General features: G+C 42.8%; 6 protein-coding genes and 1 long non-coding RNA gene across 16 annotated transcripts in view; 6 read left to right on the top strand and 1 right to left on the bottom strand.

The window, feature by feature from the left end:
- The window catches only part of LOC118389124 (phosphofurin acidic cluster sorting protein 2-like), a 97,186-nt gene extending 10,182 nt beyond the window's left edge, over window positions 1-87,004 (top strand). Inside the window, exons 2-25 of one of the 2 annotated variants that reach the window (XM_035778904.2) lie at window positions 37,146-37,233; window positions 40,938-41,027; window positions 41,359-41,484; window positions 43,935-44,097; window positions 45,209-45,300; window positions 45,733-45,816; window positions 48,868-48,927; window positions 56,684-56,835; window positions 57,256-57,349; window positions 59,905-59,994; window positions 62,538-62,689; window positions 63,605-63,737; window positions 63,965-64,069; window positions 64,546-64,652; window positions 64,974-65,128; window positions 65,479-65,589; window positions 68,643-68,745; window positions 69,388-69,420; window positions 72,000-72,042; window positions 75,218-75,260; window positions 75,642-75,780; window positions 76,487-76,710; window positions 77,014-77,127; window positions 81,209-87,004. In XM_035778904.2, the coding sequence (XP_035634797.1) occupies window positions 37,146-37,233; window positions 40,938-41,027; window positions 41,359-41,484; window positions 43,935-44,097; window positions 45,209-45,300; window positions 45,733-45,816; window positions 48,868-48,927; window positions 56,684-56,835; window positions 57,256-57,349; window positions 59,905-59,994; window positions 62,538-62,689; window positions 63,605-63,737; window positions 63,965-64,069; window positions 64,546-64,652; window positions 64,974-65,128; window positions 65,479-65,589; window positions 68,643-68,745; window positions 69,388-69,420; window positions 72,000-72,042; window positions 75,218-75,260; window positions 75,642-75,780; window positions 76,487-76,710; window positions 77,014-77,127; window positions 81,209-81,327 (2,620 nt within the window). In that variant the 3' untranslated portion in view covers window positions 81,328-87,004. The remainder of the gene's footprint in view (window positions 1-37,145; window positions 37,234-40,937; window positions 41,028-41,358; window positions 41,485-43,934; window positions 44,098-45,208; window positions 45,301-45,732; window positions 45,817-48,867; window positions 48,928-56,683; window positions 56,836-57,255; window positions 57,350-59,904; window positions 59,995-62,537; window positions 62,690-63,604; window positions 63,738-63,964; window positions 64,070-64,545; window positions 64,653-64,973; window positions 65,129-65,478; window positions 65,590-68,642; window positions 68,746-69,387; window positions 69,421-71,999; window positions 72,043-75,217; window positions 75,261-75,641; window positions 75,781-76,486; window positions 76,711-77,013; window positions 77,128-81,208) is intronic. The other variant, XM_035778905.2, reaches the window with a different exon arrangement.
- Window positions 87,005-99,838: 12,834 nt separating this feature from the next.
- LOC118389123 (kinesin light chain 1-like) lies at window positions 99,839-133,348 on the top strand. Of its 2 annotated transcripts, XM_035778901.2 has the most exons (16): window positions 99,839-100,144; window positions 110,534-110,809; window positions 111,633-111,863; window positions 112,935-113,013; window positions 113,378-113,606; window positions 113,848-113,935; window positions 114,529-114,630; window positions 116,524-116,697; window positions 117,205-117,304; window positions 119,467-119,516; window positions 120,057-120,112; window positions 120,240-120,348; window positions 120,714-120,830; window positions 126,569-126,693; window positions 131,675-131,738; window positions 132,069-133,348. In XM_035778901.2, exons 2-16 carry the CDS (start codon window positions 110,561-110,563, stop codon window positions 132,150-132,152), a joined length of 1,857 nt encoding a protein of 618 aa, XP_035634794.1. In that variant the 5' UTR covers window positions 99,839-100,144; window positions 110,534-110,560; the 3' UTR covers window positions 132,153-133,348. The 2 variants fall into 2 exon arrangements, with proteins under 2 accessions (XP_035634794.1, XP_035634796.1); XM_035778903.2 differs by lacking the exons at window positions 126,569-126,693; window positions 131,675-131,738; window positions 132,069-133,348 and adding an exon at window positions 122,999-125,636 and having other exon boundaries at window positions 99,841-100,144.
- Window positions 133,349-147,257: 13,909 nt separating this feature from the next.
- On the top strand, window positions 147,258-159,161 carry LOC118389122 (heme-binding protein 1-like). Its single transcript, XM_035778898.2, has 6 exons — window positions 147,258-147,373; window positions 152,472-152,657; window positions 153,131-153,222; window positions 153,678-153,819; window positions 154,133-154,316; window positions 155,495-159,161. The coding sequence occupies exons 2-6, from the start codon at window positions 152,498-152,500 to the stop codon at window positions 155,667-155,669; spliced, it is 753 nt and encodes a 250-aa protein (XP_035634791.1). The 5' UTR covers window positions 147,258-147,373; window positions 152,472-152,497; the 3' UTR covers window positions 155,670-159,161.
- Window positions 159,162-159,651: 490 nt separating this feature from the next.
- LOC118389121 (inactive tyrosine-protein kinase 7-like) lies at window positions 159,652-194,903 on the top strand. Its single transcript, XM_035778897.2, has 20 exons — window positions 159,652-160,144; window positions 180,192-180,488; window positions 181,386-181,488; window positions 181,949-182,133; window positions 182,367-182,514; window positions 184,216-184,346; window positions 184,637-184,903; window positions 185,385-185,521; window positions 186,267-186,402; window positions 188,251-188,370; window positions 188,769-188,918; window positions 189,340-189,484; window positions 189,881-190,008; window positions 190,363-190,560; window positions 190,975-191,136; window positions 191,278-191,531; window positions 191,902-191,982; window positions 192,286-192,437; window positions 192,691-192,869; window positions 193,324-194,903. Exons 1-20 carry the CDS (start codon window positions 160,018-160,020, stop codon window positions 193,482-193,484), a joined length of 3,261 nt encoding a protein of 1,086 aa, XP_035634790.1. The 5' UTR covers window positions 159,652-160,017; the 3' UTR covers window positions 193,485-194,903.
- A 5,908-nt stretch (window positions 194,904-200,811) lies between these two features.
- On the top strand, window positions 200,812-272,559 carry LOC118389120 (serine/threonine-protein kinase MARK1-like). 6 transcript variants are annotated; one of them, XM_035778890.2, is made up of 20 exons: window positions 200,812-201,429; window positions 222,935-223,138; window positions 225,889-225,942; window positions 237,330-237,353; window positions 247,383-247,431; window positions 250,102-250,167; window positions 250,640-250,710; window positions 253,130-253,186; window positions 253,417-253,653; window positions 255,842-255,961; window positions 256,336-256,435; window positions 256,692-256,804; window positions 257,277-257,430; window positions 261,972-262,144; window positions 262,445-262,536; window positions 262,902-263,063; window positions 267,259-267,516; window positions 268,946-268,972; window positions 269,556-269,600; window positions 270,291-272,559. In XM_035778890.2, the coding sequence occupies exons 1-20, from the start codon at window positions 201,379-201,381 to the stop codon at window positions 270,634-270,636; spliced, it is 2,403 nt and encodes an 800-aa protein (XP_035634783.1). In that variant the 5' UTR covers window positions 200,812-201,378; the 3' UTR covers window positions 270,637-272,559. The 6 variants fall into 6 exon arrangements, with proteins under 6 accessions (XP_035634783.1, XP_035634787.1, XP_035634784.1 ...); XM_035778891.2 differs by lacking the exon at window positions 237,330-237,353 and having other exon boundaries at window positions 200,814-201,429; XM_035778893.2 differs by lacking the exon at window positions 268,946-268,972 and having other exon boundaries at window positions 200,814-201,429.
- A 4,449-nt stretch (window positions 272,560-277,008) lies between these two features.
- Window positions 277,009-279,267, bottom strand: LOC118389119 (uncharacterized). 3 transcript variants are annotated; one of them, XR_004826675.1, is made up of 4 exons: window positions 278,299-279,267; window positions 278,138-278,192; window positions 277,988-278,034; window positions 277,009-277,910 (listed from the first exon to the last, which is right to left on the bottom strand). It is a non-coding gene; the product is annotated as an uncharacterized LOC118389119 (long non-coding RNA). The 3 variants fall into 3 exon arrangements; XR_004826676.1 differs by lacking the exon at window positions 278,138-278,192; XR_008144685.1 differs by having other exon boundaries at window positions 277,988-279,267.
- An 812-nt stretch (window positions 279,268-280,079) lies between these two features.
- On the top strand, window positions 280,080-283,311 carry LOC118389118 (E3 ubiquitin-protein ligase TRIM35-like). Its single transcript, XM_035778889.2, has one exon. It carries the CDS (start codon window positions 280,820-280,822, stop codon window positions 282,185-282,187), a length of 1,368 nt encoding a protein of 455 aa, XP_035634782.1. The 5' UTR covers window positions 280,080-280,819; the 3' UTR covers window positions 282,188-283,311.
- The last annotated feature ends 5,047 nt before the right edge of the window (window positions 283,312-288,358 follow it).

Genomic DNA, 288,358 nt, shown 5'->3' with positions numbered 1-288,358 from the left:
TTTGGCGAAGTTGGCTGTCTTTGTTAGGAAGAAATGGTCTTCACACAGTTCGCAACGAGCCAGGCGGCCCAAACTGCTGCATATACCCTGACTCTGTTGCAACAGAAGTGACACAATTTCCCTAGTTAAAAGAAATTCATGTTCGCAGAAAATATTAACTAAATATGCAGGTTTAAAAAATATATACTTGTGTATTGATTTTAAGAAAGGCATTTATGTTTATGGTTAGGTACACGTTCGAGCAACGACAGTCCTTTTTCGCGAATGCGCACCGCATCGATAATATGCAATGCAGGACACGCTAGATAAACTAGTAATATCATCAACCATGTGTAGTTAACTAGTGATTATGATTGAATGATTGATTGATTGTTTTTTTTACAAGATAAGTTTAATGCTAGCTAGCAACTTACCATGGCTTCTTACTGCATTTGCGTAACATGCAGGTTCCTCGTGGAGTGCAACGTAAGGCAGGTGGTTAGAGCGTTGGACTAGTTAACCGTAAGGTTGCAAGATTGAATCCTCGAGCTGACAAGGTAAAAATCTGTGTTCTGCCCCTGAACAAGGCAGTTAACCCACTGTTCCTAGGCCGTTCAAAATAAGAAAATAAGAGTGTGTTCTTAACTGACTTGCCTAGTTAAATAAAGGTGTAAAAAAATTTATTATAATAATTTAAACGGCCAAATCGGTGTCCAGAAATACCGATTTCCGATTGTTATGAAAACCAATTAATCGGCCATTCCGATTAATCGGTCGACCTCTAGTCTCCTTCCTGAGCGGTATGACGGCTGCGTGGTCCCATGGTGTTTATACTTGCGTGCTATTGTTTGTACAGATGAACATGGTACCTTCAGACATTTCAAAATTGCTCACAGGGCTGAACCAGTGATTGTCCAAGCTGTTTAAACAATTGTTGGAAAAATTACTTGTGTCATGCACAAAGTAGGTGTCCTAACCGACTTGACAAACCTATAGTTTGTTAACAAGAAATTAGTGGAGTGGTTGAAAAACTAGTTTTAACTTCAACTGTAAATGTGTTTATTGGGTACAACTCCCGTACGGGCTCAGGAGAGACGAAGGTTGAAAGCCGTGCGTCCTCCGATACACAAAAAGCTGTGCGTCCTCCGATACACAACCCAACCAAGCCGCACTGCTTCTTAACACTGCACGCATCCAACACGGAAGCCAGCCGCACCACTGTGTCAGAGGGAACACCGTGCACCTGGCAACCTTGGTTAGCGTGCACTGTGCCCAGCCCGCCACAGGAGTCGCTGGTGCGCAATGAGACAGGGATATCCCTACAGGCCAACCCCTCCCTAACCCGGACGACATTAGGCCAATTGTGCATCGCCCCATGGACCTCCCGCCCAGTTACAACAGAGCCTGGGCGCAAACCCAGAGTCTCTGGTGGCACAGCTGGCGCTGCAGTACAGCGCCCTTAACCACTGCGCCACCCAGGAAGCCCTTTGGCACCCATGTTTTGAAGCCCATTGTTAAGAACTCCCTTAAAATCTGGTCCTAATTCCAAAATCACTTTAGCCTTAAACAAGCAAGCGGCTTCTCTCCATTAACATCTAATCATCTCTTCCCAGCATCACAGATTGACACGGCATTCCAGTTCTGGCATAGGAACAGTCTGGTGTTTTTTTGTGACCTATTTGTTGATAACACATTCGTCTCATTCGATACTCTGAGAGTTGACCATAATATTCCCATTACCCCCTTTTTTAGATACCTACAAACACTCAAGCCTACTAAGTGTCCAGTTGAGATGTGCTTAGATCTTAACCCTTATCTGAAGGGCACAATCTCCAGATTATACGACATAATACAGAACATTAATCCGCCTTCCTTTGCAAATACAAAATCTGCATGGGAACAAGACATAGGTGGCGAGCTACCCGATGAAAAATGGCATAGTATTGAGCGTATCCACACAACATTTTGCATAAGGAATGGGATTATTCAGTTTAAGGTTTTGCACCATCTCCATTACTCAAATGACAGATTGGAAAAAATATACCCAAATGTTGACCCCAAGTGTTTGAGATGCCACCAGAGTCCAGCGACTGTGGGGCACATGTTTTGGTCATGCCAATCTTTGAGTGGCCTCTGGGACCCCAGAGGCATTCTCACATATGTGTAATACAACTGTTAGCCCCAACCCGGTCACTGCCATTTTGGGGGTACTTCCCCTAGACCAGAATGCTACCTCGCTGCTAGCTCACTGCCAGGTCGCCACCTTGTCCTCTTTCACTGGAAGTCTGCAAAGCCGTCCTCCTTTATGCAGTGGGTTAAGTAGGTGATGTCATCATGTCATGGGTCCCAACAAAAGTTTGACTTAAACTGGTCCGCATTAATACAATACGTGGAGAGCCTGTCTATTACTTTGTGTAACTTGCGTAGTTTAGTAAGCAGTCTTGTCTGTTCTAGTGGTCATTTGTGCTGGTAAGAATTTTTATTTCACTTTTTTTTCATTGTTTTTGTTTCTATTACTGTTTGTTTCTGTTTTTATTTCCTATTTAACTTACTTTTATAGATGCTTGGCGGGTGGGTGGTTAGGAGGGAGGGGATGTGATGGGAGAATGAGGGGTTGGGGTTGTACTGTTTTTGTTGTTGTATCTGAAAATCTCTAAATAAAGTTTTAAAGTATATGTAGTGTACGCATATGTGCAAGCATTGGTGAATGTCGGCATTGTATTAGTACATAGTAATTTTTGTGTCAAGTCAAAAAAACAAAATAGTTGTGTTAGTAACTGATATAGATAATAACATGATATATTATTTATTACTCAATCTATATAAAGAAGTGGGCATTTGAGTTTGGACCAATACTGGAATCAATTTAGCCTTTTCTCATAATGAAACTGTTAGTTGTGACCTTCGTAGTTAAGTTTCCCATAGGGACAGATCTAGGATCAATTCAATTAAATAATTCATAAAAATACAAATATTTAAAGGATCCACTTCCCCTCCCCCAGCATTAAACATTAGTGGGAAAATGCAAAACTATCCCAAGATCAGCATCTTGGGGCAATTTCACCATTTCACCAATTTCCTCCATCTTTGGGTGGACTAGTATCTGTTCATCCATAGAAGGACATTCTAGACATTTGAAACGTCCTGTATGTTTAAAAGGAAGAGCTCGGCTTGTCTTCTGTCACATATCTTAGTCCAATCCACCTTTTCATCTCAGGCAAAGGGAACAGAATGGGTAGCCCATTCTAGATCAGATGGGAGGTCAGGGACCTCCACATACACGTACGTGCACATGTGCATCACACACATACACACTAAGGCTTGGAGATATGTCCTAAAAATCATATCTCGATCTTTTCAACGTTATGGGCGATTCACGATATACTGTATCCACGAGTCACTGAGCTTTTCAGTAAGGCCATTCTACTGCCAATGTTTGTCTATGGAGATTGCATGGTCAAATCAAATCAAAGTTTATTTGTCACGTGCGACGAATACAACAGGTGTAAACCTTACAGTGAAATGCCTACTTACAGGCTCTAACCAATAGTGTGTGTGTGAGTGTGTGTGTGTGTGTGTGTGTGTAGGTAAGTAGAGAAATAAAACAACAGTAAAAAGACATTTGAAAATAAGAGTAGCAAGGCTATATACAGACACCGGTTAGTCAGGCTTATTGAGGTAGTATTTACATGCAGGTATGGTTAAAGTTACTATGCATATAAGATAAACAGAGAGTAGCAGCAGCGTAAAAGAGGGGTTGGGGGTGGCACACAATGTAACCATTTCACGACTGTCTTGGTGTGTTTGGACCATTCTAGTTTGTTGTTGATGTGGACACCAAGGAATTTGAAGCTCTCAACCTGCTCCACTACAGCCCCGTCGATGAGAATGGGGATGTGCTCGGGGCTCCTTTTCCTGTAGTCCACAATCATCTCCTTAGTCTTGGTTATGTTGAGGGATAGGTTGTTATTCTGGCACCACCCGGCCAGGTCTCTGACCTCCTCCCTATAGGCTGTCTCGTCGTTGTCGGTGATCAGGCCTACCACTGTTGTGTCGTCTGCAAACTGTGATGGTGTTGGAGTCGTGCCTGGACATACAGTCGTGGGTGAACAGGGAGTACAGAAGGGGACTGAGCACGCACCCCTGGGGAGCTCCAGTGTTGAGGATCAGCGTGGCAGATGTGTTGCTACCAACCCTCACCACCTGGGGGCGGCCCGTCAGGAAGTCCAGGATCCAGTTGCAGTGGGAGTTGTTTAGTCCCAGGTTTCTTAGCTTAGTGATGAGCTTTGAGGGTACTATGGTGTTGAATGCTGAGCTGTAGTCGATGTATAGCATTCTCACATAGGTTTTCCTTTTGTCCAGGTGGGAAAGGGCAGTGTAGAGTGCAATAGAGTTTGCATCATCAGTTTGGGTGGTATGCAAATTGGAGTGGGTCTAGGATAATGGTGTTGATGTGAGCCATTACCAGCCTTTGAAAACACTTCATGGCTACGGACGTGAGTGCTACAGGTAGTCATTTCGGCAGGTTGCCTTTGTGTTCTTGGACACAGGGACTATGGTGGTCTACTTGAAGCATGTTGGTATTGCAGACTCAATCAGGGACATGTTGAAAATGTCAGTGAAGACACCTGCCAGTTGATCAGCACATGCCCAGAGCACACGTCCTGGTAATCCATCTGGTCCCAGGTATGTTGACCTGTTTAAAGGTCTTACTCACGTCGGCTACGGAGAGAGTGATCACACAGTCATCCGGAACAGCTGATGCTCTCATGCATGCCTCAGTGTTGCTTGCCTCGAAGCGAGCATAGAAGTGGTTTAGTTTGTCTGGTAGGCTCGTGTCACTGGGCAGCTCGTGGCTGTGCTTCCCTTTGTAGTCTGTAATAGTTTGCAAGCCCTGCCACATCCGACGAGCGTCGGAGCCGGTATAGTATGATTCAATCTTAGCCCTGTATTGACACTTTGCCTGTTTGATGGTTCGTCGCAGGGCATAGCGGGATTTCTTGTAAGCACCTTGACAGCGGCAGCTCTACCCTTTAGCTCAGTGCGAATGTTGCCTGTAATCCATGGCTTCTGGTTGGGGTATGTACGTACAGTCACTGTGGGGACGACGTCCTCAATGCACTTATTGATAAAGCCGGTGACTGATGTGGTGTATTCCTCAATGTCATCGGAAGAATCCCGGAACATGTTCCAGTCTGTTATAGCAAACCAGTCCAGTAGTTTAGCATCTGCTTCATCTGACCATTATTTTTATAGACCGAGTCACTGGTGCTTCCTACTTTAATTTTTGCTTGTAAGCAGGAATCAGGAGGATAGAGTTGTGGTCGGATTTACCAAATGGAGGGCGAAGGAGAGCTTTGTATGAGTCTCTGTGTGTGGAGTACAGGTGATCTATAATTATTTTCCCTCTAGTTGCACATTTAACATGTTGATAGAGATTTGGTATAACTGATTTAAGTTTCCCTGCATTACAGTCTCCGGCCCCTAGGAGCGCTGCCTCTGGGTGAGTGGTTTCCTGTTTGCTTAGTTCCTTATACAGCTGACTGAGTGCGGTCTTAGTGCTAGCATCTGTTTGTGGTGGTAAATAAACAGCCACGAAAAGTATAGCCGAGGACTCTCTAGGCAAGTAGTGTGGCCTGCAATTTATGACAATATACTCTATACTCTCTCTCTTTGTCATTCAGGTGAGCAAAATCTAGAGACTTCCTTTCGTGCACCAGCTGTTGTTTACAAATATGTTTGGAGAATATCGTGTGAGTCCTGCTTGTTGTAGATGTTGTTAAAATCTTTGTCTAATCCGAGGTGAGGGATCGCTGTCCTGATATCCAGAAGCTCTTTTCTGCCGTAAAGATACTGTTGCAGAAACATTATGTACAAAATTATTTCCAACTATCGCGAAAAACCCCCACATAATAGCACAATTGACCGTAAAACGGCGGCCATCTCCTCCAGCGCCATCTGTGCTCGATTTTATACACCTGTCAACAATGGTTGTGGCTGAAATAGCAAACGGAAAGGTGCACATAGAAGGAGCGAGGGAGACAACCCAAAAGACGGAAACCTCAAGGAAATAAAAAGTATAAAACCCTTTATTCTCGCGATACAGGCATTTGAAGCTTTGCGCAAAAACATACATTTGAATGAATTGAATGAATTCAATATATCACCCAGCCCTAATACACACACACACACACACACACACACACACACACACACACACACACACACACACACACACACACACACACACACACACACACACACACACACATTGTCATTTAAAAAAAACAATGTCTCTGATATACCGCTCACACACACACCCCAACCACGGTTTCTCCTCAGAAGGGAGAGATAAATGATGGAGAACCCATCCAGGAATAGATGGACCCACAGTAATTAAATGTGTGTGCTGAAATCAAGTTAGCCAGCCACTATTATTCATGTGGTTTCATTGGTGTTTAATTGGTGCAGGACCCATTATTTCTTATGGAGTGGGCTAGCTGCGTTTAAGATGGATGGGGTTGACTTAACTGAATGTGCTGTACGATAGGAAGTGATCTATTTAATACTGGAAGTGACAAAAATGCTATATAGGCTAATGTATAGTACGATAACCAGCGATTCTCAAATGCGTCCTATATGGAAAATGGAATGGGTTTCTCAACTAATACTCACAAAAAGGGGTTGAACTTTGTGGCCATCGCCCTTTAGCTTTAATCTTTTTCCCTTCAATTTTAATGCTTAAAACATCAACCTACAGAATCCACTTAGTTCAGTAATGAAGCATGGCACTTTTGTAACCAAAGAAAAATCTACTCTATTACTTGATCTGGCGCTGAGCGCAAATCCCTGATTAAAGATCCTGATTCCTTATCCCCTGTCAGTGGATTTGATGTCTTTATTCAGCTGGTGCTGATCTCTCCCTCTACATTCACATTTTTGTCATTTAGCAGACACTCCTATTCAGAGCGACTTAAAGTTAGTACATTCATCTTCAGATAGCTAGGTGGGACAACCACATATCCTAGTCAAAGTAAGAACATTATTCCTCAATAAGGTAGCTAGCAGTAAAGTCAGTGCTAGAAGAAAAAAAAGTATTTCTCTGTCTCGCTCTGATTCCTCTTCAATATTTAAAACTACTATGGTAGGCAGACCTCATGCGGAATTAATTGCAATTTGAAAGGGAGTGCTTACGGACCCTGGCTGTGCTCGTTTTTTATACCGTGCTCTCTCTGAAGGCCAACTACTGGCTTTAAGGCAGATAACCAAACCCCACGGGTTTGAGTAAATTGTGAGTTTCTGATGTCATTGCCTCAGACCCCTTTAATGTGTGGAATGGAAGATGGTCAGAGCATTCACCCTCCTGACGCTAACCTAGTTAGCATACGATACACATACGTTGTTGAATGCCAATGCCTTTGTCATTGTGTTGTTATTTGTGGCCTGTTTTTGTGCTGAATATTTCCAAATCTGGTCCTTGGTCATCAAAAATGCCAACATATTATGCACATTATGCTTTTTTTTTGTTATGCTGTCTGAGCTATAGTGGACAATCGCTTGTGTATTTTTTTTCAAATCAGCTTTTGGGGCGTGTGTGTACGTGCATGTGTATCCAAGTGTAAGATGCCCAGCTTCATATTGTTAGGAATTACCAAAAAGGCCTCACCCCAAATCAGAAGCACATGCTCTCTTTTCCAAAAACTAGCACAGAACTTTGGCAATCACCTACAGGATCTTTGTTGTGCTTTAGAATATGTGTGTGTGTGTGTGTGTGTGTGTGTGTGTGTGTGTGTGTGTGTGTGTGTGTGTGTGTGTGTGTGTGTGTGTGTGTGTGTGTGTGTGTGTGTGTGTGTGTGTGTGTGTGTGTGTGTGTCAGGAAAATAGTCTGGTCTAGTGGGGATAAGCTGAGGTTTACAACCCCTGCTGTAGCATGTGTTTCTTTCTGCAGCTGTTTCGACGCCAGAGTGCTAGACAGCTCAGCTAACATTTGGGTGCAATGTGAAACCAGGGCGTGAGCTCCACTCAAAGCCACTACAGCAGAGCAATAGAGCACCAGCCGTTCAACGCTATAAAGTTGGACTTACTAGTAGTAAAACTGTTGTTCCTCAGTTCACAGATATTTTGTTGGTAGTCCTACTACACCAAAAATACGGAATTGAAAAATGGCTTACCTGTGAACGGTTATGACTCATTGCAAATTCAATCAACTAGCCACGTTGACACAAGAAAATCATACATTCAAATGTTTGTTGAAATAAGCAAGGAAACTACGTTGACTCAAACAATTTCTGCCTGGGTTGAGACAGTTTGGCTGCTTTCCGCCATTAAAGGAAAACACCACCCAAAAACGATCAATTAGTATTTGTTTCATTAGTCCATTGTTGATATAGTTCCAAAAAGTTTTCAAGATGTATAACTTTTAAAAACGCAGCATCATATGAGGCACTCTGCATCATATGATTCAAAATGCATCATACCAGCTGTATTTCTGTATTTGGAAATAAATTACATAGCCAGAAGTATATGGATACCTGGGCATTGATATGGAGTTGGTCCCCTCTTTGCTGCTACAACAGCCTCCACTCTTCTGGGAAGGCTTTCCACTAGATGTTAGAACATTACTGTGTGGACCTGCCACAAGCATTAGCATCAGCCACTAGCATTAGTGAGGTCAGGCACTGATATTGGGCGAACAGGCCTGGCTCGCAGTCGCCGTTCCAATTCATCCCAAAGGTGTTTGATGGGGTTGAGGTCAGGGCCAGTCAAGTTCTTCCACACCGATCTTGACAAACAATTTCTGCATGGACCTAATTTTGTGCACAGGAGCATTGTCATGCTGAAAAAAGAAAAGGGCCTTCCCCAAACTGTTGCTACAAAGTTGTAATTGTAAAGAATGTCATTGTATACTGTGGCATTAAGATTTCCCTTTACTGGAACTAAGGGCCCTAACCCGAACCATAAAAAACAGCCCCAGACCATTATTCCTCCTCTGCCAAACCTTACAGATGACACTATGCATTAGGACAGGTAGCGTTCTCTTGACATCCATTGGCGGCGAGCTTGACACCACTCCAGCCAATGCTTGGTATTGTGCATGGTGATCTTAGGCTTGTGTGCAGCTGCTTGGCCATGCAACCCCATTTCATGAAGCTCTCAACAAACAGTTGTGCTGACATTGCATCTACAGGCAGTTTTGAACTCGGTAGTCAGTGTTGCAACCGAGGACAGACTATTTTTACTCACTACACGCTTCAGCAATTACCTGTCCCGTTCTGTTAGCTTACAGTGGGGCAAAAAAGTATTTAGTCAGCCACCAATTGTGCAAGTTCTCCCACTTAAAAAGATGAGAGAGGCCTGTAATTTTCATCATAGGTACACTTCAACTATGACAGACAAAATGAGAAAAAAATCCAGAAAATCACATTGTAGGATTTTTAATGAATTTATTTGCAAATTATGGTGGAAAATAAGCATTTGGTCACCTACAAACAAGCAAGATTTCTGGCTCTCACAGACCTGTAACTTCTTCTTTAAGAGGCTCCTCTGTCCTCCACTCGTTACCTGTATTAATGGCACCTGTTTGAACTTGTTATCAGTATAAAAGACACCTGTCCACAACCTCAAACAGTCACACTCCAAACTCCACTATGGCTAAGAGCAAAGAGCTGTCAAAGGACACCAGAAACAAAATTGTAGACCTGCACCAGGCTGGTAAGACTGAATCTGCAATAGCTTGGTTTGAAGAAATCAACCGTGAGAGCAATTATTAGGAAATGGAAGACATACAAGACCACTGATAATCTCCCTCGATCTGGGGCTCCATGTAAGATCTCACCGCGTGGGGTCAAAATGATCACAAGAACGGAGAGCAGAAATCGCAGAACCACACAGGGGACCTAGTGAATGACCTGCAGAGAGCTGGGACCAAAGTAACAAAGCCTACCATCAGTAACACACTACGCCGCCAGGGACTCAAATCCTGCAGTGCCAGACGTGTCCCCCTGCTTAAGCCAGTACATGTCCAGGCCTGTCTGAAGTTTGCTAGAGAGCATTTGGATGATCCAGAAGAAGATTGGGAGAATGTCATATGGTCAGATGAAACCAAAATATAACTTTTTGGTAAAAACTCAACTCGTCGTGTTTGGAAGACAAAGAATGCTGAGTTACATCCAAAGAACACCATACCTACTGTGAAGCATGGGGGTGGAAGCATCATGCTTTGGGGCTTTTCTGCAAAGGGACCAGGACGACTGATCCGTGTAAGAGATTCACAAATATATAATCCCTAATGAAATATGTGTATGAATAGCAAAAAAAAGCCACAGCATGTCAAAGTCAACATACAATACACATTGGGCTCCTGAGTGACACAATGTACCTGGTTCGAATCCAGGCTGTATCACATCCGGCTGTGATTGGGAGTCCCATAGGGCAGCGCACAATTTATCCAGCGTCGGCCGGGGTAGGCCGTCATTGAAAATAAGAATTTGTTCTTAACTGACTTGCCTAGTTAAATGAAGGTTGCACACCACACTGACCAAAACGTTATTTTCTAGCCATTTACGTATGTCCCCATCATACATGTCATGCAGTGAAGTTTCAGCTCTGTCTGTCCGTGGCCTCTTCCTCGGTGGGCGCTGTCACTGTGTCTGTTTCTATCTTGTCCAGCTGTTTATTTATTTATTTCACCTTTATTTAACCAGGTAGGCAAGTTGAGAACAAGTTCTCATTTACAATTGCGACCTGGCCAAGATAAAGCAAAGCAGTTCGACAGATACAACGACACAGAGTTACACATGGAGTAAAACAAACATACAGTCAATAATACAGTATAAACAAGTCTATATACAATGTGAGCAAATGAGGTGAGAAGGGAGGTAAAGGCAAAAAAGGCCATGGTGGCAAAGTAAATACAATATAGCAAGTAAAACACTGGAATGGTAGTTTTGCAATGGAAGAATGTGCAAAGTAGAAATAAAAATAATGGGGTGCAAAGGAGCAAAATAAATAAATAAATTAAATACAGTTGGGAAAGAGGTAGTTGATTGGGCTAAATTATAGGTGGGCTATGTACAGGTGCAGTAATCTGTGAGCTGCTCTGACAGTTGGTGCTTAAAGCTAGTGAGGGAGAAGTGTTTCCAGTTTCAGAGATTATTGTAGTTCGTTCCAGTCATTGGCAGCAGAGAACTGGAAGGAGAGGCGGCCAAAGAAAGAATTGGTTTTGGGGGTGACTAGAGAGATATACCTGCTGGAGTGTGTGCTACAGGTGGGAGATGCTATGGTGACCAGCGAGCTGAGATAAGGGGGGACTTTACCTAGCAGGGTCTTGTAGATGACATGGAGCCAGTGGGTTTGGCGACGAGTATGAAGCGAGGGCCAGCCAACGAGAGCGTACAGGTCGCAATGGTGGGTAGTATATGGGGCTTTGGTGACAAAACGGATTGCACTGTGATAGACTGCATCCAATTTGTTGAGTAGGGTATTGGAGGCTATTTTGCAAATGACATCGCCAAAGTCGAGGATTGGTAGGATGGTCAGATTTACAAGGGTATGTTTGGCAGCATGAGTGAAGGATGCTTTGTTGCGAAATAGGAAGCCAATTCTAGATTTAACTTTGGATTGGAGATGTTTGATATGGGTCTGGAAGGAGAGTTTACAGTCTAACCAGACACCTAAGTATTTGTAGTTGTCCACGTATTCTAAGTCAGAGCCATCCAGAGTAGTGATGTTGGACAGGCGGGTAGGTGCAGGTAGCGATCGGTTGAAGAGCATGCATTTAGTTTTACTTGTATTTAAGAGCAATTGGAGGCCACGGAAGGAGAGTTGTATGGCATTGAAGCTTGCTTGGAGGGTTGCTAACACAGTGTCCAAAGAAGGGCCGGAAGTATACAGAATGGTGTCATCTGCGTAGAGGTGGATCAGAGACTCACCAGCAGCAAGAGCGACCTCATTGATGTATACAGAGAAGAGAGTCGGTCCAGGAATTGAACCCTGTGGCACCCCCATAGAGACTGCCAGAGGTCCGGACAGCAGACCCTCCAATTTGACACACTGAACTCTATCAGAGAAGTAGTTGGTGAACCAGGCGAGGCAATCATTTGAGAAACCAAGGCTTGGATGTAACATTTCATGTAAACCCCGGTTTTCATCTCCATCGAAGTAGCGGTCCTTGTACCTGGCATTGAGCATGGTGGAGACGCTGTAAAGAGGCTCAGAGAGAACTTACTTTTGTATGTTTTAACCCCATGGTCTGTGTTAGCGGTTTTGTTTAGCAGGTGTTTCAATGGCATGACAGAGGGTATCACGTCTGCTGCAGACACAGTTGAGCTTATTTCTCGAGTCAGTTGTTCCAATGGCGCTAGGAGTGTGTTCATGTTTCCAAGTTTCAAACATGTTCTCAAATGCCATTGAAATGGCAGCAGCGGTATGAGAACCAGCACATTCTTGAACATGCAATACAGCTTTCTTCGGTATGAAATCCTCATCGACCCACTGTGCTGTCAGACTCAGCATGCTCATGGGACTGACATCGCTGGTCCAAATGTCAGTTGTGACGCCCATAGCAAGTAGCATAATACATTCTATTATCTTGGCATTAATGGGTTTCGCCTTTGAGTTGTCTCGCTGAAATGTTCTTACTCTTTCAAATGACTGCTAAACTTGAACTTGTTTGGTTGTTGGAAGTGTGGACTTTTGTTCTGTGTAGTGCTGTATTTTTCGTGGCGTCAATACGCCATCTACTTACGTTATATACGTATGCACGTCAGCTTTGATATCGGTTTTGCACATCGACGTTAAAATAGATGATGTCGATGTTGGCCTTTTTAGCTAATTTTGGCCGATTCCAATATGCTCACCGATATATTGTGCATCCCTAGTAACCACCCTGATTAAACTAATCATTCAAAGACTTTGATTATTTGAATCAGCTGTATTGATTGATGGGAACAAAATCCTCCTCCCACATCAGCTGTGTGGACATGAATGGCCACCCCCTTCTTCATGATGCACCTATGAACACATACAGGGAATCACTTGAGATAGGCCTATGTCCGGTTTTGAACTCCACAGAGTAATAATCCATGTACAAGCCACCCCCATCTCCATTCAGGATGAAAAATCCTGTCATCCATGTTTTTATTGAATCACTGGGGAGGGCAGGGTGAGAGGTCCATCTGGGGTTGCAGGGGGGTAAGCCTGACTTATGGAATGCTCTGTCTCACTGCGCTGATGGCAGGAAGCAGGATAAGCATGGGGAAATAGTGCATTCCAGTATCCCGGGCTTACTTACTTTTGAGTTCCGACCAGCCAGCCATTAGTGGCATTAGTGACGCTGTGTTTGTGTGTGCGCGTGCGTGCCAACCAACACAACAACACAGATTTCCCCAGCTGTCCAAACAATGTCAGGCTAGAAGTGCTGAGTGATCAATACTATCATCTGTTAACTAAAAACTGGCCTCTGATCAGTTTTGATGCCTATATGAAGGGACAGAAACAGACACATTGATACGAATGCTTGGCTCTGGTTTTAGGCCGGGGCTGTCAGACTCATGTCATTGTCATTGTGCTACCTTGTCCCGGACCTGTTGTTTTGGGCTCTCTCTCTCTACTGCACCTGCTGTCTCTAACTCTGAATGATTGGCTATGAAAAGCCAACTTACATTTACTCCAGAGGTGCTGACCTGTTGCACCCTCGACAACCATTGTGATTTTTATTATCTGACCCTGCTGGTCATCTATGAACGTTTGAACATCCTGGCCATGTTCTGTTATAATCTCCACCCGGCACAGCCAGAAGAGGACTGGCCACCCCTCAGAGCCTGGTTCCTCTCTAGGTTTCTTCCTAGGTTCTGGCCTTTCTAGGGAGTTTTTCCGAGCCACCGTGCTTCTACATCTGCATTGCTTGCTGTTTGGGGTTTTAGGCTGGGTTTCTGTACAGCACTTTGTGACATCAGCTGATGAAGAAGGGCTTTATAAATAAATGTGATTGATTTGATTGATTCTGAAGCAGCAGTGTGGAATTGATGTGCTTAGTCTGTGGTCCGGTGGCTAAGGCCACAGATACAAACCCTCTCATTTGTTATCATTCCATCCGAGTCGTTAGAGCCAGGGCCATATTCTTTGAGGCAGAACGTTAAAAAAGAAGAAGATTTGCAACGGACAATAAAAATTAACGCTGCTTATAGGAGTCTGGGTAGTTCCATCCTGTTTCAGTATGTTTTCTTCCCTTTGGTGCCTAATGAAAACTGCACTGTTGAATTTTTTGCTGGGTTACCTATGTCTTCGGCTCGGAGTCCGGTCTTCATTGCGTGTTTAGAGCACAATGCACAAAGGCAGGTAGGAAACCACAGACTTGGGAGTGGGAAGAGCCACCATCTATCTATCTCGCCACGAAACCAGCCATCAAGCCTGGCAGTCAGTTACTTGAAGATGTTCATTCAAGCATTTCCTGTGCTCCAGCAGACTTGTAGGAATTTATATAAAACCTGAATTCAACTCCTGCTATCTTCCTCCCCCAGCCAAACACTATAACTTATGTTATCACTGCAGATGTTGTGCTTGAAATTTGTTTTAGTCCAACCCTATTCAAATACACCAAAGACTGCTACACTAAAGTTTGACCTAGCTTGTGTCACTTCCTGTTTGACTCACTTCCTGCCCTCGGGGTGGAACGGGCATGAGTTAGTAGTGAATGGGCCTGAAAGAGAGTGGCTGTGGCGTTAACTCTCTCTCAGCCACAAAACACACACACATACACACACACACAGTCTGTGATGACTCTGCTCTTGTTGTTTCATTCACATTTAGCTGGACTTGTCTCAGCAGTGCAGAACACAATGTTTCACTGCCGCAGGACATTTTATTTTACCTTTATTTAACTAGGCAAGTCAGTTAAGAACAAATTCTTATTTTCAATGACGGCCTAGAATAGTGGGTTAACTGCCGTGTTCAGGGGCAGAACGACATATTTTTTCCTTGTTAGCTCGGGGATTCGATCTTGCAACCTTTCAGTTACTAGTCCAATGCTTTAGCCTCTAGGCTACCTGCCACCCCATTCACCCATTGTTGTCTTAGCTCTCCCGATCAACACCTGTGATTGCTTTATGCCTCTCTCTAATGTCAGTGTGCCTTGTCTACTGCTGTTTCGGTTAGTTCTTATTGTTTTATTTCACTGTAGAGCCCCCAGTCCCGCTCAACATGCCTTAGATAGCTTGTTTGTCCCACTCCCCACACATGCAGAGATCTCACCTGGCTTAACTGGTGCCTCCAGAGATGCAACCTCTCTCATCGTCACTCAATGCCTAAGTTTACCTCCACTGTACTCACATCCTACCTTACCCTTGTCTGTACGTTATGCTCTGAATCTATTCTACCATGCCCAGAAATCTGCTCATCTTATTCTCTGTTCCCAACGCACTACACGACCAGTTCTTATAGCCTTTAGCCGTACCCTTATCCTACTCCTCCTCTGTTCCTCTAGTGATGTAGAGGTTAACCCAGGCCTTGTAGCCCCCAGTACTACACCTATTCCCCAGACGCTCTCATTTGTTGACTTATGTAACCATAAAAGCCTTGGTTTCATGCATGTTTACATCAGAAGCCGCCTCCCTAAATTTGTTTAATTCACTGCTTTAGCACACTCCGCCAACCCTGATGTCCTAGCCGTGTCTGAATCCTGGCTTAGGAAGGCCACCAGAAATGCTGAACTTTCCATCCCCAACTACAACATTTTCCGTCAAGATAGAACTGCCAAAGGGGGCGGAGTTGCAATCTACTGCAGAGAAGCCTGCAGAGTTCTGTCATACTATCCAGCACAAAAACATCATATGGCATACTGCATTAGCGTCGAATAGCCCCCCAATATTAAACTTTTCAGGGAAGTCAAAAACCAATATACAAAGTCAGTTAGGAAAGCAAAGGCTAGCTTTTTCAAAAAGAAATTTGCATCCTGTAGCACTAATTCCAAAACATTTTGGGACACTGTGAAGTCCATGGAGAATAAGAGCACATCCTCCCAGCTACCCACTGCACTCAGGCTAGGAAACATTGTCACCACCTATAAATGTACGATAATTGAGAATTTCATTAAGCATTTTTCTACAGCTGGCCATGCTTTTCACCTGGCTACCCCTACCTCCGGCGACAGCAACTTGCCCAATCCCCCCCACTTCTCCTTCACCCAAATGCAGATAGCTGATGTTCCGAAAGAGCTGCAAAATCTGGACCCCTTACAAATCAGCTGGGCAAGACAATCTGGAACCTCTCTTTCTAAAATTACCCGCTGCAATTGTTGCAACCCCTATTACTAGCCTGTTCGACCTCTCTTTCGTATAGTCTGAGAACCATAAAGATTGGAAAGCTGCCGCGGTCATCCCCCTCTTCAAAGGGGGAGACACTCTAGACCCAAACTGTTACAGACCTATATCCATCCTGCCCTTCCTTTCTAAAGTCTTCGAAAGCCAAGTTAACAAACAGATCACTGACCATTTCGAATCCCACCGTACCTTATACACTATGCAATCTGGTTTCCGAGCTGGTCATGGGTGCACCTCAGCCACGCTCAAGGTCCTAAACGATATTACCACCATCGATAAAAGACAGTACTGCGCAGCCGTCTTCATCAACCTGGCCAAGGCTTTCGACTCTGTCAATCACCGCATTCTTATCGGCAGACTCAATAGCCTTGATTTCTCAAATGACTGCCTCCCCTGGTTCACCAACTACTTCTCAGATAGAGTTCAGTGTGTCAAATTGGAGGGCCTGTTGTCCGGACCTCTGCTATCCTACCGATCCTAACTTTGACGATGTCATTTACAAAATAGCCTCCAACACTCTACTCAGCAAATTGGATGTAGTCTATCACAGTGCCATCCATTTTGTCACCAAAGCCCCATATACTACCCACCACTTTGACTTGTATGCTCTCGTTGGCTGGCCCTCGCTACATATTTGTCGCCAAATCCACTGGCTCCAGGTCATCTATAAGTCTTTGCTTGGTAAAGCCCCGCCTTATCTCAGCTCACTGGTCACCATAGCAACACTGACCCGCGCACCCGCTCCAGCAGGTATATTTCACTGGTCATCCCCAAAGTCAACTCCTACTTTGGCCGCCTTTCCTTCCAGTTCTCTGCTGCCAATGACTGGAACGAATTGCAAAAATCACTGAAGCTGGAGACTCATATCTCCCTCACTAACTTAAAACATCAGCTGTCAGAGCAGCTTACCGATCACTGCACCTTGTGACTGCCCCGAATTTTCTGAACCGTCTCAGTGCAGCTCCTTCCAATAGGGCGCTTTCCCTTTAATTCCCAATTAAATAGCCAGCATCAGCTGCGCAAAAGTGGGGTTGTGATGGAGACGTGACTGAGGATGTGTTCAACCCTCAGTTCCCGAAGCTTCTCTATTCCGTTTGTTTTGTTGCCGTTAAACGTGTGTTTTGTAGCCTAAGAGAGTTTACCCAGGATCGGATCCACTCTTTGCGTCCGTGGACTACACCTCTCCGTGGCCTTTCTCCGCTGGAGATCTATTGGCGGATTGGATTGTCTGACTGACCAACTGACTACAACCTTTTTGTATACGGTATTTCATTTGTTTTGATGTGAGGTATACTGTGATGATTTATGTAGTTAGTTGTAGTTGAGGACTTAGTAAGAGTTGATACGCTTTAAAGTTCTGTGGTAAAATAATTGTTATATTGATGGTATGTTTAATACTGGGTTTACGCTACACTGAATGAACGGACAAACATTGCGTGACAAAAGTCACTTGAGTTCACTGAACTCCTTTACCGGGCTGGACTCTTTTTAGGCCCGAGGTACAGGACATTTCTGGAGGAACCAGAACTCATTGTGATATTATTATATGTGTGTGTGTAATCATTGTTGTTGCTAATACAACCCACGCAAAAAAATATAGTTGTTTTTGAAGTTCTTTCCAATGTTTTAAGGGTTTATGAAAAGTTTATTTCCATCCTGACTTTTACATAAGTCCTTTGTATAGGTGTAGACTTGACAGACCAGATGGGACTCATTCCCACCCAAACTAAAAGGAGAAACCAATGTTTTCTCTGGTAGGCACAACCTACCTGGCACCCCTATAAATAATAACCTCAAGTCAAAACCGTTACAACCTGTACACAGCCCATCTGTAAATAGCACACCTAAGTACCTCATCCCCATATTGTTATTTTTTTGTTGCTCTTTTGCACACCAATATTTATACTTGCACATCATCATCTGCACATCTATCACTCCAGTGTTAATGCTAAATTGTAATTATTTCACCACTATGGCCTATTTATTGCCTTACCTCCCTAATCGTACTACATTTGCACACTATGTATATAGATTTTTCTATTGTGTTATTGACTGTGCATTTGTTTTTCCCATGTGTAAGTCTGTGTTGTTGTTTCTGTCGCACTGCTTTGCTTTATCTTGGCCAGGTCGCAGTTGTCAATGACAACTTGTTCTCAACTGGCCTACCTGGTTAAATAAAGGTGAAATAAAAAATAATAATATCCCTCCCAGCTATTGTTCTGTATGTCTCAATAAGGAAGATAGTGCTCCCATCTTTTCTTGGCGCTCGGCGCAGGCATTTCCTGTTGATTGCTCGGTTCCAACATAAATAGGCAGGCTGCTCAGTCCCACACGGTTAGTCAAAGCAAGTAGCCATCCCATTCACAACAGAACTTGGCTTTGATTAACATTTGGTTAGAAACATTTGTTTGCACTTTATCTTGCAATACACTATTACATGTATTTTCAAATTATATGATAGCAATTGTTATCCAGGCAGTGATATTACCCTTTAAGTACAATTTTACCATAATATGACCTTTAAGTGCCATTTCATAGTTACAGTTACAAAGTTTATAACTGGCTTGTGTACTTGCATTTAGTGCCAGAGATGTCCCGTTTTCACTATGTTGACTAATTTATAAGTAATAAGCAATTGCATCATATTACTGCAATATTAATGTGTAGTAAAGTGCAACCAAACCTGTCATTCAACTTAACCCAAACAATAAAGTATCATGACACTATGCAAGACCCAAGTGCAGAAACAGGAGTTTGCAATTTAAGATGTTTAATAAATCCAAAGGGAATAGGCAAGAGAATGGTCGTGGACAGGCAAAAGGTCATAACCAGATCAGAGTCCAGGAAGTACAGAGTGGCAGGCAGGCTCGGGGTTAGGGCAGGCAGAATGGTCAGGCAGGCTCGGGGTTAGGGACGGCAGAATGGTCAGGCAGGCTCGGGGTTAGGGCAGGCAGAATGGTCAGGCAGGCTTGGGGTTAGGGACGGCAGAATGGTCAGGCAGGCTCAGGGTCAGGCAGGCTCGGGGTTAGGGCAGGCAGAATGGTCAGGCAGGCTCGGGGTTAGGGCAGGCAGAATGGTCAGGCAGGCTCGGGGTTAGGGACGGCAGAATGGTCAGGCAGGCTCGGGGTTAGGGCAGGCAGAATGGTCTGGCAGGCTCGGGGTTAGGGACGGCAGAATGGTCAGTCAGGCTCAGGGTCAGGCAGGCTCGGGGTCAGGCAGGCTCGGGGTTAGGGACGGCAGAATGGTCAGGCAGGCTCAGGGTCAGGCAGGCTCAGGGTCAGGCAGGCTCGGGGTTAGGGCAGGCAGAATGTTCAGGCAGGTGGCTACAGAGTCCAGAACAGGCAAGGTTCAAAGCAGGGAGGACTAGAAAAAGGAGAAAAGGCAAAGCAGGAAAACGGGAAAAAACGCTGGTAGGCATGGACATACAAGACGAACTGGCACAGAGAGACAGGAAACACAGGGATAAATACACTGGGGAAAACACGCGACGCCTGGATGGGCTGGAGACAATAACGAGGACGGGTGAAACAGATCAGGGTGTGACATAAAGGTGATGAAGCTGCTCTTAATGTGTCCGAGCTAGCATGTTTGGACTTGCTTTGGAAGGAATTGAGTAGTACATTTGCTTGTAAAGCCTGAAGAGTCATGGCCACCCCCTGTAAATGTCACAAGCTGAGGATTGTTGATATTGTGCCATGTCTGTGTGGCACGACCACAGGATTACACAACCCACAAGGCTGTGGGCATAATATAGGGCACAGCAGAGAGAGAGAGAGAGAGAGAGAGAGAGAGAGAGAGAAAAGTAGTTTGTAATCAAAAATGGATATGGTGCACACTCCTATTTATTTTTTTTGCTGTGTCATCGGAGGTAATCAGACGATAGCCAATAGTCTTAGACGGCTTCCAACTTTGAAATATTCAAATGTAACCACATGAAATCACAGCAAGTGGGAGGGGATCGATCGTAAAGGTTTGGGAAACACTGAGGTAATTGTCACTCACGGGTGGGTTGATTTGATTTGGATTTAATTAAATAATTTTAAAAAACACTTGTAGAGCCACAACATAATATAAAGGCATGACAATAACACAACCTTTAGCCGCAGATTTCACCGACATCCAAAAGTAGAATCCAACCAATTCAACGTCCAATCCTCTTCCTGACGGGAGGCGGGGAGATTAGGAGACATGTGTTTTTGTGTCCCTGTTTTGGTGCTGAAATGGGACGAGTTAGACCAATCATAGTTAATCTTCTTAAAGTCTTGAACAACTCGTCAGGAAGCAACCTGCTTCTCTCTCTAATGTGTCAAGGTACTTACAGAGAGATTAGCAACTTCACAGACAATGTATTGGGTCATGATCAAAGGCAGAAAGAATAGAAAGAAATTATATAATATTTTGGGAGCTACGATGTCCTCTTGACATTTGTCCCCTATTTTTCAGTAGAGTTGTGTGATGATATGTGTGCTTCATTCTGTCAAATGATTGCCTATACAAGTGTGTGTGTGTGTGTGTGTGTGTGTGTGTGTGTGTGTGTGTGTGTGTGTGTGTGTGTGTGTGTGTGTGTGTGTGTGTGTGTGTGTGTGTGTGTGTGTGTGTGTGTGTGTGTGTGTGTATTCTGACCATACGTAAGCTTAATACAGTCAGTGGCAGTTAGTGTCACTTATGATGAGGGAGGACAATATTTTTTTTCATGAGCATGGCCTTATTTCTATTATAGCATGTTGGATTACTGTCATTCATATTCCATTCACCCAGTTCAATGTAATATCGTAGTTTAGTCTACTACATGATACACACATGTTCCCTATACCCATGATGAGGTTGCTACAACCTAGCCTATGAAGGAACGTTTACAACGTAAGTGCACACAGGTCGAGGGAAACATTTGAGATGACAGACTGTGACATATTCAATACCGCCTTGCACACTCTTGCCTGCATCTAGCTCATCTAGGATGTAATCATTAGTTTTATTGGACAAATTCAGGTATTTTATACCAGTTTCGTTTACTAACGTTTAAGAAGTTTTTTCAACGGAATCAGCGGAATTAATACACCCCTGATCATAGCAGCCATGTTGTATCCATTCTAGCTTCTATGCACCCTCCTCCTCTCACCTTTTTCCTTTGTTTATGGACTTCAATGACGTCTGTATGTGACCAGGCGAAAAAACCTTTCCAACTCACCACATTTTTAGATTTATTCTCTTATCCTTTGTTTGGGTGGACAACATGTCAGTTCAAGCTGCAAGAGCTCTGATAGGTTGGAGGATGTCCTCCGGAAGTTGTCATAATTACTGTGTAAGTCTATGGAAGGGGGTAAGAACCATGAGCCTCCTAGGTTTGTATTGAAGTCAATATACCAAGAGGAGGACGGAAGCTCCGGCTACACCATGGTGCTACCCTACAGTGCTGTTGAGGCTACTGTAGACCTTCATTGCAAAACAGTGTGTTTTAATCAATTATCTGGTGACATAGTTTTATCCAAAAAGGATACCTTTTTCTATGTTTTACCATTTTTATTTTTATGAAATTCGCTGAGGAGAATGGTCCTCCCCTTCCTCCTCTGAGGAGCCTCCACTGAATATGATATATTCTAACTCTGTTCTACTTCTCCTTGAGACTCCCTTGGGGTGCAGAGAAGATTCAGCAAACACAATCCGAGCTGCTTTTTCAGCCAATCACAACCCTCCTCCCCACATCCTTCCAGTATTATCAGCCAATCAGAAACCTCCTCCCCATGTCCTTCCATTATTGTCAGCCTATCACATCCTCTCCACTGCCTTCCAGTATCATCAGCCAATCACAAACCTCCTCACGTCCTTCCATTATTTATAGCACCCCCCTCTAGTAATATGACATATGGGCACAATGTATGAATGGGCCACATAAAGACTCCCTTTGTGTGTGTGTGTGTGTGTGTGTGCGCATGCACGTGCATTTGTGTTCTGTTTTATAAAGCTTGCATGGATATGTCTGTGTGTACGTGGGTGACAGTTCACTTCAATCAGCCCCTTGTGTTCTGACTGCTCTGAATGCCCTTTCTCTTTTCTATACATCTGTGCTGCGACTCGGGGGGAAATACAGTAGTAAGGAGCAATTCTGCCACTGTCCTTTCGATAGTCATGGGGTGTTTTTCATGAATATGTGTGTGTGTGGGTGCGGGTTGGTGTGTGTGTATGCATATTGGGGCGGCAGGGTAGCCTAGTTAGAGCGTTGGACTAGTAACCGGAAGGTTGCAAGTTCAAACCCCCGAGCTGACAATGTACAAATCTATCGTTCTGCCCCTGAACAGGCAGTTAACCCACTGTTCCTAGGCCTGACTTGCCTAGTGACTTGCTTAGTTAAATAAAGGTAAAATAACAAAATATGAGTGCGTGTATGTGTGGTAGTATGTGTTTGCATAAGGTCAGGGATATCACTCATTCACTGAGCCAAGTGCTGGGGGAAATACTACATTGAAAAGAACCACATAATGCATTGTAAAATTAAATACTATAGGACTCCATTAATGGCTTCATACAAGTCCGTATTTTCAAAAACACATTACTTTATCCGTGTGTATTGGGTTTTATGGTAGTGTTACTGTCTCTGTGCAGCCATACTGCATTTACATTATCTTTCATGAAGTTGTAATGCCATTAACATTTTCCAAATAGGAAGGCTAGATGTGTTGTTACTGTTAAGAAAAGGTGAGAGTACAATATAATAGCATAAGAAAGGGTAGATAAGACTAAAGTGCAGTATATTGCAGAACTAAGATGGTTCGATACAGAACCTTGCGGTACACTTCAGTCTGAAAGGGTTCAATACAGCAGCTTTTCTCAATTCATTATTTCTCTTAGTCACATATGCCACACACACACACACACACACACACACACACACACACACACACACACACACACACACACACACACACTGTAATTAAGTCACAGCTTTTAGTTTTCCCATTAACCCAAACGTTTCCCCGGGGACAGAGACACTATCAATACCCGGGATAAGCCTTTATGTCTGGCTTTCTTTCTGCCCTGAATGCCACAACTTATCCCCAGTTAACAACCTTATGCCTTTAATAACTGATCCGGGATCAGTTTGACCTACCTTAATGTCAACCATTATTAGTAGTTCTGCCAATAACAACTGATGTGGGATCACCTCTCCCTACCCTAATATTAACCTTTGTCAGTTGTTCTGACTCAAACTTCTACTACAGTGGACTAAATCAGGGTCACACAGTGTTTCTTGGTAGTCTTAAACAAATTTATTTTGAAACAAAAGTATATACCTCACACACGTGGTTATGGGCTTAACAAAAAGAAGACACCTGTAACATGTGTGATAAAGAGATTAAATGTATTCAGTTAAGTTTGCATCCCAATTTTACACTTTATATACATCACAGAAGACTGAAATAAAACAAAACAGTTTGACACAGAAACACCGGATTTGTATTGTTTATTAATTATGAAATAATGAAAAATATTAATAACATTCCACCCATGAGGCCACTAGGTCATTTTGACTGCAGGAAAGGGCTAAAACTGCTGATGCGGGGTCAGCATTGGCCTCAATCTCAGGCCTCCAAGTTTAAATATATATTTTTAAATACATTAAATAGAAATATAGGACAAAACACACATCATGACAAGAGAGACAACACTACATAAAGAGAGACCTAAGACAACAACATAGCATGGCAACAACACATGCCAACACAGCATGGTAGCAACACAACATGACAACAACATGGTAGCACCACAACATGGCAGCAGCACAACATGGTAGCATCACAAAACATGGTACAAACATTATTGGTGAGTCACTGTCTCTCACTGTTGTGCAACATGCACCAGGTGATCTAGTTACAGTATGGAATTCAGAAATAAATGTTTGCCAGCTAGACATCTTAGAACTATTAAGTTAACTGTCTAAAATATACTAAATACTCTGCAGTTTTGCATTTGGTTTGCTAATTTAGTAACTAGTTGTCTAACTAAGTGGTTAGCTTCTTCCAAAATCAATCTTCGCTTTCCGGAAACAGCAGAGAATCCCCTCCTGGATCAAGAGCCTTTCTGTCTAATATAAAATTTTGAGCATTCAGCCATCTGTGAGTAGCATTTTTTTGTTATTTGTAAAACTTTATTAGCTGGGATGTTAATCCTGAAAATTGTTTAGGTCATTGTTTAGGTCATGTAAACTGGTCATATCTGTGTACCCGTCGCAAGACCCACTGGTTGATGCTTATTTATAAAACCCTCTTAGGCCTCACTCCCCCCCTATCTGAGATATCTACTGCAGCCCTCATCCTCCACATATAACACCTGTTCTGCCAGTCACATTCTGTTAAAGGCCTCGAAAGCACACACGTTCCTGGGTCGCTCGACTTTTCAGTTTACTGCAGCTAACAACTGGATCGAGCTGCAACAAACACTAAAACTGGACAATTTTATCTCAATCTCTTCATTCAAAGACTCAATCATGGACACTCTTACTGACAGTTCTGGAGGCTTTGCGTGATGTATTTATGTCTCTGCCTTCTTTCCCTTTGTGCTGTTGTCTGTGCCCAATAATATTTGTACCATGTTTTGTGCTACTACCATGTTGTGTTGCTACCATGTTGTTGTCCTGTTGTGTTGCTGCCTTGCTATGTTGTTGTCTTAGGTCTCTCTTCGTGTAGTGTTGTCTCTCTTGTCGGTGTGTGTTTTGTCCTATAGTTATATTTTATTTTTAATCCCAGCCCCGGTCCCCGCAAGAGGCCTTTTGGTAGGCCGTCATTGTAAATAAGAATTTGTTCTTAACTGACTTGCCTAGTTAAATAGAGGGTTAAATAAAATACAAAAGAAATAGGTCAGAGACTGCGGAAAATGTTTGCAATGCGCTCGTTAGCATTTAGTTTGCATTCTCTATGGCCGTCTCTAAACCTTCAGATTACAAATGCCTAGTGGGATTTGAAAATAGCGTCCCTTGTGTTCAGTGCTGGTATTACCAAATGTGGCACAAGGTCGGTATGAAGGTATGACAATCTGGATTACGCCCAAGCCTATTGTAGTGCTCCACCAGCTGCCATGTTAATAGTCCCAAGGGTATTAATCATTATTTTGACAGATGCAACATGTGTTCCCTGTAGCTGATTGCTTAACATTTGCGCATAATCCGTCATTTTACCTCAACACGTTTCCCCTCATCTCCAGGGAATTGGGGTTTGAGAGCACATGTTCTTCCTGTCATGCTAATGAAACACAATTCGTCGGAGGTGCAGTTTACCGTTACACTCCCTCTGTTTGTCTTTGGGTGCTGTCAAGCAAAGTGGACCTAATGGTGTTATGAGAAAAATGGGTTTGGCATGAATACATTTTTTCTTTATTTTAGTAGGTAGTTCAGCTTTTTATTACTATGGAATACTGAAGTATAATTACACGCATTTCATAACATGCTGACCACACCGGACGCGTCGCAAAATACATTTAGAAATCCAAGTTATTCAATTATTGCACCCACACTGCTCGCGTGCGCCAACGAGCGTCTGCGACGCCAAGGGCTAAAATAGAACTCATTCCTATTTCTGACGCAGATCGCGCTGAAAGTCCTACCTCTCACATCTCCTCATTGGTTTATAGAAGCAGGTACCCAGGTGCATCTCCTCATTGGTTATACCCACGTGGGTGATTGAAAGACGAACTGTTGTGCCGGTAGTCGTGGTAATACAATGAAAGTTTAGATGGATCACCATATAAAATAAACGATGAAAAGGCCTGGTAGGAGGAGAGATGACTAGAAACGATTTGGTTGGTCATTTTATGTGTGGATTAATTGTCGGAGTAGAGGTCCTTGTGCATTTCAGGTAAAATAACAACTCAATGTTTATATCCCAGGACAAATTAGCTAGCAACAGCAAACTAGCTAAATAGGACAAATTAACGTTAGCTAGCAAGTGCAAGCTAACTAGCTAAATTGCCATACATGTTTAATGCTTTTCGACCTGTCCCCAAATTAATGCGTGTCGTGATCGCGTTTGGTGTGGGGGGGGGCAAAATTAATTTTTGCACGATAGCGCACGCGCGCAGCCGGTTTGGGTTCTGTGTTAGTGTCAAAGGCTTTTATTTACAATTACATGAAGTTGATGCAAAGAGTAAATATTTGCAGTGTTGACCCTAATCTTTCAAGACCTCTGCAATCCGCCCTGGCATGCTGTCAATTCACTTCTGGGCCATCCTGACTGATGGCAGCCCATTCTTGCATAATCAATGCTTAGAGTTTGTCAGAATTTGTGGGGTTTTGTTTGTCCACCCGCCTCTTGAGGATTGACCACAAGTTCTCAATAGGATTAAGGTCTGGGCGGTTTCCTGGCCATGGACCCAAAATATTGATATTTTGTTCCCCGAGCCACTTAGTTATCACTTTTGCCTTATGGCAAGGTGGTCCATCATGCTGGAAAAGGTGTTGTTCGTCACCAAACTGTTCCTAGATGGTTGGGAGAAGTTGCTCTCGGAGGATGTGTTGGTACCATTCTTTATTCATGGCTGTGTTCTTAGGCAAAATAGTGAGTTAGCCCACTCTCTTGGCTGAGAAGCAACCCCACACATGAGTGGTCTCAGGATGCTTTACTGTTGGCATGAGACAGAACTGATGGTAGCACTCACCTTATCTTCTCCGGACAAGCTTTTTTCCAGATGCCCCAAACAATCGGAAAGGGGATTCATCAGAGAAAATGACCTTACCCCAGTCCTCAGCAGTCCAATCCCTGTACCTTTTGCAGAGTATCAGTCTGCCCCTGATGTTTTTCCTGGAGAGAAGTGGCTTCTTTGCTGCCCTTCTTGACACCAGGCCATTCTCTAAAAGTCTTCGCCTCACTGTGCGTGCAGATGCACTCACACCTGCCTGCTGCCATTCCTGAGCAAGCTCTGTACTGGTCGTGCCCCGATCCCGCAGCTGAATCAACTTTAGGAGACGGTCCTGGCACTTGCTGGAATTTCTTGGGCGCCCTGAAGCCTTCTTCACAACATTTGAACCGCTCTCCTTGAAGTTCATGATGATCAGATAAATGGTTGATTTAGGTGCAATCTTATATATCAAATCAAATTTATTTATATAGCCCTTCTTACATCAGCTGATATATCAAAGTGATGTACAGAAACCCAGCCTAAAATCCCAAACAGCAAGAAATGCAGGTGTAGAAGCACGGTGGCTAGGAAAAACTCCCTAGAAAGGCCAGAACCTAGGAAGAAACCTAGAGAGGAACCAGGCTATGAGGGGTGGCCAGTCCTCTTCTGGCTGTGCCGGGCGGAGATTACAACAGAACATGGCCAAGATGTTCAAATTTTCATAAATTACTAAGCATGGTTAAAATGTAATGATCACAGTAGTTGTTGAGGGTGCAACAAGTCAGCACCTCAGGAGTAAATATCAGTTGGCAATATCCTTGCCTGTGTAGCCCTTTTTGTGCAAACAATGATGACAGCACGTATTTCCTTGTAGGTAACCATGGTTGACAGAGGAGGAACAATGATTCCATGCACCACCCTCATTTTTAAGCTTCCAGTCTGTTATTCAAACTCAATCAGCATGACAGAGTGATTTCCAGCCTTGTCCTCTTCAACACTGACATCTTTGTTAACGAGAGAATCACTGACATGATGTCAGCTGGTCCTTTTGTGTCAGGGCTGAAATGCAGTGGAATTTTTTGGGGGGATTCAGTTAAATTGCATGGTAAAGAGGGACTTTGCAATTCATCCGATCACTCTTCATAACATTATGGACTATATGCAAATTGACATTATACAAACTGAGGCAGCAGACTTTGTGAAAATTACTATTTGTGTCATTCTCAAAACATTTGGCCACGACTGTGTATGGATATATAAAATATATCTATATATATATATTAATTCGTAAAAATCCAATAACTTCACAGATCTTCATTGTAAAGGGTTTAAACACTGTTTCCCATGCTTGTTCAATGAACCATAAACAATTAATTAACATGCACCTATGGAACGGTCGTTAAGACACTAACAGCTTACAGATGGTAGACAATTAAGGTCACAGTTATGTAAACTTAGGACACAAAAGAGACCATTCTACTGACTCTGAAAAACACCTAAAGAAAGATGCCCAGGGTCCCTGCTCATCTGCGTGAATGTGCCTTAGGCATGCTGCAAGGAGGCATGAGGACTGCAGATGTGGCCACGGCAATAAATTGCAATGTTCGTACTGTGAGACGCCTAAGACCGTGCTACAGGGAAACAGGATGGACAGCTGAAGATCCTCGCAGTGGCAGACCACGTGTAACAACACCTGCACATGATCGGTACATCCGAACATTACACCTGCGGGACAGGTACAGGATGGCAATAACAACTGCCCGAGTTACACCAGGAACGCACAATCCCTCGATCAGTGCTGACAGTCTGCAATAGGCTGAGAGAGGCTAGACTGAGGGCTTGTAGGCCTGTTGTAAGGCAGGTCCTCACCAGACATCACCGGCATCAACGTTGCCTATGGACACAAACCCACCGTCGCTGGACCAGACAGGACTGGCAAAAAGTCCTCTTCACTGATGAATCGCGGTTTTGTCTCACCCGTGGTGATGGTCAGTTTCGCGTTTATCGTCAAAGAAATTAGCATTACACCGAGGCCTGTACTGGAGCGGGATCGATTTGGAGTTGAAGGGTCCATCATGGGTGGTGTGTCACAGCATCATCGGACTGAGCTTGTTGTCATTGCAGGCAATCTCAATGCTGTGCGTGACAGGGAAGACATCCTCCTCCCGTATGTGGTACCCTTCCTACAGGCTCATCCTGACATGACCCTCCAGCATGACAATGCCACCAGCCATACTACTCATTCTGTGCGTGATTTCCTGCAAGACAGGAATGTCAGTGTTCTGCCATGTCCAGCGAAGAGCCCGGATCTCAATCCCATTGAGCACGTCTGGGACCTAATGGATCGGAGGGTGAGGGCTAGGGCCATTCCCCCGATAAATGTTTGGGAACTTGCAGGTGACTTGGTGGAAGAGTGGGGTAACATCTCACAGCAAGAACTGGCAAATCTGGTGCAGTCCATGAGGAGGAGATGCACTGCAGTACTTAATGCAGATGGTAGCCACACCAGATACTGACTTTTACTTTTGATTTTGACCCCCTCCCCCCTTTGTTCAGGGACACATTATTCCATTTGTGTTTGTCACATGTCTGTTGAACTTGTTCAGTTTATATATCAGTTGTTGAATCTTGTTATGTTCATACAAATATTTACACATGTTAAGTTTGCTGAAAATAAACGCAGTTGACAGTGAGGGGCCGTTTCTTTTTTTTTTTGCTGAGTTTATATATAAATACAGTTGAAGTCAGAAGTTTACATACACTTAGGTTGGAGTCATTAAAACTCTTTTTTTTCAACCACTCTCAAGACATCAGTCAGGAAGTTAAAGCTTGGTTGCAAATGGGTCTTCCAAATGGAAAATGACCCCAAGCATACTTCCAAAGTTGTGGCAAAATGGCTTAAGGACAACAAAGTCAAGGTATTGGAGTGGCCATCACAAAGACCTGACCTCAATCCCATAGAACATTTGTGGGCAGAACTGAAAAAGCAGGCGCGAGCAAGGAGGCCTCCTGCGATGATCTACGGTCCGGAGGTCCCGGCAACGATCTCTGGACCGGAGACGCCACCAAAGTGGGGGGAGCCTAAAGCGGGGCGGGGTCTGCGTTCCGCACCGGAGCCCCCACCGAGAGTAGATGCCCACCCGGACCGGGGGGGGGGGTCCTTATTTATTCTCTGTTTGGTTAGGTCAGGGTGTGACTCAGGTGGGAGAGTCTACGTTTTCTATTTCTTTGTTGTTTTGTTGTGTGGTTCCCAATCAGAGGCAGCTGTCTATCGTTGTCTCTGATTGGGGATCATATACTGTATACGTTGTCATTTTCCATTTGGGTTTTGTGGGGAGTCGTTTTCCGTTTAGTATCTGTGCCTGACGGAACTGTTCACTTTCGTTTGTATTCGTTATTTTTGTTTGAGTGATTCTTGACAGTAAAGATCATGAACACTTTGCACGCTGCACTTTGGTCCACTCTTCCTTACGACGACGAGCATTACATTAAAATACTTTGCTTCTTCTTTAAAAATATTGTTTAGTGAATCATCATTGACTCCATAATTTGCAACAAATCAAATCATTTGCAAGTAAATCATTTTTGGTAGCATTTTTATGTCGAAGATAGAAAAAATCATTTGATGCATTTATTCCATCAAGTTCGCTTTCTTGTATAATATATTGCCCTTGATCTGTCTTGAATGTGTTCCTCCATTTCTTTTTTCTATGGTACTGTGATAGTTTTAGTGTACTGGCCTCTGTGTTGGAATGTCCAGACATTTCAATCTCCCTCCCCCAACCCTCTCTTTTCATCTCTGTTCATCGAGGCCCCCTCCCCCTGTCTCTCGCTCTCTCTGCCTCTGTCCTTCTGATGAATGGCCGGTACAGAATGCTTTCAATCAGGTGGTCTGGCTTTGTGCTGAGTTAGCGCAAAGTTTTCTCCATGACTGCATCCGAACATTCCAGCCCCTTTGTGTCCATGTGTGTTTGTGTGCATCTCTTTGAGTGCATTTGTGTATTTGTGTTTGTATGCTCTGCCTGTGAGCGCGTGCATGTCTCTTGTTGTGTGTGTGTGCTGTCAGTGCTGGATGTTGGCCTGTTTGTGTTTGCCTGTCAACTACACTCCAGACGAGTCCAAATTCTCAAAGACAGAGACTGTGACCCCAACTTCCCCTCGGTTGTGTGTGTGTGTGGTGGGGGGGATAGGGGTCAGAGGATGTGTGTTTTTTGGTGTAAGTCTTTTTTTTGCGTGTGTATGTGTTTCTGAGTAAGTGTCTGTGTGCATGGAAAATTGGAAAGTGAATGTTTTTCTACTCTGCTGACCAAGGTTGCCACCCCGTCACAGAGAGTGTGAGAGAGAGTGAAAAGGGGAAAGAAAACACATTCATTCAACCCCAGCTCTACTTTCTCCTCCAAATGCACTAGATTGGAAGAATAGGAGCTGTCTCTAGCTTCCTGTATGACTCATACTCTGGCAATGCAGTACTTCGATAGAGTCTACATCCCAAATGGCACCTTATTCCCTATTTAGTGCACTACTTTTGCCCAGGGCCCATAGTGCACTTTAGAGAATAGGCTGCCATTTCGGGCGCACTTACAGTCTGAGGGGAAAACGAAGAGCTCAGGGCCACTGTGAGATTTTAATGAAGCTCACAGCAGCACTCCTATTCAGAGCTGAACTGACAATATAATATCCGTTTTGTTTCCTACTTTTTTTGTCATGTTTTCATGTGGCTGCCTACGTACATTGGTTTCATGGTCTCCTGACAAAGACCTATTGCAGTTTTGAAATGTTGTAATAATTAAAAAGATATCTCGTCGGAGCATGCAGATGGTGTGCAGATGTTTTTTTAATTTTCTACCTTGTTTTCATACATTTGAGGTTCAATGGTTCACTGCCTCCCGTTGGTTTGTGTTGTGTTAATGTTGCTAGACTCACAAGCAGTGTCTTTTATATTTCCTTATGGAAATAAGCTGAACTGACAATACAATGATTATTTGATTAGTTCCATCAATCCAGTAGCTTTTTAACCAATAATCAACAATCTGGCACGAGCGCCTATGTCTATTGGATAAATAAAGTTTTGCCAGTACCCACTTTTAATAAAACCTTATGAAGATTTATTAGCAATATATACATTCAAAATCCTAAGCATTATAGGCATTTTTTATCATTTAGAAATTCAAGATATGGATTCATAACCATTTATTAATGAACAGTACTATATTGTATTAAGCCTATGTAAGCCTACGATCCAATAGCATATCTTCTCCTTGAGCTCTTAGATTAATGATAGATAACTAATTCGGTCTCTATACAGGGTTTGATACTGCGACCAAAACAGTCGCATTTGCGACCGTTTTACTTGGCATTGCTACACACATTTTTAAATGATCGCAAGGGTGCCAGAGCTTCAAATGGACCTGGCCACGTTAGTTTTCGTTTCACAGTTTGCTTTTTTATTTTTGATTACCATGATTTATTCAAACAGTAATGTGCAATTTACCAAACATATAACAACTTTCTGAAGAGGAAACAGCATGGGAATGCCCCTGTCTGTGTGTGTGCAGTGCGTGTAGGGCCTATGTCTACCACTTTGTGTAGTCTTTAGTGATGCTAATGATAGCCTAACCGTGGTCGAGGAGATGGAAATATAAGTAAAAGGTCACTACAAAGTAGCCTATTCCTACCTGGCAGAACCATTATTATTTGCATCAATCCAGTGGCCATTTGTTTTGAAAACAGTGCTTGAGGTGTCACTACAGGCACCTTGATTCGAATCCAGGCTGTATCACAACCGTCCATGATTGGGAGTCCCATAGGGCGGTGCACAATTGGTCCGGCTTCGTCCGGGTTTGGCTGGTGTAGGCCGGCATTGTAAATAAGAATTTGTTCTTAACCTCTCAACAGCCAGTGAAACTGCAGGGCGCCAAATTCAAAACAACAGAAATCCCATAATTAAAATTCCTCAAACATAGAAGTATTTTACACCATTTTAAAGATAAAATTCTCGTTAATCCAACCACAGTGTCCGATTTCAAAAACGCTTTTTGGCGAAAGCAGAACATATCGTTATGTTAGGTCAGAGCTAAGTCACAGAAAGCATTCAGCCATTTTCCAACCAAATAGTGGAATCACAAAAATCGGAGTGTTACGTTCAGTAGTTCCAAAACATCTGGTGATTTTTGCAGAGAGCCACATCAAGTTACAGAAATGCTCATAATAAATGTTGATGAAAATACAAGAATTATGCACAGAATTATAGATACACTTCTCCTTAATGCAACCGCTGTGTCAGATTATTTTTTTTTATTACCAAAAAAGCATAATCTGAGTACGGCGCTCAGACGACAAAATCAAGCCAAACAGATTTCTGCCATGTTAAGAGTCAACAGATGTCAGAATATCATGATAAATAGTCCCTTACCTTTGATGATCTTCATCAGAATGCACTCCCAGGTCCACAATAAATGCTTGTTCTGTTCGATAATGTCCATCATTTATTTCAAAATAGCTCCTTTTGTTGGCGCGTTCAGTACACAATCTAAACTCACCAAGCATGTTCACTAGTTTCAGACGAAAAGTCAAAAAGCAGTTCCGTTACAGTCCGTAGCAACATGTCAAACAATGTTTAGAATCAATCTTTTGGGTGTTTTTAACATAAATCTTCATTAATGTTCCAACCGGACAATTCCTTTGTCTGTAGAAATGACCTTTCACGTGAGCGTGCCAGACCGAGGCTGTGGCCTTGGCCTTGCCTAGTTAAATAAAAGTTCAATAAAAATGTAATAAAATGCTACACTTCCCCTAAAGTAAATTGAATTAAATTGCCAAAATGATTTACCCTAATTAGCCTACTCCTGTCTATACAAAAACAAATAAAATCATTCAAAATAGGCTACTTGACCAGTACGCATGATTTGGCCAGATGATAATTGGCTTCTAAAACAAAAGCTGTGGATTGTTTAAATCGCATTTACTAAAGTCGAAATAGCCCGTCATTTGAGCAGTGTGTACGGCAAATACCCTGGTTTTAATGTCTATGCAAATACCACATAGATTGTTGAGTTGTGACTGTCAGTGAAAAGTAGAGATGCCCAGCCAGGCGTATCGCAATATTTTATCATAGTTGGGAAAGCAAATGGCTATTCTGCCCTACCAAGCAAAAAGGCAGTAACTGCTCATAGCGCGGAACTGAGAAAAATGTTTTTTTATTTACCTTGGTTTCACTGTAACTTTATGCAGTTGCTGCTAACATGACCTTTTCTCCAAAACACAATACAATAGAGGCAGGATACTTGTTCACATGATTAAGCATGTATTTAATGTAGCAAAAATGACATGAGCTAATTTCCAACCAATGAAAAGACTCATCTGTCGTTGAAAGTTATCAACATTCTTAACTTAAATGTTTGAACTGTATAGCCTATCTTATTGGCACCAGCGGAGAGCATTGGTGTGTGTAGATTCACTCTTTATCATTGTTGTGCCAGTTTTTGGACAATCATTTCCTCCTCCAGGTTAAATGGATGTCATGTTGTAGGCATTCTTTTCTTCCCTTCTCGTAGGCCTATTATATGGATGTCGTTTTTATTTATATTTTTGTCAGTGTCAGCAGAGTAGGCTACACTGTCATTTTTGTCATATTAATAAATATTCTGCCAATGTCTCCAATCATATAAAGTATAGTAGAATTGCATGAAATGTATTTATAAAAGGCCAAGGAACGTATCTGATGTACATTTGAAGTCAGAAGTATAGGTACACTTAGGTTGGAGTCATTAAAACCCGTTTTTCAACCTTTCCACACATTTCTTGTTAACAAACTATAGTTTTGGGAAGTTGGTTAGGACATCAACTTTGTGCATGACACAAGTCATTTTTCCAAAAATTGTTTACAGACAGATTATTTCACTTGTAATTCACTGTATCACAATTCCAGTGGGTCAGAAGTTTACATGCACTAAGTTGACTGTGCCTTTAAACAGCTTGGAAAATTCCAGAAAATTATGTCATGGCTTTAGAAGGCTAATTGACATCATTGGAGTAAATTGGAGGTGTACCTGTGGATGTATTTCAAGGCCTACCTGTAAACTCAGTGCCTCTTTGCTTAACATCATGGGAAAATCAAAAGAAATCAGCCAAGAACTCAGAAAAAATTGCGTTGTCCTCCACAAGTCTGGTTTATCATTGGGAGCAATTTCCAAACGCATGAAGGTACCACGTTCATCAGTACAAACAATAGTATGCAAGTATAAACACCATGGGACCACACAGCCGTCATACTGCTCAGGATGGAGACGAGTTCTGTCTCCTAGAGACACCATTGGTGCGGAAAGTGCAAATCAATCCCAGAACAGCAGCAAAGGACCTTGCAAAGATGCCAGAGGAAACAGGTCATTAAGTATCTATATCCACAGTAAAATGAGTCCTAAATCGATGTAACCTGAAAGGCCGCTCAGCAAGGAAGAAGCCACTGCTCCAAAACCGCAATAAAAAAGACAGACTATGGTTTGCAACTGCACATGGGGACACGCCCAATTTTTCAGTTTTTGATTTGTTAAAAAAGTTTGAAATATCCAATAAATGTCGTTCCACTTCATGATTGTGTCCCACTTGTTGTTGATTCTTCACAAAAAAAATACAGTTTTATATCTTTATGTTTGAAGCCTGAAATGTGGCAAAAGGTCGCAAAGTTCAAGGGGGCCGAATACTTTCACAAGGCACTGTATATATATATATATATACACACTAGGTTGGGTGATGTGGCCAAAATATCATATCACAGTATTCTTCTCAGTATTTGACAGCATTGGATGTTTCTTAATAATAAAAGTTAAAAATATTCTTTATGGCTTGTGGATGACCCTAGGATGGCAACAAATTAATTCTAAGTGGTTTTAATGGGCTTTCTCCATTCTAATTGCTTTACTGTTCAATGGAACTTCAACCAAAAATAATAGGACAAAACTGACACTGAAGTAGTCCTATTTGTTGCGTTGGAATTGCATAGGAATCAAAATTATTTGTTACATTCCAGAATTCACTTCCAGCATTTTAATTCATTGCTTAATTTAATTTCCTGTACTAATTTGTTATCATTTAAATACTGTGTCACATTTCTTTTGTCTTAGTATGTCTCTATTTCGTCAACTTTTATTGACAGAATAACTATTTTCCTCTGACTGTGTTGTCGGCTTCAATTGCAGTTCTTACTTTCTCCACTATGGGGTAGTCGGACATTTTCAGGGGTCTCTATTTTGCAAGCTTTCCCTCTCGAAGTTGTTGACTTGTTGTGTTAGAAGTTTAGATAGACTTGTTGTGTTAGAAGCTAGAAGTTTTCAGTTGTTTGCAGTTTCTTACTGGCGATTGACTGGTCATTACTGAATGATTTAATGTCATAAATCAAACATTAAAATACTGTTATAGAAGGTAAAGTAAAAATCCAAACCAGTCCATGAATGATTACCGGTGTATAGTTTTTTACGGTTTACCGCCTAGCCCTAACACACACACACAAACACACACACAGTGAATACAGTATGCCTAGTCTGAATAGGATTATGCCCACAGACATTATGTCTATGATGCTTCTCATCTCACGTAGTGGGCTGAGTACCTTTTGTTCAACACTGGTGTTTTTCTATCCTTTTGAAACACATGATCCTTCCTCACGACAGCAACTCTTGAGAGGGATGAAGCGGTGCATCAAGATAATATGTGATTATCGTGAAAAATACAAAACGGTTTTTGTTATGATAGGCAGTCATGACTTCATTTCATTATTACTGCCAATTTGTTTTGTGTGTGTAATAATGAAATATGTATGTATTCATCATTTCTTTGACGTCTTTCTCAATTTCCAAGTTATCATAACACAAGGGTTGTCAAATATGAATCTATACCTTGTTATATTCTCGCTCAGCTGTACATTTATTATGCATGACTTCGTCTTTTTCTTCCTTCAGCTCTATTATTTATTTTACAGTATGTGTACTTTTTGCATTTGCTTTGAAAGTACTATGCGTGTTGCCATTCGTACCAGTAAAGAAGACTTCCTTTGAATTGATTTGTTCAAACATCGCTATATGTTCCATTGAAGACCCTAATGGAATATGCCTACAATAGCTTTGTTTACCTGCTATCAGTTCACCACGGTATCATATATGACGATGTTTGTGTATCATTGTGCGTGTTTGAAATGATCTAAATTAATGAAACGAAACTAAATCCCTTCCCTGTCTCCCCTGTTGACCACAGATTGTGCAGCCTGACCCTCAAGAAACTGATTGTCCTCAAAGAACTGGACCGAGAGCTTAGCTCTGTGGTGATAGCTGTCAAAATACAGGTGAGTCCAGTTTAAGAAGATTATGACGATTTAAGTAATGTGCTTCGGATTGTATTAGTATCAAATGGGGTGTCCATAAAAACACAGGAACTTGGATTGCTGTTGACCGTTGATGTCTTGTGTTATGGGATGGTTTGGTAACAACTGTTTGCATCAATTGGCTGATACTTTGTTCTGAAATTAACAGAAAAATCCAAGGACTATATCAAGGTCAATACTACTCGTCAATTTACTCAAATATGGCAATAACTAACAAAGCTAATGGCCAACAAAAGCTCATGATCAACATTGGAAGTGTTTTTCACTTCTCTGTGGTCCTCCTTACCAGCTATTTCTATAATCATTGCACATATTCTCTACATTCTTTATTTCATGCATCTTAGCTGCGACGTAGCGACATATTTTTCCTTTCACACCTGACGACCTTCCAGAATCTCTCCTTCAACTAAGCTCAATAGTCTCAGAGGACTGCCCAAGCGGTTACCAAGGTGACATCATGTTCGATAGGAACAGAGAGAGAAAGGAAAAAGATTACAGTTATGTCTGACCGTTACTTGGGGCACTCTGCATTCCAAAGTTATTCGCTTTGGTCGTGGTACGGCCCAGTGCTCGCGTATTGCTCAGGGTTCTATGCAGTCAGAGAGAAATAGCATTGTGTGGTTGAACTGTGTTCTTTCTGTTCTCTCTAATTGCTGGTGGTAAATTCACTGGTCATTGAGCAGTAGATTATCAGAAATCTTTACAATAATTCTATACACTGTACATGGCGTGCTTACCTTTCAGATGCACACAGAGATATATTGACCAAAGTGACAGTCAATATTTCCCACTGCTTCTCTCTTCTCAAGTAACTCGGTACTTCAGCATATCTCTGAGAACACCATTCAGGTCTATTAATTTCCTCGATTGGTCATTGTAATGGCTCGCTAGCACCTGTCTGCCTGCTACTTGTCAGAAAAGGGACTTAAAATGGCCACATCTGATCCTCTGATGACGGCATGTTGAGCGGCAACTACAAAAGAACCGAAAGTTGCAGCGTATGCAGGAGTTAAGACGGGTCTCGACTGCTCTTTATTCCCCATTGACAGGAGGAAAAAATAGTGTGAAAAATGTTTATTCTTGGTCACTCTCTGTATCTCTAGCTACAGAACACAGAAGACTGTGGCAATTTGGTTCCGTATGTTAAAACCCGCTAATGCATACTTGTTTTTGGACTTTTCAGTATTTTTGAAAGCATTCAGAAATGAGTTAATTATATTGTCATTGAGCTAGCCAATAGCTTTGCTTGCAGACTTGTCTGATGTCAACACCTACCTATCCACGTAGTTGTCTGTCAGGGCCCGATGGGGCTACTCTTGGAAGCCACATGTCTGTTCTTCCTGCTCTGGGATCAATTAGCATTAATGTCTTGTAGCTAGCGCCCTTTTTTAGTTTGCTGAGTCACCATGAGGAATGCAGGTCCGGATACAGATTTTTTCCCATGTGTTTTGTTTTCCTCACAAACCTTTCTCCTCCCTTTCATCTCTAAAGACGGAATGTTCCGTGAAGCTTCATCACTGATAACTGTCTGCTGGTCCATTTTAGTATAGCTGTGTGCGATAGCTCATTAGAAGTTTGATGCTGACTGCTGCTGGTCCCTGTTGTCTTGTTAGCGATTAGCCTGTTGCTTTTCCAGTCAGTTCATTTGGATGTGAAGCTAGCTTAGCCTCCCAAAGGAAAACAAAACAGTCAGCATGGAGAGTTAGTAAAGCGCTAACTGACCGTGATTGAAAGAAAATAAGCTTTTCCCCCATTTTTTTTCTGCATGTCACTGGCCGTGTCCGAATTCTGGCTTGACTACTACTTACTTAAACTGCATACATATTAATCGTACTATTTAGCACGTATTGTTTAGTAAAAAGTATGCTGTAGTATGCTACGGCCCAAACGTACAACTGGGAACTCGGAAGCAAACGAAGCTCAGACTGGGGGACATCGTGACGTCTGAGTTGGATGACTGTTCAAAAATATTTTTCTCAGAGTTCCCTGTTGTCTTGAATGCACCATCAGTTATGGCTTTGCATATGAACTGAAAAGGATCGTCTGTAGCCCCACCCAGTGACCGTTCACTACAGCAGAGTGTTGTTGTTAGCTAAGAAGCTAACATTTGGAAAAACGTGTTTGGAGTCAACTTGAGTTAACCGTAGGCGTAAGCATGCATCAATTGATGAATCACCTGTAGCTTGAGATGAATGGGGAGATGCAGTAGAGGAATGACGCAGAGAGCTACTCTTCCTCTGATCAAGCCATGAACTGTCCCTCTCCATCTTTGGAGGATGCATGCTCTCAAAGACTTGGCCTCTATTAGTTGATCTAGGCAACTATAGCTAGGCTACTAAAGATGATGTATTGCACATGCAATAACATAGCTCAGATGTGCGAGGGCATCTTTTATGCAGAAAAGTTGGAAGTATAACAGTAGATTTTTATAATTACAAACAAGAAACACTTTTAAATGAGAACAGAAATCCAATTTGGGTTCATAAAAAGAACTTCACCAAAAACAGTACAAAATGAATAAATTAATAGCTATAAATTAAATGCATACAAAACACATACATTTACTTCTTAAAACATCTTGGCGCACCCATCCTGTTAGCGGGATAATTTTCCCTCTGAATTGCAGAGCGCCAAATTAAATTACTAAAAATATTTAATTTTCATGAAATCACAAGTGCAATATAGCAATACCAAACAATACACACATAATCCAAAAAGTAAAAAGAAATAAATTAAGAAATATCAGAACGAGCAATGTCAGAGTCCGAAAATGCACATAGTATAAAACGTCATATTTTGTGTCATGCGCGAAAGTGTTGTTTCCCAGCTATTCATTGATTTCAGTAGCGCATCCCCAGATCTAAGCCAAGCAGTAAAGCTTTGTATTGAATTCCCATTAAAAAACAGAAGTCTAATAGCCAAATATCTAAAGATATCCTGCAATATTAATTGATTTCGGTAGCGCATCCCCATATCTAATTGATCAGCTGTTGTCAAAACTGAAATGAGTATGACATCCAGGCATTTAAAGTGTACGTGATTTTCGAAATGCCACATAGTATAAAATGTTATTTTTTAGGACGCAAGTTTGGGTATTCAGACACGGCCACTGACACACGATGAAAGCTGGTATTGGAAGTGGGGTGAGATGATAGAGCATGCTTGGAAAGACTCAGCGAAATGACGTTGACACGAGCAGCACCAGAGATATTGAGATGAGCGAGATGCTCTCTCACAGTCGCACACAGTATCTGTGCGCATGTGCGCATCACGCTGTTCAAAACGTGCTAGCGAGGGCACCAAAGAAGGTGAGCCTCGTGCTTCTGTGCTCTTAGTCCTCTTAGTTGTTGCGGAAATTGATCCATTACGCTGTTTACTTTCTGTATCTACATCATGTCGTTGAGTCTACCTTTAAATTGGCTGGATCAGTAGGTTACTGAGGTAACATGCAACTCCAAGACCCTGTCCAGAAACAACCCCTAAACTTTAGCCCCTACCTTCTAGGCATCGTTGGCAAACACTCACGTTTTAGAATTTAGTTTCTATACACGTTTCTCAGGGAAAGGAACATTGCAAAGCCGAAGTGTTACCACCAAATGTCTTTGTTTCAGTCACTGTTACATCCCTAACTCTCTCTGTACCTCTCTTTAAATCTTCCGCCACAGGGGTCCAAGCGCATCTTGAGGTCCAACGAGTATGTCCTTCCCCCAGACGGACTGATGGAGACTGACCTTGAGCTAACCTTCTCACTCCAGGTATGGCCAGGTTAACATGGCTTTCAAAAGTATCAAAGAGTGATCCGTTATGTGACTGAAATACATATTTTCATTAGCCAACGGTTGATGTACAGCACTTTTTGCTAAATTAATGGTAGTGCCTGTGTAAACATATCATACCCCTTTTTTAGTTTTAGTGTATTTCCTACACCTCAGGTTGGCGTTCAAAGCCCATCTGAGGTGGCGGATCTGAAGGCATCAAAGAAATGACTGACTGAAGAAAAACATTGTCATGGCTACAGACATGATGTAAGGTGTGATGTAACCTCCTGTAACACCTGTGTGTTACGCCCTTTTCTGTCCCCCCTAGTATCCCCACTTCCTCAAAAGGGACGCCAACCGATTGCAGATCATGCTGCAGAGGAGGAAGCGATATAAAAACCGTACCATCCTGGGGTATAAGACCTTAGCTGTGGGCGTCATAAATATGGCAGAGGTAAAGAAAACAGCTTAATATTTGTGACCATTCTTTTTTTTATCACAACAGCATATGAAGTCAAATGCACATTGCTTGTCATGGGGTTATACATCTGTAACTATGGAAATGGGGGGGGGGCTCAGCTCCCCTGAATGCAACAAAAGTCCAACTTTGGGGGTCTCTCTAAGTAATGCTAATTTAACCATTTTCCTATTCATTTAAAATGCAGTGGTAAATATGTTTTACAGTGGTAAATATGAAAATAAAATCTTCCAATGACATGAACACCCCCACCTCTTTTTTTTCATGGTTTAAACATTATTTCTTTGTGGCAGCGCTGTCCATCCAGTAGTGCTGAATTTCGGCTTTAGATGAGCTCCTTTCCTCATAGATTTTCCTTTGTACTTCCTCATTTTTTGCCATTTGTTTGCCCTGTGTCCTTGAGAAAAATAGCCTTTATTCCAATGCATTTCAGGTGTCCCAACTTTTCAGGCTACAAAAAAGCTACATTTGTCAGCAAGACAATTAATGTAGGCCTAATCAATGGCAATCACGGAATATCATTAGGCACACTTTTTGGTGTTTTGTAACAGATGTCTATTTCCATTCTTAAAATGGCGTGAGTATGCAGTCTGGATGCTGGAATTATTTTGGAGTGGACAAACATTCCTACTTTTTAAAGAGTTTTGTTTGACAATCAGATGAAAATATCATGACTGGTTGTGTTCATGTCACATTAAAAGGTCATCCATTTTTACAGTTTAAATGATGCCTTTATTATTAAGCGTGTGGACTCAAAACAGGCTTTAATTCCTACTCTGACACGGGCCCATACCTCAACACATACCCCAGCAAACACTTATACCTCAACACATTGCCTGCCTTTACTGGTCTCAGAGCATGTCATATTATTCTGTACGTAAATTCGAAACACTCCATTCAGTATGATATGTTTTGTGTGATATGCATTACTTTGTGGATGTCCTTCATCCATTTCACATGATATGTTACGCATTACAATTTGTTTGATATGTAAGAATTGCAATTTGTATAATCTGTTCGGAATTTTCAATATGTATGATATGTTACGAATTCCAATTTATTGTGGCTAACATTGGCTAGGTTTCTAATGCTAATGTATATCATAGCTAGGCTAGGGGTTGGAGTTAAGGTTAGGTTAGGAGGTTGGTTAAAGTATTAGAGTTAGGAGTTATGTTAAAGAGTTACGGTTAGGGGAAGGGTTAGCTAACATGTTAAGTAGCTGCATAGTAGCTAAAAAGTAGTAAATATTTGCAAAGTATCTACTTAGCTAAAATGATAAAGTTGTCCATGATGAAATTCTAACAAACAACCTTTGGGTTGCTAGACGTTTGCGTTATACGCCTACGTGCTACTCATCCACCTCGACCCACCACCCTCCTTTCATTTTTGCGTTAAGTAACCTTCTGTCTTATGTAACCATACCAAATGTAACATATCATACTGATGTATACTATGTTACGTCTAGTCTATGAGATCAGGCTGCTCGACCAGTTCCAATTCAGAATCCATTTTTAGCTAGGTCTGCTAAATTCAAAGTTGGCAAAGCAAGAAGGAACCTATTAACCGGCCATAACAAGGAACTGTAACCGAATGCATAAAGTGAACAGAAGCGATATTCAGAAACCCACTATTTGAAATTGACTGAACACCAGCCTATGTCATTATATGCACATCCATGAACTATTCCGCACAGCCACCAGCCAACATTAAACAATGCCCCCGGATGTAGGCATGCTTCCCCATTCCCCCAATTACATTACAGGACTACCATGGCTACATTTCCTCAGGTCTCCATCCGCAATACACTCGCAATTAGTTTCAAACTCCGCCTCCGCAAAAGGCTAAATAATACAGCATGCCGGAGAGAATGAGATGTAGAGATGTGACTGCATGAACAAAGTGCTGTCAGGCTTTCTCTTGGATTTGAATGACAGCAGTGATTGGAGAACATTTGGGGCTTTCATTCTCGATGCAACCTGCCGAAGTGATTGATGGTTAATGAAACTCCAGGGCTGCCTCTCAAATGGCACCGTATGCGATTTGGTACACAGCCTAGAGCTTAGAGCGAACTGTGTCAAGGTGAGAGGCACAAATCCGATTTGGTGAGACATGAGGAAGAAAACATGGGGAGGAAAATAAAGCTGCCCCGTTTCTAACAAAAACGGTGTGCTTCAGTTGAACGTGCGTGTGTATGTGCAAATTTATGAATGTGTGTGTGTGCCTGCGCTTGTGAGCTTGTGTTTATGGCTGTGTGTGTATCTGTGTGTGTCTATGTGTGTGTCTGTTTGTGTGTCTGTGTGTGTTTGTGTGTGTGTCTGTGTGTGTGCTTCTGCATTATGTATTTTACTCAGGTACTCATTGTTCTGAATGAACGCAACAACACTTGTATGTCGCTCACACACTTTTCTGTCCTGACTTGTGTTTAGGTGATGCAACACCCGACAGATGGAGCCCAGATCCTGGGTCTCCATAGCAACGTGAAGGAGGTGCCGGTGCGTGCGGCCGAGCTCAGTGTGTATTCCCTGTCCAGTCAGCCCATTGACCATGAGGACGGCAGCGGGCAGACAGGGACCAAGGCCAAAGCCTTAGGTGGGGACCTGGAAATCAGTGCTTATCATCACAAGTGTTTGGCCCGCACACTAAGGAAGGCTATTCATCCTGAAAACCGATGTTTTTTGCATAATGTTATTTAATTGCATAAAGTATCCTTATCTGAGTCAGAATGGCCCTTGGGGCAGGAGCCTTTCTCTTGTTTTTGTAGCATGAGTCAGCTTGATGTACAAGTACACCCGCTGGATTGGACACTAGTCTATCGCAGGGCTTTTAATTGCATAAAAAGTGCATATTTACATTGCACTTAGCCTGACAGTCATGTGAGTGAAACCATTTCCTTGGCAATTGCACATTTTAATAGACATGTGTTTCTATATTGACAGCTCGTTTTCACAAATGTTAACTTTTCTAAAGAAAATGCTTTTGAAAGAAACGTATTCTGTGTAGCCTCTCAGTGTCTCAACGTTTCACTCGTCCTTGTGTAACTCTAGAGATTTCCATACATTCACTACTTAAACGTCTATTTCCTGAAGTGCAATAAGCCCACCACAGACCCACTAATCGCCCCATGGGAAGGGTCCTTCCTACATATTGCCTGTGTCCACAGACCATCATTACTATCAGTGCCTATACCCCTAACCATGACAGCTTAAGTACATTAGGACCAATGTTACTGAGGGAAAATGCAGGATATTATTTTCAGTGGTTCTTAAGGCGGTTACAGCCTGGCACATGATGCTCCCTTAGGATCCTCGTGCTCCCAGAGCCAAAATGGACGCTGAGTAAACGATACAGATGTCAGCTGCACTAATGTAAAGGGATTCACTGTGAAACTGACGGCCCGCACCCCAAAATAAAATCATCTGTCAAGGATGCAATATTAGCCAGATGGCCGGCAAGCTATATGAAATCTTTTGAAAAATGTTACTAAACTCACTCATTCATTCATTCTATTTTCCCTTCCTTGAGGAAGTATGGAGTGACATTAGAGGCATTTAAACTTACTTGACCTCTTCCTTTTAGCTCAGAGCCTCTGAGTGGAGCAATGGAACATAGACATTTAAAATCAATGCTAAATTCCCCACAGTTTCCCAGTGAGTGAATGGAGAATTGACATGTAAACAGTTGTTCTTGTCTTTGACCCCAGATCGCTCCCCAGATATGGATAACTACTCAGAGGATGACGACGACAGCTACTCTTCGGAGCAGGAAGCTAGTGACGATGCTGTTCAACCAGTGGTGAGACACAGCACATCTTACACTTAGCTGTTGGGGAAGATCTCCAGCTCTAATTATCTGTAATGGACACCCAAAAATACACACTGTATACTGTCGTTGTGTAAGAGGATGGAATGTAAGGGACTTTCTATGTTTGTGCTTTTCTTTTAACTAAACTTCTGTCTACTATTCATGTGCTGTTCTACTAACCAATTTATGTGTTCATGCAAGTGGCTGACTGTACAAATCCTCACTTATCAGTAGCTGCAATGTAGCAGTACGCCCAGACCTTGTTTTGAGAACAAACACTTTATTGTTCTAGCCCAGCATTAACACACCTGATTCAACTAATCTTGATGAGCAGGTGTGTTAGTGCTGGGCTTGGAACAAAAAGGTACATTCCAATGGGTTGTAAAAACACTGATCTTTAAGACACGAAACTATCTTTTATAGGACCTGTACGATGAGGATGATGATGGACAAAGGAAGCCAAAGAAAAACCGGAGGAAAATGATTCGAACAACATCCATGACAAGGGTAAGGATGGGGCAGCCTAACTATATCAACAACTTTACAATGTGGTTGGATAAATTCATTAAAATACACATCAAGCATAGCTTGTAAGTTTATTTTAGTGCAGAGAGAATGAGAATAGCCCCAGCATAGAGCCCTGAGGTACAACACCTGTTCATGTGATGGCAGGGTCTGCAGGTACAAACTCTTGGAAGGGGATTGTTTTCAATTGTGTTTTTCATACCATGCTTTTTCATACTATGCATGTTGACTCACTTAGAACAGCACTGTCAAATCCTTTTGAGTGCCCTTCAGAAAGTATTCACACCCCTTGACTTTTTCCACATTTTGTTTTTACAGCCTAAAATTAAAATGTATTCAATTGAGATTTTGTGCCACTGATTTACACACAACAAGTGAAATTTTGTTTTTAGAAACGTTTACAAAAATGTAAAGCTGAAATGTCTTCAGTCAGTAAGTATTCAACCCTTTTGTTATGGCAAGCCTAAATATGTTCAGGAGTAAAGATGTGCTTAACATAAGTTGCATGGACTCACTCTGTGTGCAATAATAGTGGTTAATATCATTTTTGAATGATTACCCCCATGTCTGAGGTGGCAGGTAGCCTAGTGGTTAGAGCGTTGGGCTTGTAACCGAAAGATTGCTAGATTGAATCCCCGAGCTAAAAATCTGTCGTTCTGCCCCTGAACAAGGCAGTTAAGCCACTGTTCCTAGGCCGTCATTGTAAATAAGAATTTGTTCTTAACTGACTTGCCTAGTTAAATAAAGGTTAAATTAAAAGTATATATATTTAAAAAATATATATCTGTACCCCACACAATTATCTGTAAGGTCCCTCAGTCGAGTAGTGAATTTCAAGCACAGATTCAACAACAAAGACCAGGGAGATTTTCCCATGCCTCGCAAAGAAGGGCACCTATTGGTAGATTGATAAAAATATATATATATATCCCTTTGAGCATGGTGAAGTTATTAATTACGCTTTGGATGGTGTATCAATACACCCAGTCACTACAAAGATACATGCATCCTTCCTAACTCAGTTGCCAGAGAGTAAAGAAACCACTCAGGGATTTTACCATGAGGCCAATGGTGGCTTTAAAACAGTTAATGGCTATGATAGGAGAACACTGAAGATGGACGAACGACATTGTAGTTACTCTACAATATGAACCTAAATGACAGAGTGAAAAGAAGGAAGTCTGTACAGAATCACAATATTCCAAAACATGCATCCTGTTTGCAATAAATGTGGCAAATAAATTACATTTTTGTCTTGAATACAATGCATTATGTACAATGCATTATGTTTTGGGCATATCGAACACAATATATCACTGAGTACCACTGTTATGGGTATGTTATGGGTATGCTTGTCATCAGCAAGAGGGAATTATTTCGGGGAATAAAAAAAAATGGATTAGAGCTAAGCAAAGGCAGAATCCTAGAGGAACACCTGGTTCAGTCTGCTTTCCAACAAACACTGGGAGATAAATTCACCTTTCAGCAGGTCAATAACCTGAAACTCAAGGCCAAATTTACATTGTAGTTGCTTATCAATGCGACATTAAATGCTCCTGAGTGGCCTAGTTACAGTTTTGACTTAAATCGTCTTGAAAATCTATGGCAAGACTTGAAAATGTCTGTCAATTACTAAAAAGCATCTTGTCAGAGCTTGAAGGGTTTAAAAAAGAACAATGGGCAAATATTGTACAATCTTGGTGTGTAAAGCTCTTAGAGACTTACCCAAAAATACACACAGCTGTAATCACTACCAAAGGGGATTCTAATTATTTTATCAATATATATTAGTGTAATATTGTTCATTCGTCTTTAAAAAATGAATCTTTAATATTACCAAATATTTTGTGTAGATCGTCAAAAAGAAAAGAAGACCATTAAATCCATTTTAATCCCAATTTGTAACTCAACAAAATGTGGAAAGATTCAAGGGTTGTGAATACTTTCTGAAGGCACTGTAAGTACAAACTACATTTAAATGCAATACAGTTTTTCGGTCCCAATTCAATAACTTTATGCTCAGGTTTAGTGTGTGCTGTCTCGAAAGTTCCGAGCCAGTGCAAATGGGTGCAGTCATCAAGAGTTCACTGTAATCTCTTTAAGGTGTGTCTGTGTTAGGTCTGTGTGTCTCAGTCTTGTTCTTTTCAGGGATGGCACAGAAGATGTCTTCTGTCCCCCAAATCTAATCAGTAGTAAGAAGTAGTAACAGGAGAGTTGTCCTGGAATGAGTTCAACGTCCACTTTTAGACAAAAACACTGTGTAGAGGACGCAGACACCAACTAAGGATACAAATTAAGCAGGCACCAACACGCACAAACTGAGACCCACACATGGTAGCTGGTAACACACACAGACATACACACACAAACAGAAATCGCAAATAAACGCACACTTTAACAAATCATTGTCCCTAGGTCTTGGTATTTGCTTCAATCAATAATCCTTAATGTTGTTAATAATGTCTGGCTCTCTCCAATGACCTGATGTGCCTTTGGTGAATCAGCGAATCAGGCACACATAAGTTCACCGAGGTCGAAGCCACTAAGCCGTGTGAACATTAACTGACTTTTAATGGTGCATCCTAGTGCTCTTCAGATGCTGCCACTCTTCAGATAAGCATATTAATGGGAGTAGGGTGAAATTGCCCCTAGACATTGATTTTGGGTCAGTTTAGCTTTTCCCCAATGAATAAATATTGTTAGGATTGGAGAAGGGGAAGCTTTTCCTAGATCTTTACCTATGGGAAACTTCACTCCGGAGCGTAATAACATTTGGCGGTGAAGACTAGACTCAGAAGTCTATTGTGATTTATTGAGCTCTCAGTATTATAGAGCTGTCATCCCATGAGTTTGAAGACAGCTTCGTTGGTTACACTGATGTCTCTGAAAGATTAGCTTACGTCATGGCGTCAGCAAATGGGGATCACACTAAAAATGATCGTTCTGACAAGTTCTTGGTGTACTCTTTTTGACACCAAACTCTCTTCCTCTCCCTCCCTCTCCTCCACCCTCTGTCTCACTCTCATTTTACAGCAACCCAATTTCAAACAGAAGTTTGTGGCCCTGTTGAAGCGATTCAAAGTGACGGATGAGGTTAGTACTGCACGCTTGAACTGTTCTGTTATATATGAATAACACGCTGCAAGGGATTCATCTGCCACTGCTTCAAAGTTTTTGTAGAATGCTACAAGGTTCATAAAGTGTTCTTCATCTGTCCCTGTAGGAGAACCCTTTCTTGTTTTTGGGGAGAAGCATTTTTGGTTCTATGTAGAACCCGTTCACCCAATGAAGAACCCTCAAAGAACCATTTTGTGAAAAGGTTCTACCAACCAAAAACTATACCATTATACCATGCAATCTGTTAATGAAGTCCCATATATATGGAGCGTATTGTCTTTGACCCTTTCTGTTTACAGATCAATCTAATTGATTTAAGCGCTTTTGCTACTGTCGGCCCACTGTAGTCTCTTTAACCTAACCTCGCTCGCTGTCTGCCAGTCTCGCCCTGAGAGCGCCGCTCTCCTTTATCACCTAACTCCTTAATGATATTACCTCTCCTTCAAGCAGGAAGTGACCTAAGTAGGAAAGGCAACTGTGGTATCATTTGTATGTCGCAAATTGCACCTTATTCTCTGTATAGTGCACTACTTTAGACCAGGGCCCATCTCTCACTATGTAGGGAGTAGGGTGCCATTTGGGACACAACCCATGGTTCAACGTGTACAGGCCTGGCTGGGTTCATTAATGGTTGGTTATGTGCAGGATTGGATCAACATAACTATTTTACTGACAGGACATTCTATGGAACAGTTGGTTGACCCCGGTCACAGCTTTGTCATGCATCCTGTCATCGGAAACCTTTGGAAAAGTATTGTCCATTAGAGCCAGTGTTTCACTTTGTTCGAGTCTTCCCTAACCCAAAGTTGTGCTTCAGCACCTGCCAATATATTTAATCATAATTACATACTTGTAAATTACTCATTGAGTGTCACTTCACTTGGAACTGATGAGAGTAGCAGGGGTGTGGGAGCCCTTGATTGGCAGCACTAGTTTATTACTGCACCAATCCAGACGTTTGGTTCGTTTGTAAAAGCCAATCACAAACTATGAGCGTCATTTGAGTCAAAATAAATTGAGATATTCAGCTAGTGAGAATATGAAGGGAAATTAATTACTCTTTCTGCAACAAAAACTACATTTGAGATTTACAACAGAACGCTGATTTATTATCGCTTAGCAGTGAGTTTTTAATTGATGTTTCGATATTTTTAATTGGTCTCATCTCAGTCGGTAATGATTCATAAAAGACACAGAGACAACCAAGTCGGTAATGTATGGCCTGTGGGAATTCATTTAAATTTTGTTTTGTGCTCCAAGTCATTTCAGAACTAATTGACAAATAATATAAATACTCTCCTAGCTGAAAGAACATTATCTGTGTTATATGCATTCTGTAACACTTCAGGTGTCGTAGGTGTGTGGAGTCAAACGCAGGAGACAGTGAGTGCAAAGCTGTGCGTCTTTAATAGCGCCAACGCATCCCAGGGTGCTCACAATAGTAACGGCCCCAAACACAGGGAATGAGAATGTACAACAGAAAACGTAACGACCAGGCACTAACACGTACTTCTAACAACAGAGCCGAAGGTTACACTGCAATAATCCCGCACAACAACCAGGCGGGCCGGCTGCCTAATAAAGACAAACTAATTATCTGATTCAATCATGAACAGGTGCTACCACTAAACATACAAGGAGGGGGAGGAAAAACAATCAGTGGCAGCTAATAGGCCGGTGACGACGACCGCCGAGCGCCAACCGCCCGGGAAGGGGAAACACCCTCGGTCGGACTCGTGACAGTACCCCCCTCCTGACGCGCGGCTCCCGCAGCGCGCCGACACCGGCCTCGAGGTCGCCCCGGAGGACGAGGTGCAGGGCGATCCGGATGGAGGCGATGGAAATCCCTCAACATGGATGGATCCAAGATGTCCCTCACCGGTACCCAGCACCTCTCCTCCGGACCGTACCCCTCCCAGTCCACGAGGTACTGCAGGCCCCTCACCCGGCGTCTTGAGTCCAGAATGGCCCGGATCGTGTACGCCGGGGTCCCCTCGATGTCCAGAGGGGGGAGGGACCTCCGGTACCTCACTGTCCTGCAGGGGACCAGCTACCACCGGCCTGAGGAGAGACACATGAAACGAGGGGTTAATTCGATAATAGGAAGGGAGTTGTAATCGATAACACACCTCGTTTATTCTCCTCAGGACTTTAAAGGGCCCTACACACTGCGGACCCAGCTTCCGGCAGGGCAAGCGGAGAGGTAGGTTTCGGGTCGAGAGCCAGACCCTGTCCCCCGGTACAAACACGGGGCCTCACTGCGGTGGCGGTCAGCACTCCTCTTCTGCCGTCCACTCGCTTGTCGTAGAGACTCCTGGACGGCCCTCCAGGTCTCCTTGGAGCGCTGTACCCATTCCTCCACCGCAGGAGCCTCGGTCTGGCTCGGATGCCATGGTGCCAGGACCGGCTGGTATCCCAACACACACTGAAAAGGGGACACGTTAGTAGAGGAGTGGCGTAGTGAGTTCTGAGCCATTTCAGCCCAGGGAATGTATCGTGCCCACTCCCTGGCCGATCCTGGCAATACGACCGCAGAAACCTACCCACCTCCTGGTTCAATCTCTCCACCTGCCCATTACTCTCGGGGTGATAACCGGAGGTCAGGCTGACAGAGACCCCCAAACGTTCCATGAACGCTCTCCATACCCGAGACGTGAATTGGGGGCCCCGATCAGAAACGATGTCCTCCGGCACCCCGTAGTGCCGAAAGACATGGGTAAATAATGCCTCCGCAGTCTGCAGGGCTGTAGGGATACCGGGCAACGGGAGGAGACGGCAGGACTTAGAAAACCGATCCACAATCACTAGAACCGCGGTGTTCCCCTGAGACGGCGGAAGATCGGTCAGGAAATCTATGGACAGATGTGACCATGGCCGCTGTGGAACGGGGAGGGGTTGTAGCTTCCCTCTAGGAAGGTGCCTAGGAGCCTTACTCTGAGCGCACACTGAGCAAGAGGAGACATAACCCTTAACGTCCTTAACCAACGTAGGCCACCAATACCTCCCCTGAAGGCTCCCCACTGTCCTCGTCACCCCAGGGTGACCCGAGGAGGGTAGGACGTGAGCCCACCGAATCAGCTTGTCCCGAACATCAAGCGGCACGTACCTTCGCCCCGCTGGACACTGAGGAGGCGCGGGTTCAGCCCGTAACGCCCGCTCGATGTCCGAGTCCACCTCCCATACCACTGGGGCTACCAGCTTAGAGGCGGGAAGGATGGGAGTAGGTTCGGTGGACCCATCCTCGGTGTCGTAAAGGCGGGACAGTGCGTCAGCCCTCACGTTCTGGGAGCCCGGTCTATAAGACAAAGTAAACCGGAACCGGGTGAAGAACATGGCCCACCTTGCCTGACGTGGGTTAAGTCTCCTTGCAGCCCGAATATACTCCAGATTCTGGTGGTCGGTCCAGATGAGAAAAGGGTGCTTAGCCCCCTCAAGCCAGTGTCTCCACACCTTCAGAGCTCTAACCACCGCTAGCAACTCCCGGTCCCCCACATCATAGTTACGCTCCGCTGGGCTGAGCTTCCTTGAGAAGAAAGCGCAGGGGCGGAGTTTTGGTGGCGTACCCGAGCGCTGTGATAGCACGGCACCCACCCCAGCCTCGGACGCGTCCACCTCCACTATGAATGCTAGAGAGGGATCCGGATGCGCCAACACGGGCGCCTCAGTGAACAGCGCCTTCAACTTGTTGAATGCCCTGTCCGCCTGTGCTGACCACTGCAATCGCACCGGGCCCCCCCCCAGCAGTGAGGTAATGGGAGCCGCTATCTGGCCAAAACCCCGATAAACCTCCGGTAGTAGTTGGCAAAACCCAAAACCGCTGCACCTCCTTTACCGTGGTTGGAGTCGGCCAATTACGCACGGCCCTAATGCGTTCACCCTCCATCACCACCCCGAGGTGGAAATGCGATATCCCAGAAAAGAGACGGCTCGTTTAGAGAACACGCATTTCTCAGCCTTGACGTATAGGTCATGCTCCAGCAGTCTTCCAAGCACTTTGCGCACCAGAGACACATGCGCGGTGTGAGTGGCCGAGTAGATCAGAATGTCATCGATATAAACAACCACCCCTGACCGCACAGGTCCCTGAGAATCTCGTCTACAAAGGATTGGAAAACGGCTGGAGCATTCTTTAACCCATACGGCATGACGAGGTACTCATAGTGGCCGGATGTAGTACTAAATGCGGTTTTCCACTCGTCTCCCTTCCGAATACGCACCAGACTATACGCGCTCCTGAGATCCAGTTTTGTGAAGAACTGCGCTCCGTGGAACGATTCCACCGCCGTAGCGATGAGAGGTAGAGGGTAACTATACCCCACTGTGATGGCGTTTAGACCTCTATAATCGATACACGGACGCAAACCTCCCTCCTTTTTCCTCACAAAAAGAAACTCGAGGAGACGGGTGAAATGGAGGGCCGAATGTACCCCTGTCCCAGCGACTCCGTGACATATGTCTCCATTGCCAACGTCTCCTCCTGGGACAGCGGGTACACATGACTCTTGGGAAGCGCAGCGTCTACCTGGAGATCTATCGTACAATCCCTTCCCGGTCGATAAGGTGGTAATTTAGTCGCTTTCACTTTACTGAAAGCGATTGCCAAATCGGCATACTCGGGGGAATGCACACCGTGGAACCCTGGTCTGGACTCTCCACCGACGTGGCACCGATGGAAACTCCCAAACACCTTCCAGAACACTCCTCTGACCACCCCTGGAGAACCCTTGTCTCCACGAAATTTTAGGATTGTGCCGGGCCAGCCAGGAGTCCCCAGCACCACTGGAAACGCAGGCGAATCAATAATAAAAAAACTGATACGCTCCCTATGATTCCCCTGCGTCACCATGTCCAGTGGGACCGTGGTCTCCCGACCATCCCTGACCCTAATGGCCGGCTATCTAGGGAGTGCACGGGGAAAGGAGAATCTATCGGCACCAGCGGAACCCCTAACTTAAGGGCGAGTCCGCGATCCATAAAGTTCCCAGCTGCGCCTGAATCGACTAGCGCCCTATGCTGGGAAGAGGGAAAAAAGTGAAGGAAAGAGATTAAGACAAACATATGGCCAACAAGGGATTCTGGGTGAGTCTGATGCTGACTCACCTGGGGTGACCGAGAAGCGTTCCGCCTGCCATCTCTACTCCCAGACGGACCCCCCAGCACCGATCAGACGTGTGTCCTCTCCGACCACAGTTGGTGCAGGGAAGGCCCCTCCTCCGGCACCCTCGGCGCAGCCCCTCCCAACTCCATCGGAATGGGAGCGGAGGGGCCGGGTGGTGGAACGCACAGGACCCTCTCTGAACGCCCGCGGGCAGCCAGCAGATTGTCCAGTCGAATAGACATGTCAATCAGCTGATCCAGTGACAGAGTGGTGTCCCGACACGCTAACTCCCGGCGGACGTCCTCTCGGAGACCACACCTGTAGTGGTCCATAAGGGCCCTGTCGTTCCACCCAGATCCGGCTGCCAAGGTCCGGAACTCCAGCGCGTAATCCTGGGCGCTCCTCCTCTCCTGCCTGAGATGAAAAAGTCGTTCTCCCACCGCTCGGCCGTCTATAGGGTGATCAAATACGGCACGGAAGCGGCAGGAAAACTCTGGGTAGTGCTCCCGCGCTGAGTCTGGGCCATTCCAGACTGCGTTCGCCCACTCCAGAGCACGACCCGTGAGGCAGGAGATGAGGACACTCACCCTCTCCGCTCCTGAGGGAGGGGGTCTAACGGTGGCCAGGTATAGCTCCAGCTGAAGCAGAAACCCCTGGCAACCCGCCGCCGCTCCATCATAAGCCCTCGGTAGCGTCAGACGAAGGGTGCTGGAGTCGAGTGATGGGGAGACCGGAGTCGGGGGTGCCGAAGGTGGAGAGAGGAGACCACTCCTCTCCCATCGGTCCATTTTCTCCATCACTTGATCCATCGCGGATCCGATCCGATGGAGAATGGTGGTGTGGTGGAGAACCCGTTCCTCCATCGATGGGAGAGGGTTGGCTGCTGCTCCTGCTGACTCCATTCGATTTCAGGTGCGGGATTCTGTAACACTTCAGGTGTCGTAGGTGTGTGGAGTCAAACGCAGGAGACAGTGAGTGCAAAGCTGTGCGTCTTTAATAGCGCCAACGCATCCCAGGGTGCTCACAATAGTAACGGCCCCAAACACAGGGAATGAGAATGTACAACAGAAAACGTAACGACCAGGCACTAACACGTACTTCTAACAACAGAGCCGAAGGTTACACTGCAATAATCCCGCACAACAACCAGGCGGGCCGGCTGCCTAATAAAGACAAACTAATTATCTGATTCAATCATGAACAGGTGCTACCACTAAACATACAAGGAGGGGAGGAAAAACAATCAGTGGCAGCTAATAGGCCGGTGACGACGACCGCCGAGCGCCAACCGCCCGGGAAGGGGAAACACCCTCGGTCGGACTCGTGACACATTCTGTATGCATATTCCATTACAATAGCTTGTGTCAGTGTGTGCATGTACATATCATGTGACAGTGTGTGCACGGTATTCCAAATAACTGTTATAGCTGTTTGTCAACTTCAAAGGGAAATATGGAAAACTTCCAATTTCCTCCATTGAGACCTGTCATGTTTCCAAAGAAAACAACTTGCTATTGTAGAGAAAATGTATTCATCATGTTGTTACAATAGCAGTATGGCTAAAGATATATAAACTTTATTAGGTACGCCCATCTAGTACCGAGTTGAACCCCTGTTTGCCTCGAGAACATCCTGAATTCTTCGTGGCATGGATTCTACAAGGTGTAGAGTTTAAACATTGATCTGTTGGTATCAAAGGACCCAACCTACGCTAGGAAAACATTCCCCACTCCATTACACCACCGCCACCAGCCTGTACCGCTGACAGTAGGCAGGATGGGGCCATGGACTCATGCTGCTTACTCCAAATACTGACTCTGCCATCAGCATGATGCAACAGGAACTGGGATTCATCAGACCAGGCAATGTTTTTCCACTCCTCAATTGTCCAGTGTTGGTGATGGCGTGCCCACTGGAGCCACTTCTTCTTTTTTTTAACTGATAGGAATGGAACTCGGTGAGGTGGTCTGCTGCAATAGCCCATCCGTGACAAGGACCCATAAATTGTGCGTTCCAAGATGCCTTTCTGCACTCCACTGTTGTACTGCGGCGTTATTTGCCTGTTTGTGGCCCGCCTCTTAGCTTGCATGATTCTTGCCATTCTCCTTCGACCTCTCTCATCAACGAGCTGTTTTCGCCCACATGACTGCCGCTAACTGGATGTTATATTTGTTCGTCGCGTGATTCTCGGTAAAACCCTAGACACTTGTGCGTGAAAAACCAAGGAGGCCGGGCCGTTTCTGAGTTACTGGAACCGGCACGCCTGGCACCGAAGATCATACCTCGCTCAAAGTCGCTTAGGTCACTCGTTTGCCCATTCGGACATTCAATGGAACAGTAACTGGATGCCTGTCTGCCTAATTTATATAGCAAGCCATTGTCACTGTCTGTAGGAGCGAACCATTTTTGTGAACAGGGTGGTGTATTTAATAAACTGGTGGTGTATGTATACTATTTTCTGAGTTACCAATGCTACTCTGAACTTTCAACTCCATCAGCCAAAGGAGTTATTCCTTGCCAGTGTGCTATTACTTGCTCTTTGGAAGTGATTTGATTGGTTGATGGATGGATGGATAAAAGATTGACTGATGGATTGATTGACTGATTATTTCACTGTCCATTTGTTGTTGCTAGGTTCTGGACTCGGACCCAGTGGACCAGACCCAGGAGGTGGAGGAGGATCTGGACCTGCTCTATGATAGTCTGGAGGTTTACAACCAGAGTGACAGCGGCCCTGAGATGGAGGACAACGAGAGTGTCCTCAGCACGCCCAAACCCAAACTCAAGTAAGGTTCTGCAAAATGTTATCAGTACTGTACACCTCAACTAAAGTAGGGCCCCACATCATGTCGCCAGTACACCTACACTCAAATATGTACGCACGAAATGTTGTGAGTACAGATAAACTCAAACAGGGCCCCATATAATGTACACATTTTAGTCAAAGTGAAGACTCATATTTTCCACAGTGTTAAGGGGAGTTTATTTGTACATTGTTACTGTACATCAAATCAAAAGAGAGAGAAAAGAAAGTTGCTGCAGGGGAGAAACGTGAAAGACAACTGCAGCTGAATGACTAGTATGAAAACATGACCTAAATGGGTACACAAGTTAGTGTCCCTACTACCCATCTCAGCACAGTCTCTCAAGTATGTATTTTTTCTGAAAGTTTCAAATATGTTTTTTTTTATGTGGTTGTCACCCAGGCCCTTCTTTGAGGGAATGTCCCATTCGAGCTCCCAGACTGAGATTGGGAGTCTGCACAGTCAGAAGAGCCAGGCCAGGGACCTGGCCTGCATCGTAAGCAAACACACACGCACACACACACTCACTCCTCTTTGTTGCAATTGGAGCATAAGGTCACAACAATCCCACGCCACACACATTGACACACACACACACATGTTTTTGTTTGTTACTCTATAGGACTATCTTTTTAATAGAATTTGGATTAGCATGCTAATGCTAACATGTGTCCTACCGCTCCCATTGTTTTTTAAAAATCCAACAACGCTCACATGCTCTAAAGCTATGCAAACATGGGTAGGTTGCTGACTATCCAGATCCATTGTCTATTTAGATCTCCAGGTTTATCTCTATTTAGCTATCCATAAGATGAGGAACATTTGTAGCTTGGATGAACTATCCCTTTAAATAGTAGTGATTTGTGACATCCATATATATCCCAGGGGCATCATTTATCAACATTGCATAGAAACTATTCCTAAAAATCGAATAGAAAAAGTGTTTTATCAAACAATCCTACGAGCGTCATACACACACCAGTAGGAGGTAACCGTTGATAAATACCAAATGTTCTCAGCCTCAGTGCTTGTGCACGACCTTGGCTATTTGCGTTTCGAAACACCCCCAATTAACCATATATGAGCAAAATCATCCCTTTAATGCCAGTAGGTAATATACAACGCCGTACCATTCAATAGTCGACAACGGCGCAACCAAAACAAGCTAAGAAAACAAACTGCTCCTAGACTGAAATAGAGTACAACCAAAAGGTTTTATTTAGTTTGCTCAGTTGTGGTTTGACCAGTAAAAATAAAAACATAGCTACAAAAAGAGGACAATTCAAGTTGCTTTAACAATGGCAAATATACTTCAATGAGTAGGCAACGGTCACTAATAAGCCATCCATCCTCAACAGCTCCCTCCTGTAGGCGTATAGACCAACATTGCTGTTCTGCAGAATGAACGAGTCGTGGGTTCCACCCGGCCATGACATTCAGCAGCGTTTTTTTACATGTCACATAACCTATACGTTAAGAGTGGAAGCCTTTTCTGTTCACCTAGTTGAACTCATTTTGGGATGGTGCTTTTATGGCGACGTGGGTGCCGTCTATTGCTCCGTTCGTATTTGGGAACCAATTGATGGCAAAGAAACCCCTCTTGACTTCAACCTGTTGTGCGATGGAAATGGTATGTTACAGTTCGTTTTGCTGATGATTGCGTGCGAAACATTGGCTCCTCCAGGGATGTGAGATACCGATCAGCAAGCTCCCGCTGAAAAGTGTCCGTTGGGATAGCACTTTAATGTGCACCAGAATGGCATGCGTTTGAATGTCTTGTACACTCAGTTTATTTTCCCAATTCTATGCTTGACAAGCATTTCCCTTTTTCTACCACTTGGCACTGTGCTTACGCATGGTCATGGCTGTGCCTAAATGTGCACACTCTCAAGCAAATACATCTGTGTGGAAATGATCTCACACATAGTTTACAAACAGATTTGTGGCTACATGTGATTGATAAATGAAGCCCCGTGCATTTCGAAAGGATGAACTATCCCTTTAAATAGTAATGATTTGTGGCATCCATATATATGCCAGGCATTTTAGTTTAGGTACATTTGTAGCTTGGGTGAACTATCCTTAAAAATATTACATTCTTTTTGACATCCATATGCCAGGTATTTTAGATTAGGTACATTTTTAGCTATACCCTTTAAATAGTCAATTATATGTGGCATCCATATGCCAGGCATTTTAGACGGTTATTCCTGGATATTCTCGGAATTGTATGTAAGGTAGTACTGTGTACTGCACCAGACACCTTGTAACTGTGTGGGTGGTTTCTTAGTGTGAGTGTCAGACATTGAGTAAGGCCAGATCGATTCTGCGTGCACGGTGTCCTAAGCCCTGCAGAAATGATTTGTCCTGAGGAGGAATTGTCGCTCATTCAAGCGGGTCAAACATGGCCACAAAATATGGATCTATTCTAGCGAGAACATTGATTGTCTCATCAAATATGTGAGCACAAAGTATCAATAAAGGCATTTCAGAGTTTGACCCTTGCGCACGTTAAAGATGGATTCCGCAGTAGGGGAAACAGTTCCACTGTCTGACCCACCGCCATTCGTTTTGTTGATGAAGCGGTGAGGAGCGTCGCGGGACGTGGGTAAAAAGAAATGTCAGTACATATTTTACTGTTGTATTGCACATGCAATGATGTCGTAGGGAAGAAAAGGGTGTTCTTTGTTTGCAGTAACTTCTTTGTTGTTGTAATATCACAAAGAAATGGGACAGTTTCACCATTAAGGATTCCAGCTTTAAGTAAGCAAACTTGTGGAATGTTGCAGATAGAAATGTCATGAATACAGTGTGTTCCTGAAAGTCTGATGCAGCTTGTGTCAAGGAAATGTAGCCAGCTAAGGGGGTAGCCAGCCACCTAAGGGTTAGTAGTCCGCTATTTCGCTGCCAGCTGGCGCATATGAAAGCTCACTGTGAATAGAGTTCATGTGATTTATTTTTCTATATTAGAGACATGGAATTAGGATATGCTCAAGGGCGCCCCCTAGCAGGCAGTTTTGGTAACTGCGTCCTGTGTTCTGCTCCTTTTAGGGTGGAGATCTGCTGACCCCGGACAGGGCCAAAGTCCTAATAGGGACCAAGTATACAGACGACAGCGCCGGATTGGAGTCTCCTGCGGGGGTGAGTGGGAAAGCTGCACCTAGGGACAGCTCTAATATCAGCTTCCCTTCCCCCAATTCTGACCTTAACCATAGGTGGGGTAAAACTGACCCAAGATCAGTGTCTATGGACAACTTTACTCTACAGCGGGTAATCTGGAGGATCCCTATAGGCTTAACATATTTTGTGTTGTTCCCAAGTGCTCTTTGTCTCTTTTGCTGTTCTCTCTCTTCCTCAGTGGTTGGGCTGCTATCTCTGTCTCAGGATTTTCTAGTACTTCTCTCTTTCTTTCCACTTTGTCTCTGATTTTGCCTGTCTCTTTGCCACAACTCGCTCCTGTTCTCTCGTTTAATGTCTTGTTGTTCTCTCTACCTGTCTTTTTCCCCCATTCTCTCTCTTTCTGACTGACCGTGTTTCCATCCAACCATTTTTATAAGTAATGTACCTGTTGTATAAAAAACTCAACACAGGCCTGATGGAAACAGCAATTGTCAGTAAACATTCCTAAAATGTAGACAGAACAAAATATGGTAGACATGGGGGAGAAATAGATCTGGGGTTCTTAAACATTTTTCTTCTCTCTCTTCTCTCTCTCTCTCTGCACGGCTGTTTTGTCCATTATCATAAATCAGCTCCCATCTGTTTATCTTCCACTCGACCAGTTTGATGCGAACAAGAGTACATTTACACTGTTACCACAAAGACCTCCATTATTACACACAAGCATACATGCACGCGCACACACACAGACATGGTGTACACACACACACACATACACATACACACAAGCGCACTCATACACACACACATACACACACACACACACATGATGTATAAACACACCGACACCACTCTGAGGCCCAGGTCCAGCTGGCTGTAGAGAGGGCGTCAGCGTATGTATTCGTCCGTGAGAAGAGCAGTGTTTGTTATTCTTCATCGTTGTCTCTCGCGCTCCGTTGCCTCCTCTGCAATCGTTCACCCCGGGAACCCCGGCAACGAGGGGCACCTGACAAAGCATTTCTTTAGAGAGGGGGGGGAGGAGGAGAGATTCTGAGGAGGCTTGTGTTTGGGGCCCAAGGATGGGATTTTCAGTGGCCAAACACATGATACTTACATGCACACACATCCACACACTGACACATGATACTTACATGCACACAATGATACTTGATACTTACATGCACACACATGCACACACTGACACATGATACTTACATGCACACAATGATACTTGATACTTACATGCACACACATGCACACACTGACACATGATACTTGCATGCACACACATCCACGCACTGACACATGATACTTACATGCATACACATCCACACACTGACACATGATACTTACATGCACACAGATGCACACACTGACACATGATACTTACATGCACACACATCCACACACTGATACATGATACTTACATGCACACACTGACACATGATACTTACATACACACAGATGCACACACTGACACATGATACTTACATGCACACACATCCACACACTGACACATGATACTTACATGCACACACATCCACGCACTGACACATGATACTTACATGCACACACATCCACACACTGATACATGATACTTACATGCACACACTGACACATGATGCTTACATGCACACACATCCATGCACTGATGCATGATACTTACATGCATACACATCCACACACTGACACATGATACTTACATGCACACACATCCACACACTGATACATGATACTTACATGCACACACATGCACACACTGACACATGATGCTTACATGCACACACATCCATGCACTGATGCATGATACTTACATGCATACACATCCACACACTGACACATGATACTTACATGCGCATGATACTTACATGCACACACTGACACATGATACTTACATGCACACACATTCACACACGGACACATGATACTTACATGCACACACATTCACACACGGACACATGATACTTACATGCACACACTGAGCTTCATGTGAATGTGTTCACGGACATCTGCCAGGCGTTATGTTATGTTTTCACGGTCACCATGACAACACATTGAAATGCATCGACAACGGGTACCCTGCACAGAAATAGCTTTTTTCTATGTACTATGTGCATTTCATCGTCTGTTACGTATTGGTTTTGGTTGCAACCTCTTGGGAATGATCCCATTGAGGAAACAATGATCTCAATGACTGCACCGCAAAATGGCACCATATTCCCTATGTAGTGTACTCATTTTGGGCCTGTAGGGATCCGGTCAAAAGTAGTGCACTATAAATGGAATAGGGTGCCGTATGGGATGCAGATAATTGAGTTTACCTGTAAAACAGGTCGCACAGGGTGAACCTTCATGACTTGTGTCTCTGGTGTCAGTGAATTCCCACTGACAATACCAACTGGAAAAGGACTCTTAAGTAAAGTGTTAATTCATCTCCAGGGAGAGAAATGAACCCGCGGGAGCACTGTGCAGCGGATGGAAATCCAATGAATGGGTGAAATACCCTAGTATGTACTCTACATTCCTGTATATATTTTGAACTATATTTCTCCCATTATGTCCAGGACGCGGAGGATGAGGAGACTAGGGCTGGCACAGGGCCAGGTGAGGCTAACCCCAACCCCACCCCTACCAGCTGGGACCTGAGCACGGACAAACTGCCCGGCCCAGTGGCCAAACTCTGCAAGACCGAGTCCCAGACACTCATGTCGCCCAGGTAGCTGCTCACTTGCATGTATGACATTTATGCATTCACGCATGTTTGCAGTCACGCACGCACACACACAGTCACACACACAGTCACACACACAGTCACACACAAAGTCACACACAAAGTGCTGCTTATTATCCATTACACTCTGACTAAACAAGGATGGGTGTGCACGCTTTATTCCAACCCAGCACTAATGCACCTGATACCACTAACTGTGATCCAGATTGATCATGACTAGTTCATTATTTGAAACTGGTGTGTTAGTGCTGGGCTGGAACAAAGCCTGCAAACCCAGTAGCTTTCCAGGGCCTGAGTTGGATAAGACACATGCCCTAAATAAAATTGATGGGATGAGAGAGGGGGAGGAAGAGCGAGAGGGGGAGAGACGGAATGAGAAAGAGAGGGAAAGATCAGGTCTACCTCTGGTTGTTCAGCGCCATACAGTGATTTCCCCCGCTACGCCTATCTATAAACAAACTAATCAGCAGTAGGACGTCGCCTAGCACCACTTCCACCGACGCTCTATTCATCTGATGAACCAAAGTCTGATCCATTGAATAAGCAATCTGCCTAGTACAGACATTGCACATGTGTCTTTGTACATTTCTCTATTGTGCAAGGATAATTTAACTCAAACATGAATGTGTAGCTGGCTTACAGCAACCACATTGATAATGCGTGACAGACATTTTGTGCTCACAAAATGCTTCCAGAACAAAAGCTTGAAAAGCTTTTGCTGGGGAGAGTCACGGGGGATGATTTGATGGCCAGGATTGTCTGAGGAGTTCTGCTGTAGGCATATCTACTACTTAGAATTTATGGAGATTTTTTATTTATTAAGATTTCTCAGCAGTGGCTCAACCTGGCTCAGTTGTGGCTCAGTGCTTCATTGGGTCCGTGCCTGTTTGTGGTCCACAGTAAAACAGAGAACAAGCTGCAGAGGCGTCCTAGGAGCACGTCCATGAAGGACCGGCAGAACTCCAAGGCACAGAGTGACAGGACTAGCAGCATTGACAGCGAGACATCCCCGGAATCCAGGATCGCTGTCCAGGTGTGTGTGAGTGAGTGTGTGCTCAATAGTAAAGTAAGCTAGTGTGTGTGTGTGTGTGTGTGTGTGTGTGTGTGTGTGTGTGTGTGTGTGTGTGTGTGTGTGTGTGTGTGTGTGTGTGTGTGTGTGTGTGTGTGTGTGTGTGTGTGTGTGTGTGTGTGTGTGTACAATATCAACATATGTGTTTACAGATAGACCATCTCTTTGACTTCTGCCTCTTCCTCCGCCAGGTCCCCAGGAAGTCAGTGTACGACCAGCTCAACCAGATCCTTATCTCTGACGAGCAGCTCCCAGAGAGCATCATCCTCATCAACACCACAGACTGGCAGGGCCAGGTAGGCTACTTCTGTGTGTGGGGGTCTGTGTGCCAAGTTATGTGGTAAAAACAAGGATACTATCTGGGCATATAAAATGATTCAAAACAGTTGGTATCCACTTTTTTTCAATTAACAAATTGTAGTGTATTATGCTACTCAGTAGCAATAGCGTCAGCTGTGCACTCAACAAACATACTCCTTTTAGGAACATGCGCCAGACCAGGTATTTTTAGACATTCATATCTCTAAGCCTAGCTGGAGATAGGCTTAGCAATCAGGGGGGAATCCATTTGTTATGTAAACATAATGCAACTCTGGAGCATGTGCGCTCACAAACACAGCCGTGCGTTGATGTACACTCACACGCACAGACCTGAGGTCTTTTGAGTCGGCTTCTGGTTGACAAGCTCAGTTTATCCCAAGCCCCATCTCACCTCTCTCTCTCTGTCTCTGTCTCTCTCTGTCTCTGTCTCTCCCTCCCTCCCTCCCTGCAGTATCTATCTGAGATTCTCCATGAGCACAGCCAGCCTATCGTGTGCACCATCTCTGGTGCGGATGTCCATGCAGCCTTCAACACCATCGTCACCAGGATCCAGAGATTGTAAGAACTCACTTCCTTTGCAGAACATGTTCTCTTTCTAATTCAATGGTTGTAGTTCAGAGAAACAAATAGATTTCACTTTAACTAGGCTTCGTTGTAAAAATGTAAATGTTTCTTGTAGACTTTTTAATGTGGATTTTAATTCAGTGGTCACCAAGGCGAGTGGATCTTATGATGGTCATGATTAGGCCCGTATAACTTTTGATATGTGAAACGTTTTGGTAGCACTTTCCATTACAGCGCAGAATAAAGGGGAAATAATGTTATAAAGTGGAAACAAGTTACTGTTTCTCAATGTTTCCCCCCCACTTCTCTGACTAGCTGTAACTGCAATGCCCAGACACCCCCCACCATCAAAGTGGCGGTGGCCGGAGACCAGAGTTACCTCAGCACCATCCTCAGGTGCTTCGTGGAGCAGCTGGCCAACAAGACGCCTGATTGGCTCAGCTATATCCGCTTCCTGGTCATCCCTGTCGGTAAGCAGCAATTCAGCCGATCGCCATGGAGTCCAGGTTCGGGTTAGTCGTCAATTCCATTTCAATTCAGTAGATTTAGGGGATACATTTAAACTCTCATTCGTGCATTGGAAAAGTCCACAAACAATAGAAAATAATGGCCTATTTACAATTCTGCACACATAACTCAAGGCTCCCATAAATCATACATTGACGTCAAACGGAAAACTGCACGCAAAACACTAGTTACAGGAACAGATCTCATATACAACCCTGGGTATCATAGCAGGCTAACAACATACAGACTAGAAAAGTTGGACTCCGTTTTGTTTTCCTGTGGCCTTCTAATCAGTCTGCTCCTCCCTCTGCAGGCACTCATCCTCTGGCCAAACACATGTCTTCGTTCGACAGCAAGTTCAACAACATCTTCATGGACGCCGGCTGGAGGGACTTGTTTGGCAGACTCGAGGCCCCAACATCAGGTACAGCAGAGAACTGGAGCAGCAACAGTAACAATTAATATCTAACAATTTCACAACATGTACCCAATACACACGAGTAAGGAATGGAATTAAGAATATGTAAATATATGGATGAGCAATGTCAGAGCATACAGTAGAATAGTATAGAATACAGTATATACACATGAGATGAGTAAGGCAAGATATGTAAACATTATTAAAAGTGACATTATTAAAGTGACTAGTGTTCCATTTATTAAAGTAACCAATGATTTCAAGTCTGTGTATTTTGGCAGCTGCCTCTCTGTGATAGTGATGGCTATTTAACAGTCTGATGGCCTTGAGATAGAAGCTATTTTTCAGTCTCTCTGTCCCAGCTTTGATGCACCTATACTGACCTCGCCTTCTGGATGGTAGCGGGATTAACAGGCAGTGGCTTGGGTGGTTGTTGTCCTTGATTATCTTTTTGGAATCCTTGTGACATTGGGTGCTGTAGGTGTCCTGGAGGGAAGGTAGTTTGCCTCCGGTGATGCGCTGTGCAGACCCACCACCCTCTGGAGAGTTCTGCGATTGTGGGCGGTGCAGTTGCCGTACCAGCCGGTGATACAGCCTGACAGGATGCTCTCAATTGTGCATCTGTAAAAGTTTGTGAGGGTTTTAGGTGACAAGACACATTTTTCAGCCTCCTGAGGTTAAAGAGACGCTGTTGCGCCTTCTTCACCACGCTGTCTGTGTGGGTGGACCGTTTCAGTTTGTCAGGGATGTGTACACCGAGGAACTTAAAACTTTCCACCTTCTCTACTGCTGTTCCGTCGATGTGGATGGGGGGATGCTCCCTCTGCTGTATCCTGAAGCCCACGATCATCTCCTTTGTTTTGTTGACATTGAGTGAGAGGTTATTTTGTTTTTACTGTTGTGTCGTCTGCAAACTTGATGGTTGAGTTGGAGGCGTGCTTGGCCACGCAGTCATGGGTGAACAGGGAGTACAGGAGGGGTCTGAGTACGTACTCTTGTGGGGGCCCCAGTGTTGAGGATCAGCGAAGTGGTGTTGTTTCCTACCTTCACTACCTGGGGGCGGCTCTTCAGGAAGTCCAGGGCCCAATTGCACAATGCGGGGTTCAGACCCAGGGCCTCATGCTTGAAGCTTGAAGGGTACTATGGTGTTAAATGCTGAGTCAATGAACAGCATTCTTACATAGGTATTCCTCTTGTCCAGATGGGATAGGGCAGTGTGCAGTGTGATGGCGATTGCATCGTCTGTGGACATATTGGGGCGGTAAGCAAATTGAAGTGGGTTTAGGGTGACAGGTAAGATGGAGGTGATATGAACCTTGACCTGCCTCTCAAAGCACTTCATGATGACAGAAGTGAGTGCTATGGAGTGATAGTCATTTAGTTCAGTTATCTTTGCATTCTTGGGTACAGGAACAATGGTGGCCAACTCAAAGCATGTGGACACAGCAGACTGGAACGGGCATAGATTGAATATTTTGGTAAACACACCCGCCAGCTGGTCTGCGCATGCTCTGAGGACGCAGCTAGGGATGCCATCTGGGCCGGAAGTCTTGCGAGGGTTAACACGTTTAAATGTCTTAATCACGTCGGCCATTGAGAAGGAGAGCCCATAGCGGGCCGCATCGGTGGCACTGTGTTACGTACTGACCACACCACTCGCGTCAACGCACTGCAAATCCGGCCTCTCCCATCTCCTCATTGGTTTTAGCTTGTCCGGAAGCAAGACATCGGCGTCTGCGACGTGGCTAGTTTTCCTTTTGTAGTCTGTGATTGTCTGTAGACACTGCCACATACAGTGGGGAGAACAAGTATTTGATACACTGACGATTTTGCAGGATTTCCTAATTACAAAGCATGTAGAGGTCTGTAATTTTTTATCATAGGTACACTTCGACTGTGAGAGACGGAATCTAAAACAAAAATCCAGAAAATCACATTGTATGATTTTAAAGTAATTAATTTGCATTTTATTGCATGACATAAAATGCAAATAAATTACTTAAAAATCATACAATGTGATATTCTGGATTTTTGTTTTAGATTCCGTCTCTCACAGTTGAAGTGTACCTATGATAAAAATGACAGACCTCTACATGCTTTGTAAGTAGGAAAACCTGCAAAATCGGCAGTGTATCAAATACTTGTTCTCCCAACTGTATGTCTGGTGTCTGAGCCATTGAATTGTGACTCCACTTTGTCTCTACACTGACGTTTTGATTTCCATGCGGAGGAAATGACTACTCGGTTTGTATTCTTCCATAATGCCAGACACCTTGCCATGTTTAAATGCGGTGGTTTGCGCTTTTAGTTTTGCCCGAATGCTGCCATCTATCCACGGTTTCTGGCTAGGGTAGATTTTAATAGTCACAGTGGGTACAACATCTCCTATAAACTTCCTGATGAAGGCAGTTACTGTTTCAGTATATTCGTCAAGCTACCCGGAACATATCCCAGTCTGCGTGATCAATACAATCTTGAAGCGTGGATTCCGATTGGTCAGACCAGCATTGAATAGTCTTTAGCACGAGTACTTCCTGTTTAAGTTTCTGCCTATGGGAAAGGAGGATCAAAATGGAGTCGTGGTCAGATTTGCCGAAAGGAATGCGGGGGAGGGCCTTGTATGCATCCCGGAAGTTGGAGTGACAGTGGTCTTGTGTTTTAGCAGCACGAGTACTACAGTCGATATGCTGATAAAATTTAGGCATCCTTTTCTTCAAATTTGCTTAAGTCTTTCTAAATGTTCTTAAAATGTAGTAGTTTGTTATAATTATAATATTGTATTTATTTATTAAAAACATGATTACAAAATATGTAAGTTATTATTTATGTACAGGGTATTCATAGCAGGAAGCTTTACCGAATACTTCTTTAAGTGTAATATGCTCACATACACACAATATTCGTATATTATGATGCTTCTACTGTTGCATTACTGTAGGTGTTGAATGATAATACAATACATTAAAAATAAACTAATAAAAATAGTAATACATGAGATTTAAAAAGGGTGTAAAAACAAAAACATGATAGGTTGTGCCCTCCACTTTGGGTTTCCCAAGACAACATTGATGTGGCAGGCCGCGTTTCTCAGTACCTGGCTGGGGCCAGTGTTTCACACCAGTGTCCCATCTCTGAGGCCATGCTCACCTACAAACAGAAAAGGTAAGGTGTGTGTGTGTGTGTGTGTGTGTGTGTGTGTGTGTGTGTGTGTGTGTGTGTGTGTGTGTGTGTGTGTGTGTGTGTGTGTGTGTGTGTGTGTGTGTGTGTGTGTGTGTGTGTGTGTGTGTGCAAGAAAGCAAACGTGTGCATGCATGTGAGTGCAAGAAAGCAAACGTGTGCATGCATGTGAGTGCAGCATGAATGGTGGATATTTAAGGGTGTGTGTGTGCCAATGCACGCGTGTGCATGTGTGTGTGTTTATGAAATGTCTGGTAAAATGTAGATATTATGTATGTAGATAGTTTTGTATTCTATTATGCTCTTAAACTATATTTGGATTATCTATTGTATAGCAAGTGCTCCCTCTACACTTCAGATTATTACATTTAGTGGCTACATTCTCATGAATTTATTTTTGGATAAAGCAACCAGTATTGCTAATTTCAACCACATTCAATGACATCGACAACATTTGTTTATTCAAATTAGCACCAACAGAATATCAACATGTCGACTACACTTTGACAGCACATATTTTGCGACATTTGACTCATACAGAAGTCATGAACTCATGAAGAACAACAACGAAGTGTACCATTTTACCACACTGAGTTTTTCTACCTTTTTCTTTCATTTGCATTCAAGGAAGAGAAGCTTATATTTTGATTTTTACATCAGGTACCTGGCCACAGCCTTTCGTTTGACCCCGCCCCCCTGCTGTGTTGCATTTTGTCCACTAATATAACCTGTGACCCCTTGTTGTCTAATGCCTAACCCGCCCACACATAACTCGCTGTTCGTCTTAACTTCCTATCTGGTCTGCTTCGACTACCCCCGTATTGATTTGAGTTTTTGCATGTCTTACTGTCTTAACCACTTGTTTGTTTGTCTGGCTTGGTTGGCTTCTGGTTTGGATTTGGTTTGGATATGTGGATTTTGGATAAGATACAGTCAGCAATATGACATCGTCATACTATACACTGCAGGGTGACTTCCTGCTTACAGAAGTCAACAACAAAAGTCAAATCTGCCAAGGCTGCCATTATTGGATCTTTCCGATGTCGGCATGCCTCAAAGGAGTGCCAAACGTACAGATTGGGAAGAGCCAATAGTGACCGTCTTAGTGGATTGAAACCCTGTTATCGTTGAAATCTGTAATCAGGAAGTCGCCCCGCTGTGTTTGATGATGTCACATTGCTGACTCTACCTTTAAGGTCTCCCACGTACTTTGGTCTTTAAAGTTGGGAATGGTAGGGCAAACTTGACGCAATGAGATCTAAGAGAGAAAGGTTGACATTGATGTGTTCTTTCCTATTACCTCAGAGAGAGAAGAGAGATGTGGGGGAGATCAAGAAAGAGGGGATGAAACAAGATTAAAAATGAGGAGGAGGATGAGTGTAAAGAAGGAGAGATGACAGTGGAGATCTAATTAGGTGGTTTGAAGAGATGGGAGGGAGGAAGAAAGAGTGGATAGTGCGGCGGTACCAGCCACCTGACACTCTCACACACAAACACACACGATACACACACCTGCGTGTTTTTATTTTTAGTGTCTTTTATTTTCAAAACTCTGCTCAGATGTCACTGTTGACCCACCTCAGAAACAATTCTGGCCTTTAAGAGTGTAATGACATAGACACACACTTTATATCCACCAGGGAGGATGAGCACGTAAACATTTAAAGGTCACCTTAACAATTACTAGGTGTATAAAAGGCACAGTGCACTGTATTATAGGCACGAAGGGTGACTTTTGATTGGCTAATCCCGGTCTCCCCTTGGTGACAGGGACAGAGTCCACTGAGCATTGTCACAACATGAAAAGAGCCGATTGAGTCCAAACTCTGCAGAGAGGAGTAATGCTTTCATCTATCATGTGTTTTCAGATCAGTGCCATTGAAGAACAGGAGACCAGGAAGCCGCGTTAGAATATTGAGACGCACTTGAAGATTATCCTAGATCAGGGCTCTACAACAATGTTCCTGGACTGTTTTAGCTCCAACCCCAATTATAACTAAACTGATTCATCAAACATCTCATTTTTAGAATCAGGTGCGCTAGCTAAGAGTTAGAGTGAAAACCTACAGGATCGTACCTCTCCAGGAACAGGGTTGGAGAGCCCTGTCCTAGATAATATTCTGGTCAGATAGGCAGTGGAAACTACTGTGCACCACTGAGTTTGCTCAATGTGCTATGTTTGTACCTACTTGTCTTCTTTCTCTTTGAAAAGCAAGGGTGCAAAGTCTCAGATGTGTATACTCAATATTTTAGTCAATGCTTTTTCCATCTCTAAAAACTCTGGAAAACTCTCAATCCTACTCTCGAGTGTGTCTCGCGAGGGAGATGAACTTGTCATGCTCTGTTTGTCCTGCCTCTTTGCTATCCTAACATGTTTTTCTCACAGCTCTTTTCACCATGCTCTCCAAAAATGCACCTTCTCTGGCCTCATTTTGCAGGTTATTTTGGTTTTGTACCAGCAATATCCATCTTTTTGAGCAAATTTTGGGTGATTTGTGAGAAATAGGCAAGGATAGCTTTGGTAAAACGAAGGCAGCACTACCAACGTCACGCAGAAGTAGTTGACTGGAACCGAACATATGAAATTGCTAACAGTACTTTAACCCTCAGTCTATTAAGCAACCCTTTACAAATACAGGGGTGAATCCTAACTTCCACTTAAGTCAACTTTTAGCTTATTCTCCCATTGTCATCAATGAATGACTAAGTGAAAATGTACCTAAATGGAAGTTAGGATTTGCCCCACAATGTATAATGGATGTGCACGGCGCTGGTCCTCGAGTGCCGTAGTTCTGTATATTTTTGTCCTTGTTAATTTTTGTCTGATTCTCAGTAACCTCAAGTACTGAGAAACCAAAACCAGCGGGATTGCAGAACTCACCCTGTATATTAGGTTCACATTCAATGTTACCAACAATTTTAGCCACCTCACTCACTCCACCCCTCCTCCACTGCTCACGTCACGGCAGGCTTACAACGCACCCGTTTAGGGGTCGGTTGTAAGGAGCATTCTCTGGCATTCCCATCACTGCATGACCTTCATTCCCAAAATGTTCCGGGTTTTCCAGAACCACTTGGGAGCCGCCATGTCTCATCGATTCCGATTGGACATCCCTTAGTCACACACACAAACTCATTCTTCCTTCAGACCCATCACACCACCACATCCAAAACAGGAGTGTGTTGATCCTGGATCCAATACTAACATTACTATTTGTTATCCATTCTCTCACCCTCAGCCCTGACGAGGACTCCTGTCAGAAGTTTGTGCCATTTATTGGGGTAAGAATATTCACTTGCAACTAAATAACGCACGCGAGTGTTATCTTTGAGCGCTCATCTTCAATTAGACTGACAATTATCTGTCATTTATTTGAAGCTGTCACGATAATGCACAATGAGAACAGATTTTTATTTATAGCTGCTTTATTGAGGAAAGTTTTACTTGCAATGACTGGGATATGTTTGTTTTTTACTTCCACTATAATATGCAAAAGTATGTGGACATCCATTCAAATTAGTGGATTCGGCTATTTCAGCCACACCCGTTGCTGACAGGTGTATACAATTCAAGCACACAACCATGCAATCTCCATAGACAAACAGTGGCAGTAGAATGGCCTTACTGAAGAGCTCAGTGACTTTCAACGTGGCACCGTCATAGGATGCCACCTTTCCAACAAGTCAGTTTGTCAATGTCTGCCCTGCTGGATCTGCCCTAGTCAACTGTAAGTGCTGTTATTGTGAAGTAGAAACATGCAGGAGCAACAACGGTTCACCCGCGAAGTGATAGGCCACACAAGCTCACAGAATGGGACTACCGAGTGCTGAAGCAAGTTGTGCGTAAAAATCGTCTGTCCTCTGGAAGCAACGTCAGCACAAGAAATATTCGTCAGGAGCTTCATGAAATGGGTTTCCATGGCCGAGCAGCCGCACACAAACGTAAGATCACTATGCGCAATGCCAAGCGTCAGCTGGAGTTGTGTAACGCTTGCTGCTGTTGGACTCTGGAGCAGTGGAAATGCGTTCTCTGGAATGATGAATCACCCTTCGCCATCTGGCAGTTGACAGATGAATCTGGGTTTAGCAGATGCCAGGAGAACGATACCATAGTTGTCAGGACCCGGTTACGAACTCGGGTCTCCGGTGTGAGAAACAGTCACTTCGTAAACTGAGCCACTAATCCAGATCCCAAAGGACTTCCATCCAACGTAGCGGTTCAGAGGGAACACCATTCTCCTTCGCCCAGACACCATCCATGAAGTTACCTGCGGCTCAAGAGTCTACCAAGGCTTGAAGGGGAAGCTTGTGGTTGTCCCAGGAAAGGGTGACTGGAATGAGCAGGCGGGAGTTGGATGGATGGGAGGAGGTTATGTTTCCCGTTACAGTCCTCCCAGGCCTGCACGGGACAGTACGTTTCCCTGGAGCCCGGGACACGTGGAGCGGAAATGGCCCGGTTTGCCGCAATATAGACAGCATCGCTCCCTCATCCGGCGGCATCTCTCGTCCAATCTGCATGGGTTCCGGTGGAGCCAGCGAGGATAAAGGTGGAGACTCTGAGCTGGGACCGATAGGAGCTAGGGTGAGAGGTCTACGGTTGAGTTCTCTCTCAGACGCTGGTCTATGCGGGAGTCCAACTTGATCAGGGACTCGAGGTTGTCCGGTGGTTCCCGAGTGGCCAGTACATCTTGGATGGTGTCGGAAAGACCCTTCAAAAAGCACACTGTGAGCGCCTCGTCGTTCCAGCTACTTGCTGCTGCCACCGTGCGGAACTGGATGGCATAGTCCGTCACGTTGCGCCGACCTTGGCGGAGAGTCAGGAGCTGTTTGGCTGAGTCAGGGCCGCTGGTAGGACCTTGAAACACTCACTTGAATTCCTCAGCAAATGTAGAGTAGCTGGCACAGCATGGACTTTGGGCATCCCACACAGCAGTAGCCCAGGCTAGGGCTTTTTCCGACAGCAGGGTGATGATATATGCGATCTTGGTCCGGTCGGTGGGAAACGACGAGGGTTGCAGCTCGAAGGAGAGAGAACATTGGGTGAAAAACCCCTTACAAGCTCTCGGATCACCTGAGAACCGTCAGAGATGCGGCAGACGAGGTTCAGCCAGGGGGTTAACTGCCACAAGCACTTGTATCTGATGTACTGGGGCAGGAGCGGTTGCCGGGGAAAGTCGATCAGATATCTGCTTTATGGAAGTCAGCATCTCCGACAGAAGTTGAGAATGTCTAGCCATTAAGGCCTCTTGCTGAACAAGAGCAGCTTCATGGCGTTGGACAGTCCCCTCGTGGTGGGACAGCATGGAAAAAGGTCCTGGGTACTGGCTGCCTCTGGGTTCATTTTGTTGGCTCTGTGTTTCTGTCAGGACCCGGTTACGAACTCGGGTCTCCGGTGTGAGAAACATTCACTTAGTAAACTGAGCCACTAATAGTCAGCAGAACCCAGAAGATGAGGCAGACACAGCAGTACTAGAGACGGTGATTTAATAAAGAAAAAAGGAAAAGATCTTCAGGCAAAAATATAAATCCACAACGTCAAAAGTAATTCCAAGAGAAAAAATGTATATTCTCCAAGACACAAGGAAAATCCACAAAGTGGTTAGAACAGCAGGGAAAAAAACAAACCTCAAAAGAATAATCCAAAATAATCAAGAACAAAATCAGAGTACCTCAAGAAAATCCAACTAGAGAAACAAAAGTTCACAGCATGGCTGGGGCTTGGTGCTAACATACAAACACAGAGCAAAGAACTGAGGCACACTAAGTGTTTAAATACATTCAAGGGAAACGAGGTACAGGTGCAACTAATAACTAGAACAAGGGAAAAACAAAAGGGTCAAAAAAGCACAACGGGGGCATCTAGTGACCAAAACCTGAACAATCCTGGCCAAATCCTGACAATAGTGCCAACTAAAGTTTGGTGGAGGAGGAATAATGGTCTGGGGCTGTATTACCTGGTTCGGGCTAGGCCCCTTAGTTCCAGTGAAGGGAAATCTTAACTGTATAGCATACAATGACATTGTAGACGATCTTGTGCTTCCAACTTTGTGGCAAGGCCCTTTCCTTTTTCAACATGACAATGCCGTCGTGCACAAAGCGAGGTCCATACAGAAGTAGTTTGTCGAAATCGGTGTGGAAGAACTTGACTGGCCTGCACAGAGCCCTGACCCCAACCCCATCGAACACCTTTAACATCTGCTAACCATGTGTATGTGACGAATAAAATTTGAGTTGATTTGGATGAATTGGAACGGCGACTGCGAGCCAGGCCTAATTGCCCAACACCAGTGCCCGACCTCACTAATGCACGAATGAGATGTTCAACGAGCAGGTGTCCACACACTTTTGGTCATGTATTGTACCTTGGTTAAATGTACTGACTGTACGTCGCTCTGGATAAGAGTGTCTGTTAAATGACCAAAATGTAAATCTCAATCTGGGCTTTTGTCCCCCTCAGCTGGTGAAAGTGGGCATCGTTGAGCACAACCTCTCGACCTCAAGTAAGACATCCTACTCTTTATTTTCCTTTGACCATGCGTTTGCTTTGTCTTGTTTGGTAATCCTTTGTTTCGAATGAGATGGAAGGAAGAAGGGAAGACAGAGAGAAGGGGCCCAGCGGGTAAAATACTGTATGTATGATGTCATAATCATGTCATATTTTGCCTGTAGAGTGGTTTTCTGGTTAAAAGGCATCATATAACTAGATTACAACCACTGATACAACCAGGTAAAGCAACTTTTTCATGACGAGATCAAGATGCCATGGGACAGACGTCATATTTTGGTCGTTATCTGGTTAGATAACCCGATTTAAACCAGATAAAGATGTATTTTTCTGGTTGCTGAAAATAATTTAACAAATCCTCCTCCCTAATCCTCAGTGGACTCTGATGATGCTGTGATGGGGACCATCAATATGCTGGCCTCCCCTCCCCCCCAGCCGGGAACAACCTACATGAAGGACCTGACCTGCACCCCGCCCCCCTCCCCCTCCGTCTCAGCCACCCTCGCCGGAGCTGGGTACGTACTGTACCTTAGCTGTCTTGTTAATTAAGTTATCTTCCTTCTCTCATAACCATTATTTGATCTGAAGGTCAACCTTATAACTATGGCTATAACCCCCACAGAGGCCCATTGGCCACAGTAGCCAATAAAAACAATTTCACAAGGTACAGACCACACCTTCCACATTAATGCGTTTCTTATAATATTTTGGGTTCTGATGGGGTAGAGCAATTGAACTATTCTCATGAGGCATTTGTAAACGATATATTATTAATTTAATGAGTCATTCGTAAACTATATATTATTAATTTAAAAGGCCAAAGATGTACCAATCTGGAGCGAGTGAGAGAGGATAGCCATCCTTCACCACCCCACTTTCCCGCCACTCTGCACACTTCCCAGATGAATGACCTTACTACATCCAGATGTTCCTTGCAGACCAGACGTTGGGTGGGGTGAGGGGAAGGGAAATAACCACTGTTCTGTGTTCCGTACTGTCTTTCACTGGAGCTCTACTTGTACCCTTTGTCTTCTTCCTTTTTATGACTTGACCTGTAAATTGTACATAATAAAATAAACTGGCTACAGCCCCACACTGTCACGCACAAGTTCAGACGGTACTAAACCTCGCAGTTTTGGCCTTTTTCTTCCCTTTCATGCCTACAAAACGTTCCTGTTACATTCCTAAAACGTTTCTCTCCCATATCCCTCCGCCGTGCAGCTCTCCGGCGACAGGCGGGGAGGTGATGGGGCTACAGGTGGACTACTGGACATGTCACGGCGCCGACAAGAAGAAGGAGGGCGAGAAACGCGACGTGGGCATCAAGAATACCCTGAAGAGCAACTTCCGCTCGCTGCAGGTGTCCCGCATCCCCAACGGGGGCGAGCTGACACCCCCTCCCGGCATGGCCATGACCGTTGTCATGAAGGAGAAGAACAAGAAAGGTGGGTGGCGCTTTACTGAAAGCCGATGGGTTGAATGTGTTATTACCCGTTATAAGTGTTAATGCCACCTTACAACTCATAGCATGTTGTGTTTTTCTATATGAACATGTGTGCCTGATGAAGAAGACGTCTTTTTCTGGTTGTAATCTAGTTATCTGGCCAAATACAGCAACAACCAGATTTTGTGTTGATGTCGGCATGAAAAAGAAGTCTTTACCTTTACATCTTTAGTTTTTTTCAATTATCTCTTTACTTCACTGATGTCCTCTCTCGCTCTTCTCTTTCTCACGCTTTGATGAGCAGTGATATTCCTGAGTAAAAAGCCCAAGGAGAAGGAGGTGGACTCCAAGAGCCAGGTGATCGAGGGCATCAGCAGGCTGATCTGCACTGCCAAACACCAGCACACCATGCTGAGAGGTACAGGCCTGACAAACACACACACACACACACACACGTAAGCATAAACACATACCCACACATAGGGTTGTTTCGTTGACCGCCAGAGCTCAACTTGGGCAGGAGCTCACCAGAGCTGAGTACTGGCACATCACATTTTCTACTACTTGAGCTCCTATTCCTCTAATACAAAATGTGCTCAAAAGTATTGTGGAGCTCCTGCACCTAAATATATAAAGTACCTGCACCTAAAATGAGTACTGGCACCTACCTATTTCAGTCCAAGTCAAGTACTGGTGACCATATTACCATCACACCTGCAGTCATGAGTCATGACCGCAGTCAAATTCCAAGTGACCATTGAGTCACAGTAATCTCCTCTGGAGATTGTGTTAGTAGTAGTAACCAACTCGCTAACGAGCAATAGGTCCTAATGGCCTGGCACTCAGGGCTCTATTGTCCCTCTAACCATTCTGACTTCAATGCAAATAAAAAACGAAAATCACATCAAACACTTATCATCATAACAGTATTGTGTTTTTAAAACTCACCTTACTGTGATTGATCAATTTAAAGAAAGAAGTTCAACAGCAGGTTGAACCTGAGTGGAAAGCATGGTTGTTGTGTATGTTGTATCAAAGTCTAACATAACGAAATGGACAGCGCTTTCTAAGTTGATGATTCATTCAAAACACTCATACACATATTAGAGCACATGCTTGTGCCATACAATACATAGCCTACCGCAAAGGCCTATTCAGCAAAAAAATATATAAAAACAGCATTGATTTAAGATGTCTTTGTAATTGGTCTCGCCTATACTCCAAAATTAAACAAATTCTAGTAATCTCCTTTGAATGTGGACTTTATTATTGTGCATTATTATGCATACTGGATGGACTGGTTACCTTACCTTGTGCTACCTTGTGCTACGCTCCAAACTTTCTATCCACGAGTCTGGGAGAGAACGTATAGGCCTAGGCGATGCTGTTGGTTGGTTGTGCAGGGCGGCACACAGAGTTAGCCTACAATTATAGTGAATTTAAATTTGAATAGCCTAGTAATTGGAAATAATTTATATTTTCAGAATTAATAGGCTGACACGTTACCTTTAGCTACAGAATATCTCACCACTGTGATTTTCCATCTCCTCTCTCTCCTTTATTCCTTTCTCGAGCGTACAGAGAGAGGGGCTGTCAACAGTTTAAATGAATTATGTTTCGTTGTGAAAACATGTTGCTATCAATGTTCCCGAACACTATATTTTATATTTGAGATTCTTCAAATTAGCCACCTGTTAGCAGTTGATGTTCCTCTTCAATTACACAAACCCAAAAGCAAATCAGGGGAGGAAAATATGTTAATTAAAAGAGAACAAATCATGCAGGGAGGTAGATTGTATATGTTCATGTTCCCCTGTCCTCAGTGATTCTCTCCTGTGATTCTCGCCACAGACCAAAGGGACAGGATGTAGTTTTATAACCCAGCCTTAGCCTGTGGTTGACCAATTAGAATTCCTTGCAATAGAACTGGGCCAATGACCAAATAGTAAGTATCATATTTCAGGCTCAATGACGAGACAAATTCCTCCCATGTCTCTGACCCATAGATCAATAATTCTCTCTTACAGAAAAAACACTATTTCCATTGATCATTATTACTCTCTTGACCTCGTTCTCTGCATTGTGTATTTATCTTCGAAATATTCTTACACACCCTTTGCCTTGATGACAGCTTTGCACACTCTTGGTATTCTCTCAACCAGCTTCATGAGGTAGTGACCTGGCATGCATTTAAATTAACAGGTGTGCCTTGTTAAAAGTTAAAAGGTAATGGTGGTATACAGAAGATAGCTCTATTTGGTAAAAGACACAAGTCCATATTATGGCAAGAACAGCTCGAATAAGCAAACGACAGTCCATCATTACTTTAAGACATGAAGGTCAGTCAATCCAGAAATTTTCCAAGAACTTTGAATGTTTCTTCAAGTGCAGTTGCAAAAACCATCAAGCGCTATGATGAAACTGGCTCTCATGAGGACCGCCACAGGAAAGGAAGACCCAGAATCACCTCTGAGGATAAGTTCATTAGAGTTACCAGCCTCAAATATTGCTGGCCAAATAAATGCTTCAGAGTTCAAGTAACAGACACATCTCAACATCAACTGTTCAAAGGAGACTTTCATGGTTGAATTGCTGCAAAGAAACCACTACTAAAGAACACCAATAAGAAGAGCTTGGGCCAAGAAACATGAGCAATGGACATTAGACCGTTGAAAATCTGGAAATGAGTCCAAATTTGAGATTTTTGGTTTCAACTGCCATGTCTTTGTGAAACGCAGAGTAGGTGAACAGATGATCGCTGCATGTGTGGTTCCCACCGTGAAGCATGAGGAGGAGGTGTGATGGTGTGGGAATGCTTTGCTGGTGACTCTGTCAGAGATTTATTTAGAATTCAAAGCACACTTAACCAGCATGGCTACCACAGCATTCTGCAGCGGTACGCCATCCCATCTGGTTTCTGGTTTGCGCTTAGTTGGGACTATGAATTGTTTTTCAACAGGACAATGACCCAACACACCTCCAGGCTGTGTAAGGGCTATTTGACCAAGAAGGAGAGTGGAGTGCTGCACCAGATGACCTGGCCTCCACAATCACCCAACCTCAACCCAATTGAGATGGTTTGGGATGAGTTGGACCACAGTGTGAAGGAAAAGCAGCCAACAGGTGCTCAGCATATGTGGGAACTCCTTCAAGTCTGTTGGAAAATAATTCCAGGTGAAGCTGGTTGAGAGAATGAGAGTGTGCAAAGCTGTGGCTACTTTGAAGAATTGAAAATCTAAAATATATTTTGATTTTTTTAACACTTTCTTGGTTACTACATGATTACATGTGTTATTTCATAGTTTTGATGTCTTCACTATTACTCTACAATGTAGAAAATAGTAAAAAAAAAAAAAAGACCCTTGAATGAGTACGTGTGTCCAAACTTTTGACTGGTACTATGTCCAGACATTTCGATATGCAATCCCGTGTGAAAGCAGAGTTTTGATGGTTGCCACCAAAAAGAGGAGGAACCCAGCCGCTACTCTATTTATTTCTCAGCAGCTATTAAGAACATGCTCCACTATAATACCGGAATAGCCTACCTGGCATGATTGAAAAATGAACCGTGGAAAGCGGCCCCATTTTACTATTCGAGTGCACTTGCCTGAGGCAAGGAACGAGCGGAAGCTTTTTTTTGCAACTTTCTCAAATCATCAATAGTCTATAGTCGCATCATGCAGCCCATATATGTTTTGATTTCTAAGACATTGTAAGGTTTGTATAAACACAACTAAAGTGTTCAAATAAATCTAAATCTAGCATATAGGACCTGTTTCAAATGATCACTTTTACGCTCAACATAGCCACTTCATATGCGCAGTCGCTCCGGAATAGGAAAAATATCCTTTCTATTTTATTCAGCTAAGTTCAATTATATTCTTCTTTCTATAAAATCATATAATAAAATAACGCCACAGGACTTCTATGCATATCTTGCATGCTAAATGAACTAGCATACAGGCTATGGCATGGCGCATAGCCAGATGACATGTATTCTCTTCTTCTGAAATACATTGTCTTTACCTAATAATGTTTCCTTTGAAAAATGTTTCCTTCGAAATTGATTGAATATGATGGTGTCTATTACATGTAGATGTTCCAAAGGCGCACATCAGAGGCTTGTATGCGTGGAGGCTAAACATGTTTCTGTTAATTAACGGGCAATTACCGTGAGCCCGACAGTGATTAGACAATAAACGGGGCTGACGAAATGTCATGACTGCCACAGCCCTACCCAAACACCCCACTCTGCATCCCTTCAACGCAAGCATGCACCCACATGTTCAATCATACATGTATACTATATGCTTATCCTGTTTTAACACATACTGTAGAGTACGTGCTGAAGACACACACACATAGGTTAATGTGAATTCCCTGAATAGCCTCAATTCAATCGTTGAGTCTTTAACAAGTGCAATATCGCCACCAAGTGGTTGAAATTAACATTTTTGCGTCTCTTTCTCCTTTCTCTCTCTCTCTCCCTCTCTCCATAGTGTCCATTGACGGCGTGGAGTGGAATGATGTCAAGTTTTTCCAGCTGGCTGCCCAGTGGCCCACTCACGTCAAGCACTTCCCTGTTGGCATCTTCGGCTACACCAAGCCCGCCATGTGACATATCACTGCCACCTAAACCCAAGTATGGGTAGCTGCAGCCCAATATGGCAACCGGAGTATGGGCGAGTGGGTGTGTCGAAAGGAGTGGGTGATTGGAAAGATAATCAGCTAATTGAGCAGACTTGTTGCCACTCAAGACCCTTTTGCATGGCTGATACGAGTTCATAAGCCGCCGACCGGTGCACCGGTTTTGTATCGAGTTGCCTGCTGACCGGAGTTGCTTCCCACTGAGCAGCTGTGTCAAGTTGTCACCAGCGGTAGATAACGTGCCAATTTTCTTCTTCTCTCCTATGATTTTATTTCAAGTAGGATAGAAGCCGACACAAGAAATAACTAATATTGATAACCATCGAGATTTCACGTTGATACATGCATACAGTCTACTCAATGGGCATGACATGAAGGGCAACAACACCTGGACACAGTGTCCTTGCTCTCGCTTTCCAAGTGCTTGTCCCGGCGTGGGAAGTAGCTAATTAGTAGCCAATATCAGGGTGACCGTCACAGTGAGCACATGCATACAAGCAATAGTACGTCCATCATCAGTACTTTTAATAAAAAATAAACAATCGTCAGTTTTACAACAAAAAATCTACAATTATTTGTGTTTAACTACCAGCGAAATGCGACTCAGACTCATCCTCTGGATGATTCAGACTCAAGTCCAAACTCTCGCAGTACGATAGTTGTGTGGTAAGAACCGGACTAAAACGTCTAGCCTGTAACAGAGCGCTTTCGACACACCCACTCCTTTCCACACGCCCATTACTTTCCTTTCGGCACACCCACTCCTTTCCACACGCCCATTACTTTCCTTTCGGCACACCCACTCCTTTCCACACGCCCATTACTTTCCTTTCGGCACACCCACTCCTTTCCACACGCCCATTACTTTCCTTTCGACACACCCACTCCTTTCCACACGCCAATTACTTTCCTTTCGAACACATCCACTCGCCTATACGCCGGTCGACAAATTGGGCTGCAGCTACCCCCTTCTCCTTAAACCCTGACCCCTGAACAGACTTTATCATCTCCCATAGAGAGAGATGGGCTGGTTTCCATTCTGAAAAAGTACTCCTTTCCTTCCGTCCTTTAAAACGAACCTCATCTCCCATAGAGAGAATGGGGCTGGGTTCAATTCTGAAAAAAATAATTCTGTTCCCTTTGAACAGTCCTCATCTTCCATAGAGAGAGACAAGCTGGAATACATTCTGAAAAATCACTCCCTTCCGTTCTGTCCTTTTAATATTTGTATTTACTAGGTATTGAGGCCATCAATATGGTAATGGCTCCATGAAGTGAAGATTATAGGTCCTTATATGTTGGTTCCCAATGTTTCAAAATGTAATTATTAGAAATACATTTCTAAGTCTAAGTTTGAAATGAATCCAACTCCAAGTCATTCAGCTCCGTGGGCTCTCCAAGTTGCCAAAGGTAGTGGGGAAGGCTGGGAGTAATCCACCAGATTGGAACCCAGCCCTGCTCTGACTAAGCAAAAAACGTAAACAAACCCCCTAGTCCTTTTCCTGTGGAAACTGTCCAGTTACAAACCTGTGTTCCCAGTATAAAATGGATGTTGTTGTCAACGTCAAATGTTACTGTTTTATACACCAGCAAAAAAAGAAGGAAAAAAACATGTTTTGTTAAAAAATGTATGCTGCCTTTTAAGTATAATAGTGTATATTGTGGTTAGACACTTATAATGGCCACCTGTAATGGCAGCTTTGTTGGCACTTTGTTTTGTTACTATATTATTATTTCTGTGAAATCCTATGTGGGTAAATGTCCTGTATATAATGTAAGAGGATTGAAGGGGTGTGTTGGTGTGTGTTCGCCGTGTGTGCCGGGAGGCAGTGTGTTACTGATTTTTAGGGGAAAGGGTGGGATGCTGAGAGAGGAATTGCTGTGAAATTTGCAGAGGAACCCCTCTTGCTATGAAGAGACGTATTTTGTTCTCTTTTTCTATTGAGAAAAGTGACTTACTCAAGTTTTTGATACACTACTTTCTAGCTAGTATACTTGCCTTTTTGATTTAGAAGCACATTGTATGGAAACAGAATTGGGACAATCAGTAACCAAGAAACTTGGCACTGTATAACGAGAGACATTCATCAGAGAGTGGAATGTATCCTTAGGCGAGTTCAATGCAATGACTTCACTTGTGAATTTGTGACGTGGGCCCTAGGTGCATGCAAGAATTTCTGGACACAAACGTGTACAGGAGAGAGAAGAGTGAGAGAAAGGGAGGGCAAAGAAAGAAGGAAACAAATGTATTGTTCGCAGTGCCCTGCTCTAACACACCTGATTAGCCTACTCTCTGCAAAGGGCTCAGCAGTGCAGTTTTCAGTAATACCCTTCCCACACTACTACTGAGAAGACCCAAGCCAAGCTGTACTGCACTGGCCTGGTTAAGCATCCACTATCGTTGTTGGAACTGTGTTCAAAATGACCATGTGGGGAAAAAACAGTTAAACAGTACAGTTTGGCTTGGTACAGTAGTGTGAAAAGGGTAGAAGAATTCCACAGGTTGTTAAACTATTTACCAGTGACATTGAAGTGGTGTTCTTTTTTCTAACTTTATCCATTCTGAAAGACAAGAATTCCTTTCTATAAAACTAGCGTGCCGTATTCAACAATGAACTAATTGCTGTCCACTGTTCTCTGTTTTTATACTTTCTTTAAAGATAGACCCACTCATAATGTTGAGTCAAAAAGGGCCACAGGCTTAATTGGTTTTTAGGGAATTGCCAGGATTTTAATGTCAGCAATGTTGTTGTATTGTGTGTTGTTTTTTCATGAGGTGTATTTTCTCATAGACCTATGAGGGAAATAACGTCCTGTGCCTCTTCAGTCGAGGCTATGCAGGACACCTGGAAGTCAAAGCTTCCTTCCTTAGTTATTTTGCCTCTCTCCATCTTTTTACCTTGTATGTTTGTGACTTGACACGAAAATGCATTTCATTTGGATGAAAGTGTGTTTTGGAGATTTTAAGTGTGTGTCTGTGTGTGCATGCGCTCAGAAGGGGTACTGTGTAACCCCATTTGTCAATATCAACCATTTGAAAACTATGGCTTCTCTTGCGATTAGATACTACATGGATAGTATTACATTTGATGTATTTTTTGTTCATCTTCACCGTGGTAGCTGAGTATTAACAACAGTGTATGTTACCGTATATTTGACCCTTTCTTCGTGCATTGCTGATGGTCAAGGTGTTTCATGTTTTTGCCTCTGAAAGGGGGAAGGTCTTCGGTCAATGCCACTCATTTGACTATACAGTGTTCCACTATTTCATGATACAAATGGACACCATATATACAACAGTATATGACCACCCCTTCAAATTAGTGGATTCGGCTATTTCTGCCACACCCGTTGCTGACAGGTGTATGAAATCGAGCACACAGTCGAGCAATCGCCCTAGTCAAACATTGGCAGTAGAATGGCCTTACTGAAGAGTTCAGTGACTTTCAACGTGGCACCGTCATAGGATGCCACCTTTCCAACAAGTATTTTCCTTACATTTCTGCCCTGCTAGAGCTGCCCCGGTCAACTGCATATTGATGCCAATGATTTTGGAATGAGACATTTGACGAGCAGGTGACCACATACTTTTGGTCATGTAGTGTATCTATACATAACTGAAACATAAATATGTTCCACTACTTCATAATGCATATTTACAGTTGAAGTCAGAAGTGTCCATACACTTAGGTTTGAGTCATTAAAACTTGTTTTTTCAACCACTCCACAAATGTCTTGTGAACAAACTATAGTTTTGGCAAGTCGGTTAGGACATCTACTTTGTGCATGACACAAGTAATTTTTCCAACAATTGTTTACAGACAGATTATTTCACTTATAATTCACTGTATCACAATTCCAGTGGGTCAGAAGTTTACATACACTAAGTTAACTGTGCCTTTAAACAGCTTGGAAGATTCCAGAGAATTATGTCATGGCTTTAGAAGCTTCTGATAGGCTAATTGACATCATTTGAGTCCATTGGAGGTGTACCTGTGGATGTATTTCAAGGTCTACCTTCAAACACTGTGCCTCTTTGCCTGACATCATGGGAAAATTAAAAGAAATCAGCTAAGACCTCAGAAAACAAATTGTAGACCTCCACAAGTCTGGTTCATCCTTGGGAGCAGTTTCCAAATGACTGAAGGTACCACGTTCATCTGTACAAACAATAGTACGCTAGTATAAACACCATGCGACCACGAAAAGTGCAAATCAATTGCAGAACAACAGCAAAGGACCTTGTAAAGATGCTGGAGGAAACAGGTACAAAAGTATCTATATCCACAGTAAAACAAAGTCCTATATCGACAAGGAAACCACTGCTCCAAAACTGCCATAAAAAAAGCCAGACTACAGTTTGCAACTGCACAGGGGGACAAAGATTGTACTTTTTGGAGAAATGTCCTCTGGTCTGATGAAACAACAATATAATTGTTTGACCATAATGACCATTGTTATGTTTGGAGGGTAAAGGGGGAGACTTGCAAGCCAAAGAACACCATCCCAACCGTGAAGCACAGGGGTGGCAGCATCATGTTGTAGGGGTGCTTTGCTGCAGGGGAGACTGGTGCACTTCACAAAATAGATGGCACATTGAGGAAGGTAAATTATGTGGATATATTGAAGCAACATCTCAAGTTATCAGTCTGGAAGTTAAAGCTTGGTCGCAAATGGGTCTTCCAAATGGACAATGACCCCAAGCATACTTCCAAAGTTGTGGCAAAATGGCTTAAGGACAACAAAGTCATTGTATTGGAGTGGCCATCACAAAGCCCTGATCTCAATCCTATAGAAATTTTGTGGGCAGAACTGAAAAAGCGTGTGCGAGCAAGGAGGCCTACAAACCTGACTCAGTTACACCAGCTCTGCCAGGGGGAATGGGCCAAAATTCACTCAACTTATTGTGGGAAGATTGTGAAAGGCTACCCAAAACGTTTGACCCAAGTTAAACCATTTAAAGGCAATGCTACCAAATACTAATTGTTTGTGTAAACTTCTGACACACTGGGACTGTGATGAAAGAATAAAATATTAAGTAAATCATTCTCTCCTATTATTCTGACATTTCACATTCTTAAAATAAAGTGGTGATCTTATCCGACCTAAGACAGGGAATTTTTACTAGGATTAAATGTCAGGAATTGTGAAAAACTTAGTTTAAATGTATTTGGCTAAGGTGTATGTAAACGTCTGACTTCAACTGTATATTATAGCACTACTTTTGGGAAGTCAAGCGGCACCAAGTAATACCAAGAAAAACTGGACAGTCAAATAACTCCAACATTGAGCTTTACAGCTCTTTTAAGTATAGTTCAAGTTTGCTGATGTTTTTGCACAAACATTATTTTAAATGATGTGACAGACAGTGTTCTTTCTTTTTAAATGAACCACTAAAGAAAACAAGGTAGAAGCTCTTGTTTTTATGATGTCGGTATGTCTTTTTTTTCATATCAGTTTTAGTTTATTGTTATATTTTTGTTTTTATTTCAATCTTACTCTTTATTAAGTTTTTGTATGGCCATTTTATGATTCTAACCCTTTTTAAGAAAAGAGTTGAGCTCTTTTGTATAAAAAAAATGATGTTTGGAAATTGGGTTTTGAAGTGTTGTAAGTGAAAACAGACTATTAAAGGAGTGTTGAGAGAATTTGCATTGTTTTATTACTGTTTCAATTTGGAAAGATACTCATGTTGTCATGATACCATGTACCTATTAACCATACTTAGACCTGTCTTTGCATACAGAACACACACACACAGAATATGAGCTCATACCTGAGTCTGGACAGGTTTACATGGTGTTGGATTCCCCTTACCAACAGCAGATGGCAGAGTCATTGTACACATCTGAATCATGATCTGAATCTTTCAATTTAATGTTAATAAGGTCAGATATTCCACACACCAGAGCTTAATTTAATACTTCGATTTAATATGAATTAAATCCGATCCAGCTTTGGTTGTCAAATAGGAAGCTTTCACCCTCCCTCTCTGCCATCTTGGTCATCTCCTCATAAGCACAATCAACAAGAGCGGACTTGAGCAAGAGTCCAGCCCCACATTCTGTGTCGGATACAGATTCCAAAGAAGGTGATGGCCGGGATTCAATTTGATCACGCATTGCAGAGCGCTGTCAACAATGCGGCTCTTAAAGGCATCTATTTGAACCCAGGTCTGCTGACGATAGTCCTCTATATAAATACTGTATGGTTCAAATGTTTTGCAGATACGAGCAAGTCTCCAAGATGAACACAAATGGTTTCTAGCAAATAAATTGGTTTTAAATCAAACAAAGTCCCATATCATGCTGTTTGGGACATGACAAAGAATTAACTTCACAGCTGGCAATTTTTTCATTCATGCAAGAGATGGAACAATTCTTGAAAGTTTTGATTTTTAAAAACATATTTGGATTTGTTTGATTAATCTTTTGGAAAGCATATTGATAATCTAAGAAAAACAATTAATAACCTTGGGTTAGAGTACAGATCAAATAACTGTTTACTGTATTTTACTGTATCCATTAAAAAGACATTAACCCAACTGCTGCTTCCTTTCCTAGACTATGGTATCATCATCTGCACGGTAAAATAAAAAGCCAAATATGTTTTTAAAAATCAACACTTTCAAGAATTGTTCCAACTCTTTCATGAATGAAAAAAATTGGCTTAAACAAAATTATTATGTGGATTGAGGGCAAAAGGACAAGAATTTAAGATAATGTGTTTAAGTGGGTTTACTAAAGAAATACTGCTCGAAGTGAGCTGAATTTGAACAAGCTTGTTGAGAAAAATAAAAATGTATGTTTGCTAAAAAAACACTCAAAACCACGTTCATCGTCATATTTCACAGCATGTATTGCAGGTTGATTTTCACAATTGTTTGTTTCAATACCTGTGTTTTTGCATATACATTGATTTATACTACCAGTCAAAAGTTTGGACACAACTACTCATTCAAGGGTTTTTCTTTATTTTTACTATTTTCTACATTGTAGAATAATAGTGAAGACATCAAAACTATTAAATAACACATATGGAATCATGTAGTAACCAAAAAAGTGGTCAATAATTTTAGATTCTTCAAAGTAGCCACCCTTTGCCTTGATGTCAGACAGCTTTGCACACGCTTGGCATTATCTCAACCAGCTTCATGAGGTAGTCACCTGGAATGCATTTCAATGAACAAGTGTGCCTTGATAGAAGTTCATTTGTGGAATTTATTTCCTTCTTAATGCGTTGGAGCATATCGGTTGTGTTGTGAAAAGGTAGGGGTGGTATACAGAAGATGGGCCTATTTGGTAAAAGACCAATTCCATATTATGGCAAGAACAGCTCAAATAAGCAAACAGAAATAATAGTCCATCCTTACTTTAAGACATGAAGGTCAGTCAATGTGGAACATTTCAAGACCTTTCAAAGTTTCTTCAAGTGCAGTTGCAAAAACCATCAAGCACTATAATGAAACTGGCTCTCATGAGGACCTCCACAGGAGAGGAAGAACCAGAGTTACCTCTGATGCAGTTCACAGCCTCACAAATTGCAGCCCAAATAAATGCTTCACAGAGTTCAAGTAACAGACACATCTCAACATCAACTGTTCAGAGGAGACTGCACGAATCAGGCCTTCGTGGTGGAATTGTTGCAAAGAAACCACTACTAAAGGACAACAATAAGAATAATAGCCTTGCTTGGGCCAAGAAACATGAGCAATGGACATTAGACCAGTGGAAATCTGTCCTTTGGTCTGATGAGTCCAAATTTGAGATTTTTGGTTCCAACTGTGTCTTTGTGAGACGCAGAGTAGGTGATCTCCGCGTGTGTGGTTCCCACTGTGAAGCATGGAGGAGGAGGTGTGATGGTGTGGGAGTGCTTTGCTGGTGACACTGTCAGTGATTTATTTAAAATTCAAGGCACACTTAACCAGCATGGCTACCACAGCATTCTGCAGCGGTACGCCATCCCATCTGGTTTGCGCTTAGTGGGACTATCATTTGTTTTTCAACAGGACAATGACCCAACACAGCTCCAGGCTGTGTAAGGGCTATTTGACCAAGGATAGTGATGGAGTGCTGCATCAGATGACCTGGCCTCCACAATCACCCGACCTCAAACCAATTGAGATGGTTTGGGATAAGTTGGACCGCGGAGTGAAGGAAAAGCAGCAGACAAGTGCTCAGTATATGTGGGAAGTCATTCAAGACTGTTGGAAAAGCATTCCAGGTGAAACTGGTTGAGAGAATGCCAAGAGTGTGCAAAGCTGTCATCAAGGCAATCGGTGACTACTTTGAAGAATCTAAAATATGAAAGATGTTTCCACTTCCCAATAACGGCACTTACAGTTGACTCTAAGAGGGAGTCACAGCTCTTCAGTAAGGCCATCCTACTGCCAATGTTTGGAGAATGCATGGCCATGTGCTCAATTTTATACACCTGTCAAAAATCTGTCGTTCTGCCCCTGAGCAAGGCAGTTAATCCACTGTTTCCCAGGCGCTGACGATGTGGATGTCGATTAAGGCACCCCCCAGCACCTCTCTAATTCTGAGGGGTTGAGTTAAATGCGGAAGACACATTTCAGTTGAATGCATTGTTGTACAACTGACTAGGTATCCCTCTTTTCCTTTCCTTCTGAGCGTGGCATTTGAACCAGTATCAATGATTCATTGCCATGACTCACCATTGCCAGAATGGTTGGAAAATGTCAGCTTGAAGAGCCATTACATCAGACCAGCTGTTTATAAAAGTATCTTTAGCCTTGGTGCTTCACATCGAGGAGACAAAGGGGAGAGGGTGGTTAGCGACTTAGCAGGGCTTTTCATTCAATCTCCGTAACTGGTTGTCTAGGATGTTCAAAACAACATTTGTCTTGTGCTGGAAAACACCGGAAGAACGTTGCTTTTGATTTACTGTGTTTGATAGAATGGGGACATACTAACTTTAATCCTAACTTTGAATGTGTATGTAAATTGTACTTTCAAAAGGAGAGTTCAGAGAAATTATGTGAAATTATATGCGTGGATCTCAAGTCAGCATGTGTCCATTATAGTCTAAAGGCCTTCGGTGTATCTAAGCAAGAAGAATTCTGTGAACATCAATGCATTATTTTTATTTGATATTGCGAACAAATAGGCCTACCTATATTCACATAAAGTAAATCAACCATTTAGCCACAGTTAGGCGGGAACGTTATGGGAAAGTGTAAGTGAGAGGAACCAGACACTAAATGCTGAGCCTATGTCTGGTCCAGAGCAAGACTTCATAGCATGCATGTGTGACCTAGGCCCAGTGTCTGTTCTGGCTTGTATGGCTCCCTGGGCGAACCCCCAGGGATGAAAACATTACTGGTTGATTACTTTTTTCAAATCCAATGTATTTTCCACGTTGATTCCACGTCACAAATTACAACTTTGATTCAACCAGTGTGTGCCCAGCCTTCAAGAATCATTCATCCTCGTTGTCAGCAACATCCTCTCCCTGTTGATCCTCTATAGCCTCCTCCCCTGGACTTCTTACTTTTTGCAGGTCTATCTGCCTCAGGTCTCACAGGTGTTGTGTTGTAGTAGCTCAAGACAGAGGTGACCGAACAATTCAAAAATGGGAATCTGCTGTTTCATTTGGTGGTGTGGTTACTAAATTGGTTGCTTGTTGGGGTGATTGTCACAGGAGAACCAGGTTCGATCAGGTCGTCTGTGATATTTCTGTCTGGAAATATAACCGTTAAGGTCCAATCATTTGAAAAATGTAGTAAGGTTGAACAGTGTGTAATCCACGGCACATTTTAGAAGGTGTGTGTTCGAGCTGCGTGTCCACAATAGCTATCCACTGATGGTGATAGGGGGCGATGAAAAAACAGAATCCATTCATGTCCATCTAAGGGTAGCGAAGAGGGCGGGGGGCCGTTGGGCAATGCGAGCACGAGCGAGGGAATATGAAAATGGTGGGATTCTCTGCAATATCGAGCCGTGATTGACTAACCGACCCTACTGGTTTGGGTGTTGATTTTTTACCTTTATCTAACTAAGTCAGATAAGAACGGCCGAGGAACAGTGGTTTAACTGCCTTGTTGGCTCAGGGATTCGATCTAACAACCATTTTGGTTACTAGCCCAACGCTCAAACCACTAGGTTAACTGCCACCCCAAACAAATGCATTGGCCGGTTGATACCTAGCATGCTGTCGGTTTGCTAGCAACCACATGTTGAGCCAATCCTGGTGAAGCTAGTGTGGTTTGACAAATTATCGCTGAAAGTGGATCCCATCTGTCAGAGCTATGTAGCTATATCACAATGGGACACCGGACTATCACGTCTCCAGGCTGCGTTTCAAATTTTAAAAAGATACACCCTCAGCCACCTACCTTCGCCAAACAATCGTAAGCACCTCAGCCCTTGTTTTTTTATTGAGTTTGTGAGTGTACAATTATGTTCACTTTGGGCCTGAAACGCCATGTGCTGCCATCCTGTTAGAAGGTAACAGATTATTTTATTACAATGGTTAAATTGGATTTTCATTGTGTTCAATGGTGTTATTTGCCCCCTAGTGGCGCTTTCTGGTACTTAGAAAGACGACGCAAACAGGAAGTACAGAATTTGTTTTGCACGCATTGAAGCAGCTTCAAACAACGCTACGCTGCAGGTCTTTTAATGTAGTTATTTCTTGTCACGCTTCAGCCTTGGAAAAAATATTTGTTTGTAAGTTCGATTCAAGCATTTAGCTAATGATGATAATCTTGTTATTGCTAGGGTTGTTTACATATTACAAATTGCAATGCCTTTAATGTATGTCGTTAGCTGTATTACTTTGCTCATGCGTCATGCAAACGAATTGTAAAATATACAATACAGTAGTTTTGTTACTGTTTCCAGTGTAATATGCTTTGTTATTCTACATAGATGGTTATACATTATTAGAGTAATGAAAGGAGCCAATTACCATATGGTTAACAATTAGCTATATGGTTTGGCATCATGCCAGATGCATGGTACCTTAGCGCGTGCTTTGTATTTATGCAACTTCAAATGTTTAATGTACAGCTACAGTATGTCGGTGTGAATTGAACACTAAAGTATTGTAATGACCTGACTAGATCATAAATGAACAATTGTCCAGACAGAGGCTTGAGTTTGCGAATTGACGGTTTATTAAACCAACTTTACACAGGCTACTGTTTGGGCCGTAGCACACGCCAAATAGATGACAGATAACCCACAAGCCAATCGTGACCTTCTCTTGTGAAGCCCAGACGTAAGAGAGAGAGAACAAAGGCTGAACCTGGTCTTAACTTCCAATGCTCCACCCCCCTGCCCAAACCCCTCCACGCCACTCCGCCAACCACCAGGATGCCCGGCATCAGAACATTCCAGGCATTCCCGTGATTGGCAGATAGCAGGTTGATTGACATGTCGGAACCCGCGAACACCGGGTACTGGTCAGTACAACACAACCACCTCCTAGCCTAACACATAACACACAGCTGTCTGTGCGGGTCGCTACACAGCCCCCCACCACAAAGTCCCTCGTCCCCGAGGGAACAAACAAAGTCTCTGAAGCGACCCGGAGGTCTCCTTTGCCTGCGTGGCCGTGATGGTCGCAGAGTGCCCCTCTGGGAACCAGGGGATGAAGGCAGGGATATGGGGGACAAGGAAGCGGAACGGGTAATACAGTCCGTGGCTCTGGGGAACCACGCGGTGACACAGGGGGAGACAGGGGGAGTGGGCTGTCTGGAGCCTTGTCTGCGGCACCTGAGGGTGGGTGCCTGGAGAATGTCATTGCCAGAGAGGGGAATTGTGGGGTTCCTGGGGTTTGGGGAGAAAAGGCCCCTCTGTATGGGGCTAACCTGTCCCGGTGCAGTGCCACCTTTCTCCCCTGGGAGGAAGCTGCACCCGGTACACAACCTCCCTACCCTCTCCAGGACACTGCAGGGTCCCACCCAGTGACTGTCCAACTTGGGGCATCTGCCTTTTTTTTTCCTTAGGGGCTGTAGACCCAGACCAGCTCCCCAGCCACAAAGTGCCTTCCTGGGTGTGCACGTCATAGTTCCTTTTCTGCCTCACACCTGCATTCACCAGCTGCTCTCTGGCGAAGGTGTGGGCTGTCTCCAGGCGGTCCTGGAGTCTCCGGGCATACTCCGGCCCCGGAGGAACATGAGGGCTATCCAGGGGCCGACCAAACGCCATCTCCGCAGGGGTGCGGATCTCTCTCCCCAGCATGAGGAGGGCAGGCGTGCAGGAAGTGGAGTCTTGGACAGCGGAGAGGCATGCCATGAGGACCATAGGCAGGTGCTTGTCCCAGTCACGCTGGTGTTTGGAAGAGACGATGGCCAGCTGCTGTCCAAGCTTTTTGTTGAAGCGCTCCACAAGGCCATCACTTTGAGGATGGAGAAGAGTAGTGCGGGTCTTGTGCATACCCAGCCTCTCACACATGGTGGCGAACACACGGGACTCAAAGTTTCTGCCTTGGTCGCTGTGGATGGACTCTGCAGCTCCAAACCTGCTGAACATCCCCGCTGTCAGGGCGTCGACGATGGTCTCTGCCTCCTGGTCAGGCAGAGCATAGGCCTCGGGCCATTTTGTGAAATAGTCCATGGCCGTGAGCACCCAGCGGTTTCCACTGTCTGTGGTGGGGAACGGCCCAACTACATCCACTCCCACCCTCTCCATGGGAGCCCCCACTGGGAACTGTTGGAGCTGAGCATGAGAGCGGCCTGGGGGGGCCCTTTCTCGCTGTGCAGTTGTCACAGCGGCGACAAAAGTCCTCCACATCCCTCTTGTGCTGCCCCCAGTAGAAGCCCTGACGGAGACGGCGCAGTGTTTTTGTGACCCCAAAGTGTCCAGTCCCCACCCCCCCATGAGTACTCTGGAGCACAGCCTCCCGCAATGCTTTTGGGACCACCACCTGCCACCTCTCCTCTCCCCGTAGCTGACTCCTTCCATGCCCGCTGTAGCATGCCATCAGCCAGCCGCAATCTCTCAAACTTCGACCACAACCCTTTGGTCGCGAGTGAGAGCGCTGTCACCTCTTCCCATGGTGGCCTCACCTGCGCCTCTACCCACTGTAGCACTGGCTGTAGGTCTGTGTCCCGTCCCTGCTGCTGCCGCCATTCAGCCACGTCGACAGTCTGCAGCTCACAGCAGACAGGCCCGCTCGCCCGACACACTGTGGCACAGACACCCTCCTCTGCCCGCAGCTCTCTCTCCCGTCCCTCTCTCCGTTCACAGTGGCGGCAGCCGTCTGCAGTACAGGGCCGACGGGACATGGCGTCGGCGTTGGAGTGGCGTGCCCCTGCCCTGTGCACCACCGTGAAGTCATACGGCTGAAGCTCCTCCAACCAGCGTGCCACCTGCCCCTCTGGCTCTCTGAAAGACATGAGCCACTGGAGAGCAGAGTGGTCAGTCCTTACAGTAAAGGGCAGACCACCCAGGTAGTACTTGAAGTGTTTGACGGAAGCCACAACAGCCAAGAGCTCCCGCCGGGTGACACAGTAGCGGCGCTCATGTTTGTCAAATGTTTTGCTGAAGTACGCCACCACTCTCTCCCCCTCTGGCCCCACCTGGGCCAGCACCCCACCCATGCCCACATTGCTCGCGTCTGTGTCCAGGATAAAGGGCAAGGTGAGGTCAGGGGGGGCGAGCACGGGGGCCTCGATCAGTGCACGTTTGAGGGTGTTGAACGCCTCCTCACACTCCACTGTCCAAGTGAAAGCCTTGTCCTTCGGCAGCAGGCGGTTCAGTGGAGCAGCAACGCTTGAGAAGCCCCGTACAAACCTCCTGTAGTCGGAGGCCAGGCCCAGGAAGCTCTTCAGCTGTCGCTGGTCGGTGGGGGTGGGCCAGTCTCTGACAGCCCCTACCTTGTCCTCCATGGTGCTGATCCCCTCCTTCCCCACTCGGTGGCCCAAGAAGGACACCTCTCTCCTCATGAAGTGGCACTTCTCGGGGTGGAGCTTCAGACCTGCGGCAGCCACCCTCTCCAGCACACGCCGTAGCGCCCCCAGGGCTGACTGGAAGGAGCTGCCATGGGCCAGGAAGTCATCGAGGTATACCAGACACTGCTGTCGGGGGATGCCATCCAGCACCCTGTCCATCAAACGCTCAAAAGTACCTGGAGCGTTGCACAGGCCAAAGCACAGGACCTTGAACTGCCAGTGTCCTCTGTTAGTGGAGAACGCAGTTTTGGCTCTGGCCTCTGGGGAGAGGGGCACCTGCCAGTAGCCACTGCGGAGGTCTAGTGAGGAGAACCAGGAGGACCCCCTAACCAGGTCCAGCGACTCATCGATACGTGGTATGGGGTATGAGTCCTTCCTGGTTACCTCATTCAGCCGCCTGTAGTCCGCACAAAACCTCAGCTTGCCCCCCTTCTTCGGAACCATGACGACTGGCGCCGCCCAGGGGCTGTCTGAGGGCTCAATGAAGTCTGCCCGCTGCATCTCCAACACAGCCTTGTCTGCCGCCTCCTGGCGTGCCAGCGGGATACGGCGGTGACGCATCTTGATGGGTCGAGCATCACCTGTGTCGATCTCATGCTGCACCAGATGAGTCTGACCCACCTCTTCCTCACTCAACGCAAAGCTGTCTCTGAATTCAAACAGCAACTGCCACAACCGTTCCTGCTGCTCGGGGTCAAGACCAACACAGTTCCTCCCCCATATCTCCCTCACTGCAGACAGTGTCCTCTCCTCTCCCATCTGGGGTAGCTGGGCTGGGGGGGTGCGGCCCGGGCTCACAGAGGGCTGTGTCATGGAGGTAGCTGGGGGAATGTAACACACCGCCGTAGGTGACAGGGGGACTGGGGAAAAGTCACACACAGCTGTGGGGAAGGGGGCGCAGCCATGAGTCTCTGCTGCTTTAACTGTTGGAGTAAAGGGTTTGTTGGGTTGAGTGAATGTGACATTAGGGGGCCATGGTGACTTCCGTCCCTCCCTGGAAGCTCAGTGTGCCCCTATTTAGGTCTAACTGGCAGCCTGTGCTCCTAAGAAAGTCCAACCCCAGGATACAAGGGTCCTGCACAGCCGCCACCCACACAGGATGACGCACAGTCCTGCCCCCTACTGTCAGAGTCATTATTCCCTTCCCTTTCATGGGTGCCAGCTCACCTGTGACTGTGCGGAGCTGCACAGTTGTAGGCTCACACTGAGTCCAACCTGGCACAATATCTGGCCTCACCAGGGTTACTGTGGACCCAGTGTCCACCAGGGCGGAGCAGGGCACCCCCTCCACAGTGACAGGGACATGACAAAGTCCCCAACACAAGTCCGGCCCACCACAACAACAGGCTCCATCCGCTTGCCCCGTCTGCTTCTGGGGGAAGTGGAGCCTTGCTTCCCCGTCTGTGCCGGTGGGCTCCTCCTGAAGATGATGGTGGTTGGGATAGAAAGCCAGGGGTCCGCACTACCCGGTCTATGCGGACCCCGAGCCGTTTCCCTGAGCTCTGGGGGACATGGGGCAATCTCGGCGCAGATGGCCTGGCTGGCCACAACCCCAGCAGACCCTGGGACCAGGGCGTGTGTTTCGTTCCGCCTGTAGCGACACAGCACGAATGAGTTTTGTCATTTCGGCCACCCAAGCAGGCTTTTCCGGCTCCGGGCTGCTCTGCCCCCCAGCTCGCACAGAGGGTGTGTCTCCCTGCACCCCCACCAAAGCCCCAGCTGAAGCCCCAGCCCACACCAGCTCCCTCTCCAAAGCCATCTCCAAGGCTGTCTGCAATGACTCAGGATGAGCCAGCTGGGTCTGTATGCGCAGCTCCGTAGGAGAGAGCGCCTGTATGAACTGGTCCCGTGCTAGCTCGCTCTGCACGGAGGGGGGCATGTGAGCATATGCCCGCCGAGCGAGGCTCTCAATGTCATTAGCTAGCACCCGTAGAGGCTCTCCAGGCTGCCTGCGTCTATTACTCAGTTCGGAGCGCAGTAGCCCAGGCTGTACACACTGTCCATAGCGCCTCCTCAGTGCTCCCACTAAAGCACCATAATCATGCCTGTCCTCGGGGCTAATCAATATCAAACAGGCCAGAGCTTCATCCGTGAGGCATAAAGCCAACTGCAGTGCCCTTTCTTCATCCGACCACCCCCTAAAATGAGCTAACAGTTCAAACTGAGCATGAAAAGCTTCCCAATCCGCCTTACCGGAATACTTCGGGTCTTAACAGATACGGACGCAGCCGGGAACTGGGCGCCGCCATGTTTGTTTACATCCTGAGCCCCAGATTCCTCGTCACGCCGCGTCGACGTCACCACTTCGGTCCGCCCACCAGAATCCGCGCGAAATACCGTCGACGAAGCACTCATGCCCGCTTCAGCCGCCATCGCTCTAACGTCCTCCCTCAAGCGGCCTCTGCGCTCCGACGCCCTGGCGATCTCCTCAGACAGAACCCCCGACGTCCATTCACACGCACCTCCTTGGCCATAATCGTCCCCTACCTCCACCTTCACTTTCGGATTCCCTCGAAGCATTTTCAATCCCCGTTCTCACCTACGGTAGCTAGCCACATAAGTCAGCTAGCTAGCTGGCTAACTTGTATCAACGTTTTTACTTCTGACACCAATGTAATTGGTGTAAAGTATTGTAATGACCTGACTAGATCATAAATGAACAATTGTCCAGACAGAGGCTTGAGTTTGCGAATTGACGGTTTATTAAACCAACTTTACACAGGTTACTGTTTGGGCCGTAGCACACGCCAAATAGATGACAGATAACCCACAAGCCAATCGTGACCTTCTCTTGTGAAGCCCAGACGTAAGAGAGAGAGAACAAAGGCTGAACCTGGTCTTAACTTCCAATGCTCCACCCCCCTGCCCAACCCCCCTCCACGCCACTCCGCCAACCACCAGGATGCCCGGCATCAGAACATTCCAGGCATTCCCGTGATTGGCAGATAGCAGGTTGATTGACATGTCGGACCCCGCGAACACCGGGTACTGGTCAGTACAACACAACCACCTCCTAGCCTAACACATAACACACAGCTGTCTGTGCGGGTCGCTACAGTATATTCTTTTCTGTATTTTGCAGTTTCACAACATAAACGTTTTCAATATATTCATTCAAGAAAAGTCACGCCTTGGGAGTTTTATTGAAGACTTAGTTGTTAGCTATCTGTCTAGTTTTGCATGGGAACGCAACTCAAGGGCAGAATACGCCACATAAATTCAATTCGCGATGATTGTACATCCGCTAAGAAAAGTCCACCGAAACTTAAAACCTCAATGTCAATATGGATAAGTCAACATACACGTGTAAGTAAAAACGAATGTAAAATGGTTAGACATTGTGCTACTAATGCACAAACACTTCTTGTAAAAGTAATGATTTTTTTGTTTGGCTGACTTTTAGAAATTGTAGAAATAAAACATTTAAATTCTTCAGAAGTTCCAGCTAGGCAGGCTAAAGTTAGTTAGCTAATTCATTTGCAAGCTATCATACAGTAGTCGTATATTCATAATTATATAGTTAATATAAGTAGACATGCAATCATAATTGACTGTAGAGCATATAAAGCACCCACAAGCTACCGGTGGCTGAAATCAACGTCATCGCGGGAATGAATGAGTGACGAATTTCCAGGCAAGGGCGATCCATTTAAAAATCATTCCTTCTTCCCTCGCCCTGCAATCACTTAATTTGAGGGCTGAGGGGATAGGGTGTCTTTTATGTGTTTGGAATGAAGCCTGGGTATGTGGGCTCTGAATTACGTTTATGCCTTGTTCATGACAACTTGAATTTGCTTGCGTTTTTTGCGTAGAGCTTCCTATTGGTCATATATTGATCATATCAAAGTGGGAAACTCTGACCTCATCTTTCCACAACGAGTTTACATGTCTCAAATTTCCGAGTTCCAAGTTGTCGTGAACGCAGTATTAATGTTGTTCGTCGAGTGATGTGTGATTTACCCCGCAACTCTTTTGCCGCGTTCAAATGAGTTCCCGTGTTCCTAATTGTCTTCGTATCATATGAATAAATGCGTCACACAATGATTTACTAGAAACTATTGATCTCTTTCCTTCTTGAGGACCGTTTGTTTAATACATTTCCTTTAAAGATTTTTTTATTATTAGCTAGTCGTGGCTAATGTTAGCTAAATAGTTTAGTGGATGTTCAAGGAAAACTGAACAATGGATTAGTTTCTCCCGTAGACTACTTTCAGGGTAACGAACCATCTAACGTTAAGTTGTGAAATATATTTTTTTAAATTTACCATATTCGAACATCTGGATTTTTGTTCTTTTTTTGATTGGTTAGAACTATTTAATTCTATATATTTTTTGTATACCTAGGTTATTAATCAAATCAACACATTTCATGTATTTGCTATGTAGACCAGTTGAAGGCAAGTATCCATTCAAATTAATAAAATTAATGGGGGATTTATTTATCTATATGACCAATGATGTATCTATGGGAATGATGTATTTGGATTTGTTAGTCATATACACAGCCTCTGTGCAGCCACGCCCGAAAAATCCAATACATGACGACGTCATTCAAAAATATTCGCTGTGGATGCTGGGAGATCAATATCCATGGAAGACATTTTGGATTTAAAATAAGCTCCGTTGGCAACACATTTATCATTGCGGTCGGCCTGATATTTATTTAGAATGTACCGTCAAAGAGTTTGTTTGTCAGTTGTGAGCAATGAAATGGCGTCGTTCTTGTAAAAAAAATCACGCATTTTTCCCGAACCAAATCGCCGTGCTCATCTGCAAATTCTGTTGGGATAGGTTTCTTGCTGTTGCATGTACATCGAGAAGGCTCCTAATAGTTCCTTGCTGTCCTACGAGGAATTAACCAATTTAGGTATGTAACCACATACATATAACAGCATCTGTGTTTTTGTCCTTGGCTCACAGAATTCAACACTTTGCATAAGAAAGACACATCAGAGAGGTAGTGTGTTTGTTCTTGCCTTATTGACTACACAGCCTAACTACAGACAGTAAGTAGCCTATTGATAACAGTTCTTGTAAAGGCTTATTTTATTTATACTGAAAAAATATATAAACCTAACATTGAAAAATTTCACTGAGTTAGTTCATATATGGAAATCAGTCAATTGAAATAAATACATTAGGCCCTAATCTATGGATTTCACATGACTGGGCAGGGGCGCATCCCATTGATTGATGCACGAACGCCCCCGCCGTCTTCATGCTATTGTCTGGATACACGGCAAGGCGTGGTTTAACGTGACCACGCCCCTGAGAATGATACAGCGGTAGGCTACTCCTGTTACTCCAATTTAATTAACCTAGGTTTGGCGGCATCCTAAACAAACTGCTGACCCTTTTTGATTTTTCAATAAACGTTTTCAGCAGCCTCAAGTGTCGTCCGTTAATATTAGCATACTTGTCGATCACAACAACAAATGATTTGCCTGAACATTATTCTGCCACTAATTTGTTAGCTGAATGCTACGACTAACTGTAAAGCTATCGCAGTATACTTAAGTCACTGTTTGTTTACCCATAGCTGGAGAGGCAACCCTATCAAATGGCCCAATGTAGACAATTGTGATATCCACACCGACTTGGTGGAATCTCCAGTTTTACATATACCTGTGTCCTAGTTAACTAGCTACCATTGTCACCCCCGCCTCTTCTTTGGGGTTTATCGCCAGTTGGCATTTGACGTTATGGTGCATTACCGCCACCTACTGTATTGGAGCGCCCCGCTTTGCGCCTGTGTACTGGAGTCCGAGCATAAAAATTAACCAAAGAAGTGTAAAGGGGGCCGCAATTGCACCCATCTAGTGTGACCAGGAGTTTAATTTTGGGAGAACTGTGCGCCTATGAAAACAAATCTCCCAGATAATAATTATTGTAATGATAAGGCTTCGCTGTACTGTTGTTTTCAAGTGCCCTCGAGCAGCGTTTCCCAAACTCAGTCCTGGGGACCCCAAGGTGTTTACGTTTTTTTGCCCAGGCACTACACAGCTGATTCAAATCATGAATTCTTGATGAGGAGTTCATTATTTGAATCAGCTGTTTAGTGCTAGGGCATAAAACAAAAGGTAAACCCATGGAGTCCCGAGGACTGAGTTTGGGGAAACACTGCCCTAGAGAGACGATGAAGTGCAGGCTCATTAGCGTCATGGTTTCACCATTACTGCAGCGAAAAAGGCTTGCTTGTAGCCCAACTAGGTCTTTCTTGTAGTATATCGACGGTAGAGATCGGCATGGCCAATTCATTAGGGCCGATTTCAAGTTTTCATAACAATCAGTAATTGGCCTTTTTGGGAGCCGATTACATTGCAATCCACAAGGAAACTACGTGGCAGGCTGATCACCTGTTAACGCGAGTTCAGCATCAAAAGGACCTTGTGGCTGCAAGGAGCCAAGGTAAGTTGCTAGCTAGCATTAAACGATTCTTGTAAAAAAAACAATCAATCTTTACATAATCACTAGTTAACTACACATGGTTGATGATATTACTAGGTTAACTAGCTTGTCCTGCGATGCATATAATCAATGCGGTGCCTGTTAATTTATTAAATCACAGCCTAATTCAACTTCGCCAAAAGGGTGCTTTTTTTCGGGCAATGCAATCTTTGCACAAATGTACCTAACCATAAACTAAGGCCTTTCTTAAAATCAATACACAGAAGTATGTATTTTTTTAAACCTGCATATTTAGTTAAAATAAAATCATGTTAGCAGGCAATATCAAGTAGGGAAATTGTCACTTCACTTGCGTTCAGTGCAAGCAGAGTCAGGGTATATGCAACAGTTTGGGCCTCCTGGCTTGTTGCGAACTGTGAACTGATTTGCCTGAATTTTACATAATTATGACAACATTGAAGGTTGTGCAATGTAACAGCAATATTTAAACTTAGGGTTGACAACCTTCCGATAAAATACAGAACGGTTCCGTATTTCACTGAAATAATAAATGTTTTGTTGTCTAAATTATAGTTTCCGGATTTGACCATATTAATCACCAAAGGCTTGTATTTCTGTATTTATTATAATTAAGTCTATGATTTGAGAGAGCAGTCTGACTGAGCGGTGGCAGGCAGCAGCAGGCTCGTAAGCATTCATTTAAACTGCATTTGCCAGCAACTCGTAGCAATGCTTGAATCACAGCGCTGTTTGACTTCAAGCCTATCAACTCCCTAGATTAGGCTGGCAATACTAAAGTGCCTATAAGAACATCCAACAGTCAAAGGTATATGAAATACAAATGGTATAGAGAGAAATAGTCAACGCTTCATAATTCCTATAACTACAACCTAAAACTTCGTAACTGGGAATATTGAAGACCTGGGAATATTGAACCACCAGCTTTAATATGTTCTCATGTTCTGAGCAAGGAACGTAAACGTTAGCTTTTTTACATGGCACATATTGCTCTTTTACTTTCTTCTCCAAAACAGTTTTTGTGTTATTTAAACCAAATGAGCGTGTTTCATTATTTATTTGAAACTAAATAGATTTCATTTATGTATTATATTAAGTTAAAATAAGTGTTCCTTGCGATTAATCAGTATCTGCTTTTTTTTGTTGCTCCAATATCGGTATTGGCGTTGAAAAATCGTAGTCGGTCAAACTAATCGACGGGACCACATTTTACATTAATAAACCATATTGTGAGATGTTCTAAAACTACTCGCTTGTCGACGATGATAACCATTTGTCTTTCTTCAGTCATGTTACCTCATTGGCTAACAACCTTACCAGTATATACAAACATTTGGGGGCGCAAAGAAAGGAAAAGGGATAGCTTCTTCAGCATATCAATGATCATTGCAATGAATGAATGACATCTCTTGAGTGTCCTCATCAGAAACCTGCTGGTTTCTTTTCAATGTAATGCATCTCAATAGGAAAATAGTGCTTTAACACAATGTAGAAACCTAATATTCCACAAATGACTTTGTACTTTCAATGACAGGTATTCTTACCAAGCTTTTATAATAAAGTCATGTATTTAGAGTTCTATATTAGTTTCTAGGGCTCAACGTGTGCTTCAAAAGTAGCTCGAATTTAAATTGGGAGCACCATTGCCACAAATGAAAAATGTTAATTTAGAGCCCTGCCCCCAGACGTTTTTTCCTAATAACAGACATCAAACGGTTTGAGCAGAGATGCTTGTCCAGTCCACTTGGCTGTTTATTTACTAGAGTGGAGAAGTCTGCAGTCCAAAGGTCACTTTACATCTCATAACAACGGCAGTCCAATATGTAACTGGATCTGAAAGAGTGAGATAAAAGGAAGAAATTGGTCCCCTAGTTAATTTTACCAGACAGGTGCTCAAGTGCACACACCCAGAAGACATACAGTACTGTATGAAAGCTTTTGTTCCTCTGTAATTATTTTCATAGTAGTTTGCAGTGAAGTTTCCTTTCAACGTGCTCTGTCAAATAAATGTATGCCTTGGTGGTGAAACCTCAAAGCAGGCTGACACAAACGGTAATAGGCCTATAATTGACCCTCGTGATACAAACTTCTGAAATCACGTTGGGCTGTTGTCTCCTTTGTCAGTCAAAAATGTACATACAAAGAGGCCTACAAAATACAATTTTATTTATTTAATCCTTATTTAACTAGGCAAGTCAGTTAACAAACCTGGACAACACTGGGCCAATTGTACACCGCCCTATGGGACTCCCAATCACGGCCGTTTGTGATTCAGCCTGGATTCGAAGCAGGGTGTCTAGTGACATCTCAAGCACTGAGATGCAGTGCCTTAGACCACTGAGCCCCTCTGTCGTTCTGCCCTTGAGCAAGGCAGTTAACCCACTATTCCCCGGGCACAGACAACTTGCATGACCTCTCTATTCAGAGGGGTTGAGTTAAATGTGGAAGACACATTTCAGTTGTACAATTGACGAGGTATCCCTCTTTCCTGTTCCTTCTGCCTCACTGAAAGAGGCAGCGTGGCATTTGAACCAGCATCAATGATTCATTGCCATGACTCACCATTGCCAGAATGGTTAGAAAATGTCAGCTTGAAGAGCCATTATATCAGACCAGCTGTTTATAAAAGTATCTTTAGCCTTGGTGCTTCACATCGAGGAGACAACGGGGAGAGGGTGGTTAGCGACTCAGCAGGGCTTTTCATTCAATCTCCGTAACTGGTTGTCTAGGATGTTCAAAACAACATTTGTATTTTGCTGGAAAACATCGGAAGAACATTGCTTTTGACTTACTGGGTTTGATAGAATTGAGATCTACGGGCCCTATCCTAACTTTAAATATGCGCGTGTAAATTGGACTTTCAAAAGGAGAGTTCTGAGAAATTTGAAATTATATGCGTGGATCTCAAGTCAGCATGTGTCCATTATAGTCTAGAGGTCGACCGATTATGATTTTTCAACACCAATACCGATTATTGGAGGACCAAAAAAGCCGATGCCAATTTTAAAAATAAATAAAATAATATATATATATTTTTAATTAAAAGTATTTGTAATAATGACAATTACAACAATGCTGAATGAACACTTATTTTAACTTAATATAATACATCAATAAAATCAATTTAGCCTCAAGTAGATAATGAAACATATTCAATTTGGTTTAAATAATGCAAAAACAAAGGTTTGGGAAGGTAGTAAAAGTGCAAAATGTTCTATGTAAGAAAGCTAATGTTAACGTTCCTTGCTTAGAACATGAGAACATATGAAAGCTGGTGGTTCCTTTTAACATGAGTCTTCAATATTCCCGGATAAGAAGTTTTAGTTTGTAGTTATTATAGGACTATTTCCCTCTACCATTTGAATTTCATTAACCTTTGACTATTGGATGTTCTTATAGGCACTTTAGTATTGCCAGTGTAACAGTATAGCTTACTCGCTCCTCCCTGGGCTCGAACCAGCAACACAACGACAATTAGTGCGTGCTAACTAGCTAGCCATTTCATTTCGGTTACCCAAGCCTCATCTCGGGAGTTGATAGGCTTGAAGTCATAAACAGCGCAATGCTTGACACACAACAAAGAGCTGCTGGCAAAACGCATGAAAGTGCTGTTTGAATGAATGTTTACGCGCCTGCTTCTGCCTACCACCGCTCAGTCAGATACTTGTATGCTCAGTCAATTATATGCAATGCAGGACACGTTAGATAATGTTAACTAGTGATTATGATTAATTGTTTTTTATAAGATAAGTTTAATGCTAGCTAGCAACTTACCTTGGCTTACTTCATTTGCGTAACAGGCAGTCTCCTTGTGGAGTGCAACGAGAGAGAGGCAGGTCGTTATTGTGTTGGACTTGTTAACTGTAAGGTTGCAAGACTGGATCCCCCGAGCTGACAAGGTGAAAATCTGTCGTTCTGCCCCTGAACAAGGCAGTTAACCCACCGTTCCTAGGCCGTCATTGAAAATAAGAATGTGTTCTTAACTGACTTGCTTAGCTAAGGTATAAAAAAAAATCGGTGCCCAAAAATACCGATTTACAATTGTTATGAAAACTTGAAATCGGCCCTAATTAATCGGCCGACCTCTAGTCTAAAGGCCTTCGGTGTATCTAAGCAAGAAGAGTTCTGTGAGCATCAATGCATTATTTTCACTTGATATTGTGTACAAATAGGCCTACCTATATTCACATACAGTAAATCAACCATTTAGCCACAGTTAGATGGAAAGTGTAGTCTTACTAATAAACTGGTTCCCTGAGAGGAACCAGACACTAAATGCTGATCCAAGCCTTTTATGTCTGGTCCAGAGCAAGACTTCATAGCATGCATGTGTGACCTAGGCCTGTAAGCATGTGGTAGTTTTAGCACCACTATTGGGTAGCTTATGTTATAGAATGTGCACTTTGCACGGTAGGCCGTCATTGTAAATAAAAATGTGTTCTTAACTGACTTGCCTAGTTAAATAAATAAAAAATACACATATTAATTTCAACTTGTGAGAGGCTATGTTATTGATTGTTGACGTTGAATGAGTTAATGGTTATATTAGAAGGTTGCAGATGCATTTGTTCAAGACAAACTGTCAATCTTAGTTACTTTCTGTAAAATGTCTACTTGTAAATGTCAATACATCCTTAATAGAAGTAGTGAAGAGCAAAGTCAGATTCTTCAGAAGATAAAGTGGCTTAGCTTCAGTATAAACAGCAGTGTTTTCCTGTTTCGCTATACTCAAATAAAATTTTATTCGTCACATACACATGGTTAGCAGATGTAATTGCGAGTGTTGGAAAATGCTTGTGCTTTTAGTTCCGACAGTGCAGCAATATCTAAAATGTAATCTAACAATTCCACAACAACTACCTGGAAATTTAAATAAAGGAATGGAATAAGAATATATGGATGAGCAATGACAGAGCGTCATAGGCAAGATGGTATAAAATACAATTTATACATATGAGCTGATTAATGCAAGACATGGAAACATTATTTAAGGTGACTAGTGATTCATTTATTCAAGTGGCCAATGATTTCAAATCTGTATGTATACAGCAGCCTCCTGTGTTTAGTGATGGCTATTTAACTGTCTGATGGCCTTGAGATGGAAGCTCTTTTTCAGTCTCAGTCCCAGCTTTGATGCACCTGTACTGACCTCACCTTCTGGATGATAGCGGGGTGAACCGGCAGTGGATGATAGCGGGGTGAACCGGCAGTGGCTCGGGTGGTTGTTGTCACAGGAAGTCCAAAAAGATCATCCAGGACATCGGGTGTTGAAAGTGTCCTGGAGGGCAGGTAGTTTGCCCTCGGTGTTGCTTGTACAGACCGCACCACTCTCTGGAGAGCCTTGCGGTTGTGGGAGGTGCAGTTACCGTACCAGGCGGTGATGCAACCCAGCAGGATGCTGTATGGATGGACCATTTCAGTTTGCCTGTGATATGCACATTGAGGAACATAACTTTCCACCTTCTCCACTGCTGTCCCGTTGATATGGATATGGGGGTGCTCCCTCTGCTCTTTCCTGAAGTCCACGATCATCTCCAACAACTATGTTGTTGAATGCTGAGCTGTAGTCAACGAACAGCATTCTTACGTAGGTATTCCTCTTGTCCAGATGGGATAGGACAGTGTTATGGCGATTTGTGTCATCTGTGATATGAACCTTGATTATCCTCTCAAAGCACTTCATGATGACAAAAGTGAGTGCCACGGGGCGATAGTCATTTAGTTCAGTTACCTTTGCCTTCTTGTGTATTGGTAAAATGGTGGCCTTCTTGAAGCATGTGGGGACAGCATACTAGGAATGGTGAGAGATTGAATGTGTCGGTAAATACACCTGCCACCTTGTCTGCGCATGCTAGGAGGACGCGGCTAGGGATGCCGTCTGGGCTGGCAGTCTAGTGAAGGTTAACACTTTCAAATGTCTTACTCAAGTCGGCCATGGAGAGGGTGGGGCCCACAGTTCTCGGTAGCGGGCAGCGTCGATGGCTCTGTATTATCCTCAAAGCGGGCAAAGAAGGTGTTTAGTTTGTCTGGAAGCAAGACGTCGGTGTCTGTGACATGGCTGGTTTTCTTTTTGTAGTCTGTGATTGTCTGTAGACCCAACTCATGTTTATGGAAGCTCAAAATGTAAACGAGGCTACAACAATATTTCACCACTTTGCAAAGGAGGCTTTTGCGATTTATGATGACCGTGTATACCAAGCTATTTCAGGTATTTTTAAGTTGTATTCTTTTTTTGATTGACATCCCCAGTAGGTTTCCAGCCGTCCCTACATATCATCTCCCCAACCAAAGCCACCTGTGCCACCTTCCCACATGTCCCTAAATCATAAACATCAGTCTGCAATCCCTCCTATCCACTGGTAACCGGCAGAGACCAGAGGCAAGAGAAGATAAAGCACTCCCATAAGTCATCAGCAGCTAAAAGATAGCTCACCAATGGGCCCTATAAATCCATCTGGATGTGATGGGATTGTAGAGGAATGGCTTTATGCTACCAAAGAGACTGGATGACACGAGACAGGGCATGGAGATGGAGACAGCGTCTGAATTAACCACACTGTTCTCATGCAATTTTAATGTCACCCGTGGTGGTGGTCTATTATGCAGAGGAAGTGAGAAGGAGGGCAATTTTTATATTTCAGCTTCCTTCTCCTTTAAATGGCATTGTGTCCCGGTCACCATCGTCATATTTGCTAGAAGCTTTTGTTTGTGGTCTATACCATGTCAAATCAGGAACTTTATTCAACTTCATTCATTGATAACTCCACAGTAGAGAATTATGAGCAATTGTTAATTAATTAGTTGTCTTTCAATGAATTCCTCTGAATTGACTGAAAGGGAATACAATGTAGGCTAGTACAACCCTGGCTAGTGTTTTCTGTTGAGGGAACCCAATATCCCTTATTCATGTGAGCTAACATCATAATAGTTTTTCTGCATTGTGCCTTTTCCTTCTTCTGAGTGCACCTTGGGACGCTGTGTAAATAATTAAGAGAGAGCTAATTTCAAGCTTCCCTTTAGCCTACAGCTAACTTACATACCGCAATGAATAATTAGACCTAATTATTCTACTAGCCCACATCTTAACCTATTGTAGCTGAACAGTACTTGACCCTGTGAAGACTAATCACTGCTGTATGCTTGGTTTGCATGTGTGGCATTATTTCTGTACTATACTATTTTGCTTTACCATGCAAATAAATCTAGTGTTTTTGATACCAGATCTCATTACCTTTTGGATGTATGGACTAACTGCGTTATGGTATTGAAAACGTCTTGTCTATGCTTGCTCAAAGAACCCCCCCCCACGCTGTTGACTATGCCTCGAGGTTAATCTGAAATGGAATTTCCTACAGATGCCCATTGAGAAGTTTAATAGTGGCTTTGTAGCCACTTTCATTAAATATGACTCATGCTCCTATAAAAGCGCCATTACTCTTTGAAATTGGACCTCTGTAATCCGTCATGCCAAGTTTCAACATTGGTGACCGCCTATGTGCTACCATTTGAACTAGTTGTTATTTACCCTGTGTTCAATGTAGTCTAGAGTCTAGATGTCCATTCAGTTTGTTTCCAGATTACATTTAGCCGAATCCCATTCTTAAAACCAATTCTGTATTTTTCTGAATCTATAGACTTTGGCTGTATCATCAACCTATTTTTAGAACTTGCTGAAAAGAATGGATTGAGGCTCAATGCCATGTGTGGTTTCAATATCAAAAGAATGTCATGCAAGCTAGTAGCCTACTGTACTACTCTGTCAAGCTGCATGTGTGTGCACGCTTGCGTTCGCTCTGTGCATCCAGGTGAAATGATACGTAGGCACACTGCGGGACTAGTTATCATTTTATGATTGGCTCTTGGTGCTCTATTTCTGGCAGTCTGTTTCCATGGCTCTAAACAGACTTTGTAATGGGATATTTCAATTTAAATGAAAAATCACCACAAAGTTCGATTATCTGCCTGTTTTGGAATAAGAATACTAGTACGAGTGACAAGAGCAGAATTTTTCCACAATGGAAATGCACATTCAGCCAGCTACAACAGTTTCCTCGTATTTATCTCCAAGCTCTTTGATGATGAACTCAGGGCTAAATGCTCGGGGGTTAGCCTAATTTTCTGCTGCTATGCCCACGCCAAGCATAATCATGTGACTGTCTTGTGAAGGCAGGGGGAGCAAAGTATTTTATTCCTCTGGCTTTGTCGATTCCAGGGAGTGTAGAGATTGTGGGCTAGATTGGACTCCTACCCTGTCATTTTGTATCCCAAGGCTTCCATTTTCTTGTACATCTATATCCAGTTTAATTCAAAACTTGTAGTGTGGATTGTAAACGGAGCAACCTCAATGAATTAATGTTTGCTTAAGCTGTGCTTTTTTTCTGCTAATAATGACAGTGGAAGTCTCAAGATGTTGGAGTCTTGTAGAACTTAGGTATATCAACTATGCATGGCACAGTCAAAATAGTAGCTATGTATAGCCTATAGAATATTTATGTTTTGTAAATAGTTAACAGGAGCATCACTCTGACTTGTCTTGGAGCATTATTACGCCTCCTGTTGACAAGCTTTCTGTGTAGCGCGTAACAAGACCAGACAATTGAGCTGTGTATTCCCCCCACTTGACCCTAGAGCAGTTTCCCAAATGGAGGTTAGTAGGGGCTAGTCCCTTCTGTGTCACTAAAAAACAACTTGTGAAAAGAATTAGGCTATTGTTTTGCTCTGATGGGTCCAAAGAAAATCCCCAAAAGTGAGGTTATGGCATTAAAAGGAACCACTGCCCGAAGAGTGACCTAACATCCACCTTCATTTTCTTCCACTTCCCTCCACTAAGTGTATTAGGTCCTAGGTCCACTAGGCAATGTCAATCATGGTGTACCCCAGGGAAGACCGTCTGGAGAAGCTGTCCCAGGAGGAGATTATCTCCAGCACCAAGCTGGTGATCCAGGGCCTGGAGGCGCTGAAGAGCGAGCACAACTCCATCTTGCACAGCCTGCTGGAGACCATCCGCTGCCTGAAGAAGGACGAGGAGGCCAACCTGGTGCACGAGAAGTCCAGCCTGCTGCGCAAGTCAGTGGAGATGATCGAGCTGGGGCTGGGCGAGGCGCAGGTAAGGGTTGAGGGTCCAAGGGTGATGGGAAGAGACTTGGGGTGGTTATAGCACGGTTTCTCAATCCATTCTTGGGGGGTCCCCATGAGTTAACGTTAACAGGAGTTAATGTTGCATGCGTCAGAGTTTCATGTTTTGAAGTTAAACCAGAGAAAGACAAGTTATGTAGGCTGCCTGTCTCTCTCTGTCCACATGAATCCACCGCTGCCACAAATTGTGACCTTCATTATTAATCAATCAATCAATTGGATTTATAAAGATGTCACAAAGTACTTATACAGAAACACAGCCTAAAACCACAAAGAACAAGCAAAGCAGATGTAGAAGGAAAAACTCCCTCGAAAGGCAGTAACCTAAGAAGAAACCTAGAGGAACTAGGCTCTGAGGGTTGGCCAGTCCTCTTCTGGCTGTGCCCGGTGGAGATTACAAGAGTACATGGCCATTAAGGCCAGATCGTTCTTCAAGATGTTCAAACATTCATAGATGACCAGCAGGGTCAAATAATAATCAGTGGTTGTAGAGGGGCAACAGGTCAGCACCTCAGGAGTAAATGTCAGCTGGCTTTTCATAGCCAAGCATTCAGAGGCTGAGACAGCAGGTGCGGGAGAGGGTGAGAGAGAGGAGGTCCAGGACAAGGTAATACACCCTGTGAACAGGTCAGAGTTCCATAGCCACAGGCAGAACAGCAGAAACTGGATCAGAAGCATGACCAGGGAGACGGGTACAGCCAGGAGTCACCAGGTCGTTCTGAGGCATGGTCCTAGGGCTGATTCGCATACATAATTAATTGATCCCTCTACATGTATGCACCTTTCTCTATCAGGTGATGATGGCCCTGTCTGCCCACCTGAACGCTGTGGAGTCGGAGAAGCAGAAGCTGCGTGCCCAGGTACGTCGACTGTGCCAAGAGAACCAGTGGCTGCGGGACGAGCTGGCGGGCACCCAGCAAAAGCTGCAGAAGAGCGAGCAGAGTGTGGCCCAGCTGGAAGAGGAGAAGAAGCATCTGGAGTTCATGAATCAGCTGAAGAAGTACGACGAGGATGTGTCCCCTACTGTGAGTTGTTATGCACTCGCATACACCCATACTTAGATGCACAACACAATCGCTTGCACGCAAGCACAAACACACTGCTGCCAAATCAGTTCATGAAGTATGAAGATAACACATTTCTTTCTGAGGTAATACACACACAAACTCCCTGATCATAAACAATTGAACCAGCTCCAGAGCTGTGATCCTAATGCAAGTAATCAGGCATTGCATAAGCCTCTGCTGATGAAGTCGCTTCTGGGGGGTTGCAACTGTGACCTGTCGATAATACTTGACCTCTTCTCTACTGCCATTCTCTATTCTCAACCAGGATTTGGATCTCTCCATTTATGTGCAAGATCATTTTTAGAGTGGATTGATGGCTAGGGAATTCTCCCTACGAGATGAAATGAGAGCTGAGGGCATGTCTTTTGTAAAACCTAGCAGCCTATGAGTTAACTAGACAGACGAGTGCCATATTCTGTCATAAAAGAGCCATTTCACTCCTCTTGTAACCTTCTTTAAGAACAAATTCTTATTTACAATGACGCCCCAACCATTATGAACTGATTAAAGTGTATGTTGGGCGGAAGTCATCTGTCCCTTGGCTGCTGTTAAGGCAATTAATTTAGCCATTAACATTTATACATATTGACGAAAGCTCATTAATATGTACCAAATTTAGTCCAGACTGGAATTTAGCACTGTTCAAATGATGTCGGTTGTTGAATATTTATAGTTCTTGTACGTGTCTGGGAATGCAAGGACAGAGGGTATGAATGTGGAAGGTGGGGTGGAGTGTTTCTAGTTCAGCCTGAAGGGAACCGTGATGAGGTGCATGAGTCTCCTTGAGCACCCTGCTGTCTGTCAAACATTGACTCTAAATTCGATGGAAACTTCTTGTGGCCAGCTGGGTTTTAAAGGCACAATGTTACTTTAATTTCTAGTCAAAAGCGCAACCCTGGCTGTTTGTAAACTGTGGGGTAGGTCTTGGAAAATGTAACTGAGTATATAATTAGAATTCCACTCCTTAGACCAAACCAGATGTCCTGAAAAAGGATGAAATTGGCAATAAGCGACATTGTTTTTTTCCAGGAGGAGAAAGATGGAGAGCCTCCTAAAGATACACTGGACGACCTCTTCCCCAATGATGAGGAGGAAAACAGTCAAGGAAGTAAGCGGTCTGTCTATGACAACCATATCCTGCGTCGTCATACAGTATCGGATTAGTATAGATTCTTTCATGTTCATATCTTTGGTGCATAACGTCAAAGACATCTTGTTTTTTAGTTATTTATTTATTTATTATTAATATGTCTCATATTTCAAATGGAGTTGCTCTAATATTGAGCTGAGGACCCTCAAATCCGATAATTTTATTTGCACAGAACTGGCATTTTATTAGTCTTCAAATCTTTATATTCTATTGATTGAGAATTCCAAATCCATATTATACAAACGTAAAACTCTGCGGCAACAGCCCAAACCTTCTAACTGTGAACAAACCGCATATGCCCCTGCCCCGTCCTCTCCTTCAGTGCCGCATCAGCATAACAGCGCAGCGGTGGCCGCAGCCCAGCAGGGTGGCTATGAGATCCCGGCCCGCCTGAGGACCCTCCACAACCTGGTTATCCAGTACGCCTCCCAGGGCCGCTACGAGGTGGCCGTGCCCCTCTGCAAACAGGCCCTGGAGGACCTGGAGAAGACATCCGGACACGACCACCCTGACGTGGCCACCATGCTCAACATCCTGGCCCTGGTCTACAGGTGTGTGTGTGTGGTTGAGTGTGTCTTTGTGTCGTAGCCCACAATATTAACCCTTCTCCTGCTGGAGCCGTGTTATCACACTTATGTGCTGCTGTCCTTTGTCATTATACTGTAACACCTCTGTAACCACACATCTTCACCACCAATACCACTTATCTACACACTGTTTCTCTCTTCTGTACAGAGTGTATTCAGTATCTTTTTCTTTTAGACTTATGTATTTCCCTTTTATTTTTTTCAGGGACCAGAACAAATACAAGGAGGCGGCTCACCTGCTCAACGACGCACTGTCTATCCGGGAGAAAACCCTTGGGAAAGACCACCCTGCGGTGAGCTAGTCTACCAATCTCTTTTCTCACTAGACGAAAGGGACTTTTCTGCATTTTTGTTGTTGTTGTTAATCTTTGGTTGGATATTAAGATTTGCTAGGACATGGGTTGGAGTTGGTCAGGTTGAAACCGCCGTTAGCGGCTCCAAGGGCTGGTTAATCCTAAAGCATGTGGGCCATTAATACATTACAAGAAGGTACTATTTATCACGTTCCTAATGGCAAATCTGGTTGTCAGCACTTGGACAGGCATCTAGCCAGAGAGATGTTAGTTAATATGCATTCATACACATCCACATCACAGGCTCCTGGAAAGTACATGGGCATGATGGGAATGCAAAAGGTCCTCAGTCACTGTAGTGTAAAGTGCTCCCAAAGGTGAAATGTCCATTATCACAAATTGTATAAATATTGTCAATTTATATTAATGTCATAATGTAGTGGTGTTAGAGGTCTATAAGATTACACATTTTGTAGTTGCACTTTTGGGAGCACTAAAACAGTACAGGCTCCCTTGTTTGACTCACCTCACTGCAGGCACAGAGCAGCTACATAACATGATGAAAGCTGCTCACTAATCCTTCTGTTTCTCAGGTGGCTGCGACACTGAACAATCTGGCAGTGCTGTATGGAAAGAGGGGGAAGTACAAGGAAGCTGAGCCCCTTTGCAAGAGGGCTCTGGAGATCAGAGAGAAGGTGGGTGCAGTACATACCCAGTGCAGACATACTTGATACAATGTCAGTTCATTTGTACAGTGCTACATTCAATTAGCAATATTACCCATGAATGTACTCAACAATTGCAAATGTCACAATCTGGAATTGAACAGTAACTTTACATAGGTGGTGCTAATAACCGAAGTTCATCACCAGCTCATTAATCATTTTTAACTTGGCGAGACGTTGATATGAGGTCCTATTATATTTTTTGTAGCTTTGATGATAACGGAGGTTCTTTAATAAATGATGCCGTCACTCTGTCCCATAACAGTTCTAATGGTTTGATGGCAGCCATAACACATCAATGTTTTATCATATATACAGTATCAGTCAAAAGTTTGTGCACACTTATTCATTCCATTCCTCATTTTTCTTTATTTTTACTATTTTCTACATTGTAGAATAATAGTGAGGACATCAAAACTATGAAATAACACATGGAATCATGTAATAACCAAAAAAGTGTTAAACAATTCAAATTATATTTTAGATTCTTCAAAGTAGCCACCTTTTGCCTTGATCACAGCTTTGCACACTCATTCTCTCAAAGAGCTTCATGAGGAATGCTTTTCCAACAGTCTTGAAGGAGTTCCCACATATGCTGAGCACTTGTTGGCTGCTTTTTCTTCACTCTGCGGTCCAACTCATCCCAACCATCTCAATTGGGTTGAGGTCGGGTGATTGTGGAGGCCATGTCAATGGTTGCAGCATTCAGCGCTCTCCTTGGTCAAATAACCCTTACACAGCCTGGAGGTGTGTTTAGGATCATAATCCTGTTTAAAAACAAATGATAGTCCCACTAAGGGCAAACCAGATGGGATGACGTATCGCTGCAGAATGCTGTGGTAGCCTTGCTAGTTAAGTGTGCCTTGAATTCTAAATAAATCAGTGTCACCAGCAAAGCACCATCACACAACCTCCATGCTTCACGGTGGGAACCGCACATGTGGAGATCCTCCGTTCACCTACTCTGCGTCTCACAAAGACACAGCGGTTGGAACCAAAAATCTCAAATTTGACCTCATCAGACCAAAGGACAAACTTACACCGGTCTAATGTCCATTGCTCGCGTGTCTTGGCCCAAGCAAGCCTCTTCTTATTGGTGGCCTTTAGTGGTTTCTTTGCAGCAATTCGATCATGAAGGCCTGATTCACGCAGTCTCCTCTAAACAGTTGCTGTTCAGATGTCTGTTATTTGGGCTGCAATCTGAGCTACATTTAACTCTAAGGAACTCATCTTCTGCAGCAGAGGTAACTTCTGGGTCTTCCTGTTCTATGGCAGTTCTTAAAATGTTCCGCATTGACTGGCCATGTCTTGAAGTAATGATGGACTGTCGTTTCTCTGCTTATTTGAGCTGTTCTTGCCATAATATGGACTTGGTCTTTTACCAACTAGGGCTGTCTTCTGTATACCACCCCTACCTTGTCACAACATAACAGATTGGCTCAAATGCATTAAGAAGGAAATAAATTCCACAAATTAACTTTTAACAAGGCACACTTGTTCATTGAAATGTATTCCAGGTGACTACCTAATGAAGCTGGTTGTGAGAATGCTGTGAGTGTGCAAAGCTGTCATTAAGGCAAAGGGTGGCTACTTTGAATAATCTAAAATATATTTTGATTTAACACCATTTGGTTACTACATGATTCCATATGTGTTAGTTAATAGTTTTGATGTCTTCACTATTATTCTGCAATGTGTAAAGTAAAGAAAAATCCTAGAATGAGTAGGTGTCAACTTTTGACTGAGACCTTATACAATACGTCTTTCAGAATGAGTTGCTATCTCTAGAAATGTTCCAATGATTATTTGGCTGCACCTCAACTCGTGTTGGTTGATGCTTCTGTCCTCTCGCCTCCCATATAGGTGCTGGGCAAGGACCATCCTGATGTTGCCAAGCAGCTGAACAATCTGGCCCTGCTGTGCCAGAATCAGGGCAAGTACGAGGAGGTGGAGTACTACTACTGCCGTGCCCTGGAGATCTACGAGCGCCGGCTGGGCCCTGACGACCCCAACGTGGCCAAGACCAAGAACAACCTGGTGAGGGGGCTGCCTGGCTTGACTGCCGTGCTTGAGTCTACTGCTGCTCAGGGGTGAACAACTCATGTCTGCTGGTTTTCTCTGTCCTCTGACACTAATTGCACAAATCAGACAGTGGTTTCAAATTAAGAACAAAAACCAGCAGACACTAAGGCCATACGACACAGGTGTCAAACTCATTCCACGGGGGGTGAACTGACTCCCGACACCCGATTGTCTAGGGCTTAATACAAATATTTAAAAGACACTAGGCTTTCCATGGAATGAATTTGACACCCCTGTCCTATGAGAACCAAAGTTGCTCATCCATACCATAGCTCTTTGATCCTGTTATGTTGTTTTTATTTATATTGGTATTAGACGAAACAAGATGGTGCAAGGATGAGAATGAACTTTGTTTTCCTTTTAAAGATCAACCGTGATGGTTGCATCTGGTTCAGTGATTTTGCTTTGTGCGTACTTGTAGTTCAAAGGTGAAATGTCTGAACCTTTTCTCCGATCTCCCAGGCTTCGTGTTACTTGAAGCAGGGGAAGTACAAGGAGGCGGAAATCCTTTACAAAGAGATCCTCACCCAAGCTCACGAGAAGGAATTTGGATCCGTGGATGGTGAGCAAACTAGTCCAAAACTCGAAAGGGCCACAACAAACACTTGGGGATAGTAGTCACTTTGCCTCCTTATTTGCAAACTTTTTTTTCAGAATGTTTTTAATCTACACAAAGTTACAGTACGATCTAGTGTTGCTTTCACATTAAATGGCTCTTCCGTTCAATCGACATCAACGTGAGTCCATTTACATAAATCCTTATGTGAATTCAAAGTCTTCGGTTTCTAGAAGGAACAATAGAGCACCTGACTGTACTGACCATAGACGTACAATAAGTCTGTGGTTCTGACATTTTAGAACACCGTTCTTTCACACACAGCTAGTTTGCCAGCAGACAATGCTAACTGTGATTTGTCACATTTTGCCATCAATTGTTAGGATGGGTTATTATGACACCAAGTTAATGACAATGAAGTGTAGCGGTTCATTGCTAATGAGAACATAGTCAACATTCGACTTGAAATACAGAATGGTGCAGGCTAGAGCAGACTGATTTTAAGAGCTGTTCAATAAATACTTCATTTTTGAATTTCTATATTATAAAGAAAGCAACTGTTTACCAAGAGTATAGAGTATATGAAAGGATTGTTTACATCTAAATTTATTTTAATTTTAAATATACTAAAGATTTTGAATATATTTAAGGGCTAACTAAACAATTATTTTTTGGTTAAATTACCCCATTGGAAGAAGAGAATTTGACTTCTTCCTATATTGAATGTATTGGAAACCTTTTTCCTATTTTCTAGCATTTTGCAAGCTGTACCTGATATGCAGATGAATGATAGTTTTCATTTGTGTTGTTACGGATGATCGAAGTGCCATAAAAGGTCTTCTTGAACTTTCTCTCTAAATGCCATATTATTGTAGGATAATCACTGGGCGTGTGCATATGATGCACAGCAATGAAGGTAAGTGGAAACATTGGCGGGGTTTTTCCCAGAGTGAAATATGCACATATCTGAAACAAGAACAAAATCCAACTTGGTTTACATAGGTGTTTCTTATTATATTGCTCTCCATTTAATTATTTATTACCATTTGCGATACAAAGATATTTAAGTCTCGGTTTTGTGTGTCTTCATGCATGAGGGCATGGAATTGTCTAGACTTTGTTAGTTTTGTGTTTATTTTTATTTTTTGTTTTTTTGACTTGTGTAAAATTCCATACTTTGTTATACTTTATATAATAGTGGCATTGTTTTTTTCTTTGGTTCTTATGTCATGAAGTCGTCTCTTATTTCAAACCTTTCTTTGGAAATCCCTTCTTGTAGTAACACAATGCCTTCGTAACACTGTTATAGGATCACATGTAATTTTTTATACATAACATACATGACCACTTATAACTACTAGCATAATACTTATGTCGTTGTAAAGAAAACAAAGATTGGTTATCATACTGTTAAAAAAAAAAAAAATGATAGTGTCTTCATTATGATAGTGTTTTTCAGGCTTAACATGCCAAGATATTTCAAGTTAGCTCCACATGTATTCTTCTTTACTGTACTTTCATTGTCTTTCGCAGTCACATGTTATGTTGAGGTTATTGAATGTTTTTGACATTGACAATATTCTGTTCATTTTATTTGGACATTTCTATTAAATCAATTAAATATGCTTTTTTTTAATCCATAATGAAATTAAATGCTTTCATCAAAGTTATCTCTCAAGATGTAACATGCAAAATGATGGGTTGACTTTGATTTGAGGTTTTAGTATTTTTACACACAAGTGCCTTTCATGCCAACTTTATTTTCACGCATTTCTTTTTCCATATTCTCAATAAATTTGAGGCAGAATTGTGACCTTGTCTCTCTCTTGAGTTTCTTACCATGCCAATATAATGCACGGTTAATTAACAAATAGGTCTCAATTGATTCTGTGAGGGGGTGGGGATGAATTTGAGGGATTAGCAGAACGCTGGTCTCAGGTTGAAACAGCGTTTTAAAACCATCTCAAACCATTACTGAGATTGAGAGGCTGCGATACGATCTTGTCACAGGAAAAAAAGGAACAAAGTTGAACTAATGTTGCCTACATGTCAGCAAGGTGCAGCTGTCTACGTCTGTATCCTACCATTTGTTCAACGCCTGTCTGTTACTCGTTGGGTGTTTTTGCCAGCACACAGCACACCTTTCTCTTTCTCCTCTGTCTCTGCAGCTGAGAACAAACCCATCTGGATGCATGCTGAGGAGCGGGAGGAGTGCAAGGTAAAGTGTGTGTGTGTGTGAGAGAGAGCGAGCGGGCATGAACGGACATGTGGCAGGGGTGCCAATTCTTTTCAGGAACGCCTATTTGTTTACTTGTCAATTCAGTCTGGTCCCGTGTTGCTCAGTTGGTAGGGCATGGCGCTTGAAATCACCAGGTTTGAGGGTTTAATTCCCATGGGGGACCAGTAAGAGAACATTAAAATGTGTGTACTCACTGCTGTAAGTTGCTCTGGATAAGAGCGTCTGCTAAATGACAAAAATTAGGGGGAAGAATGCTTAGACGCAGCGATATGACATCATACACCGAGGCAGCAACTTCCTGCTAGCTGAAAACAACAAAAAGCTTTTCCCAAGCATGCCTCAAGGTGCACATTGCTAACAGCCAGTAGTGGTGGTCTGGACAGATTTAAATTCTGTTTTCTGTAAGCAGGATGTTGCCCCACTGTGTTTGTTTGTCATAGCTGAGTCATTTTCAAAAAATGTGAGGGGTTTCCCTTTCTGTTATTTAAAAAAAATCCAACTCTATTTTTCTATCACCAGAGCAAAGACGGCTATGGAGATTATGGTGGCTGGTATAAAAACTGCAAGGTGAACAGGTAAGAAAATTAGTCCACTTAAAGACTTGTAAGCACTACCGAAGTAAAGGAATGGTACTGATTAGCATCTCTGTAGTCACTGCAGTGATTTTGAAGTGACCTTGGTGTGTGTGTGTGTGTCTATCAGCCCCACTGTTAACACCACGCTACGTAATCTGGGAGCTCTGTACCGCCGGCAAGGCAAGATGGAGGCCGCTGAGACCCTGGAGGAGTGTGCCTTGAGGTCCCGAAAACAGGTCAGCTTCTCTCTCTCACACACACACACACACACACATTAACCCTCAAATCTCTAAAAACGCACACACGTTCAAGTTTAAATCCAAACTTGTGTATATTCAGTTATGGAAACGCTTGAACTGAATGTTGACATTCACAGAGACTTTAAGATCTATTGTTGCATATTGAGTGTTAGTATTTCCCTATTTCTTGCTTGCCTTTGATCCAGGGCACATCCATATAGTCATGGACTATTTTGCTTGATTGTGTGTTTGTGACTGCATGGTTTACTGATTTTTACCAATCAGTTACACCAATTACTTTCAATAATAATGTAAGAACAAAAGGTGAAATTATATTGGAAGGATTTGTGTGTTTTGTTCAGGGTGGGGTGGAGCTGCAGAGAGACGGAGACAGGAGGAGGAGCAGGGAGAGTCTGAGCAGCGTAAAATATGAGAGCCCCTCCGAAGCAGGGGAGGACGGCAGCGTGGACTGGAACGGGGTGAGTGCACTGCACAGACACACACACCTAAGCCTTCTTATATTATTTAGGAAGGCATTGAGTGCATATGTACTGTAAAATATATACAAAAGTATGTGGACACCCCTTCAAATTAGTATATTAGGCTATTTCAGCTGCACCCGTTGCTGACAGGTGTATAAAATCGAGCACACCGCCATGCAATCTCCATAGGCCACCAATGGCAGTAGAATGGCCTTACAAAAAAGCTCAGTGACTTTCAACGTGGCACCATCATAGGATGCCACCTTTCCAACAAGTAAGTTTGTCAATTTCTGCCCTGCTAGAGCTGCCCCGCTCAAATGTAAGTGCTGTTATTGTGATGTGGAAACGTTTAGGAGCAACAACGGCTCAGCCGCGAAGTGGTAGGCAACACAAGCTCACAGAATGGGACAGTTGAAGCGTGTAAAAATCATCCGTCCTCACTCACTACCGAGTTCCAAACTGCCTCTTCAAGCAAAGTCAGCACAAGAACTCATTGGGAGCTTCACGAAATGGGTTTCGATGGCAGTCCGATGGATGAACCCGGGTTTGGCGGATGCTAGGAGAACGCATAGAGCAAACTGTAAAGTTTGGTGGAGAAGGAATAATGGTCTGAGGCTGTTTTTCATGGTTTGGGCTCAGCCCCTCAGTTCCGGTGAAAGGAAATCTTAACGCTACAGCATACAATTACATTCCAGACGATTCTGTCCTTCCAACTTTGTGGCAACAGTTTGGGGTAGACCCTTTCCTGTTTCAGCATGATAATTCCCTGCACACAACGCCATACAGAAATGGTTTGTCAAGATTGGTGTGGAAGAACTTTACTGCCCTGCAGAGCCCTGACCTCAACCCCATCGATCACCTTTGGAATGAATTGGAATGCTGACTACGAGCCAGGTCTAATCGCCCAACATCTATGCCCGACCTCACTAATGCTCTTGTTGCTCAATGGAAACAAGTGCCCGCAGCAATGTTCCAACATCTAGTGGAAAGCCTACGCAGAAGAGTGGAGGCTGTTAAAGCAGCAAAGGTGGGACCAACTCGATATTAATGCCCATGATTTTGGAATGAGATGTTCGACGAGCACTTGTCAATCCAGAAGAAATGTTATTTATATCCTCTAATAATGTATTTTATATATTATACTTGGTTTAATATATACTAGGTATACATGAGACTGACCAGGTGAATCCGGGTGAAAGCTATAATCCCTTATTGATGTCACTTGTTAAATCCACTTCAATCAGTGTAGATGGAGGGAGACTGGTTGAAGAGGGATTTCTAAGCCTTGAGACATCGATTGTGCCATTCAGAGGGTGAATGGGCAAGGCAAAAAATGTAAGTGCCTTTGAACGGGATATGATAGTAGGTGCCAGGCGCACCGGTTTGTGTCAAGAACTGCAAAGCTGCTGGGTTTTTCACGTTCAACAGTTTCCTGTGTGTATCAAGAATGGTCCACCACCCAAAGGACATCCAGCCAACTTGACAAGACCGTAGGAAGCATTGGAGTCAACATGGGCCAGCATCCCTGTGGAACTCTTTCGACACCTTGTAGAGTCCATGCCTTGACGAATTGAGGCTGTTCAATATTAGGAAGGTGTTCCTAATGTTTGGTATACTCGGTGTATAATGGTTTCTAATCCGTTTTAAAGCAGATTCTCCACAGCCCTGCTCCCAACTGTAGATGGCTAGGTGCACGCTGCATTGCAGGGTGAGCAGACTGCCAAGGTGCCCCTCGAGTCCCACTGCGGTTCACACTGATTGTCATTAGCTGACTCATCGGTTTTGCGTTCAGTGCAGCATAGTGAATACTACAAAAGCTTTGTCTTCTCTAAACCTTTTCAAATGATTACTGTGGTTTATAATTGTCATTTGTGGCCCTACACTGTGTCTTCTACATTTAATTCTTTACGACAAATGCAAGTGTGCAGTCATGTTTGATACTGATTTTATTTATATTTGTCATAAAATAATGTTCTAAGCTTTGTTCTAATCTTGCTATGTTCCTCTCTAAAATGGTGTGTTAACCTTGTGTTTTTCTGCCTGTCATTTTTTTCTTCTTTCTCTTTTTTGTTGTATGTCTCTCCTCATCTCTCTCTTGTATCGGTCTCTTTTGCTCTCCACTTTTCTTCTTGTTCTCTTCTCTTTGTCCTTCATTCATTCATTAGGCCTAAATCAGTGGGATGAACTTCCTCCGCCTCACTCTTCTCAACCAATCAAAATCAAGCCAATCGAATCAAAATGGATGCCCCTCGTCATTTCCTCTGTGTGAAGCCTCTTCTAATCCCTCATGGAGGACTGTTCCTTCATCCCCACTCCAAATCCTGGCCCAAACTGATTATACCTTTCACCGCCCCCTCTTTCTCTCCCCTCCTTCGTCACTCTCACACTGCCACACATGCTCTCTATCTTCTTCTACACTCTACCCCTCGTCTCCTTGTCTCTTGCCCTCTTCTTGCGTTTTCTTTATACCTCATTTTCTTTCTAGTTATCTTCCTATCTCATTCATGCCCACTGATTTCTCTCATCATTCTGCATCATCTTTCAGCCCTTCTCTTCCTCTATCCATCTCTCCCCCTCTGTCCCTCCCTTTCTCTTGCTGTGTCATCACTTGTATAGTGTGTTATATTCTAACCAATAAGAGATGTTGGACAGTGGCACCAGAGGCCAATTGAACACTGGAAACTTAACTATCAAAGCTTCGGATTGGTTGTTTGATTTTCCCCTCTTCTGTTCTCCTTGTATGCAAATATGATTCTTTTTAAATTGATCTTTCAACAAGCAGTTATAACGGCATCAATTATTAGTCCACTACCAAATGAGACCAGTCAGAATTTTTATCCTGTTTTGTTATCGCTATAACATTATTTGCCACTGAAGAGCAACTAGCTACAATAGTGTTTTTTATTTTGCTGCAGCCAGCTTTTTGCCCTGACGTTTGACCAGGATTGAACTACCTAGGTGCCTTTTTTTTCACTTATTTTGTTTTTCACTTATTTTGTTATCTTGCTACTTGTTTTAAGTGTGACCATGACCATTGTTAAATATTTATGCGTACTATTATGTTATATAGGAGGAAATGTAAGAAAATAAATAAATATTGTGACACTATTATGATTCCAAGTCACGTCGCCACTTACAAGCACCTTTTGAGTTTACGCATCGATTACTTGTGTTATTGAGATGTGTATCTGTCTCCTGTTTTATTTTGTTTACTTTGAAATAGTTTCTTATAGCATAGTGTTTATCATAATGCGTATTTCTTTGCATTGTCCCTCTAAGCAATTGCTTAATATTTTAAGCCATTATTATTATAATTATTATTATTATATAGCCATAAGTTTAGGAATTTTGGTATTGACTTTTTAAAGAGGAACAGCTTGCGAACTGTAGAATAAATGTTTGAATTTAATGGCATTTTGCAAATTGCTTCTCCAAACCCATCTTGAAAAATATATATATAATAATCTGTGTTTATGCTCCAAGCGAGATCTTGTTTTATGTTTTGAAGTAGCCATTGAAAAGGGACACAAACAGCAGATACACTAATTAATATACACTCTGCCGCACAAAGTTGTTGTATTTGACTTTGTATTTTGTAAGCTTCCAAGTGAAATTTTGTAAGGTCCATTATTTGGTTTTACCTTGATGGTCCTCTTGTTGTTCCTCGCATAGCTCTCCCTCTTGTTATCCTCTCGTCTTAAAAGCCTATTTTACCCTGCCATGACGTAAGGCAGTCATAACAGCTTATGTTAGTTTGACACCACTATGAATAGCCATGGCACACATGCAATTACCAAGGATAGCTATCTTGTCAGCCAACAACCTAGTTGCCTTGAACACAGTAACATGAGACCTAGCTGGTTGCTCAAAAGCTATACGTTATAAATTGACATGAGATTTTATGAATGCTGCTGATGACTATTGTTATGCTACGCTTTTAGCAGCTTAAAGCTCGACTTTCGGTTGGGGATTGAAGTTGGGTGTGATCATATTGTGAGACATCTTTGAACAGTTATGTTTCCTCACTGTAAAGATGTTTCAAACAACGCTGTTTCTTGAAATGTACTCACTGATGTCCACGACTTAACTGTCCCAGTTTATTTTGTATTTCCCATGTTTAAGTCACATTTAGTTTAGTTAGTATAAATATAGAATGAGGGGAAACAATGTACTTTAGTCTGTGTAGTACGAGTAACTAACCTTCTAGCTAGCCAGTCGTTTCAGCATTAGCCAACACCACCAAATTGAAGTTGCCTGTATGCCATGTAGTTACTCTAAGCACTTTAACGATGATATAACTGTTTCACAATCAGTGCAGGTATATACTCAATTATAGTAGATTTACAGATAATGGTTTAAAAGTGCATGTGCTATACCAAAACTGATGCGGTACTATGAGACTATTAGTTCAAGTAGTTAATGTGTATTTTAAAGTAATTACGCTATTGTTACCGTATGAAAATGCAATTCCACTTAACTGTGGCATTTTAGCATCTCAGTGAATGCCGCAAACAGATTAAATATACATATACAAAAAATGAGCAGTAATTGTAGAGCCAAAGCAGTAGTAGTGGAGCTAGCCAATTCTGACACACTGGCTGGCTGGTAGACTTATGTGGTGGAGCAATTTAGCTGTGTCATACTTTTTTTAATCGGTCCATCTGTTGAATGTTGTGCTCTCCATTACTGGTTCTCCTCTCCCGGCATTGTGTAGGCCTACGCACACCCTCGCTTGTTGTGTTGTGATGAATGTGTCTCTTAACCTTGTTTGACATCGACTGAAAATAAAGACTTTCATTTTGGGCTTTTCTTTGGCTGGATGCTTGTGTAAACCGACCTGAGGGGGAACCGCACATCCGATATGCTCTCCTCCCTCCCTCTGGAGTCCATTGACCTAGTATCACGGGGGAACCGCACATCCGATATGCTCTCCTCCCTCCGGAGTCCATTGACCTAGTATCACTACCCGGAAGCTCTGGCGCATGATGGCTTCACTGCCATACTAAAATGTAGTACACAGCAATAGGCTGCAAATTAATCCAATCACATTTCACCACCTTCTACCTGAAGTGTGCAATTGTACATTCTCCCTTGAAGTGTGTCAGTTTAAGGACTGAAGGTTTACTTCCGTGGTGGTGTGGCATCAAAGGCTAGTTTCTCAAAGCAAAGAACATTTCTACAGCTTCATCTTATTCATGCATTCTTGTTTGAAATGTAGGGTATTATCTTCAACACACTAAATTCTTATCTCTCCGGCCCCCTACTGGAGAAGTACTGATTTTGAAATAATGCCCTTGACTATGCCTTAGTAAGGGCAGGGTTTGGTTCGGTAGCTTCTCATCTGCAGCCTTCATTTGTACTGGTCTGAAAAATACTGAACAGTATAAAACCATAGGGTGGCTACCAATTTGTGGACTTGATTTTTAATCTTCCAGTACTAACCCACCATAACAGATGAAGGAAAGGAGACAAGGTGAGTATGAGTAAACCACTTTACTCGATACAACCCTGGAGAGCTACAAAGTCTGCAGGTTTTTGTTCTAGGCCAGCGCAAAAAACATATTGGGTATGGTGAAGGAAGTTTCAGGCTGGCAGCCTAGATTGATTGCTGATGCTTTTTGGAGACAGTTTTCCAAAGCAATCTGATATGTTTGGGCTGGACTGGAATAAAAAATGTCAGTAAGGGATTGGGAGACTGAGTTTACAGGACTGTCTGACCCTGGGCATTGTTTCAGGATGGCAGTTGGGTTCTGAGAAGAGCAGGATCGATGGGGAAGCTCCGGGACGTCATACGGCGAAGCAGCGAGATGCTGGTGAAGAAACTACAGGGGAACGGTCCCCCCGACCCACGCAGCCCCCAGTAAGAGACAAACATGCACAAATACACAGGGCCTAGTGAGTTCTCACACCACATGCAGTTAACATTTTTGCTGCCTTAAAGCTACAATATGTAAGACTTTCTCATTCAATTGGCTCTAAATGGCCATAAAAGTGGCCAGAGAATAAAATGCTTTGATGATTACATGAAAACTTCAGACCCCAGTGTTGCCCCTCTGGCAAATCAAATCAAACCTCATTTGTCACATGCGCCGAATACAAGTGTAGACCTTACCTTGAAATGCTTACTTATAAGCCCTTAACCAACAGTGCAGTTCAAGAAGAGTTAAGAAAATATTTACCACATAAATTGGTAAAGTCCGCAAAAACTTAAAAACAACATCAATGGAGAAGTCAACATACATGTGTAAGTAAAAACAAATGCAAATAAGTTCGAAAATGTACTACTAATGAACATGACGACACACACGTCTCGTAATAAGTAATGTTTTTGTTTGGTTATCTTTTGGAAATTGTAGAAATGAAACATTTCTCTTCAAAAGTTCCACCTAGGCAGGCTAACGTTAGTTAGCTCACTTAAACTCGCCCCATTCCGTACAAATGTGCGCAACAGCAAAATTCAAACGAGGCTACAAAGAAAACTAATGGGACTGGGTTGACTTCAAAATCTGGGGTGTGAACCTCGTTTCTATTCAGCGTTGATCGACATGGTAATGGCTCTATAGTATTGGAGAAAAGTTGAGAACTGACACTCCGTTAGATTGTGACGTGTCATGCCGTTAACGTACAGCACGCATAAAGAAACTATTTATTACAATCTCTCTCCACCAGATGTAGCACTTCCCTCATCCTTTAAAAACAAGAAATGGACAGTGATGGGGGTAAGGGGGGATGGATACCCAGTATTTTTTTGCGTCATCACTGCAAGCGATCGTTCTCAAAGCCGATGTTTACTTCTGAAGATCACTTTAGCACCGCCCTAAAAACCCGATTCGAAATTCGACACAAACCTTCAAACAGGTAGGTAATGACACATTATATAAACTCTTTATAGTGTTTTATTTACATTTTAGAGGCGATAAATTGGACAGATCGAGTGGGGAAAAAAGCAATTTTCCCACACAACATCTCTACTCACTAAGCATTAGTTTCGCTTCCCCACCCGACATTTTTAAAAAGTCCCGACGTGGCTCATTGCCTTCTTGAATCATGCAGAAACGGGCAGCGTGTGGGGGTCATGTAATTGTTTCTGTTGGAAAGGGGAGAAATTGTGCTTTCCAATGGTATTGACATTACAGTTGATCTGGAAGTATTACGTTTTTGGGGGCGCTAAAATAAGGTCAATTGTACGGACCATGGCGATGTACAAAAGTGAGGTGAGTTTACGTGAATTAATTTGCTAGCTTTCATACAGTAGGTATACATTGTAATGAAACAGGCAGGGAGCAGGTCTCGAATCCTTAACCTTCTAGCCGGAGGTCCGGCGCGCAATCGACAGTGCCGCAAAAGCATGCTGGTGCGGCAGAGTAAACCCAGGGTCGTTACAATATTAATAATGATATATTTAATATAAGTAGTCATAATTGACTGTAGCGCATATAAAGCACCCACAAACTACCAGTGGCTGAAAACACAATCGTCGGGGGATGAACACGTGACGAATTTTCGGGCCAAGGGTGGTCCATTTAAAAAAATAATTCCTTCCTCCCTTGCCTTGCAAGTGTATACTCTTCGGACCGCATGATACGTCATCAGAAGTGTCCACTTAATTTCAGGGCTGAGGGGATAGGGTGTGTCTTTTAAGTGTTGACTGCGTTTTAAACTCATAAAAGACACACCGTCCTCCATTTACCCTCGCCTTATGCCCTTGGGGGATTCCCGCGTCCACCTTTGTCGTTTGTGCAAAATATTAGCCAAACAAGGGAAGTTGGCAACGTAAAGCCCCTCAGCCTTCGTTCACTCCGGGCCTGAAACGCTCCATAATTCAATTTGCGATGATTGTACATCCTCTAAGAAAAGTTCGCCAAAACTTAACCAACACGGAGAAGGAGAATGGAGAAGTCCACATACAAGTGTAAGTAACAACTAATGTAAATAAGTTACAAATTGTGCTACTAATGCACATGACGGCTCAAACACGTATCATAAAAGTAATGATGTTTTTGTTTGGTTAGCTTTTGGAAATCACACTTATACATTTGTATTTTTCGATTTACCTGATATACACTGCTCAAAAAAATAAAGGGAACACTAAAATAACACATCCTAGATCTGAATGAATGAAATATTCTTATTAAATACGTTTTTCTTTACATAGTTGAATGTGCTGACAACAAAATCACACAAAAAATGATCAAGGGAAATGTAATTTATCAACCCATGGAGGTCTGGATTTGGAGTCACACTCCAAATTAAAGTGGAAAACCACACTACAGGCTGATCCAACTTTGATGTAATGTCCTTAAAACAAGTAAAAATGAGGCTCGGTAGTGTGTGTGGCCGCCACGTGCCTGTGTGACCTCCCTACCAGGCCTGGGCATGCTCCTGATGAGGTGGCGGATGGTATCCTGAGGGATCTCCTCCCAGACCTGGACTAAAGCATCCGCCAACTCCTGGACAGTCTGTGGTGCAACGTGGCGTTGGTGGATGGAGCGAGACATGATGTCCCAGATGTGCTCAATTGGATTCAGGTCTGGGGAACGGGCGGGCCAGTCCATAGCATCAATGCCTTCCTCTTGCAGGAACTGCTGACACTCCAGCCACATGAGGTCTAGCATTGTCTTGCATTAGGAGGAACCCAGGGCCAACCGCACCAGCATATGGTCTCACAAAGGGGTCTGAGGATCTCATCTCGGTACCAAATGGCAGTCAGGCTACCTCTGGCGAGCACATGGAGGGCTGTGGGGCCCCCCAAAGAAATGCCACTCCACACCATGACTGACCCACCGCCAAACCGGTCATGCTGGAGGATGTTGCAGGCAGCAGAACGTTCTCCACGGCGTCTCCAGGCTGTCACGTGCTCAGTGTGAACCTGCTTTCATCTGTGAAGAGCACAGGGCGCCAGTGGCGAATTTGCCAAACGTCCTGCACGGTGTTAGACTGTGAGCACAGCCCACACCTGTGGACGTCGGGCCCTCATACCACCTGTTTCTGACCGTTTGAGCAGACACATGCACATTTGTGGCCTGCTGCAGGTCATTTTGCAGGCCTCTGGCAGTGTTCCTCCTGCTCCTCCTTGCACAAAGGCGGAGGTAGAGGTCCTGCTGCTGGGTTGTTGCCCTCCTACGGCCTCCTCCACGTCTCCTGATGTACTGGCCTGTCTCCTGGTAGCGCCTCCATGCTCTGGACACTACGCTGACAGACACAGCAAACCTTCTTGCCACAGCTCGCATTGATGTCCCATCCTGGATGAGCTGCACTACCTGAGCCACTTGTGTAGGTTGTAGATTCCGTCTCATGCTACCACTAGAGTGAATGCACCGCCAGCATTCAAAAGTGACCAAAACATCAGCCAGGAAGCATAGGAACTGAGAAGTGGTCTGTGGTTATCATCTGCAGAACCACTCTTTTATTGGGGGTGTCTTGCTAATTTCCTATAATTTCCACCTGTTGTCTATTCCATTTGCACAACAGCTTGTTTGCTTGCAGCTTTATTGTCAATCTTCGCAATCGGAGGGTCCTGGAGTATTAAACAGGGGTGCCAATATATTTGATCCTTGTCTTTTAGAGAGTTGTATTTACTTATTACTTGTTTAACAAAATCAATTTCTCTGAGCAATTGTATTACTATAAAATACTATAATTGTAAAAAATAATAAATTATATTGCTCAGTATTTATTATTTATTCTATACAATTTTTGTTTGCTGATCTTTTGCCAATAATTTTGGACCTGACTACATACTTTCGATCTGGTTTTAGACATTCAATTAGGGATGCACCGGTGTGGATATTATTGGTTGTTATCAAATATCCTATCTATTTTTCTTTTTATGGCCTTCTCAACCATTCTAGCACAGATAGAAGCTGCAACCAAGTTGCTATGTTCATGAGGCTATTAAGAAGATATGTGAAATGACTTGAATATGGGAAAGGTTTAAAAAGTTATATTTGCATCACAAAGTGGCTGAGAAAATTAGGTGCTTTGGAGGCTGAATGGGGCATTAAATGCCAAAATAGCCAATAATGTCAAACGTGATTCATTTCAGTACAATGTTTCTCCCACCTGCTTGTATCCCCATCTGATTTCCATGCTGTCTCAATAGTGTCAAAATACCATTTTATATGTATAATATATATATATTTGGTCCTTCTGTAGCTCAGTTGGTAGAGCATGGCGCTTGTAACGCCAGGGTAGTGGGTTCGATTCCCGGGACCACCCATACGTAGAATGTATGCACACATGACTGTAAGTCGCTTTGGATAAAAGCGTCCTCTAAATGGCATATATTATTATTATTATATTATTATTTAGATGACTATTCACACACTGGAGATTATTTTAACCAAGAATCTAAAAAAATCTAAAAATAATCTAAAAAAATTGTATCCCTCTCCACTCCAATATTCATGATCTTAATTGTGTTTCTGCAACTACATCACCTCAAGTCTGACACTGTGTTTTTTGGTTAAGGATAATGCTCCAGTGTTTTTTTGTTTTGTTTTTTACAGCTATTGTCTTCCTCTTTATTAGGACCACCAACCCAGTATTTCTGTATAAGATTCAGTTGAAGATAAATAGCACAAAAATCATCTTAAATGTACTGTTATATTAATGATTAATCTCACACAAAGCAAATGCACTTGACAACTGTGTAAACAAATTAAAATGTTGTGACATTCATTTGACACACAAATTCACACAACATGATACACCCCTCTATTCATTCTAGGTCCAGTACCCTTCAGTGGCCTCACACGAACAAAGACACACACACACTCGCCGAAGCATAAGACATTTCATCTAAATGTGCTTAAATGAAAATGCTTTGTTTTTCTTTGCAGTATGAAACGAGCTGCCTCTCTGAACTATTTGAACAAGAGAAGTGATGACGATGACTCCTTTCAGGTAACACGTCCCCTAGTTGATATAGCGATATTCAATACTTGCTTAGTTTGCATTATGGCCTTGTAGCAACTTATCGGCTGCCTGCTGAATAGTTCACCTTAGTTCACCCAGGACCAAGATACCTGTTCTAAAAACACCCCCACCATTCTCTCTCTTCAGAATCAGGTTTAGTGATACCATTCTCACCATTCTCTCTCTTCAGAATCAGGTTTAGTGATAAAGCATGACCTTGTATTTTTTTTTAAAATCTGTATTTCTTTAATTTTCTCTCACTTTCTCTGTCTCCCTATCTCTCTCCTCCTGTCTCTGTCTCTCTCGTTCTCTTTACAGAGTCCAGCAGGTGGCAGGAGGCTAAGGCAGAGCAGGAACCTGAGTTCCAGTACTGTTGAGCTCTACAGTGGAACTGGAAACTGAACACACACACTCCCAACATTTTTACCAAATATTATGTTTAATTCTAAACCTAAATTCTGTAGTTTCCATTCCTACATTTAAACACTGTTTAATGTTATTGCTGATTTCTAGACATTGTATTAATTTTGTAGACTTTCTGTAGAATACAAAAAATATATTGTAAAAATGTGCTTGGTTTTAATGTCATTGATATATTGTGAGATTAGACCGCGAGAATCCTTACTGCTTAGCTTAGTTTGATACAAATCCCCCTAAGGTGCTCTGTGAAATCAGACACTCAGGGCAGTATATTGTGGACAATAGTGTTTCCCATGGAGACCAAGCCTGGATCTATTATTCAATATACCCGCAACTTCCGAAAGCATGGTGGGTCAGTACTCTTCCCAAATCAGAGAGGATTAGTATTTTCAAGAGCTGTCCAATTGAGCTATTACGCTTCTTTTTGCAGTGTTTTCTCCCCCTTTCCATAACCATGAAGATACTCGCTACTGTAGTTAAATAGTAATTAAGTCACAAAGATTTTATTCATGAATTTAGAATATAGAATCAAATATATCTGAGATTGAAAGGGGTACTTCACCTAATAAAAATGTACACAAAGGAAATTGTTTATGGAACCAGATATTTCTTGTTTATATAGGGGGCTCCCGAGTGGCGCAGTGGTCTAAAGGCACTGCATCTCCATGCTAGAGGTGTCACTACCTGATTCAATTCCAGGCTGTTTCACAACCGGCTGTGATTGGGAGTCCCATAGGATGGCGCACAATTGGCCCAGCGTCGTTAGGGTTTGGCCGGGGTAGGCTGTCATTGTAAATAAGAATATGTTCTTAACTGACTTGCCGAGTTAAATAAAAAATATAGCTCTTACTACAGCTTAGCCTTTAGCATGGTTGAGTGTAAAAACAATTAAAGTGGTGCCAGGACCGCTGGTAGCTTGTTCCAAATTACTTATTTGTTTTACCATGTTCATTAGTTTGGGTGTTCCTCAGAGGTTTTCAAGTTAAAGGAGCAATATGAGCACAAATAACTCTGGGGGAAAGCGCAGCTACTGAAATCAACCTTAATTTCAGTACTTACTCAGTAAAGGTCAAATGTCATGATGTAATTATCATTTTAGGTTAGATTGTAACCACATTGACCTGGTTATTTTCTGTTTCTTCAGGCTCTGTATAATAAAGTAATACAGTAATTATTTATCTCAGGGTCTGGAATCTATACTTTACAATGCTGTATCTTAGTTCTGATTCATGGTATACGGGTTCCAAAAGGATCCTTTGGGTGTCCCCATAAAATAAACCTTTTTGGTTCCTGGTAGAACTCTTTTGTGTTCCATGTAGAACCCTCTGTGTCAAGGGTTTTATATGGAACTAAGAAGGGTTCTACTTGGAACCGAAAAGGGTTCTTGAAAGGTTTCTCCTATGGGGACAGCCGAAGAACCCTTTTAGGTTCTAGATAGCACCTTTTTTTTCTAAGAGTATAGCCATATCTTCCCTGTTCTTGATCTGTTTGTGCTCTTGACCACTCCATTGCACATTCTCAAGCCCAACAGTCTAGCCTCACAGCAAAATTGTCATGTTTGGCATGATAATAAGTGACTTCTAAGTTGGCATGATAAAACAAACAGACCGGCACAGGCGAAGGCTAACTTTTGTATGAATGTCAAAATGTTTCAATGTTGAAGAGTGAAGGTAACAAACAAAAAATTCTATAGGTTTTCCTCCCTAAGAACGTTACTGGATTGATACCAAAAGTAAGACTTTTTTTTCAGCCATGCAAGAGGTAAGTTCCTTTAGATTTATTTACCAGTTGTAGCACAGATATTCAATTATATAATGAAAAAGGATTCTACTTAAATATAATGATTGATAACGTTTTATTGAGTTTGTATTATTCAGTCATGTGAATATAGTATTGAACTAAAAAAGATCATTAGGCTTTAATTGTGAATTTTTTTTAATGATTAATATTTGTTTAAATATGATTGTAATATTTAAAATGTATCACTTTGGTGCTATATATGTGTTTATATGTAGATGAGGTTTTTTTATTCAGATTACTCACTGTTTAAAGGGTCTCTCTGTTGGTGTAAAACTGATTGTTTAACATTCTCAGGTTATGATATTCATCTCATGTGATCATTTTCAGTCAGAATTCCTTCATTGAATGCAAATAAACACGAAATAAAATAGCTGCTATCATGTCCTGGTATTTATTATTATTATTATTACTAACCTTTTGATAGCCTGTGATGACAGTGAACATAATGTAGGCACAACGCTCTGGGCCTATGCATAACTGCAACAACAAACAATGTCATGTCAGTGCTGGGTTATCATAGCAAGCCGTCAGCAGTTGTCTTGAGAAAATGAATCAAATTATTTAACTTGTCAAGGGGTATTGCTTTTCTGATCATGGAAATGGAATAGAACAGAATATAGAATATAATTAACAAAATTGAGCCCGAGGAGGAATCGAGCCCTAATGATAAACTATCATTTTAAGAGTCAAGTATAGTGCAGGCATCGTTTAATGGAACACTGGTGGCTGACATACCAAGGATTTATATAAACCATATTTATAAAAAGCATTGTTATTCACACCGTCTTCGGTTTGACGTAGCACGTGTTTTATTTTCCAAGGACATGCACACGTGACACCCCCGCTTCCTATAGCACAGCGGCATTGAGTACCGTTCTCATCGCAGCAGGATATTATGCTGGCAGCACGACCGGGGATTTATTTTTGCCGGGTCCCCCTGCAAATTAATGCTAAACTTTTGGCATATCGATGTTTTTCCAACACTCTAGTGCAGTACGACTGTTTCTCACAGCATTGCAACCACCTATGTGATAAAAATGATATTTTGACATACTTTTCATTTGTATAATGTATTAAAAGGTTTACACCAATACTGACTGGTATGTTGAAAGCTATTGTGTAGGGCAGGTTATATTTAAAGGGGATCTGGACCTGTTGATTTGGCCTTGTTTTTCGGTTGCTCCTCAAAAAATGTTGGCCATGACAGATGCAAAACTTCAGTTGGCTTGGGCCTGTGAAGTTTGACGTGGGTGTTTCTTGGGTGTGTCATTGTCACCATCAAGACACACCCATCTGCCAGAGCTTTGCTCGCAGCTGTTTCATCCCACTCAATCAACAAACCTCATGCGGGTTGAGTTCAATAACTACAGACAGATAGGTGTGTGGTGAGATGCTGGAGGAAGCTTCAAATAGGTCAGTAGCCTGCAGAGTAATTTAAGAATGCAATTGCTGAATTTGTGTAGATATTCTAATCAAAGTGTTTTGATAATATTCAAATGTAATAACAGGTCCATGAATAAACCACCATGTACATAATTACCATAGAAGCAGTGTTCTGCTAATATAACAACGTGCGTCTTTCATTGTCATTCCCAGCTGATACAGATACTGGTCCTATCATAATTTTGTTTGATGGAAATGAGGCTACCTTGGCAAACATGTCACAGTGGTCATACCTTCATGTGTGGTTTCCTGTGTACAAAAGGAGTTCCTTGATCCTGGTGCAGAATACATAGGGTTTCTCCCTCGCCATATTGAATGATACGATTCGATTCAATAATTTTAAAAAAGGCAATACAAGTAAAAGCTGTTTACTACATCTTTTTATGCTGAGTGCCAGGTCTTTCTACATTTAAAGACATCAGTATCAAGCCCATCTGTCACACTGGACTTCATCACATTATCTTGCAAGTCTCCTTGTTCTGGCTCCATACATGTTTCTGTGAACACACACACACACACACACACACACACACACACACACACACACACACACACACACACACACACACACACACACACACACACACACACACACACACACAGTCACTGTTGAATTACCATAGGCATGTTTCTATGTTGAAGTTTGAACAGGTCCAGACTCAAACCTGCCTAATCTATGACCATTGGTGAGTGGGAAAGAGGTGAGGCTGGAGGTAAGGCCTTTACCAGTGCCCCATTGATGAGCATGGCAGCGTAGATCAGCCCTGGCCCCTCAAAGATACTGGACAGTCACACACAAGCACACTCCCAGAGCACTGATTACATTATCAATGGTGGTTATGATTAGCATGGTGGAGTCACCTTTTATTTCACTTCAGATATCATGATATGTGAAGTGAAATAGAATGGTAAACACAGTGATCAGGCTGGTCTCACCAGGCTAGGTTATGAAGGTGAATTTGGACAAAACTCTAAACAGTTTTGACCTTTGACCAGGTCAAATGTCACCAACCTGGTACTCCCTGTTCCATTTATAGGAATGCTCAAAGCAAGGACATGTCCGTGATGCTGAAGGGTCCCCTTGCTGGTCTCCTCTGTGTTGCGTGTTCGGCTGGACATATCTCGAACAACTGCAGCAGGCAATCCTCATAAACAATGTACTTCCTCATTTCATGAGGTGGTGTTGACCGAGAGGGCCTGTGACAGGGTTGTACAATAGACAGCCAAGTGGTAAATTGCATTTTGTTATAAAGAAAGGACAAAGCTTTTTTACTATGCACTTCACAACCAAAATGACTCTATTACTTGTATCTGCTTAGCTGGGTAATTAACCTACTAGTTTATCAAACCGGATATTTTTAATAAAACTTTTCAAATAACACACATTACAGTTGTCGATGAAGCCATCTGTGTCATCAGAGCAGTAACTCGGGTCAAGCGAATTCTATTCTATGCTTTACAAATGTAGCCTGACTGAAGCTCCAGATTGGATTAGATTCAGGCCGGTGACGCCATTACGTATTTTTGCTCCTAGATCACTGTATTAGTCAGATTCAGACATGAGTTAGCTACGACCACAGCTGCATCCATTATTTAGTTTTGCCCTAGTCCAGTGGTTCCCAAACATTTTATAGTCATGTTCCCCTTCAAACATTCAACCTCCAGCTGCATACCCCTTCTAGCACCAGGGTCAGCGAAATCTCAAATGTTGTTTTTTGACCTTTATTGTAAGTCTGCTACACACACTATAGGATACATTTATTAAACATAAGAATGAGTGTGAGTTTTTCTCAAAACCTGGCTCAAGGGAAGTGACAAACAGCTCTTATAGGACCAAGGCACAAATAATATATAATAATAATCAATCATTTTGCTCTTTATTTAGCCCTCTTATATATAAAACCTTATTTGTTCATCGAAAATGGTGAATAACTCACCACAGGTTAATGAGAAGGGTGTGCTTGAAAGGATGCACATAACTCTGCAATATTGGGTTGTATTGGAGAGAGTCTTAGTCTTAAATCATTTCCCACACAGTCTGTGAATGTATTTAGTGTTTATGCTAGTGAGGGCTGGAAATCCACTCTCACATACATTGGGGAGAACAAGTATTTGATACACTGCCGATTTGGCAGGTTTTCCTACTTACAAAGCATGTAGAGATCTGTAATTTGTATCATAGGTACACTTCAACTGTGAGAGACGGAATCTAAAACAAAAATCCAGAAAATCACATTGTATGACATACATATGTTTCCATAGCCTCCGTCTCCTCCTGTGAGAGGGGATACATGTGACTCCTGGGAAGTGCAGCATCTACCAGGAGATCTATCGCACAATCGTCCGTCGATGAGGTGGTAATTGAGTCGCCTTCTTTTTGGGGAAGGCGAGAGCCAAATCAGCATATTCAGGGGTACGGTGGAGACCTGGTCTGGACTCTCCACTATAGTAGCACCAACGGAAATCCCTAAACACCTACCTGAGCACTCTCGCGACCACCCCGTGAGAGCCCTCTGTGGCCAAGAAAAAGTGGGGTTATGACAAGCTAACCAGGGTAGGCCCAGCACCATGGGAAACGCAGGAGAGTCAATAAAAAAAGAGACTAATTCTCTCCGTATGACCCCCATGTGTCACCATGCCCAAAGGAGCGGTGACCTCCCTAATCAACCCTGACCCTAATGGTCGACTATCTAAGGCGTGAACGGGGAAAGGCACATCCACGGGAACGATGGGGATCCCTAAATTATGTGCTGAAGCTCTATCAATAAAATTCCCAGCCGCGCCGGAATCCATAAGCGCATTATGCAGGGAAAACTCAGACATATGTGCAACAGAGGGCTCTGGGTGAGAATGGTGCCGGCTCACCTGGGGTGACGCCAAAGCGCCCTGCCTGCTGCCTCGATCCCCAGAGTAACCAACCCAGCACCGACCGGCAGTGTGACCTCTGCGGCCACAGATGGTGCACGAACGGGAACCCCCTCTGGTCTATCTGCGCACATCCCCTCCGAGCTCCATGGGTATCGGAGAGCGAGTGCGGAAGGATGGAACCACCGGACCCCGATCAGAACGTCTGCGGGTAGTCAACTGGTTGTCCAGCCGGATGGTCAAGTCCACCAGCTGGTCGAACGTGATGGTGGTGTCTCTGCAGGCCAACTCCCGACAGACATCCTCACGCAGACTGCAGCGGTAATGGTCGATGAGGGCCCTGTCACTCCATCCCGCGCCGGCATCCAGGGTCCTAAACTCCAGGGCGAACTCCTGGGCGCTCCTCGTCTCCTGCCTCAGATGGAAGAGGCGCTCACCCGCCGCTTTACCCTCAGGCGGGTGGTCAGAGACTGTCCGGAAATGGGTGAACTCCTCAAACTGGTCCAACGCCGCACCTCCCTCTCTCCACATGGCGTTGGCCCACTCCAGGGCTTTTCGGGTGAGGCACGAGACGAGGGCGGACACCCTCTCACAGCCCGATGGAGCCGGGTGAACAGTAGCTCCAGTTGAAGCATGAACCCCTGGCAGTTCGCAGCCTCTCCATCGTACTCCTGGGGCAGGGAGAGACGAATCCCACTTGAACCAGGTGGAAAAGAGGTGCTCAGAGAAGACCCTGGTTGTGCTGGTGGAGGCACTGGAAGAACTCCCTGTCTCTCCCAGCAATCCATAGTCCGGACAACGCGGTCCATGGCGATGCCAAGATGGTGAAGCACTGCTGTGTACCCCGGACGCGCTCCTCCACCCCTATAACCGGGGTACCTGATCCTGCTGACTCCACAGTGAGTCAGTGATTCTGTAAGGGTGCGTGCTGGTGGCAGGGAAGTCAGGCGCAGGAGATCGAACTTGGTATAAACGGAGAAGTTTAATAAGTGCTAAAAAACTGAAAACCAAAATACACAAAATAAAACAAGTGGATACAAAATCCGTCGCACACCAGAACATATCTTGCACAAAGCTTACAGACAAACAATCACCGACAAGGACAACGAGGGGGAACAGAGGGTTAAATACACAACAGGTAATGAATGGGATTGGAACCAGGTATGATACAAGACAAGACAAAACCAAAGGGAAATAAAAAGAGGATCAGCGATGGCTAGAAGGTCGGTGACTTCGACCGCCGAACGCCGCCTGAACAAGGAGAGGGACCAACTTTGGTGGAAGTCGTGACACTATGATTAAAAAGCTGGAGCTCTCCTTTGTCTGCATTAACAAGGACAACACACAGGTCTTTCCATCATTGTATGATTTTTTGTGTGCAAATGTACTTAAGCTTATGGACAATGTCAAATGTACCTTCCTGAAATGGATGACACAAACAACTGGATTTGTTATTTATTTGACTGGGCTACCTGTAATTGACATTGTGTTGTTATTTTGTTGAACACTAAATGGTTTAATTTTATTTTTGTCAGTGAAACAAGGCTACTCAGGCGAGAAAAAACCTCACTCAAATATATAGCCCCGTTGGAAAATATAAATGGACTGTTTGAAAATGTGAATTTAAAAAATTTAAAAAAAATAACTAATAATAATATTTAAAACCTGTTTGGGCTAGGCTGAATACTGCCCCCTTTGGAGGAATTGCGTGCCCATAGTAAACAGAAAAGAAATCTGTCCAAAATTGCTAATATAGGCATATAATAATAATTATTGAATAGAAAACACTATAACGCTTCTAAAACCGTTCAAATTATGTCTGTATGTAAAGCAGAACTCTCAGGGCAGCCATTCTCCCAAACTATCTCTTGTCATCAGGAAATTTGGGCCAACTTTGACGTCATCGCCCCCACCCTTCCCAACCAGCTTCGGATCTGGGAACAGTTTCTATCTCTTCAGCGCGATGTCTCCTTTCAATGGGGCGTTTCATTGTGAAAATCGCGCGCCCCCTCACCCTTTGGCGGGCTAAAACCTTCGGGTCACGCGAAAATACATGTACTCTCATGCGCGCGTCGCGTCTGGAGCTCTCTTTGTTCCAAGATTCACCAAACGATGTCAGTTTGTCTGTTCGAGCTGAGAATTTTTTTGCACGTTTAGAACATCCTAAAGCTTGATTCTGCACTTAGTTTGACCAGTTTAGTCGACATATAATATGTAATTTTGAAGTTTTGATGCGCATCCCCTAGAATTGTGGCTGCATTTAAGCCGGAATTTGTCGCGTTTGATAACCCAAAGACAGACTTGAAAGCCAAACGCAGTTTTTGGTAAGTATGACTCCTTCCACGACTTCTGATCGAAGAACATCAAAGGTAAGGGAATATTTATGTGGTAATTTTGTGTTTCTGTGGACTCCAACATAGCGTAGACATATTGCTAATGTCTGAGCGCCGTCTCATATTATTGCCTAGTGAACGAATTCTGTAACGTTAAAAATAAATGTAACACAGCGGTTGCATTAAGAAGCAGTGTATCTTTCTAACTATATGTAGAACATGTATATTTAGTCAAAGTTTATGATGTGTATTGCTTGTTATCTGACGTTATCTGGCGGCGCTATCATAATTTCTCCGGACATTTGAGTAGCATTTTTTGAACATGGCGTCATTGTAAACAGAGATTTATGGATATAAATTGCATATTATTGAAAAAAACATACATGTACTGTGTAACATGTCCTACTACTGTCATCTGATGAAGATTTTCAAAAGGTTAGTGAATTATTTTTCTTTTAATCCTGCGTTTGTTGATTGCATCTGTTGTTCAACATGGTAAAACATTTTAGAAATCTTGTTAATGTGTGGAGGTTAAATATTTCTAAGAATATTTTTGCATTCTGTGCGCCATCTTTTGAGTTGAGCTTGGGGGGTGTGGCGCTAGAGACCCGTGTATTCTCAACAAGCTTTAGATATTCTTTTAAATGTGAATCATATTTTTATTTGGCGTACCCCCTTCGGCATTGCGCGCACCCCTGGGGGTACCAAACTGATATTCCCCAGTTTGGGAATACCTGCCCTAGACAATACAGAATAAACTTGTATGAGCACTTTAGCAAACGTTAGCTAGCCTGTAGCTAGCTAGATAGCTAGCCTGTAGCTAGCTAGATAGCTAGCCTACCTCGCTTGCATTATTAAATGATAATGTTACATAACCAGCAGTATCTAGAAAATACACAATACACTTGTATGAGCTATGATGACCTTCCTAAATTGTAATGATGTAGCTAGCTAGCTAATTATCTAGTTCGCTAGCTAGCTATGCTAACGTTAGCTACAATGTTAGCTAGCCTGCCTTGCTAGCATTATCAAATGATAATGTTACAAAACCAGTAGTATCTAGACAATACACAATAAACTTGTATGAGCTATGACCTAAGTTCTAATGACGTAGTTAGCTAGCTAAAATGTTAGCTAGCCTGCTTCGCTAGCTAACATTAGATAGTCTGCCTCGCTCTATCACAAGATAGCTACCTATAGAACCAGCAATAACGTTATCCAACATCGTTACTGTTACAGGCTTTGGATTTTCCATTTATGTTTTGAGGTTGGACTTTAGCACGGATAGCTCATTAGCACATAGGGCACATCGATTGGTGTTGCCTTGTTAGTCAGAATGTGATACACCTGTGCTGGTTGCAGTCTTGTTAATGGGAAAGTGTTTCACCTGTGATGGCCAAGGTGCTATTTAAGAGTGGCTGGACGAGTGCTCCAGTTGCCTTGATAGATGCAGAGGGTTAACACCTTTATAAGAGCGTCTGCTAAATGACTTAAATGTAAATGTAAATGTAGTTGGCACTCCCCATTTTGAGTCCTAGACAAACAATCCTTTATCTGATTTTGTTTTGCTCCACCGTTGCGCCATCGTTTTGCTTAGTTTGCTTCTTGTCTTTAATTTTGGTGAGGGGTTTTGTTTTGTGGGTTTGTGTAATTGGGCAAATTTAGTGGCCACTCATGGTGGTTGTCTTTTAGGTTCCAGTTATTGTTGCTAGTGAACTTTCAGTGAACACCCACAAAATACACTTATTTAGGTAGTTTATTTCACTGACATCTACCTTGAGGGGTTATAAGTTAGGTGGAATCATTTAAAAAGTTGTATAAACACAGGCTTTAAAAAAGAGGTGTGCACCACTTTGTCATGACCGGAGTTCGAAGTGTGGCACTGTTGGTGTTGCTGTCCTTCGGGCTTGTGAGTTAGTCCCAGAGGCATACAGACAAAAGTTCTGTAAATTACAAAATAATCATAAAGCCATGTTGAGTTTGCAAGGGAACAATCATCTCTTTTTGATCAGTGGTGTGGTTCTCAAGACATCAAGGACCTTGAATTTAAACTCTCAAACTCCTCGAGCAGTTCAATAATTGCCTTCATGAAAGGGGGTAGAAGCTGTTTAGAAGCCTCTTGGACCTAGACTTGGCGCTCCGGTACCGCTTGCCGTGCGGTAGCAGAGAGAACAGTCTCTAACCTGGGTGGCTGGAGTCTGTGACAATTTTTAGGGCCTTCCTCTGACACAGCCTGGTATAGAGGTCCTGGGTGGCAGGAAGCTTGGCCCCAGTGATGTACTGGCCCATTCGCACTACCCTCTGTAGTCGGAGGCCGTTCGCATTACCCTCGTGGTCGGAGGCCGAGCAGTTGCCATACCAGGCAGTGATGCTCTCGATTGTGCAGCTGTAGAACCTTTTGAGGATCTGAGGACCCATGCCAAATCTTTTCAGTCTCCTCAGGGGGAATAGGTTTTGTCGTGCCTGCTTCACGACTGTCTTGGTGTGCTTGGACCATGTTTGTTAGTGATGTGGACACCAAGGAACTTGAAGTTATCAACCTGCTCCACTGCAGCCCCGTCGATGAGATTGGAGGTGTGCTCTGTCCTCTTTTTCCTGTAGTCCACAATCATCTCCTTTGTCTTGATCACATTGAGGGAGAGGTTGTTGTCCTGGCACCACACAGCCAGGTCTCTGACCTTCTCCATATAGGCTGTCTCGTTGCTATCGATGATCAAGCCTACCACTATTGTGTCATCAGCTAATTTAATAATTATGTTGGAGTCGTGCCTGGCCGTGCAGTCATGATTGGCAGCTGTGGGCTGCCCTTCAGGAAGTCCAGGATCCAGTTGTAGAGGGAGGTGTTTAATCCCAAGGTCCTTGGCTTATTGATGAGCTTTGAGGGCACTATGATGTTGAACACTGAGCTGTAGTCAATGAATAGCATTCTCACATAAGTGTTCCTTAATGTCCAAGTGGGAAAAGGCAGTATGGAGTGCAATAGAGATTGCATCATCTGTGGATCTGTTGGGGCGGTATGCAAATTGGCGTGGGTCTAGGGTTTCTGGGATGATGGTGTTGATGTGAGCCATGACCAGCCTTTCAAAGCACTTCATTGTGTGGAGTGCAATAGATAATAGTGTTCTTGGACACAGGCACTATGGTGGTTTGCTTAAAACATGTTGGTATTACAGACTCGGACAGGGAGACGTTGAAAATGTCAGTGAAGGCACTTACTTGCTAGTTAGTCCGCGCATGCACGCAGTACACATCCTGGTAATCCGTCTGGCCCTGCGGCCTTGTGAATGTTGACCTGTCTAAAGGTCTTACTCACATTGGCTGCGGAGAGCTTGATCACGCAGTCTTCTGGTAAAGCTGGTGCTCTCATGCATGTTTCAGTGTTATTTGCCTCGAAGTGAGCATAGAAGTAGTTTAGCTCGTCTAGTAGGCTCGTGTCTCTGGTCAGCTCTCGGCTGTTTCCCTTTGCAGTCTATAATGGTTTGCAAGCTTTGCCACACCCGACGAGCATCAGAGCCAGTGTAGTACGACTCGATCTTAGTCCTGTATTGACCCTTTGCCTGTTTGATGGTTTGTCGGAGGGCATAGCGGGATTTCTTATAAGCTTCCGGGTTAGAGTCCTGTTCCTGGGTTGCATGGAAGTTCCTTTGTATAATGTGGAACTCGAGTCTGATCTTATTTCTGGTTCCGTTGTTGTTGGATTGAGCCTAACCTACCAGTGAAGGGGGTCTTATTCATTTTGGGAAACGATTTGGCTGGAGGGATGGTTGTGCAAAATCCTGTTCTTGGTAAGGAACCCAAAGTAAAGGAACCTGCTGGATTATCAGAAAACAATCTTAGTGTTCTCAGCGTGTGCCATTACATGTGCTTTGTCTAAGAAAGTTGCCGGGAGCAAGTCTAGTGTTGAGGAGGATATCTGCAATCCCACCATGGTCGATCTGTCCGAGACATTTATGGGTGATCCTGATTTTGCTAAACCTCCTGAGTTGCCCTCTGCTTTGAAACCCCCAAAGGTGAGAAAGTTTGTAGGACCCCTGAAGGAAGAGTGGGTTCCTACACTTGAGACTTCGATGTCCAAGAAGCAGCTGATTGCGAAACAGAGTAAAGATGTGTCCCTCTCCACTCTTTTTTTCTGAGAGATGTCCAGAGAAGGATTTTGATTAAGTTTGTGTGGGTTACTTTGACAGATATGGAGTTCTAATTTTAAAATTTAAATTTTACCTTTATTTAACCAGGCAAGTCAGTTAAGAACAAATTCTTATTTTCAATGACGGCCTATGAACAGTGGGTTAACTGCCTAATTGCCCAAAGCAAAGTGTGGTAACAAGTTTATTTTGACCATCATGTGCGCTGCCACTCATTTCCCTGAGGCCATTCCACTGAGGAAAATCAGGAGAGGAAAGTTCCTACAGATATTGTAGGAGTTCCACCTTGAAATCAGACATGTCCGTGGTAGGGCCAACTTGGTTGCTGACTGTCTTTCAAGAGTGGGCAGTCAATGGTTTTTCCATTTATGTTTTGGGATTGGACTTTAGCACATATAGTTTGGTAACACTTAGGGAGCACATACTGGTGTTGCCTTGTTAGTCAGTATGTGTTACACCTGCGCTGGTTGCCATCTTGTAATTTGAAATGTGTTTCACCTATGCTAGCTCAGGTGCTATTTTATAGTGGCTGGTCTTGTGCTCCACTTGTCTTGATAGATGCGGAGGGTTAACACCTTTAGTTGGCTCTTCCTATGTTGACTTCTAAACAAACAATCCTTTATATGATTTTGTTTTGCTCCACCTTTTTGGTTCTTTAAGTTTGGTGTGGGTTATTATTTTGTTTACCTTAAGGCAAATTTAGTGGGTGCCCATGGTGGGTGTCTTTTGGGTTCCAGTTGTTGTTGCTAGTCAACATTCTGTGGACACCCGAATAAGTGTTTTTCAGAACCCCTCCTCCTCCTCCTCCTCCTAAACCCCCCCTCCTAAAATCCCACCTGTTTTCAGTCTGCCATCCTTTGAAAGCGTTGGGGATGATGAAACAATGGAATCCCATTCAACGAAGGGACACAAAGTGGGCAACAATTTCAAAGATTTTACTGAGTTAAAGTTCATATAAGGAAATCAGTCAATTTAAATATATTCATTAGGCCCTAATCTATGGATTTCACATGACTGGAAATGCAGATATGCATCTGTTAGTCACAGATACATAAAAAAAGGTAGGGGTGTGGATCAGAAAACCAGTCAGTGTCTGGTGTGACCATTTTCCTCGTGCAGTGCAACACCTCCTTCGCATAGAGTTGATCGGGCTGTTGATTGTGGCCTGTGGAATGTTGTCCCACTCTTCTTCAATGTCTGTGCTTCATAACTCAACTGCCACCATGGGGTACTCTGTTAACAACAGTGACATCAGCAAACAGCTCACCTACACAACGCCCTACATGTGGTCTGTGGTTGTGAGGCCGGTTGGATGTACTGCCAAATTCTCAAAAAATTATGGAGGTGGCTTATGGTAGAGAAATCAACATTCAATTCTCTGGCAACAGCTCTGATAAACATTCCTGCAGTCAGCATGCCAATTGCAAGTTCCCTCTACTTGAGACATCTGTGGCATTGTGTTGTGACAAAACTGTACATGTTAGTGGCCTTTTATTGTCACCAGCACAAGGAAAACCTGTGTAACGATCATGCTGTTTATTCAACTTCTTCATATGTCACACCTGTCAGGTGTATGGATTATCTTGGCAAAGGATAAATGCTCACTAACAGGGATGTAAACAAATTTATGCAAAAAATCTGAGCTAAATAAGGTTTCTGTGCTTATGGAACATTTCGGGGATCTTTTATTTCAGCTCATGAAACATGGGACCAGCACTTTACATGTTGTGTTTATATTTTTCTCCAGTGTAGTTTTTCGAATAAAAAAAACAAATACTAAAAAAAATACAAATCTATTTTAGACGAGACTGCGTTTATGACAATTGACTTTGTCGTCAATTTTGACACTAGAATAAATGTCTCTGACTCATATCGAAGCCACATAGGCCACTTTTAAAAGGGATTAGTTGCATTTTAGGGGCAGTCATTCTTTAAATAAATACACCTTTTTAACAAAATACAATATGTAATCGGAATTACTCAATATAGAGTCTGCAAAACTTAAATTGGTCTCTTGTGCTGGGCAGTGGGTTTAATACAGAGTGCTGGTGACTCCACCCACTCCATACATTGCAATGCAATACACTGTAAATTAATTACACACTGTATGGGTTTTACGATTAAAAAAAAAACGATTGTATTTGCGGAGTTAAAAGTGGGTTGGGAATACTCAGTAGGGTCTGTAGGTGGAGTATAAAGTGCTGCTGTGAATTTAGACTTCAGTCCCCCATTAAATAACACCATATATAGATTCTACAGACCCCACTCTACTGAGTATAACGATCTGAACATCGTATGTTTTGATAGTGGTCTTACAAAATGTTTTTAGAAGCATATTTGTAATTGTTCCAATAAAGTCATTTTTTGCATTTACTTTAAAGCACAGTATAAAGGGGACATTGATTAACATGTAGTACTGTATCTTTCGATTTAGTTATCCACATTTCAATGTTTTGAAATGCGTGCTTTTATTTTGAAGGAATCTTCCTTCGCATACAAAGTGACGCCATCGTTTGTGCTGCTGGCAGAATACTAGTGCGGTATTGCACTTATATCTCCTGTTTTGATTGTAGGTCAGAAGAAGTAGTGCTCAACTACAATCCTGTACTTTGTTGACCAGGTAAGAACAACGACTTTATCACTAAATGTTTTGGTCTAAACTAGTGTTCAGGGAAGCATACATTAATATGTAAATTCCCCAAATGTCCACAGAACCTACACAATTAATAACCGATTGTGGTTTATTCCAAAAATAAAATTATAAGCTGTCTATCCTAAAGCCTATTAGCTTTATGGCATGGCATATACGTTCTTGCAACCCCAGTGACATTTTTGCTGCGTTTTTGGGTGTGCTGGCTCCCTAGGGTTGACCTACTTTTGCTGTAATGCAGTGCAGTTCTTGTTCGACTTTGCAGCCGACTGACTGATCTACAAATTACCTTGCGTCATAATTAACTACTCATTACTATTTGTAGTTCAGCCAGTGTCACCATTTACGCACAATGCATCATGGATTTGACGCTCTCGAACACGGGCAGTGAGTTCACAGCCCATTTAATTGTTCGCCAGCGATGATTAATCGGATGTTGTAGTAAAGTCTGTGCACTCCTTTTAGTGGATTTGTTAGCGTGCGCTGGTAGTGTTTTTGTGTTTGTGTTGAGTAATGTGCAACCCACCTGCCGCAGTAAACAGAGTTTTAAAATGTTTATGTGGGGGTAAAAGACGATTTATGGTCAATCTGGCATCTGTAGCAGCAGTACAGCGTTTACTGAGATGCCACCTCTGTTGAAGTCAAAGCATTCATACTTGCGCTTTGGGGAGCTGTCGTACGCATCCAATAAATTGGTCTGCACCGCACCACTCGTAGTGATAGCCTGTCAGCTAATTACGAATAACTGCCCAAACGAAATGACAAGACCTTACCTCTTCTGAGATGTTGGGAGTAGGAGCTCAGACAATTCTATCGTTAAGTAAAAATGCTGCACCGTTTTCCACTTGCATCTCCCCATCCAGCAAAATCGGGTTACATTTAGGCTATTGTTTATTTTACACTATGTTGAGGTAAACATCAAAGTATAATGCTTGTATGGATGTCAATCCCAATACGTGTTCATGTCATCAATCAACTGCCTTGCAGTTTAAAAGCGACTGAATACGACCACTGATTTCTGAATGCTAGCTATGCTACCAGCTTATACGAACGGGAGCATAGCAGCACTTCTTCTAAATCTGAAAAGGGACAACTTCTAAACGTTATGCAGCGAAACCAGCCAAGTATATCCACATCTGATTTTAGTAACCACATTTTGGGCCTGTTACAATACATCAATCATGACCGATTTGGCACATCAACTTTGTTTGATCGGATTTGTTGAATGTGTACAAATCCATCTATCCCAATTTACCTCCCTGATCTCCTTCCAGGAGTTCAAACTCCTTTTTGTATTATAAATATGTATTTATTTTGTGAACTTTTTCTGATAAGACTCCATGTTTGTGTTTTATACAGGATATACCGCCCCCACCTATAGTCAACCAATCATGTCAATGCGGAGCTCCACAGAGCCCTTCGCATTGTTAGCTCAATTTGGCCTCCAGCGGCTCCACAATTGCGTCACACCCTTGAAAAGAAGCCTCGGAACAACATTTCCAGATGAAGCAATAATCAGCTTTTCAAATCGAAATGTATTTGTCACATGCGCCGAGTACAAAAGGTGTAGTAGACCTTACTGTGAAATGCTTACAAGCCCGTAAGCAACAATGCAGTTCAAGAAATAGAGTTAAGAAAATATTTACTAAATAAACAAAAGTAAAATATTTTAATAAAAGTAACACAATAACAAGGCTATATGTTTTTATTTTACCTTTATTTAACTAGGCAAGTCAGTTAAGAATAAATTCTTATTTACATTGACGGCCAACCGGGGAACAGTGGGTTAACGCCTTGTTCAGGGGCAGAACAACAGATTTTTACGTTGTCAGCCCAGGGATTTAATCCAGCAACCTTTCGGTTACTGGCCCAATGCTCTAACCATTAGGCTACCTGCCACCCCAACATGGTCAATGTGCAGGGGTACAGGTTAGTCTAGGTAATTTGTACATGTAGGTAGGGATAAAGTGACTGCATAGATAATGAACAGGGAGTAGCAGCAGTGTAAAAACAAAGGGCAGGGGGGTCCATGTAAATAGTTCGGGTGGACATTTGATTAATTGTTCAGCAGTCTTATGGTTTGGTGGATCCCTTTTGGACCTAGACTTGGCCCTTCGGTACTGCTTGCCGTGTGGTAGCAGAGAGAACAGTCTATGATTTGGGTGACTGGAGTCTTTGACAATTTTTTGGGCCTTCCTTTGACACAGCCTAGTATATAGGTCCTGGATGGCAGGAAGCTTGACCCCTAATGATGTACTGGGCCATACGCACTACCCTCTGTAGCGCCTTACGGTCAGATGTCGAACAGTTGCCATACCAGGTGGTGATGCAACCGGTCAGGATGCTCTCGATAGTGCAGCTGTAGAACTTTTTGAGAATCTGGGGACGCATGACAAATCTTTTTAATCTCCTGAGGGGGAAAATGTGTTGTTGTGCACTCTTCACAACTGTCTTCAGGTGTTTGGACCATGATATTTTGTTGGTGATGTGGACAACAAGGAACTTGATACTCTCGACCTGCTCCACTACAGGCTGTCGATGTGAATGGAAGCGTGTTCGGGCCTCCTTTTCCTGTAGTCCACGATCAGCTCCTTTGTCTTGCTCAAGTTGTGGGAGAGGTTGTTGTCCTGGCATTACACTGTCAGACTTCTAACCTCCTCCCTATAGGCTGCCTCATTGTTGTCGGTGATCAGGCTTACCACTGTTGTTGTCAGCACACTTAATGATGCTGTTGGAGTCGTGCTTGGCCACGCAGTCGTGGGTGAACAGGGAGTACAGGAGGGGACTAAGCACTCATCCATGAGGTGCCCCCGTGTTGAGGATCAGCTTGGCAGATGTGTTGTTGCCCACCCTGACTGCCTGGGGGTGGCCCGTCAGGAAGTTCAGGGTCCAGTTGCGGAGGGAGGTGTTTAGTCCCAGGGTCCTTAGCTTAGTGATGACCTCCGGGATGATGGAGTTGATGTGAGCCATGACCAGCCTTTCAAAGCACTTCATGGCTACAGACGTGAGTGCTACGGGGCGTTAGTCATTTAGGCAGGTTACCTTAGTGTTCTTGGGCATAGGGACTATGTTGGTCTGCTTGAAACATGTAGGTATTACAGACTCCGACAGGGAGATGTTAAAAATGTCAGTGAAGACACTTGCCAGTTGGTCCGCGCATGCATTGAGTACACGTCCTGGTAATCCCTCTGGCCCCTCGGCCTTGTGAATGTTGACCTGTTTTACCTGTCCTGCTCACATTGGCTACGGAGAGCGGGATCACACAGTCGTCCGGAACAGCTGGTGCTATCATGCATGCTTCAGTGTTGGTTGCCTCGAAGCAACCAATAAAAGGCATTTAGCCCATCTGGTAGGGTCGCGTCACTGGGCAGCTTTGTAGTCCGTAATAGTTTGCGAGCCCTGCCACATCTGACGAGCGTCAGAGCCGGTGTAGTAGGATTCAGTCTTAGCCCTGTAATGACCCTTTACCTGTTTGATGGTTCGTCAGAGGGCAGAGCGCAATGTTTTATAAGCGTCCGGGTTAGTGTCCCGCTCCTTGAAAGCGGCAGCCCTAGCCTTTAGCTCGGTGCGGATGTTGCCTGTAATCCACGGCTTCTGGTTGGGCTATGTACATACTGTCACTGTGGGGATGTCATCAATAGACTTATTGATGAAGCCGGTGACTGAGGTGGTATAATCCTCAATGCCGTTCAATGAATCCCAGAACATATTCTAGTCTGTGCTAGCAAAACAGTCCCAAAACAGTCCTGTAGCGTGTGCAATAAAGATGAATTTGTGCTGTTTCTTTACTGTACATTTTCAAACCTGTGTCCCCGTGATGGCACAACAGTAGCCCGACGGTGTAGGCTACTGTGTTTATTTAAGTTTGTTACAAAAGCCCTATAAGCTAACATTAAAATCTGACAGGTAAAATGCTTTATTACTTCTTATAAGCATATATGAGCTTTTTAAAAACGTATTTTTTTATTTTACTAGGCAAGTCAGTTAAGAACAAGGACAGCCTAGGAACAGTGGGTTAACTGCCAGTTCAGGGGCAGAATGACAGATGTGTACCTTGTCAGCTAGGGGGTTTGAACTTGAAACCTTCCGGTTACTAGTCCAACGCTCTAACCACCAGGCTACCCTGCCGCTAATGACTTATATGGTGTATAAGATTTGTTCACATTACTGTAGCCATAGAATTATAGGATTTCTTTGACTGCAGCTGACACTTTTGTGAATGAACCACCTTGATTTGGAGCCCTCACTTGAAATGTTATGCATTTTTTGCCTAAGACTTATTATGCGGCAACAAATGTTATGGAACAATAAATGTATACCCTTTCATCTGATATAATATGTAATTGGCCATTTGTAATAAAACTCACATTTGTCTACCATATGGTGCCCTTTCTGGTAATTTGCGGAGATGGTGATAAGCCTCCTACCACAGGCACCAATCCCCCTTAAGCTTCTTTGAAAAGGTCTGACTAGCAGGTTTGATATGATCCCGTGAATAGTGAAGTCTGTGTCAAAACAGCTTCATGTACCTACATGGTATTACATCAGCCTGTCTGTGATACTGTACAAATCATAATATGTCCTCTGTAGCCTACATTCAGTGAATAAATGACTGAAACATGTCAAGTGTTCTATTTTCTACTGGTAATGGTATGGTAGCATATTATTTGATGGTACTGTTTTCATGTGCTTTTTAATGGGACATTTTAACAATAGTTACTTTTGGTACTTACAAAAATAATTGGTTATTCCAGTGTAATATACATTGTTACAGTTTGATCGTGTCTTTTTATTGTATGTATGGGATTTTCTGATTTTATTGAACAAATCGTGAATTTGGGTGACCGTGGGGAAAGTTGGAGACTTTTGTGTCAAAGGGCGGTAAATCCCAATTCAAACCAATACCGACACTGTAGACGTGTGGCGGAGGCTGCAGCATTAACACTAGACCAGCCATGCCACAACCAAGTAATTTATTAGTAGGCCTAAATACCCAGGTGAAATGGACATTAACAATGGCCCTATTTCTAGGAAAGTAACATTTGTCTTCTTGGTCTTGTATTTGCAGATCTACCCGGCCTGTCGACAAAAACAATGGCGCTAATCTCCCTCGAGGATCTTGACGGATTGGAGGATGAAGAGCTGGACAATGACATCACTGACAACCCTGAGCCAATGGAGGATGACGAGCAGCAGAGGCTGTACACCCATTGGCAGGCGATCGCCAGCACACACCAGGTGTCCGTCCCCCGAGGTAAGCGAAATAGGCGGTGGAGTAAAATAGTCCCATTTGAGGTAGTTGCTTGGCAACAGTGTATTTGGAGACAATCAGTCTGAGAAATCAGACTCTTTTCAACAGGACATGGTTTCTTCCAACAGTTTAAATAAAATCTCAGATTCTAGTTGCTACATCTTGTCTGCAGTTCAGCAGTATGACTTGATTGTTATAGTGTGTGTATTGAAGTCTCTATCATGGCTTACTCAAATGGGTATCAGTTTAGGGTCTAGTGAGAAGCTTATAGCTATTAGAGCATGCCCATTTTCCTAGAGACTTGAATACTTGACATTAGCACTGTGTTCCTTTTATGAAGCATAAGCCAATGACGAATTTCCCCCCACTTCACTTGGTTCCGTTGAGGTTTTTGCCAGTGAGGTTTGCTCTCACACTGCTCTCTGTCCTCTTTAAAAAAAAAAAAAAACGAGGAGGCCCCTGTGTTGTTTTGATAGAAATGACAGGACCAATTCAAGAGCTGACGCAGCGGAACCAAGCCCAAGAGAGAGAGCAGGTCCCCTTTTCCTGCATCTCTCAGCATGAAAAGGTAAAGTATGTCTCCCTTCCACTTAGGTCAGGATGACAATGGTTGATATGTTGGCTGGCTGTTCCATTTTCTGGGTCATCTGTCTATGTAATGTCAGGAAGTGAAGGAAAGTCTTTAGTAAAAGCTAAATGAAGCCATTTTCTTGTCGTTCTTTTGAGTGTCTGGCACATGCACTTTTGAGTGTTTGAATAATAATAAAATAAATCATGAAAGCTGTGTGTATGTACACATGGATTTGTGTAAATGCCTGAGTGCAATGTGGTGTGTACAATCTGTGTGTTTGTGTTGCCTTATGACCAGCCATGCGTTTGCTTGAGTGCAATTTATGTTGGGTGTGTGTGTGTGCGCGTCTGTGTTTCAGCTTGAGAATCCATGCCATTGCTTGAGTGCTAAGTGAAGTGGAAGATCTCTTATATTCCCTGGATAACGAAGTGTGTGTTTGTCTATTTCTTCAGATGGGCGAGGTGCTGTTTGAGGAGAGGATGTACCCTGCAGGGAAGTGGGCGTGCATCACTAAAGGGGAGAAGCTGTACGAGCAGAGCATCTCCATGGGCTTTATGAAACTCATGAAGTTCATCTGCAAGGAAAACTCTGTCGGTAAGGCCTTAGTGTTCATGTTACTGTGTAATTATTGATGTAAGTATAGTGCAACATCTATTGTAATCACTCATTGTTTCAACTATATTGTAATCTTTCATTGTTCCACCCTACTTACAGCAGTAACCCTTATCATAACCCTAAGTACAGTGTATCCACAATTTATTGATTTGGGGCCTCCACTCTATTGTATATTATTTAGTCATTATTACACTGTGCTTACATAAGTAATCCTAATCCTTACCATAGCCCTAAGGATTGTAAGAACAGTGTAACAATGAGTAAGCATAATAGCACACTCTCGTATCAACAGGACGCTATTTGGGAATGACTGTACCCATTGTGAACAGTATCCAAATGCTGGAGGACGGCAATGGCTTTCAGAAGGACATCTTGACGGCATACTACCTGCCTGCTCAGTTCCAGGCCAACCCGCCCCAGCCAACGGACCCAGACATCACCATACTCCAAAGGGAGGCTTTACGAGTCATCACCCTGTAAGGACACTCCCACCTCTGGCTGACTTCGGTACTCAAGTCCCAGGCTTGATTTGAGGTCTATTCTACTTCGCCTGTGGTTTTGAGACCTATTCTGACCTATTTACATATCTACATGTAAAAATGGACAATGTATAGCCAAAATGGGTGGAAATAATTAGTCAGATTAGTGATAATATCCATGTTTTTTTTACTATATTGGCTGGTTTCCCAGACACAGATGAAATTAAATGAAATTGTATTAGTCACATGCGCCGAATACAACAGTGAAATGCTTACTTTACAAACCCCTAACCAACAATGGAGTTACATTTTTATTTGATTTTTATAAGTAATACGGATAAGAAATAAAAGGAACAAGTAATTAAAGAGCAGCAGTAAAATAACATTAGCGAGACTATATACAAGGGAGTACCAGTACAGACTCGATGTGCGGGGGCACTGGTTATTTGAGGTAACATGTACATGTGGGTAGAGTTATTAAAGGGACTATGCATAGATGATAATAGAGAGCAGTAGTGGTGTAAAAGAGGGTGGGGGGCAATGCAAATAGTCTGGGTAGCCATTTGATTAGGTGTTCAGGATTCTTATGGCTTGGGGGTAGAAGCTGTTTAGAAGCCTCTTGGACCTAGACTTGGTGCTCCGGTACCGCTTGCCGTGCGGTAGCAGAGAGAACAGTCTGTGACTAGGGTGGCTGGAGTCTGACAATTTGTAGGCCCTTCCTCTGACAGCGCCTGGTATAGAGGTCCTGGATGGCAGGGAGCTTGGCCCCGGTGATGTCCTAGGCCGTTCGCACTACCCTCTGTAGTGCCTTATGGTCGGAGGGCGAACAGTTGCCATACCAGGCAGTGATGCAACCAGTCAGGCTGCTCTCGATGGTGTAGCTGTAGAACCTTTTTAAGCCCAGTCCTGAATTTAAAAGCACTTTCAATGGAGTCTACGTTGAGCTTCTTTCTTGTTGTTGTCCACTACTAGGCTTAATCTGTGTGTGGGGAATCAGCCCAAACAGTATTAATTATGCTAACTTCTATAGATAATGGATACTTACTAGCTAGACTCACACACTACTTTGCATTGGTACAATGTCTGGGTAAAATACTGTAGGTAGAAAATAATCACTTAATAGCAGTAATGCCAGTATTTATTTAAACACGAATAACAAATGCGGTCTTCTGTAGGACGTTCTTCGGCACCACCACGGAGGAGACAATCATGCCTCAAATCAACCTGCTGTGGGAGATGCTGGGCCCCAGCGAGGAAATGCATCGCAACTCCTACATGGTGGCCGTCTACGACAACCCTGGGGTGTCCTGCCGCAGAAACGAGATCTGGTTCATCCGACGAGACCCCTAAAGCTCTTATAACATCCTCCTGTATCACCCCCCCAATCCCACCCTTCTGTGCCCCTAGGGTCATGTTCATTGGGTGCAAAACAGAATAAAAGGGACAAACGGGGAAGGACTACCTGGACTTGGTCCAATAAGCAGCACTCATTTTTAGTTTCTGGTACAAAATGTTTTTTTTATAAACTTTTGTTTTTGCGTGCCATAATGAACACAATCCAGATGATTCCTGTAATGGAGATGGAGTATGGATTAAAATGGGAGGAATGGCTCTTGGGTTGGTTTTAGCTGTAAAGATGACAAGATTACTTTAAAGATGGTATTAGGTATATAGTAGGTATGGAAAATACTTCTTTAACATTCACTGAGATTGTATGTTTATGCTCCAGGGGAGCACAAGGAAAGACTAACTTCAGTGGCATTTATACCATATACACAGCCAAATATGGTGTTTAAAATACAAGTATATTGTAGCTCTGTGAAAAACTGTCTGGGAATTACAAGAGTTAATGCTTATATTTCTGTCATGTTTTATCTTTATTTTATTTTTCTTGCTTTTTATGTAACAAATTAGTGATCAAATCATTGCAAACTAGTGTCACACAATGTGTGAAACACGTTGTTTTAGAAATGGACTGAAATTAATTTACTTTTTAGATTTGAGTAATTTAGCAGATGCTCTTATCCAGAGCGAGTTACAGTAGTGAGTGCAAATGTTTTAATATATTTTTTTCGTAATGATACCATAACGTTTTTCTAAACTATAATGGTTGTGTCTTGTGGGACTGTAACCTATTACTAAAATGTTGTATTTGCTGTTGACTAGAGTAGGCATCCAGGTTTAACTTTATTATTATCCATAGGTAATTCTGACAACTTTATCATTCAAAGTTATTTGCTATGATATGTGGGTGTCCTCTTACTCTTAACTGTCTTTTTTCCCCTGCTAGTGAATTTTACCCACACTCTGCTGCTTTACCAAGATTTTGAGGCTGGTGTAGTGATTTTGGGTATAGGTGTCTGAAAGTAAACAACTGTTCTCAAATGACTATCCCCCTTCCCCCAGCCTCAAAATGATAGACAGATATGTCATTTGTTACCTTCAGTTGCCACTAGGTGTCAACCAAACAGTAACGTTTGTGTAATGTTTTTTTTTTGTCTATCCATTTGCTTATTGGTGAGTAACGACTATCTCACAAATTAATAGATTGGTTTTTGGTGAGGTTAGTTGTAAATGGAGCTGAGACTGTGACCAGGCACTTTAGATATTGAGGAAGGCTCAAGCTTTAAGGCCGTCATTGTAAATAAGAATTTGTTCATAACTGACTTGCCTTGTTACATTTTACAATTATAATTATTTTTATTTTTTGAAGATTCATAACTATAGTTAATGATGGTTGGGGAATGGAAGTTTAATTAAAGTGACTTATGAACATTTGTTCAGCATGGCCAAATGATGTGCTCTTACTGTGCTTGTCTCTTATATATGCCTTGAAATGTTTCCAGAATAAGTGCATTAGTTGTATTTGTTTCCATTCTCCAATAATTTGTATGGTATACTTTTGATATGTTAAAATTGCACCCGTCCTCTCTTTTGTGACCTTGTATTTCTATGCTGTTATCAAAGCATACATTTAAAAATTGCAGTGTGAATTTTAGTGGATTGCTTCAATTTTATGGCGACCTGACCAAATTCACATAGAAATGTGAAGAGTTATAGAACTGTCATTCTCATTGAATGCAAGTCTAAGACGTGGTACGTCTGTTCTGTGTGTTATTTCTATGCTTCCCTTCTAAAGTTTTGTTTTTGCCTCTTTTGGTTTTGTACACCAGCTATAAATACAATATTTTTGGTTATGGAAAATATATTTCACAGCGGTTTAGATGGTACAATGATTCTGTACACTATACTTGTTTTGTCTCATAAATAGAAATGTAAAATTTTAGCAACCAGGAAATGGCAGAGAGATTTCTGCATAGTGCATCTTTAAACTACTTAAAATATTCCCAGAGTAAATGAATGGAGATTTGATATACATTTACACTTAATGTACAGTGCCTTCACAAATTATTCACACTCCTTTTACATTTGACACATTTTGTTGTGTTACAGCCTGAGCTATTTGGTCCCTGCTCTACGCACAATACTGCATAATGTCAAGGTGGATTTTTTTTTTTTTTTTTTTTTTTTTACATTTAAAAATGAAAGGCTGACATTTCTTAAGTATTCAATCCCTTTGTTATGGCAAGCCTAAATGCATTCAGGAGTAAAAATGTGCTTAACAATTCTCATAAGTTGCATGGACTCTGTTCAGCATTAGTGGTTAACATTACCTTTGAATGATTACCCTGTCTGTACCCCACACATACAATTATTTTTAAGGTCCCTTAATCGAGTAATGAATTTCAAGTACAGATTCAACCACAAAGACCAGGGAGGTTTTCCAATGCCTTGCAAATAAGGTTACCGAATGGTAGATGTGTTAAAAAGAATTACACTGAATATCCCAATGAGCATGGTGGAGTTATTAATTAGTCACTACAAACATCCAGGCGTCCTTCCTAACTCATTTGCACCACTCAGGGATTTAAAACAGTTACAGAGTTTAATCTTCAACATTGTAGTTACTCCACAATACTAACCTAAATGACAGAGTGAAAAGAAGGATGCCTGTACAGAATAAAAAATATTCCAAAACATGCATCCTGTTTGCAACAAGGCACTTCATACTGCAAAAAAATGTGGCAAAGAAAGGTACTTTTTGTCCTGAATATGAAGCATTATATTTGGGGCAAAAACACATCACTGAGTACCACTTGTCATATTTTCAAGCATGGTTTTGGTTGCATCATGTTATGGGTATGTTTGTCATCGGCAAGGAGTAGGGAGATTTTGGGGAAAAACATGTATGGAATAAAGCTAAGCACTGGCAAAATCCTATAGGAAACCTTGTTCAGTCTGCTTTCCAACATACACTGGGAGATAAATTCACCTTTAAGCAGGACAATAACCTAAATCACAAGCCCAAATCTACACTGGAGTTGCTAACCAAGACAACAGAATGTGAGTGAGTGGCCTAATTACAGTTTTGACTTAAATCTGCTGAAGAATCTAGGGCAAGACTTGAAAATAGCTGACTAGCAAAGATCTATAACCAACTTGAGCTTGAAGAACTTAAAAAAAATAATAATGGGCAAATATTATACAATGCAGGTGTGCTTAGTTCTGAGACTTAATCAAGATATATTAGCATTTTAGTTGACATATTTTTATGTTAAAAATATTCTTCCACTTTGACATTACATAGTATTTTGTGTAGATCAATGATGACAAATCACAATTAAAACAGTTTCAATCCCACTTTGTAACAACAAAATGTGGGGAAAATAAAGGGGTGTGAATACTTAAGACACTGTATACAATGACAGCTTTTATAATCTTTGCACTGTATGATTTGTATTTTTATGTAAAATGCAAATAAAATTAAAACAAAAATGTGTGGCTTGGTGTGAAGGACATGATTGTTTCCACTCAGAAAAAAAAAAAAAATCCCCACATACCTGTCAAATACCATTTGTTATATTTGTGGTTATTTGGCTATGTCACAGTGTGTCTTATTAGTATACCGCCTCTGTCCAAAAATCTTACACAGCTAAAATTACAAAAGTATCCCTTTCTAACAACTACCTTGTCTCATTAAATTTTGTAATAGTCTCTTCATTTATCCTTATCCATATTTACATTTTATATGTATTTTAAATGGTTTAGGATGTAGCCCGAAAGATAGCCTTGGCCTTTAATCCAAATAATAAAATATTCAAAACAAGTTGTATGTGCTTGGGCCTACAGAAAAATGTGTACCTGTTATGTTTGCACAGAAAAAGTGCAAAATTGGCACGTTTGACCTAAGGCTACACTTTTTTTTAAATTATTTTTTTTACCTTTCGTGCCCCCCATCCCCCCCCTCTCTTCTCCAAACACCGGAAGCTTCTCATCCAAAGTGGGAGCTAAGGAGAGAGAGAGAGAGAGGGAGAAAAAGGGAAAGGCTACTTTCATTTAATAGTGTTGAAGGAATGGCATGTAGGCACATTTCTTCTTTGAATTTTCTTGTCATTATTTGAAATAATGGAATAGGTCCTACGTCTTCACGTTTACGAATTGCGCGTGCAACAGTCGTATCGTCATCGGACGACCACTAGAGACAAAGCAGTCGTTTATCGTTGCTCTTGTCGGAGTACTTTTTTAGAGGTCTTGTGAAACGCTGGTCGTTTTCGCGTTGACTGCCCTTGGTTTCGGGTCTCGTTTTCTTGTGCGAATGATTTAACGTAGTTGTGGCTGACTTTGCTTGAGTTCTATTATGGAGTTACCGTCCACAGAAAATAAATGTTTCACAGAGAGTAACCTGAACTCGGCGAATAGGCGTAGACGAGGAGTCATGCCGACAATACACACCACTACTATCCTGTTTCTTATTTTCACCAAAGGTAAGAAGACAAAGTAGCCACAAGCCCGTCGGGTGTTATAAATGTATCTGTTAAATGAAAGTGTGTTTATCAGCCGGTACAATGTTCTACTATAGACTACTACATCAATGTAACAAGCAAGCTTTCTTTCTGAAAAATGTTTACTAGAGGACGCTACTGAGGAACCCATCTTGGTTATCAAATAGCCCAAGTTGTAAGTGCCCACTAACAAAGTTGTCTTGGCGTTTTTTTTAAACCTTTACTCTACAAAAGGCTAGTGTTATAGTTAACGGCTGTAAACTCGTCGTCACCCCCTCCCTAAAAACTCCATGTTACTGAAAACATAGTCAGTGAAAAACGTGTTACTCATTTGTATTTTTTTTTATTGTCCAGTTGGTTCGTTTTCATACTGTCATGACCCATGTAATATCCCCTTCAGCCTGGGTCTTTAAATTGACAGCGTTGCAGGGCACACAAAGAACTGTCTTCCAATGCCACACATGTTAATCCTTCAATTTCCATAATATTTCCATAACAATATGAATTTTACAGTATGTCATTTGAGCTCATAACAGGACCATGGCTGAAAACTGTTTTTGGGCAGAATAATGATCTGTATTGGTTGTATGCAATGTTCATGTTGGCATGGCCTGGCTTTAGAAGGTTCCCTATTGCTCAGCTTGATTCAACAGGCTCTTTCATAGAATATGGCCAGACCTGGGTTGAAGAGGGTGGGGGAAGTGACTGGCCTACACGGAGTGTGCAAAACATTAAAAACACCTAACTAATATTGAGTTGCACCCCCCTTTGCCCTCAGAACAGGCTCAATTCATTGGGGCATGGACTCAAGGTGTCGAAAGTGTTCCACAGGGATGCTGGCCCATGATGACTCCAATGCTTCCTTCCCACTGTTGTATCAAGTTGGCTGGAGGACCTTTGGATGGTGGACCATTCTTGATACACACAGGAAAATGTTGAGTGTGGAAAACCTCAGCAGCATTGCAGTTCTTGAGACAAACCGGTGCACCTACTACCATGCCCCGTTCAAAGGCACTTTTGTCTTGCCCTTTCACCCTCTGAATGGCACGAATACACAATCTGCCGTCTTCATCGACCTGGCCAAGGCTTTCGACTCTGTCAATCACCATACCATATTCTTATCGGCAGACTCGGTTTTTCTAATGACTGCCTTGCCTGGTTCACCAACTACTTCTCAGACAGTTCAGTGTGTTAAATCGGAGGGCATGTTGTCCGGTCCTCTGGCAGTCTCTATGGGGGTACCACAAGGTTCAATTCTCGGGCCGACTCTTTTCTCTGTATATATCAATGACGTTGCTCTTGCTGCAGGCGATTCCCTCTGAGCCACCTCTATGCAGACGACACCATTCTGTATACTTCTTGGCCCTTCTTTGGACACTGTGCTATCTAACCTCCAAATGAGCTTCAATGCCATACAACACTCCTTCCGTGGACTCCAACTGCTCTTAAACGCTAGTAAAACCAAATGCATGCTTTTCAACCGTTCGCTGCCTGCACCCGCACGCCCGACTAGCATCACCACCCTGGATGGTTTCGACCTAGAATATGTGGGCATCTATAAGCACCTAGGTGTCTGGCTGACTGCAAACTCTCCTTCCAGACTCATCAAACATCTCCAATCCAAAATCAAATCTAGTCGGCTTTCTATTTCGCAACAAAGCTTCCTTCACTCACGCCGCAAAACTTACCCATGTAAAACTGACTATCCTACCGATAGCTCAAAAATAGCTTCCAATACTCTACTCAGCAAACTGGATGCAGTTTATCACAGTGCCATCCGTTTTGTTACTAAAGCACCTTATACCACTCACCACTGCGACCTGTATGCCCTAGTCGGCTGGCCCTCGCTACATGTTCGTCGCCAGACCCGCTGGCTCCAGGTCATCTACAAGTCTATGCTAGGTAAACCTCCGCCTTATCTCAGTTCACTGGTCACGATGGCAACACCCACCCGTAGCACGGCGGCCAAAACTTCATTTGGCTGCCTTCCAGTTCTCTACTGCCTGTGACTGTAACGAATTGCAAAAATCGCTGTGGTTGGAGACTTGTATCTCCCTCACCAACTTTAAACATCTGCTACCTGAGCAGCTAACCGATCGCTGCAGCTGTACATAGTCCATTGGTATATAGCTCACCCAATTTACCTACCTCATCCCCATACTGTTTTTATTTTATTTTCTGCTCTTTTGCACACCAGTATCTCTACCTGCACATGTTCATCTGATCATTTATCACTCCAGTGTTAATCTGCTAAATTGTAATTATTCACTCCTATGGCCTATTTATTGCCTACCTCCTCATGCCTTTTGCACACAATGTATATATATATTCTCCTTTTTTCTACTACGTTATTGACTTGTTTATTGTTTACTCCATATGTAACTGTTGTCTGTTCACATTGCTATGCTTTATCTTGGCCAGGTTGCAGTTGCAAATGAGAACTTGTTCTCAACTAGCCTACCTGGTTAAATAAATAAATAAAAATGTCTCAAGGCTTAAAAGTTCTCCTTTAACTTGTCTCCTTCCCTTCATCTACACGGATTGGAGTGGATTTAACAAGTGACATCAATAAGGGATCATAGCTTTCACCTGGATTCACCACGTCAGTCTGTCATGGAGAGCAGGTGTAATTAATGCTCCAACTTTTCCCAATCATCTTGTAGCTCCATTTCTAATTGGGCAGCACATGCTGATTGTTAGAGCTTGTCAGGAATGACATGTTCATAGAGATTCTATAACTCAATTGTAGGATCCCTATGCATGCGTTGATAAGGCACATACTGTAGTACAGCATGCAGAAGGGTAATTTATCTATGCTGCAGGCTAAAGCCACTTGTAAAAGTTTAAGGTACTCTAGTCCTTCTGTGGCTCAGTTGGTAGAGCATGGCGCTTGTAACACCAGGGTAGTGGGTTCGATTCCCAGGACCACCCATACATAGAATGTATGCACACATGACTGTAAGTCGCTTTGGATAAAAGCGTCAGCTAAATGGCATATATTATTATATTATTATAGTGGTATGGCTCAAGCTCAATGCTTTTGCTTTGGTCCTTCCCCAATGTATAACTACTGTATATCTTTTTTCTCTTGTAGGTAAGTGGGAGTGTAGAGAAACAGTCAGAGAATGCATTTGTATCTTTTTGGAGAGATGGAGGAAAGTGTGTTGGGGGGTTTGTTGTTGGCCTCAGGGTCTCTGGAGGAAATGGCACCACATTTGCATGGAAACCCAAGAGATAAAAGCAGCCTGATGAGACTTCACAGGTAGTTGAGGGGCTTGCTTGATCTTTAGAACTCAAGGGGGACTATCTCATTCCATTGTTATGGAAATCAGGAATGGTCTGGGAAAAATACTTTAGAAGCATTCACTGTAATTGCAAAGACAGATGTAGTATCATTTCACTTGGCAAGTCCCTTTGCTCTGAATTGGGCTCACAATCATTTTTTGTTTATTCTAAACTAAGACAACTGAGAAGGATGATACGCTGTAGTAGGATTTTGATACTATAATTAAGTGGAAAAAGCCCCCAGTCTTATTGGACTGTTTTAAATGCAAGGCTCCATGTATTGTTTGAAATATCAACAGTTTGCCTTCTGGGGCTTCAGAGGGGAAATAAAAATGTCTTCAGATAATTTTACATCAAAACCATATTGTGAGCCCTTTTCCCCTAACAAGATGGCCCTGTGTCTTGATTAAAACCTACAGTGTATAATGTGAAACATCCTTTGCCTTGAAGTCCTGGAATATGGACTGCGTCCAAGGAGGTTTCAGTTAGAGGAATAGTTGACGTTGATTGCAAATGTAACTTGTCTTATAGATATTTAGAGAGTGGTCTATGTACCTGGAGAGCCGGCAATCTAATATTGGTTTGTTTACCTTGCTATACAGCCAGTGTTGGGCTGCTGACGGTAGTATAGATAATTTTCTTGGTAATATTACCCTTAATGTGAAGTACATTTGTAAGTTGAGTGAACTTTCTCTTAAACCAACAGCACCCACACAGGACATAGGCGATGCTAGATCAGGCTATATCACACAGGAAGTAGGTGACGCTAGATCAGGCTATATCACACAGGAAGTAGGCGACGCTAAAGCAGGCTATATCACACGGGAAGTAGGCGACGCTAAAGCAGGCTATATCACACAGGACATAGGCGACGCTAAAGCAGGCTATATCACACAGGAAGTAGGCGACGCTACAGCAGGCTGTATCACACAGGACATGGGCGGGGCTAAAGCAGGCTGTGTCACACAGGACATAGGCGACGTTACAGCAGGCTGTGTCACACAGGACAAAGGCGGGGCTAAAGCAGGCTGTATCACACAGGACATACACCTTAGCCAAATACATTTAAACTCAGTTTTTCACAATTCCTGACATTTAATCCTAGTAAAAATTCCATGTTTTAGATCAGTTAGGATCACCACTTTATTTTAAAAATGTGAAATGTCAGAATAATAGAAGAGGGAATGATTTATTTCAGCTTTTATTGCTCGCACACACCTTTTCAGTTCTGCCCACAAGGTTTCTATGGGAGTGAGATCATGGCTTTGTGATGGCCACTCCAATACCTTGACGTTGTTGTCCTTAGGCCATTTTGCCACAACTTTGGAAGTATGCTTGGGGTCATTGTCCATTTGGAGGACCCCTTTGCGACCAAGCATTAACTTCCTGACGACTGATGTCTTGAGACGTTGCTTCAATATATCTACATAATTTTCCTTTCTCATGAGGCCATCTATTTTGGGAAGTGCACGAGTCCCTCCTGCAGCAAAGCACCTCCACAACATGATGCTGCCACCCCCGTGCTTCACGGTTGGGATGGTGTTCTTCGGCTTGCAAGCGTCCTACTTTTTCCTCCAAACATAATGATGGTCATTATGGCCAAACGGTTCTATTTTTGTTTCATCAGACCAGAGGACATTTCTCCAAGATGTACGATCTTTGTCCCCATGTGCAGTTGCAAACAGTAGTCTTTTTTTATGGTGGTTTTGGAGCAGTGGCTTCTTCCTTGCTGAGTGGCCTTTCAGGTTATGTCGATATAGGACTTAGATACTTTTGTACCAGTTTCCATCAGCATCTTTAAAAGGTCCTTTGATGTTGTTCTGGGATTGATTTGCACTTTTCACACCCAAGTACGTTCATCTCTTGGAGACCGAAAGCATCTACTTCCTGAGCGGTATGACGTCTGCGTGGTCCCATGGTGTTTATAAAAATGGCTCCCAAGGATGAACCAGACTTGTGGAGGTCTGCAATTTTATTTCTGAGGTCTTGGCTGATTTCTTTTGATTTTCCCATGATGTCAAGCAGAGGCAATGAGTTTGAAGGTAGGCCTTGAAATACATCCACAGGCTAATTGACATAATTTGAGTCAATTACCTATCAGAAGCTTAAAGCCATTCTCTGGAATTTTCCAAGATATTTAATGGCACAGTCAACTTAGTGTATGTAAACTTCTGACCACTGGAATTGTCAGTGAAATAATCTGTCTGTAAACAATTGTTTTTTAAAAAACTAGACAAGTCCGTTAAGAACAAGTTCTTATTTTTAATGACGGCCTAAAAATAAGAACTTGTTCTTAACGGACTTGCCTAGTTTAAAAAAAAACAATTGTTTACAGACAGATTATTTCACTTACAATTCCAGTGGTCAGAAGTGGGTTAACTGCCTGTTCAGGGTCAGAACGACAGATTTGTACCTTGTCAGCTCGGGGATTTGAACTTGCAACCTTTCGGTTACTAGTCCAACGCTCTAACCACTAGGCTACCCTGCCGCCTTATTGTGCCATGCACAATGTAGATGTCCTAACTATAGTTTGATAACAATACATTTGTGGAGTGGTTGAAAAACGAGTTTTAATGACTCCAACCTAAGTGTATGAAACTTCAGAATTAAACTTTTTATCACACAGGACATAGGCGATGCTGCAGCAGTCTATATCGCAGAGATTAGGAAGTGATGATTACCAAACAAATATAAAAAATAATGATAGTTTCCTTGGTTTACAATAAGCTCAATTATCACCATTTGCAGCATTGGAACTGCATTATTTGCTGAAACATTGAATTAATCCTATAGTATCTTATTTCCAACGTTCATCCAATTTGTGTAGTACTTTCAGAGCTTGTACAAATTTGCTGGTTCGATCAAAACCCAGTCCTTATTTTCTATACTGCCATCTGTCCTTGCTGTGTGTGTCTTGTTGAAATCAATGGCAACTACTTGTATGATACAGAGGGCCACTCCGGTCTGTGACATATGTGATGATGGAGAAGCAGCTGAAATGTCTTGAAACACATTCTGGATTAGGCGTGATGGCATGTTCTTCCCTCTGGTCTTACTCCCCCGAGATCTCATGGGTCTTTGGGGCACACATTAAATATGCACAATTCAAATGTCACGGTGGAGATTCACAATTTAGATGAGTAACTTAACTGCTGCACAGTATTTGAAGCAATACAACAGCGACACTGTATTTATTGTCAAAATATCACATTGTTTCAAAATTACATGGGGCAGGGGGGGAATGTAAAGGTAACATCTATAATTCAGTGTTCTGGTATGGCAGATGCTCCTCTATGCCAAACTCATAGGATGTTTGATGCCACTTCATTTGCTTGTTGAGTAATTCTACCCTGGGTAAACCCAGCCAAGGTCGTGCCAAAGCATGTTGTAACCTTGTGATTACTTTCCACAATGCCCTCCATATTTGGCTCCTAACCCAGTGCAGAAAGACGATGCCAGCGGCTGACATAACTGATGTTTGATCTGATAGCCCATAATGAGCTACTAAAATGACAGCCTGGCAGATGTTTGAAATGAATGCCTGTGTAAACCATGCCACCCGTCGTGAGATTGCTCGCCGGCAGAGAAATAGCAGGGCCTTGGCAAGGAGGAAGAGATTCTGCTCATAAGATGTGAAGTTGTCTGATATGGAGTGTCAGCCAGGAATGGCCTGAACAAAATGGTGGAAAACATGCCTGTTTTGAATTGTCTAATGATGAACTGTTAAACAACAACCAGCTCAGAAATATTTGGTTTCCAGACTCATGGTTTTAAATAATTCAAAGCATTTGGTTAAACACTATTGTTTTTCCTGCTAAATGGGGCATTCGTTAGAACCAATTTAGGAAACTACATCTGTGTGTGAAACTGTTATTTTTTTGTAATATTTTTTTCACTCTTTGAAGGCTTTGTTGGTTAAAATAATAAGCTATATTGAGCTTTGCACTTGAAGTAGGCTCCTTTTGGATATTTTCAGGAGGATCTGTTTCTGAAAACTTCTCCAATTTCTTTTATATAGTCGGGAAACAAGGATAAAAACCTGAAGATTGTGTGGAAGATGCACAATCTTTGGGATTTGAGTCATCATTTGCAGAATAACTTTGACCCAATTTGTTGAATGATTCCATTGTCTTTACTTAACTTTGTTTTTCTCCGTTAAGTCTGTTGGGCGTGAGGTCAACCGTCAACATATCTTCACCGATTGATCAAAATGTCAACCTTTTTTAGATGTGCTTTCTGCCAAAGCTAGGACATGGGCTTGTCTTTTAGCCACATATGAGCCATTGACACCATATCAGTCAAGGAGCATATAGCCCTGTAACCCTGGCAAACCTCAGTGCTGCTGACTGGGAGAGGACTGTTTCCATGTTGTAAAGTACACCTGGAAAGCTGGGCAGATGTCATTCACAATTCCACATAGAGATTTTTACAACCCCCCATTTTTAGAGAGGGGATTTCACTGTTAGTCTACACCTTTTTGTTTATGAGGTATGTGACAAATTGTTGATTTATTGGAGACTAATGTATGAATATTTTTCTGACAAATTATTGCTTTTTGATAAGACTTTGCAGATAGAATAAAGAGGGGGGGAAAGCATGTCATCAAATACTTGCACATAAACCCTGAATAACACACTCCCAGAACTACTTGGGTTTTGTGTGAATGATAAGTAATGAAATAAGAGTAATTGCTCACGCAGTGTATAAAGTATACACAAAGTAGTGGTCTACTGTTTGTTCGTGCCATCCCTTCATGCTCCTCTAAAATGACGATAGCATGTGAAATGGACAGAGCAACCTCAAGATGAAAAGAACCCTGTCTGACAGAGCCAATCACAACTATGCATTGCTCTCGTTGAACATGAGGTAAACCAATGGCTGCTTGCAGGCCACAATCATCAAGGGAAACCCACACAGACCGATTCCAGGGCAGAGAGGTCACGAGCAGGGGAGAAGAGCTGATTTTACATTTCGCAACCCAAGAACAAGCTCAGCCAGAGCCGTTTGAAGAACTAGGGACATGAGTGATTGTACCTTTTTTTTTGAGTCTCTCTGTGGTAAAACAATATTTATTGCTAGATGTTTTGCCAGATTTTTGCCCATTGTTGCATATGAACCCTTTCCTCTCAAGGGCTGTCTGGAGAGACTTGTTTCAGGGACAATTTTAGTCTGTTGGCCTGCCTGGAACCAATGTGAAGTTGCCTGGTGACACTCCTGAGTGCTCTGCAGAGAGAACAAGTGGTTCTTGTTATAAGATCAGAATTTGTGTAATTAAATTTAAGTCCATATGCTTTTCATTAAGCTCCATCTCTTTCCAGAGCCGAATTTAGAAATCCCACAACATTCCCCAAGCACCAAAGGCTTTTTAGATTTTATGTAATATAAAGAGAAGCGTGTGGAATTTACTGTGGAGGATAGATTGAACTTCAGTGCAACACACATTTCCCGCCAATTTGGTTTGAGAGAAGAAATAATTACTTGGTTAATATGCCAAGACTATCAACATTTGAGGTCTGAAAAACTGCCGGGTTGCATGACTGTGAAAGTCCCAAGCCTAGTCTCCTAAAACATTTTTCTGACTTTCAACATCCTCTGCTGCTGACCTCCTTTAACGTTTATTGTATTTTGTCCCTCCTTGTGTGCTGTTTTGGGTATTGTTTGTTTGTCGGGGGCCCCACACTTTCTGTGGTACGCATCAGTTGCTTGCACTTCTCCCAGCATGAGGTCAACACTGCCAACTGGCAGAAAGAGAAAGAACTGTTATGAGCTGAACATAACAGTGCAAGGGAGGACCAGTAGCAGGTGACCCAACTGTGATTTGTGACTAGATTTAGAATGCAATGCAATTACCCCCCCACCCACCCCACGGGACAGCTAATTGTATTGCATTCTAAATCTCACAGCGAAAACACATACTCTGTAAAGACTTCCATGTCTGAGCTGCCTGCGGCAGATGCCATACCGGGGGAGGCATAGTTGAGATGGGTTGTAACCTGGTTTTGGTGCTTCAATTGTTATTTCCCCCTCCAAAAACAGAGAGTAGGCTACTTTATCACCTTCAAGCCAGTTCAGCAAACAGTAAAATGAAAGCCCTATGGCTCACATGTGAAAAGTGGCTGGACCCCTGACTCTTCCAGGGCCGTAAACTTGGCCCGGGACTCTAACGATGGAGGTACACAGGAAAGGTTTTCTTTTCTTCTCCAGGAGCATGTCAAATTAGGCATAAGTAAAGTCTTTGATTTCTGTATCAGATAGAAAATGTGTCTTACAAAATGTAAGACTTTTTTTCCCTCGTAGATGTTATCAGAAATGCATCAAAACCCCTGCCAACTAATAACAACACACAAATTGTTTACGTTCTAAAGTTAAGAAATATTTCCTTGTGCCTCTTCCGTAACCAAAAACTGACATATCTCTAAGATATTTTAATGTCTCTCCCTCATGAGGGTGGATAATGAAAGTTCACAGAAGTAATGGTATACCTACCAATTTAGTTATAGTGATTTTACTGATGTCAGCTTTATTTGAATTATTAAGTGAATAAAACTCGTAATTGCATTACCAAATTGGTAACTGAATTACCAATAAAATCAGTAATGGAATTACTGCAACTGAATTGGCTACAATGGGAAATCATAATAGTCACAAATCATAGTTGGGTCACCTGCTACTGTCCTCCCTTCCACTGTCATACTGTTCTGTTCAGCTCATAAGTTTTCTTTCTGTTGTCTAGTGGTGAAACCTCTCTCTCACATACACTGTCCAGTTAATGTTACCTCTCCCAGCTCTTACTGACACTACCAATGTGTCCCCTGTAACCAGCATCCTAACGCACTGACCGACATCGAACATCCACGGATGTTGAAAAGTAGTTTTTTTAAATTTGATCAGTCCACCCTGGCCTTGATGTTTAACATCCACAGACGGACCGGACTGAACATATCATAGATGTATGTTTCACAAGTTTTCATAGCACAGTACAGTTAGTAGAGCACAGTGGAGTATAACTACACATTTCAGGACCCAATGAATAGCCCGCTTTTACACTGGACAATTCGTGGGTTTATGCTACAGTCCGCCCACAGACTAGTCGCTGCTCAACTCCATCATAAATTGTTGAGTTTAGTCGGCTAAATATAGTACAGTACAGAAATGTATTATAGTACAGTAGAGAACAGTATATTGTACTGAACTATACTCTAATGTAGTCTACTGCAGTCCACTGTGCTGCGTGCGCCGTGATGTCCAAACTTGTGAAACATGAGGAGTAAGGGAAAGGGGGATACCTAGTCAGTTTTACAACTGAGTGCCTTCAACCCGAAATGTGGCTTCTGCACTTAACCCAACTCCTCTGAATCAGAGAGTTGCAGGGGGCTATCTCAATCGACAACCACGTCATTGGCGCCCGGGGAACAGTGGGTTAACTGCCTTGCTCAGAGGCAGAACGACAGATTTTTGCCTAGTCAGCTCTGGGATTCGATCCAGTATCCTTACTGTTACAGAACCAATGCTCCTACCCGCCAGAATACTGACATTCATATCCATAATTATGCTTTTCTGTGTAGTACAGATCAGTCAAATTCCATTACCAGGTGTAAATCCACTTCACTTACTGTAGTTCAATAATCAAAATAGATGTTTTTTTCAAAGTCAATGTGCTATGTCATAGCTGACACCCCATTCTTTCTGCGGACATCTTAATTTTTTTTATTCAGAGCAGATATTTAAGATTTTTCCCGGAAACGTAGTCTCATAACAACCTGAGGGAGATTTTACTGTAATTCTGTTTAAAAAAGTTAGCATCTGTACAGTTCTTACACTAAATTAGTTTTAAAATGTTTCAGTAGAAATTGTTAGTATTGACTTTTGCGTATTGTTTGTTTAACTTTGAAATGGCGTAATTCCGTTACCGTGGAATTGCCCCTGTAAATCCATACATTTCTCCAATGGCTCAAATGTGTTGAATATGTGATTTGTCATTGACTTTTTAAATTTTATTTAGAAAATGAATGCTCTCCTCATAAATGGTTGGAGCCATGCTTAGTGGGGAGTTGTAAAGCGAACCGCTCTTGGTATGCTCCACTTAGTGGACGGGGGGGGGTGAAGCTTAGGTTGTTTGATTTGTTTTATCTTACAACTCAAATTCATTAGTCTGCTGTAGTATTTGTGTCTTAGTCATGTAATTAAATACTTTCACATTCATAATCTCCACCACGAAAATGACCATGTATGGCCATAGCACGCTCACACTCATCTCTGCACCCACCTCCCTCCAGCTGTTTTTTCCCTTGTATGTGCAGGGAAGGGGCAAGGGATTCTCATATAAATGTTTTGGCCACAGATGTGTATCCATCTCACAGCTGGGCCCCTGCGTTAAATGAAGGGAACGGTTCACCAATAATTTAAAGTCTCAACGGCCTCCGATACAATCTCATGCCATGTCTCTGTGATGACAGAAAAGACAGCTGAAATGCAAACTCTAAGAACTGTTCCATCCTAGGTCTGGGTGCTATATCGAATTAATTCCAGTTAATGTTTTTGTGCGATATTCCAAATGCCTGTATCGCAAGAATCAAGTTATTTTGTATTTTTTGTTTTTATGAGCATTTATGTTTGCTTGTTCTCGTCTCCTTCTCGGAAAGGCAGGCGGCGAGCTTATTTTGGGCAAGAGTGAAACCTCTCGCTTCGCCTTTTCCTGACTATTTACACACACACACCAAGCCCCTCCCCCTGCCACACCAACAAAGTTGAGAGATCAATTCTTCCTCTGACGAGCAGTTTAAACTCACTATTTGCATTTGAGGTTTGGTCCAACAGAATCTGTCAAATGGACACAAAGCTTAGACACTATTTTTTTTACTGTAATAAAGATGTTAACCTTTCTAACAATACCATTTTTATGTTTCAACTACTCAAATTGCGCGCAGAGCAGACACTACTAAAACAGGCGTGTCAATGAACATTCATTCTGGAAAATTAATGCTCAGTTTAGCATTTTAGCTAAAGACTTATATTAGCTGTGTAGTCTTGAATTTAAAAAAATATATAAATGTGAAATAAGTATTCAAACACAATTAATTTAATTCATTGGCAACTTGTTTTCAGTCTGAGAAATAAGGAAAACTACTCGATTTCAACACCTGAACAGTGGACAGGTTAGCAAGCTGTCAAAACAATTGGGAGACAGATGGGTGTGTTCATAACAATTCAACTGTTCTGCCGTGTTACCGAGCAAATAGATTCATACCGGGAATTCCCAATCTCACTTGATTTCTTTTACCCAAGCAACATCCTACTCAGTGTCATTGTCTTACATCAGATCAGTTCAGGCGGAATCAACATTTATCTCTTGAATGGTAATGGGATAGAACAAAAGTAGTCCGGGCTGCCATAACGTTTGAAAATATTACCTACGTGACATTGTCTACGAGACTCAATTTCTTCATCAAAACTGTCTCAATCTAAGCTTAAACAAATGTCAATGTTTTTTGTGAAGTTTTATTTGCCCCATTTTACATCTAGCTAAGGATTATTGTGCTTCAATGAGCAGTATTTCTGTAGTTTTGACTATACACACGAAAGCTAGAATACATTTTTCCAACATTAACTTTCTAACATTAGCTGAACCAGTCACTGAAATCATCTTTGACTGAAACGGTGCTGCTAACTTAGTGCTGCACACAATGTTGAGTCTTCCAGCAAGTTACTGCACTGCTAACTAATGCTTACATTATTATAGGTTTTCATGAAGCAGCTGTTCTTCTGCCACGAGTCATTGCAGTAGCTTCCTGAGTCAGCCGCTGTGCTCAGCTGACCCAACGATACGATTGCGGGGAAACATGCTGATCCTACAGACTGATTTCTCAGTTCTTCATAATTGTGGGGCTGCATGTCTACAACTTCAGGATCATTTAAATAGGCTAATCCAAACTTTGTCATTCATGTCAGTAAGATAGCTATACGGCTGATCAAGTCACTGCACTGGCAACCAACGTCCTTGCACAGCCTGTTTGCAGAAGATAGCCACTGGATTATTTTTTATTTTTTTGCAAACTATTAAATCACTGTCAACATTTTGTAGTAAATTTGCTAGCTAGTTATTCTTCCTATTTCATGGAAAGTCATGCAAGAGCGCAGTGTTTAGTAACTGTTTTACATTATTTGAATGGCGGATGCTCAATGTTAAATTTCAAATGAGTTCCACTTCCTACAAGAGAGACCGGTTGAAGAATGCGCATCGCAGAGGAGTGAAGCCATCTGACGTGAGACATTGATTGTGTGCCACTGACTGACCAAGATTCTGCAGGGCCTAATGTTCTCCCAGCAGCCTAATCACTGGCATCCTGCACCTCTGCATCGTGGCCCCCAGCTCACTCCAGGTCTCCCCTTTTGCCTGTTGTCTGTCAATCTGGACTGTGTTATTAAATGGAGGGTGACTTACTCCTACTGCACTGTCCCAATGGACCGCAGTCCCCCACTGGTTAATCTTAGTATCTGTAGGCATTTCAGAGCGAGCACCTGTTTAGCCATGTCCAGCCTGACACTGTGTCCCTAGACTTGGGAGCAGCTGCACAAACACCTTCCTTCTCTGCCTGGGCCCTCCGCTTTGCCTTGTGAACCCCCCCGACACACACACACACAACCCTTATATGGCAGTTTGTCTGATGGGTCCAGGCCTAGTGTGATACCCCAGGCCCAACGGCCTTGCCAGACTATTAGGCTGTTCTGGACTATTAGGTTACCCCAGGGAAATCAGCAGCTGAAAGTAATAAGTGCTCTAATAAGTTGCCTTCTCGCCCTCAACAGCCACGTAGCTCGATGACTTACTTGGTTTTTTGGATGCTCCTATGGCATAATCTCAAGTGGAGATTGGACAATTGGAGATTCAGTTTCCACTGTTGTATATTTGCATAACGATGCTCCTCAGCCTTGTGAACTGCGGGTATGGTGAACTGAACCGTGGGTATGGTGAAACATACCTTAATAACAATTGTGGCAAGCTCAAATTTCTGTACAAGGCTGTTGTCATTTATGACCCCCCCCCTCTACTCAGTGTCTGGTGGGTTAAACCACTCTGGTCATATTTCACAGGGTGGTTTTGTTTTAACCATGGCTCAATTTAATGCTTGGCTCCTTTTTAGTGGACAGATGGTCCAAATCAACTCTCCACCATTGTTAAATATGGGTCTGCTTACATCCATGGAGTCATCCTTACCCCTGATATACAGCATCGAAAATGGTCTGTTTGAAGTTACATTGTGGGCTTCCTCTGTAAGGTAACATTCTCATTTTTATTCTGCAGTTTGCTATTGTGGTCTCTTCCAGCAGTTTTCACATTCCACGTGCATTCTGTGTCTTGTGAATTAAACCTAAAATGTTTCTGTGCCAATCTTTCCTGCCTACTGTCAGTAGTGCTTGGTGGGAGGTCCCTGCATCCGCAACCAAGCCCTGTAGGTATCTCAAAATGGAACTGGTCACAGACCCCGTATCTTTACTCCGGAGGGTCATTGACCGCTGTGCATCAAAGTCCTCCTTTGTGAGAGAGCGGGAGAAACCACAGGAGCTTTTTGACACTAACAGAGCCAAGTTGAGCTTTGAGACTAATATGATACCACTATACGAGCTGGAAGAGAAAGACCAGTGCCCTAAAGCTCCTGGTGCATAATTTATACCGAACGGACTTATCGATTGACACCAACTTATTTGCTTCCCTATTTGGTGCACGATTTGCATCTTCAGGTTCACATTAATGTTTATTTAGCTCAATCTTGGGAGGTAGGTTGTGTTTGATCAGATCCCAGATGTGATGTAATGTGCAGCATTTTATGCAGCAGCAGGTTCCATTTGTTTCAGCCAATCAGGTTTGCTTACACTCGGTTAGTATAGTTCCACTGCTTCAGTATCCATGAATGCCACCTTTGTCACTTCAAACTCTAAATTCCTGCCCTGGGATCAAGGAAGAGGTTTAGGAATGTTCCAGTGCCGGGCATTTCTGTGGAGGCTAGGGTCCTCACCTAGACACTGATTTTGTAGACACTTTAAATGTGCAAGACGATTTCCATTCCTGATATCTCAGAGAATCTCATAATTTTGAAAATCTATTGAAAATAAAGCCAACTGGACACCAATTGTCCAACATGATGTTCTGGTAAATGTGTCATCTCTGGTCAAACATTTTTTTTTACATGAAACAAATGTTCTAGGCATCATCTTTCTCATGACCTAGCTTAGCTACACTCTGCACAGTTGATTCCATGCAACATGGCGAGTCCCCACATGTCTGATTTTAATTTAATTGGTGAGTAAATTTCCCCAGAGTCCAATCAGAAGAGACTGCAATGGCGACAAACAGACTGACGGTGCATTCTTTGAAGGGTGGATCAGCTTTAATATTGAGGATAGATTGTTGCTTCCATCAATGCAATTGTCAGCGTCATTTACAATCCCCAATCCATATTTTTTGGGATATATATATATATATATATGAGCGCACACACAGTTGAAGTCGGAAGTTTACACACTTAGGTTGGAATCATTAAAACTCGTTTTTCAACCACGCCAAAACTATAGTTTGTAAACAAGAAATTTGTGGAAAGTCGGTTAGGACATCTACTTTGTGCTTGACAGGTAATTTCTCCAACAAACGTTTAGACAAATTATTTCACTTATTATTCACGGTATCACAATTCCAGTGGGTCAGAAGTTTACATACGCTAAGTTGACTGTGCCTTTAAACAGCTTGGAAAATTCCATAAAATGTCATGGCTTTACAAGCTTCTGATAGGCTTATTGACATCATTTGAGTCCATTGGAGGTGTACCTGTGGATGTATTTCAAGGCCTACCTTCAAACTCAGTGCCTCTTTGCTTGACATCATGGGAAAATCAAAAGAAATCAGCCAAGACCTCACAAGAAATTGCAGATCTCCACAAGCCTGGTTCATCCTTGGGAGCAATTTTCAACTGCCTGACTGTACCACGCTTATCTGTACAAACAATAGCACGCAAGTATAAACACCATGGGCCCATGCAGCCGTCATACCGCTCAGGAAGGAGACGTGTTCTGTCTCCTAGAGATGAACGAACTTTGGTGCGAAAAGTGCAAATCAATCCCAGAACAACAGCACAGGACCTTGTGAAGATGCTGGAGGAAATGGGTACAAAGTATCTATATTCATAGTTAATAAACAAGTCCTATATCGACATAACCTGAAAGGCCGCTCAGCAAGGAAGAAGCCACTGCTCCAAAACTGCCATTAAAAAGCCATCCACGGTTTGCAACTGCACATGGGGACAAAGATTGTACTTTTTCGAGAAATGTTCTCTGGTTTGATGAAACAAAAATAGAACTGTTTGGCCTTAATGACCATCATTATGTTAGGAGGAAAAGGGGGAGGCTTGCAAGTCAAAGAACACCATCCCAACCGTGAAGCGTGGGGGTGCTTTGCTGCAGGAGGGACTGGTGCACTTCACAAAATAGATGACATCATGATGCTGGAAAGTTTTGTGGATATATTGAAGCAACATCTCAAGACATCAGTCAGGAAGTTAAAGTTTGGTCGCAAATGGGTCTTCCAATGGACAATGACCCCACATATACTTCCGAAGTTGTGGCAAAATGGCTTAAGGACAACCAAGTCAAGGTTTTAGAGTGGCCATCACAAAGCCCTGCCCTCAATCCCATAGAATTTGTGGGCAGAACTGAAAAAGCTTGAGTTTGGGAATTTTTACTAGGATTAAATGTCAGGAATTGTGAAACTGAGTTTAAATGTATTTAAATGTATGTAAACTTCCGACTTTAACTGTGTGCATACATATACTTTTTTACATATACCTTTTTTATTATTCCCTGCAAACCCTGCCACCTTTCCCCCAATTGTAGTAAACTAATAAACAACACTTTGGCTTCTACCTTCAGTTTATACACATTTTACACAGACAATCTATTTTACAGTAGTTATATTTTGTTTGTTTTTAGTCCTTCCTCTATTTCTGACATCCATCCAGTTTGATTTCTATTTGTAACTGTGGTATTTCACAAAATGTCTGAGCCTACATACATTTTACAGACCCTGTGTGTTTTACATTGGTTGTCTTGTTATTAGTCCCACCCTTCAGCTCCATTCAACAGGCTCTGTTTTTACACTTGTTGTGACTTGTAGTTTTGAATAATGGAGGTCGGAGTAGGCTGAATAGCTATAGCCCACATTGCAGCAATGGCTCCCTATGCTCTAGTCTGTTCAGTTCTTCTGAGTCTTGGTACCCTCTTAATCAACAGTATTCCCTGAGAGGATCCTGTCTCCATAGCAGCAACAGGCACAGATAATGGCTTGTCCTGCCCCTCTGGCTGCCTGAAGTTTGGAATGTGGCCTCCCCTGTAGAGGAGAGAGCTAGATAACACACAGTCTAGCTCTATATATTAGTGGATCACATGACGTGGGAGAGCTAGTACAGAGCCAAAGAGATGAGTCTTGGGGGTATTGTTATTGGGCACCAAGGGCTACTCTTCTTCCTGTAGTCTGTTAGACTCCACTCGGTACTTACAATGACAGAACCACTCTCGAAGCAGTGAGAACACAGCGTGTTGTGTACTTCCAGTATGTAATTGACTGGAGTTGTGTAGTTAGCAAGGCTGTGGGCTTTTCATTTTGGATGTAAAGAGGGGGCGCATGATAGCCCACCCAGAACAAAGTCATTGGACAGGTCATTATTGTAAACAAGAATTTGCTTTTAATATACGTCAACTTTTTTTATTATTTTTTATTAATACAGGTAAGTAAAATGCATGTATGTTCAGACACTTTTACTCTGTGTCACTTTTGCCGGGTAACCCAGGAGTCCCATTCATCCAAGGCTGAGGGGTATGAATGAATACCTCATCCTCTTGAAGCCGGGCAGATGCCACTCCACATTCCATCCCCCTCGCTGGTATGCGCTCTCGACCTGTGATGTGTTGACATTGTGTCTGTGTGTATTAAAAAGAGACAGAACAAGGTACAGCCTCATTGGGCACAGTTGAGCTGTTTTGTTCAGGATACACTCTTGTTTAGTTATTCTTTCAACCAGTCTCTCGATTCCACACTTATGTGTATGTCACTATCACACTAGAGTACATTTGTTGATAGACTTATGAAACCGAACATAATATGAATATAACTAATTCAGTACTCAAAAAGGCAAATATAGTATGTCATAGCCAGTTATTGCCCCCCTTTGTAAAACACTGCAAACCAACAGAGGCCAAATGCCAAAGTCAGGTGGTATGCATGCCAGGGTGGAGTGAGGGGGTCAACTAAGTGATGGCACAGTGCCCGCCTACCTACAAAAACATTAGGGGAAAACACTATCAGCTCAGTAAGTGCCAGTTATTCATCCTTTTCTGCTCATTAAAAGTGTAGCCTACTTGTGCTATTTATTTATTTTATTTTTTCTCTCCCCCCACTTCTGCTCCATGGGAAAGCAGAGGCTTTATTTCCCACTCCCACTGCAGACTGTCCCGCTCCCAGCATGGGCCTTCGCTCGGCCTGGGCCCCAGTAACCAGTCACTGGAGCGAGACAGACTGCCGTCTCGGTCTCAGGCAGTCGTCTGTCTGGATGAATGGGCAGCTCTGAGTTCCAGACAGGCCCTGCCAATCACTGAGGATCAGTGGCACTCTATTCAACGTCTGGGACATTTGGAGAAAAACAAATCCTTCATTGAAATTCATACTTAGTATTACTAGCATTTATTTATTTGAAGGTACAAACTTATTATTCTAGTAGTTTGACTTGATCTGCTTATGTAACTACATTTTTTGCACACATCTCCCATTGACATCAATTAATGAGTTGCACGAAAGTCTGATTTGCTTGCGCTCAATTTAGAATCTGGACATTTGAATGCCTCTTAAACAAGCCGAAAGGACAACATAGTACTGTTTTAATGTAATGAGTGGCAATGTCCTATAGGGTGTTCTAATGGCTTATACTGCACCCTAAAGGGATAGTTAACTTTTCTGAATGTTTTTGCTTATTTACAGCTCACCTAGGGTGGAGTTGTCATCCAAACCACTTTGAAGTTCATTGGCAGGGTGTTGAGCCTCATCCAAAATCTCCTGGCCAGCATTTTTTGTGCATGTAGCAATGCAAGTGGAAACTGATGGTCTTGCAGGAGACGTGGTTATTATTTGGGATGACAGAGTACATACCTGGCATGTCACTCAGCAAGAGGAGGGAGACCAAGGAGTTATGAACCATGTCTAGAGAAACTGGGGCCCATGGTCTGTCTGCCGCACACCTGGGTGTCTGTCTCTCTACTCCCAGCTGCCAGTGGACAAAAGAGCTAAGGGCGTAGAAGGGGAAAAGCATTGTACTCTTTCCTTTTAAATCAGGGCTTTCTGACCCTGTTCCTGAAGAGCTACCCTCCTTTAGGTTTTTGCTCCAACCCCAGTTGTAAATGACCTGATTAAGTTTATCAACTAGATAATTATTACAATCAGGTGAGCTAGATTCGGGTTGGAGCAAAAAACCTAAAGGACGGTAGCTCTCTAGGAACAGGGTTGGAGAGCCCTGCTTTACATTTTCTGAGTTGATGTGCGGATGGCTGAAAATCTTTTTCACTTCATCTTTTCATGGAAGAAAAATATGATTAATTTGTATGTGCATTAAATACAGGCTCTGTTGTGAACTGAATACTTTTTGGTTTAGAGTAACACGTCAGAGCTTAACAACTAATTCCTTCCTATAACTCTCTCTTCATCCTCCAGTTCTCATTGTTCACGCCGCCTCCTTCCACTTCACCAAGGAGCCCAAGTCCCAGGATGCCTTGCATGGCCGGAGTGCCATGTTACGCTGCGAGGTCAGCGACGCGGAGGGCGTGAGTTACAGCTGGCTGCAAAACGGCGATGCGGTGAACGACACAGAGCGCCGCTTTCGGGAGGGTGGCAACCTCAAGTTCACCGCTGTGGACCGCGTGCTGGACGCCGGGACCTTCCAGTGCCTGGCCACCAACAATGCCACGGGAGAAGAGGAGCGCTCCACGGAGGCGTCCTTCAACATCAAATGTGAGTTTACTTAAATACTACAAAATTTTACTTACTTAATTCTCATAAATGTAAGCCCTTCCCTTAAATCAGTGTTTTGAGTTCTCATAACCAAAATACTGTAAATAGATGTGCAATTGTTAAATCCATACACATATTTCCGATATTGATATGACTCAATCTAGCACTCAAAGTAAGCATGGGTGACAGTGTAATGGCAAATGATAGGCATAATTATACATGTTACTGTAATCACTTTTGCCAAATGCATTGAATTGGCTGCACAGCAATTAAAGCCTTCTTAGACCTTATGCAGACCTACCTGTTTTGAATATTGACAGTTGCCTTGCATCTTCCAGATGTCAACTCAATATGTATGACCTCGCATGTGTGTCTCTACAACCTTCATCTATATAACAGGCATCACATCTCCTGAAGCTCTAAGAAAATGCTGCCTCATACTTATGAAGACTCTTTACCAGAGCCAGCCAGTGCTTTCCTTTTTCTAACTCTTATTTCCACTGGACCAAAAAACGAAGTCACGCCCGCGTGAGAGGTTATTTTGAGTGTGGGGCGGACAAAGCTGTCCTTTATGTCCTCTGCCAATATGGACTGCTTGTGAAGTTGCAGCGTCCGCCTGCTCTGGCTGGCTGTGTCACAGAACAAGGAAGGTCAGCTGAAAGGGAAGGGGCTGTTTTGGTAGCCGGCGCTAAGTTAGCCGGCCAGGTGTGAATGGCTGGTTTGTTTGTTAATGAGCAGCAAGAGAGGGTTTTCTTTTTTCACTCCTTTAAAAAAAAACAAATCCTCTCTCTCTTCCTCATGCGCTCGCTCTCTTCCTTCTGTCTTTTTTAAACTCTCACTCTACCTACCTACCTCTCATCTATCGATCGATAGATAATGTCTCTGTCTGTCACACAGGGCTAGAGAGTGGTGGGGTGACCCTGAAGGATCCTGCATCAGAGCAGGACATCGAGAGCTCGGCCCCTGTGACGTTCAGGTGCAACATTGATGGACACCCACGGTGAGAAAAACAACTGCGGCCTTACGGTGTCCGCATGCTTCCCAGCCGAAATTGTTGGGATGAGTTCATGCATATTAAAACAGACAAATAGTACTAATTGCCGCTTTTTTCCTTTTTCAAGCAAACCTCTTTTTTTTTAAGGGAGTATTCTGGCGCCTTTACAAGGCCCCACGTTGCCTCGTGTGTCCCCACGTTGCCTCGTGTGTCCCCACGTTGCCTCGTGTGTCCCCACGTTGCCTCGTGTGTCCCCACGTTGCCTCGTGTGTCCCCACTGGACTTTCATTGTGTTATGTAGAACAATGCCCACTTGATTTAGTCAAAACTACAAAGTATCCATGATGAGTAAATATACTGGTCACCAATGAGGACTGATTTAACCACTATAGCGTTCATCAGTCTTGCCACTTGTTATGTGCCAACTCACTCATGCATATTACGTAGTCATGTCTTCCTCCCCCAGACCAACATGCCACTGGTACAGAGACGGCGTGCGCCTGCCGGAGAAGAGCCATCAGATCAACAACAAGGAGCGAACTCTGACCCTGCCCAGTGCCAGCCCAGACAACAATGGCCTCTACTATTGCTGTGCCAAAAATCCAGCCGGGCACGTGTGCAGCAATGCCAACTTCACCCTAAATATCATAGGTGTGTATATGGACAAACATTTAATAAAGAAGAGGTGAGGAGGGATTGCAGTTTTCCCCATAGTTTCATTGCAAAGCAACACCCAGCCCCACTGGCATCAACATAGAAGCCAATAGAATAGAAGCCAGAGCTGAAGAGAGCCCTTTGACATGTCTCTTTCCTTTCTTATGAACTGTATACCTCTTTCTCAGTCTCTTCATACCTCACACTATCACCCCTTACCCCCTGTATAGATAAGAGTTTCCCTCGTCCCGTGGTGGTTCCTGAGGACTTGGTGGTGATGAGGAACGAGGAGGCCCTCCTTAACTGCCTGTTCACTGCCGAGCCCCCTCCCACCCAAGAGTGGTACCACCAGGACGAGCTCATCACCAACAAGTCCCGGTAAGACTGGGTTGATATATACACATACATTACCAGCCAAAAGTTTGGACACACCAACTAATTGTCTTTATTTTTACTATTTTCTACAATGTAGAATAATAGTGAGGACATTGACTATGAAATAACACATGGAATCATGAAGTAACCAAAAAGTGTTAAACAAATCAAAATAGCCACCCGTGACCTTGATTACACCTTTGCACACGCTTGGCACTCTCTCAACCAGCTTCATGAGGTAGTCACCTGGAATGCAATTCAATTAACAGGTGTGCCTTGTTAATTTGTGGAATTTATTTCCTTAATGTGTTTGAGCCAATCAGTTGTGTTGTGACAAGGTAGGGGTGGTATACAGAAGATAGGCCTATTTGGTAAAAGACCAAGTCCATATTATGGCAAGAACCGCTCAAATAAGCTAAGAGAAACGACAGTCCATCATTTACTTTAAGACATGAAGAATATTTCAGGAACTTTTAATGTTTTTTCAAGTGCAGTTGCCAAACCCACAAAGCGCTATGATGAAACTGGCTCTCATGAGGACCTCCACAGGAGAGGAAGACCCAGAGTTACCTCTGCTGCAGATGATACATTCATTAGAGTTACCACCCTCAGAAATTGCAGCCCAAATAAATGCTTCAGAGTTCAAGTAACAGACACATCTCAACATCAACTGTTCAGAGGAGACTGCGTGAATCAGGCCTTCGTGGTCGAATTGCTGCAAAGAAACCACTACTAAAGGACACCAATAAGAAGAGACTTGCTTGTGCCAAGAAACATGAGCAATGGACATTATGGACCGGTGGAAAACTGTCCTTTGGTCTGATTTTTGGTTCCAACTGCTGTGTCTTTGTGAGACGCAGAGTAGGTGAATGGGGATGATCTCTGCATGTGTGGTTCTCACGTTGAAGCATGGAGGAGATGGTGTGGGAATGCTTTGCTGGTGACACTGTCAGTGATTTTATTTAGAATTCAAGGCACACTTAACCAGCATGGCTACCGCAGCATTCTGCAGCGATATGCCATCCCATCTGGTTTGCGCTTAGTGGGACTATAATTTGTTTTTCAACAGGACAATATCCCATCATACCTCCAAGCTGTGTAAGGGCTATTTGACCAAGAAGAAGAGTGCTGCATCAGATGACCTGGCCTCCACAATCACCTGACCTCAACCCAATTGGGATGGTTTGGGATGAGCTGGACCGCAGAGTGAAAGAAAAGCAGCCAACAAGTGCTCAGCATAGCTGGTTGAGTGTTGAAGCTAGTTGAGTGTGAAAAGTTGTCGTCAAGGCGGCTTGACGGTGGCTACTTTGAAGAATCTAAAATATTTTTGATTTAACACTTTTCTGGTTACTAAATGATTCCATGTGTTATTTCATAGTTTTGATGTTTTCGCTATTAATTAGTCGTCTCCTAGATGTGAATTACAGTTTGAAGAAGGTTCCACCATATACAGCCACTAAGGCTGTGTGTGCTTGTGCATGTTGTGTTAATTAATGTTTTGGATGCATGTCGACATTTTGAGGTGAATTCTGCAAACCGCTAATGTTTATTAGTATCTCTTCCAAGAGTCCTTTTAAAAATGTACAAATATACTGAAAATGCTAAATAAACAACTGGTCCTCTTTCCTGAGTTGGCCAACTTTCCAGAAAATATTCATAATGAAGTCTGTATTTTGTTGTGACCTTCTTTCTCTCCCTCCCTAGGTTGGTGATGTTGAACAATGGCTCCCTGCTCATCACCCAGGTGAAACCCAGAAACACTGGGCTCTACAAATGTGTGGCCAAAGGGCCCCGCGGACTCCCTGTCACTCTGGAGGCCACCGTGAACCTCGCAGGTAAGGGAGTGCACACAGGCATGCACAGTTTTGACACACTGCCTCAAGACATTTGTTTGAATCCTTCAGTTTATGTCTAACTTACTGAACCCTGTCACAGTTTAACTCCATTAATAAATGTTATCCCTCACTAATCTGCACGATCTTTAGCTTGATTGACACGGCAAGGTCAACAGTTCCACTCTACAGTTGAGTGGTGTACTGCATTGCCTTCATGATTAGGACACAAGATATTCATTTTCATGTTGTTTATTTCTGATGTCTTAGATTATCACTCCCTTCCCTTACAGAAATTGAGGAGATGGGCCCCAGCCAGAGCCAGGTCTTCTCGGCCAACTCCCTGGAGCGGGTATCCTGCCGCCCCCCTCGCGGCCACCCGGAACCCGATGTGTGGTGGGAGTGGGGCGGGGAACGCGTTCCCTCAGAGGGCAGGGTCTACCAGGACGGACTGGAGCTCGTCTTCAGCCCCACCCAGGGGGAAGACTCAGGATTGTATACCTGCGTGGGCCAGAACAAGGCCGGTACCAGGAGGCAGGAGCTGACTGTCACCGTGGCCAGTGAGTATAGACCTCAAGACTGACCAAGACCCTAAAGGCTTTTCATACTACTGAGCCGAGCCAAGCCAAGCCAAACCAAGCTGGTCTGGTTACACATCCACAATTGTTTCTGGAACCTTGATGAAAGCACAATGTGAAATGAAAATATCAGAACCAGCACAGTTTGGATCAGGTCAGTAAGATGGTGTGAAAAGGGGATTTGTGGTCAATACGGAAGTAAACTGTCTAAAATCGAAGCAGGGAGGTAGTATGTAAACTTGTCCAATAACAAAAAATGCTCATTTCTGTTTTGTAACATATTGCTACAGGGTGCCCTAATGATCATGACCCAGGTGTTTCACTGTTGAGGCGGGAGTTGGGACAAAACTCTGAAGGACTGTGGCTCTTCAGGAGTGTGGTGTTTGTTGTGACCTGCACCCGCTGAAATGTATTGGGTGTAGACACTACTTTTGAAGAGATGCTAAATGTGTGTATCCCCTAGCCCCTCCGGAGTGGGTGACAAAGCCAGAGGACAGCCAGCTGGAGGAGGGCCTCCCTGGGTACCTGCATTGCCACACCCGTGCCACGCCCCAGCCCGAGGTTACCTGGTACCGCAACTTCATCCCCATCACCACCGAGGTCAGTCCAGGTTCGAACTGTGCCCTGGTCATTCTGAAAAGAAGTGGGAATATACACTAAGAACTACTACACACAGAGTGTACAAAACATTAAGACCACCTGCTCGTTCCATGACATAGATGGACCAGATAAATCCAGGTGAAAGCTATGATCACGTATTGATGTCACTTGTTAAATTCAAGATGAAGGAGAAGAGACAGGTTAAAGAAGGACCTTTTTAAGCATCGAGACACATTGGGTATGTGTTCCATTCAGAGGGTAAATGGGTGAGACAATATTTAAAAGGACATCCAGCCAACTAGACACAACTGTGGGAAGCATAGGAGTCAACATAGGCCAGCATCCCCATGGAACACTTTTGACACCTTGTGGTCAACGCCCTGATGAATTGAGGCTGTTCTGAAGGAAATGGGGGTGCAACTCAACATGTCATGTTTTGTACACTCAATGTATATACTTATATTTACAAACGGTTCTGGACATTGTTAATGTGACATTCTCGCGTAATGTTACGCAAGGTTCAAGTTAAGAATCATTTAACAATAATCCATGTAATGAAATACATTTCTCAAATATGCCTCTGACGCTGCATTTTACATTTACTTTAAAGCCAATGTTTTTTGCTGTGCTGCAATAGATTAACTTTTTAATGCCCAGAACTGTAAATATGCATAAAGGTGCATTAACTGCAGTAACTTTCATTACCTTTTTAACCTATTGTTAACCCATTATCTTTTGACTGTAGGACATTCGCTTTAAGCTGTACCCCAATGGGACTCTGAGGATCAACAGTGTAGAGGTGTATGATAACCACTTGTACATGTGTCAGAGCCAGACGGAGGCCGGGAGGGTGGAGGGCCGGGCCCGGGTCTTCGTACTTGGTGAGTGTGCACATGCGTAGGTGTGAGTTTGTGAGAGAGACAGCATGCAGGTGTGTGGTAGTGTCATGATGTGTTCGTGGTGTGAGAGTGTGTACAAATAACTTTTGTGTGTGTGTCATGTTCTATGCGTGGGTGTCAGGGTTTCCATTTGCTGCTAATTGCCGGCTTTTGGCTTATTTTTTAAAAAATACATAAAATTCCCGAAAGCCGGCCAAAGTGTCCGGGGCTGCCCTGCTGAGGAGAGAGAGAGAGGAGCCTTAAGGCCTAGGCTACCGTTGATTACAAAGATTGAGGCCTTTTTCATTGAAGGGAAAGTTAGAGAGTAGTGAAAAGCCTATAAGGCAGGGCTCCAGACTGCGACCATTTAGTCTAATTTTGTCTGTACGAGTTAAAAAATGTATTGGTCGCATCGGTGCGAGCTGCACATTCATTCACCTCACTCAAAATAGTGAAGTGCATTATTCTCATGATTCCTGTAATGAAAGTGTCTGCCGACTTGCCCCTGTACTGGTTTCGCTGGAGCCTGCTGCTGTGTCGTGAGAGCCACACTTTCATTTCCTGGGGGAAGTGTTCTGATTTGTATAACATTTTAAAAACCAATTGCAGGTAAAACACAGCTATCCTGTTGTCACCGGTGGTGTGAGGATGTTCTCATCTTTTCTGTAGATATACTTTTTATTTCTTAACTTTCAATTTTGAGCTCAGTAGCAACTATTTTACAAACAAGATATTTGATATAGCTTTGAGAAACGGAGCATGCGAGCTGCGCATTGGCCATTGCGAGTGCATAGGCCTCAATGAGCGGTAGGTTACGACTGGGGACACTAAATGTACTGTTAGACTAATACATGGCTACTAGCAGTGGGTATTCAATTTAGAGCTAGGGATCTAGGTCATGTGTTTTGAGTTTCCACTTACTCAGGTGGTGAATTAGCCCATGATATTAGATCACATAAAGATGCAGGCAAAGTCATCTGTATTGACATTTGTTGGCTAAATTAGGTCTGATCTGTCTTTTAATTGTGTGCTCTGTATTTAGTTTAAGATGTGTTTTAAGTAGGCCTGTTGTAAAATAAGTATCATTAGCCTGTTGTTGTCTATTGTCCAGGTAAAGGAAGGCACTAGACTTTCTTGGTAATTGCTGCAATGTAGCTTGTTCAACTTTTTTTGAAGGTTTAAAACCAGTTCACAAGTGTTTTTGTTCCATTATGTTGAGACATTTTCTTTTACTTACTTTTGATATGACCCTGATAACATTTAGAAGCTTTTGTGACGGTTTGGGGTGGTGTAGCCTATTATACTGCAGGCCTATGATATGAAGGCAGTGTGCCCCGGCGCTCCAACTGACTCTGTCAGTTGAACTTGTGAGGTAGAATGTTTTAGGCCTCCCAGAGTTACTCCTATAATCTTACAATACAACGCCTTTCTTTATAGAAAAATATTCTGATAAAAAATGTATGAATTATGCCCCTTCTGAACACATATCTGTATAGCAGACATTCGCCTATCTGACATGTATAAAGAAATTCAGTTTCGCATATGCTACACATCGAAACACAAGGAATAAATAGTGTTTTGTAATTAGTTATAGGCTGTTTTTAAGGACATGTAAATGTCTCTCTTGGCCAATATCGCTGATTTATTGATGGTGCTGGAAGACCTAATGGGTTACGCGCCATAACGCAAATGGATGACCGGTAAATGTATCAAATGTCCGATAAACGTAAGTCTTCCTGGTCACTTGACCGTTTCCTGACGGAAACCCTAGGGGGTGTGTGTGTGTCTTTGTCTGTGTGTGTGTGTGTCTGTCTGTGCTCGGTCTCCAACACGTTTGTCTCCTTCCTCCAGAGAAGCTGAAGTTCACCCCCACCCCCCAGCCCTCCCAGTGTCTGGAGTTGGACAAGGAGAGCACTGTGCAGTGCTCTGCCAAGGGCCGCGAGACCCCCACCATTCAGTGGACCAAAGCAGGTGGGTGATCGCGGACCTCCTTGCCTGCCTTTGTACATGTGTGTGTCTAAGTCCTGTGTTGCTCAATCCAATTCAAAATCAACTTGTAGCTCCTACCCCTTGTACCTTTACACTTCTAGTTGATCTCAAAGGATAGTATGGGTGTAAGCAATATGGTAATAACTGCCAAGCTTATTGGCTCAGTCCGATTTTCTGCCATATTTCCTACCCCCACTGTTTCTACCAAGCTTATTGGAATAGTTCGATTTTCGGAACAGATTTTTTTTTTTTTTTACACCTATAGTTTAATTGTAGATGTAAATGTGTTTTCTAAATGGGTTTTGTCTATAATCTGAGAGCTGTGCTCCACTTGTAGGGCAATAAACGTGAATCTGAATCTCTAATATTCCCCCCTGCAGATGGCAGTGAGCTGCCGGAGCATGTAGTCCAGACCGGCGGCGTGCTCCACTTCGCAAAGGTGACGAGGGACGACGCGGGCAACTACACCTGCCTGGCATCCAACAGCCCGCAGGGCCAGATCACAGCCGCCGTGCAGCTCACCGTAGCAGGTATCCCTCCACTAACACTAGTGGCACCAATGCAGGTCACAGACACACCACAAAGCTGCCACCTATACAACCAGACACCACACAAACCAAGGGTCCTCTGGATGTCGTCATCTACTTTTAACCAGAGATTGATTTCTACCTGTGAAAAATGTATATGTATGCTCCAGCCAACCTGTGACAGTAATTAAGTTGAAGGGTTAAGTTTAGAAACAAAAATGGCAGTAATCAAGATGGCAGAACTAAGTTGTGCACAGCTAATGTAGACAATCCCCAAATGTTTCTAGTTTTTTTAACCAATCATTTCATCAACTGTGCTAATGCCACCATCACCAAAGCTGTCTCCAGACTCCAACACAACTAAATCCATCTTAACCAACACTTCTCTTTCACTATTTATTTCCTTCTCCTCTCTCTCTCCCAGTGTATATAACATTTAATATGGAGCCGGAGCACACCACTGTTTACCAGGGCCACACAGCCATTCTGCACTGCCAGGCAACCGGCGACCCCCAGCCCTTTATCCAGTGGAAGAAGAAAGACAAGTTCCTGGAGCCTCGCAAGAGCAGGTAGAGAACCACAACTGTCTGTTTTGTTAAGGCCCAAAGTCATTTTGTAGTATTTGGTTTCTAATTTGTGGGTTTTTCGTTCTGAACACCGTGCTAAATGGAATGTTTGGATAGTGTGTTTTGCTAGTGACCTCTTCCCTACCATGATAAGAACCCATCTAGCCTTTGCCATATTGCCATAAGCCAGTCCCAATTCCCTTCCTATGCCTTCCCTCAGGTCGGACATTTCATTATTTGCAGTTCTATAAGGTAAATGCAATATGTTGGAAGCTCCTTATACCCCGAGACCCCTCAGGTCAAGGGGAAGGGAGTGAAATAGGACTGGAGTAAAGTAGGGAAAGGAATTGACTGCAGCCACGGCCTCACCCCTGTCCCCTCTGCTGTTTTTCTCTCCAGGTTTCAGAAGATGCCCAACGGCTCTCTGGTCATCCACGACGTGAGTGTGGAGGACACGGGAAGCTTCACATGCATCGCTGGCAACAGCTGCAATATCGGCCACACATCGGCAGAGCTCTATGTCGTAGGTAAGACACCAGGAGATAAACTGATAAACTTTGTGTGCCTGCTGCAGCTGTCTACAGTATTTTTGTGGTTGTGGTAGGTGGAGGAAATCAAATGGAGCACCAAACTAAATACCTCTTGGTGCTTCAATGTGTAATTACACTAACCGGGTCAAGACAAATGAAACATTACGACACTGCAATGTCTTATTTAGGATGTACAAAGGATGTACAAAGGATGTAATTGAGTGGCGCCGTCTTGAAGTGTCCACTTGACATCTGAGGCTGAGATGGTGATTCAATAGACTCCAATAGGCTTTAATTCAATAGAGAAGCACATCACCTGACCCTTTCGTGTGTGTGTCTGCGTGCCGACAGAGAAGCCCGTGCACCACTCGTTGGAGGAGGACGAAAAGGCGCCCTACAAGATGATCCAGACAATCGGCCTATCGGTGGGCGCTGCCGTGGCCTACATCATCATCGTCCTGGGCCTGATGTTCTACTGCAAGAAGAGACGCAACGCCAAGAGACTAAAGGGCCCAGAGGGAGAGGAGGCCGAGACGGAGCACCTCAACGGTCAGCGTTCACAGTCGATTCCATTCAGTTGAATTCAGTAGTGTCTGGTTTTCCTGGTAGTGTGAGGAGAATTGAGTTGAACTTTATTGAAAACATTACAAATATGTATAGTTGTTGTACTGCATGTACATGTATTACTAGTGACGGCCACCGATATGCAAAGTCAATATTCGTTATCAGTTGCAATTATTTTTATACGATATCAATAAATGGCGTCAAAAAAAATGTTAACACCACAACTGTGTGTTAGCCTCTGGAGTTAGTCTCCAAAACGGAACTGTTTCAAGTGATACTTCATTTCCATGGCTGTGTTGCTTTAACATTTCTGTACCTAGAAATAAGAAGAGTATTTACAAGCAATCAGAATGTTTAGTTACTGGTATTGAAGGATGCCATTTTGTCCTGGCACTACAGGGGGCACGGTGCAGACCAACGGGCAGGCCACCGCTGAGATCCAGGAGGAGGTGGCACTGACCAACATGGGCACCACAGCCAGCAGCGCCAATAACAAGCGCCACAGCAGCCACGACAAAGGGCCCTACCCCCGCACCAACTTGACCACCATCACCACTCTGGGTATGGAGCAATGCATGTGCGCACAGTCATTGTAAATAAGAATTTGGAAAAGTTGTCATTGTAACTAAGAATTGGTTCTTATTTGACTTACCTGTATAAATAAAAGGCTATATAAAATCCTACTGATTTCCTTCTAAACAGGGAAAGGTGAGTTTGGCGAGGTGTTCCTGGCCAAAGCCAAGGGCATCATGTCGGCAGGAGGAAGAGGCAGTGAAGATGAGGAGGAGACAGTGGTGCTGGTGAAGAGTCTGCAGACGCGGGACGAGACCCTGCAGCTGGAGTTCCGCCGCGAGATCGAGATGTTCGGCAAGCTGGGCCACCCCAACCTGGTGCGCCTACTGGGCATGTGCAGAGAAGCCGAGCCCCACTACCTCATACTGGAGTACGCTGAATTGGTAAGGATGGAGCTACTTGCGTACGCTCCAGGGTGAAGTTTCTCCTAGGTACAGATCTAGGAACAGTTTCCCCTCCCCCAAACCTTAACCATTAGTAGGGGAAATGCTAAACTGACCCAAGATCAGTGTCTACGGGCAACTTCACCCTACTCTCTACAAACACACACACTTTATGTATTCTACATGGCAGTCAATTGTATCATTGAAATATATGTGTATTAAGATAAAATGCATTGATAAAATACAGATTTAAAATATGAGCTACATACGCACACACTGACCCCAGTGCAGTAAAAAACGTGTGTGGGTGTCCCTTTCTTAAATCATCCATGATTTAGCATCGATCCCAGACCTGTGTATATGTTCCTAGGGGGACCTGAAGCAATACCTCAAGATGTCCAAGAACAAGGAGGAGAAACCCAAGTCCCATCACCTCAGCACCAAGCAGAAGGTCAGTTTACACACACGCCTACTCAAAAGAACGCATACATTAGCATCTTAAACAGGTCGTGGCTTCAGTGCAGTAGGCCAGGATTTGGTAGCTGGTGCTTGCAGTAAGTATCTCCTGTTGCATCATGCCACTGGCTTTCACTGCCTGTTGGACTCAGAAGGAGAAACAGATTAACCATAAGATGTGATTTAAAAAGCCATTAAAATGCTTAAACACACACACAAACTCACTCACTTGAAGACACACATACGCTTGAAAACACAGTGATTTAATGCTTTCTATGTCCCACTCTCTCTCCCTCAGGTGGGAGTGTGTCTGCAGGTTGCCCGGGGGATGGAGCATCTATCCAATCAGCGCTTCGTCCACAAGGACCTAGCCACCCGCAACTGTCTGATCAGTGCCAAGAGACAGGTCAAGGTGTCTGCACTGGGGCTCAGCAAGGATGTCTACAACGAGTAAGATTACATTGAATTAAATCTTGATTTAACCAGGAAAGATCCCTTGCGGTTGAAAACCACATTTAAGGTTTTGATTCATTTTGATGAATCCAGTCATAGAATAATTGTATTGATAATTTAGGTTTCCCAAAGCAAGTCTCCATTTAAAGAGACCTGTGATATGTAAAGTGATGACGTATGACAGACTAAATTAACTGTGGCGCCACCCAATGAGCAAAGATCACCCTCTCCTCCTCCTCTTCCCCTCCAGTGAGTACTATCACTACCGGCAGGCGTGGATCCCTCTGCGCTGGCTGCCCAGCGAGGCCGTGTTTGAGGACGACTACTCCACCAAGACGGATGTGTGGTCTTTCGGCGTGCTCATGTGGGAGGTGTTTAGCCTGGGGGAGCTGCCGCACGCTGCGCTCGACCACGACAAGGTCCTCGAAGGTGAGGGCAGTCTAACTGGATCTTGGAAATGTTATTGAAGGATGCTGCTTCACCCCAGATGGGGGTAGAAGGTAGAAGAGCACTATTCCAGGGTCACATATTTTGTCATCCTCCAAATGGGTTACTTTATCCTTTGCCTGCTCATAGTTGTTTAAAACCACACAATATGTCACTAAAATCCCATCTATTCTTTTAGTACAAAACATAGTTTTCACATGTTGACATTGCAGTGATGTTTATTGCGCTCTCCTGTTTGGTCCTTTCAGAGTATTGGTCATGAGTGAAAGGATAGTGAGATATAAATGTTATTTTGTTTCCCATCTATTTGAGTTTCACTCTAACCCCCACACGTTCTTTCCCTCTATCTTTATTTCTCTATCCCTCCATCTTTCCCTGCATCTCGCTCACTCTCACCCCCATGTATGTCGTTCTCTCACGTCTTTCCCTCTACCAGAGCTGAGGGAGGGCCGGGGGAAGCTGCCCCTGCCCCAGGGCTGTCCTTCTCGGGTGTACAAGCTGATGACTCGCTGCTGGGCCTCCAGCCCCAAGGACCGTGCCTGCTTTAGTGACATCGTCTCTGCCCTCAGCGAACTGCCCTCCGAGAGCAAGGTGTAACACACACGGCCCAGGTGCACAGTTTGTGTGTCAGGGTATGAATGTGTTATCAATGGGGGGAGGTGACGTGTGTGTGTGTGTGTGTGTGTGTGTGTGTGTGTGTGTGTGTGAGAGAGCGGTCGTGTACAAATGTGTACGTGAGGTACGTATACACGTTGTTGTTGTGCATGCATGTATTGGCCTTTTGAGTTTGTGTCTAGCACTACTCTGCCTGGTTGGCCTTTAGTTAGCGTCTACAAGAGCAGAACGAGACTCTTAACAACTACAAAATTTGGTTGCAAATGAGGACCCAGCCGAGAAGAGATCAACATCCAATGAGCTTCTTCTCTATGGATTAAAATTACTATTTTTTACAATGAGGACTTATATTCTGCCTTAGCAGGTCAAATGCTGTCTATAACATTTTAATCTAGAAACTAATGACAGTTAACGTTGGCACGGTTTTCACCCCAATTGAATCTTTTCTGTTACTCATGTTTGCAAATGGACAAGACAAAAGGGACATTTTCTTCCCAGAGCCAAACGGGACATGAAGGTACAACCTCTTCGGGAGTAAAAATCGAATGTCTCTCACCCTGTTAGATATGATCAAAACGAGGTAAAGGGCCAGCGGTGGCATTATTGAACTTGTGGAGTTTAGCTGGAGTGTGGATGGAATCACCGCTCACAACCCTAGTTTTCCTTGCCTTGAAGGTAAATCTTTGGTTGGTTTTAAAGTATAGTCGTGGTAGTATATGGACCCTGAATTAGCTTCAACATGCTGTTTTGGAGTTAAGGTAACTGATCTAAGTTGGAGCATTATAGGCTAGCTATTTTATAAAGGCCATCCTGTCATGAACAGTTTTGTACTCCTATCAAAGATGTCTGAATGTTACTGCTCCATTTGCCCATCAATCATCCAATCCTATCACGACCAGAGCTTTTCCAATCAGTGGGAGAAACCTTTCTTCGTAGACATTCGTCTAAAAGTGCTTTGTATACATGCTTAAAACATGCACTGATCACAACTATAAATGTTTGTTTTCTAGAAGGATTGTTTCGGAGACCTGTTAACTTATTTTAAAGGTCCTGTTTTGTATTTTTTCACTGTATAGAAAGGTACTAAGCTTCTTTGATATCATTTTTTTTATGTGCGAGGCATTTTATGATGTGTAATAGTTTGTCCATTTTTTTTTTGCCCCAAAAAATTGAATTAAGGTTCTCCTGAATTGAAAAAAATGCCTGGCAAATGAAGGACTTTGCATCAGATTGCTGTCTTGCTATTGTTTTTATATTTACTTTCTTGCTTTTGTTTTAATATTTACTTTTTTACTTGAACATTTTTATACATTGCAGTTTTCTATTTTAAGTATGTTTATACAAACGCATATTAGCCATGGCATATACATGGCGCTGGTCCAATAAAATGTTGTAAATGTACCTTTTTTGTTTGTACGCCGTTTGGTAAATACTGTGCATACAACATTAACAAATATAAGATCTCATTGGTAACTTGTAGAGTTTAGCTTGAGTAAGAGTACACCTTAAATATCTATTTCAACAGTTTAACAAAAAATAACCCTCTGCAATGATATTCAAGCTTTGTCCACATCTGATATTTATCCAAAGTTAATATCAGTATCAAACTCAAAGTCAATTTTGTTTGTTTTGAGGGTCAGTCCGGCTTTCAGAGCGATGGAGGATGAAGATCTGTGAATCCTAAATCCAGCATAGTGTGGCTCCGTGAACGTGATGTGGAATGCATAAGGAGGGACACTTGACCCACGTACTGAATCGATTAGGTAGAATCACAGGTCGTCTCTGGGCCAGTCCAGATAAACCCCAAACCGCCTTGACTGATAAGCGCAGGCCAGCTCCACCATTTCAAATTTAAGTAACCAGGTAGAAATCTCAGGAGGAAGGATGGAACTTGATCCCCCAGGCTTTGCATTTTGCTCCATGTACTCCCTCCCTTACTCCTTCCCCTTCTGTTTGGACATCACCCCCACTGATATGGCTCTGGGTTTCTTTCCTCCAGTCCACTCTGCGTCCCAGTAGCAGCGAGATATGAATCCGTAGGGATTCTGGGGTTCAACGGCATATGTCGGCTTCCTGGGTCATTCTCCTGGTTTCCCCTGTCCTACAGTGTCAGCCGACAGATCCAAGGGACACAGAATTCTCTATCAAACTGCTAATATAATTTGTGACAGATAATCCCTATGATCTGTAAATAATACATAATATAACCATGCGGTGAAAATTATGCTAATTCAAATAAGTTTTCCCCAGCTACAATTTCTTGTAGTTCTGCCAGAACTCACATTTCATAAGCCCTGGTTTGTTTCGACACACTCAAATGGTCCACAAGGTGGAAAAATGTTGATCATTCGAGTTGCGCAATTCTCCACAATGGTTCTAGCTTCCAGATGGCAGGAAATACCAAATTGAGGACTAATGACGTGCGCGCATCGATGTGGCCTGAAGAAGAATTGTTTTGATGTTGAACGGTCAGATAGCTGGCAACAATCGTAGGTGGCTCATTCAGCTCGTATCTTATTGATACACTACATGGCCAAAAGTATGTGAACAACCCTTCAAATTAGTGTATTTGGTTATTTCAGCCACACCTGTTGCTGACTAGGTGTATAAAATCAAGCACACAGCCATGCAATCGCCATAGAATAATATTGGTAGTAGAATGGCCCGTACTGAAGAGCTCAGTGACTTTCAACATGTTATTGAGGAGTGGTAGGCCACATAAGCTCAAAACGGGACTGCCGAGTGCTGAAGCGTGTAAAAATGTCCCAGAGTTCCAAACTGCCTCTGGAAGCAATGTCAGCACCAGAACAGTTTGTGGGGATCTTCTTGAGATGGGTTTCCATGGCCGAGCAGCCGCACAAGAGACTTACAGAAATGTCATACACGATGGATAATTAGCTTCCATACAGAAAATACACTAACCTTCACACATCAAGATGTCAGGTGGGTGTGGGGACAGAGGCGGCAGGGGTTCAAACTGTAGAACCCAGTTCCTACATTTTATCTCTGGGATTACTGAATTACTGAATGTACGTACATTGTTTACCTTTAGAGGTCAATGTGTCAAACCAGTTGCTGTGCTAAAAGTGTTTTGTTGTTGTGCACTCAAACAATAGCATGGAATGTTTTTTCACTATAATAGCTACTTAAATTGGACAGTGCAGTTAACAATCATTTAAGCTTTCTGCACATAAGACATGTCTATGTCCTGGAAAGTTGGATGTTACTTACGTCATTCTAGTCACATTAGCGCACGTTAGCAACAACCATCCTGCTTTATGGACACCGATCCCGTAGAGGTTAATCTGATCCTTGATATGCCTCAAGTGGATGGATTATCTTGGCAAAGGAAAAATGTTCACTAAAAGGGATAAACATTTGTGTACCAAATTTCAGAGAAATAAGCTTTTTGTGCGTATGGAACATTTCTTGGATCTTATTTCAGTTCATGAAACATGGGACCAACACTTTACATGTTTTTATATTTTTGTTCAGTGTATTATCGTTGACTGCAAAAATAACTAATCAAATAACCAATTATTTAGTTTGTTTTCTTCTGAACTTTCTGAATCAAATTTTTGACATTCTGAATCTGCCTGTAATTGCCAAAGTTTCAAATAGGCGTAGCTTGTGCATCACTATCCCTAGCTATCAATAGCTAACAGGGAAGAAATCAGAGGGCGGGCACGGAGGTGAGTATGTTTAGTCACCTCTCCAGTTCTGGCATGCAAGGATGCTGTTTATTCAAAGCTGTGCCCTGTGGCACTGGATCTTGTTTCTGCCCCTGCCTCCCAAATGTTTGTGGAGTGAATATTCTTGGTCTGTGGACAACTCATCAGGCTTGAGAAACTGAACGACCACCTCTTCGTGAGTCTTGTAGATAAACCAGAAAATCTTGTATGGTTGAACAGAAACAGATGTTTTTACAAACCCTGTTTGAAGGGGTTAGTCAATGATACATGTTTATTACATAAACATAACATGACTTCATTTGTTTTTCCCCTCTTTGTCAGGTAAAGGTACTTGATTCTTCCATCTACTACTAAAGTTAAAAAAAAACATTGGATTGTTATAAAATGGGAACGAGAGTTTCCTTCCATATTTCTTGCATCAGTTTAGGCACTTATCCTTTTAAATCCAAGTCACATTAGGATTGATTTATAATTTAAACCTAACCTACTGTTTGTCCTGGCAATGGAGTTGTATGGAGTCCTCTAGTGGCCAAAAGCCTGTGTTTAGCATGGGCAGCGCCATTGAGTACTTTACCATTTTGATCTTGTCAATGGGGTGGGACTTCCAACTGATCCCTCCTGATGTCTCGGTTGGCATGACCTGATGACCCAGTGGAGTCATGACAGCTGGGTCATCAGAAGGGATCAGCCAATGAATTTTACTGGTGAAGAAGAAAATAGACCATTTTAAGATAGAGATGGCCTCAATGGCACTGCCCACGCACACAGATGGTCTGTCTATCCAAGTATATGGTCCTGGCCCATCACCTTATGTATTACTGCCCCCAGTGGCAAGAAGTGCCCCTAGCGTCCCACGCATAAGCTACTTTCTGTCCCTAACTAAGTAATGAAACGAAATATAAATGTGTTTCAAAATAAAAAATTAAATCGGGTGTGAAAACTGAATTTCAAATAATATAAAAAATAATATTAAATCACAAAACAACCATAAAGGCTGAACAGTGGACTGTTTTGGGAAACATGTTGGTCAGTACAAACTGTCATGCAATGTAGCAAACATTGAACTGAACTAAACGCACCCCTGGCCACACCCACCAAACGGGAGCAAACATACCTCAAAAGCTGTTGAAGAACAGTGTGCACTGTTTTGGGGAAGCATGTCATTCAGTTCATTGGACCGAACTGGGCTGTATTCACTAGGAATTAAACGTTTCGTCGTAAAACATTTTAAATTTGCAACTTCTCTAGGATTTGGACTAATTATTACGCCACTGAACTCTCACCCCAGGTTATGTTTATGTAGCCACATGGTTATTTGGAGAAGCCTACTGGCTAAATCTGAAATTAGCCTCTGTCTCTGGCAAAGAGATGTCGTGCAGGGGATTTACACAGATTGCCAGTTGACAAATTTAAAAAGTGGAGAAAATGGGTCTCTGAGTCAAGCTTTCAATGTAGTAAAATTAATCTCAGGAAGAATCTCAATTGCACACTCCTTGTGTCCTCTCCTCCTTCTCAAAACCCATTGGTGGCAAAAGCCAGAGGTCCCTCCCCACTGACCTCCTCTAATGGGTTTTGAGAAGGTTGCGCTCAAATATATTGGGATAATCTCAATTGCATACTCCTCGCATCCTCTTAAAACCCATTGGTAAATTGCAGGTACCTACCATTGGGGTTGGGTAGGTTACTTTCTAAATGTAATTCCTTAGTTACTAGTTACCTGTCAAATTGTAATCAGTAACGTAACTTGGATTACCCAAACTCAGTAACGTAATCTGATTACATTCAGGTACTTAGATTAATTTTCCCTTAAGAGGCATTAGAAGAAGCCAAATGTATGTTACCAATTGAACATCTATTGCAGGATAAATCAATGTTAAAGTTTACATAGCTGGCCATGTATGGATGTTAAATTACATTATGGGTTGGTTATGTAGGCTTGCTCTAACCCATCTCGTTCTACTACATCCAAGAATACGATTAAATAATCTTTACATTAGTATATAGAATTTAAAAGTCAGATGGATGTAGCAACCACAGACGTAAAAAAAAGGGGCAATAAATTGTGTTTGAGCATGTCTATTATGCCTGTGGATTTTATTTTATCAGAATTAATTAGATTGAGCAATAAAAGCCCCACTTTTATTAAATAGGCTGGGATCTGCACTATGCAGCTGTTGCAAAAGCGCATTCAAAAACAATGATTGATAGGCAGTTTAAACTTTTAGAACTCAACCATTGGTTTAAAATACACACTTAGATTTGTGAACAACCCAAACCTGCTGCGCGCGTGCGCCATCGTGCATAAATGTATCTTGTCCCCACACCAAACGTGATCACGACACGCAGGTGAAAATATCAAAACAAACTCAACCAATTATATTAATTTGGGGACATGTCGAAAAGCATTAAACATTCATGGCAATTCGGATGCCGACAACAGTCGCACCATTGAAAGACATAGCTTGGACTAGCCTACAAAAGCCTTTTCCTGCTCTTTTCCCATGATCCATCAAACACACCGTTTGATAGTCATCATAGTGGTCAGACTCGCTCAGGTGGAACAAATTTAAACTTGCACTTTTTTTTCAATCACGATTTGAATGTCATTGAGAACAAGTGTCAACAAAAAATGTTTCGTAAACATTCTTTCTGAATTTAAAAGTAATCTAGTTTTTAAAAAGTATCTAATTACAATATTTCTACTGGTAACGTAACGGATTATAGTTACCGTTTTAAGTAATTCCTTACATGTAACGTTAATGTAATCCGTTACTCCCCAACCCTGCCTACACTAACCTACAGTGTAAAACATTGCCATTCAAACAGTGTTGAAAAGAGAACGGAACATTCTGCTCCATTGTAAACTGTGCCAAAATATTTGAGCGCAACTAAGCGCATTTCATTACCTTGTAAATTACACACAGGACCTGAAATCAAATCTTATTTGTCACATGCTTCTGAAACAACAGGTGTAGACTAACAGTGAAATGCTTACTTACAGGTCCTTCACAATGCAGAGGAAATAATAAGAAAACAATGAGTAACGTAGCCTATGTACACGGGGTACCAGAAATGTAGCAAAACACAGGATGGTGACATTGGCGGAAAGGGAATAGAGGATACCTAGTCAGTTGTACAAATGAATGCATATGGATTCAGTCTCAGGGTTGTTAGGGTACAGCATAAAGGCACATTTCCATTATCAATGCAGTTACCGAAATATGAACGCTAGATGGCAACATTGGCATGTTTAACTAGTTTTTGACATTGTAAGTAAGACGATAGTCCTAGGTATGGCTTTTTAGTTCTGCTATTACTAAACTAGGTTATAATATTACTTGTATTTTTAATGTATGTATACGAAGTCCATGCATTTTGACCAGGAATCAATGACCAATTTGCTTATAAATTATGGTATGCTTTACAAATAGGGTACTTAGAATGTTTAGGAAGGTCATTTAAATCGAGATGATATTCCACCCAATAATGATGATTATGATGCTTTCCAAAAGGTTCGCACATGCAGGCAGATCATTGGCAGCATAGGTCAACAATCAAGAACCTTCTCCTGCTACTACAAAGACGTCATCATAAACATTTTCTTTCATTCTTAATGAAAAAAATCACTCCCTTTGATTCATGTTACTCGATCTCTCTCTCGCCACCTGGCGTTGCTACTGTCATGTTCTTTCCTCTTACAGCGTTGCGAAGGAATATATATTTTTGGCTTGCATGTGTTCTATAAAATATATTCCAAGAACATTGGTTGTACACGCGTTGGCTATCCTGCATGAATCCTAGTCTTTTGGGAGGGAGAATGAAGGTCGCTCCTGTGTAGGGTGTTCCTTTTACTACTATTCCCCCATCTCGCGTTCCTAGTGTGTGTCAGCCCATCTAGCAGGGTGGATCAATGCTGGATTCTCTGCTTCATACAAACTCCTATCCGTTCTCTCGGCCCGCTACACTCGCTTGCCTCGTACCCGGGGGCGCATCTATCAGCATAGATAGCCCTGCGCTGGCTCCAAGCGGGCCTTGAAGTAGATATGCTGTAGTTTGGAATACTGCGGTTTGGACGGTCGGGTTGGAAATGCCGGTGGTGTAAAAAAAAGTCCAATTAATATTTCCCTCGTCGCACTGTTCTCGGCGGCTGCCAAGCTCGGTGCTTAGCGGCCTGTACACACAAAATGTCGACCAGAACGCCATTGCCCACTGTGAATGAGCGTGATACAGAGAATGTAAGTATATTCTTCCCTATGGTCTATATTTTTCTAATAAAGATATTATTTTTGCTAAGTATGTGTGGTGATGCGTGTGAATCATAATAATGCTAAAATTGGGCTTGTCTATGTAACCTATCGGTGAGCAAGTTAGCGGCATAGCCCGTGGGGGCAATGGGGATTTAGCTAACGTTACCCATCTTCTGCTATTGTCATTTATAACGTTAGCGCATTTGAAATTGTTCGTTGGATCAAATTTTACACATGCCATTGTAGACTATCGTAGCCTACACAAACATTCGTATTTGTAGTAGCTAGAATTTGGGCAATGTCTGCGTGGAAGACTGCGTTCTAAATGATGCTTTCGGTTATCTATGTATGGAAACCGTAGTCTACAAATCAGATACAATGTTGCCTCGCTGATTATAACAACTAGAGTTACACGGTATTTCAATTTCTGGAGGAGACCGATGTTAAAATGTCCCATAGCATAGGACAATTGCTATTGTTAGCCTACTGCAACATTAGATCTAGACCATGTCCCCTTCATCGATGATGGCATGCAGTTCAAAAGCTGTGACTCAACTTTGAGATCATGGTAGGCCTTATACGTGCGGGAAGAAATCAATCTCAGCAGCCGGTCTCTTAGTGCCTTGAATGATCGTCGTCTGTCGTACGTACGGTCGTTGATGACAAATTGTGAATGAGGCATTTTGCTCTGATTTTTAAGAAAATTAACATGGCTTTCGGGTAGTTGTTACAGGTAGGCCTAGTTGTTACATAAATTAGTTGACTTGCAATTTAATGATTGGTATATATCCATTCATTCTTTAAGAATATAACTCAGAAAGCCTCATTAGTTTAGTTCAACTGTCTTTACCCCCAAATATAAGCTTTTCCTCCTGTTTGTAAACAATGTCATTGTTAAACACTATGAAAACATTATTTTGATCTCATGGATGGTCAGTTAGCCGTATATGAATTTCCTCAGCAGATGTGTACCCAAATATTGCTATGATGTTGTAAATCACAGCTGGCCTGGTACATTTTGCATCCTCGAGCCATTCCGAGTGAAGTGTTTCAATTACTCAATATTTTGGACTAAAATGGACGAATGTAACTAAGGCTAAGAATGTCAATGCAATCAAACTAACAAGGGCAATGATCACAAGTCAGTCATAACGTGGCTAATTAGCTAGCTAGCTTACCTATTCATGTGGCCATTTATTTGGCAAGCTAAGAACACGGAGCCTAACCCTTCCTGGTTACGGCTAGAGATTCAGGTGTCATTTTGTTAGCTGACCAGATCCGAACTTGAACGACTGTTATCCACAGTTAGCACATCTCGTCGATCAAATGGGCGGACAGGTAGACAAGTTCCCATACAGTTGTCAAAACGTAGGTTGTGACCAATGGTGTATATAAACCCTGGATTACTGATGCTATGTATTGGCCATATTGACACTCCCCAGTAGGTGCAGTGCTTCATAGGAATGGATGGAATTCTACATAATTTAAATTAAATGGTTTTAAAGGCAAAATGAGATATATATTTTTTTTTTGGTGTGGACAGTAACATTAGTAATCTCTAAAAATACATTTTTATTTGAATTGAGCTCACATAATTTAAACATGCTTTAAGGTGTCTGTAATGGAATAAATGTAGCAATGTAGACATTTATTATAAATGCGTTTCTATAGCTTCCAACATTTCTTTACAATGGTGGGGGAGTGCCAAGAAGGAGCCATGGTGTCATCAACACAGCGCCCCCTGGCAGTCATCTAGTGTGTGTATAAATCATTGGTTGGGACAAGCATGCATTAACATTTGCGATTAAGTCATTTAAATGGCGCTCTTATCCAGAGCAACTTACAGGAGCAAATAAAGGTTCAGTGCCTTGCTGAAAGGCACATCGACAGATTTTTCACCTAGTCGTCTTAGGGATTCGAATCAGCAACTTTTCAGTTACTGGCCCAACTCTCTTAACCGCCCGCTAGGCTACCTGTCACCCCTCAGGCATGCTACAGAAGGGCGAGCAGGTTACTATTCGTTATCATTTGTCAGTGTAATTTTGACAGCCAACTACAAGCTAAAATGTTTCAGAGGGCTTATCTACTGTTCTCTCATTAGATTTTAGCTCCTCTCTCTCTGGCTAACATTAGTTGTTGAACTTGTTGTTGATATGAATAGGCCACCGAGGGTTACAGTAGCTAGCAAGAACTTCAATTAATTTATCCAGTTAGCATATCGCTTGCGTTTGCAAATTCACTCTGGCTATCTACTCTGATTTCAGAGCACTAATAACTAATGAATTTACGAACGCGCAACACCTGCTGAATATGGTCGGTATCAGTAAACAGGCCAAAAAAGTAAGTCACGAACGCTCTAGATAACATGTAAACAGCCTAGCTAATCATGGTCAGAGTGAGGTGTTCTCTCATTTGTCTGTAAGTAGCAAGCTAGCCAACTGTATCCTTAGCTTGGGTGCTTGGTTGCAGACAAGCTGCACAAGGACGAGTAGGCTACAATTCCCATCGTTTATCAGTGCAACTTTGACGGCCAACTAGCTTAAACGGCTCATCTTGCTCTGGCTAGCATTAGTTGTTGATGTGCGTAACTGAGGGAGAGAGAGTCTACCTTTTCATGGTTGTTTGATAAATTAACTAAAGTTAACAAATGGAGGAAGACTCATGTTGTATTTATATATTTGCAGAAAACCATTCAGGTGTATTTTGTGGCTGTTGGCGAATGCATTCTAATGATCTAAAGTTTCGATGTTGCTACTGCTTGTATGCACAGTCCAGTTCAAAGTGAGTGATGGCTTGGACAAGCCAATTGCTTTTTTTATTAGGTTTTTATTTACTGCCGTGTTTCATTGATTGTCCAAAAGCATGGCTGCTTTGATTCCTTCTCTATATTGCTTTAGAATCTTCACATGCCTTACTCTACATCATTCCCAAGCATTCTATGAAACCGTGAAAATGACTAAGTGCTTGCTTGTCAGAAAATGTAAAAAAGTGTCATATTATTCCTGGGGGTGTGTATGAGCAGATTTCTAAACGAGATTTTATGTTGCTAAAACGCTTTCAGTTGGACTTTTAATAATGAAGCCAGTCAAGTTTTTTGAACTGTTACTGAGAAAGGTGTTTGCGATTGTGCATGTTTATGAATGACTGTTGGATCACGTGTAAAGTGTAATTCAGAGTCCACAGAAGCAGACACGATAGTCCGGTGTCCCATTGTGACATAGCTACGAGGCTCTGGGACTACAGTTCGCGGGGTACTCAGCTCCCCAAAATTCCCAACCAACGCTACTTCGCATACGCGGCTTCTATTCATTTGAATGGGCGGCGCTTAGAATTAAAGTACGAAAGCCAATGGTCGAATATATCATATGAAGCAAAACTTGTCATACCAGCTGTATTTCTGTCTGCTTGAATGGCGAATAGCTCAGATACACAAGAAAATATTAAATTACCCAGGGAACTAACTTCACTCGGAGATGCACAATAACATTCAAAATGGGTGTATCTTTCCTTTTAGACCTTCTGAATAGTAGACTGACTTGTGAGAATAAATTCTGAACCATTCTGTCATTCTTTTGGAATGTCACATGACACAGTGGTTGTCAAATCAATTGGTGTGGTTTAAAATTTGATCTAATAGGCCTACAACTGGTATCGATCCACCTAGACTGGGTCAGCAATATCTGCGGACTGCTTTTTGGCATAATTCATTTGGTGTAAGCCTGGGCGGTATACCGTATTTTATGATATACATGTATGTATTGATGCAGGTACCAGTTTTGCATTTTACTTTACCTTCTACACCGGTATTTGAATGTTTGGTTTATTAAATGTTATACGCCATGTGTAATGTCAATTTGTATAGTTTATTTTGCTAATTGTGTAATTTCTTTCCGTGCCACTTTCCACACAGACCTAGCCACACGCCCTAGCCCACTCGCATCTCATTTGACATTCCTCAACCACCTCAAATGCAGCACATGCAACATTGATGAAAACAATGCTGTCTTCACTTTACTTCTTAATATAAATCCACTAGCTTTCTATAATGACACTAAAGGTTTGTTTCTTACATCAGCAAACAGCTAGTGTGTCTTTTCTTAGCAAATTGCCCAAAATCTTTTGACCCTAATTGTTAGCAGCTTACGCTAATAGCTAACTAGCTAATAAATGTACTGAGTAAGAGCAAACATAGCTAGCTAATACAGCCTGATAATACAAGTGATGGTGTAGACCAAAATCAGCATATTTGTGCAACAGTATCTTCTCAATCAAAGAGGAATATGCAACACAAGAATGTTAGCTACATGAAGTAGCTAAGAGAACATACAATGTAGCCAAAGCTTATAGTGTCCCCTAGAAAACACTTATCAACATTTTAGTTCCTACTATGTCACAATTATTTCTCCCTGGCATTTTAATTAGCTGATATCTCAAACAACACTGTATTCAAAGTGCCCACTATTATATTCTAGCTATAGAATTAGAATAGTTATTTTATTTCCATGATTCCAACAGTTTTGCTCTATTTGGCAAGTCAAATCACAATTGCAACATTTGGTTAAAAATAAGTCCTTGATGATTTGCCCAAATCGTGCAGCCCTACATGGCAGTGTGGAAATTCTCTCAATTGAGCAGTGGTGTAAAAATACGTTCAAGTACTACTTAAGTCATTTTTTTGGTATCTGTCCTTTTACTATTTTATATTTTTGACTATGTTTACTTCTCTATATTCCTAAAGAAAATACACCTAAAAGTACTCTTTACATTTGGAATGCTAGCAGGACAGGAAATGGTCCAATTCACGCACTTGTCAAGAGAACATCCCTGTTCATCTACTGCCTCTGATCTGTAGGACTCACTAAACGCATGCTTTGTTTGTAAATTATGTATGAGTGTTGGAGTGTGCCCCTGGCTATCCTAAATAAAAATAGAACAAGAAAATGGTGCCATCTGGTTGGCTTAATATAAGCAATTTGAAATTATTTATACTTTTACATTTGATACATAAGTCAATTTGATAATTTACTTTTGATACTTAAGTATATTTAAAACTAAAAACATTTAAACTTTTACTCAAGTTTGACAATTGTGTACTTTTTCCACCACTGCAATTGAGTGCAGGAAATGCAGAAATGATAAAAGTGCTGAAATTTGTTTTGGTTGAATTGAACCGTATAAAACAATCAGAATGGAGAAAGACTCATTCAAATCACTTAGAATGTGTGTGTTGCTTCCTAGGATCACTCACTACTCATAAAGCAAATGTATCTTTATTTTATTATTCAAAAACTAAAAATACCCTAATTCATTTTTTTTTTTTTTAAAGTACCGTGATATAATATTTTGGCCATATTTCCCAGCCCTAATTTGGATACAAAATCTCTTCAGTCAACCACCAAAAAATGTATTTAGCAAATGCAACCCTTGACATTTTCACGAGCAAATAGGCCAAACCCTTGATTTCTGTGGTCTATGCACTGCTCATTGAAAGAATGACATTCCATTCCATGAGCGCCACATGACTTTACTTTTTTTTTTGTGAAGCTATACCTCACTTCCATTATTATATTGTCTGTCTCTCGTTTGCTTATTGCCTCAATACAAGATAGATTTAATGGCTAACTAATGAAATAAGTTAATACATTTAAGCATGGCATGCCACATGGAAAAACTAAGTGCTACTGCCCTTTCTCTGAGGTATTGATCCATGCTGTCAAGAGGGAATGATATATATTAGTAGTAGGCTACAGTAGTTCTGAACAGTGCATTCTTCTACACAGCTTTGTTGTTTGTGTTGCTATCATTCCATATTCATTTATTGGGACGAAGGCGGGTAAGAATTTCACCCTTGAAATACACATTCATTTCCTACATTGAGGTAACCTAACGTTGAAACGGCAGGCATCAGAAGCGTAGTTTCTCTTGACGGCTATCACGTTTCAGTTATGTTTGAAATTACCAGCTTATGTCTGGGGAAAGCCCATTGAAAATGGGAAAGAAGTGCTTTACTTCATTTCTGATTCCGGAACGAGTTGTTTGTTAACTTACTGTAAAATACTGCACTGAAAGAAAATGGGTTTTGAAGACATGCAAGTTGACAGAACTGGGTCTTGTTTCCTCTTAACTGCAGTAGCGGGGCCGATTTCCATTACAATCCAGTTAAGTGCCCTATTACTAGACATTGTGTAATGCTGAAAAATAAATTGCAAATCAATGTCTTTGAATATTATTGAATTTTCAGCATAATAGTAGGCTAATGATTAGTATCTTGATGTTGCTGTTGAAAGAATCAGGGCACTGTTCTATGTAGTGAAACGTGAAGGAAATTATGACTGTTCAAGACTGCTTGGAATAAGTTTGGGGGGGGGCATTTGCTTTTTGTTTGTTTTAAATCTTCTAGGAGAGCCTGTATTAGAGAAATGTGATTAAATGCAGGTGAAAAGTCTCTTGGACCTGTGTTGATGAATATCTGACTGCAACTTGTCTGGGCCAGGTAAAGTAGCTTGACTGGATTCAATACTCACCTCCCCACATTGAATCAACGTAACAAATAAACTTGTGTGCCCTGCATTTGCCAAATATCTGCCTCTCTCCAGGTATATATTGAGATGGAAATAACCTCATCAAATATTTATCAAAAGCAGGACAGCGTTGGAAAAGAATTGACATGTGTTTTTAAAGTCCAAGGTTTTCATAATTTTGTATCACTTGATGGTATGTAAAAAGTTGCTTACTGTGCATAAATGAAGCCTTTGGTCTTGCAACACAAATTCTGATAATAAATCAGAAGAAAATGAACCTCTGGAGGGTAAAGGTTGCCATTTTCCATCAGATTGGCATAAAGACAACCTCCATGTTGTGTAGTTTTAGGATGACTATCTTGCCTCTGCTGACATCAGAACGCCCATTGTTGCCGCAGGCAATGCACTACTACTAACAGCCCTCCGGCTGTAAGGAACCAGTAACTCTCCCCGTAAAGAAAGTGAAAGTGAGGGAAAGAGAGGAGTTCACTAAAGCTTACCATATTACTGCTTGGCCTTTCAACCAACAATTGCATAACAAGCTTCAAGGGGTGCGAGAAAGGAGAGGCTTTCTAAGAGGCGCGACTGTACCTTTCTGGATTGCTGTGTCCAGGCAGTGCGCTCATTGTCACACAAATGCTGGAATTTTAGTGGTGTCATCGCTGTTTGTAAAAAGCACCATAGAAAGAGCCTCTGGTGCACCTACCTGCTTTCCAGGAAAGGAAACCGAATCCAGTGACTCCTCGGTGAGTTTCACTGCGGTCATCTGGATAGCATGAAAATAACAAAACCATTATTAACAGGTATTCCCATGTTTATTGTTTAGGGTGCGGTTTGTCAAGAAGAGTCTTTTACATTGACTGGCTATCTGAATGAAGTTCTTTCCCTGGGTTAGGTCGATAACAACCACACTAAATAATTCCTTCTCTAGTTAGCCAAGGAAAGGGGGGATACCTAGTCAGTTATACGACTGAATGCATTCAACTGAAATGTGTCTTCCGCATTTAACCCAACCCCTCTGAATCCGAGAGGTGCGAGGGACTGCCATAATCCACGTCTTCGGCGCACGGGGAACAGTGGGCTAACTGCCGTGCTTAGGGGCAGAACAACAGATTTGTACCTTGTTAACCTTTTGGTTAAAAAGATTGACTCCTAACTAGGGTTGCAAAGGGTCAAACTTTCTGGCAAATTTCTGGAATTTGAGGAATTTTGCTTCAATTCATCAAAGTTAGCTTATAATGGTGGACCTTTTTTTGTGGAATACACAAGGCAATTCTAGGTCTTCAGGAATATTTTGGTTAAACTATCCCCAATTCAATGGAATTGCAACCCTCTGCATGCACAGTGCATTCTTCCATCACATGTACAGCTGTTTCTCAAAATCTTGCATACTAATGAGATGCTATTGAACCCACACTACTATACTGTCTGAGCCAAGGACTACATGCTTTCTGGTAAGTTTTGAATACAATATTAGGTGGGGTGAATATATTTTATGACATACATGATTTTTTGTAAACTAGTAAATACACTGCTCAAAAAAATAAAGGGAACACTTAAACAACACAATGTAACTCCAAGTCAATCACACTTCTGTGAAATCAAACTGTCCACTTAGGAATCAACACTGATTGACAATAAATTTCACATGCTGTTGTGCAAATGGAATAGACAACAGGTGGAAATTATAGGCCATTAGCAAGACACCCCCAATAAAGGAGTGGTTCTGCAGATGATGACCACAGACCACTTTTCAGTTCCTATGCTTCCTGGCTGATGTTTTGGTCACTTTTGAATGCTGGCGGTGCTTTCACTCTAGTGGTATCATGAGATGGAGTCTACAACCCACACAAGTGGCTCAGGTAGTGCAGCTCATCCAGGATGGGACATCAATGCGAGCTGTGGCAGGAAGGTTTTCTGTGTCTGTCAACGTAGTGTCCAGAGCATGGAGGCGCTACCAGGAGACAGGCCAGTACATCAGGTGACTTGGAGGAGGCCGTAGGAGCGCAACAACCCAGCAGCAGGACTGCTACCTCCGCCTTTGTGCATGGAGGAGCAGGAGAAGCACTGCCAGAGCCCTGCAAAATGACCTCCAGCTGGCCACAAATGTGCATGTGTCTGCTCAAACGGTCAGAAACCGACTCCATGAGGGTGGTAGAGGGCCCGACGTCAACAGGTGGGGGTTGTGCTTACAGCCCAACACCGTGCAGGACTTTTGGCATTTGCCAGAGAACACCAAGATTGGCAAATTCGCCACTGGCGCCCTGTGCTCTTTACAGATGAAAGCAGGTTCACACTGAGCACGTGACAGTCTGGAGACGCCGTGGAGAACGTTCTGCTGCCTGCAACATCCTCCAGCATGACCGGTTTGGCGGTGGGTCAGTCATGGTGTGGGGTGGCATTTCTTTGGGGGGCCGCACAACCCTCCATGTGCTCGCCAGAGGTAGCCTGACTGCCATTAAGTACCGAGATGAGATCCTCAGACCCCTTGTGAGACCATATGCTGGTGCGGTTGGCCCTGGGTTCCTCCTAATGCAAGACAATGCTAGACCTCATGTGGCTGGAGTGTGTCAGCAGTTCCTGCAAGAGGCAGGCATTGATGCTATGGACTGGCCTGCCCGTTCCCCAGACCTGAATCCAATTGAGCACATCTGGGACATCATGTCTCGCTCCATCGACCAACGCCACGTTGCACCACAGGCTGTCCAGGAGTTGGCGGATGCTTTAGTCCGGGTCTGGGAGGAGATCCCTCAGGAGACCATCCGCCACCTCATCAGGAGCATTCCCAGGCGTTGTAGGGAGGTCATACAGGCACGTGGAGGCCACACACACCACTGAGCCTCATTTTGACTTGTTTTAAGGACATTACATCAAAGTTGGATCAGCCTGTAGTGTGGTTTTCCACTTTAATTTTGAGTGTGACTCCAAATCCAGACCTCCATGGGTTGACAAAATTAGACTTCCATTGATCATTTTTGTTTGATTTTGTTGTCAGCACATTCAACTATGTAAAGAAAAAAGTAGTTAATAAGAATATTTCATACGTTCAGATCTAGGATGTGTTATTTTAGTGTTCCCTTTATTTTTTTGAGCAGTGTAGTAGCCTACAGCAAAATGTGTTTAAATCATAACTAACTTGTTAAAATTTCTGCTAGTTGGTAGTGAAAACTGTTGGTTTTAACTTGCTTGAGCCTGAGTGTTAATTCACCTGTTTCCATACATGTTTTATTTTAAAACATTTATCTTACAAAGGAGTTGTTTAATCTAAGTGCTTAACTATTTATCTGTACATGGAATTAGATGTTTATTTTATTTTTTACTATTTAAAAAAAAATATTTACAGAAATTCCATGGGCACTATCTGATGTGTGGAGACATTTCACTGCAGCTAATGTAGAAGGAAAAGCTTTGTACATTTGCAAACACTGTGCCAAATCATATGTGAAGAATGCAACAAAGATGCAGAATCTGGCCAAGTGCATAAAGTTCCCTCTGCGCTCACAACAAGCAACCTCTGACAAAAGTCCCTCTACTTCTATTTGAGTTTAAAAAAATGAATCGGACACCTTATATCGATAGCAACAGCTCATGGTCCTCCTGGAATCAGAAGTTGTATTTGACTCATTGGAGGAACATAGTCAGAAATGCTGATGAATGTCTTGCTCGAGCTGTGTATGCAACTGGTTCACCTCTGATGCTCACAGGCAATGTGTATTAGAAGAGATTTCTGAATGTTCATCGCCCAGCATACACTTCTCCAACCAGACATGTGTTATCTACTCATTTGCTGGATGCAGAGTTCAACAGAGTTCAATTGAAGGCCAAGCAAATCATAGAGAAAAGAGACTGTATTGCAATCTCTGATGGGCGGTCGAATGTTCGTGGGCAAGGAATTATTAACAACACCTCCACCCCTCAACCAGTATTCTACAAGAACACAGACACAAGGGACAACAGACACACCAGTCTCTACATTGCAGATGAGCTGAGGGCAGTCATCAATGACCTTGGACCACAGAAGGTATTTTCACTGGTGACAGACAATGCTGCAAACATGAAGGCTGCTTGGTCTAAAGTGGATGAGTCCTACCCTCACATGACACCCATTGGCTGTGCTCCTCATGCTTTGAATCTGCTCCTCGTGGACATCATGGCACTGAAATCAATGGATACACTCTACAAGAGAGCCAAGGAAATCGTTAGGTATGTGAAGGGTCAAGTTACAGCAGTAATCTACCTCACCAAGCAAAGTGAGAAGAATAAGAGCACCACATTGTAGTTGCCCAGCAACACCCGTTGGTGGTGTTGTCGTCTCCTGGCGGGGAAGGAGTCTCTCCAAGAAATGTCCATATCATAGTCTGCTGATTATGGACAGCCCTATCAAGAGGATCCTCCTGGATGATGTATTTTGTGAGAGTGGTAAGCAGCCTGAAACTCCTGAAACGTGTAGCAGTAGCCATTGCACGGATTGAGGGAGACAATGCCATCCTGTCTGATGTTAAGACTCTGCTTGCAGATGTCAGAGAAGAAATCTGTACTGCCCTGCCCACTTCAGTTGCTCCAAACAGAGGACATTACAGTTCTAAAAATGAATTAAAAAGCGTGAAGACTTCTGCCTGAAGCCCATACATGCCGCAGCGTACATGTTGGAACCCAAGTATTCTGGCAAGAGCATTCTGTTTCGTGCAGAGATCAATAAGGCCTGTGGTGTCATCAATACTGTCTCACCACCTTGGCCTGGATGAGGGCAAGGTTCTTGGCAGTCTGGTGAAGTACACTTCCAAGCAAGGGCTTTGTGATGGAGATGCAATATGGCAGTCGTGCCAACATATCTCATCAGCCACCTGGTGGAAGGGACTTTGTGGTTCTGAGGCTGTTTACCCTGTTGCCTCCATCATCCTCCAAATCCCACCAACTTCATCCACCTCCAAGCGCAACTGGTCCTTGTTTGGGAACACACACAAAGCACGCAACAGGCTGACCGACAAGGGTTGAAAAATTGGTCGCCATCCGGGCAAATTTGAGGCTTTTTGAGCCTGACAACGAGCCAACCTCAACAAGGTTGGAAAGTGACTGTGAAGATGATGCCTCAGTGTCTGATGTTCAAGAGGTGGACATTGAGGTCCAGGGACAAGACATGGAAGATAACCAAAGTGTTTGTTTCTAGACTATAATTTCACAGATGTTGAAAATGTTTTTGGGAGACGCGATGGATCATTTAATATTCCCTTTTGTTGTTCAGTGAAATTATCCCATGTGAAGAGTCAACTCATTTAATTAAGGTTTTATTTATATTAGAAGGATTTAATCATTTGCAATTGTCTACTTATGAAAAGGTTTATGTTTTTGTATGATATGGTAAATATATCCAATGCAAAAGGTATCTACATTTAAATGGTATTAATATTAATTTGCATATATTTCCATTAAGTTTCCACCCCTGAATATTCCCCAAAATGTGCAACCCTACTCATAACCTATTTGTGAAGAGAACATGGCTCTCAGTGGACATCAAAGTATGTCTAACTTTCTACAGCGCCTTTCATATTAAATTACCCCTGGTCAGATTAGTTTACACAGAATAGTCCCCTTGGAATGAATCATAAACAGACTTTTCTTGAAAAGTAACTAATGCATTTCATTTCTCAAACAACACATCAGTCAATGGCCCTGACTCGTAAGGGTGAAGCAAGAAAAGGGTGTCCTGTAATTGGTGTCCTGTAAATGTGTTTACGATTGACAGTATGCATCCATTCAGGGCCCTGTTCCATTTAGATTTCATTTGATCCGTAGCAGAGTCACCTTGCAACCCTGTGGCACATATGGCAACGTTTATAGCTAGTGCCCGCAAGAAACCAGCAATGGTCGATACAGATCATCTTTGGCGCTGCATAAACACAAGTGTTGCGTATACTTACTAGCAGCCAATGGCGGCTCACTTGGATGGAAACATAAATAATCTAGGGAAGTTTATCCACTTCAGCAGGTAATAAAGCTCAGTGATTCTGCTATACGTATGTTAGTTAGCGACTGGAAATGTGCATAAGTCGTAAAGCTAATTGCATCACAGCTCACTGCATCTGACTCCCAGTGTCAATGTTGCATTTGCATCTCTCCCTAGTAGCTAAAGGAAGAAACTAATTGATACGATAATACCGAAATGAAGACCAGAAAAAGATGACCCTACGTGCAGCAGATGATACACTGGCATTGCATGTGGGCTGTAACTCTAGCTTTTGGAAAGTCTCTGTGCCCACGAACCAGACAAGTCGGTAGCTATGTCTGTGATCTATGAGAGAAACTAATCAAAAGGTTCATAACGAATGCCCAGATACAAGTGGCAACAGCTGCTCTTATAGTCAGATGCTATCCAATACCGGTCCCAGTTTTCTGTCATTCTGCATGGTTGGACAGCTTATCGATGGGACCGCGAAGTCCGATGCCATTGTGGCATGCCTGCATTACGTCCTCAACCATGTTGATCTACAAAATTGACCACGTTTGAGGTTTGCGCTGGAGCAGTTGACTAGGTTCATTTGATCAACGCTTCCCTCAGGGCCAAAGCAAGGGAGAAGAGAATGTTGGGGAAATTACATAATTGGAGTTTCCCCTATAGACATCTGTGCTGTAGATGACATGAATGAGGTAAGGGAAGGTATCTGCTTTCAAAGCTCGGGAGGAATTGGTAAATTTAATTCCCTCATGTCCTTGCAGGGCTACAGTTTCCAACTTTTGAAGCATCACCGTCAAAATGAGCACAGATAATAAGCTGATATGAAACCCTTGTGTGGTTTTGATATTGTTCAACAAGACTATATTCCTTCTCAAAATGTCCTTGAGTTCAAAGGTCAATAGATGCACAGTATATAGATATTCTGTTTTAAATTAGTGTTTTACTGAAAGTCATGAGGGTCAAACCATATTAGTTCCCACAGGAGTTCTTGAATTAGTCCCTTTTCAGATACATTTATTTGAGTCTCACTTTTCCACACTGGACAATAGATTTTCAAGACTTTTGATTCTGAAATCCCCAAGAGGTGGAAACGAATAAAAACCAGCGCCAAAGTCAATGGACCTGAAAAAGCTTCCTCAGTAGCTTAGATAAACTTCTCTTGCCCTCACAATTCAGTCTGTTCCCGTTAGTCGAGCTTTGGACTAGGTGGATGTTGATTTTATGAGGTAATTCCTCAGCGCTTTAGCACTCTGTCGTGTTTTGTGAGAGACAAACCCTGGCAGTGAAAGGGAAGTAAGTCCACAGCTAGAGTGAGTCCCATGCCATTGTTTCATTCATTCAGACCTGACACTGTCAATATCTCTTTCTCTCACAGACAGACACACACCCTGTTTACTGCAGTAATAGACTCAGGTCAACCTCAGTTCAGGAAATAAATGGGTACAGTGTGAGACTGTGAGTAGGCTATATGTCACACTGAGTACAAGGGTACTTTTAGTACAAGGGGGTGGCAGGTAGCTTAGTGGTTAGAGCATTTGGCCAGTAAACAAAAGGGTGCTGGTACAAATACCCAAGCCGACAAGGTTAAAAATATCTGTACCCTTGAGCAAGGCACTTAACCCTCATTTTCTCCAATGGTGCCGTACTAATATGGCTGACCCTGAAAAACAACGCTTCACTGCACCTATCCAGTGTATGTGACAAAACATATCTATAGTACCAGTCAACATTTTGGACACCTACTCCTTATTTATTATTTTTATCATTCATCAAATACGATAACACACATGGAATCATGTAGTAACCAAAAAAGTGTTAAACAAATCCAAATCCTATTTTAGATTCTTCAAAAATAGACACCCCTTTCCTTGATGACAGTTTTGCACACTTGGCATTCTCTCAACCAGCTTCACCTGGAATGTTTTTCCAACAGTCTTGAAGGACTTCCCACAGATGCTGAGCACTTTTTGGCTGCTTTTCCTTCACTCTACGTTGCAACTCATCCCAAACCATCTCCATTGGGTTGATGTCGGGTGATTGTGGAGGCCAGGTCATCTGATGCAGCACAGCCACTCTCCTTTTTGGTAAAATAACCCGTACACAGCCTGTTGGGTCATTGTCCTGTTGAAAAAGAAATGGTAGTCCTACTAAGTGCAAAATAGATAGGATAGTGTATCGCTTCACAATGCTGTGGTAGCCATGCTGGTTAAGTCTGCCTTGAATTCTAAAGAAATCAGTGTCACCATCACACCACCACCTCCATGCTTCACGGTGAGAACCACACAAATGCGGAGATCCTCCGTTCACCTACTCTGCGTCTCACAAAGACACGGCGTGGCTACCACAGCATTCTGCAGCGATACGCCATCCTATCTAGTTTGCGCTTAGTGGGACAATCATTTGTTTTTCAACAGGACAATGACCCAACACACTTCCAGGCTGTGTAAGGGCTATTTTACCAAGGAGAGTGATGGAGTGCTGCATCAGATGACCTGGCCTTCACCCGACGTCAACCCAATTGAGATGGTTTGGAATGAGTTGTACAGCAGAGTGAAGGAAAAGCAGCCAACAAGTCCTCAGCATATGTGGGAACTCATTCAAGACTGTTGGAAAAGCATTCCAGGTGAAGCTGTCATCAAAGCAAAGGGTGGCAACTTTGAAGAATATAAAATTATATTTTGATTTAAAAACTTTTTTTGCATACTACATGATTCCATGTGTGTTATTTTAATAGTTTGATGTCTTCACTAATATTCTACAGTGTAGAAAATTGTAAAAATAAAGAAAAGCCCATGAATGAGGTAGGTGTGTCTGAACTTTTGACTGGTACATTTTTTTTTACAAGCGGGGACTTATGCCCCAATAGCTTCCAATGACTGAGCAGTTGATTGACAATATTACTGCTGATGCCAGTGCTTGCATATACTCTCCCATCTGATGGTATGCTGGAGGTAGATATCTTTTCATATTTCATTTGCAGTCTTTGTTTTGTCTTTTCAAAGCCATTTTGCTGACTGAGATTACCCAAGTGTTGACCTGCATCAGAGCTAGAGCAGAAAAATGTTTTGCGTCCTCTATTAAAAGTTTTGGTTATGTTGATTTATTATCAGTGCAGGAAATATAATGATAAATCAAAGGCAAGTTTAATCTCGGCCAACTTGTTTTAGGCTTTTGAATGATTTATTAATTGAATTGTCAATGTTTAAGGGAGCGTCTTTACACAACATGCCATTTGTCAGGAATGTTCTGTAGGTTACTAGAAGGGCAGGTAGTTAGGTAGCTGGAAGTTGAATATGAGAGTAGATGGCATGAATTCTCATATAGCACCCCCTATTCATTTTGATTTAAAATACCAAACTGATCCTAGATCAGGGCCCATATCCACAAAGTGTGTCATATTAAGAGTGCTGATATAGGATCAGTTTTTCCTTCTAGAACATAATGGAGTCGGTGGGACCTGATCCTAGATCAAATATTATTTGTCACATGTGGCAAATACAACCGGTTTAGACCTTACTCTGAAATGCTTACTTTCAAGCCCTTAACCAACAATGAAGTTCAAGAAATGGAATTAAGAAAATATTTACTAAATACAATAAAATAGCAATAATGAGGCTATATACAGGGGTACTGGTACCGAGTCAATGTGCAGGGGCACAGGTTAGTCGAGGTAATTTGTAAATTTAGGTAGGGGTAAAGTGATTATGCATAGATAATAAACGGGGGGTCAGTCAATATACATTGTCCTGGTGGCCATTTTGATTAATTGTTCAGCAGTCTTATGGCTTGGGGGTAGAAGCTGTTGATGATCCTTTTGGACCTATATTTGGTGCTCCGGTACTGCTGGCTGTGCGGTAGCAGAGGGAATAGTCTATGACTTGGGTGACTGGAGTGTAGCTCCTTACGGTTGGATGCTGAACAGTTGCCATACCAGGCGGTGATGCAACCAGTGATGTACTGGGCCATACGCACTACCCTCTGTAGCTCCTTACGGTTGGATGCCGAACAGTTGCCATACCAGGCGGTGATGCAACCAGTGATGTACTGGGCCATTCGCACTACCCTCTGTAGCTCCTTACGGTTGGATGCCGAACAGTTGCCATACCAGGCGGTGATGCAACCAGTGATGTACTGGGCCATTCGCACTACCCTCTGTAGCTCCTTACGGTTGGATGCCGAACAGTTGCCATACCAGGCGGTGATGCAACCATGCTCTCTGGTGCAGCTGTAGAACTTTTTGAGGATTTGGGTACCCATGACAAATCTTTTCAGTCTCATGAGGGGGTAATAGGTTTTGTTGTGCCCTCGTCACGACTGTCTTGGTGTGCTTGGACAATGTTAGTTTGTTGGTGATGTGGACACCAAGGAACTTAACTCTCAACCCGTTCCACTACAGCCCCTTTGATGTTAATGGGGGCCTGTTCGTCCTCCTTTTTTTTGTGTCAATTCCTACTAGATGCCTTTATGAATACAGGCTCAGGAATGACCTGAGCGCTTCATTTTTACCTTTAGTGATCAAACCAGATTGTAGACTGGCAGACGAGGAAGGAGAATTCAGAAAACGTGTGTTACAAAACACAATGGTCCGTTGCTAGGGCTTAGCGAGCCAAGCGAGCGTGAACGAGCGAGCAAGTTGAGCAGAAATAAGTGGCGATCTGCTAAAAGCAAGGGCAAACACCAGAGATGCCCCTAACCCCCATTCAGAAGGTAGGCAACATGAACTATCTGGATGGGAAGAAATTTGGTTAAAACAACAGTGGGCACTGGTGCTGTGTAATGGGCTGATCTGACAAAAACATCCATCAAACATCTGTGATTTAATTAGACTAAGTTAAGGTGTTATAATAATACTGTAATGAAATGAGAGGAAGTGTGGTCTGTGAAACCTCAACATTCTGGTTGGTTGGTTATATTATAATACCACTATACGGTATAATGCTATCGTTAGGATAATGTTGTTGATTTCACTTTGCCATAGTGTTAAGCATTTCCCAACGTCACCTATTTTGTTGACTATATCAGTCTGTTTGTATAATGATATGCTTTCCATTTTTATTGGAGGGAGATGCCACTGTCCCACATCTGGTAGCCCATATATGGAGGTGACTAGTAGCGTGTTGATATTGCTCACAAAGTAGACCACAACTGCACAAGGCTCCTGCCAAAGGATGGAGAAGGAAAACATAACGACAGCGCTCCATCTCTATATGCTGCTGTCACTTGTGTTAGTTGTGCAGCCCCACCTGTTTTTACGTTTTCAAGGAATTACCTATAATATGCAATTCATCACTCCCCTTCTGAAGGAGACACTCCTTGACAACGCTCCACAAATCTGATTTTACGACCCTCCGGTCGGCAGTCGCTAAATGATCTTTGAGCTCTGCCCACCACCACCATTTTTCCATCTGCCGTAACGAACTGCGTTGAGGCTAACAACGACTTCTGCGTTTGTCCCAAGGTCACAGGCTTTTTTCTCCTCTCCAGATATATTACATGTAGTTAGTGTTTACAATGGCGGGTCGTCTTGTTTATTCGATCATTACCATAATTGACCTCCTTGTGTCTCCAAGTACGACAGTACTGGCCTATTTTTTTGGCAAGGTTTTCTTAGGACAAACACTCGCGCAGTCACCAGTGATAAATTACTCAAGTGATTGAGACCTGGGATGTGTTCACTAGGGAAATTAATGGCAGTGCTACAAAAGTGCTCGAACGACAGAGGATGAATGTGAATTCAGCGTTGTATGGACATGACAAATATCTGCGCTAAATGTACTTTACCAATTGTTACAGGGTTAATCCCTGACACCCCTTCCCTGTTACATTGTCATGAAGCCATTGGCATACATTGGCATTGGTGTACTTAACCTTATTACTATTTACTCATTTGATTTTGCGGTGTATCGGTATACTACGATCCCACTGCTTATGTATACAGTACAGTGACATTCAAAACAGTGGCATCTGTCCATCATAATGTCAAGATCAGAGGCACGTAATCTGAATTCATCTTTAACAGGAGCTGTGTGTTGAGATTTGTGCCCAGTAGCAATGTCTTTATGAGGAAGAGGTGGGAAGAAATTCTGACTTTTGGAAACAAATGAATGTTTAGTATACACACTGTATTTTGGCCTAACTACTATCAGTGTGTCACTAACGAACACATGGGTCACTAATTCCTGTGGTTGCAAAAAAAGTTATTTGTCCGATAATGTCAAGGAGGTTAAGGCATCACACATGGGCTGCCTCGGAAGTGGACGGTGACATCTGAATTCTTGCTACGCGTGCCGTGGGTACAGCTGCCAGGGTTTCAAAGTCAACAGTCGGATCATATATCCAGGTTAGAAGACCAACATCAACAAGTTGAGATCTAGTAACTACATTTTTTTTTGTCCCACAACCCAATATTGATATCAGACAATTATTACGACCTCACCCTGTGATAAATGTGTTAGAATCAACTAGAGGTCGACCGATTTTATGATTTTTCAACACGATACCTATTATTGGAGGACCAAAAAAAGACGTTACCGATTAATCGGGCGATTTAAAAATGTTTTTTACATTTATTTATTTGTAATAATGTCAATTATAACAATACTGAATGAACACTTATTTTAACTTAATATAATACACCAATAAAAATCCATTTAGCCTCAAATAAATAATGAAACATGTTCAATTTGGTTTAAATAATGCAAAAACAAAGTGTTGGAGAAGTAAAAGTGCAATATGTGCCATGTAAAAAAGCTAACGTTTGAGATCCTTGCTCAGAACATGAGAACCAATGAAAGTTGGTGGTTCCTTTTATCTAAGACTTAGGGTTTAGGTTTGTAGTTAATATAGTATTTATAGGACTATTTCTCTCTATACCATTTGTATTTCATATACCTTTGACTATTGGATGTTCTTATAGGCACTTTAGTGTAACAGTACAGCTTCCGTCCCTCTCCTTGCCCCTACCTGGGCTCGAACCAGGAACACATCGACAACAGCCACACTCGAAGCAGCGTTACCCATGCAGAGCAAGGTGAATAACTATTCCAAGTCTCAGAGCGAGTGACATTTGAAACGCTATTAGCGCGCACCCCGCTAACCAGCTAGCTATTTCACATCGGTTACACCAGCCATTAGGCTGATAGGCTTGAAGTCATAAACAGCGCTGTGCTTGCGAAGAGCTGCTGGCAAAATGCACGAGTGCTGTTTGAATGAATGCTTACGAGCCTGCTGCTGCCTACCATTGCTCAGTCAGACTGCTCTATCAAATCATAGACTTAATTATAACATAACACACAGAAATACGAGCCTTTGGTCATTAATATGGTCGAATCCGGAAACTATCATTTCAAAAACAAAATGTTTATTATTTCAGTGAAATACGGAAACATTCGGTATTTTATCTAACGGGTGGCATCCCTAAGTCTAAATATTCTTGTTACATTACACAACCTTCAATGTTATGTCATAATTATGTACAATTCTGTCAAATTAGTTCGCAATGAGGGGCGGCAGGGTAGCCTAGTGGTTAGAGCGTTGGACTAGTAACCGGAAGGTTGCAAGTTCAAACCCCTGAGCTGACAAGGTACAAATATGTCGTTCTGCCCCTGAACAGGCAGTCATTGAAAATAAGAATTTGTTCTTAACTGACTTGCCTAGTTAAAAATGAAGGTTAAAAAAATAAAATACCCTGACTCTGCGTGCAATGAACGCAAGAGAAGTGACACATTTTCACCTGGTTAATATTGCCTGCTAACCTGGATTTCTTTTAGCTAAATATGCAGGTTTAAAAATATACTTCTGTGTATTGATTTTAAGAAAGGCATTGGTGTTTATGGCTAGGTATAGTCGTCCAACGATTGTGCTTTTTTTTTAAATTCAGTCTGAAATGCTATAAAATAAAAAAGACAATCTGGTATGGTTTGATGTGATTTGAAATGCATCGGAGGTATTGGGAAGTTCAGGAAAACATCAGGGAAGATCATCACGCAATAATTGTGATTTGTGTAGAAAATAACATTACTTTTCAATTTGATACATCCAATTGGCGACAGATTTTCATGCGAATACTCTTAAAATCTGCATAAAAACCATGTGAATTTTCCCAACAGAGACGTTTCCACCAAATTGACTTGTTGCATATTAAAGGCTGTGAATGATGTAGTTCACATAAAACTAACTTTTGTGGTAAAATTCCCATGTACCAAATAAAAAACGTTAAATGGGTATCCATTGCATTTTCAACTCTACTGTTTTGTCACTAAAGTTTTGCGTTATAAACTATAGCAAATGTGCCCACTCTGGTTTTATTATTGACAAAAGAGCAAGATTATTTGTATGTGTCAAACGGAAGCCAAGCATCGATCATCCTGACACCGGAAAAAGACCCTTGATATTTATTGAAAAAGAGCATGAAGCTCATCACTGTGCATTTTCACCACCCTGTGAAGTATATCATAACTTATTTCATCAGTAGCCTAATAAACTGCATGCTTTCCCAAGTTGTAGTGGGAGGACCACACAACATATCATCACGTGACTTCGATATGATGGTTATAATAATCAATATTTGCACATAAAAGCGTTTCCACTGCCATTTCTTGCATAATTCATTTTACAAGAACGAAAAGATCCCACCTTGTCTTATTGATCTGTTTTGTTGACATTTGTAAAGTTTAGAGGAACATTTGCTGTTTCCATCAGGCCTGTCATGATTTTTATCAGACATGTACTTACTGGTTGGAAACCTGATTCATGTAGCAGATATAGTATCACAAGCTGTTTTAGCTTTCTGACTGTGTAGAAGAGACATGCATGTTGCTGGTGGAAAGCTGGTCTAGTCGTAATGCCGCAGCCTCTGGCATACATCTTAGATGTTGGGCATACGTTTAAATCTGGCCTACTCCCCTTTGACACAACCTTTCTATCGTTCCACACCTTGATGCTCTATCTGTTCAATAAAATACGTATTTTTTTAAACCGACACGGTTTGTTGTTCTCCACCCATGTCACATTCTTACAGCACACTTCTGTGGAGGGCTACCAGGAGCCCCCGGGCCCGCCGGCTAAGTCGGGGAGTCGGCACAGCCTGCCGAGATGTCGGAACTCTGTGGCGTCCACGACAGAGGAGCAGCCACACATCGGGAACTACCGGTTGCTCAAGACCATTGGCAAGGGGAACTTTGCCAAAGTCAAGCTGGCCCGGCATATACTCACAGGACGAGAGGTACGTTTCCTCCATTATGAATTTGTTGCTGTCATTTACTGAACTGTAGTGTTTTTAAAAGTACATTTTTCCTTTATTTAACTAGGCAAGTCAGTTAAGAACAAGTTCTTATTTTCAATGACGGCCTCGGAACGGAATGACATATTTTCACCTTGTCAACTCGGGGATTCGACCTTTCGGTTTACAAGTCCAACGCTCTAACCTCTAGGCTACCTGCCGCCCCAATCCAATGTATGTATGTGATTTGTATAGAAATGTAAAGCAAGGTTTGAAATTATTAGGTTTTAGTCAAATATTATCTGATTTTATAATTATTTGTAATTATGTTCCAGCCCCCTGACATACCGCTTAAGAAACAATCGGCCCTCAGAACAGGGATCACCAATTAGATTCAGCTAAGAGGCCACGTTGAGTCTATTTCTTTATTTTAAATACCTAAACAGGAAATAACCCAGTTGTCCTTCTTTCAAATTGGTCTCGCGCGTGGTATGTTAAGTTTGACCTTGTTGAAAATGGCATGTGTCTTGTGTGGTACCCACACAGACATATTTAGACATTGGATTCATGCCAATAGCTTGGCGATTACATGTAAGGACTCAACAGAGGTCTGGAGTTCTTAAAGTTTACATTGTTTGCATGTCCAAATTTCTCTGGATGTTTGGTTTCTGGGCTCAACAAGACTGAGAGAAGAGGGAATCTTGTGAACTACAGTACCAAAGTCCTGTCCCACATCTCTATGAAAACAATGTTAAAGGAAAATGTATGTTTTTTTTCTGACCTTAAATGTAGTTTAATGTCCCATGCCTTTGGTATTGTAGATCCAGTCTATGCCCTCTAACCCAAAGGAATTTAAAAAGATGAGCACCAAATAAGATCAGCCCTAGTAGTGAGTGCATACATTTTAATTATATCTTTTGTTGTTGTACTGGTCCCCGATGGGAATAAAACCCACAAGCGTTACAAGCGCTATGCTCTACCAACTTAGCCAACTGGCTATGGTTCACTGTTCTGCATAGACTCCGATCCTGGACGAGACAGATGTTTATTTATTGTCCAAACGCACAGCCGCTTTCTCACTCTAAATTGCTATAGATTTATTTTTATTTTTAATGCCTTAGTATATGTAATTCCCAAACATTCTAAGAATGTTTGAAAATGTGAAAATTCCCATATCTAAGTGGTCGCTTGTCAGAACCTAAAATAAATCAAATGTGTCTTCTTGGGGGTGTATATGAAACAGATTTGAATACAATTTGATGTTGCTAAAATGCTGTCAGCCACTTTAAGACAAATCAACGAGTTAACAAGATATGGCTGCACTGGTTGCCCTCATCACCCGTCGACCTCAACCACTCAACAATTCTCTTTCAGTGTTGGCCAAGACCTCAGCGCAGTTTTAAAAAGTCTACTCTTGAAATGGAAATAACTTTGGCTGGGAACTCTGACCCATCATGAGCCACAGTATAGGTTCAATTATTGATGCAATGTACGTCAGGACTCGCACCAGAGTGTTGAGTGAGAGAGGTTGTTACGTGTGAATTCAAACATTCCGGTATGCCTACTCCAAGATTGCCTGATAGGATGTGAATGCTTATGGTCTCGGGAGCCTGCTGTTTCTACCCAGTAATGGTGACCGATTTACATATCCATATTTCAGGAGAGGCTGTTTTTTTGCAAGGGAGGCCAATTCTACGGTGCCTTTGATTCGCGTTGTGCTAGTGTCATCTCCTATCCCGAAAATTATTGCGTGTTGATTATAGTGATTATGGTTAATTGTAGTCTCGGGGACTGATGCAACCTTTTCTCAGTGACGCTTCACAATGATCTATGGCACACTGGGTTGTAAGAGAAGAATTTCATATGCGTCATTTAAAGGCACAGTCTGTAACTTTCACCTCAAGTGCAGCTGCAGCCCTTCTGACCGGTTTTTAATCTGTGCGGGTGGATCTGGACAAATGGAACTGCCAGTTAGTTATTGTATGTCTTTTAAATGACGCTCTTGCTGATGAGTTTGTACACCAACACAGGCCCAATTTAAATCTACTTATTCCACCCCTAAATTCCACTTTCAAGCAGATAATGTTTTGTACCAGGAGGACAAAACAGCAGAACTGGACCAGCTCAAATTTGAACCAACTGTCCTAAAAGCAGCCGCAGTCAAATTAAGGAGTGTCGCTTTAACTGTTGGACCATAACTTCTCTCTTCTCTCTTTTGTCATTGTGTGTTGGTGTGTGTGCGTTCAAATGACATTCTCAAACTGTCCTCCTTTCAAAACATAAATCAGTTTGTGCATTTGTAGCCTCCATAACAGGGACAAGCAAGAATTGGGCCTGAATAGATTTTCAATTTTGAGCTCGAGTTACCAACCCAAGGCTGTCGAATCTGCACTCTGGTGACTTGATCCTTCTGTTCTGAGGAAAGCACACCTTGAGTGGTGCTAACCAGGATGCTGAATTACCATTTAATCATAACTTTCTGGCTGTGTCCTAAATGGCACCATATTCCCTATATAGTGCGCTACTTTTGACCAGGGCCCATAAGGCGCTGGTCAAACCTAGTGCACTATACATGGAAAAGGGTGCCATTTGCAACACACCTCTCTCAGAAGCTCCTCAAACTTCGTTAAACCTGGGTTAGGATAGAGGATCAAAACGTTCCATTGTCAACACAAAATGGGTGCTGTCACAGAGCTTTGGCCGGATGTGATTGGTGTGTAAAGTCTATTTCTTGTTTGTCTCCACTCCCGTAGGTTGCCGTGAAGATAATAGACAAAACGCAGTTGAACCCCACTAGTCTACAGAAGGTAAGGCCTCACATTCAAACAACTCTTTCTCTCTCTCTCTCTCCCTTTTTCTATTCTCTTCCTCCCCTCTCTTGCTCTCTCTGTTAAACAGTCTATGATGGGTGAGCACACAGATCAGATGATGATATCAATACAACCTCCCTTTTGAGTTTTGCGCCAGACACCGGATGAGATTGTGTATGAGGGACCAGAGCCACACGGGCCATGTTCGTGAACTTTTGCTGAGACCATTGGTTTAAACCATTGGTCTTAAATGGCTAACTGCTAGCTTTTTTCATAGGCCAACCTGGCAAAATTAGCCACGGTGCTGGGGCCGACTAGCTGAGCAGATAATTATATCCAGTAACTAAGTCCTTATCAGCCAATTAAAATTGTTGACGTAGCTGGACCTGATCCCAACACTTTTTCACGAAAGCATTCTTACCAGAAATCCACTGCACGTTCTGATAATCAAATTAATTACGTCACGTGCAAATATGTGTCTTGACAATTAACTCAGTGAATGGTGCCATTTACGCTGTGATTTTGGATCCCCCATGGGGTGATAATATTTATTTTGAAATGTGGAATAACATTCATTGAGGTATTGTGTTGAGAGAAAAAAAAATCTTTCATCACCATGCAAAATGTAAGATTTGGAATGAATTCCATAAGGAATTTTCAGCCTTGTTCACAAACACATTGCTAGGACCTAATAATCATATTGCATGGATGTGTATACCTAAATGTAGGCCTACGTCATTTTATATGCATTGTTATAAGTATCTCCTTTGTCACATATACACATATTTGACTTGAGGACCAGCAGTGGAGTGGTAATTCCTTAAATAAAAATAAAAACTTGCTCTGTAAAGTGATTTGAACTCTCAGCCATTGAACTTTGAGGCAACTGTCTTAGTGGACTATGCCACCAAATAGTCATAATGGTCAGGAGAATACAACCGTTGACAAGATCTCCAACATCTTCCATCTTTTTATGAAGGATGTAGATACGAATAGAAATGCATAATCCTCTTTGTTCTTACTTTTTTAATCTCGCAAAAGCACAATATTTGGTATATATGCGGAAACGTTCCTTACTGCCTTTTGAATGTTGTGTAACATCAGTACAGTAGCCTGGTCAAGGAGGCATCATTCAAAATACACTGAGTGTGAAAAACATTAGGAGCACCTGCTTTCCATGACACAGACCAGGTGAAAGCTATGATCCCTTATTGCTGTCACATGTTAAATCCACTTCATTCAGTGTAGATGAAGGGGAGAAGCTTGGTTAAAGAAGGAATTTTAAGCCTTGAGACATGGATAGTGTATGTGTGCCAGTAACCACGTTTCCATCCAACCATTTCACGTGGATAAATTACCGGTTTGAGTGTGTCAAGATCTGCAATGCTTCTGGGATTTTCACTCAACAGTTTCCCGTGTGTATCAAGAGTGGTATACCACCCAAAAGACATCCAATATGCTGCCAATGTGAATGCAATGAATGCTTATTACCTTTGATACAGCGCTTCCCTTGGTTCGGAGATGTGGTTGGGCCTATGGCTAGGCCTTGTGATGTTAAGAGCAACCTTGTGTCTAGGTCTGATAGGAGGGGCTTAGCTGTAGATAATCTGGGTTTGGTGGAATAGGATTGAGTTGCACCTAGACACTGATCTAAAATCAGTTTAGCCTTTTTTCGCCCCCTAATGGTTAAAGGTATGACTGGGGGAGGGTAAGCTGGTCCCTAGATCAGTTGTTAAGGGAAACTTCTACCTACAGTGGGGTCGGTTGACAGTGTCAAACTGCACCCTCGCTAGATCCCTTCCAGCATAAGTATTTTAAAATGTTGTCCTGTGTTTTTGAAACGTAACACATTTGCGACACCTGCAAGACCTTTCTCTTTCCAGGAACTTAGCTGTGACACAACAACCTGAACCTGAACCCAAATCTTCTGACAGTCCTCCATTTCAAACCCAGAGCTTGTTTGTGAGCTCGATCAGTGGTCTCGGGGGAAGTAAGCTCGGTTCACTGGAAATATGAGCCTGAACCGGGAGACAGAAGCATACCAGGTTTCCTCTTTTTACATTGAAATCCAAACACCAAAAATCCCCTAGATACAGCTTTAGCAGGCTATGTCATCTGGTGTGGCCTGGGGAATGAAACGTTGGTCATTACAATACCATTATTATAGGTTTACATGCAGAGGGCTCCTAGCAACGCACACAAAGAAACCCAAGAATTTCTGGGATTGCTGAACTGTAATTTCATAAACTAGCGATTTACCGATTTAGCGAGTAAGTCATACATTTATCTAAAATGTACAATGATTTTGTTGGGGGGAAACAACCAAGGGACATGTTATTATCTTAGTGTTTTGGGTATGGGTTATAACTATTTAATGGATGAAGAGAACTGTGGCATGACGATTGTATAAAATCGATATGTGAGCCTATTTTGTGCCTCAAAAATATGCTATGTGAAACTAGCTGGTCTTGTGAGGTCAAGTCACCATTGCATTTTGAGCTTTTAAACTCATTTCTGCATATCTATATACTGTGGTATATTAAAGGTCCAATACGTTTTCATCTTAATATCAAATCAAGATTATTTTCTGATTTCGTTATCAACAAATGAGGCAAAGTGCACAAAATCAAGTGTATTGTTTTGTTTGTCTTGTGTCAGGTGAATTGTTGTGTCCTCAACTTTGGTCTAATAATTTCCCCATATTCTCCAAACTGTTCACTTTCAATTGCTACCATGGTTAGGCATATGCTTTTCATATTTCTTCAGTAAGAAACATTTAAATTTAGTCCTATCCGTATAGGCCCATTCCCACGAGTGTCAAGGGTTAAGATGGCGTGTCGCCTTGTTAACATCCAAAAGCGTAAGTTGTATCGCAGGCTTCTGGTTGGTTCCGACCACGCAGCGGGTGCTCGCGTTTCAGCTCGGTAATGAGTCACGCTAGAGAATTCTCGCTCGCTTGCTTTCGCTCATACTCTCACACCACGAGCAGTTCTGGTGGTGGATGTCATTCAGAACACCCTGCATCGGCTTGTCTCGGATGGGTGGAAGGATGAAAGGAGTGGATGGATGAATGAAGGGAAGGATGATCTTAACAGAAAGACTGAGAAATGGACAAACAGAGTTACAGACAGAAACATTGTAATCATTTAGGTACAGTTTTCCTTTAGTACATGAAACAGGACGTAGGCCGGCTTGTGACTTCTTCATAGGAGGCAGAATCTGTCGATAATGGCCCGAGACACTTATAATGCGAGGGCCATCCACGCTATCGTATTCCAGCTGATCAATAGCTCGCATTAGGTCCCATTTGCTCTATGAGGGTCAGTGATTTCTGAACTAACCACATCCTCCCTTAGCCATGGGCGCTTTGTCCTTCAACACAAAGGGTGCACGTCAGCAGTCTAAAAAGGCCCCCTCCCCTCGTCTCATTTTCATCCATCTGTGCCTACCTGAAATAAAGTTGAATATAGTTGAGACCTCTCCTTTCCAAGTGAAAGCAAATTCCAAAAAGGCATTCGACATATTGCTGTCACTTTATTCCGTGTTTTCCAAACTGCGCAGATGAAGAGGAGAGGAAGCCGCATTGGACTATCGAGACGCATGCGCCATGAGTTCACGCATTATAAAAACACAGTGTGGGATTTGTCAAAGCTCCACAGGCCTGTTACCCTGCTAGTATTCTGCTACATTATTATTTTTCCGGTGTGGTCGGAAAAGCTAAAAATGGCCCAACATCTGCCCGTCAATTACTTGACCATGCTGCAAAGTACCTCCAAGGGAAGGAATTTTCAGGGCCTGTTTTCTGATTAATCATTCGAGACTGCTCTGACTCCCCACAAGACACATCTCTATTGGCTCGCTGGTGGAGCAGTAGACTTGACCAGGGCATTTTGATTTGTGCAGCCAATAGACCCATACTCATAAATTACCCCTCTAAAATCTTGAGTGGAATTTGGCCAGCATTGAATAGATCAGTGGTTCCCAAACTGTAGGGTGCAGCCCCTACGGGGCACGAGAGGTCAGCAAGGGGCTGGCTTTCAACTTACTGTTGAAAGTCATCTCAAAAATCTCAAAATCATCAGTTCCTCTTGCCATGTCAGTCATTGCATACCTTAGAGGTATTTTATAATAGAGTTAGACCGATTAATCGGCATGACCGATTAATTAGTGCCGATTTCAAGTTTTCATAACAATCGTTATTTTTGGACGCCGATTTTGCACATTTTTTAAATATTTTTTTTTACACCTTTTTATTTAACTAGGCAAGTCAGTTAAGAACACATTCTTATTTTCAATGACGGCCTAGGAATGGTGGGTTAACTGCCTTGTTCAGGGGCAGAACGACAGATTTTTACCCTGTCAGCTCTGGGATTCAATCTTGCAACCTTACGGTTAACTAGTCCAACACTCTATCCACCTGCCTAACATTGCACTCCACGAGGAGCCTGCCTGTTATGCGAATGCAGTAAGAAGCCAAGATAAGTTGCTAGCTAGCATTAAACTTATCTTATAAAAAACAATCAGTCAATGATAGTCACTAGTTAACTACACATGGTTGATCACATTACTAGTTTATCTAGCGTGTCCTGCGTTGCATATAATCGATGCAGCGCTGGGGGATGATTTAACAAAAGCGCATTTGCGAAAAAAGCACAATCGTTGCACAACTGTACCTAACCATAAACACCAATGCCTTTCTTAAAATCAATACACAGAAGTATATATTTTTAAACCTGCGTATTTAGCTAAAAGATATCCAGGTTAGCAGGCAATATTAACCAGGTGAAATTGTGTCACTTCTCTTGCGTTCATTGCACGCAGAGTCAGGGTATATGCAACAGTTTGGGCCGCCTGGCTCGTTGCGAACTAATTTGTCAGAATTTTACGTAATTATGACATAACATTGAAGGTTGTACAATGTAACAAGAATTTTTAGACTTAAGGATGCGACCCGTTCGATGAAATACCGAACAGTTCCGTATTTCACTGAAATAATAAACGTTTTGTTTTCGAAATAATAGTTTCCGGATTCAACCAAAGGCTCGTATTTCTGTGTGTTATGTTATAATTAAGTCTATGATTTGACACAGCAGTCTGACTGAGCGATGGTAGGCAGCAGCAGGCTCGTAAGCATTCATTCAAACAGCACATTCGTTGTTGCACAGCGCTGTTTATGACTTCAAGCCTATCAGCATAATGGCTGGTGTAACCGATGTGAAATGGCTAGCTAGTTAGCGGGGTGCGCGCTAATAGCGTTTCAAACGTCACTCGCTCTGAGACTTGGAGTAGTTATTCCCCTTGCCCCGCAAGGGCCGCAGCTTTTGTGGAGCGATGGGTAACGCTGCTTCGAGTGTGGCTGTTGTCGACGTGTTCCTGGTTCGAGCCCAGGTAGGGACAAGGAGAGGGTCGGGAAGCTATATTGTTACACTGGCAATACTAAAGTGCCTATAAGAACATCCAATAGTCAAAGGTATATGAAATACAAATGGTATAGAGAGAAATAGTTATATAAATACTATATTAACTACAACCTAAACCCTCTTACCTTGGAATATTGAAGTCTCATGTTAAAAGGAACCACCAACTTTCATATGTTCTGAGCAAGGAACTTAAACGTTAGCTTTTTTACATGGCACATATTGCATTTTTACTTCTCCAACACTTTGTTTTTGCATTATTTAAACCAAATTGAATATGTTTCATTATTTATTTGAGGCTAAATAGATTTTTATTGATGTATTATATTAAGTTAAAATAAGTGTTCATTCAGGATTGTTGTAATTGTCATTATTATAAATACATTTAAATAATCAGCCGATTAAGCACAATCAACACATTTTCCAGTAACATAGTCCTCAGTCAGCTTTTTGAGTTGCCAGAACATAAAATTTAAGAAAATGTTGAAAATTGTTCCACAAATAATGTGCATGAGAAATAAAAGCTGATTTACCTAACTAGTGATCAAAGGCATTTCCAGAGTTAATCATCCCTGAGACTGGGTGTGGTAACTCGTATGTCTCAAGTTTAGTAATGATATTCGGTACAGTGGGACGTTATAAATGAGAACACAGCAATGTATCAACCTATGTGACATCAGAGGACCTTTCCACTTTCTGGTCGAGAATTACTCTCTTACTCCCGCTCTCACACTATTGACTGTGATATTGATTACTGCATTGTTGGGAAAGAGCAGGCAAGAAAGGCATTTCACTGTACTCTTGCACCCCACTCTTGCATATTGCAGCCTACCTTTTGAAGCATCTCTTTGTAGAGCCTATTCCTTTTCAGTTCTTCCTGTGCTATTGAAAATTTGTGCATAGCCTAGTCCATTATCATGTTGCTAGCTAATTAACAAAGGTAGGTAACATGACTAGCTAGCTTTTAAAAAAAAATAGTTATTAAACCAACAAATATCGGCTCACAAGTAGTTTAAAACGGCCTGCGAGATGCGCACCAATCTGTGGCAGAAATAAAAAACCAAGCTAACTTTCACATGACTTTGGCTAGAGGCACACAGTCGTCAGCCATGCAAAGCCGCAAGCACTGCCTGCACCAGTGTTGTGTTCTGCACTTAAAAAGAGTCCGTGTGGTGAAGAAATGGATTAACGGCGTCAAAAAAATGTATGCCGATTTTTACATTTCACGCGTTAACTTTGACAGTCCTAATTTACATGTCACCAAACTAATACACAATGTTTTGCAATGGTCTTCGGTAGCCTCAGCAGCACTCTAGATTAAGGTGACCAGATTTCTGAAATTAAAACCATGGACATTTCCAGTTCAACGGTCAATATATCATTAAAATATCCAATGTTATTATTTATTAAATAAAAATGAGGGACAATTCCTGTTTCATGTATTTAGTCTTAACAGGCACACTGTGATAGAGAAAATTACTATATTACAGAAACGCTACAGACAAGACAGAACTGTCCGATCTGAACAGCCATTCAGTGGTCCTGGTAGTCTGGGTAGAATAAGAGCAGAAGAGAACAGGCAATAGTGTATGTGAAATACGTAACTTAATAAAGAAATAAAATGCTGATGAGATTGGTAACTACATAATATACATCTACCAACCTAATCTGTATATTTCTCAGAAGAATGTATCTTCTTCAGGATTGCTCTGTTTTTGGCCAGCTTTTCCATGAACTCCTGGCAGGGGGGGTTGAAGTTTGTCTTCACAATAAGCAAAGGAACAGGAACTATTTCTTGCTGCTGTCCATATATCATTCATTCTGTTTCTTGGAAAATTGCCATTGTCCCTCTGTCTGCTCTTTTTACTCTCTTAACCTTTTCTTCTGCTCCAATCTTTCTCCTCTTTTCTTCACTCGTCTTCCTTCTCTTTCTTCCTTTCCTTCTCTTTACCTTTCCACCTCACTCTTCTACACTCTCCTCGCTTCACTCTTTTTACTCCCTTCCTATCCAGTCTTCCTCCTCTCCTTCCTCTCCACTCTCTAACAGAAAACATTATGCTAATGTTATCCATGAAAATGTCTAAATATATTTTCACACCACTTATTATAATGCCAAACCATTAAAATTGTAATCTACAAATAAATATTCTCATAATTAATTGTGCATTCATTTAGAGACATTTAACAGAACCGTTTTTGATGTTCTAATATCGGAAAAGTAGTTTCTGTATACCGTACAGCACGCGTTAGTTCTAGTTTGTTGATTTAACGGTATAAACGTTACAATGGTGACAACGATGTAGGCTGTCTAGCGATTATGGTATGAAAGTTTGGCTTTTTGAGAGGTTTTTGAGCCTGGTCACAAACAGCTGTGTTGTGCACTGAATTCCACAAGCGAAGGAAAAAGGTGAGAGGAGGAGAGCATGTAGATGCGAGAAGGAATTGTACAATGAGCAAAGGGATGATGCCGTTGGTGGCTGGTACAAATGTGAACTCTATTAATTCTTCCGATTCTGTTGCAAAACTTTTTTTTTTAAACGAAAGCAAACGGAACGAAATGGGGAGGGACCTACCTGAATTTATCCAATAATTTTAGTTACAACTGTTTGGACGAATGATTTCCCCAGATCAGCTAGATGCCGATGAGTGTGCCAGGCGGTATTGAATGTGTCACTGTCTGTCACCTTATGAGATTTGTATCTTGACCTGTGTACCTACTTTGTACTTACTTTATTGTAGTTTCTTGGCTACAACCTAGCCAACAAACTTTTAAATTGTTGGCTAGGTTGTAGCAAACTCATGATGGATAAAGGGCAAATTCGAGTATCATGTAGTAGCCTAAACCTATCAATGTTACATTGAGCTGGGTGAACGAGTTAGTGAGTTAGTCATCCAATATACTGTAGTAGAAATATGGCCATGCTCATTAAAAAAATAAAAAATGTTCTCCCTAATCTTAAACGGCACCGACCGCCGCGTCATATCAGGTCGGTTATGATATAGTTCCCATAGTTGGAACGCACCAGTCACCTGAAGGCTAGTGCAAATTCAGGGGTCAGAGCCTGGTAATATCAGGATGTAGGATGGGACATAAACCAAACCATTTCAACGACTAATTTCTCTGAACAAAAATTCACCAAATTCACTGAGAATACATTACAATACTCTGAGCCGCAACTCGATACTACTAGTCAGACATGGAGAACTGATGCTGTATACTCGTTATTGGGGTGGGATTGGCGTGGGGTCTGCAGGTGGGTTTTGACTATTTCTTTGGATTCCTCATGTCTTACTCATTGTTGGATGTTAAGGTTCTCTCTTTATATGAATCCTGTCAAATAAAAGGACCAATAAGGGTGCAATCAATTCGCTTAATTTCTCAGATCAAATGTATAGTTCAACAAACTAAGGTTTGCAGGAATCTTATCTGTTTCTAACTGGGGTCCTGAGTGTCGCAGCGGTCTAAGGCACTGCATCTCAGTGCAAGAGGCGTCACTACAGTCCCTGGTTCGAATCCAGGCTGTATCACATCCGGCCATGATTGGGAGTCACATAGGGCGGGGCACAATCCGCCCACTATCGTCCAGGTTTGGCCGTCATTGTAAATAAGAATTTGTTCATAACTGACTTGCCTAGTGAAATAAAGGTTAAATAAATCTGAGATGGTGGGTGTCATGGCTTGCTGATATGACATGGAACAACCCAATGCAGAGTCTGCCCATAGATGTAGAAAGAGGGCTCATCTTTGTACCTGTGCCATAATGGAAAGAGGGCACAACTGTGTCAATGGTTGTAACTTCTGGAAGCAATTAACAAGCCTAGCTTAACAGACATTTTTCAGCGTGTGCGTCATTGTCGTGTGCGTGTGTGTGTGTGTGTGTGTGTGTGTGTGTGTGTGTGTGTGTGTGTGTGTGTGTGTGTGCGCGTGTGTGGTTTGTCTTGAAATGTGCAGCCTGGCTGCTGCACTGAACAGAGTTTTTAATGATGTGGTGTAAATCAGAGTGTGTGTGTGTGTATGAGCGGTTCAGTGGGAACCAAGAGTGAGTCGGAAAGATGGACCCACAGACACAGATATCCAGAACACTGTCAACGAATTCCACCCCCACCGGAAGTTGTACCCTTGTCAAAGTCAGCTCGGAATGTTGTTGTGGCATCGTGGTGGATTGCTAAAAATATCCCTTAGATTTCACCATGTCTGTTGCTCAGCTCAATGCACAAGAATGCATTACAAATTGCATATTAAGCATGAGGAGAAAGGTGCATCCTTAAGGACCTCTGAATGGAGCCTATTGAAAAAAATATACCAGAATGAAGTCAGGGTAGTGTTAATTTCAAATGAGGATTTATATATTTCTAATTTGATGGTGCTCAATAACATGGTAGCACTCCACAACTCCGTAGTCTGTGACAGACTAACTACAGTTGAATTACCCAAATAGTACTCTGGTTGTTCAGTGGATACTATTTGACGTTACTTGTCGTTTACGTCCTCCAATTTGACTTGGTACAGAAACAGAATGGCAATTGAGCATGGGTTGGAGCCTAGGGAGATAAAACTGTCTGGTGTGTTAGAAATGCCCATGCCGGCCTCCCGGGTGGCACAGTGGTCTAGGGCACTGCATCGCAGTGCTAGCTGTGCCACCAGAGACTCTGGGTTCGCGCCCAGACTCTGACGCAGCCGGCCACGACCAGGAGGCCCATGGGGTGATGCACAATTGGCCTAGCATCATCCGGGTTCGGGAGGGTTTGGCCGGTAGGGATATCCTTGTTTCATCGCGTACTAGCGACTCCTGTGGCGGGCCGGGCGCAGTGCACTCTAAACCAGGTCGACGGGTGCACAGTGTTTCCTCCGACACATTGGTGCGGCTGGCTTCCGGATTGGATGCGCTCTGTGTTAAGAAGCAGTGCGGCCTGGTTGGGTTGTGTATCGGAGGACGCATGGCTTTCAACCTTCGTCTCTCCCGAGCCCGTACGGGAGTTGTAGCGATGAGACAAGAGAGTAACCACTAACAATTGGATACCACAAAATTGGGGAGAAAAGGGGGTTAAAATTCAAATTAAAAAAATACTATTTCCTAAGCATAACTGTAGTAGTATAAGGCTGCCGTAATGTAAAACATCTCCCATTCCATACATTCCTACCCATTATTAATTAGTAAGGCTTCATTAGTACGGCTTCATTTGTCTTAGTTTGTTTCCTCTCCTTTTAAGGTTGATTTGGTTGTATCATTTGCTTTAATCGGCTTGTCCTTTTTCATATGGTGTACTCAAGTGTGCTCCATTATAATACATCAGTCTGAGCTATGAGGCCACTTATACTCTGCAGTTACCATGGTAGTACTTAAACAGCTATCATTCTAATATAAAGCTTTTCATTCTAAAACTACTGTAACTCTACTACTAAAAGGCAGGAGGCCTTTTTTGCCTTTTGGTAGGCCCGTGATTGTAAATAAGAATTTGTTCTTCACTGATTTGCCTAGTTAAAGATCAAAATAAAAACTCTCATCATCTGATCTGCTGGGGTCGACGGGGTGAAAAGTCTGTCTTCCAGAGCTTCCTGTCCTCCATTGCAGACACAGTCTCCTCCTCTAGTCCGGTGTCGCTCCTTAGCTAGATAATGATGTTAGATGTACTACTATGAGTACTAATGGTACAATACCAGTAAACACTGCATGTTCCCTGGGCTGGTACCCCTCTGGTCTATCTGCCGTGTCAGGCCTGGACATTTTTAGAGCGCGACAGAGCTCGTGAGGGGAACAAAGGGACAGGACCGAATCCAAATGTGATCAATTGATCTGTCACTCTGTATTGCTGGGGGAGATTTTTGTTGGGGCCGGTGGTGATGGGTGTGGCGAGAAAGAGCCCCCACCCCTCTCCTGCTTCGTGCAGCTCCATCATTTAGCCTTTTGCCTTTCTCTCTCTCTCTCTCTCTCTCTCTCTCTCCCTCTCTTTCCATCTCTTCTTTAGTTTCGCATCTTGCATTCTAAGCAGGTAGGTGACCTTTCCGCTTCCCGGACTTTTCCAAACATTGTTGTCTGTGCGTGTCTGCGACACTTTCATTGTAACGTTTACTCTTTTTATGTATGTCGTCTTCACGTGTATCACACAGGTTTGTGTGTATATGTTTGCCATATTTTTTGAAGTTCGTACACTTTTCACTGTGAAAGCACTGTGCACGTCACTTCGTGGATGTCCTCACTATTTCCCATGTGGCTGATCACCCCCCCCCCACCCACCCCCACCCCACCCATTTGTACTGCTTCTTCTGTGATAGTGTTTCATTATCTTTTTCAACGCCATTTAAAAACAACTTGTGTTCCCGGAAATCTGAAGTAGCCAGCACAATGGAAAGAAGTGGCTGTTTTTGATATCGCTAAATGTATTTTCAAAGGGGAGAATGAGAAATGTGTTTTTGTATAATGTGACCAAAATGGCAGCTGTTCTTACTATGGCTGTCTGTGTGTGTGTAAATTACTAAATGTCATTTAGTTTTGTGCACATATTACTTCATTAAATAGATACGTGTGTTATTGAAGGCCATGTGGGCTGGGCACCAATAGGTGTATGATACTGGAATAGAAGGAGCAAGCTACGGGGCGCGGTGGCATGCCCCACCACAAAACGTTTGCCCTACAAAATCAAATTTGGTGGCCACTTTAACACCCCAGTAACATAAGGTGTTAGTGGTCAGCTATTTGGCTGGCAGCTGACACTTATGGAACACGCTGGTCTAAGCTTTGTCTGGACAACATGCCAGTCATAAGTGCAGTAGCACTGCTTGTCCTATAAACAGTGGTCACCAACCGGTCGATCGACTTGTCCATCTCCAAGGCATTTCTAGTCGATTGCCAAACATTTTTGTAAAGAAAAGAAACAACGATAAAGCCTTGTGTTCCTTTTTTAAATGTTGTAATTAGTCTCGGGCTGTGGTAGGTGCAGCCAATTCAGCTGCCCTGCGCGCCGGGTAGGCAACTGTTGCCATTTCATGTGTCTGAAGGTACAAACTCTGCCTTCCCAGTGGGCCTGGAGAGGAAATCAAGTGCACTATGCCTTCGCTGGCCAATCAGATTGCTCAGGTGACCGAGTCTGCAGTCACGTAGCAGGCATAAAAGAAAGCTACGGTAAAATTGATACTGTGAGATTTTAAAACCATGACTAGAGAGAGACTGTCAACGAATACAGCAAAGAGCTGCTGTTTTTTATGAGTTCAGGTTTAAGTTCTTACTCAGCAATGTCAACACTTTGTATTCAACACTTTTATAACCCATAAAATGTGCGTTCTTCCTATTTCCACTGAGCGCTACAACAAGTAGTGCAGGAGTAATGAATGAGTAGGAAAGTGTATCTATAGGTTTGCGTTGTTGTTATTATTAGTGGCTTGGGTCTTTTTTAATATCAAGGAATATTTCACTTTCTCTGTTCATAGGAGTAACAACATGAATTTGTGCAGGAGGCAGAAATAATGCGGTGCGACTCGAGTTTCTCCATCAGCTGGAAGACGGTGTCCCTTTTTGGTCAGTGTCAGTGGAGGAAAGGGAGAGCGGAAGGATGTTGAGAGAGGGGCCCTCAGTATGCTGCTCTCTCCCTCTGCTGAGACTGACCATCAGATGAAGGCACCATCAGGCCAGTAAAAAAAATATTTAAAAAAGCGTATTATTTAAATGTATGCTCACTCAGCTGTGCCTCACAAGTAATACAACAATGTGTCTATTACCGGTGTGATCATATAGCCTAACTCAAATTTTGAAATATAATTTTTTTAAATGCCCCGAACAACAATGCAGTGGCAGGTAAATTCAAGCAAAGCCAGTATGCGGTGATAATGTATTGGGCCTATAGCTTACTGCACAAACCTCATTGCTACAGTACTGTTTGTAATTGGTTAATGTTGCATAGGCGTACATTTTTTAAGTCATGCTAATAAAAAATCTGAGCGGTAGATCTCGGCATGCATTTTGACTCCGTGATCTTGACTCAGAAAAGGTTGGTGACCATTGTCCTATAAGGATAATTTTTTATTTCTTTTAGAGTGGAATTCCACTCCCATGTGTATTTTTTAATGCTTTATTACAGATAGTTTAGAAATAGAGGGAGAGAGAGAGATAATGGGAGGAGGAGACAGAGCAGGAATAGAAGATGCAGGAATTGAATCTAGTCTCTGGTGGGAAGGCACATGTGGTTAAAGGAGCAATATGCAGAAATCGCTCCACCATTACCTGGTTCCAAAAATGCTTTGTTACTCTAATTTCAGTTTGTGACAAAACAAGCAATGTAGAGAATCCTCGTACCATCTAAATCTCTGTATAATATATTTTCTATAACTGAAAATATTGTATTTTGAGCTGTTTGAAGCTGGGGTAAAAATAAAGTAAAACACGCAAAAACTAAACATTAAAAAGGGAAGCATAGAAATTTCTCAAATATATCAGATATACATACCGCTTCTTAGACTTGCTTTCAATGAGTGACAGACCTGTAACTCACATTTCTATGTGAATTTGGTCAGGTCGCCCAAAATGGTACACATTGCAGCTTTTCATTTAGGTTAATTATATTGGTTTAAAGTAGGCTCTTGGTTTGTCCTAACACAGGTGCAAGCACAGTGGGCATGAAACCAGATTTTTGGGGTTTGGGACCGACCGAGGCAGTACTAACCAAAAATGTACTGATAATAAAACCGTTTTAATTTCCCGTTTTGAGAACGCTTTCATACAGTGGTGCCTGCTGAATGCAAGCCAGCTCTCTGCAGTGGATAAGACTAGACTCCTGTGCTACTTGCGTCATGGGAGGCAGACGAGGCTGGCCCACGTGTCTGTCACTCCGCATCAGCCAGTCAGGCATCAAGAGGCCACCCTAAGGGGGGCCCTTGGACACAAAGGGTCATGGGAGTAGAGGACTAGATAAACAAGAGGAAGGCTGTGTGGTTTCTCTGTAGTTCATTGAGAAATGTATGTGTGATTGAATGCTTGTGTGAAAGGGCTGACGTTGCTGTGATGTATGGGGTACTCTTAAGACGTATATGAGGTCCGAGACAGTGAATAACGCAAATTAATAAAAACCTAAGATAAGAGCTGTGTATGTGTTTTTTAGTCTGCCCCCCTCATATTTTTTTTTATGTGCATTTCAAAGAGGGTGGTTTGTGAGTGGTAGACTGGTTTGGGTGTACTGGGCAGAAATACCCCAATGCTCAAATACAAACACGCATGCATGGAGTTCACATATTCAATGTACATATCCACACGGTTAAAAATACACACAATCCGTTACTCACAGATGCTCGTTGCTCCCACCCAGCCCCACTTTTCAAGGAGCCTATCACGAGCCGCGATTTCATGAATATGAATCGAGTTGAATCCCGTGGCTACAAGGCTCTCCCGTATCCAAGTGCAGAGCTATTTATAGCCCCTGATCTAAAAATACAACCACTGTTCCTGCCCACTACAGCTTCTGTACACTGACGCCTCATTCTAATAGTGCACCTGTGTACAGTGTTTTCCCTGGTGTAGGGTCAAGTAGACCCTAGATGCTGATCTTGGGTCAGTATTGCATTTACCCCGGTAATTATTCATTTAAGGTTAGGATTGGAGGAGGGGAAGCTGATCTGTACCTAGAGTAAACTTTACCCCAACACGTTTTCCTCATAGAAATGAGTGAAGATGAAGCACCTTCTATCAGGGCTGTGTGATTATGGCCTAAAAATTGTATCTCGATTATTATAGACTAATGGGCAATTCACGATATACAGTACATCTCGGTATTAATGTTTTTGCTAAATAAGCGGTAAAATACACTGCATTTCAAACAGTCAGCAATAATCTAATGAATTCAGGGTTTGTGAGATAAAACCTGGGCAAAATATATGCCTTCCACAACCATAAGACCCACTAATGTAATTATTTTATCAAAATAATTTTAACCTGTTTTTTTGCAATCACTGATCTGGCTTTTAAGTCTGTCTAATGAAAATACCCTTTCTGTTACAAATTTAACCAGAAATGTAACCATGCACAATGCACATTCACTAATAATTACCAACTCCTTGTAGCAGGCATTATAGAAAATGAACACAGGTCTCGTATAAACAATCTCACAAGCAGAAGTTCACGTGCTAGTTGGTAGCCAGCTAATCTTTTATATTTAAAGTATAGCCAACTTGGTTCTATTTGCTCGGTAACAAGGCAGAACAGTTGAATTGTTATGAACACACCTTGTCTGTCTCCCAACTGTTTGGACAGCTTGCTATTCTGTCCACTGTTCAGATGTTGAAATCAAGTGGCCTACCTTATTTCTCAGAATGAAAACAAGTCGCCAATTCTTTAGATAATAGTCTTTTATGCTCATTTTTATAAAATGTAGACTAGACAGCTAGTATAACAGTGTGTGACAAAATCTGCTAGTGGTAAGTGGTACCACAATCCCGCGAGTGACAAACAAAATCATTCAGAATCTATGTTCATTGATACTCCTGTTTTAGTAGGTTTTGCTCTATGCAATTTGAGGAGTTGAAACACAAAATGGTATCGTTATAAAGGTTCTCTATTACAGTAAACGGTCTTATTGTGATTTGGAGTCCTTATGACCGGTTCTGTTGGACCAAAACTTCAATTGCAAATAGAGAGTTGAAGCTGTTTGTCGGAGAGGAAGGAGTGGTCTTTCGTCTTTGTTGTTGTGAGTGGCAGGGGGAGTGGCTTGGGGTCTGCGTGCGAGTGGGAAGGTGCACAATACACACCGCACAGAAGGAGCGAAGGAGACGAGACCCGAAAAGACAAACGCTCATAAAAATGGAAAAACATAATAGGATCTCGATTCTTGCGACACAGGCATTTTGAAACATTTGCTCTGAAACGAATAAGAATGAATTTGATTACTATTCATTGTGATAATGACTCGGAGTCATGGTTTGGTTTTCCCTTTGTTTCAGGGGAGGGGATGCGGGGGGGATTCTCTCACCAGGCGTGTGTGTACACTGATATGAGTGTGTAACCGTATAGCATCAATTGTAGAGCGTTATATTTGCATTTTTTTATGAGCAATAGCATCACCATACCCCGCAATACTATGTTAATGCATCCAAAATGCAACATTTAGTACAAGTTTGTCTACTTACTCAGTTCCATACATGTTTAATGCATGCTGGTAAGAGTTTGTGTGCATATGCACTGAACAGGAGAACCATAGAAAGAACTATGTATGTTTATTTTCCCCCTCACCTTGAAAGACCTTGCGAGGGGATTCCCCGCTGGTTCAGTCCGAGGATGATGGCTTGCCTCCCAAGTGGCACCCTATTCCCTATATACTGCACTACTTTGACCAGGGCCCATCGCACTACTTGAGTCCTAGTCAAAAGTAGTCCATTATGTAGGCAGTAGGGTGCCATTTGGGACACATCGAATTCGTGTTGCATGGTATACCGGTACCACGGAACCAAAACGTCATGATACTTATGATACCAACATTTTAGAATACTGTAGTACCGCTTCATATGATACTACAATTTTTTGGGGCCCTACCGATCTGAAGAAACCGGTGGGGCCTGTTATAAAATGTTTATTAATCAGTTTTGTTTATAAATTGTTACATTTTTTTAAGCAACAGCAACTAGTCACTTGCATAAGGAATACTGTAGCCTACACAGTCTAATTTGAATTCAATTCCATTTCAGTGCCAGTTAAAATGTTTGGATACACCTACTCATTTAAGGGTTTTTCTTTATTTCTTTACTATTTTCAAAGTTGTATAATAGTGAAGACATCAAAACTATGAAATAACACAAATGGAATCATGTTGTATTGAAAAATGTGTGTTCAAAATATATTTTAGATTCTTCAAAGTAGCCACACTATGCCTTGTTGATAGCTTTGCACACTCTTGGCATTCTCTCAACCAGCTTCATGAGGAATGCTTTTCCAACAGTCTTGAAGGCGTTCCCATATATATTGAGCAATTGTTGGCTGCTTTTCTTCCACTCTGCGATCCAGCTCATCCCAAACCATCTCAATTGGGTTGAGGTCAGGTGATTGTGGAGGACAGATCATCTGATGCAGCACTTCATCACTCTCCTTCTTGGTCTAATAGCCCGTACACAGCCTGGAGGTGTGTTGGGTCATTCTCCCGTTGAAAAATAAATAATAGTCCCACTAAGCGCAAACCAGCTTAGATGGCGAATTACTGCAGAATGCTGTGGTAGCCATGCTAGTTAAGTGTGCCTTGAATTCTAAATAAATCACTGTCAGTGTCACCAGCAAAGCACTCCCACACCACCACCTCCATGCTTCACGGTGGGAACCACACGTGCGGAGATCATCTGTTCACCTACTCTGCGTCTCACAAAGACATGGCAGGTTGGAACCAAAAGGAAAGATTTCCACCGGCTCAATGTCCATTGCTCGTGTTTCTTGGCCCAAGCATGTCTCTTCTTATTGGTGTCATTTTTAATAATTTCTTTGCAGCAATTTGACCATGAAGGGCTGATTCACGCAGTCTCCTCTGAACAGTTGATTTTGAGATGTGTTGGTTCCTTGAACTCTGAAGCATTTATTTGGGCTGCAATCTGAGGTGCAGTTAACGAATGAACTTATCCTCTGCATCAGAGGTAACTCTGTGGCGGTCCCCATGAGTGCCAGTTTCATCATAGCGCTTGATGGTTCTTGAAATGTTCCGTATTGACTGACCTTCATGTCTGAAAGTAAGGATGGACTGTCATTTCTCTTTGCTTATTTGAGCTGTTCTTGCCATAATATGGACATGGTCTTTTACCAAATAGGGCTATCTTCTATATGTCACAACACAACTGAAGAAATTCCACAAATTAACTTTTAACAAGGCACACCTATTAATTGAAATGCATTCCAGGTGACTACCTCATGAAGCTGGTTAATTAAGAAAATGCCAAAAGTGTGCAAAGCTGTCATCATGGCAAAGAGTGGCTAATTTGAAACATCTCAACTGTAAAATATATTTTGATTTGTTTATTTGATTTGTTATTTCAAAGTTTGATGTCTTCATTATTATACTATGAAATACATTTTAAATAAATAAATAAAAACCTTGAATAGGTGTTTCCAACATTTTGACTGGTACTGCAAATTAAGCTATAGACAAATAAGCATTTCCATCGACCGGGATTTTCCCCAATGAATAAGTTCAAAAGCATTTTCGCTAAGCTTTAAAAAAAAAAAAAAAAAAAAAAGTTATTCTACTGGACAGATGGCTGGCGCCAATTGTTTTTTATTTATTGGCCATTTTTTTATAGGCCAATAGCTGGCCTATATACACAACCGGCTAACATAACCGGTAATCCTGTTTCATGCGCATTTCTGGTGTGGCATCTGTAATCCGCCAGCCGCATCCCCTACGCATCTCTTCCTCCCATCAGTTTTTAACATATCATTTATTCAGACCCCGATCAGTCTTCTGTTACATGTTGTACATTGGAGCAGTGCTCCGAGCCAGCGAAGTTGATGCGTTGTGTATATAATTTCATCCCTGGTATAACCAAGAGAACAGGCCAGTCTGATAGGCTTTGCAAGTTTTCTGTCATGCAACGCAGCAGTGCCAGAGAGGGTGGAAACTGCTTTACGACGATCATGCTTGCAGCTTTACAGCAAAGAAAATGTCTTGTCTCTAGCTTAAACGGTTAAAGAAATCGCTCATATTGCCGTAGCTACCTTTTTTTCCTTTCTGTGACATTTTGCGCACATTTGATATATAATTATTTTGATGACAAATAATGTTGTTCAGTCATGGTACCTAGCTAACTAACAAACCGCTAACGTGACAGTAGGTCTAGGCAAATTTGATTGGCACAAGAAAAGGGTCTCTACTCATGATGTGCTTCAAAGGTAGGATTCATATAGGCTTAATGTAAACTATAAAATATAAATCTCTTTCTGGTGCTCCTTACATTCTATTTGGTGCCTAACGTTTTTAAAGTTGGGAGCAGAATGTATGTGAGTGTCTGTGTTAACTGAAGAGTAAAAGTTGAATTCAGTGTTTTCCTCTTACAGCCACAATGAAATGCAGATCATTATCAATGTCTATTCCTTCCAGCCAAATCACAGGCTGGCCACTCGGAGGCTCCCGAGTGGTGCTGCGGTCTAAGACACTGCGTCACAGTGCTAGAGGCGTCACTACAGACCGTGGTTCGATCCCAGGCTGTATCACAACCGGCCGTGATCGGGAGTCCCATAGGGCGGCGCACATTTGGCCCAGTGTCGTTAGGGGAGGGTTTGGCCGGGGTAGTCCGTCATTGTAAATAAGAATTTGTTCTTAACTAACAAGCCTAGTTAAATAAAGGTTAAATAACATTTAAAAAATATGAGCAATTCAGCGATTCTATGCAGAGTTCTATTATACAGTGTGACGTTAAATTCAATATGTGTTGTATTGAGTAGAAGTGTGAATTTCGGTGACAGGATTTTTGTGGAACACGTGCATAACGTTTAGAGAACGTGAACAACTGTCAGGACGGTAGGCCACTCAGCTTTTTTCCCACCGTGGTATCGTGATACTTGACCTGGTGTCATATTGTTAGTAAAATGCTGCTTTTGTGACCACTACAGACAATGTGGTTGTTAGGTGAATGGAATTTATCGGTGCTGGTCATCGTTTGCCATCTGGGAGAGGAGGGAGTGGGGAGGAGAGGACAGACAGCCAACACATGTTACAGCACCCTGTCACTGAACCTGCCTAATCATCCGGGTAACGGTGCGCCACAGGGTCTGTTGCCACGCGGACCCCCATTAGCCATTTATGGTCTGTCAAACACACACAGTAAGCACACGCACACTATTAACTCACACACACACACACACTCAGCTACAAAGCCTGCCAGCCATTCGTCTCTGAAGCGGTGACAAATTCGCTGCACACATGAGCAGTCAAATATGAACATGCTAATATGTTCTACTACACTTCAGCAGGCTTGCCAATCATATCTCCAGCTCTCTTTAAAGCAAGTATTCTAGTTACTCCTCTGGAAAATGTGTATGTGGACTTGTTTGATAACATTCAACTATTGTTCCGTTACTGTCGGAATTAAAGGGGCAGTCCAGATTAAAGGGGCAGTCCAGATTAAAGGGGCAGTCCAGATTAAAGGGGCAGTCCAGATTAAAGGGGCAGTCCAAAGGGGCAGCTGCTGCGTCACAGCAGCTGCCCAGCAATGGTATAGACTGTCTGGTGTAGTGCATGTCCAGAGGTGTGCTGTTTAATCTCATTGAATGGTAATACCCAGAATGCAGCATCTTGAGCCTAGACAGAAGTTTGATTTAAACTCTGTTACATTATCCTATAGACCACTTGTGTAATTAGTGATGTACAGCCTAAGCCGCACTCCGATTTTTTTTCTTGAGCAGATGGTCAGGGTGCCGGAACGTAATTGCAAATCATTTGTAGACTGCAAGAAGCCCAAACAGAGATATTTTACTGAAACATAATAATGTTTTATAATAATAATAATTTCAAACCTTGCTTGCATTTGCATACGATCACATATATCATATATCTGCGTGGGAATTCTTTGGAACATATTTCCAGAATTAAATTCACTTGGAGCTGATTTGCTGGTGTTTTTTATTTTTTTTATGTCTTTTGTGTCCAGAAATAATAACTCATTTTAAACTTTTATTTATTTTTTGCTCAGAAAACTTGGATGGACAAATAAAATCAATGCAGCTGCATTGTCATCCAAAAAAACACTGATGCAACTGCTCAATGATCTGAATGTGGCCCTGTTGGTGGGCTTTTTTCAAATGTCAGTGAAGATCTTGAACACTCACAGTACCAACAAATTATCATTGGGAGATGACAATAATATGCTCCAGTCAAGATACAAAGTCAACTTCTGTGCAAGAATACAAAGTATTCTCTTCTCTCACTTTCAAAACTGATTTTGTTCTTGGTTATTTTGTTAACTTGATTTCCGTGATGAAAATGACAAACCATCCCTGGCAGTGATTTTAATTGCAGAGGATTATGATTGTACATGACCTGACATTTTTTCTTTCTCTCTTCTTTTCGCAGCTCTTTCGTGAAGTCAGGATCATGAAGATCTTGAATCACCCCAATATTGGTAAGGCCAACCAACACATCTATTCTATCCTAACAATGCAAGGTATTTTCAAGATCAAGCGAGATTGTACCGTATCCATATCACTCCTAATGCTACCGTATTAATCCTAATACTAACTACCATATTACTACATATACTTACAGCAGCACGTAACGCGACTTCTTTCAAACCTCCTATTGTACAACGTCCAATTAATTTGTATCCATCGCTTTCCATACTCTGTGACATGGACAGTTTTGAGAACAGCACTATCTATAAAAGAAAAATGGAATATCACCTGAAGGCTTAACCTAGGATAAGTACATGTATGCCCTATGATGTTGTATTGTCTAATTATTAATGTTCTTATGCTGCTACTTGTCCATAGTGGTTTACTCATATCAATGGGACTTGCCAGGCTAGATAAAGGATACATACAATTAAAATAACAAACTAATAACAAGAGAACTTGATGGAAAGCGAAGCGACATTCCAGGATGTCGCTGTGCAGTGACAGATAGGGAAAAGGGAGTGGTGTGATTTTGTTTTTCGCCCAGATCCCATTCCGGTTGACTTTGAGATGCTCCTTTTCTGTGCCGGCCCATTCCAGCTACTCAGCAGGGGGGGGATCGGAATTGCTCCCATAAAACATCATTTGGACTGACCGCTGGGCAATGGCGTCATTTAGACTCCGGGCCTGGGAATGATTACACAATACACACGCACACACACTTCAAGGCAAGGGCAGAGATTTATCTGAAGGAAACCATTGTCCCTTAAAAAAAAAAGACTCGCCTAGTCGCTTTTTAAAACTTAATTATTCACCAACAGATCAATTTCTTGAAGCCATGACTGGCATTTCCTGTCCTTCTGTATTTGGGTTATGATTCCAATAGTGATGCACATTTTTGGTCAATACTGATATCCGATACGTTCCTTGCCAAAATAAATATGATACCGATATTTAAAAATGAGCGGCCTTTTAAGCATTCTAGTACAGTTAAATAGTTAACACACACATGGACGCAGCGGTTTAAGGCAATGCATCTCCGTGCAAGAGGCATCACTACAGTCCCTGGTTCATATCCAGGCTGTATCACATCTGGCTCTGACTGGGTAATAGTGGACTTTGCGCTTAGCCTTCAAAATAAAAGTATGGCATAGTTCTACTATTTGCATCACTGTCAATGGCATACTTTTATTTTGAAGGCAAACTGAAAATTCCACTATTGTGCCTAATCCTTATTGTGGCTAGCTTCATAACACATAACCCGGTCCGGTCGAGCCTCACTAGCCAGATGAAGCAAGCTGGCTGCTTATAACATTAGCTTTGGGCAACAGGGTTAAGTAGCTGGCTAGCTATTTATTTTCATGAACTGAAGTTCAATTTCAATAAGCAAACAACAAGTGGCCACCTAGCTAATACTTACTCACAAGGATTCCTTAATTATTGCTTAGATTAATGAAAATGACTGCAGTTTCTACTGGTCGTTGTTTTCAGCCTGGTTGTATTGGTGCTAGCTAGGTGCCAAGCTAAAGCTAGCTACTCCAGAAGTTGCGGTTGAACAAATGATGCTTTATTACCAACGTGGTATTGTAAACACATCATTCGTGGCCGGTGTTTGCTTGTTTGCAGACTTTTTTGCACAGCTTTGACAGTGCTACTGTATCTTTTTCCATAGTGTGTATGTCATGAAGCTAATAGCAGTGACTCTATTACAGTGTAACTCCGGTAGGGCAACGTCTGAAAAATAGCGCACTTGGTAGTGTGTACCGGTGCTTGACCAGTCAGCGAAAGCCAACATCACCCACGACAGAGAACAGTTGATTGTCAAGGGTAATGAATTCTATTATCTTGGCTTTAATGGATTTTGCCTTAGAGTTGTCTCGTTGAAATTCTCTTACTCTTTCAAATGACTGCTCGACTTGTTGACAGCTCGATCCACACAGCAGACATTGTGGGCTAGGTGAGGAACGCTGTGTTGCACGTGTAGTCATTGTCATTATGTACCTACGTTGTATAGTTATGCACGGCAGCTTTGACATCGGTTTTTAACATCAGCGTTAACTAGACATCGGGCCGATACCAATGTTGGCATTTTTAACTAATATCGTCCAATTCCGATATGTTCACTGATATATTGTGCATCCCGAGTTTCCAGTCATGGTAATGTCTTCACGACTCTCTTTATTGCTGTTCAATTTTTTTGTTGTTCGATTCCCATTTTTAGAACTAATCCAAATCATACCCACCTCTGACCTGATCGGAGTATGTCAAAGCAGTAGTTGAGTGGTAGCCTGAGCGCCAGTCTGTTTTAGCTATCATGCCAGCTCTTTGGCATGTCAAACATGTTTGGGTTGACAATGACCACTATGGAGTTTGTGAGAGCACAAACAGATCTGGGACCAGGCTAGTTGAGTGGGTGGGCAAGGCTGGCGATTTGTTAGGGTGGCTTTGCTCTTGATAGCTGGCTCATTTTTTTTAGGTGGGATAGTTTAGGGGTGCGGTGGGTTGGGCAGGCAGTCGCCGATATTGAATCTTAGAAATCTTTGAAATTGTTTCATGTTGCGTTTGTTTTTGCTCAGTAGATGCACCCTTTTCGTCTGTCAGCTAGTATTTGACAGGATGTGTGTTCTCATCGGCTATCCTCACTCATCCACTATTTCTCTCCTCTCTCCTTTTCTCTCCAGTTAAATTGTTTGAAGTCATTGAGACTGAGAAGACACTTTATTTGATAATGGAGTACGCCAGTGGTGGTGAGTATGAACAAAACGATGGATGAATCAAAAAGGACTCTGTTCGCCTCCATGCACAGTATTTTATTGGGCGAGTGATAAAAATATGTTTTGACCAAAATCATATTTTCCCGGTTCATTAAGATCACATTCTCTTTCTTTTGAGACATTTGTATCTTTTGCGGGCACCTTTTAAGAATAATTGTACTAGCACAGTGGTAGACATCTCCCAGGTCTTGGAGAGCCGCATTGTGTACAGGCATTTTTTTCTACACCAGCTAAGATTCCAAATTATTATAATTATTCTGGTACAAATTGAATATTCCAATTTAGCGGATGACTTGAATCAGGTGTGTTAAGAGTTGGGCTGGAACAAAATCCTGCACACCTGCGGCTCTCCAGGACCCGGAGATGCTGAAGCTTTTTGGTTTGCGATAGAGGTTTCCTTCCTCACTCCGGACCTCTCTCTTTCTCGTTCTGTGTCCCCATCCAGGTGAGGTATTTGACTACTTAGTTGCACATGGAAGGATGAAGGAAAAGGAGGCTCGGGCCAAGTTTCGCCAGGTGAGTTACTGCTAACACACACACACAACTGCAGACTCTCTCACACACACACACACACACGGACACTCCCGTACGCTAACACACACTGACACACAGTACAGCGACACACGTGCATGCGCACACACTGCTGAAAACTAAAGCTGCTGTGTGAAGAGGTGCAGCAATGTCACCAGCCATATCCTCTGTCATCAATCTCCTGTGGGGAGGGAGGAAAGGAGAGAAAGACGGAGCGGGGGGAGACCCCTTCCTTCCCTGACACAGGCACTGCAGGAGACGGGTCCGTGCTCAGAATAAATAGATGAGCTAATGACCTCCTGGGAACAGACAGCACGTGTATGACTGCGTGTGTGTGTGTGTGTATGTTCATGTTCTACAGGAAAAGGGAAATGAGCGACCTAGTCAGTAGTTCAACTGAAATGCGTCTTCCTCTTTTAACCCTACCCCTCTGAATCAGAGAGGTGCGGGGGGGGCTTCCTCAATCGACATCCACGTCATCGGCGCCAGCTGGCTATTAGGGTGTGTGTCATGTCAGTGAGTCCTACAGGCGAGGTCGGGCATGTCTCTTACAGTTTGTGTGTATTCTACAAGCCAGGCAGTGTGCGAGTTGATAACATCTCAGTAAAGTGTGTGTGCGTGCGCGAGCATATGTGTGCTGGTGTGTCCTCAATGACATTCCCATATCTGTTACTCAGCGCGAACAGACCTCATGCTGATTCACCAAGCAGAAATACAGTATAGTAGAAATACTTTATTACTCCCCTAGTGCACTTCTGTCTGTCAACCCACACTGGCCTCTAGTGGTGGTGTTTTGGCATCGCAGCATCCATGCGTGACTAAGTGAAAATTTGACTTAAGTGGAAGCTAGGATTTCCCCTCAAGTATGTAAGGTTAGTCAATGGCCCCATCTAGAAACGGGTCCTAGGCCTTTCCCCTAGATTCTAGTGGTAGACCTTAAGCATAGCACTATCCGTTATGAAGTGTCTCTCCCAAGTATAAAAGGTTTATGTTGGTCAATGGCCCTGTCCAGAAACAACCCCTAGCCCCTATCCACTACCCACCTCGGCACATTTGTAGATCTGAAGTGATTGGATACATGTAAGGAACATGGCAAAAAAAGTATTGAGCGCAAGATCAATATATTACTATATTGCTGACACCTATCCAGTCCTTTCAGATCTACCTAGGGTTCAATATGGAAGTGCGCAAAAGTCTAACCTTACTCAAATACCTTTTTCTTTGGTAACCAGACGTCCACAATTTCCGGGACAGTCCCCGATTCCAGGGACAGGCCACCAGCTAGTCCCTGATTTAGCCCTCGAAGAAAAAAGCAACTCTGAAGTTAAAAGGAGGCTGATATTTAAATAATCAAACTCTGTATCCAATCAGATTTTCATGTAAAAATGCGGTCTTTCACTCTACCCAGCTCGTTTGCTTCTGCGGCTTTGGCACGGGCCTTTTATGGGATTATTTTATCAGTGATAACCAACATTGTAACCACTGCATGAACGACCATGCCCATGACCAGAAAGTTCCTCCAACAGCATAGTTACTAAACTTGGGTGATTTTTAAAAAATTACAAGATAGGCTACGATTAAGAAGTAAAGATAAGAAGACAAGAGGCTATGATTACTGTATAGGGGTAATCCATTTTTCGCTCTGCTAAAATCTGGTCACCTTAGCTAACAGATCAGTGCCTATATTAAGTGTCTCAGAATAGGACTGCTGATCTAGGATCTGCTTTTTTAGATAATAATGAGACAATAAGGACCTTATTTTACCTTTTATTTAACTAGGCAAGTCAGTTAAGAACAAATTCTTATTTTCAATGACGGCCTAGGAACAGTGGGTTAGTTAACTGCCTTGTTCAGGGGCAGAACGACAGATTTGTACCTTGTCAGGGATTTGAACTTGCAACCTTTCAGTTACTAGTCCAACACTAACCACTAGGCTACGCTGCCGCTGGATATACTTCATGAATACGCCCCTGGGAAATGTGTGGTGTCCACCTCATTTTAGTGTTGTCCTATCCAGTCTTGTCAGAATTGATGATTAGCGTTGGCATACCTCGAGGGAGGAAGGATGAGTTATCTATGTGGCATTCAAACAGAGTACCCTATCTCTAGGACTGAGGAGAGATTTGATTAGCCTTATTGCTAGGAGGCCAACGCAATCCAACCTCTGCTGGGAATGGGGACTAATTAATTTGTAGCATAGCTTAGCGGCTAATGCGGACTAACTGTAGAGATTCATTAGCCGTCAGTAGTGCGATTAGCGTTGCAGCTAAATCTACCATTGAGATTTGTTAGCTTAGCTTGGTAATTTGTTGATTAGTTAAATCCGGTGTATTAATGCTGGGGTAGAACAAAAATGTACACCCTGAGGGTCCCTCTACAACTGAATTTTCTCTCTCTCTTTCAGATTGTCTCTGCAGTGCAGTATTGCCATCAGAAGAGGATCGTCCACCGGGATCTCAAGGTGAAAACCAATACCATACATGCTGCTGTAGCATTGAAACTTTGATCCATCAAGGGTCACACACACATTGTCTGTCTGTGACTCACTGTCTGAGTGTATGTCTGAGTAGACATCGATCGACAGACTCTGACTCTGTCTTTCGATCAATGTATATCCGTCTGTCTTTCTGTCTGACTGCTGTATCTCTCATATACACAGTTACTCACCCCCTTCTCCCGATTTCCCATCAGGCTGAGAACCTACTCCTGGACGCAGACATGAACATCAAGATTGCAGACTTCGGCTTTAGCAACGAGTTTACCCTGGGCAGTAAGCTGGACACGTTCTGCGGCTCCCCGCCCTACGCCGCCCCGGAGCTGTTCCAGGGGAAGAAGTATGACGGGCCCGAGGTGGACGTCTGGAGCCTGGGGGTCATACTGTACACGCTTGTCAGCGGTTCACTGCCCTTTGACGGACAGAATCTGAAGGTGTGTTTGGTGAGGGGTGGTTGTGTGTATGTTTTGGGATTTTGTGGGAATTTCTGTATGGGACTTATGGGTCATACTATTATAGAAGCGACGATAGTCCCGTGTATTGGTTGAAGCTCAGTGTTAAATTCAAATCTCCATATCATCATATCTAAGCCAATATGACACCAATCTCAATAAACATGATTCAATCAACATTATTGGAGGTACACAACACACTTAACCCCCCTCATAAAGTGACCATGAATTTACAAATGCCAGATTGACTGAGTATGTGGGTGCAAAGGTTTTTACTAGATGTATAATTTATCGCTCTCACGTGCACATTTCCATCCGTTAAGGAACAACGATGTGCTACCTTTTTGTAGCATTTCTGACAATGTTAACATATTTTTTTGCAGAAACTCAGTTCGAACACCGGGTCGGTTGCCCGGAAACAATACAGCTGCTTGCACCATGCTGCCAGTCATAAGAAGTGTATGCGAACAAACCTATGCTACTGTATATACAGTGTGGAGAATGTGGGGGGAAGTATTTGATACACAGATTTTTCAGGTTTTCCTACTTACAAAGCATGTAGAGGTCAGTATTTTTTTTTATCATAGGTACACTTCAACTGTGAGACTGGATCTAAAACAAAAATCCAGAAAATCACATTAATATTTGGTACAGAAACCTTTGTTTGCAATTAGAGAGATCATACGTTTTCTGTAGTTCTTGACCAGGTTTGCACACACTGCAGCAGGGATTTTGGCCCACTCCTCCATACAGACCTTCTCCAGATCCTGGGCAATACGGACTTTCAGCTCCCTCCAAAGATGTTCTATTGGGTTCAGATCTGGAGACTGGCTAGGCCACTCCAGGCCGTTTCCAGCTACAATAATAATTTACAACATTAACAATGTCTACACTGTATTTCTGATCAATTTGATGATTTTATTTTTTATGGGCCATTTTTTTTTTTTCAACAACAACATTTCTAAGTGACTCAACTTTTGAACCGTAGTGTATATCTATGTCATTTGGCTGTATGCATTTTTAGATATATACCTATTGTAAAGGTGTATTTTTCTTGCGCGACCATCTTCACTGCAAAGAGAAATACAAGAACAAACAACTTTAAGCCACACATTATTTTGACAGAGGTAATGAACATAGCTACTGTAGTAGGTCATTGCTCAGCACAGGAATTTATCAAATACAACCATGTTTGAAACACAAGTGGTTCTGAGCTTATGTCAATGTTACACAGGTAAGCTAACAGTAAGTATGAAAGGGAAGCTTGTTTTCATTATAATAATAAAAACATGAAAAGGTAGCGTAATAGGATAGGATGTCCTACTGTGGTGTGTGAAGAATCCAATACTTTACCTTGCATGCGTTACAAATCACATTATTGTGGAAGCACCTCTAAGAGTGTCAATTAGGCTGTTTGAGAAGGTTTGAATCCTAAGCAACCTGCCTACACATAGTTTGAAGTACAATCCCAACATAGCTACTGTAGTAGGTCAAAGCTGTGTGCTTGAAAACCTTGGTAGAGCATGGGTGGAATAGGCATTCTGGTGCTCATGTGAATTTCCTTGTTCGGCTTCAGACCAATGCTTATTCTCACTTACAACTGTGATAGGCCTACATGCTTGAAGAACATGTGTGGTGGGGCATGGGATGGATGTATGGAACAGATGGAAAGAGAAAGCGAGAGGGATGGTAGCCTGGAGGTCGTGCTTTATGCTGATCAGCAGATCCCTGCCCTTTGATTCTCCCAAGGGGAGGCGTGTGCACGTGTGTGGAGCCACTTATTTCCAATGTGGGACACATCAGTCTCCTTCAGTTACTACCATTGTTGAATTCTGCGGTGTCAGTTGTTCCACAGTTCTCAGTGCTAAATAGTTTTTGGTTACACTTGAAGTTACATCGGCCTTATACAGTACTGCAAAAAAAACAAAAACACTGTTTTTGGTAACACTATTTGACATGCTCCAATGACATATTTGACATTTTCCTGACAAATAGTGTTGAGGGGTAAAGTCTCTTCCTTTGGCCAAAAAGTCTCATCCACTGTTATTGTTGTTAATTGTCCTGTGTAGGAGCTGAGAGAGAATGCTAAGAGGGAGGTATCGTACTCCTTTGTACATGTCTAGAGATTGACCCCTAACCCCAAAACTCTACTCTCTATCTCCCTCCATAGGAGCTGAGAGAACGCGTGCTGAGAGGGAAGTATCGTATTCCTTTCTACATGTCTACAGACTGTGAAAACCTGCTGAAGAAACTATTGGTGCTCAACCCTGGCAAACGGAGCAGTCTGGAGGTAAGCGAGAAAGCGAGGGACACACACACACTGACACATGTACGGTCACACACACATGCACGGAAAAACACTTATAGACTCAAACACATACCACATGTGCGTGCTCATACAGACATGTAGATAAAGAAATCTCTTGTTCACGTCTACAGCTGGCCTTCATGAAACTAAAGAAGACACGTTAAACCAATGGCTTCTAGTCGCTGAAACACTGATGTGTTTTTCAGAGTTAAAAAAAAAATGTTCTACATCTTACTAAATCCAACTTGAGCGTGCAAAGTCTCGTGATTTTCACTATGCTGAATCTGTTTTGTCCTCTCTGTCTATCTTTCTGTCTCTGTTTGTCCATTGGTCTATCTGTCTGTCTCCCCCCTCAGCAAATCATGAGAGACCGCTGGATGAACGTGGGCCATGAGGAGGAGGAGCTGAAGCCCCATCAGGAACCGGAACCGGACTGGAACGACACCAAACGGATAGGTCAGTCACATACGCCCAATATTGTAATCGTCTGATTGGACACTCTCCCTTCCTCACTTATGGGCTGTTTTGTAACAAGCTGTATTTTGTGAAAAAGATCACTTCCATGCCACAATTTTTTAAAATTTTTTAAATACAATAACTTTATTATTCTAAAGGGAACATCAGGTGTGACATTCGAATTAGACGACAAATTATGTGATTTTCATGTCATTAAGTCATTCATAGTGTGTTATGTTCCCTCCTCTCCTTACAGAACTGATGATAACCATGGGCTTCCCAAAAGAGGACATCACAGATGCGTTAACGGGACAGAAGTACGACGAGACCATGGCCACTTACCTCCTTTTGGGCAGGAAACCAGCCGAGGTGAGACATGCGCTATAGCCATACTAATGACAGACTTCACAAACCATATGTATCCTATGGATACACACATTAAAGACTTATTCCTTTATTCGAAAACCACAAAACGGCAGCCCCCACTTGGTCTGCTATGAAGCTGAGATAAGGGGTATCCACTTTAAAATTCTTATTGGGATTTATGGATTAAAGACTGACAGTCTGAGGTCAAAATGACTATACTTTAGAAATTCCTGCTTACAGACATCAACAAAATTCTGATCTGCCACGACTGCCATCATTTCCTCTTCCCAATTTACACCCTCCCTTGAAGCATGGGAAGAGCCAAAAGTGGCGATCTTGGTAGGTTTGAATTTTCTTGTTGATTTCTATAAGCAGGAATTCGCCACACGGCTGTCATATTGCAGTCTACCTTCAAGTCCACATGACCACCACGTTATAATGTGTGCAATGACTCCCCCTCTATTTCATTGGACAGTTTGAGGGGAGCGAGTCGCTGTCCAATAGCAACCTGTGTCAAAGGTCACGGCCCAGCAGCGAGGCCAACAACAGTTCCAGCCAATCGCCAGCCCACTCCAAGGTCACACGCAGCATATCGGCCAACCAGAAGCAGCGGCGCTTCAGTGACCATGGTAAGGACAACATTGTCGACCATCTTGAATCTCAAACAAGATTTTAGTTTTATCACCATTATTACAGAAAAATATTATTATTATATAATGGAAAATCGTATCTTAAAGAGTTCTGGATTTTGGCATTTTTATGTCTCTGTGTCCAGTATAAAGGAAGTTGGAGGTAGTTTTGCGAGCCAATGCTAACGAGCATAAGCGCAATGAATGGAAGTCTACAGCAGGGCTCTGTCCAACCATGTTCCTGGAGCGCTACCGTACTGTAGGTTTTCACTCCAACTCTAATGTAGCGCACCTTACAGTGCCTTCAGAAAGTGTTCACGCCCCTGGACTTTTTCCATATTTTGTTGTTACAGCCTGAATTTAAAATGTGTTAAGTTGAAATTGTGTGTCACTAGCATTGAAGTTATTCATTACACTTTGGATGGCGTATCAATACACCCAGTCACTACAAACATACAGGCATCCTTCCTAACTCCGTTGCCGGGGAGGAAGGAAACCGCTCAGGGATTTCACTATGAGGCCAATGGTAACTTTTTTTAAACGGTTACAAAGCTTAATGGTTATGATTGGTGAAAACTGAGGATGGATCAACAACATTGTAGTTACTCCACAATACTAGCCTAAATTAGAGTGAAAAGAAGGAAGCCTCAACAGAATAAAAATATTCCAAAACATGCATCCTGTTTTCAGTAAGGCACTAAAATAAAACTGCAAGAAATGTGGCAAAGAAATGAAGTTTATGTCCTGAATGCAAAGTGTTTTGTTTGGGGCAAACGCATCAATGAGTACCCTTCTTCATATTTTCAAGCATGGTGGTGGCTGCATCATGTTATGGGTATGCTTGTCATCTGCAAGAACTAGAGAGTTTTTTTAGGATAAAAAGAAGCTGAATAGAGACGGAATGGTGCTAAGCGCAGGCAAAGTCCAAGAGGAAAACCTTGTCTGCTTTCCAGCAGATACTGGGAGACAAATTCACCTTTCAGCAGGACAATAACCTTAAACACAAGGACAGATATACACAGGAGTTGCTTACCAAGACTGACATTGAACGTTCCTGAGTGGCCAAGTTACAGTTTTGACTTAAATCCGCTTGAAGATCTATGGCAAGACTTGAAAATGGCTGTCCAGCAATGATGAACAACCAACTTGACAGAGCTAGAAGGATGTTAAAAAGAATAAAGGGCAAATATTGTACAATCCAGGTGTGCAAAGCTATTAGAAACTTACCCAGAAAGACTCACAGCTGTAATCACTGCCAAAGGTTATTCTAAGATGTATTGACTAAGAGGTGTGAATACTTATGTCAATCAGATATTAATGTATTTCATTTTCAATATATTTGCAAACATTTCTAAAAACATGTTCACTTTGTCATTATGGGGTATTGTGTATAGATGGGTGAGGGGGGGAATCAATTTAAACCATTAAATGTCAGCTGTAACACAAGATGTGGAATGGGTCAAGGGGTATGAAAACTTTCTGAAGGCACTGTAATTGGCTGGTTGATAAGCTGAAATCAGGTTAGTTACAACTGGGGTTGGATTAAAAACCTACAGGAGGGTAGCTCTCCAGGAACAGGGTTGCAAAGCCCTTGTCTATAGTATAAGTACCACAGTATAAGTCATAATAACCATAAAACCTAGAGGTCAAACAAGGAAATGGTTCTAAAGAAAGCTAAGGTAACTGAGCTAAACGACTACCGCCCCGTAGCACTCACTTCCGTCATCATGAAGTGCTTTGAGAGACTAGTCAAGGACCATATCACCTCCACCCTACCTGACACCCTAGACCCACTCCAATTTGCTTACCGCCCAAATAGGTCCACAGACGATGCAATCTCAACCACACTGCACACTGCCCTAACCCACCTGGACAAGAGGAATACCTATGTGAGAATGCTGTTCATCGACTACAGCTCGGCATTCAACACCATAGTACCCTCCAAGCTCGTCATCAAGCTCGAGACCCTGGGTCTCGACCCCGCCCTGTGCAACTGGGTACTGGACTTCCTGACGGGCCGCCCCCAGGTGGTGAGGGTAGGCAACAACATCTCCTCCCCGCTGATCCTCAACACGGGGGCCCCACAAGGGTGCGTTCTGAGCCCTCTCCTGTACTCCCTGTTCACCCACGACTGCGTGGCCACGCACGCCTCCAACTCAATCATCAAGTTTGCGGACGACACAACAGTGGTAGGCTTGATTACCAACAACGACGAGACGGCCTACAGGGAGGAGGTGAGGGCCCTCGGAGTGTGGTGTCAGGAAAATAACCTCACACTCAACGTCAACAAAACTAAGGAGATGATTGTGGACTTCAGGAAACAGCAGAGGGAACACCCCCTATCCACATCGATGGAACAGTAGTGGAGAGGGTAGCTAGTTTTAAGTTCCTCGGCGTACACATCACAGACAAACTGAATTGGTCCACTCACACTGACAGCGTCGTGAAGAAGGCGCAGCAGCGCCTATTCAACCTCAGGAGGCTGAAGAAATTCGGCTTGTCACCAAAAGCACTCACAAACTTCTACAGATGCACAATCGAGAGCATCCTGGCGGGCTGTATCACCGCCTGGTACGGCAACTGCTCCGCCCTCAACCGTAAGGCTCTCCAGAGGGTAGTGAGGACTGCACAACGCATCACCGGGGGCAAACTACCTGCCCTCCAGGACACCTACACCACCCGTTGTTACAGGAAGGCCATAAAGATCATCAAGGACATCAACCACCCGAACCACTGCCTGTTCACCCCGCTATCATCCAGAAGGCGAGGTCAGTACAGGTGCATCAAAGCTGGGACCGAGAGACTGAAAAACAGCTTCTATCTCAAGGCCATCAGACTGTTAAACAGCCACCACTAACAGTGTGAGTGGCTGCTGCCAACACACTGTCATTGACACTGACCCAACTCCAGCCATTTTAATAATGGGAATTGATGGGAATTATGTAAATATATCACTAGCCACTTTAAACAATGCTACCTTATATAATGTTACTTACCCTACATTATTCATCTCATATGCATATGTATATACTGTACTCTACATCATCGACTGCATCCTTATGTAACACATGTATCACTAGCCACTTTAACTATGCCACTTTGTTTACTTTGTCTACACACTCATCTCATATGTATATACTGTACTCGATACCATCTACTGTATGCTGCTCTGTACCATCACTCATTCATATATCCTTATGTACATATTCCTTATCCCCTTACACTGTGTATAAGACAGTAGTTTTGGAATTGTTAGTTAGATTACTTGTTGGTTATCACTGCATTGTCGGAACTAGAAGCACAAGCATTTCGCTACACTCGCATTTAACATCTGCTAACCATGTGTATGTGACAAATAAAATTTGATTTGATTTTTTGATTTGATTTGATTTCTATTCTCTTTTTCCCATGGAGTATTTTAGGAACACTTAAAATGAGGGCTGTGTTTTCAAGTAGGCATAATGTTTTGATAACAGTGTAAATCTCTCTAGGACAAGGTGGCATTTATCAATATATCCCCCCTCCAAAAAAAACCCCCAACAACATATAATTCTAATTAGCTGCTAATGTGGTTATCATAAATAACTACAAATGCCATGATGATCTGAACGAGACTACCAAATCAAGGCAAAGGTAAAATTCTCTGGATTAACTATCTGTTAGCTAAATTTAGTGATGAATACATTTGCCACGTTTTTTAAAATGTGCAATTCTGTGAAATGTCTTGTGCAAGTTGAAATTGTCACTACCTGTTAGCAAAGGTGTCAGCTAGAGATGACATGCAGGAATTTGTAGTATTTTTGAATCTGAGAGTAAATAGAATATATTGACAAGTCACCTTGTACGAGAGTGATTTACATAGTTATCAAAACGTCACGCCAAGGTAAGCCTACACGAAACGGCCCTTATTTTATGTGTTTCTAAAATTCCCTATGGTTAAAATGAATGGTGGAAAAAGGATTGGAACCCTTTCCCAGTTTGACCGCTAGGTTTTATGGGTATTATGACACCTCTACTGTGGGGCTCTAAAGACTTCGTCATTTTGCTAACGCTAGTTAACAATTGCGCTGATGGTAGTTGGCAACTTCCTTCAAACTGAACGAGTTCAATGTACTCTGGGGAAGTAGAGAGTACTTCATTGCCAAAATTCTGAAATATCCCTTTAAGTTTAACTGATTAGCCTAAGGAAGTTCCCTTTACATTTGAACTGTGTGCAAGCAGAGCTTTCTTTACATTTACATTTAAGTCATTTAGCAGACGCTCTTATCCAGAGCGACTTACAAACATGTTGCCTACATCCAATGGAAATGTTTAATTAATGAAGACCAGTGGAAATTTTAGGTGAATACCATTCAAGCCAGTCAATAAAATATACAAATGTAGTTTCAACTGTTCAACTATCATTATTATATAAATGTTCTTTATCGACTGAAGTTAAATGGTATTTACCCTAACTCTGCGGAATCCACAATGGGACTCCCATGTTAAATAAAGAATAATAAAGTCCGTACTAATCATGTCATTGCTCTGTGGCTCCTCAGTGGCGCCCTCTATCCCCCCATCTATGTCCTACACCAAGCGGACGCAGGCCAACAGCGTGGAGAGCGACAAGGGCGATGCCGCCCACAAGCTTGGCACGGCCGGTTCCAAGGCCGACGTGCCCACCTCGCCGCTGGTGGCGCAGGAGAGGAAGAAGTCATCCACCGCCTCAGGGGTGAGGGGTCAAAGTGTTATACAGTATATGTTTTATAATATTCAGGGGGCTAAAGTTTCAGCAGTTTCTTCCTCCAAGTAAGCAGGGGATGATGGGCACAGAAAGTAGTTTTTTATCCCAAAATGTACTGGAAAGTTGGTCATTCCCAAAGTAACTTAGAACCCATCAGACTAAACTGTCGTAACCAGTCACAAGACGCTTCGCTTCTTATGGTTTTTATTTTGTGGGACTGTCAGAACATAAATAGTTTGTATTGTGAAATAAGTTATTGAAGTGTGTGTGTGTGTGTGTGAACCACAGAACAGTAACGCTATGACCAGGAGGAACACGTATGTGTGTGAGCGGTCGAGCACAGATCACTACACGGCGATTCCCAATGGCAAGGACTGCAGGTGAGGAGGGCGATGGGTATCCAATGCTGCTACCACGGCAACTTTGTTTGCTGTTGATCATTTGATTGCTTCTAATAATGTTTACCTGCCTATGTAACTACAAAGTAAATACATAGGCCTTGGAGTGTGACTAGAACTGACTCTCTCCCTGATCTTTTCCCCCCTCTACCCCTCTATCCTGCTTTCCTTTCCTTGTAATTCTTCCTCCTGTGACCCTTCTCTTGTCCTCTCTTTACCCCTTTATCTTTCACCTTATTTCTCTTCCCCCACCCTCCCCGTTCACTCGATTTTCCCTTCTCGATCTCTCACCATCCTTTTCACACTCTCGCTTTCTGTCTCTCTCTCTCTCTCTCTCGGTCTCTCAGTCTGACTGAGATGTCAGGCTCGGCCAGTGGCTCCTCACCATCGCCAGGGGCAACCTCAGCTGTCCCTTCCACTCGTCCGCGTCACGTCAAGTCCATGTCGGCATCGGGCCACCCAATCAAGTCCCCACTGCCTCCCATAGACGACAACGCGGAGTACAAGGGGTGAGCTAGGGGGCTAGAGAGAGCGAGAGGGGGCTGAAGTCCCAAGCAGGAAGGGCCCCAAGTTATATAAATTGCTAAACACTAGCCTATACCCCCCCCGATCTAAATGAAGTACCTACGGGTAGGAGTTGAGCGAGGGTATCAGACAATGGAGGGTTGAGGAACTGGGAGAAATGACTTGTTATAATGTCCATGGTTTTTCATTGCCCTATGATACTACACTGCTCAAAAAAATAAAGGGAACACTTAAACAACACAATGTAACTCCAAGTCAATCACACTTCTGTGAAATCAAACTGTCCACTTAGGAAGCAACACTGATTGACATTAAATTTCACATGCTGTTGTGCAAATGGAATAGACAACAGGTGGAAATTATAGGCAATTAGCAAGACACCCCCAATAAAGGAGTGGTTCTACAGGTGGGGACCACAGACCACTTCTCAGTTCCTATGCTTCCTGGCTGATGTTTTGGTCACTTTTGAATGCTGGCAGTGCTTTCACTCTAGTGGTAGCATGAGACGGAGTCTACAACCCACACAAGTGGCTCAGGTAGTGCAGCTCATCCAGGATGGGACATCAATGCGAGCTGTGGCAAGAAGGTTTGCTGTGTCTGGCAGCGTAGTGTCCAGAGCATGGATGCGCTACCAGGAGACAGGCCAGTACATCAGGAGACGTGGAGGAAGCCGTAGGAGCGCAACAACCCAGCAGCAGGACCGCTACCTCCGCCTTTGTGCATGGAGGAGCAGGAGAAGCACTGCCAGAGCCCTGCAAAATGACCTCCAGCAGGCCACAAATCTGCATGTGTCTGCTCAAACGGTCAGAAACAGACTCCATGAGGGTGGTATGAGGGCCCGGAGGAGCACTGCCAGAGCCCTGCAAAAAAAATTATTAGATTTATTTAACCTTTATTTAACCAGGTAGGCTAGTTGAGAACAAGTTCTCATTTGCAACTGCGACCTGGCCAAGATAAAGCATAGCAGTGTGAACAGACAACACAGAGTTACACATGGAGTAAACAATTAACAAGTCAATAACACAGTAGAAAAAAAAGGGGAGTCTATATACAATGTGTGCAAAAGGCATGAGGAGGTAGGCGAATAATTACAATTTTGCAGATTAACACTGGAGTGATAAATGATCAGATGATCATGTACAGGAAGAGATATTGGTGTGCAAAAGAGCAGAAAAGTAAATAAATAAAAACTGTGGGGATGAGGTAGGTGAAAATGGGTGGGCTATTTACCAATAGATTATGTACAGCTGCAGCGATCGGTTAGCTGCTCAGATAGCTGATGTTTGAAGTTGGTGAGGGAGATAAAAGTCTCCAACTTCAGCGATTTTTGAAATTCGTTCCAGTCACAGGCAGCAGAGTACTGGAACGAAAGGCGGCCGAATGAGGTGTTGGCTTTAGGGATGATCAGTGAGATACACCTGCTGGAGCGCGTGCTACGGATGGGTGTTGCCATCGTGACCAGTGAACTGAGATAAGGCGGAGCTTTACCTAACATGGCCTTGTAGATGACCTGGAGCCAGTGGGTCTGGCGACGAATATGTAGCGAGGGCCAGCCGACTAGAGCATACAAGTCGCAGTGGTGGGTAGTATAAGGTGCTTTAGTGACAAAACGGATGGCACTGTGATAAACTGCATCCAGTTTGCTGAGTAGAGTGTTGGAAGCAATTTTGTAGATGACATCGCCGAAGTCGAGGATCGGTAGGATAGTCAGTTTTACTAGGGTAAGCTTGGCAGCGTGAGTGAAGGAGGCTTTGTTGCGGAATAGAAAGCCGACTCTTGATTTGATTTTCGATTGGAGATGTTTGATATGGGTCTGGAAGGAGAGTTTGCAGTCTTGCCAGACACCTAGGTACTTATAGGTGTCCGCATATTCAAGGTCGGAACCATCCAGGGTGGTGATGCAAGTCGGGCATGCGGGTGCAGGCAGCGATCGGTTGAAAAGCATGCATTTGGTTTTACTAGCGTTTAAGAGCAGTTGGAGGCCACGGAAGGAGTGTTGTATGGCATTGAAGCTCGTTTGGAGGTTAGATAACACAGTGTCCAATGACTGGCCGAAAGTATATAGAATGGTGTCGTCTGCGTAGAGGTGGATCAGGGAATCGCCCGCAGCAAGAGCAACATCATTGATATATACAGAGAAAAGAGTCGGCCCGAGAATTGAACCCTGTGGCACCCCCATAGAGACTGCCAGATGACCGGACAGCATGCCCTCCGATTTGACACACTGAACTCTGTCTGCAAAGTAATTGGTGAACCAGGCAAGGCAGTCATCCGAAAAACCGAGGCTACTGAGTCTGCCGATAAGAATATGGTGATTGACAGAGTCGAAAGCCTTGGCAAGGTCGATGAAGACGGCTGCACAGTACTGTCTTTTATCGATGGCGGTTATGATGTCGTTTAGTACTTTGAGTGTGGCTGAGGTGCACCAGTGACCGGCAAGGAAACCAGAGTGCATAGCGGAGAAGGTACGGTGGGATTCGAGATGGTCAGTGACCTGTTTGTTGACTTTGATTTCGAAGACCTTAGATAGGCAGGGCATAATGGATATAGGTCTGTAACAGTTTGGGTCCAGGGTGTCTCCCCCTTTGAAGAGGGGGATGACTGCGGCAGCTTTCCAATCCTTGGGGAACTCAGACGATATGAAAGAGGGGTTGAACAGGCTGGTAATAGGGGTTGCAACAATGGCAGCGGATAGTTTCAGAAATAGAGGGGCCAGATTGTCAAGCCCAGCTGATTTATACGGGTCCAGGTTTTGCAGCTCTTTCAGAACATCTGCTATCTGGATTTGGGTAAAGGAGAACCTGGAGAGGCTTGGGCGAGGAGCTGCGGGGGGGCCGGAGCTGTTGGCCGAGGTAGGAGTAGCCAGGCGGAAGGCATGGCCAGCCGTTGAGAAATGCTTGTTGAAGTTTTCGATAATCATGGATTTGTCGGTGGTGACCGTGTTCCCTAGCCTCAGTGCAGTGGGCAGCTGGGAGGAGGTGCTCTTGTTCTCCATGGACCTCACAGTGTCCCAGAACTTTTTGGAGTTGGAGCTACAGGATGCAAACTTCTGCCTGAAGAAGCTGGCCTTGGCTTTCCTGACTGACTGACTGTATTGGTTCCTGACTTCCCTGAACAGTTGCATAAAATGACCTCCAGCAGGCCACAAATGTGCATGTGTCTGCTCAAACGGTCAGAAACAGACTCCATGAGGGTGGTATGAGGGCCCGACGTCCACAGGCAGGACGTTTTTCATTTGCCAGAGAACACCAAGATTGGCAAATTCGCCACTGGCACCCTGTGCTCTTCACAGATGAAAGCAGGTTCACACTGAGCACATGTGACAGACGTGACAGTCTAGAGACGCCGTGGAGAACGTTCTGCTGCCTGCAACATCCTCCAGCATGACCGGTTTGGCGGTGGGTCAGTCACGCCAGAGGTAGCCTGACTGCCATTTGGTACTGAGATGAGATCCTCAGACCCCTTTTGAGACCATATGCTGGTGCGGTTGGCCCTGGGTTCCTCATAATGCAAGACAATGCTAGACCTCATGTGGCTGGAGTGTGTCAACAGTTCCTGCAAGAGGAAGGCATTGATGCTATGGACTGGCCCGCCCAGACCTGAATCCAATTGAGCACATCTGGGACATCATGTCTCGCTCCATCCACCAACGACACGTTGCACCACAGCCTGTCCAGGAGTTGGCGGATGATTTAGTCCAGGTCTGGGAGGAGATCCCTCAGACCATCCACCACCTCATCAGGAACATGCCCAGGCATTGTAGGGAGGTCATACAGGCACGTGGAGGCCACACACACTACTGAGCCTCATTTTGACTTGTTTTAAGGACATTACATCAAAGTTGGATCAGCCTGTAGTGTGGTTTTCCACTTTAATTTTGAGTGTGACTCCAAATCCAAACCTCCATGGGTTGATACATTTGATTTCCATTGATCATTTTTGTGTGATTTTGTTGTCAGCACATTCAACTATGTAAAGAAAAAAGTATTTAATAAGAATATTTCATTCATTCAGATCTAGGATGTGTTATTTTAGTGTTCCCTTTATTTTTTTCGAGCAGTGTATTTCCTAAAAGTGAGAGATGTAACTTTATTTGTATACTGTTCTATTACTACCAATGTATTTATGTTAGGTGATATTTCTTATCGGTATTTCTTGCCTCTCACTCTACCTTCGTAGCCCCCCCACGGCCTCGCCGTCGGCACACAGCATCAGCAGCAGCACGGCCGCCACGCCGCCCGACCGCACGCGCTTCCCCCGCGGCTCCTCTAGCCGCTCCACCTTCCACGGTGCCCAACTTCGCGACCGCCGCTCGGCCACCTACAACGGTCCACCCGCCTCTCCCACGCTCTCCCATGACACGGGGGCTCTGTCCCAGGCGCGCAGGGGCACCTCCACAGGCATCATCAGCAAGATCACCTCCAAGTTTGTCCGCAGGTCAGTGGAAATGGACGGAAATGCACCATACTGATGTGTTTGCCAGACCTGGGATAAATAGACAGATAGCCTACCTTCAAGTATTTTAGGTGCGCTTGATTTATCCTTTATTCTATAGGTTCTATTGTACCGGGCGGATCTCCATTATTTAAAAGTATCTGACAATGTATTTGACCCAGGTCTGATATTTACAATATTACACTGCATAACTAGTGTCAATTCCATTTCAATTCAGCATGTAAACGGCAATTACAATTTAGTTCCTGAATTGACTTTATTGAAATGGAATTGACCCCAACTTGCTACACATCATGTAACATGTTTCCCTTCCTTAGGGCCATATTTACCCAGCCTTTGCATCTGATATTGAAAGTAACAGCTGCACATTTTGTACTAGCCAGTATATCTAGTTATTTACTAGGGTACCGTGTAAGGTACAAGGCTGCTTTGAGTGAGTGTGGAGAGAGATAATAGAGAAAGTGTGATTGGGTTCCTCTTTCTCTCTCAATCCTGCATTAGCAGGGGACACCACTGCGAAGGGTAAAGTTGACCTTAGACACTGATCTTGGGTCAGTTTAGCATTTTCCCCACTAATGGTTAAGGTAAGGATTGAGGAAGAGAAAGATGATCATAGATCTGTACCTAGGGTAAACTTCACCCCGTAGCGCCAGTCCCTATTCCCCTAGCTGAGCCTGCGGTGACCAGGATCTGCTCTGAGAGAGACGTGGGCTGCCTACAGATACACTTGCAGGACCACACGCAAAAGCACAGACACGCATATAGAAATGCATGCAGTCTCTCTTTCTTATGCACACACACACACACAGAGACTGCGGCGTCTGCAGTATCTGTGACCGTGCTGCAGTCAGTCAAGGGCACTGGGTAAAACGAGCCTGTTTTTATCACCAGCCAGGGGCTCCACCCTTAGGGCATGACAAACTAACCTGTCACTGAACGGTTCTATACACTCATCATATGTTGCTGTAGCAATCAATGCATGTGTATTTTTTTTATGAAGACATTTTTAAATCTTTTTTTAGATTAAATGTTTTGTTTTTGTTCTTATAGTTTATTGTCAATCAGACTTTCCATGTGTAGTAGGTATGAACCAACCAGTATGAACTGGTTGGTTCTTAGTGCCTTCAATCAGCCCATAGTGAATTTAGGGGTCTTGCTGTAAGCATATGTAGCACTATGTGTATTTAAGCACATCATTTCTTAATGCAAAATTGGGATCGACTTTGCTGACATAGTGGATCCATCACCATTAGATTTGTACATTTCTGCCACATTACGAGTAAATCATTGAACAACATTTCCCACAACGTCCTTTTATGTCTCCCTATTTCCATCCATAGCTACACTCAAAGAAAATAACCAATTTATTTTTAAATTGCTTCTTTCATTGTTTTTTTTTTTTTTTTTTTAGAACTATGTCTTTCAGGGCTGGCCGGAGGTAGGAGCGCACAGAATGGTTACCATGTCTACACCCGCCACACCCTCTCTTCCTCGCAATCCAAGCCCTCTTCAGTGACATGCAACCATTCACGCCCTGGTGCCAGCCCCCCCTTCCTTAACTCATCCCCCTAAACCCTACACCCCCTACCGCATTATCCACCCCGCTATCTGACCCTGCACCACTAACAGACTGAGATTGAGACCCCAGAGAGGCCTTGCCTGTGATGCCTTGGAGTTTGCAGACACCTGCACTCACTTTCCGACTTCTTGTTTCGTTCTTTGGTTTGAGTGTGTTGTGTGTTCTGTAGATGTCTTCTGTCATCCATCTCGCTCTCCATTCACATGATTTCCACGTTGTATCATCGTCCGTTTTTAGCTAGCTTGCCGATATACGTCATGTTGGCCTTTTTGGCAGTCTCACCAGTTGCCTCCCCAGAACGAGTTGAGCCGCGTGACCGTGTATGTTTGTAGGTTTGACCCCATCCCACCCTCTTCCTTTTCACCTACCCATCGTCTGTGTGTACACTGACAACCCCCTTCCACTGCTCTGTTGAACTCTGAACTCTGATTGCTTCCCAAAGGGCCACGGTTGAAGGAGAGGCCAGTGGCAGTACAGACCCCCCAAGGTGAGGCATCGGCACGGCCGCCCGCAGAAAAAGTAACAACAACCTCGAAATAAAAGCATGGCATGTCAATGAGGGTCACTACTAGTCCCAGGATCGAAAGCCAATGTCACCGGTTCATTCTTGTTCCATGTTGTGGAGTATAGTTAGCACTGTGATGGCGGAAGGTGGACTAATTCTAGGTGTGGCTATCCGTCTCCCGTCTTAAATTGCTAGTTCATTGTTGTTATCGTACCGGTACTTGTTGTGCTGTTCTTTGTTGTTGTGTTATGTGTGTACTTTGTCCCCATGCTCTCAGTCACACAGTGGTGGTGTTTGTGCCTAAGTGGCGTGACCCTGAATACCATGCTCTTGCTAGACCTTGGTGGGCCATTTTGCGTGTTTAAGCTGCCTAGAAGTGTCTGTTCTGAGTGTGTGTTACACGGCGCGCAATCTTTTGAATAACATATATTTGACTGTCATTCAGTTGTCCGTTTTACAATGGGGTCTCGAACACATGGGTTGTACAAGTTCTGTGTGTTGCCTTTTGACGCACACTCTATATACTCCGAGTCACAGGACTCTTTAAAAAGGAAATGTCAAAAAAATTGTTATAATAATTGGGTCAGCACCTCACAAACATTTTTGCTTTTGCGTCTACCTACTTATCTCCTATTCAATTAACACTATTGTCCGTGTTCTGTTCCTCTCCAGGAGCGCATCAGGGGAACCCAAGGAGGACGGTTCCCGGGACTCCAAACCCCGTTCACTGCGCTTCACCTGGAGCATGAAGACCACCTCGTCCATGGAGCCCGGCGACATGATGCGCGAGATCCGGAAGGTCCTGGACGCAAACAACTGCGACTACGAGCAGCGCGAGCGCTTCATGCTCTTCTGCGTGCACGGCGACGCCCGCCAGGACAGCCTGGTCCAATGGGAGATGGAGGTTTGCAAGCTGCCACGCCTCTCACTCAACGGTGTGCGCTTCAAGCGGATCTCAGGCACGTCCATCGCCTTCAAGAATATCGCGTCCAAAGTGGCTAACGAGCTCAAGCTGTGAAAAGTGACTTTTGGGAAGACTAAACAAACTAAAGAGAATTAACATATGACATTGTAAATGGAGGGGGCAGAGGACATAATCCTGGTGTTCCTTGAGTTTGCGGGCGCCCCAAGTGTCGGGCCCAAGAGAGTTTACTGCTATTCGAGGCTACTGCCGTATTGCTTGGTTGAAACGACACATAGAGAAAATATACTTCCATTTTCCCTCCCCAAGGCAAACTCCTGTATTCCAAAATTGTTGTTAATAACGAGAGGTGAGAACTGACCATTGCAATAATATGAAAACATTTGTATCAATGGGCCGCAAAATTTCAATTCCATTGCTAAACTACCATTAAAGGGGGTTGGAAGAACAGACTGCAAAGCTACTTTTTCCACATGTACAGTAAAATAGAGAATGTTTTGAGTTGTATTGTTCATAGAGTTGTATAAAACAGGACTCTTCAGCATAATGTCTGCAGGTATTGTATAGTCTTGAGTTTCTGTACAGAAAGTGTGTTTAAATGTGTCATACTGTGTTTTTTTTTCTTTTCATTTGGAGTTCTCTTTCCTTCTATTGTTGACATTTGTAGATTGTTTGCCTCCACTGAAGTTTAATGTTTAGGGAAAAGAAGAAAAAAAAAACATTTTTTATTCTCACAAGGAAAAGAAAAAACAAGCTTATTTTTTACTTTTCACAGACAATAGGTTCCTTTCCCAATAAAGGAGGGATCAAATGGTGTGATCTGTGTTGAAAAGCAAAACTCTACACATCCCAAAGCCCTAATCAAATCATTCCTCCTGTAATGCACTATTTTGGCCATTCTCACAATCCTCCTTCAAGTAGCGTAGCTGAATGATGACGTTAGCACTGCAGTTTAAAATGTTCTGTTTATTGCATAGAATTGACATAAGGGATCTTATGTTGTGTCCTTTTATTACCTTTGAGAACCCAAATATACAGCGTAGATTGACAGGACCACACATTTTTCAGTTGCACTCAATTTACTCTGCCCAAAGGTTGAAAGGTTCACGCAAAGTGATGCCCAAGCAGTTTGACCTCACTAGTGACTATATCTCTGTTTCTCATACTCCTTTCTGAACTGCAGTTAATTGATAGCTACTGTGCGACACCTGTCTGACTTGTTTTGTGCTCAATTTTATTTTCTTGCTAAAATATATTGTATTTATTCCACCACATTATGCCTTTTTAATGTGCTGCTTGGTATTTCTGAGGCATTCACCTGTACGAGAAGAAAAATAGTATAGAACTAGTTTCACATATGTTTTTATTTGAGGTTTTTCCCCTTTGTAATTAGTGATTGCGATGAGTATGTACAATAACCACTAGTGCTGGTACGTTTCTACTCGTTATTTTGTATGAAAAGTAATGAGGGTCAACTGTGCAATGGTATTCCATGTTGTATTACTGTAAAGATGAGAGATGGGCCTATAGACCGCACCCTTTAACACAACAAAGAGAGTGGAAACAGAATCCAGACATTTTTATTTCCTCATTTCAAAAGGCACAATAGAAGGAAAAAAGCAAAGGCGAGTGGTCAACAAAAAGAAATCAATGAAAACAAGGTTAAAAGCTGTGAGCCCTTCTGGAAGCTGAGCGAGACATCTCCACCGCTGACTTTCTGTGGCATTATGGGAGCAGGGGGGGTTGGAGGGGGTACTGCACATGGAAGAAAAATGCATATTCCTAATTGTTAACGGTACAACTTCCAGAGAGGATGTCTATTGTGTTGCCTTAGCAGATCAAGTGTAGAGGAGAAGCAGCAAGTGTTAAAGAAATATAAACGATTATGCCTCGCCCCTTTCATCTCCATTAACCCCTCCCCCCACATAAACCCCTCCTACCACAACATACATGCGAGGAAAGCTCGAGTCATCCAGATTCAGTCTCTCGTGCACAATATTAAAGCTTACTTGAAAGGAGTCTCAAGCAAATGTCTGGTGTCATTTGTTCTTTTTTTTTTACCAGTATGTACTATTTAATTTTGTCTGAGAAACCATGGCTTCACAGCCAATCAGTTTAGCATGAAGTAACATGAAGGAATGATACATCGTGGAAAGAGCTTTGTAATTTGTATAGAAATATGTATTGCTCTGTAGATGGTGGGTTATCCTAATGTGTATGGCCGTGCCAAACTTCATACTGAAAGCAAACGCAGTTGAAATAATGCAAAAATATTTTCTTAAGTAAAATAGTTTTTATATACAGCACATAAGCATGAACTTTTGAAAAGTATTTAACTTTTGTATGCAATATTTATGCTATAAGTCTTTGTACCTACAGTTGAAGTCTGAAGTTTACATACAGCCAAATACATTTAAACTCAGTTTTTTACCATTCCTGACATTTCATCTTAGTATAAATACTCTGTCTTAGGTCAGTTAGTATCACCACTTTATTTTAAGAATGTGAAATGTCAGAATAATAGTAGAGAATGATTTATTTAAGCTTTCATTTATTTAATCACATTCCCAGTGTGTTACATACACTCAATTAGTATTTGGCAGCATTGCCTTTAAATTGTTTAACTTGGTTCAAACGTTTCAGATAGCCTTCCACAAGCTTCCCACAATACGTTCGGTGTATTTTGGCCCATTCCTCCTGACAGAGCTGGTGTAACTGAGTCAGGTTTGTAGGCCTGCTTGCTCGCACACACTTCTTCAGTTCTGCCCACAAGTTATCTATGGGATTGAGGTCAGGGCTGTGTGATGGCCACTCCAATACCTTGACGTTCTTGTCCTTAAGCCATTTTGCCACAACTTTGAACTCATTGTCCATTTGGAAGACTCATTTGCAACCAAGCTTTAACTTCCTGACTGATGTCTTGAGATGTTGCTTCAATATATCCACATCATTTTCTTTCCTCGTGATGCCATCTATTTTGTGAAGTGCACCAGTCCCTCCTGCAGCAAAGCACCCCACATAACAATGGTCATTATGGCCAAACAGTTCTATTTTTGTTTCATCAGTCCAGAGGACATTTCTCCAAAAAGTACGATCTTTGTCCCCATGTGCAGTCGCAAACCATAGTCTGGTTTTTTTTTGGCGGTTTTGGAGCAGTGGCTTCTTCCTTGCTGAGCGGCCTTTCATGTTCTGTCGATATAGGACTTGTTCTACAGTGGATATAGATACTTTTTTACCTGTTTTCTCCAGCATCTTCACAAGGTCATTTGCTGTCGTTCTGGGATTGATTTACATGTTTTGCACCCCAGTACGTTCATCTCTAGGAGACAGAATGCGTCTCCTTCCTGAGCGGTTTGACGGCTTGGTGGTCCAATGGTGTTTATACTTGCGTACTATTGTTTGTACAGATGAATGTGGCATTTGGCAATTGCTACCAATGATGAACCAGACTTGTGGAGGTCTACATTTTTTTTCCTGAGGTCTTGGCTGATTTCTTTTGATGTTCCCATGATGTACAGCCAAGAGGCACTGAGTTTGAAGGTAGGCCTTGAAATACATCCACAGGAACACCTCCCAATTGAGTCAAATTATGTAAATTAGCCTATTAGAAGCCTCTAAAGCCATGACATCATTATTTGGAATTTTCTAAGCTGTTTAAAGACTGTCAACTTAGTGTATGAAAACTTCTGACCCAACGGAATTGTGATGCAGTGAATTATAAGTGAAATAATCTGTAAACAATTGTTGGAAAAATGACATGTGTCATGCACAATGTAGATGTCCTAACCTACTTGCCAAAACTATAGTTTGTTAACAAGAAATTTGTGGAGTGGTTGAAAAACTAGTTTTAATGACTAACCTAAGTATATGTAAACTTCAACTGTGTGTCATAGTGTTAATTTAATTAGAACACATAGTACAATCAACATTAACATAGCTGTTATAATATTGTTGGTTTTAGAAATACTTATGTCATTCTCGCAAAAGCCCCGTACAGTATTATGATAGCACGCTACCAGTCAAACTACTAAAATGTGAAGTTTGTGTTAAATAGGACAGGAGTCCCTTCGCATCTTCCTCAGCTTTACTTCAGTAAAGGCACCAGATCATCGATTTTCTCTTCGCCCTCTAACCTCTTCTCCATGCGGATGTGCAGCTTGACCTCGTCCACCGCTAGCTACGTGAACCCCACCTTGTCCAAGCCAATTGTCTGGGCATTACTGATGTTATATACCTCACTGCAGTCTAAGGAGTAAGAGGTAAGAAACTTCAGTTCATTTGACCTTAAAGTACGGTATGCAACAACTTCCTTGTAAATTTGGAGGAAATTATAACAGTATATATTTTTGTATCCTAGTAAAATAAAAATATTTTTTAAGTAACTAGCTTATAGATACTATATACACACATTTTATACATACACACATTATACAATATATGACCAAAAGTATGTGGACTGCTCATTGGAAACATTTTATTCCAAAATCATTGGCATTAATATGGAGTCGGTCCTCCCTTTGCTGCTATAAAAGCCACCACTCTTCTGGGAAGGTTTTCCACTAGATGTTGGAACATTGCTGCGGGGACTTGCTTCCAATCACCCACAAAAGCATTAGTGAAGTCAGGCACTGATGTGGGTGATTAGGCCTGGCTCGCAGTCAGCGTTCCAGTTCATCCCAAAGGCGTTCAATGGCCAGGGCTCTGTGCAGGCCAGTAAAGTTCTTCCACACCGATCTCGATAAACCATTTCTGCATGGATCTCGCTTTGAGCATGGGGGCATTGTCATGCTGAAACAGGACATGGCTTTCAGAGTCGTCTAGAATGTCATTGTATGCTGTAGTGTTAAGATTTCCCTTCACTGGAACTAAGGGGCCTTGCCCGAACCATGAAAAACAGCCACAGACTATTATTCCTGCTCCACCAAACTTTACAGTTGGCACTATGCATTGGGACAGGTAGCGTTCTCCTGGCATCCGTCAAACACAGATCCGTCTGTCGGGCTGCCAGATGGTAAAGCGTGATTCATCACTCTAGAGAACGGGTTTCCACTGCTCTAGAGTCCAATAGCGTCGAGCTTTACACCACTCCAGCCGACGCTTGGCATTGCGCATGGTGACCATAGGCTTGTGTATGGCTGCTTGGCCATGGATGCACATTTCATGAAGCTCCCGACTAACATTTATTGTGCTGACGTTGCTTGTAGAGGCAGTTTGGAACTCGGTCGTGAGTTTCGCGACCGAGGACAGGCGATTTTTACACACTATGCGCTTCAGCACTGCGGTACAGTTCTGTGAGCTTGTGTGGCCTACCACTTTGCGGCTGAGCCGTTGTTGCTCCTAGATGTTTCCACTTAACAATAACAGCACTAACAGTTGACCGGGGTAGCTCTTGCAGGGAAGAAATATGACTAACTGACATGTTGGACAGGTGCCATCCTATGACGGTGCCACGTTGAAAGTCACTGAACTGTTTAGTAAGCCCATTCTCCTGGCAATGTTTGTCTATGGAGATTGCATGGCGGTGTGCCCAATTTTATACACCTGTCAGCAACGGGTGTGGCTGAAATAGCCGAATCCACTAATTTGAAAGGGGTGTCCACATGCTTTTGTATAAATGGTGTATATTACACCTGAAGTTATACTCATCAGAATATCTAGAATGGTTCATGACCTATGTAAGTTTTTCACCAATGCCAATTGTACAAAAACTGTCAAAATCCTACAATGTGATTTTCTGGATTTTATTTTCTCATTTCGTCTGTCATAGTTGAAGTGTACCTATGATGAAAATTACAGGCCTCTCATCTTTTTAAGTGGGAGAACTTGCACAATTGGTGGCTGACTAAATACTTTTTTGCCCCACTGTACATTGGAAGGCCTTTGCGATGTAGGCGTCATCTCGCGTGGTCACCAATCTGAGGTGGTCGTCAATGTTTACCCATACCACCAGGGTCCCGTTTGTACTAATCCTGCAGAGTGGTAATGGTCACAGCACTATCAAAGTTCAATGGAGTGACAGGGCCAGTCCTTGCATCTAGAGCGCTGTCTATGAATGTGAGCGCAGTTCCGTATAATAAAACAAGTGGTGTGCTGCTGTTTTGCTGGAAACATAAAGCTTCAATCTGTCTAGAATGACCATAGTGTAAAGGCACCATCTAACTTTTGGTTGTACTGTTGTGTAAAATGTTTGTAATATTGATTAACTACAGTACCTGGGTCGAGCTACAGAATCAGCTGTGTTCGTTGACACCGTTGTATTTTTTGGTTTTTTGTTATCGTGATTTCAATACCACAGGGTTTATTTAAACAGATATTCACGAGGATTTACTCCTATACTTACAAGACGAGTGCACTGCTTCACTTCTCCACTACGTTAGTAACGAACTATGTGTTATGCAAAACAAGCAGTTTTTTTTTTTACCTCTCCATACAGTTTACAACTATTGTGGACGAAAGGGCAAAACAGACCCTAGAGCAGTTTTTATTACCACACTAACATCTGGAACATAATAATAAATTATATTTTGATATTTTTCATTGTACAAATAATCTTTCTGCATAAAAAGGCAAACACAATACACACAATAAATTGTTTAGGTTGTAAAGAAGGGAACACTGGCAGGCACTTAAAGAGCAGCACTGACCATACAGCTCTGGTGTCAGGCCAGTCACGGGCCACCCCATTGGGAAAGGGAAGGGTCTCCCACGGTCACTCCCTTGTCTTCTTTTTCATGTGACAGTTCGGCCCTTGAGTACAGCTTCCCTGGCAACTCCTCTGCCAATTGGTCCAGAGCTGAACGGAGAAGTGTCAATCAATCATGTTTGCTATAGGTCTGATTGGTTTGTGCAGGGATGCTGTGCACCACTGAATTAGTATATCCTCTTTCTTACACCACGTACCATTACAATGTTACTTCAAACTACTGTGTGAGAAGGAGCATGGATGGGCATTGATTGCTTTTGCTTGGAGTCCTCAAGATTGTTAATTGATAGCAGCCCAGATATTCTTATTCTGAAAATGTAAACTAAAAGCCTAAAACTTATATAAACTTAAACTGATGGAGTTAATGAGCTCAATTACATTTAGTTTTAATTGCAGTTGAGGATAAAGTATCACATTGTACAAGGGTTGGTGTCAATTCCACAAATTGCATTTTCATATCTTTCACGCTCCCTGTACATTCCATTTAATTCAATTCAAATTCCAGGTCAGTCTGGAATTTCCTGGGGCAAGGCCAGGAAATCCCTCCCTGTTTCAGTCCATCCGGTGCCTAGTGAACACGATACACGGCCTTGTTGTCCGACCAGATGTTTGAAAGCATTTCAAGGCTGCGATGGCTTCCATCCACATAGCTTATTCCTTAGTTACCCTGCACAGTAGGAATATAGAACATCAGTCCCTGCTATGCAGTGAATTAGATTGGATCAAATTGTTTCGCAAAATTACCTCAAGATAGGGCCTGTACTTTGCTTCCAAAGCGTACGTGATGGGGGCTGTAAGAGAAGTTTTACATCAGGAATGCAGTACAGTGGCATTTTATATTGTTAATCTCTAATCAAAATCGTAACGCAAAGGAATTTAAGGTGTGAGTTCTACCTAGTTCTATTAGTTGCCTGGCTGGAAATGTCTCTCAGCCATGCTGAACTGTAGCCTGTGTGTGTAGGGAAAAACAACTTGCCATATGCAGTCATTTTGTTATTTTCGTTTTGACTGGATGTGAAAGAGCATGCATGCCACAAAATGGTGGCGCCACTTACGTTTGATCTTCCACATCTCGTAATAATGAGAACTACTTTGGTGGCTGGCAGTCTGGCGTTCGTGGCCTGGTTATAGGGTGGTAGTGGAGGTGATAGTAGGGTCCCAACTCTTCTCTCAACACTGAACAAAAGAGCTAAGAATAGCAGTGTTGTCTCGTCATCCCCAGTTTTGACTGTCCTAGTCCCACTTGACATGCTCATCTTTACAACGTGGTGCGATGGTCGCCGGTTCCTGTTGCGTGGCCCTAACAATGTCAGTCTTTTTATAATTTAATGTACATTTTTGTACCCTTGAGACCGTTAAGAGAAGTTTCAAAATACAGAGTGGCTGCATATCCGAATTCTCTAGAACCATTTTCCGTGCTTCAGCGCATGTGTGGGATACTCTCCTTTACACACAGTCTCTGCTTTACTAGTTTAGTAGCCCCGAAGAAAAGGCTACTTCGGCAAATGTCTGTTAGAAATGGAGAATGATGCTTGTTTAAGTTAAATCAAGACTGAATCTGTGTCAGCAAGATCACATAATGATAGTATTCTATATAACAGAACTGAAAATAATAGCATGGTATAACGTCACTGCAAGACAAAAAACACCACCTAATTTCTTATGAGATGTAGGATGATTGTGAGAATCTTAGCATTTTTCTCTCGTGGTGAAAGCTCAACAGCGCGTCACTAGGCAAAACACCATCTGCTCTAAAATTCGCTCCCTGTACATAATTCAAATAAAACACTGAACTTCGAAACAACACTGTACATAATTCAAATGTGTCTTCCCATGAAATTCATTGAGATCAAATGTTTGGCATCCAGATTCCGCATTGACATTTCACAGGTTCACCCTCTCTTCATGAAATGTAAGGGGAGGGTGACCACAAATATTAGTGTGCAAAGTAAAAGTGAAGAAACACATGATTTGGATCTTCAGCTCAGGGGAAGAGGTTTCCAGGGGAGCTGACAGGGCGGGACAGGGTGGTTACCTTCGGAACTGCAGCCTTGGCCTACAAAATATGGATTTTGCGCATTATGTTTCATCATTGATAAACAGTTCATTATAAGCAAAATAAACATGGATGATGTGTAACAACAGTTTTTCATTGTTGCAAATGCGAGGGACGCAAATGCTAACCTGGGTCGGCAGGTTGCCTACTGGTTAGAGCATCGGACTAGTAACCGAAAGGTTGCAAGATTGAATCCCGAGCTGACAAGGTACAAATCTGTCGTTCTGCCCCTGAACAAGGCAGTTAACCCACTGTTCCTAGACCGTCATGGAAAATAAGAATGTGTTATTAACTGACTTGCCTAGTTAAATAAAGGTTAAATAAAAACATTTAAAAATACAAACACCCAGAAGTCTCGACAGTTTACGTTCTGTTTCGCTACGCAGATTCAAGTTCCAATTCAACAATAATTCGAATGCGATATCTGTGAATGTCAGGGAAAATACCTTTAAAATGCGCTTTGTCGAATATCCAGTACACTGCTCTACAACGCACCTTGGATTTAATCCCGGGTTTACTTGCTGTTTGTTGTTGAATGGAGCTCTCAGTCCTTATCTCCGCAAAGTAGAATTTATGTACTCTCTGGTCTCTATAAATGAATTGATTTATTTCATTGACTTGCGAAAACGTTATTCTGTAGAAGTGGAAAAGACAATGTAATGAATCGAATGTATATTCTGACCGTTAGTTCGTGAGGAGCATAAGAAATCCACAGTCTGTTTGAGATGTACCTGGAGAGATGTACCGTTTTAAATTAATGAACCACTAAATGACTATAATAACATATGGAGAACATTCCTACAGTATCTTATGTTCTCCCCCAGACGACACCAGCTAACCCCTGACACAGTACTTATACTAGCACTTCCAAGGACACCTGGTGTACCACTGTTCCCATCCTTACACTAACAAACCCAGACTACCCACAATGTCAGGATGCTACAAGTAGATTTGTTTGGTATGGTAAATTCTGCACAGTTGATATGAGCTCTAGCGAAATAGTTAACATTGTCTTTATAATCACAATAATGGAAAGCTACGAGACAGTATAGCAGAAACAGATTGGATGTCACTAAATAGTCTCTTACAGATCCCCCTTATATTTACATTTGTTATACCTGTTACCATATATTTGTTATAACGTCTGAAAGGAAGTCAGACGATTTACAAGAAATGCATGAGGTCTGTGAACATGCTTCTGGGCAATCAGCCAACAGCAGGGAGTTTGGCAGACCTATCACACAGTTCACACACACACACAATCTAACGGTTTCCTGTCAACACCCAGAAAGATAAAAAAAAAAAAAATCCCTAAAACTCTGAAATTTGTTTAGGGCTGCTTGTAATCTTCACTCTCTCTCCATCTGACTGAAAAAGCAACACAGGAATTATTGGTAGAAAGAAAAGGATTATTAAGAGAGAACATCTACAACTGTGACTTCCAAGGGCAACTGTTAAATGTGAAAGTTAACCAAAGTTGTACGTTTCACTACCTAGTGCAGTGTATCTAGTGTTCTACAATGGCAGCATCTGTCTCTGAGTTGTTGCTGACCATTCTGGAGAAACTGGAGAACAAAGAGATGGAGAGATTTAACTGGGAGCTGTGCAATAGCAATCTGAAAGATTTTGCAAACATTTCAAAGGCTCATCTGGAGAATGTCACAAGGCATGCCACTGTGGATAGGATGGTGGAGACCTACTGCGATGAGGGAGCTGTGAACGTCACAATCATGATCCTAAGCAACATGAACCTTAACAAACTTGCTATGTCTTTAAAGAGAGATCTTTCAGAAGAGGAATCAACACAGAAAAAAAGAAGGGAAGAGGGGAAATCGGTGAGTGGACGACCTGAGGACGACCTGAGATCTGACTTAACAAGTCTGGAAGAAAAGCTGGAGAAATGTATAAATGCCCGAGAGAGCTACGATAGCATGACTCAGCACACCAAGGACCAGCAGGTGGACACAACGAGGAGGATCAGGGAAGAGTTTGTGAAGCTCCACCAGTTCCTGAGAGAGGAAGAGGATGCCAGACTGGCTGCTCTGAGGGAGGAGGAGAAGGAAAAGGGAATGTTAATTGAGAAAGGCATGGACAGCATTGTTGAGCAGATCTCCTCTCTCACAGATGCCATTGAAGCTGTGAAAGAGGACCTGAACAAAGGCAGTGAAAACTTCCTTGTGAGTTACAAACGCACCCAGAACAGAGCCAGAGCCCAACTTGATCTTCCGGATCCACAGCTCGTCTCCGGAGCGCTGATCGACATCGCCAAACACCTGGGAAACCTGCAGTTCCAAGTCTGGGAGCAGATGCAGGCGATAGTCAAACACTCGCCCATAATTTTGGACCCCAACACGGCTCCCTCTACTATGACTTTGTCTGATGACCTTACCAGCGTGCGACACACAGCCGTAGAGAAGCAGCAGATTCCGGACAACCCAGAGCGGTTCACACGGTGGGCAAAGGTCATTGGCTCCACAGGCTTTGTGAAGGGTTCAGAGCATAGCTGGGAGGTGGAGGTGGGCGACCAACCTGAGTGGAATCTAGGAGTGGCTGCAGAGTCCGTCGATCGGAAGGGAGAAGATCTTCTTGCGTCACCAGAATATGGAATCTGGGCTATACTGAAAAGGGGGCGCAAGTATACAAATGGAGCTGGTAAAACGCTCACTCTGAAGAGGATACCCCAGAGGATCAGAGTTCAGCTGAACTACGACAGGGGGGAAGTGGCTTTCTATGACCCCAAAGACGATACACACATCTACACTCATAAACATAGGTTTACTGAGACGGTCTACCCATACATCTCTGTTTGGAAGATGAAAGACGCCATCAACCGTGATATACATATCTGCCCATCAGAGGTGTCTGTGACCGTGAAATCAAATCAGTGAGGTATGTGCGAGTGTTGGTGGGTGTATCGAACCAATCTTCTCTGACCTTCACAGGCTTATACGACTTTTCTGTAAACCATCCCAAACTATTATTGTTCTGTATAAGATGTCTGCCCTGTTACATTTCAAATATTGTTGTAGTTTAATAATTGTGCACGTTTCATGTCCAAATCATCCTAAAGTGTCTGAAATTCCTAATGTAGATCAATTAAGTTATACTTTAAGATGCTAATATACGGGATATATAATTGGTGTTGGGTGACAAATGCTAAAAAGTTAGCATTTGGAGACAGTGGCCAGGGAAACTAAACCAAATCAGGATTGCTGTCTTACGTTGTCTGTAGACTGCTTAAAAGATAAGGGAATTTATCATTAGTTTCAACTATCCCTTTAAAGGGGAAGTCCACAGCTGAAACAATAACAAAGCAGTCTCCCCTGGGCCTGGAGAAATGTAACCACTCAAAATCATAGACAGAGCTACAGATGCAAGGACAGATCATCCAAGATAACAAAACATTGGCGGACTTCTATATTCGTGATATATATACACATGTTGATTCTTGAAGAATATAACGTATAAATGCCATGAGCTTAGATAAACTGTCGTACCCAATCAGAAGCCATATAAACTCTTATATTTTGGGTTCTGATGGGGTACGACAGTTCAACTATAAGTTCATGGCATTTCTAAGTGATATTCTTCAAGAATCAACAGGTAAATATCCCTTACAATATAATTCCAAGTTGGATGTAGCAACTGCAGATTCCTCCTTTTAAGTGTTCCTTAGGTATATGTTGATAGTTCAACACTTTGTTTTAGTAAACCACAAGATCTGTGTGCCATGTCTACTTGTACTTTGACTTCCAGCACCTGTTGAAAGTTACTGGATGTGTGTCATCATTTCTTTCCCCCCCAAATGTTCCAATCTGCTGTGCTGAACTTTCTGTATGAGATGTAAGGGGTTTACATACATGTTTATATATATTTGCCTTCTTTAAAGTAGAACCACGTGTTTCTGCAGTCAGATAGAATGACATGGCTGCAAAAAGAAAGTGTCATTTTGACAAGACTACGGTCGAAACGTGTCATCTTTTCGAATAAACTAGCACCATGGATTCATAAATAGGGTTGTTGTGGTCCATTAATGTGTGTTGTTACTCTTCCCTTATTTTTAAGGCTGGGATTCCATAATGGAGCAGCACACCAGACAGCCGGCAATGCACCATTTAAAAGGCCATTTATTTTGCATAGATCACATTCATTTTCTTTCGCTTAGTGCGCTGCTCTATAACGTGCCTCGGATTGAATCCCAGTCTTTGGAATTTCAGTATTTACCCAAAAGACCACTGCATTCCCATAGAAATGTATAATGCATACCTGTAACTGAAGTATCCTTTGTTATGCATTGGTATCCCATAATGTTTTTACATGAAAGCCCACATAATGTTGCTTTACCGTTAACACTGTACAGTCATAAGATAGGGTACGTAGGAAAATGTTGCAAAAGATTGTTCCCCAACAAAAAAGTAATGTTATCCCACAACCACAGTCTACATATTTACTGACTGGATATCACATGTGATGCACATAATTGTTGTTATGTATGTACCACAAAATTGAAGGAAAAAACGCATGTCACAATTCATTCATCAATGGTAACACTTTATAATAACTTTCAGGAATAAGCATTCTTTTTTAAAACTTTTAACATTTCAATTTCTAAATTCATAAGGATTTAAATAAACGTTCAACATGTACTGTATATTGGCTTATTCAGTAAAGGTATTATAAAGTGTACGCTAATTACATGAATAACTTTTTAACAGCTGTCCATTAAAATCCCTGAGTTGTCATTAATTAATTAATAGATTGTGTGCTCTCTGATTGTAGGACTTTAATCCCAAAAATATTATTCAATATAATATCTTTGGGCAGCATTAACACTTGAATCCTCAGTGAGCACATACCAGCAGTCTGCAGACAAGGCTAAAGAAATACTAAATGTAAATACTTCACTGCAATTTCTGTATTGCTTTATGATTTAAGTATCTGGGAGAAAACTGCATGGACTTGCTGACACTATTTCTGCAAGCTTACTTTGTTCAATTTGGAGTACATCTGAGGCATTGGCCTGCACTGAGCTTTGTAACATTAGCTAACTGTTTTTGAAATGATCTCAAACCAGTTCTTTAAGGCCCCTCTACAAGTCCTCCAAACCGCTCGTGTCCACTTTGACCTTAACAAAGAAGGTATCGTCTCTCACGTAGATGGCGTTCTTGGGCGTCTCCAGCTGGGCATGCGAGGCAAAGCACTGGAAACCAGAGGCCACGTTGGTGGGGGCGCTGGTGTTTGCAGCGGTGGAAGCTAGTGTTTTCCGGGTCGGGTATGAAACTCATAGTTAGGTGGTTGTTGGTGCCGCTCTGATCCAGCACTGACAATGACACCGGCTGTCTGAAGGGCCAGGGCAGGAGGGGGTCGAAGTCGCCCCTCATGAGGACCACGTAGAGAGACAGGTGGGTGTCCCGGACGGCCCCGTCGCCGTTCAGGTAGGCCCTGGCGGCCATTTTGTAGCCGCTGCGGCCCATGTGGAAGGGCGCGCTGCTTAGGCACGGTCCCTGGCCTCGTGCCCCGGCCTCCTTCTTCTTGCGGTAGTCGCGGAGCTTGCAGATGAGCTTGCCATCGTACGAGGAGGACTCGAGCTCTCTGAAGTGCTCCTCGTTGCACTCCAGCTGCGCCGTGTGGATGCTGAGGAGGCGCGAGTGGCGCATGCAAGTCTCCTTCAACTCCCCTGGGGGGAAAGATGGGCGATGGAATTTTTTATACTTATACTTATACTAATTAATCTACTGGTGAATGTACATGTCAGTACAATGTTCATTATTTGCTCACAATCACTTACAAGCCTTAGAGACTTAAGATCATTGGCCTAACACAGTCTTGAGTCTTTCCATAATCTGTTACAAGCCTTGGGAGACTTTGGCTTATTTCTTATCTTTCCAGTAACCCAGGGTTGGCAACTACTGAGTTACTTGAATTCTGTGGAATATGCTGCCAAAGATAGAGGCAGTTTAACCATAATTCAAATAACCCAGTGGCAGTTACATTTCCCAAGACCCACTTTTCACACGTCATGGGCTTACTGTCGGTGTAAACCATTATAATGATCTCCAATCCACCTTTAGTTCACTCAGACCACTTATGACCACCTCCACTCACCCAGGTGGTCTTTGAGCCCCTCCGTGACGGACACCTGCTGTCTGAGGGCATCCAGGGACGCTCTGATTTGGCCCAGTTCCTCCCGGGCCACACCAGGGCCAAACACACTGGACAGCTCCTCGAGCTGGAGCTGGACGCTGGAGATGTGGTCCCTCTGGTCCTCCAGAGAGCCCTGTACAGGGACGTCCAGAAAACCCTAACACTTTATTTACAGTACTGCTATTTACCTGGGTAGTGTTCATAATCATTAGGCACCAAACAGAATGTTGAATGTTTTAAAACGTTTTCTGTTGCATGCCTTAATAAACACAATCAAGGTAGTCTCTCCTCTTATGAGAATCTTAACGTTTTAACGATTCCTATGACCAATTGGATTCCAAAGCACAGAGAATATGTCCACCAACCCGGACAGAGCAGCCATATTTCTTATAAACACAGTCCGTCTGCACCTCAGGACACTGGTCAGCATGGTCTTCAAGCTGTGTGATAGAGGGAGAGTACATTACAAGCAAAGAAGTTGTTAGTCAGAGAGGGAAAGTGAGGGGAGGGTATAAAAAGGTGAAAAGGAGAGAGGGGAGAAGAGAAGTCAGACGGAGAAGGATACATGAGAGAGAAGGGAGAAACAGGAACCCAATTTGTTCTATCACACTCATACAGTTTTACAAACTCCTGTACAGTGTATTATTATTTTTTTTAAATATGTTTTTATCATTTTTTTTTTTAACCTTTATTTAACCAGGCAAGTCAGTTAAGAACATATTCTTATTTTCAATTACGGCCTGGGAACAGTGGGTTAACTGCCTGTTCAGGGGCAGAACGACAGATTTGTACCTTGTCAGCTCGGGGGTTTGAACTCGCAACCTTCCGGTTACTATTCCAACACTCTAACCACTAGGCTATGCTGCCGTTTTGTACACTTGGTGTACAAAACATTAGGATCACCTTTCTAATGTTGAGTTGCAGGGTGCAACTTTTGCACTCAATTAGTCGGGGCTCCACATGGTGTTGAACGTGTTCCACAGGGATGCTGGCCTATGCTGACTCCAATGCTTCAGTTGTGTCAGGTTGGCTGGATGTCCTTTGGGTGGTGGACTATTCTTGATACACACAAACTGTTGAGCGTGAAAAACCCAGCAGCATTGCAGTTCTTGACGCACTCAAACCGGTGTGCCTGGCACCTACTACCATACCCCGTTCAAAGGCACTTAAATATTTTGTCTTGCCCAATCATCATCTGAATGGCACACATACACAATCCATGTCTTAAAAATCCTTATTTAACCTGTCTCCTCTCTTTCATCTACACTGATTGAAGTGGATTTAACAAGTGACATCAATAAGGGATTATAGCTTTCACCTGAATTCACCTGGTCAGTCTGTCATGGAAAGAGCAGGTGTTCTTAATGTTTTGTACAATCAGTGTATGTGGTTGTTGCAAAATGTCAAGGAATATAGAAAATCTTTCTTCAAACAATAAATAAGTATCTTCAAACAATACATTTAGCAAATAAAACAAATATTTTGGTAATATCTGAATATTTACCATGCATCTTTTAATCATCTGGGAGCATTTGTTGGGGCACTTGATTTCAACCTCTCATGTTCCTGGTGGTGTCCGAACAGAAATAATAAGTGATTATTAAGGAGGATTTTCCTTCTTTAAGACTTACAGTATCATATCATAATAGACTGAAAAGAGCTTCATTCAAGTGTTTTCAAAGGCACGTATTGTAGTTGTGTGAACTGTTAAAGAGACTGCAATAAGGGTGAGGAATTCAAACATCTATTCAAGCCAATTGCGCCACCTGTTGGGAGAATTACTGTATGTAATTCCCAGACTGTAAAAAATAATCTTTGGCTAAATGTAGTACAAGGGTTAGAGGGGGAAACACAGTTGAAAGACAACCGACTTCCTTAATATGACTTGTGATATGGGGGGTAGCATAGAGTTAGCACAGAGTTAGCACAGAGTTAGGAAACACATTTCCAGGATACACTTCCACACTCCATTCCCAGGTGGCAGCAACCGGGTCTAGATGGTGAGATAAGCCTTGAAAAACACATCAGGTGCAGCCAATTAAAGTGATTGTCACTCAGAGAAAGAGAGGAGGCCAGAAGCCACTCGGCCACCCTTTTGTTTGTTTGTGGTTTGGTTGTACATATTTATTTTGTCACCATCTGAACAAATAATAATTGCTTGGACTGGCTGACCAAGAGGTCAACTCGGAGCTGGCCTTAGACCTACGTTAATGTAGCGGTGTCCCGGGTACATACATTCACCACCTAGGTGAATACAGTGATTTCTCACATACCGTATACGCACATCTTAAATCAGGTTACTGTTGATAATGGGATATGTAGATAGGGCGAGTCGGTCAAGGATCGATTCAGACAAGGTGGTAAATTGTATGACAAGCGACAGTTTATTCAGAGTAAAGATATCTGGTACAATGTATACGGGCTCATTCATTTGGCTCACAAGGAACCAGCAGAAGAAGCCCCGATAACAGATTGCAAGCATGTTATGTACAGTACAGAAAGTAGGTTGAGTCTGGAAGTCCTGGTCTTCTGGTTGGCCCTGTTGGGCCGTCCGTAATTCCTCTGAGTCTCGTAGTGCCGTTCTCAGTCACACAATGTTTAGCTAAGAAGGAGATTATGTGTGTGTGTTTGTCTCTGTCTCACATTGTTCAGCTAAAAGGGAGGATTGGGTGTGTGTGCTTGTTCGTTCCTGTTTCTCAAGGTCGGGTGTATCAATGCAGCTGGTGTTTGTCACGAGATACTGTTATCAGTGCTCAGTAGTAAGCCAGTGTTTATAACAGCTTCATTATTAATAAGGCTAATATATTGCCAGGCATGCATCAAGCTAGAATTTCATATTATCCTTACATTACACACCACCTAACTAGGCCTAAGACCCCTAGACAATAGCGGGTGCAGCAAAATCAGTAGGCTAG

Source organism: Oncorhynchus keta, chromosome 10, assembly GCF_023373465.1.
Source record: "Oncorhynchus keta strain PuntledgeMale-10-30-2019 chromosome 10, Oket_V2, whole genome shotgun sequence".
Taxonomy (NCBI): domain Eukaryota; kingdom Metazoa; phylum Chordata; class Actinopteri; order Salmoniformes; family Salmonidae; genus Oncorhynchus; species Oncorhynchus keta.
The sequence above is the reverse complement of the archived record's forward strand: the minus strand, read 5'-3'. Positions and strand labels throughout refer to the sequence as shown.

Bases quoted from the DNA above. Each gene is read 5' to 3' on its own strand.
- LOC118389123 (XM_035778901.2), top strand. From the start codon at position 110,561: ATGTCAATCATGGTGTACCCCAGGGAAGACCGTCTGGAGAAGCTGTCC. The intron at 120,349-120,713 runs GTCAGCTTCTCT...TGTTTTGTTCAG, and splicing joins CCTTGAGGTCCCGAAAACAG to GGTGGGGTGGAGCTGCAGAG. The intron at 131,739-132,068 runs GTAACACGTCCC...TTCTCTTTACAG, and splicing joins ATGACGATGACTCCTTTCAG to AGTCCAGCAGGTGGCAGGAG.
- LOC118389121 (XM_035778897.2), top strand. From the start codon at position 160,018: ATGGAGTTACCGTCCACAGAAAATAAATGTTTCACAGAGAGTAACCTG. The intron at 160,145-180,191 runs GTAAGAAGACAA...TTCATCCTCCAG, and splicing joins GTTTCTTATTTTCACCAAAG to TTCTCATTGTTCACGCCGCC. The intron at 191,983-192,285 runs GTCAGTTTACAC...TCTCTCCCTCAG, and splicing joins ACCTCAGCACCAAGCAGAAG to GTGGGAGTGTGTCTGCAGGT.
- LOC118389120 (XM_035778890.2), top strand. From the start codon at position 201,379: ATGTCGACCAGAACGCCATTGCCCACTGTGAATGAGCGTGATACAGAG. The intron at 223,139-225,888 runs GTACGTTTCCTC...CCACTCCCGTAG, and splicing joins ATATACTCACAGGACGAGAG to GTTGCCGTGAAGATAATAGA. The intron at 262,145-262,444 runs GTGAGGGGTCAA...TGTGAACCACAG, and splicing joins AGTCATCCACCGCCTCAGGG to AACAGTAACGCTATGACCAG.
- LOC118389122 (XM_035778898.2), top strand. From the start codon at position 152,498: ATGGCGCTAATCTCCCTCGAGGATCTTGACGGATTGGAGGATGAAGAG. The intron at 153,223-153,677 runs GTAAAGTATGTC...CTATTTCTTCAG, and splicing joins GCATCTCTCAGCATGAAAAG to ATGGGCGAGGTGCTGTTTGA. The intron at 154,317-155,494 runs GTAAGGACACTC...GGTCTTCTGTAG, and splicing joins GCTTTACGAGTCATCACCCT to GACGTTCTTCGGCACCACCA.
- LOC118389118 (XM_035778889.2), top strand. From the start codon at position 280,820: ATGGCAGCATCTGTCTCTGAGTTGTTGCTGACCATTCTGGAGAAACTG.